A 288,358-nucleotide genomic window follows, 5' to 3' on the forward strand; every position below is an offset into this window, starting at 1 on the left:
ATGTCTTATTACAAATGAGAGAGATCAGTATTCAGAAACAGGTTTGAATTTATTTCAATATGTATTGAAAATACTTTTTGCTTTCAAACTTCTTCATAACCATTACAGCTTACCAGCCATAAAGCTTCATTTACCTCTGAGGATTTACTTGTTTCTCTGTCCTTGTAATGTTTTGGAGACCTGTTCATATTTTGAAAGGTGTTATATTGAAACCTGGAAGTTCTGTTCATTCCATGCTTCTGAGTCATTTTATTTGAAAACCTGTGAAAAAGAAAAGGAGTCTGAGACATTGAGGACAGATAAAATTGGTCTTCAAAAGTTCAAGAAGAGTAATTGCATCAGTCTGTAAGAACATGGTTAGGGCTAGAACTCACAAATACAGACTGAAGGAATTGGGTGTGTTAAGCATAAAGAAGCCACAGTGAAGTGATGAAATGGCACACTGAGCTATGCTTTTCCTTCTGAGGTGAAAAAAACCCAATTAAATACCAGTATAACAATAGAAAATGTATCAAGGGCTGTAAAATATTGCATTGTGAATAGAAAGTATTTCTAAAACTAGTCTAGAAAGTGGCTAAATTATGGGCATGTTTGCTAAATTATACTAGAGGGAAACCTAAGTATAAATATTCCAGATTTATTTTAAACTGTATTCAACTTACTACCTTAATGGAGAAAATGCTATTTCATCTAAGAAATTGAAATAAAAAAGAAAAAAACCCAAACAAATCAAACAACACAACAAAAATAGCCAGCCCTCAGAGATGAACAATTTCCATTATGAGCAGTGTATCTAGAGGATGAGATGTTTTGAGACCCTGTAAAGCTTTGGTAATCCTAAACAGAAAAATAAATGGAGCTTAATATTCCAAAGGGCTTACAAGCAGTGTTTGCAGAGGAGGTCTGAGGGCAGTGGGCTTTGAGGAGACTTGCAGCATTGCCTCCTCACTTGTGGCATGTTGATGGAGGAAGCTGCTGTCCATGCTGGGAGGTCTGCATCCTCCAGAGGGGCAAGTCCACATGGCAACTTGGCTCTGAGCATTTGTCTTGAAGAGGAGACATTTGATAGAGCAGGCAATCACATCAAGTCATGGTGTGCTTTTTCTGTTTTTACAGGAGGAGGCACTTTGCAGGAGACTCACCAGCACTGCACCAAGCAGCAGTGCAGTTGCTGAACTGGAAAACTCAGTCACTGAGTCACTCCCTGAGCTCTGGGGGCTGCCAGGAGTCCTCAGCTGATGCTGAATATTTTAGGAATTGAGGGTACTCAACAATCCCAGAGATGGTGGCAGGATGATCTCAGGTGAACTCATTTTGGTGGAGTGGCTGCATGACAGACTCCTGAGGTGGCGACTGCCACTGCCAGCTCTGCACTCCCCAGCAGGGAAACCTGCATCCAAACAGGTGACATCACATGTGACATCACATGTTTGGAAACGTTGATGGGAAATATATGTTCTGTACAGATGATGAGCATTAACTCCCTGCATGAACTGGAACCTTCTATATGGAGACATCTCCCTGTAAGCCTTCCCCACGTGTCCAATAAACTCACACAGGAAGTAAGAAATACAGGTCTTGAGAGAAGGCAAACAACTAAAATCAAACAGCCAACTAGTCTGAAAGCACATTTCCCAGATAATGAAGTGTTCCTGAGTTCTTGAGTGCAGACAAGGAATCTTTATTGGGAAGTGTGTTTTACTCCAAGGCAACCATTTGCAGCAGAAGCCTTGAATGGCAGCAGTGCTGAAGAGTTTCTCAGGCACCCTCTGGTTCAGTGGATTAGTGCTCACAGGAAGTTTTCTTGACCAGGCTACAGGAAATATATCTAGGCTGTGCTTCCCAGGGTTGCTTATGAACTGTCAAGTAGAACAACATAAAGAAATGCCAGAGAAAATGAAATTACCTTTGCTTCACGTATTTGTTCTTCGCAAGTCCACGTTGGCTATTACTCATCTTCACGTCACCCTCTGGTTTCCTACAGGCTTTATATTTCAGTATTTCCCTGCACACTGAAAGATGTATAAATCCCTAGGCCCTCTCTTGCTTATTTTATAGCACTCTGCATTCTCACCTCTCTCAACGTCTGCTCCAAAAACTGTGTTAGTTCCCTCAATACCTCTTTGATTTTTTTCCCCTGAAAAACAGACATAAAAACTTCCAAGTTAGCCAAGCATTTTTCAAACTCTTTTGATTTTTGTCATGGTTGGTACACTAATCTCTCTGTGCCAGCATCAATTTTGTTACTCATCTGATCACAATTAACCTATTCAGTGAGGAGTGAGGCAGAAGAGAGACTAAATGCTTTGGTCTGCTCAGCATCATTTATTTAGCCATCCTTTCCTATTGAGGAGGCTGACTTTCCTTGACCTTCCCCTTCCTACCAACATACCTTGTTTCATTTTGTATCTTGTTAGCTGTGCCTTTGTTTGTTGTGTTTTTGTTTTTGGTTTTTTTTTTTCTTTACATGCTGCAGCAGTTCTTGGGCACAGTCTTAGAAATCAGTTGAGTAAATTTTAAGTTTTCTGATGCCTCTTGGCTCAGCCTTTGCAGAACTCTAGAAATCCTCCAGCTGAAGCTTTACCCACAGTCTGCTTAAAATCTTAAGCATTAACATTTAGAAGGAATAATAATCAGAGGATCAAGTAGTGTTTGATGACTCTTCTGTGGACTCTTCTGTAATTGTTAGGGTACTATAACAGAAAGTTTCTAGGCCACTAAAGGACGTATTCTCTCCTGGATTTCTGGTAGTATTTATAATTCAAGAGAGATGCTTATTATATCTGAATATATAGGAGGCTAACCTAAAAGAATATTCTAGCATGTAAAGGTGTTTTGTGTTTTTTTGGTTTTGTTTGTTTTGCTGACAGATTTCACTGATTGGGAGAATTTTGAACACGTTGATATTTTAGTCCAATTTTTATCCTTTCTTTATCCTTCCATTAATGCTGTGCTTCCAAAAGCTTCTTTGTTTTTTGTGTGTCACCATTATTTGTTTTTATAATGAGCATCACAAAGCCACAAAGCTACTATGTTATTACAGCAGAAATAATTGATATTGTGTATGTATAAACACCAAAAATTCTCTTTCTAAAACTGACACCATCTTGATGATCTGGTTATTGATAACTCTAGAACTAAACTCTGTATAACTGAATAGCACAAAATCTCTATGCCCCGATGGGCTGATGAAAATCAAAGATAATACAATTTTTGTGTTTAGCTGCCTGTGATCTGAGGGGTTTGGAACTTTTTGCTGGATGATCAGTTGTGGTTATAAGCTGAGTGCACCATTTATGCAGCCACTGAAAGTGATATTGGGATAAAGTGATAAAGTGCCCAAACTCTACTGAAACTCATCTGGTACTCCCTGGTGGTAATGAAAATCTCTTCCTCCTAAGCAGAAATATTGATAAGGGTATAATGAAATAATATTTGCTTGATTCTGATTGAGGTTTTGAAGACTTGGGAAAGTGCTGTAAAACCAGCCAGTATCTGTGGAGTCAAACATACTAAACTGCAATATAAGGATGTCTGTGAAGAATTATTTTGGAAAAAATCAGTGATATTTGCTGAGAATGTGGCTATGTGGGTACTGATACAACCCTCTTTGCAAGAGCCTGTGCAGGTCTGGGCCACACTCTTCTCCAGCACCTGCATGGTTTGGGCTGGAGTATTTAACTCCTGCCTCTGAAAACCAACCCAACCTAAAAAAGGCTCTAAACCAAACCCAAGAACAGCAAAATCCCCCCCCAAAACTGAAAAAGCCCAACCCAAACAAACAAACAAAAAAAAAAACACCCCAAAATAAAAACCGACCAACCAACCAAACCCCTCCCAGCAAACAAAAAGAAAAAGAAAGAAAAATAAGGGGAAAAAAATAAAGCTAGAAGAATCTAGGGCTGAATCCAGCAGAAATAATCACCTCCATGAAAATGAGAGCCCCCAGGTATTGTCTGACTGCTGTTGAAAGGATGATGGCTTTGGGTAATAAAAACCATGGTGCCCTGTCCCCCCCCCGCCTGTTGCCACCCCACTGCTGACATTTAATGCAGGAGCAGGACCTGTGCCCTGGTGAAATATCACTCCTGTCTCTTCAGCAAGTGACACGAGCGGTGCTGGGGGACAGCGGGCAGCGAAAACGCCAGGCAGGAGGAGTCATCCTTCCCAGCTGATGAAAGATAACTTAGAAGGGGATGCATAATTACTGAGAGAGGCTTCTCAGAAACCAGAGGTGGAAAGAGTGACAAAGAAAGCTCGTGTTGAAAGGTGCTCAGAGTGACGTGCGAGGCTCTTTCACGGCACTCATGCATCCCTCCACCCGGGTAGAGTTCCTGTAGCTGGAATCAGGCCCCTCTCCACTCATCAAACACTCTGTGCTGATTTTAATAGGCAAGATGAAACAGAAGACAGCTCAGTATGGGTTTAGGTTGAGTCATGGTTATTGAATTTGTCCAAGGTACAAAGGTGCTGTTTGCAGCAAAATGAAATAAGTGATAAAAAAAATCCACGAAGAACAAAGGGACTGGAGAGTAATATTTGTCACACTCTCAATGGTCTTCTGTTTGGTATATGAGAGGGAAAAAGAGTTAGGAACACGCTGCAAACTTGCAACAGTGAGGTGCCTGAAAAGAAAAAATGGTTAATGGAATCATTTTTTTACTCAACTCTACAAAAGTTTGGGTGGGGGTGGACAGTTGGGCTGAACTGAAAAAAACCACACAAATAACAAAGCAACAAGAAAAGGAAAAATGAGGGGCAATGGAGAAGTCCCCACATGGAGACCCTACAGATGTACTTGCTTTGTTTCCCTGGTTGCTGTGCCTGGTTCTGTCCTTGTTCTGTGAGTGCCCATGCAATGCTGAGCTTGGAGCTGTACTCCCAGACATGAGGCTCCTGCAAAAGTACTTGTGCTCCTCTGAACCTTCTCTGCTTTTTGAGTTGCAAAGGAGCATGGCTGCTTGAGTGCTTAAGCATCTGAGATTTAGTCTCTCTTTTGGCTCTTAAAGATAGGAATAGTTTTCTTTATGTGTCCCAGGCCCCTGTGATGATAAATAGGTGCTATCAAGGGGCAAAGGGTAAGTAGGTGCCTCCTTGGTCAGGTTGTGGTGGGCTGAGGACATAAGTGCAGCAGGACTTGTAGGTAGAAATGTCTCCTAGGGAATATTATGTATAGTTACTTTATATGAGTACTCCTGGCTTCTGTGCACAGGCTGCCCTTGATTTGGCCCTTATATAGGTTGTTTAATCTTTTATGAAGCATTTACGTCAGAAGAAAATGACAATATTGAAACAAATTGGAATGGAAATCAAATGAGATGTACTTGCAGAAGAACCCTTTGCCCTCTCTTCTTTAAATGGGTATGTAATCAACCTCTGCTGACCTTTGCCACTTAATTTCTCAGTTGTGGCTTCTTTTCCAGGAGAAAGCTGCCATAGGTAGAAGACTCTTGGGCAGATGTGAGCCTTTGCTTTGTGTCTGTGTGGATGTAGCACCTCCCGAGTTGCAATTCTGCAATACCAGTTTTTGTCTCAGCTGCTGTCTGGAGTCAGTAGAAATGTATAAACCTAATCAGGAAGGAAAAAGAGAAGGAAAATCCAGCTGCAGGGAGAAAGACATTTTCCCCCTGTGTGTCTCATCTCCCATGTGCAGTGCCACCATCCCTCACTAGCGCTCAGGCCATCCCAGTGCTCCCCAACGCTGTTGCCAAAGCTACAGAATCAGCTGCTCTGGCTGTGGATGAAAGAGAACAGTCTCTATTTTCCTCATAATGTACAATGGATTTGGTTCCAGAGTCCAGGCACCACAGCTGAATCCTGGCTGGATCAGTTCTTTCTGACTCTTGATTCTGAATTATTTCCCCTCCCCAAAATCCCCCACCAGCATTTGCAGTCATCAGGAATGGATTTGTTCCTTGTCCCATGGCTCTGTAAATGCCATGTCTAGAGGAGGGATGTTGGTGAGGGAGGAGGCTCATGGAGGAGATAACAGTGATGATGAACTTTAGGAACTGCTCTGGACTTGGCAGAAGTTGCATTAACTTGACAGATCTGCTCCTGACAGTGAGAAGACTCATTCATCTGTCTTGATGCTCCCCTACTTCTGTATTTCCATGTTTTCCCTGGGGGCTGCTGAGTCTTTCAGGTTCAGCACAGCCCCCCAGCTCTCGTGCCCAGACACATTTTGCACCAAAGCAGTTGCAGAGGCTTTTCTGTTGTTGTTTTGGTGCCAGTTGTATGTATTCCATTTCAGAGGAAAGCCTTGATATGCAGATTGAACTAATGCAATTTTCTTACTGATATAAATTAAAGGCTAATCACTCATCTTGCAAAATAACTGTCTCCCTCTTGGACTGCATCAGAGTAGTAGGAAAACAAAACTAGTCCCACTGTTAGAGCACCATTTTTGTCAGTAAATCTGAAGTTATTGTGTTTCTGTCTGGTCTATTATTTTTATTCCAATATTATAGATCTGAAGTTCTCTGCTCTTACTCCAGGGAAGCAAATAACAATTCTGCTGTGCCATAACTTTTAGTTAAGTCTTTTCCTACCAAGCCATCACACTGTTGCTCACTGGTTAAGTGTGCTTAGTGAGACATTTGCTGTGGGCATTTTTCAAGTAGTCATCACTTAATGCAAAACAAGGCTTGAAAAAAGCAAGGCAATATAGTTTCATTTTTATGTCCTGACCCTTGTAAAGGAGCAGACTTGGGCCACATTTTCTGGATGTGCTGTTGCACCTTCACTGTGCTGCTCTGGTGCCCAAGACAAGCTTGGCATTCCCATCTTCTCCAGCCTCACAATGGTAGTAGAGGGGGTGAACAAAAAATAACTTGAGAAGCATTTTGGGTAAAATTCCATCTACCAATACTGGTTTCCTTGCAAAATACAGGATCTGTATTCTTTGGAAATAGGTTTTGCCAGACAAAAAAAGGGGAAAAATCTAAATGTTTTCTTATGAAATTTCAAAATGCTGGGTTTATTTCTGTCTAGGTAAACAAGTGATTAGAGCTGCAGAGATTAAGCTGTAAGAGAAATGTCTCCAATGAAATTAGTGTGAGAATGGTGGAAGAGCTGAAATAATTATAAATTTCTGTAACTGAAGATGAAACAACTATTTCTTTATCTTGGGTTTGCTCTGGCAGGTTTTTATGGGGGTATTATAAAGGGAATTTGCCCATGACCCTTCAGAGATTTAATTTGCCTCAGTGGTCACACCTGTATATTTATAATTAGCTCTTAGAATGAGTGAAGTTTCTAAGCAACATGCATATGAACAACTTCAGTCTCCACTGAGTCTTTCCAAGAAGTGTTTGGGGATTTTTTTTGTGTGTGAGGACAGTACAGAGTGAAAAGGAGAAAAATATTCCCATCAGCTTCTCAGCCAGAGAAGATTCATAAGTTAACAGCTCTCTCTTGAGTTTTGGGCTTTTCTTACTTCCCAATAATTAAATTTTCCAGGTTCAAGTAAGATTTCAGGCTGTCTTGGATGATGAGAACCTACAAATACATTTCACTTACAAAAACTTCCTAAAAGTCCTCAATGTAAATAAGAGATTTATTTGAAATTCATACTATGACCTAAAATTCCTCTTTGTTGACTCTCATTTTTGCTGGCATTCTGTTACTTTGTTCAGGAAGGGAACACAAGCCTGTACAAGGAGGCCAATGGCCTCTCTTCAGCATAAGGACACCTGAGTGAGTACTTGGCTGCTGTGCTGGGGCCTGAATTTGCTCTTCCAGGTACCATTTGAAGATGGGCTACATGACACTCACTCAAAAACTGTGATGGACACAAAATTCCTTTTCTTCCACCTATTAGCACTGCCTTTCTAGTAGAAATTTCTTACAAAATTAAGATTTAATTATTCTTGTGAAGTGTAATGTAATATATTAGTTTTTTATCATAGGAGGTATTATCACACTGTAAATAATTGAAGAAAGCATAAATTAGAGTTGACGATCTTAATGAAAGAAACACATTTTCTGATGATTTTTTTTATATGAGTTTCTTTGCTGAATTCTGCAAATTAGCAAGTAATTTGTAATGCTTATCCTGAACATTATGTGAATTAGTGACAGTCCATTGTAATTAGGTTTTTTTAAAACCAATTAGCAAGTGAGAAAGGTCTCATGGTTTATTTAGAATTACTCAGAAAAAAAAGGAGCCTAATTTTATTTGTACTGTATTTTTTCAATATTTTAATGCTTTCATTTCCTCCTAACAAAAGAACTCTCTTGAAGGCACAGAGAAGAGGGATGATAAAATCCTAAATTACCTCCTTTCCTGCTAGATGTTGGTTCCTTCTATTTTCAAAGGTTTCTGAATCAGACCCAATGTGATTAATACAGCACTCTATAGGGCAGGCAATTAATTCTGTTTTCTGCAGATACAGTCTAATGCCTTCACTTCGAGACCATCTTTTTTCTACATGTCTTTGCACACTAGAATATTTTTAATTTCCATTTTAACAGAAGTGGAACTTCTCTTTCACTTCTTTTTCATTTAGTAATAAATGTATTGCAATAGAAACGGAATTTTGTGAGTTTTCAACTCTGTCCATAGAAATCTCTAGTTTTTTTTCTATTTTTCTATGAAGAGTCTTATGATATGAGCCTGTTTTCCTTTGCTGTTGCCTCATGATGTCAAAGTGAAAAGGATTTGGCTGCTGTATATTCATAAACTGCTATAGGAGGTTGGACGAGGTGCTTGGCAGAGATTCATGGAACAGCTGAGATGTTGACTTCTTGGCTACTGCAGGAATAATATGGACACTACAGCAGTGTGCAGAGCAGGGCTGCAGCCATCAGCACCAAGGAAAAGTATTTTCTCTCAGCTCAGAGCAGGGGGGTCAGTCCTTTCCTTCTGTCGCTTTGCCGTGCAGCAGCACGCCGGGTGATAATTGGAATCTGTGGGTGATGAAGGGCTGGTGATCCTTGGTGTGAAAGATGTGACCTGTGTCTGAGCTTCAGAGCCCTGAAGCTCTTCACGTGGTGCCTCTGTTTGCACTGGAAGGCCAAGACCAGCTGAGGGATCCAGCTACTCCTTCACAGCCCCTCCATGGATGGAAGTCACGTTACAGCACAAAAGCTTCTTTGCTTTTCTTTCCAGTCTGATCTTATTTCCCAAGATCCATAATGAGATGAAGTCCTAGGGATTCTTCGTGCATTATTCAGCTGCAGAAATACTCTCCTTTTCTCCTTTAAGCAAGGTATTTTGTTTCTTTTTCTATTTATCCTGTGCAAAATAAATGTTTTGTAGTTTAAGTGTAGTTGTGTTGTCTGTGTGCATCCTCTTTGGCACTGCTTTTGGGTTCTTTTGCTTTTTGGGTTCTTCTCCTCTTGGTTTTTTGCCATCTTCCACAAATCAGTGGGAGAGTTCAGAGCTGAGATGCTCAGTAATTTACAGCAGTTTTGTTTATTGGTGGGACCAAGCTTAGAAAAACTGAGTTAATAACCAAAACAAAGTGAGCATTTCTTGCAGGAGCAGCGAGACCCTGGCTGCTGCTGGAAGAACTCAGGGCTTCCCTGGACCAAGTTCATCACAGAGCTCTGTGAAGCACAACTGCTGGAAGCAGTGATTTCAGTGGTGGGGTTCAGGCAATGTAACTAACCTGACTATAAAAATCTAGAAACAAAAGACAGAAAGCTGTGGTAAAGTTTTCTTCCCCAGTCAGAGTGTCTGTAAGAATAGGCATTAATTAACAACAGAGGAAATCACAGGAGGCTGCAGAGAACTGTGGAATAGAGCAGATGCATATAAAAAAAATTAATGTGCTCTAGAAAAATTGAAGCATGACTGCTGTAGCATTTATCATGTTTCATTACAAGCTGACTTACTGAAAGATTCTTTGCTTGAGATTCCTCTGATGCTGAGGCTGGCTGCGTCTGAACATCTCACACATTTTTAATAGTTTTAATAGTTTGTTTTTAACAACTGAACTTCCCTTGTGGGTTATACAGATACTACTTTTCTTTTTCTACTATACTTTGAAATTCTCAGCAAGAATTCTCAGCAGTTTTGGTGGTGGAAGAGAAGTTTGCTGAGTACATCAGCCATGGTAATACCTGAAAATCTTGCTCAGTTTTGGGAGGGAAGAAAAGGTGAGCTTGAAGATAAATAATTATGGGACATACACAGTATCTGGCAGAAAATTCCAGTAATTTTCCTCTCTGATATACACTTATGAATAGATATATCTTCTAGTTAATCAGCTGTGGACCACTTCTTGCTCTGCATGGAGGTAACATCTGGCTTAAATAAGAGGAGGGAAAAAAAAGAACAAATTATCCAAAAAGTCCTATTTATCTTGTCCCAGTTTCCAGAATAGAAGTTTCAGCAGGTAGTTTAAATTGAATGGCAGGTACCTAAAAGGCTTCTTCCTGAAACATGAGTTTTAAAAATATAAGCAATGCATGAAAATTTTAAGGACAGGAAAAGAGTTTCAGTTCTGATTCTGAGCTCCAAATTTGCTCCTGTGTTTGGTCTGATTCTTAGAAGGAAAAGACCAACCCACTCCTTAAAATCATCAGTAGGATGTGTGTGTCCCCTGGTACCTCTAAGCAAACCAAAAGATTTCACATTACATTAATTTGCACAGTTTGCAAATATTTCTGAAGCAGCCTCTTGATTAGATTTCCCATTCCTGAGTAATGAGATCTTTGCAGGGCCCTTAAGAAATGTATTATTGAGAAAAATACCTTAAATTATTTGTTTAGCAGATGAGGGGAACCATTGAGAGGATATGGACACAATGTAAATATCACCTGGGCATATATGGGTTGGAATTTGTGTGAGAAAAGGACTTCCCCATGCTTGCTGCTCTCAAAAAGAGATTTATGTGTCTCATGTAACATTGATAATAGTGGCAGCCTCTTCCTTCGTCTCAGCAGGAATAGCTATCAAAGATGAAAGTATCTTTGTAGGCCAGCATGAACTGATTTCCTCAGTCCTGTGCATGATAATATTTTAATTAGGCAATTCCTTGTGGTGGTGAGGAGATTTTCAATTAACCATTTTTAAAAAGCATTCTCACTTTCTCTAATTACATTACTTTAATTTCTTAGTGAAGGAATAAACCTCAACAGACAGGAATTCATTCACCTGGATTTTTGGGTGCTATAAAGTTGGTAGAAAATCTAAAAGGCAATATTCAGTGGATGAAATATTAATGACTACTCTGTTTCTAATGCAAGTTATTTGTGATTAAGAAAATGGGTGATGCAGAGTGTGATGTGTGGAATTTCTTGTTCTTTTCAAGACTAAAACATCAGACATTTTTTATAGTTGAAAATACTGTAATGCCATTCCTTTGACTGCCACCAGTTGTCAGTTCAAACCTTGAAAAACCAAATTATTTCCTCACCAGTGGAATCAAATCTAATATGGAAGAAGTCAAAACATTTACCTGAAGATCCTTTCATCAGATTTTTATTAACATTTCACAGAAGTTTCATGGGGGTTAATAAGAGACTAAGAGATGCTACAGGTGTCATGACATGTCACACATACATTCACGTGCTTGGACCATTACAGATGTTGTAGAGGACTATAAGTGAATGAAAATACTTATTTTATATATAAACTGCTTTTTTTACAGTTCATATGTAAATTATAGACAAATGGAAGTGCTTAGACTCTGTAGTGACTTTCTCACACATATATGAAACACATGTTTTATACAATGTTTACATAGAATTTTTACTGCTCCTCTTCTACTCTGACAAATGAAGTATTTTGGTTGTTTCTGATACATGTAGCAGCTTAATTACTCTTTTGAAACCCATGAGCATTTCGGAGGAGATGAAATTAAAAGCAGGAATTCTTATCCCTGTGGTTAGTGGGCCTTTTAGCAGTGAAGAAACTGCCCACTGATGAGAAAAATCTCATCAAGCACATTCAGAAAGAATTGAGTAAGGCTCAGCTATTCTTCACATAAGGAGAAAACCCTGGAGATATTGATTATTAGTTCATGGTTTTCCAAAGAGCCGGGATCTCACTCACACTGGCCATAACTAGAATCTAATTATTTTCTTCATTTTTTTAATTTAAATCTTAGTTGTCATAATTCTTGCTGAAAGTTATGAAATACAGTTTGTCTTTTTTAGAAGTTGTTATAGGGAGAATGGGGACATGGTAACAAGATACCCAAACTAAACCCAGTTGGAAATGTTCAATGGAACAGTTTGTCCACTACAAAATATAGCTTGAAGGGTGGTGATCAGGATTAAATAGTAATTAGAACATGTTGACATTTGACTGAGAAATCTGATAAGGAAAAGCCAGAATAAATATAAATAATTTTTTCATTTTCTTGATTTCATGCATTTCTATCCCAATTTATATTTTAAATAATACAATAAATACTTTGAGTCTTTGATAATAGTATTGTTATTTTTATAAAATTTTGTCACTTTTGAAATATTTATAGTTGGTAACAAATCATTTTATCAGAATTCTCTTTCTGCAGGTAAATTAAATTTTTGAGTTTATATTCCAATTCAAAATAAATCCAGATTTTTAAATGACAGCTTTTCCTGCAGGAAGAAAATTTATCTTTTTAAATGGATGTACATTTGTCTTAATATAGTTTCAGTATCACAAAGATTTTCACTGCATTTGACTGACATTAATTGGAGGGGACAGGTGGTGGTGGCAGTGGGGAGGAAATCTCTCCAGCATTGTGTAGCATTGATAACAGGATATGCAGGACAAGAGCTGGCAAAAAATGGATAAATGTCACTTATGCAAGAAATTAATTAGTTGAGATTAAAAAAAACAAAAATAAAGAAAAATCCCTAGTATAAATATAAACTAACAGCAATAAAAAAGATTTTCTGTTGTCTTCATGAAGAATCCCTAGAAGTTCACTCTTGTTCCCCTGCAATGGTGAGGTCACACCTTGAGTGCTGTGTCCAGTTCTGAGCCAAGAAATGTGAACCTCACCTTCACAGAGGTGTTAGAGCAAGTGCAGGGAAGGGCAGCAAAGCTGGTGAAGAGTCTGGAGGGTAAATCCTGTGAGGAACAGCTGAGGGAGCTGGGGGTATTTTTACTTTGGGGATCCATTGGTTTTGCCAAAGGAGAATGTGATCTACTGGGTTGTCAGGCTTGTAGAGCAGTGGGGTTGTTTCAACAGAAACTAAGTAGATACTGATACAAACCCATGGTAACTAACTATCAGCAATTAATATTTATTACCAGAAATCGGATTATGTCATTATTGGTGTTTAACTCTCACAAAACAAGGTACAATTGAAATTTTTCAAAATACTGAGATTTTTTTCATGCTTTAGATATTTCTTTCTAGAGAACTTTAGAAAGAAATAAAAAGAGAACTATGTAAAGTTATACGAGGAACCAAAAGAAAAGTCTGGCCTAGAAATAGAGAATGGTTTTTTGAGTCCCCCCCCAGGCTTGGAAAACAACTGCTTTCTAAACATGAGACTCTGCTTTCCTTCCCATAATCACTGCCTTTCCTCCAGGCGCTTGCTCAAAGTGAATCAGCTCCAGCCTTAATACTTCTGCACAAGGCTCTTGACCAAGTGTGTTACACCAGACTCCATGAGCTCGAGCATTGCTGAGAAAGGGATTTTTCAGAGGAGCAATATTGTGCCTTGAAATACCTGTGTGAGCCACAGAAATACTTCAGACCCTTTGACAAACAGCTCTGGAAACAGAAGTGATGTCTCTGCCTGTCATACTGGAGAGGAGGATGAAGAGAAAAGGTAAAACCATTTTCCAGCAGTGAGTTCTCAGTTTTCTGAATTTCTCCCACTTTCAGCAATGCCGCTGAGTTTGGAATTGGTATGTCTGTGGTTTTCAGCAAGAATAACAAAGTCGAATAGCCACTTGCTGGTGGTGATCTGGAGTGATTTGTGTTTGCAGTTCCCAGTTGTGATGTATGTAAGTGGAGCAGATGCAACAATTCAAAAGACTCTAAACCTACATCTTGTCCCTGTTGGCTCTTTTGGGGTGAGACATGGCGTGGTGAAAGTGGTCTGTAGGAGTCTGGCTGTGGTGGGGAGAGACTTCCCAGTCCCCCAGGGATCCCTGCTGAAAGGCTGCCCTGCAGCAAGCCCACAGATCCCTTAATTTGACTTTTGTTTGGCCCCTGGGTCAGGTTGAGAGCTCGGGTACAGGCTAGGCAGGACGGAGCCTGGTGCAGTGCCCTGCTGCAGTTATTTATCACCCCTGCACAGAACCTGCAGCACTGAAGCAGCATTATTACTGATTTATCTGGGGACTGTGTGGTTAGAATGCTTCCTTTTCTGCACTGCAAATGAGAAGCTGGTAGGGAAAGGAGAATGGTGCAATGGGCTTTCCAGAGCAGAACTGACAAGCTGCTGTTCCTGCAGGGGCACATCTCCCAGTGGCAGCTTCCTAGTGCATATGTGCATGATGATCCATCAGTGACTCACAGAATGCTTTTCACTTCATCATAGCAAAATGATTAAAAAAAAAAAGAGAGAGAGAGAAAAAAAATAATACAATTTCCATATCCCTATAAATGCAGTAGGAGGCTGTGATTAGAAACAAGCAGCTTAGCATGTGCAGGCTAAGAGCACGGCAGCAGTAGCAGCAGGTTAGGTGTTATTGCTGTTATTGAACAGAGCACCAGGGTGACCACACTTTACAAGAGCTTTATTGGTTTACTCTAGTAAAAATGAATCACATCTCTCTCCCTCAGCTCCTCATCTTTTCCTCTCAAAAGACTGATAGGAAAAAGTATGATTAAAAACCTCCAACATGAAAAAAGTTCGACTTCATACGTCAGTGCTGTGTACAGATGGATGATTCACCAGAATCCATCTCTGTGTTTTTAAGCTGTTTTATTGTTTGAAGTGCTAGCATGTCAGACTTTATAGAGATTCCAGGTTTGAGCCTCTGCTAGTACCTGCTTTTATCAGGTAAAATGTTCTGTGGTGGCACAGAAGAGGCTCCTGCTGAAAAGTGCTCCCCTTTGTGAGTTTGATGGAAAAATAAAGAGAAATCTACGTGGAGTCTCCATTTCTTTGCTCTGAGGGATTATTTCCCTGGAAGTTTATACTGGGCACTTAAATGACATCTACAGGTGCTTTTCAATATCAGATACCATCTTTTGCAACATAGGAGGGGGTGAACTAGACAGTTTTCCAACTCTGAGTCAATTTTGTTACTTTCCAGCCCCTGTTAAGCAGCTTTTAACTTTTGTTACCATTACAGTCTTGGGAGCTACAGGCAGCAGAAGGTTCAGCCATACACCATTCACCAGGCAAGAGGCTTCATGCCAGGCAGTGCAAGGGCTGAAAGCCATTATTTAGGAACCCATATCATAAAAGTACTTACAGATATAAAAAAGGATGGGGCACCAACCTGCAAGCAGCAAAGAAGAATTGAGTTTATAGTCCTGTCATATGTGCATTTAAACTGAATTTATCATTGTTGCTACTTGCAACAAAACTGTACTAGTCAATGTTCAGCTGCAGCAGCACCACTTGCCAAAGCAAAGCCATCCTGTCTGTGACAGGAACACGTCTGTAGTGCCTGGCATCTGACAGTTCTGAAGCATTTTGCAGTACAAATGTTAATTAAGCTTTACAAAAGCTTTGTAAAGTAGGTAAATGCCATCAACAGACATTTCAGCTAAGGCACAGGGCTCCCTCTCCCATGAAAGGGTATCAGGGTGTGGGAGGGGCCATGTTGGGTGGGTAGCCCAGTGTGTGGGGCCAGATTTGTGCTCAGAAGAATAAGTCTTCCATTGCTGCATGATCTTTTGTGCTTGAAAATTGGGACCTACATCACAGCTGGGACCTCTGCTATGGTTACAGCAGGAAAATTCAATACAGTAATAGAAATGTTCCATAGACTGGAGTAGCACAGTGGTCTGTCTGCCAGGGAATTATTTTGGATTTCCCCCCAAATGAGACTATGATTCAGCTTTTGATATGCATCACATCTCCTCTTGTTGCCGTGAACCCTTCCTTGTCCCAGAAGTGTGACCCTGTACCTGGGCTGTGGTGCTGTGTTGTGAGGACTGGCTCTGCACAGCTCGCCAAGAGCGGCCACGTGCCCTCTGCTCAGGTGTGAGCCTTCGTTTCATCCACACACTGCTGAATTGTTAGCAGTGTGTGTGCATCCTGTCAGCCCTTCATGTTCTCCCTTCAGTGCTCTCAGTTTCCTGGCAGGAGGAGAAAATGCTCCTGGCTTGTAGCTGGAGCCCTTTGCTGTCACAAGTCCTTGCCACAGCCTCTCATCCGAAGGGTGAGTGCTGTGTCCGACAGCCCATCCCCGAGCTGCAGTCTGACATCCAAGGCGTGTGCTGAGTGTTATTCAGACCCATCTGAGCCTTACATGTAAACACTGCAGAATTTCATGGCAAAAGGGTGGGAGGCAGGATGAGGAGGCAAAGTGCCCAGTGCCCTACTTAGCAAATGCCTAAAGCCTGGCCCGCTGCATTGCCTTGTCAGACTCTGCACGCTGCAGAACTGATTAAACAAAACCCCAACGTGCTGGGGCCAGAAATTGCCCGGTTCAATGTTAACATTGTGTAAACACTCTCCAACTGACTAAATTCTAGCAGGTCCAAAAGTTGCCAGGAGCATTTTGATGCTTTCCCTCCCTGCTGGAGCTAAGGCTGCAGCTCCAGCTCCCTGGGTCTCCCTGGGACTCATTAGCATGGCACCGCCGTCGCTGCAGGCGAAGGCAGCCAAGGGGGACAGTGCCACACGTGCAGAGAGTGGCAACCTTCACACAGGAGAGGAACAGTGAAGCCAAACTGCAGTGCAGGAGAAGGATCATGCTTAATAGTATGCAAATCAATGTAGCATCTCACAAAGATTTGATTTGTGTTTCGATGCAGCTGCTAAAAATGTTGTTTTAACCCCTCTTGGGAGTGTAAATATATCCACTAGACCCAGACTAGATGGAGGGTGATTACATTTTCTAATAACTTTAATTTTACAAGGTAGAACATTTGAAAGCTGACATGTCTTTCATCCTTGGACCGAGTGTGTTGGGGAGATGCCCATGTAAGGGTAATTGCATCAGTGCTAATACAGCACAACCCTGCCAACTGCACAAAGAAATGCCCTGCAGATTTGTCAGGACGTGAGGAAATTTTGCTAGACAAAATGAAATGTGAAATATCATTTTCGATGCACAGAGGACATGCTTTCTCCTTGCTTTTTATTGTTTCATCACAGGCAGCCCAATGCTCAGTGGTGCTACCTGGGTTCAGTCATTGCGTCTTCGGGCTGCACATCCACCTCACTGAATCCCCTGCTCAGGTAATAACTTGGGAAAGTCAGTGAAGCCTACGTGTTTTCCCATTTATGAGGGCAAATGATTTGGGTTCTTTGCCTTCCTGTAACCAACTCCACACGTTGTTAAGCTTGTGTAACTCAGGTGGCTTTTTATTGCCTGTGCCTTGCAGAAAACAACCCTAGACTTAATGCAGTTGTTTCCACATGACACAGCAGTAAGAAAAGGCAATATTATGGCCCAGTGATGGTGAGAAGCAGAGAGGTGCCTCTGGAGGCAGAGACCTCCAGAAGGGCTGAGGTCCTGGAGCCAGGAAATGAATAAATGAGCAGCACACTGCTGTGCTAGCACTTGGGGAAGGGTTATTTGTGTCCTGCTCTGCTAAGTTACTGTTCAGGAGATAGAAAATTGGTATTTCTGTGGCTTGGATCCATTTTGATTTGTTTTCCTGTATTCAAATCATCTGCCTCCAGCTGCTTTCTTGGGCTGAGTTTGACAGAGATGCACAAAAGTCTCATCATCTTCTAAAGAAGATCTGTAATTTTCTTCCCTTTAGTTTTTGTTTGGGGCATTTGTGGTAGCAATGTCACGGTAAGGGCCCAGGATTCCCTGCTCTACAAACACAAAACCAAAAGGCAAAGGGCTCAGGAAGTCTCCAGGCTCTACTTGGTTTAGACACACGCTGTTGATTGCAAATATAAAGGCATTGATGGGCTTCACTGTATCTCGGTGCTGCCCTCGACAAAATTTTCTCAACAGTTAAAATGAGACCCTAATGAAAGGGCTGCCCAAAGGCTGTGCCATATTCAGACAATGTTTATATCAGTCAGCCAGGAGCCCATTTCACTTCAGCCATGCAGGTGTTGTCTCCTCCTCATCCAGCTGTGGGCAGGGAGCAGTTGTGCCGAGCTGCAGGATTTGTGCTGCTCTTTGACTGATGCTGCAGCCTGTCTCCATCACAGGAGAGAGGAAGGAAGGGAGGGAAGGAGATTCTGTCACCCTCAAACAATCTACTGTTTCCTTGGTGTTTGCTCAAACATTTAATTATTCTCTATGTTACATGTTTTGTGTGGCACCGTTATGAATTTGTCTCGTCTCATCAGATGAAGGAACATTTTATTAACAACTATTCCCCTTCTGCCTCTCCTTCTCCAGGATCTCCCTGCACTGCAAACCAGGCAGCTCTTGGTCTCTGTTTTGGGCTCTGAGCCTTACAAAACCAGGCATATTCTCTTATGCTTTGCTTTGCACTTTTTCTGATTTTCAAAATTATCTTTTAAAATTGAGGTACTGGGGGGTTATAGAATATTCATCACCAGTCTCACAAGTGCTGCAGATGGAAGTATATTTACCTCTCTATTTGTCACTTACTTGTTCATACATCTAAGGATAATTTTCTAGCTTGCAGTCCCCTATTCTGTAGCTGTGCCTAAGTGCACTTCTTGTTCCTAGATACACAACCACAAATTTGGCTTTAAATGAACCCAACTATGAATGGATTTCACTGAGATATCAAAGTTTATTAAAAATTAAAAAGATCTCATCTAACTCTGCTCCAGCTCCTCTGTGCAGACTCTCTTTAACTGGCTTAAAATGTTTGTTCCTAGAACTTTAACATCCTCTTTAGTTACTCAAGGATTGGATGACCATTAATTTTCCTACTTCCCTTTTCATGGATGGAATGGAAATATGTATTGAACATTTTACCTCTTCTGCATTTTATTAAAAACTTTGCTGGCTGTGTAGCTGCTGTGCTGCTGAAGTTCTTTTGCTCTGTTTACTTCTGTCCTCAGCCAGGCCCAAGATGACTTTTTCCTCTGTCATTCTTAGTTTTCCTAATAAATATTTCATCTTTTTTATACTGTTTACAGCAATTCCTATTGATTTCCTATTCTCAGTCATTTTATATTGGCTTTTTGTTCCTAATTGCCTCCTTTACTTTTCATCAAATGAGAATTTGCTTTTAGCCAAACTTTTTTTTTTTTAATTGTGGTATTGGTATTGTGTCTCTTGTCCATCTCATGATTTTTTCCCAAAGAACTCCCCAGTCTCATCCTTTCTACTTTTTCTGTCAGCTTTTGGGCATTTTATGTTCTTTAGTTTTTGGGCAACAGCTCTTTTGAGGCCTCAACTATAACATTGTGTATGCCACATTTACCCTTCTCCTTTCTCTTTTGTCCTCATTTTTTAATATATTTTTTTCTTTTTTGGTCACTTTTTGCATAGCATGACATTAAACTGAAATATGCATATCAGCAATAGTCTTATCTATATGTTTGAATAGCACTTGGAAAATCATGTGCTATGTTTTTGTGGTCCAGAATCTTTGGAGAGACTGTTTTCTGTTCTATCCTTTTCTCAGTCAGTGCAGGGAAGTTGGACTCCAAGGAATTTTGTTGCCAGTTTGTTGTTTTCATTTCAGCCCTGAAGAAATACCCACTCAGGTTCTTCAGGCCATGACTGTTTCTTTTCTATATACATCACTTGGAATAACAAAAGATATTCCTCCTTGTACAAACCTTGCTTGCCACCTTACTTTGCTACAGCTACACTGTTGGAAAATAGGATTCAGTTACAATCCTTTTTAGCAGACTGCACTAAACAACATTTCCTGACAGTAGGAATATACTTCTGCAATGGTAATAAGTGGAAGAGACTATCCCAGGTATAAAACCTCTGGTTTGAGGGCCTGAGTTATGAGACCTGTTACTGTGAAATGCTAAGGGTTGGCATAAACCCAGCATTTGCTCATAGAGCTGCATCCAAAGCCACTTGCTGCACCAACTGCTATGAAACGTGCTCCTGTTGTGGCAGCGATTTTGGGTGATGTCTGTCAGCTCAAACTGCCAGAATGATCTTGTTCTTACTGCATGGCTGTCCAGTGAGCTATGCAGCAAGCTGGAAAGCCAGGCACTCAGTGATTTGCAAGAACATGGCAGTTTGAGTTTGCATTCCTGAGCAGGGCCTTACTGAGTCACCTTGCCTTGTCATAGCTGAATCACTGACACTTAATTGGTGGAAATCTTTTCTTACACAACAGATGCCAGGCCTTGCACAGAGGTCTGGTGAACAATCCTGGGCTCCAGAACTGATTGGGAAGGTTCTTCAAGTCAAAGCAATCTACACAGAGACAATTTCCCCCATAACGCACCCAGTCATGCGCCCTAAAGGGATGCTGTAGTGGCTGAGTGTGGTCACAAATGACACAATCATAATTTCCTGTAGCAGTCTCCCCAGAAGTAACTTTCTTCAAGAAAACTTCTCTGAGATGTGAGAGGGCATCATGATTTTTCATGTGACAGAAGACATCTGGTAGCTCCCAAGATGTGAGTGAGGTCATTGTGCTGTGGAGCACGAGTTATACACCTACCTAGAGGAGATTCTGAATAACAACCAGGCTGTATCTGAGAGGCTGGTGACTGCCAGCTCAGGGTTACAGAGCATTAACAATGGGATTTTCAATGCCTGGGAGAGCTCTTACTTTCACAGAAGATTTCTTGGAGCCCCAGACTTGAAGAGTGCCCCTGATTAAGGTCTGCTGCCACTGAGCTTCTCCTCTCCTCCATTCCTACCCCACAGCTGCAGCTGGAAAGGCAGAATCTGTCCCTAACTGTCCATGGTGATGTTGTGTTCTATTTGGCATTTGTGCAATATCTCTCCCTCAAAACATGAATCCCTAGATTTTTAAACACGTCCTACCAAGAGCACTCAGTAAGCACAGAGCAGATTGACTGCAAGCCCTTCTGACACTGAATTCAGCTGACAATCAGCTCCTAATGCCAGCAGCTATTCCAGTTTTGTATCCTCTTCCTTCAATCTGATGCCGACAAGGTCAAGTTTAGAAACTTCTAACAAATGTTACTTTCTCATTAACAGACAGACTGTTGGGTGACAGCTTCTGTTTTGTGTGTTGCCAGTTGCCATTTTAATCAGCTCTGTTCTGCAGGCTTTGTGTTTGAAGAACTGGCCATGGCAGAGCGGGGAGCAGTGTAAGCACCAGGTCCCTTTGCATGTGTTCAGCTCTTAATGATTTTCATAGGAATTTGTATTTGAATCCCATTTTCCAAGGGACCCAAACAGTTCTCTGCCCTTTGAGAAAGAAGGGATGAGGCAGCAGAGCAGGGGACATCAGGGCAGGGAGGAAGGAAGGCTGGCTGGCTGGCTGGAGAGCATCATGAACAGGTTGCAACTGGTCCATGTCATTACAGGGAAACTTCCCCTGTGTGGAGGAGTCCTGGTTTGGGTTTCTGTAATTCCCATTTTCCTATACTGTACCTTCAGCATCCTCTGCTAATCCACTGTTGGCTAAGGGCCATTGAAGTTTGCAAGGACTCCAACACAGCTGAGTACCTTCAAGTGGTACATCCTGCACAGGAAAGAAAATAAACTCCCTGATGTATTGGTGTTGGATAATAGACTGAAGTAAGAGCCCTGCTTTGCTGTGACCTGATCAATGTCTCTTCTCACCTAATGAACACAGTGATCTCTAACCCAGTGCAGCAGGCTTGGCTTTGGATATGCAACCAAAGCAATTATATGGATTAATAAATCAAATGTATGTATAAAAGATATATAATAGGGTGATTTAAAATTGTATTTTGAAGATGTATATGGAGACTTATAATCAAACCCATTTTAGGTATTTGGGAATATTTCCACTGCTGTCATTAAATCATTTCAATTGCAAAAGATTTCTAAGATCATACACTCCATCTGTTGGTAGCCTTTGGTTTGGCTTCCTAATGATTTGTCTTTGTTACTGGAAGTTATCCAGAGGCTGTTTTCCCGTGGGCAGTCCTGGGCTGTGAGGTTGGAGGATGCTCTGCTGGTGTGATGGTCCTGGCAGTGAACATCTGTTGGGGATGCAGAAGGGTGGGTGAGATTGGTCTTTCAGTCTTGGTGAGGGGCAGTCTGGGTTGTTTAAGGATGAGTGAGGGTGGAATGACTTTCCACAGGCTGGAAAGAACAGCTCCAGAGCAATGTTCTTATCCAATGTGCTTTGGAATTGATACCCACCATCAGCTGCAATGAAATGGTCTCTCATTAACGCTAATCACACTTGCCTCTTACTTTCATATTAGGTAATGAACACAGTTAAGTAGTGGAAAGCCTGCTCTTCCTTCTTCTGCTGTGACAGCATTAGATTGTTGTGATTTATACTCTTCATATAGGTAGTAATATGATTATTTGGTTAATCTATTATTCATTTCACTCATGATCTATTCACATTCTTATTCTGTGAGTCAATTTCTCTCTCTGCTATTTTAATAGAGCAGCATTTTAAATTATGAGAACACCGCATTAAACATGTATAAGATTTAATCTAATTTAAAATGCTTTCTTCTAGCAGGATATGCCTAATAAGCATAAAACTAATAATGTTCAAAATGCTATGGCATATTAACATGGCACATTGTGAGGGATGCATTTTTCAAATAAAGCTAAGCACTAATTACTGAATGTCTAAACCACTTTCTTACTCCTTATCCTGAAGCTGTGTGATTGACACGGAAAAAGATCTTTTGACAGAATAGCATTGCATACAAGCTGCCTTGAAGTTTGCAAATATTTTTTCTCGCTGTCTAATGTGAGATCTTTAAAGTAACACAAAATCAGTGATACCTCACAACATTAATATTATATGGATGCTGAAACACTTGGGAATCATTGATCTGCACTTGACTTAGTGCTGGATGTATGTATGTGACCCACTGGATGAAATGGATTTTATGTTTCCTCTCTGCAGAGATCATGAGTCTGTTCCAGCCTGCACAGCCTGGATGTTGAATTCTATGCTTGTAGTTTTAGAGACTTTTGTAAGAGTTTAATAATCTGGGCAGCAATTATTTTTGCTTCAAATGTTTTTTTACAGAAAAATTAAATTCTGGGTTCAATGCAAACTTGTTTGAAGCAAATTCAGTCTTCTATCTGCTTCTGCTGCCTGAGAACTGAGTAATTTTGTTTAATGTTAAATATTTTTGTTTCCTGCTTTGAAACCAGGCTTCCTCTTAGAAGTTAGGTCAATGTACACTTTTGAAAATAAAAAACCTGCCCAGATGCTAAAAAATACATTTTAGTATCAATTGAACAGATATTTATTCTAACTAAAATCGAATTCCCTATTTTGTTTGTTTTGCTGTTTTCATGACCCCGTTTCATGCTCCCTTTATGACCACGTGAAGATAGAGAAAACAGTAAACACCTGATCCTACAGAAAAATGTACTTAGGGTTTATTTTGTCTGCACTGGCTCACAGGAACCTGTTTTTCCTTTCTGGACCAAGCAGAGCAGAGGGCAGGGAGGCAGCAGAACCTGGTCCCTCACTATGACACTGGATTTTGTCCAGGAGCCCCCACAGTGCAGATTTGGAAGTCTCCTCAGCTCTGCTGATTTCGACAGAGCCAGTGGAAGTTATTTTGTGACACCCAGTGGGAAAACTCATATAATTAAGCACGCCTTTATGTCTCTGCAGTTCCTGAATCTGCTTTGTAAATCTCCTATTTGTTATCATTGTATCAGTTTAATTATAGATCTTCAGCAGAGTCTGACATGCAACAGGAGGGCGAATTGTGTATTGGGTTTCCGGGATTGCTCACTCCCAGCAGGTGATTCCAGGCACATATGGTGGAATTATCCATTTGCTCGCGGCGCGACCTTCTCCGTGCGCAGGATCCCGGCGGCTGCAGCCGCTGCACTCCCACACTGCCGCAAGGCTGAGTCTGAAGTGATGCAAAAGGAGACTTGGACGGGCAGATGATGATCATTGACACAGCTCGCTGCAAGCTCTGCCTCTAATGATGTAGAGAAATGACTAATGCTGCAAGTTCCAGAATACAAACTCCAGAGATATCAGGAGTGCAAAAAAAAAATATACTTTCTGACAAAGAGGTCAGGAGGATATTGGTTCTGAGCATGGCTTGGATTCAGCAGTGTTTTACCTTAAGCATTTTTAAGTTCTTGTAAGGGCAGAGCTTTGCTGAATATTTCTATTTATTTTTTGTGTCTTGCTAGTTGCTATGTGCTGCAGTTGTAGTATAGGATCTGTTGTGCTGGTGGTGTTTGAACATGAGAGAAAAATGAGAATATATTTGAGGAATGTATTAGGAGTGTACTTAACCCTACTTTATTTCTGCCCTGAACTTGCATGAAGTAAACTTTTAGGGAAAATTAACTTTTCTGAGCATTACAAAGCCAATATTTGAGTGTGTATTTATGGTATTTTTTAAAAACTGAAGAGATAGAACTCCCCTTTGTAATTCTTTGTCCCAGGAGACACAGAAAGTGAGTTACAGGGGTTTGAGAAACCCAGACTGAGATGCTGGGACTTCAGTGATGCCTCCTGGTGTGCTGGAGAGGCTGAAGTGGAAACTGTGGCCATCCTTGCAGACACACAAAGAAATCACCACTTTCAAACTGGGAAGGAATTTTTCCTGTGTATTCCCCAAATGCTGTTAGGTGCTGCAGATCCTAACGCTGCCCACCCCACTGTTTCTCTAACCCTGCAATCCCAGTGAACTTAGGAAAAAACCCAGTGGGTAGATGATTCAGCTTTCCGTGTCTGCAGGTGAAATGGCATAACTTGCTGTCAATCCTTCTTCCACCAGGACTAGAATTCTATTTACAATTACATCTGCACCTGTACAGAGCTGGAAAACAAGGTCAGGAGCAGATCTCCTCTGCCCTGTGATCTTTGCAACACGCCCCAAACCCACCCAGAAACTTCCAGCAATGAAAAATGCTATTATAGCATTGTTTGGTTTCACAAGATACTGCCCCACGGTCACACTCTCCAGACAATAAAAGAGTTGGCTTTGGTATATAAAGCTCTTCCTATTTGGGATCCTGGATGCCTGGGCACCGACTCATCTCAAGTTGACAGCTGGCGTCAATGACTATTTGAGAAACTTAGGCCTTGGGTACACAAAGATGCAGCACTTTTTCATGTCTACTTCTCCTCACATCTATCCATCTAAACAGTGATGTTATTTCTGGCCTTCATTGTTTTGTTTCTGCTTTCAGCAAATAACAAAAGAGAAAGGTCTGTGACAATTTTAGGAAGCTTTATAGAAGGAGGTTATTGATGGCTGCTACTTCTTCCCCGGGCACTTGGAGAAATCCTTGAAATGATGTTTGCTGGCATTGTGAAACGAATTATTACTATGGTAACAGCAGCTGAAATGTTACAGGAAAGTTTAGCTCTACTCTTCCTTTTTTTTTTGTATGCTGACATGAAATTTTGTAGCCTTATTGCCAAGATGGTGGCATATTTGTTATGTAGCTCAAAAAAAGGGAAAGGAGCAAGCTTGTCAAAACCTTGGTATTTGGGATCTGAGCAGCAGCAGAAATAAACACCCTTCTACCTGAATAAACTTACAATTGGGGAAGAAGGATCTATGCACATTGACCGAAGGAATCTTACTTTAAATGCTAGTGATTTTTAAAATTAAAGTATTATTTCATACTGGATTGATATCTCAATTCTACAGTTATAACTGCTTGAGCTGAAAAATAAATTGCCTTTAGAGTATAATTTTCATCTTTTTCCCAGCAGGGCCAAATATGCTGTTTAGTCTGTGGGTAAGCAGTAGAGAAGAAAGAGCTGAAACCTCTGTCTGCACATCCTGGGGCTGATTTGGCACAAAACATCACATCCTCCTTGCTGGAATAAATGGCTCTAAATTATCAGAAGTGTAAATGCATGGCCACACAAGAGACAAGAAAGTCAGCTCTGGCCCTCTGAGTGTAGAAGTCTCAGTTTAGTATCACAGTGGACACTAAAGGACATGAAGTGTGGAAGTTCAAAACAAAAGTTAATAAAAGTTTATTGCAGCCTTTCTTAAGTAGGAAGAAAGTGTTTCCTTGTTCAGTTCTGGTGTGTAAATGATGAGGACACTGAAGAGTCACCAGTGGTTGACAGTGGAGGTGGACACAAATAAGTAAATTGGCTGTCTTCAATATCCAGATGTATTTTCCCATCATGGATAGACCCTGCCCTGGCAACTCATCCTGTTGTAGGGGTGAAAAGAACCTTTCCAAGTCAGTTCACTTATCTGCTGTGAAGCAGAGTCTGTACTTGTGTACATGCTCTGGACTCAGGAAAATTCAGCACCAACTCAATTATGAAAGTAGCTTGAGAAATATGGAGCTGGTTTTCCTTATGAGATTGGAGAAGCTTTGTAATGAAAAATGTATCCACTGTGCTGGGTACATTGCAAGCTCTGCACAGTGGTTTTCACTGCTCATTCTGAAAGAGAAGTGGAATCCAAGTCAAGGGCAGGAGCTCTTTTTAGCACAGAGATTGCTGATGCTGGTGCTCATGACCAAAAGAAGATGCCAGTTTCTTAGGTTTTCTCCAGGACACTTGACTCATACATTGTGTTGCAGGAAACAAACTCATACATTTCAACAAGGTGGAACATCACAGTCTCTGGGTTTTAAAGCTCAAAGGTGGGGGCAGTCCCAATGTTGTAGGTGATACCAACCCAGGAGCCTTTGTCCAGGTGTTACCAGCCTTGGACCCCCAGAGTTTGGGACCACATGAAACCCTTTCATCTCCAGGCTGTGTTATCACCTGCAGAGCTGCTGTGGGAGTGTAAAACCTGCCATGTGTAAAGACAGACATTTCAACTTCTCCACTTTCCTTATTTTTACTAGTACTGTAGTAACTCCAAGGGGAGTTAGAATTAGGAAAATGTCCTTCCTAAAGGAAGATATTATTGAAGACACAACAACCTCATGAGCACTGAGGGCAGCTGTGGCTGTAGTCAGTGTGAGCACAGTCCTGCTGCTTACCCATGGATGTGGGGAAAACCCTGCAAAGGCACATGGGTTAAGGATCTAAACCCAGGTGTGAGATTTTTATCATGGCAATGGGGAGAGAGGCAAACTGGAATCTGCTCCCTCCTGTAGTGTCTGGGCAAGCTGATGCACAACTTCACATCTTGTGAGTCTCATCCTTGCTTCAGTGGCCTGACCCTGGTATGTTAAAAAGTTATTCAGGTGCTTTATCACTTAACTTCTGTCTGAAATTCCAGCCAGACTGTATATGCAAGTACCAGACAAGTAGAAGCCTTCATCTCAATGAATTAATTCTGCTCTGTCCTTTCTAAAATCCCATCTTAGGTGTGCTTTTTGAAGTTAAATCTTTTGTGATGGTTAAGGTGATGGGCTTTGTCCTAAGCCACAATCACTTAGAAATATTTGATTGCATATGACCCTAGCAAACTTTGGGAAAAGCTAAAGGGTAGCTTTACTCCCTTATTTGGAATCTTAGTCCTTCTGCAGCAGCACAGCACTTCAAGCAATTTTGCTTCGTGTAGCAAAGGCTGCTCAGGGCTGTCTGGCTACTGCTAATTTCAGCAATGGATTGAGGAACTTTGTGCCTGGAAAATGAAAAACTACAAGTGGATGAGACAGTGGGAGGCAAAGTGGGTTTGTGTTTGCAAACACCCACTCAGCCCCAAAGCATTGGCACCAGAGAAGTTTTTCGGAAAATCCTGAATCTTATCCTCTATAAATCTGTGGCAATTAGGAGCAACTCCAGTGAATTGGATGGGATTATTCATGTAAATAGAAATGAGATCATATTCATGCTTCTGTGCAACTAGTCTTAGCAGGGAGTGGTTCCTGAACAAAATTAAAATATTCAGTTTTGAATGCATTTTAACTGTGCTTCCCATCACTCCTGCCCCTTTAAATCCAAAGTAAAATATTGCATGGAGTGCTTTCATAAATAATTTACTTTCTGCCTGACACCAGTCAGGGAGGCATAAAGATTTCTGTGTGTGCATGCTGCTTCCAGAGATCAGCAGTAACTAGATCTGAATTTAAAACAAAAAATCTGAAGACTTTTGCTTTTCCATGAGGATGGGAGAAGTTCAGGCTCTTTGAAAGAGTCAATTCAAGCCCCACCACATCAAGCACTCTCTGTGGTGTTTGAAAAAGCACTGTTCATTCATTCTGACCCCCCAGATGGGAGAGGGATGATGTGAGAGCTGCCCTTGTGGTTAAGGAACTGGGTGGAACTCCTGGGATTTTGGCTCAAGCCTCTGCTCTGCTCTAGGTGGTGTTGGCCAGACACAATGCACTCCTGTGCTGAGATTTCCAGGCTACTCCCAAACAAGCTGGGAAGCAGAACAGCTTCATTGATGTGCAGTGTTCAGGAACATTGGGGCTTAGCTGACACAACAGGTGTGTCTTGTTTTCCCAAATGACCTCGCAAAATTGCTAAATTTCCACTTTTCAGAGGGAGAGTAATTACTGAGCAAGTTGTGGAGTTGGGAGGTGTTTTTCCAGAACTCTTTCATGACCTTGGGCAAAGCACTTAGGCAGAAATTTAGTGAAGTATTAAAGCATTTCAGTCCTGTTGACGGCTTATCTCTGGTTCATTTCAGTGGGATTTAGGGTTCTACTTTCTATTTAAGTACCTAAATCTCTTTATGATCCATAAAAATCTTAAAGTTTCTCTTTGGAAAAAAAGGGAATAATAAAAGATGTTGTCTCACAGGGATGTTTTGAGAAGAAATTAAAGGTTGTGGAAAAACCAAAAAAAAATTGACTGTGAGGCTGTGTAGATGTGATAGAGAGAATGATCATGTATTCTGTAAAACAAATCCTGGAATACATGCTTGGCATGAGTGTTGTACAAGTGTTTCCATGCTGCCAAGAGCACCCAGCCAGCCAGGCAAGAGCACAAAGCTCATTGTATAATTTATAGCAAACCTCTGGAAAAATATTTCCTTCACTTAAAAAACCCAAAAAACTCTGCCTGTGGCCTGCATCTGGGACATGCTTAGCAAGCAGCAGGAGCTCTTTATAATTCATCAAAAAGGCCATACAGATAATGAGAAGAGGTTCCTAGCTGTAGCTAAATATTTCTTCCCAATGTTGCCTCAAAACAAAAAGCACCAAGATGGTGGACGTGGGGAATCCTCGCTCCAGCCCTAGGGTCTGGTGTGTCCCAGGCAGGAGCAGTGCCCAGAGCTGAACTCATGTCTAGGGGCATAATTTGTCCCCCCACTCCAGGGATGCTCCAGCATAAAGCACCAAACTGTGAACCTCTCTTGCTCAGCTCTGGCACAGAATTTGGGCTAAAGCCCAAGTTGAAGCTAAATGAGCTTCAAAAAGCTGTCAGAGCTGTCTTGGGAGCTCTGCTGCTGCCCTCTGCCACCACCATGCTTTCAGCTGGGCTTTGGTGGGAGTTTTCTGTCTCCAGACAGACCCAGAAATTGTTGTTGGAGGAGAGGGCAAGCTGGATTTGGGCTTATTTTTTTTCTAGATGACACTGTGGACAGGGCTGAGCTAAGCCTGCCTGTGACCCTGGGGAAAGAAAACATCTGTGGGAAATGAAGCCTTTGCTTGGCACCATTTCCAGTGGGAATCAGTAAGGATTTCAAAGATGTTCCCCCTGATATGCTAAAGCTTAGCTTAGAAAAGCAGAGAGATGAAAGGGCATCCTCCTCTGGAGCGTGCTGAGATGTGACAGGGAGAGTGGTTGCTGCTGCACTGAGTTGTAATGAGCCCCTGTAAGGGGAGTCACAAGCACTAAAAAGTCAAATGAACAGGAATGACTGTGCGCAGGGTGATTCCAGCGGTGCCAGGGCTGCCTGTGCACATGGTGCCTTCAGCCCCTGCTCCTTTGTATGGCTCTGTAATTCCATGGGGCTGGGGCCGCCTCTGAGGTGTCCTGGGAGAGAGGGAGAATTGCTGCACCACATAGGCTTGCTGTGCATTTTGGCCACCTTCCCTCACTCTGTGTTCATTCGGATTTTTCTTTGTCTTTAAATGTAAACTGCAGAGACTTTGATACTGTAACAGAAGAGGAAAGTGAGGCTCCTGTACTCCACTGAAAAGCTGTTAGGTTATTTCCCAGTCTTACAGCTGTCTTTTCCAGTCTGCTGTAACTGTGGCTGAAGCTGTAATGCAGAGATAGGGAATTTTCCATCGTGTTGTGTGAATCTAGGAGGCTTGTGAAGCTCTGTAATTCTGCAAACTTTTAGAACACAGTTTCTTTGTGGGGTTCTGTGTCTCTGTTTTCCCACCTGTATTGTGGCAAACTTGTAGGTGCAGTGTGTGGTTATATCAATAAATCCATGTGTTCCTTCCTCCTTTTCTCCTGTTCAGTTTCATGAACCTGTTAAAAATTAGTAAGAAAGTCTAGGAAATTGCCCCATCCCTCTGTCTGTGGGATACAATGTCAAATGGAAGTGGGCACCAGAGGAGGAAACAGAACAGTGGAGAGTATGAGGGGATGGAAGTGCTTCCACCTGCCCTACCTCCCCTGCATAAGCTCTGCATCTAATTGCAAACTAAAAATGGGAGAAGCAACATTAGAGAGGCGTGTATGAATGATTTGCTAATACTTGTAAGCAGAGGCTTCCCTCTCTCCTCCTTCACTTTGGAGCTTGCCTTATGGTCTCAATAAGACTGACTGTGAGATGTTCACTCCTGCCTTGGGGATGATAAATGGCTCTCAGTGATTAGCAACGGGACTACCTTCATCTCTGGGGTAAGCAACCACGCTAACTCTGCATACAGTGGGGATGTAGGAGTTATTGTGGCAATAACCTGTTGAGTCACTGCTTTTTATTGTACAATTATTTGTGTTCAGGTCTGATGCCTAAATAATGTGCAATACTGAAAGCTTGCAAAAAAAGGAAATGAATGCAGAGAGCAATGTCCCTGCTGAATAAAATCTATAGCTATTTCCTTTAAGCTCTGGTTAATAAGGTTCAAAAAATGATGTCTGGACTCCTCAGGGGCTGACATCTGAGTGCAGTTCAGAGGAGTAGCCTGAAGTTCAGACACTTCTCTGAAGCCTCTCTCATCCCTTTGAATGTCATAGGGTCTTCAAACCTGGGCTACAAACCTTGTGAGGACACATTTCTCAGGTATCCCCTGGAGCACAGAAGAGCAAAGACACACAGAACTCATGCCATTTCAAGCCTGAAAACAGAAGTTTGTGGTGTATTGTTAATAGGCGGAGATTTAGGGCAGAGGAGCATCTTAATGACTGATTTCAAACAATGGAAAAATCTCAGCTTTGTTTAAAGTATTGAGTGTACAAGGCTTCTTAATAACCAGTGAGGGAGGGCTTTGCAACCTGTCCTTATTTACTCAGTGTTCATCTGGCTTACTAGATCCTGTCTAGTGTAAGATTGGTCAGCACCCTAACACAAAGACAAAATACACTCCCATATTTGAACTGCTGGGGTTTCTCTAGGAGCTCAAATAGTGAAGACACATCCTTCAGCACACAGAGCCCCAGGGCCCAGTGCTTTTACATGAATTGAGAAACAGGCAGGCCCCTCCTCCAGGCCATCAACATCCACACCCCTTGGACATGGTGCACACATGCCTGCAGGGTGTGACCTGGTCACATACAGACCTAGGCTGTGGCTCTCCACAAGGCAGGACCCTTAGGAAGCATGGCAGGTTTCCATTATAGATCCAGGTTCAGTAGCAACACTCTATTCTGAAGAGAAATTCTCTTTTTTTTTGTGTGAGAGAGCGAGTGAGCAAGCCACACAGAACCTAGCAGCTCTGGATTTCTGGATTGCATTCCTCAGCACAAGAACTGGCAGCCTGTCAAGGATAATCTTTAAGTATGCACATATATTTTTGCAAATTGGACACTAAGTGTCTTAGCAGAAACCTGGTACAAACAGGAGATGTTTCCAATCAAAAATCGACATGCTGCTGACCCAGCTCATCACCATATCTTGCCCTTGGAGAGTAAACTCATTGAAGTACCTTCACATGAGATGTCACATAAAGGAATCAGGGGTTGGGACCATTACCTCTCAAGCTGCCATGGTTCCTGCTCCAGCCCTGCAGCTCACTGTTCAAAATACCAGCTCTATCCTCTTTCCCATCCCTGCTTTACCTCCAGTCTCCTATTCCTGGAGTCCTTTGATACCAGTATGAGTTCTGAAAAATCTTTGTCTGAAACTTTATTTAGACTATTTAGAAATTGTGTGACTACAATTGTGTGACTATGTGTCAGATCTGTGAATGTTGTCTGGGGCTTTGAAAAAAAGTATACATGAAGGAGCGAGGAGGAAGTGTATGAAAATCCTTGACTTGGATTTAAACAATGATGACTAAGGATTGTCTACACAGGAGTTTCCTGTGCAGCGAGGTAGGTTTAGAAGTGAAGTGCTTTACTTAGCTGCCAGTTCCATCTGCAGTGTCTGGATCTATCCCTCACACAGGTTTCTGAGGTAGGAGCACAGCTGAGTTTTCCAGGGACTAGAGTAGCACCTGAAATGCTGTTAATGGAGAACTTGCACAGAGTGTACACAGAACTGGAAACTCATATTGCTTAGAGATCTGTATTATTTGTGGTATTGCTGACAAATCTGTGTTCTTTAGAATATTAGGACAGAGACTGGGAGAGTTCATCTCCAGTGCTTATGGAATAGTCAGAGACAGATGGAACATGACCCTTATAATATGATCCAAATATCTGTTTACTGTATGTCTGTAGAGCTTTGTATTCTAAGAGCATCTTTGCTGCTTGCTGTGAGTTACTGGCAGATCTGCAGTGCTTCCAAATACCTCAGATTGTAGAGCTAGCATGGTACTCTGACAAACATTTTTAATAACTTGTTATAAAAGTCCAAAAAGGACGAAGAAATGCAAGGGTACATTCAAAATAAGTTAAATTCTGTGGTTTTGGGTTGTTTATTTCATTAAAGCCATCTTCAGTAGAAGGACAACTTTCCAAAGCAGAGGTAGGGCTGTTCCTGGCAGGACCCCTCCTGCTTTGTTGGCGTTCAGGACTGCCCATGGCCTTACCTGCTCTCTGGGCTTCTGAAAATGTCCATGCACTATTGACACAATTCTGTGATAAAATATTAAAATGCGTTATTATATGCACTTTCCTCTCAATCCACTACAACAAAGCCCCTTTTTTGTTTTGTTTTCTTATCAGATTGTCCATATGACATTCATCTTCCAGGCTGTGACATTAAATGCTGTACTCAGGTATTAGAGAGAGGAGGATAATGTCAACAGCAGCTATCAGTACTTCAGCTTTCAGAATGTTTTGAGGGTTCTTAGGCAAAGTGAATTCAAGGTGTTGGAATGTGAGGGCCCTTGTTTTTCTCCCTCCACTCTGACTCTTCCAGGGCACCAGAGCTCATCCTCATTGAGTCCATGGAGGGAAGGCAAGGAGCTGTTTCAGTGCACCTGCCTGGATCCTTGATGCACTTTTGAAGGCTCTTTGAGTGCAGTGTTATTTCCTCTCAGAGCTGATGTGATTTCCTCTGTGCAACAGTAAAACTTAACAATCTTTCTTCCCTTTCAAGAGAAAGGAAGCAATTTTGAAAAATATATAGCCACATATATCCCCAGAATTTCTAGGCTAAAAAATATATCACATCTAAACTATTGTGGCTTTGGCTCTGCAGTCTTTCCCACACCTGAACAATGCGGTGTCATGCTCCAAAGCTTCATGATTTGTAAGATTCAGTGCTGGGTTGGTAACTTATATGTTGTATTTTTTGAAATGTTGCAGGGTTGTATATCATTGGAAAGAGAAAATAATTATTTGTCCTCTGATAGTGAGCAGTGATTAGTAGCCATGTCATATCTGTATTAGAAATATTTTAAATTGTGGCACTCACCAGCATATAAAAGTATATTAGATTATCTTAGAATGTTTTTATGGCTCCATGTGAGTAATTCGACAGATGGTACAAAGGCTCTTGGTTATAATTTAAAGGAATGCAAAAAATTGTCTTGTTTAAAATAAGAAAGTAAATTCTGAGAAAATTCTACAACAGTTTTACAAGTGTGCTATGTGCCGCATAGATAAAGAAGTGAATGTGAATCCTTAATGCCATGCCTGCCTTAGAAACTCAAGTAAAATCTCATGAAAGTAGTAATGTTGTCCCACTTGTACACTGAGAAAACATTTGCATTCCATGGTTCTGTATCTGTCTTAAAGATCAATGTGCATATGCAGGTACAGACTGTGTTCAGAGAGTACATGGAAACATATCCAGCTGCTGTGAAATCAGGCTAAATTTGCAGCACAAATTAGGTGGAGATTTTCCAGATTTGTATTTAAAACCAGCATACTCAAGAGCTTTGGAACTAAACAAGCCCCATCTGTTTTAAAAATTATACAGCACTATGAACCAGCCACAGTATACATCAAAATTTGGGATGTTGTATAAGAAATATCAATTTCTAGGGCAGAAAGAAAATTTCCAAAAAATTATTTTGTATGTCTCTTCTTGAAGTAGTTGATTAAATGCACTCATTGCCTAAAAGAGTGTACTAAGTTTTTCATGTTAATTGTGAACTATTTCCAAGTCTGATTCTCTGATGGAAGTGTTCCATCACACCTTATGGCTGAGCTGTATTAGCTGGTAGGTCCTGCTCAGCTAGGAGAGGGCTCTCTCTGGCACCAGCCAAGCCATGGTTGGTGTTGAATGGGAATTGCAAGGATATGTGTATTTTTCACTGCATAACTGTTCTTCCTGGAACACCTTTGTGGACACAAGGAGAAGGTAGTCAGGAGCAGTCAGCACAGATTGAGGAAAGAGGCCTGCCTGACCTGATTGCCTTCAGAGATGAACCAACAGTATTTGTGGGTGGGTGAGGAACCTTCCTGTCATTCACCTTGACTTCAGCAAGGCTTTCATCAGTCTCATAGACAGTCCTCTGTGTAGTGTGGGACACTGCATTCTGCATGGACAGAGAACTCAACAGATGGATAGAGAATTCAAAGAACTGGATAACTTACCTCTTTGATCCCAGGCACTCATAGGCATAAAACAAGTGCAATACTCCAGCATCTGTCCTGGGACCTGTCCTGTTTGAGATCTTTACCAGTGACCTGGAGGAAGGGATGGAGCATGTTTTTGTCAAGTTTTCAGGTACACCAATTTCCAGGTGCTATCTGTCTGTAGCTTGAGGGCAGACTAACCATTCAGAGGGACCTTGACAGGCTGAAAGACCAGCAGGAGCTATACAAAATTCAATAAGGATCAATACAAATGCTCCATCTGGGAAGAAAAAGCCCTATAACAGTAAAGGATACAAAAGGCAGAGCCAGATTCTTCACTAAAATTGGTGGAAGGGTCAGAGACAGCAGACATAAACTGTACAATAGGGATTCATACTGAGTGTAATGAAAACTTTTTTCCCTGAATGACTCTCAAGCAGTAGAGCAGGCTGCCAGAAGGGCTGTGAAGTTTCCATTCTTGGAGGTTTTTAGGACCTGACTGGACAAAGCTCTGAGCCACCTGGTCTGACCTCAGGCTGGCACTGCTTTGAGCAGCAGGTTGCACATGGAGATTTCCTGGGCTGCCCTCCAACCTGAATTACCCTCTGTGATCCTCTAAGAGTTGAACATTTGGGATGGAATATTTTTTAGACTTGCAGGTGATGTAAACCAGAGCTGACCACTGGGGAGCCAGACCTACGTATATTAGCCTGGGAGTTGGTATTTTAGCTCTCCCAAAGAGTCCGGGACATAACAGGAGATGCAGCTCTGAAAAATGACAAAACCTGCTGTACATTTATTGACTGAGTCTAACAGGCCTGCTCAGCTCTGTTTTCTTTCAAGTAGCTCTGCTGGCACAAACACTGGAATGTGTTACTGTAATAAACAGTAGAATAGCGGCCACTCATCTGGGGTTTGCAGGGGGACATCTGTATGTTCATTTTATCCAGGAGACACTATTGCCTGAATTACTGATAGATTTGTTGTTCTAGCAAGAGAGGGAAGAAAACAGAAAAGTTGACTCAAAGCTCCTGTAAACACTGAGTACTGAGTAGCCCAGTGTGTGAACTGAAAGCACATCAGCTAACACCCTGAATTCCTCTGTGTGAAGCAGTTGATTTCACTCAGAAGGTGCAGCAAGGCCCTGGACAGATGCCCCTCTGCAGGTTCAGCTGAGCAGACAGAAGATGCTACAGACGCAGGTGTTCCTCAGTGCTCCTGTGCCCCTTCCTCTTTGCTGGCAGAAGGGGTTTGCCCGAGCATGGGCACCTTTGGTAATGCAACATCAGCAGAGCTGGCACAAGCTGGCTGTGCAGTGGTGTGAGCCGGTCCCAGGGGATTAAAGTGCGGCTGAAGTGAATTGGGGAATGCTCTCGTGGGCTGCTCAATGTGGCAGATCCAATGCAGGGGAAGGCACCAGCAGCACCTCGCATGGAGGAGCATCTACCTGAAAAACGAGTGCCAAGGAACAGGTGAGCTGTGAATTCACACCCCTTCTTGCCTCACATTGGCTTTGTCTATTCCAGAGGGTGATTAGGTTGCTGTGTCACTGCCAGCGAATGATGGCATCCACCCACCTTTTCTGAAAACTCCCTGTTATGTTGTACACAGGCCACGACTATCTTTGTCTTCCTCACTGACTCGCAAGACTATGAATGTTTTACAGAAGCACAGATGTTACCCAGAAAATTCCAATGTCATAGAACTGCCTCATACTTATAATGCTTTTAGCTTCACTTTGATATTTCACTGAAGGATGCAATGACTTCTTACATCTCTTTCTGGACAGAAAGTCCCTTTGTAATTTCCTTATAGTGCAGAAATTACTTTCTTTTTTTTTTAAAAAAAAAAACCAAAACAAAAACCAAAAAAACAAACTTGCTTTGGGAGTTGTTTCACCTTACATGACAGTCAGTCCCCAGGAATCATTTCACTTTTACATAATGTGCACACTTGTGTTCTGTCTGTGGTGTGAAAACCAGCAGAATGCTGGCTGTTAATAACAACCATATATCCACTGCTTTCCTATTGCCCCTGTGACTCTCCTCAAAGCCATTGGGAGTTCATCATCTTGTAGTAACTCCTAATGAGCAGTGGGCAAAGGGTGAATTCCTGATGGTTTAGTGTGGCTGCTAAGTGTCCTCCTTGCCCCTTCTGTCCTGAAGAGTTCTGTACTCTAGAGGACAGTTTCAGTTCACCTGTTACCAGGCTGTGACCACCTCTGCAATGGGCATGGCAAGTATTGAACTTGAGGCTCCATTTGATCAAAAATAAGCTCTAAGGGTAGAATCTCTTGATGATTATTTGTGTTAGACGTTTGCCTGTCCTGCAGTGACGTGGGAGAACAGCTCCTTAAATCACAGGACTGACAGCAGCTGCAAACATCTGCAGATGTGGGGTTTGTAATCTCTCAGACCTTGACATTGCTGCTTAATCTCTTCTATTTGCAACTGGAGTTTTGTTTTTATTTTATTTTATTTTTTATAGGAGTCACATAAAATCCACTTCAGGAAGAAATCACTGAACATTTCCCATTTGAATGGCAGTAGATATTGCAGGAAGGTATGTATATGCCTGGATGTGTGTATCTATACACACATACACATGGATATGTAAATAAAACCACAGGGAGCTCTAATGCAAACATTACCACATACTGTGAAGCTAAATGGAGCCAACAGATACGGAGGCATGGGAAGGAAGTGTTGAGTTTTCAGGTGGTACAATAATGAAAAATTGAGTGCCTTGGTGTCCTGGTGGTGACACCCATGAGAGCCCAACACATGCCTCAAGGACAACACACCCAGAGAGGTGCAATCTCTCCCTATTAAAGTGCTCATTGTTTTGGAACTGAGGACTTCCTTTACTGATCAAAGAGCTGCCTTTGATTAATCAGTTTTAAAATCAACGAATTTTTAAGTTCTTATTTTTTGCTTTTCTTAGGGGAAATATTTCAAAAGCCTTTTGATCTTTGGTGATAGGCATTTAGTAAAAGGCAGGTACACTTTTACAAAAAGAACCTTGGAAGCCTTGTTGTAAAGGGTAACGTGTATCAGAAAACATTCAGAACATGTTCAGCAGGTCTGTTGGCTTCAGCAGACCCCTGCACACTCACAGAGTTGCTCTTCTGCTCATTCTTTAACAGAATCAACGGTTTTAAAAGGTAAAATCAGGCAGCTGATCTGTGAAAAAAAAGGGCAATATCTACTGCAAAGGTCAGAAAATATTAATGTGGCATCTTACACTCACAGAGTACAGGCAGCACAAATCTCTACAAATAGGCATCCTGCTGGTAACCAATTGAAATGTAGGAGGTAGTTAATGTCTTTCAATTGTAAGTGTCATTTGATCCCCAGGGAGACATTTAATGGATGGTATTTTCCTACTGAGAGTCCTGTCTTTTCTTTCTGTACTTCATTAGTAATAGTTCAGGGTCCTCATGTTAATAAAAAATGTATGCACTGCTTACCTGATTTTTCAAATTGCACACACTGTATTAGGAAAATTGATGTTGTTCCTACAGAATTAAATAGAATACTTTACCTTTAATTATATGGTGTCTTCCTGTCTGCAAGCAGGTTTTCCACACTACTTATTAACAAGCCAAAGAGAAGAACTGAACAGAAAAGATAACAGTACCTGAATAAAATAATGGCTTTTAGCAAGTCTTCTTGCTGTGAAAGTTCCCCCACCCCCCATTTAAGCTGTGTGGTCTGGATTGGTCTTGGGAGTCCTTCAGAATGAAGGTCCTATCTCAGGTATCTATGCGAAATGGATGCCTCACTTCTGCTGTGGAGGTGGCCCTGTGATATGAAACACTTATTTACTGAGTATGAATAATTTTATCCATAAGTGGAATCCAGTTGTTTGATAGGGTAGAGCATTAATATCCTACTGCCATTAAAGGGAAAAAAAAAATCACTTGAACTCAAAATTCCACAAGTAGAGCTACCTGGATTTCAGATTCGAAACCCCAGCTGTTTCCCTTCAAGTGTTTCTCTGGCGGGTCAGGGAGACTATACTGACCCTTCTCTCTTCCTCAGGATCCGGGTCTGGCATTCATTTTCTGATATTGTCTTGAGTGACTGCTGTCATGTTTTCACAATATTTTAACTCAAACTAACTTCCTGTCAATCTTTATGAACTCCCCAATAAGCAGATAACTGAGAAACAGAAATATCTTGCTTTAATGGTCTGACTGAATACCAAAACCCGCTATAACATGGAAATACAGAGCCTCCCAGGAACTGTTCTGTGTTGATGGGGTTCAGTTCAGAAGTGCAACTCTATGTTTGTGGCTGCAGTGCTCCTGCATGGGGCACTTGCCTGGGATGGCAGAGAACAGGCCATGCTGTCTGTCATAAATCAGTCCCCTGTAACCCACAAAAATACTCTGGATTCATTGTACGTGAATTCATTGAGGGTGGAAATAAATCTGATGGTGGCTAAAAAGGGCTCTTTTGCATCAGACATGCAGGAGCTCACTGTATATGTTCAGTGTGGTCCTGAGCACTGGGCTCTTGTGCTGAAGTGAGGATGCTCACCTTTCCATTGGCACTTCCCACCACCACAAGGAGCTGCTCCTCATGTGTTTGCACTTCCACACGTGTTTGAGTGCTCTGCTGGAGCAGAATCAAGCCACCAGTTTCAATATTGACTTGTTTTTGTAAAGTTGAGCATGTTGTGTTTTGCTACATAGCTCGTGGTGGTGAGAGAAATCCATTAAACTTGAAGTTAATTAGTATGGGAAGACTGTAATTTATTGAGATTGCCTGAATGGAAGCAAGGGCATTGCTATTTAATTAGCAAGTGCATTTGGATTTTTAGATTATTTGATCCTTTTTGATTTTATTCAAAATATTGTAAGTGCTTTGCATATAATGAAAGAAGAATAGATTAAGGAAGGACAGGCGACTGAAAAGACATTAAAAACCTATGGCATAATATTAATTTTTTTGCTATTAAGTGCATGGTTTTGATCAGATAAGAGAACTTTTATTGCTGTGGTCTATTCTCACTTTGTATCTTAATTATGCCTGAAAAGATTCCTTAAATGACAAAGTCCTAATTTATATTACCACAAAGGACTAATCTTAGAGAGTTATTAAACCAGAACACACCTGTTTGTTGCTCCTTCTGCTTCCCTATTTCTAAGACCTTCCACTGAAGTCATGGGCACCTTCAGGTGATTTCCATAAATGTTTATGGAAACTCAGCTGTGATTTATTCTGTGGGCTGCTTTCTTTGTTTTCCTTAATTTAAGTCATTGTAGATTGAAACTTCACTAACACCACTACTTCCCCAAATTAAAAAGTGACAAGGGACAAGAGGAAATGGCCTCAAGTTGCACCTAAGAAGGTTTTGATTGGATATTAAGGAAAATTTCTTCACCAAAAGCTTGTCAAGCACTGGAACAGGCTGCCCAGGAAGGCAGGGGAGTCACCATCCCTGGAGGGCTTTAAAAGGTGTGTGAATGTGGCACTCCGGAATGTGGTTCTTGGGTGGCCTTGGAGGTGCTGGGGGAATGGTTGGACTCGATGATCTCATTTCCAATGCAAGTGGTTCTAGAATTCACAGCTAGTGTCCTCCATGGTGAGAGAAGCTGCAGCTGCTCACAGGATGGACCTTGTCCCTCCAGGTCCTAATCATGCAGCCTGTCCCACTAAGGGATAGTGGGATGGGGCATTCCAGAGCACAAAATAGAGAAAATTCTCTCTGAGAAGCGCACATGTTCAGCCCATCCATCCATCCATCCATCCATCCATCGCCTCTCAGTGAGGGGCACAGGACTTGCGCTGTACAGGACAGCATTTCGGCACAGTGATGATCCCGACCTTCGAGGCGGTGATGACCCCGAGTGTGGTCTCAGGGCTGTACGGGGCGCCACCGCACCCTTGCCGCTGTTTTTCGGGACGGCGGCCGCCCCTCGTCCCGGCCTCGGCCCGGCCCGGCGCGGCCATGGCGCTGAGGCGGCTGAGGGACATCCCCGCGCGGCGGGCGCCCCCTGCCGGCCGGCCCGTGCGCGGCGGGGCCCGGCCTGGGCCCGGAGCCGCCTTGGCCCCGCGGGGAACCCCCGAACCCGCCGGGAGAAATAAACGTTTAACAGCGCCTTTTTAAACCCTCCGGGACAGATAAACCCTCTGACACAGCTTTTTAGTGCTAGCGAGTCAGGTGTTGCTTTATTCTTGCTCAAGAGGGGCGTGTGTGTCTGTGTGGCCGACAAAATTTTCTGGCCTCCACACAAGATGCTGATACAAAACTTCATCAGTTTGTATTTTTTAGCAAACAAAGAGATTAATGTTCACTCATTCCAAATCACACAATTCGTTCATTAATTAGTATTCTGTCCTCTCTTGGTCATGGATTTCTCACTGTTCCTGCTAATTTGTATTTTTAATCTTTTAGTATCTTTTTTCCCCCCAACAGGGATTTTCCAACAAATATCCTGAGTCTTTATCTTCTTCTTTACCTTCTGGTTCCTGAAAAACAACTTTATAGTCCATAAATTCTTCATTTATTGTATCCAGTTTCAACAACACATCACTCTCTCCCAGGTCTTGCTCACATTGAGGCATATCCAAGTTAGCTTAGCAAAACTTAAACTTTCCCAAGTTGTATTCCTCCAATACCTGCTCATGCTAAATTTTGCTAAATTTTGGCTAAAAGTGATTTAACACCTTGCTTATAATTAATACACTGGTTATGATTAAATAAAACAAATTAATTTAAATTAATTAAAACCATTAATTAAAAGAATAGAAAAGTTATATAATTTCCAACAGAAGGACAAGGATCTGGTAGAGCATCATAATCTTTTTAATCTCGAATTTTATGCAGGTATTTGCAGCTGCCTCTGCTTGAGCAAGCTCCATATCTCTGCACGGCTCCCTTCTGCCTCCTGTGAGCGATGATAATATCACTTCTCTGCCTCCCAAGACTGCTGTGAGTAAATGCATTAGAAAATTATTTGGCTGAGCTAGTCTTTCCCTAGTGCTCTAGTATGATTGCTCCTGTAGTTGTGACAGTTGTACAACTGCAGTATTTTATAAAACACCAGGTAGAAGCAGGGGATTCTGCCCCTGCCCTGCTCAGGTGAGACCCCACCTGCAGAGCTGCCCCCAGCTCGGGGGGCCCAGCACAGGAAGGATATGGAGCTGTTGGATGAGTCCAGAGGAGATCACCACAGTGATCAGGAACGGAGCAACTCTGCTATGAGGAAAGGCTGAGAGAATTTGGATTGTTCAACCTGGAAAAGGGAATGCTTTGGGGTCACCTGATTCCCTTACCTGAAGGGAGATGACAAGAAAGGTGAAGAGAGACATTTCACAAGAACATGTAGTGACAGGACAAGGCAGAATGGCTTCAAACCGACAGAGAGGAGGTTTAATTTTGACACCAGAAAAAAAATTGTTTACTGTGAGGGTGCTGAGGCCCTGACACAGGATGCCCAGAGTTGTGGGTGCCCCATCCCTGGAAATTCTCAATGCCAGGTTGGATGGGACTTGGAGCAACCTGGTCTAGTGCAACCATGACAGGGGTGTGGAACAAAACGATCTTTAAGGTCCCTTCCAATCCAGGCCATTCTATAATCTCATGATTCCATGATCTGCTGTGACTCTCTCTTTGTGCACACTGCTGCAGGAATTACACATGGTGGTGTTGATATGCTCAACCATATACCTATACCCAACTCTGAAAGTTGTTTCTGGAACTTTTGCGTTCCCCGTTTAGTGGCTGCAATTTAAAAATCCACATTTGTAGTGCACGGTATGCTGTCAAAGCTGAGATCTGCAGGATCTGAGCAATTTTGTGACTGCTGCAGGATGGCATTTCAGTTTCCACGGAAACTGGCACAAAAATCAAGGTGAAGTGTTGGCTGATTATCTAATAATAAAACTGAGCATTTAAATATGAAGTTCTTCACCTTCCTTTTGCTGAGAAAACTTCTGTTCCTACAGCAAATGCGATAGAGGCCTCGTGTCTTCAAACTGTGGTCACAGCTTGGGCTGTGTAATCTCCTTTCCAGACATGAAAGACAAAATTTAGCCTTGACACATTCAATCATGAAGCCTTGTCCTCTGCTTTTAAGATAAAAGGCTGATTTGTCCCCACAATTACTGAACAAACCAACACCATTTTTTATATGACAAATTACAGAGTAACAGAAGTTCTTTTGCTTTACTGTGTGTTTTTCTACTGTGCATTTCCAGAACCTCTCTGTGCTCAAATGCATTTCCTTGTAAATAATTCTCATTGCATACACTTTTTATCTGCCCACACTCTTGCTTATCACCTGAATTTAACGCTCTTTGGCTTTGCACTCACTGACTCTTGTTTTGAGTCAGTGAGTTTGATCGTTTTGCTGAACATTCCTTTTTTCAGGTCATTGATTTCTAAGGTTAACAAAATGAATCCTCCTACTGATCCTTGCTATGTCCCACTAATCTCATTGCTATATCCTGAACTGCTCAATTACCTCTTGTCTTCAATTTCAGTTGCATTTAACAAACCCACAGATCAGTCTTTTGTGCAGGAAGCACTTTCATATTGGATTCAAGAACATATTTGTGCGAATATTTCTCATACTTATATTTCAATTTGCTAAGGATGTTTAAATTTTCTTGGTTAATTTGCTTCTTGACATACCTTTTTAAGAGTGCTTTCTCCACGGCTTATTTTTTGCCAGAGACATCTTTCTTTCTAACCTCTATTCTTTCCTGCTCCTGAAGAAGTATCTTCCAGTATTTGATAGTGTTGAATTTCTACTTTGCAGCATTTTATCTTTTCTATCCTCCTGAATCATTTGACTCCTTTGCCATCCTTTCTTCACTCTAGGCAGAGAGTAAGAGCCAATATTCTTCTGAAGGACATTTGCTCTGTTTTTCTCAATAGGAAACTGGGGATTTTCTTAGGCCTGTCTTTTGTGCCTCTAAATCCATGTCCCACTTTTTTTGATGGGGAGTTGATACCTACTTTGCCAGGTTTGGCATGATCAGTTGTATCTTGGCTCAGACATGTTGAGGAGAACAGAAATGCAAAAACCCAAAGTAGCAAAGTTCATGGCCTAACCCCCATGACACTCTTTGGATCACCTGGGTATTAATTCAAAAGGGGGCTAAGCATAAGCCTTATTCCTTCCATATGATCTGTTTCAAACTCAGATGATCCAGTTTCATGTATCTATAACTGAGTCTGCTCTCCCAGATATTGTCTTTGCTAGCAGTACAATATGGAGAAGAAAGGGCTTTTTACACATTCATTAACATGTCAAGGGGTTGTCTTTAAGTGCATTACAACAGCAAGGGCCACATGTCTTTCACAAATGTAATAAAAGAAGCCCAAACTAAATTCTGGCTGTAGAAACTCCTGTGCAGTCTGTCCCAAGACTCTGTCACTCTGAACTGCATTTGCATATCAGAAATCTCTTCTTTCCAGTGCCCAAGGACCCTGCAGCCATTTACAAACCCCACTGACATCCCAGAACAAGTCACTGCCTTTGGCAGTGGCTCAGAGGGCTAGGATCTCAGGAATAAACAATAAAACTGAAGCTCTCAGGCACAGTGGCTTCTTTGCTAAAGAGAGGCACATTCTTAGCAGTAACTGAATATGGCTGAAGATAAGAGTTTGATACCAGAGCATTGAGAAAGAATACAAAGGACACCACTCCTGATCAACATGCTTGCTTAGAAATACCATTTGTCTTTGGAAGAAAAGCTGAAAGAAGTTCTGCTCTGGAAGGGACCTTTTGACAAAAACTTGGGTTTATAGGATTTGTTATCTTATATGGTCCTATTCTAATTTAAATGTATCAGGTTAATTAAGGGTCATGTAATTTCTTTCACAGAAGAGCTGAAGCTCTGGGTTCCTCTGAGGAAGCACAGAGGTCAAACATGTGAGATGAGTACCCCAAAAACCTCATGGTAAGTCCCCTCACATTCAGAAAATTGCCTTCCAATCATTTGAGAAACTATGAAAAAACCCAAGCCCACAATACCCACAATACCAATGCTTTAAGCAGAGGTGGGGAGGGTGTGTCACATTTAAAAAAAGAAGTGGACACAAAGGCACTTCTGTTTAAAAGCTTCCAGGGTACTCTGAAATTCCAGTGAGCAAAGCCTGGCTGAGCAGGAAAGTAGGTGATAGTCTGCAACAGGCATGGAGTTTATACAACCTTGAACATTGACTAGGAATTTCAATTAAATATGTATTGCTGAACAGCTTTGAGCTACTGGTTGTTGCATTTCTTGGAAGAGGACCTTTGATGGCTAATTGGGGAGTAATATGAGATAAAAAAGATGCATAAATAGCCTAAAAAAAAAAAAAAGGCTACTTTTACAGATTAGAGTCATGTTCTATTTTAGAAAGTGTTGGACGTGTGGAGGTATCTGCAGGACCAAAATACTGCTAACAGGTGAGTATGTCACCACCACTGCAGTCTGACAGAAGTCCATTAGCTTAAAAAGGGGTCTTTTAAGACAGGAAAAAAGACAACATAATTAGGTAGTCTGGTTCATTGGAAACACCTCCTCTGTTTTCAACCTGGACACATCAGGTCCTTGATAGAAGAAATACACATTCAACAGTATTTTGGGTGACTTCAATTTCCAGTAATATTGTTGTACATAGGAAAGGAGGTATGTTTGTCTTAGGCAATTTTGTCTTCAAAACAGACATCAGAAGAAACAGAAATTACAAGAGGTAGTGAATTTAGCAAACCTGCACATAAAACAATCATAAGAATAAAATGCTGCATTTACAGCTGTAAATGTACACACCTGTATAAGTTAAAAATATAAAGCTACTTTTACTGTGTTGCTTGTTCCTTTTAAGTTCAGAGAATGAAGAATTCAAGTGCTGGACCTAAAGTGGTGAACCTCATTGCATTGGCAAAACCAAACCATTCATGCAGCACCAGGATTTTGACTTAACCTAAGTGAGAAAGTTAGACAGTTAGTGCAACCAAAGTGCAATTGTGTTCTTCACAGTGTGTACATTTTGACTGGCTTGTAAAGTGGATGTAGAAGTTCATGGCTCTCCCAGGCAGCTTCTTTTGATGGTTGAAGTAAACATGATCTGCAACATACTGGGCCACAGCCTGACTTGGAATGATTAGACCAGTGCTCATCAGACAGTGGAGAAAAGTCAAAGTCAGCTACCTGGCAAAGGAACAGCACAAAGATAAGTTTTAGTTCAGTTCCCACTGGCTCAAGTCCAGCAAGAACACATTGGGTTGCAAATGGCACTTGGTCCTCAACCATTTTCACTCAGTCACTAACTTTAAATAGACTTCTGATTTATACCTGCTGTGCACATGGCTTATAGGCAGTGTCTCCAGAGATATATAACTTATATTGTGGCACAGTGTAAAGGGTATTAGGTACTTTCCAAAGCTACTTTAAAAAGCTTTATGAAAGCTACTTTTGATTTAAGAACTCATGCTTATTGCAAACACTTTTTATAGCAAGTGAAAATATATTAGAGATGGAAGGGAGCTGGAGAGGTGAAGGCCACGTACAAGGGGTAGGTAACAATTTAGGACTGCTTTAGGTAAACAAACCCCTCCTTTTTATTATCCTGTAACCTCTTGCACTGTCTCCTTTCTTTCATGTAACTACTCTGAGGTGTATCCTCTGGAATGGATATTTCAATGCAAGCATCTGCTTGGGAATATTAACAAACTCCCCATTATTATTCTGGTAATTTAGAGTTCTCTGCAACAAGCCAGAAGCATGGCTATTTCTTCTATTTGCCTACATTTCTTGGATGTTTTCATGGAACAGATCACACATACTAGGGAAATTCTCCTTCCCGTTTGTTTTTCTGGGGATTAAAGAACCTTTCATATCAGATACCTTTCATGGCTGAAAGCTAGTTAATTACTATCCCAGCTCAAAGTAAGAGTAACTGAATACCTCCACAAGATCTTTTTGTTGTGTGTTACTTCGAAAAGTTGTGTACAGCACCAGGACCAGCATCACTGAAACCAGAGCAGTGCAGAGCAGGACAAAGAAAGCTGGGTGGATTCCTAGGAAAAAGCACAAAGACACATTCCTGGAATGACACAATAATCCAGAAAGAGGCAACAGTGAGAACGAAACAATGAAGAAATTTTAGGAGTATTTTTTGAAAAAAGAAGGAATGTGCGTAAGAAGGAATAAACTTTTCAGCCCTGATCACTCCAGGTTTTTTTGGAATCTCAGGAGTGGGAGAGGGGCTTGTAAGAGTCTTTCCCTTTATGCCCTTTTTTCTCTTGAAGAGCTTAAAAACCTCCACCTAGTTATGTATGTTAGTATCTCTGTGGTACCTCAAGAAGATGGGAAGCACTCTCACTTCCGCAGCAGCCCAGAGTCTCCAGCACAGAGGATTCAGCCCTGAATGCACACCAGTGCCTTCTGGAGTGAACTGTCTTGTCTGTACTCAGCTGGCTCACAATGACATGGTGTGATCAGTCTGTGTCACAGCCTGGCTGTCCCCTGTCCTCTTCACTTGGCCACCTAACCACTCTCCCAGATGGTTTAGGGACCCAGGAGGGGCATTGACCATGCATGGGGGAGCCAGCTGGGGTCACCGACAGGGGAGACAGAGACTTGTAATGAAATGGAGGCCTAGAAAAATCTACCCTCAAAAATCCATAACTAAACTAAGCAAAAAGAATTGAGACTGCTTAATTAAGTTGGTGTTACACATATGTTTTCCTAGTTATCCTCTCTAACTACAAAAGCTGGACTATTTAAAAGGAAAAATATTTCATTTAAGTAATACAGCCTTCCCAGTGTACTTAGTATCTTCAAGACACTCTTGCGACTAAGAGTTCAGCAGAACACAAGAAGCTCAGAGCAATTACAGCAGGCACATTATAAATTCTCATTCCCCTTTTTATTCCTCTCCTTTTAGTGATCTACACCACATTTCTGAAACCTCATCTGCAGGCTGGATAGTCCACGTTCGTCCCTAACCTGTTTGGGACTCTCCGTGCTGCTCAGACTCCCTGGCTCTCACCTGCCGGCCGCACTTGGATCCCGTGGTACGTCTGCAGCGCTGTCACGCCGTTCTCCACCCTGACGCTGAGGCAATACTGTCCCGCGTCCCTGAAGGTGTGGCTGAGGTTGTAGCAGGAGCCACTGATCTCCACCAGATGGCATTTGTCACCTTCAAGTGGAATGCACTCGGATTTTATAAGCCAGCATAATGACAGTGGTGGGCTGAAACGACAAGAGCAAAAAGGTAAAATAAAAAATTAGGCGAAAACTTTCCAAAAGTTTCAGCAAAGAGCTTGGTTAAAATAGCAGAATAATTTTGAAATGAATGAAGTTAATTTAAATATAAATAAAGAAATAAGCAACTACACTGTTTGGTTTATAGCATATACCAAATAAAAAAGTTCTTTGTGATGCTTCTATAAAGGCAGGTCTTTCAGCTGAGAACTGAATACCTGCAAGGGTCATCAGGCCACTGTGTGTAGAAAATTCCTTAGTCCTTCTTCAATAAAGATTAAAGGAATATTTTTTCCTCCACTTCCAAGGGAAGGTAGTTTTTTCTTTGTCCTCACACAGAAATCACTGTACCACTGAAGCACACCAAAGACTGTTCTAATTAAAAAAACCCTGAAAATGAAACTGGAAAGAATATAAGATGAGCTCTGCACAAAGGACTAATAACTGAAAAATGTAAGTAAATTTCAAGTATTACAGCAATCCCTTACATTAACAAAAGGGGTTTTATTTGTTAGCAAGTAATTTAGTGCAATCCACTTCATTGCCATGTGGCTTCTCACCACATCTAATTGAAAGCTTTTATTTACCTTTCCAGATCCCTGCTTCAACTGATTCTTCTTGAACTCACTTTATGCACTATGGACTTTGATTCTGACAACAGACAGAGCTTTTCTTTACCCTATTTTATCAGTATTTTGTTTCTTATCTCTTTACGACATTCTTTGCTAAAGAAAACATCTTGTTTATGTGTTTAGCTCATTTTCTAGCTTTGTTTTTGATAATCCATCTCTTTGTCACAGCATCTTTATCTTAAACTCCTCTTGCATTAGTCCTGTGACTAGGAGGTCACCATGCCTACTCTTAGTGATCTCAGGTTTGCCTGTCATAGTTTTTGGCTGTTCACATTTACTGGGATGCCATCTCCAGTTCCCATTCCTGCCAATGTGCCTTTCACTTTCTGAATGCAAACGGTGCTGCTTTGTATGTTGGGACTGTTTATGCCTTTGGTAAATATTTGGGTGCTGCTACCTCCAAAACTCCAATGTGTTCTAATATTGTGACTTGAGAGAGCTTGTGCTAGGATTGAGGTGCTCACAACTCTCCTCTTTTTCATTGATACTTGCTGCATGAGGATTCTATGTCACATTCATCTTGTGGAAACCTGAACTTTGCCAGAATTGCTCCCCAAACCTATTAATCCCCTATGGGCAGTCAAGCTTTGCTGCTGTGCAACAAGGTTTGGAATATATTTCAATGTAATAGCAGGGAAATTGGTGAAGGAGAAAAGTTCAGAAAGATTTCATATGTATTTTTCCCCACTGTTTCTCTGTCTACTTGTCTTTTAACATTTCCTTTACAAAGACTGAAAAAATATAATATTTGCTTTACATAGGAGGAGTCTACTTTTCTGTAAAGATGCAGGGTCTTTCAGGCTCTTAGAGCTCATTGCATTTCAAGTCAGGAAAATGCAATATTCAACCGTAGTTTTTGGGGGGAAGGAGGTGGTTTTGTTTTTTTCAAATAGTTGTTCTGCGGGGTTCAACTGACTATTTTTAGGAAACACTGGGGAAAAACACTTAAAGAGACAATTTTGGGGGGAGAAAGAAGTTGTGTTTGCTACTCACGTGCCATTGATATGAAGGGATAAATTCAAATTTTCCATTACATGAGTCTCTCTGGAGCCCACTATGTTAATACTTCTAACAGCATCTGAGAAGAAAGGAAAAACCAGCATGTCACACTCCACATGTAAACTTGAGTTTTACTGGTTTCCCAGTGAAGGTTTGTTTCCACAGACTTGCAGATTTGAGCTTTGTCAATCACACAAATAATACTGTTTGACACCCCAAAAGGAAACCTATCACTAGAGATGTAGTAAGTTTTCTGACTTTTCGTCTGATTGCTTTTTAGTATGTATAATCAGCTTTATTAATTCTTTAAATTTTTAATTCTGTGTTTATTTACTCCTGAAGCTGATCAAATCAATGAGACTTTCCTAATGCTTTAACTAATTTAACTAATGATTTAACTAATTTATTGTTTAGGGATAGCTGGTAAAAATTGAACAAACAAATCCACCATAAGTTACCATAAATACTTTATTGTTTGAATTGAATGTGAGGCTTTTACAAAAGACTGTAAAATTGTCTGTAGATTAAAAAGAAACTGAAGATTTTATCTGTTTCCACCCATTTTTCTGCCCTAGAAGAGCACGAGTCAATTCTGCAACGGAAACACTTCACTGGATGATGTTGTCCAGTCACTGCATGTGAAACAATGTTGAAGTTGTGTTACCATGTCAAAGCTAGATTGTATCGGTACATTCAGGGCTAGTTCTGCATTGAAAGTGGAAAATGTTTCATAATTACCCAAGAGCTCCAGAGCTGTAGTAAAATCACCAGTTTTCTGCATAATTTCTCTTTCGTGTATGATGCTTCCAATTTGCTCCCATTCAGCCACGACCTTCAGATGCACTGTCCGATTCCCCAAGGAGGAGCAGTTGCAGTAGACAAAGGGTTCCTTGGTAATCTGGTAAACTCTGTGTGCAACAGGAAAAGGTTTAGAATCAAAAATGCCTTTTACCGAGTGCTTGCATACTTCTGGTTTAAAAAGGGACAAGCTCTAATATATTTTCTTTGCAGACAATGCTCCAGTGGCTGTGATTCTAATTCTACTTAATGTCCATATAAATGAGGATTTATGTCAGTGGTATTACTTATAGAACTACAATTAGTACAAGATTCAGAGTAAATCTCTCCATTTTTAATTAAAGAAACTAAAGTTAATGCTAAAAGAATTCACAAAATTGAATAGGAATAGTCAGTAAATTATGAAAACAACTTTTATAACAGGCAGACAAATTTAATTGGGATTTTTCTCTAGATGAACATCTAAATCAGAGCCATCTTGAATACTCATTAAAGCAAACAAAGTAAGCACACCTACCCATCTCCAAAATCCCAGTTGTAGACGAATGATGCTGTCTTGAAGTAATGACTTGGGTCATGAAGAGAGAAAGAAATCCGGGTCACTGTGTCCATGGAGGAACTAGGACCATGTGTGGTAACTCTGCTGTCTTCTATCTGGGCAATGGTGAGGTTCCCTGTGATAAATTCTGAAGAATAAAAAGGGGGAAGAAGAATGGCAACATATGTGACAGAAGAATGACAGCATGTATGACAGCATATATGACAGAGGAATGATAGCATGCTTCCACAGCATGCTGTGTGTGTGTATGAAAGCATTCTTTCAGATGTATTCTGACAGTCTTTCTGTGTCCTAGTCCAAGTGGTTTAGTGTATTTTATATTTATTACTCAGTGTTGTTATGTGTGTGAATGAGGCAGTGAAATGAAAATATTTATTTAGGGTTATACGATGGGTCATGATAAAATATCCAGTAGAAGTAAAGGAAATAATCCTGGACTGATTGAGCTCAATATAAACTTTTACTATTGATTTAAAAATAACCGGTATGAATACCAAGCATCTAGATTCAGAATCAGGTCAGTACACATACTCATCATGTTTGGGATAGTGGTTTTAGTTTGCTTTGTAGGGTTTTTTAATGTAGCTTTTTTCCCCTTAGTTTTAGCTGTTTCTACAGAAATTAAGATATGACTACTGTAAATTACAGATGTGCTATATATTGTGAATACAGAAAGGGGGGAATGTTTTTGTCTATGAGAGGTTCTGTGTTGGGCAATGAGTGGCAAGGACTGATCTAACCTACAAATAAAGAGGTACTATGATGAGACACTTATCAACGCATTATAAAATTAATGAGCTATTGATTGCCTGTAACAGACTCTTACCCTGTTAACAATTCATTAAATCTGGTTAACAGTTTTCTTGGTGATGCACAAATAATAATTGCAATTACTGTTGGAATGTGGCTGTCAATCCCTGTATCAGAGATTAGGTTAACCATACCAGTATTTCCAGAAAACTGAAATTGCAGTTAGCAACATTTAGAAATGCAGCCATGACTTCACATCCAATTTCAGTACACTCGGACAGAGCTTTAGAAGAAAATGTAACCCTCTGTTGTGCTGATGGCCTAAGATTTGCTGTGTCATGCAACAGGGAAAAGCAGCAGATTGTCACTGCTGATGGTCATCCCACTTTAGATCAAGAAATGCTGGGAGGCAGTAGAAGAACCATTATTTTTGGAGTCTGGGCATCACTGGCCCATGCTGATGTGTCAACTGCAGCTGCTGAAACATCTGGTTTCCAGTTCAGTGTCTCTAAGTGACAGAAGCAGGAAAACACAGACAGCATCACACTTTCTTCCTGGATGTAGAGAGACTAGAGTGTGGCTGTAATGGTACAAATTGCACCATGCAACCCAAACCCACCTTCAGCCACAGGGCTAATCAAATTCTGTTGCCAGAAGCCATATTTACACTGTCTTTTTCCCTGATGCTAGCAAGGGCATATATATACTGAGTTCCTGGAGAGGTACAGGTTGTAAAGCCATTTTACCTGTAATCTGAAGCACGGTGTTGTTTCTTACAACTGGCTGACACAACCAGCAGTTTTTGTGAGTCACCCAGACAGACACAGGGAAAGTACCAGGAAATTCACCAGTCACATTAATTACAGAATTAAATTGCTGCTCAGATTTCTCTATCAGAATCAGAGGAGCATAAATCCAGTTAAAGTGATACAAGTTTGATGTGGCATTTTCATTCTTCATTCTTAGGCTGGCCTGAACAGTAGCTTGAGCTCCCGTTGTGATGGGACCATTGTTGGTTATTTCCAGACTATACAACTCTGTGGAAATCAGAAGGAAATGAATAAACCAAACCTTGTTGTATAGAATTTTAAATTTCATTTATTTATTTATACATTTTAACTAGTCAGCTCTAGTTACGTGACTCACAGTGACACTCATCCCAGCAAAGACTTTACCACTGTGATTTTTTACCATTTAAATATCTGGAACAGAAACTGTTGTATGTGTATATGAGTTCAAATAAATAGCAGTAAGCAACATGTCAGACTGGGTCCTAGAAATGTTCATAGTATAAAACAGCTTCAGTCTAGAATATCACAAAAGCTTTGATGAGGCTTTACACCCAGAGGTGGGTGCTGGCTAGAGGTTTATTGTCACTAATGATCTAGCATGATCACTAGACTTCCAGCTACAGGAAGATGCTCAGCTCTAATCTCTGTCTTTAAAAATGTAAACTTTCAAACTCAGGTGGATTTTCATTCACTAGACTCCTTTACCAGCTCTGTTGAAAAGTTTCTCTAACTTTCCTCATAAGTAAACACAAAAATACTCAGTAAAAGCATTTTCTGTGCTATGGTCCACCTTGAATTTCCTTTTCCAGGAAAGGACCAAAAATCCCAAGGCAAATTAAAGCTGTACCATGCTCTAGTGGATGATCAGTTGCAGTCCAGAGGGGCCTGGACAAGTTCAAAAAGTGGGCCCATGGTAACCTCGTGGGGTTGAACAATCTTGAGTGCAAGGTGCTGCATCTGGATTGGGACAACCCCTGCTATTCAGGACAGGATGGGGGATGAAGGGATAGAGAAGGACTTGGGGGTACTGAGGATGAAAATCTGAACTTGAGCCAACAATGTGCACCCAAGAAAGATATGAGTCTTCACAAAAATCAGTCAGCAGGTTGAGGGAGGTGATGTTTCACAATGAGGGTGGTGAAACACTGGTTTACACCGGTTGCCCAGTATAAACATTCAAGGTCAGGTTGGATTGGGCTCTGAGCTGCCTGATCTAGTTGAAGATGTCTCTGCTCATAGCTGGGGGTTGAACTAGGTGCACTTTAAATGTCCCTTCCAACCCAAACTGTGCTATGATTCTTCAAGACATCAAGACATGAGAGGTGCAGGACCTGTGACACTGAACCAGTTCTGCTGCTCTGGATGACTCACCATAATCTTCTCTGCCATGTTTATTCAAATTACTTATTTCAGATCTTGAAACTACTGAAATAGGCAGTGTTGAGTTTTGTGGAAAAGATGCATTAAATTTTTTTAAAAAATAGCAGTGCAGCAGCATTAAAAGATGTGTATGTGTTAAACTACAAAATCAACCCCCAAGCCCCAAAATAAATGGAAATGCAAAATAGCTATGAATTTGGACAGAGCTGGGAACAGGATCTGGTTGCTTGCCTCCAACATGGAGCATGTTCCCTTATCAGAGCTCTGCCTGATCTCCTCTCATCAGCAGTGCTGGGCAGAGCAGCAGAACTGTGGGATTCTAATGCAGGTGCCTTTCCTTATCCTCCCTTTCAGCAGCCACAAGACTGCTACCAGGGACTTGAATCTTTGACCTTTAGAAACTGCATTTCTCACTCATCCATGACCTCTAATATGAAGCGAGCATTGGGGCCAGCTAACTCCTGTCATGGCTTTTCTGCACCCTTCAGCTTGGGGTGGGATGAAAGGGATGGCATTTGTGCCTGCATTTTATTTTACAGATCACAGGTGCTGAACAATTCTAGAGGCAGAAGAACAGTGAGAAATTAACTGTAACACTACTAGCTGAGAAAGAGCTCCACTGTTCCCATTTCGCAGCACAACAAATGGCCCTGAGTTCAGTTTTTTGAGTTAAAAGAGAAATGCTTGTGATTTGATGAAATCTGGCAGGGGGAGGTTTCATGTCTCTAGAAGATTCAGGCTGTGCTCCACTCGGAATTCGGGCAAAAAATAGCTGACTACCTCATGCTTATCTAGCACTTCTCCTTGGAGGTTATCACAGTGTTTTACAAATCAGGGCCATACCGGCCCGACAGCTGCAGCAGCTGGAGGTTCAGTGGCTAACCCAAGGTCACCCAGGGACTGACCGGCACAAGAAGACACTCCATCCAGGGATGAATCCCGAATCCAATTCAGGGATTTCTCCTGCCTTTACGACCCCTCTCTGCAGAATGGAGCTCTGTGAGTCCCACAGCGAGGGACAGCAGCTGCCCAAGTGCCCCGTGACCCGCGGTGCGGGGTCAGAGGAAGCAGAAGTGCAGCTTTTGGGTTGGAAGTGCAAAGCAGACCCCCCGCTGCCCGGGATACCCCACCTTCACTGCAGGCACAAAGATCGCAGCGCCTGAGAATAAAGTCTGGGGTGGTGGGAGCGTGCTTCCATCCCTCGTCACATCTATCAGGCTCGGGCAGGGAACCACCCCCACTCGTGATGCAGCTCACTCCTGAGGTCTGAGCCCTCGCCCCCGCACCCTGCGCCCCTCTCCCGCTCCCCTGCGGCGATGCCAGCGCAGACCGGCGGCCCCTTACCTGCGGCCGGGGAGAGACCCTGGCCGAGCTGCATCAGCAGCAGCAGGAGCAGCGCGCAGAACAGCCACCGCATGCTGTTCTCGGTGCCGCCGGGGCCGGCTCTGGAAGCGGGACCGGGTCTGGCCGCACTGGGGCCGCGCTGCCCCCGCGGCACTGCGGCTCCTGCGCCGCGCCCCCGGGACGCTCCCCCGCGGCAGCGCCCAGCCCGCCTCTCCCGGGGGCAGTTCCTGCGGGATCGCGCTGCCAGCGCCACCGGGCTGCAAAGCCGCCGCCGGTGTAAACAAATAGTCAATGAAAACCACAAATGCCTCGCATCTGCCGAGGGAGCGAGGTCACCCCGGAGCGTTCGGGAAGGGGTTTGTGCTGCTCTTTGGTTGCGACAAGCACATATAAAGTATTTCTGCGGTGGCGCGGGGATGCCTCTGCCAGGGGCAGTTCGGCTGCTGTTACCGGTTCCGAAGCGCTCGGAACGGCCTGTAACGGGTGCGCTGCTGGAGAGAAGCGAGAGCGAAACCGCCGGAATGTGGTTTTCTGGTGTTCTTTTTTTTGTCGTTTTATTTTGTTTTTTCCTGTTTTGTTTTTTATATTTTGGTTTTAATTCGTTTACTTTTATTTTTTTAATTTTCTTAAACTCGGCATTCGAAGCTCTTTCTCACTCCCGGTCGCCGTTCTGTTTCTTGTGGCGGAGCAGTGTCGCTGCGCGCTTCGCTTCCGGTGCTGCCGCCGCTCGCCCGGGGCACCGGCGGGGCGGGGTGGGCCCTGCGCTGGCCGAAGGCACCGGCTGCGGCCGCCTCTGCCCCGGTAACTCCTCGCTCGCTGTTACCGGCGGCCGCGGCGTCAGCGGAGCCTCCGGGGACGCTGGGACGGGCGGGGCTCGCCTCAGGCAGCGGCCGCTGGCAGCGCTGGGGACAGGCGGCTCTGGTGGGGCGGGCCCGGGCGGGGCCGTGCGGGGGTCGCGGGGCCGGCGAAGGGAGCGGGCGGTGCCGCGGGGCTGCGCGCCCGCCTCCGCCCGGGGAGAGGCGCGGGAGGCGGCACCGGGAGGAGGCGGCCGGAACTGAGCTCGGGCGCTTCCGTCGCGCCCATGCGCTGCCGGCGGCCTCCGGGAGCAACAAAGGAGGGAGCCGGGGGGCCGCGGCCGGGTGGTCCCGGGGAGCCGTGGGGTGAGGAGCGCGGCGGCGGCGCCCCGGTGGGGCCCGGGCCTGGGCGCGGCGAAGCGGGGCGGGGGGAGGCGGGACCGGCGCGCCGCCGGCAGGAGGGAGCGGCCGGAGCCCCGCCGGAGGGCTGGGGCCGAGCACGACACCGGGAGGGCTGAGGGACGCGGGGGAAGCAGCGCTGCGGCCGCTCACGGTGCCCGTGTTCGCAGGGCGGAGATGGGCTCGGCGTGATGGCGCCCTGGCAGCGGGGAGCGACCCGGGCGAGCAGCGCTGCGGCGGGGAAGGTGAGGGGCGCGGGGTCCCGGGCTGGCTCGGCCGGACCTGGCCAGGAGCAAAACTAACGAGAAAACCCCAGGGGAGGAGGGAGGTCGCCGGTCTCTCAAGCCAGATGTGACTTTAGGCTTCTTTACGAGCGAGACGGGCAGCTTGTGGCGGCAGGACAACTGCGGGCGCCCCTGGGAGCGAGTCCCGCAGGGATGTGCCCCAGGGTAGCTGCAAGTTTGGGATCTGGCTGGGGCGGAAGGCAGAATGACAGGTGTGCGGTGTCGGGAGCATCCCTGAGCCTGGAGCCTGCTGCTTGCTGGGAGACAGGAAATCGGGAAAAACACGTGAATGCTTGTGCTGTGAAGAGCCCAATAACTCCTTTTATCTATTAGTGCAGTCCTGTCACAGTGAGTGCTGTACATGCTGTACATGTATTTGTAAGCCTAATTCAGTGTTACAGTTGTTCTTTTTGGGAAAGGTGGTCCTCTTCAATATGTCAGAAGAATGGATGTAGGCGATGTGGATAGCTGCTGTTAACAAGCCATGCAAACTAACAAATACTTCTGTATTCCTTTGTAGGTGTGTTGGTCTTGATTTTATGTACTGAAAACCGATCCTTCCTTCTCCAAGATGGCATTTGTTTCAGCACAAGGGCCTACGGTGGTGGACCAAACCACTTTGATGAAAAAATACCTTCAGTTTGTGGCTGCTCTGACAGATGTCAATACACGTAAGAAACTTTCTTCTTATTGAAAATTGCAGCTCTTCAGTAATTTGTTTCACAAGTGTTGCAGACTTGTTCAGGCAGTTGATAAATGAGACAGTGAAATCTGTCAAATTCACTTTGAAATTTGTTTGAGTTTTGATTTTTGAAGAAGCAAGATGATGAGAAATACTTCCATGAGCCTAAGTGAGTGAGCTGTGTGTGTGTGTGTGTGTAGTTATGTGGTGGTTGTTTGAGAGACCTGTGTGTCATATAATTGGGCAGTGATAGCTAAACTGATAAGATCTGATTGCTTCTTTGATCAATGAGCCTGGTGTTTTCCTTCATGATCTAGTTTTATACTCACATTTTTTTTCTTGAATTTCCATTTTCAGCTGATGAAACCAAATTGAAAATGATGCAAGAAGTCAGTGAGAATTTTGAGGTAAATAAAAAGATAACAACCCTGAGCAACAAAACCCCAGCAAAAACCCACTAATGTTCTGCAGTGTATTAATTGAATTTCTGATGTTATGCAGTTAAAATATTAATAGTAGTATCCTATGACATAAGATTTATATGGTTACAAGTCATTGATTTTAGGTTGGTATTTAGGAATTAGCCAGGTTGTTGAAGAATTACATTTGGACTTAGCTTTCATTGACAAATCTTTATTCATCAAGCATTTAAATAAAAGTGAAGTAAGATATTTTTCTTCTATTTTTTGAATGCTATGAAATGTCTGCATTTAAAGCTTTCTTTTATTTAGTTCAAATGTGTATTGTGCCATTGTGAAACAGAGGCCCTTCTGATTCCTCTGAGTATCCCGTGGTGTGGAAGTGAGAGAGTTGTCAGATGCAGAATCTGACATCAGGAGTGGAGATGTCTCCAGTGACATCTTTTGCGTGGTGGTGGACCATCATTTTAGATGAGCAGCAGAGAAAACACAGTTTCACAGTTCACAGCAGACAAACACAAGTTAACCCAGCCTTGTGTTAGCAGAAATTATACTTTAGTTGAATACTTAGTTTTTATGTGCCTGTTCTGAAGCTATAGAAACCTAAAAATCATTATTGTGGATTTTTTTATCTGCTTAATCTATTTCTGAAACAATTTATCTGACTAAAAGAATAGTTTTAACTGCTTAGTCTGGTGATCTATTTACAATTGGAAGACTTAGTTGATTCTCTTTGCTCTTCTCTTCAGTAAGGAAGAACTTGTTCAGTATTTGTTTTGCTAATGTTCTCTTGGAACTCAGTTCTGTAGTGTGTCAGCAGATACTTAGTCACTGAATCTATTCAAAATTCATTGAAAATGTTTAATAGTGGCTTTGAATGTAACTGAGTATAATCTGTGTGATGTCAATTTTATAACTCCCCATTTTTTGTTCTTAATTAGAATGTGACATCATCCCCTCAATATTCTACATTCCTGGAACACATCATCCCTCGGTTTCTCACCTTTCTACAGGATGGGGAAGTTCAGTTTCTGCAGGAGAAGCCAGCACAGGTAAACTGTGTGGAGCATCTCCTGTCTTTTTGCTGTGAAGTCCTTGATTAACCTAATGAACTGATTTAAGACTTGTTAAAAATAGATCTGTCATTTGGAGTGGAACTGAAATGGTCCTGTTTCTAAATAAGTTACTTATAAACTATGGTAGTCTGGGCTTCTGTGAAAAAGGAGTAAAAGTAGGTGTAACAGAATTTGCTTTCTTACTGAAATACTACACATTGTTACAAATTACTGACTTTACTGAAGGTTAGGAATGAAAGGCAAAAGTTCAGTCTTTGTCATTAAATACTTAAAATTGCATTCCTTAAAATAAGTCTGATTTTTCAGACAAATTTGTTAAATTTGCCTCATTCACATAGGTGGGTAGTAGGAAGGGCTATGTCTTTGTGTATGAGCCTATGTCTACATAAAATAAAATGGCTTTTTTCTGTTTCAACACGCAGAATTATTAAGCTGAAAGAGATGCTGCAGCCAATTATTGGGTTTTGTAGGCCTTTCAAAAAGTTCTGTTGTATCATTATTTTTTCCTTTTTTTTTAATAGCAACTCCGGAAGCTTGTGCTTGAAATAATTCACAGAATACCAACAAATGAACATCTTCGTCTTCATACCAAAAATATCCTGTCTGTGATGTTCAGATTTCTAGAGGTATCTTTTAATTCCTCTTAAAACCGTTTGAAATTTTCAGAAATGTTTTCATCTACTTTCTTCATCTCCAAAATTTGCTGGGGGTTGGATTTTCAGTAGCTGTGCTGCTGGAGCAGGAACGGAAGGACATTGTATTTAAGCTTCACCCATGCCCTCTCTTAGCACCTGCAGGTTTTCTGCATGTTCTCTCCTGCCCTTTAGAAACTTGGATTGTACAAATGTGGGGAACTGTTCTCACGCTGGGCAGGATTTTCTCACAGATAGCTTATTCTTGGGAGCTTGTTTTCTGTCTTGGAATTCACAACACCATCATTTGAAGGGGTCTCACATGGGGGTCTCTGAGGGGCAATGGGAACAGGTCTGATGATACAGAGTGGTTGAGATGTCTGGGTTTTATTCCTCCAGGGTGGATTTGATTTCAGCCATACTCTAGGACTTCACGGTATCCAAGGAAAGGTGTCTTGCTCACACAAATCCATATTAATGGAGCACTTCAGATTGTTGAGAGGAGTATAATTTTACAGGGTTTTGAAGTACCCACTGAGTAGTTGAGGAATTCAGCAGTGGGCTCACTAAAAAGTTTTTCTTCTATTTTCCAGACAGAGAATGAAGAAAATGTACTGATTTGTCTAAGAATAATTATTGAATTGCACAAACAGTTTCGACCAGCAATCACTCAAGAAGTAAGTCATAATTCTTGTTACATGGGATGAAACTTGCTGCCATGCTCTTCAGGATTGCTATTTTGTTCAACTGGATTGATTGATTTGTTTTGCTGTTGTCCTTTTATGCTGCCTGACCTGTTTTAGTAACCATATGATTAATTTTTTTTTCCTTTTTTTAATCTTAAAGTAATTTTTAAAAGAGGATTGCATAATGCTAGCACTCCTGGTGGAAAAAAACAAACTGTTAAAGCTCAGTTGTACTTAGTTTAAATGTTTATGGATAGTATGATCAGTCTAAGGAATAAAATTCCCATGCAAAGGAAGAGAATTGATTCCCTTTTAGTTAGTAAAGGAAAATCCTGAAAAAGGAATTTACTCTGATTGACTTCCTCCTGCCTCCCCTCTTCTCTTCTGTGACTCATCAAGGGAAATGTGGAAGTTAGCATTGTGATTCTCTTGCTTTTTGCCTTGATTTTCTTTTGGGAAGACTTAGTTGTCTCATAGTAATTATACCTAACAATGCTGCATTGGAACTATGTAGAGATGATAGGTAGATCAGATTCTTTCCAAGTGAAATTTGAATTAATACTGACAGAGCCGAAGGAGGTAGGAGAACACTTTCAGATTATTTTCATTATCACGAAATATATACTGTACTGGTGAGTAGAGATTTAATGTATTTGTATTGTTAATACAAAGATTCTAAAATTGTGTTTTTTAATTATTTTTTTAAAAATTATTTATGGTAACTGACTTCTTCCTTCCTAGATTCATCATTTTTTGGACTTTGTGAAACAGATTTACAAGGAGCTTCCAAAAGTAGTGGTAAGCTTCTTATTTCTTAAATTGCCCTTGCTATCGTCAGAAAACTAGTTTTTGTTTCTTAATTTTAACTCTAAAGGATACTGACATAATTGTTTTGCATCTAGTGATAGAAAGTAAATATAGTTTTAGTGAATCAGTTTATCAAAACTGTGTCTAGAAATGGAGACATTTAGATTTTGATTTGGAAAACCTTCTGTTTCTGGCACATTGTTACTGGTAGGAGAAAATCGAAGTGAGCTGAAGTTCTGCAGCAGGGTGAGGTTGGCTGCAGGTGTCTCCATGTAGCCAGAAGTGTTTTTGAGGGAAGGGTGGGGTCTGATCCTCCCTGCCTGATACAGAGTAACTCTTGGGATGTTTTCCTTTAGCTGGAGAAACGCCTTGGCTGGGGGAGCTCTCCTGCTTCTCCATCCAGTGGGAAGGGTTGCAGGGTGTGTGTCCTGCCCAGGCAGATGCTGCAGTGCAAACATCACGTGCAGAGAGGAGAAAACAGCTCCAGGGGAAAATTATCTGGAGGAGATCTGAGGAGATGGATGGCCTTTCGACTATTACTGGCATTATGATACTTTTCTTCTGCTCTTTGCTTGTAGAATCGGTATTTTGAGAACCCTCAGGTGATTCCAGAGAACACTGTTCCCACTCCTGAAATGGTTGGCATGATTACAACCATTGTGGTGAAAGTGAATCCTGAGCGAGAGGACAGTGAAACGAGGACAGTGAGTGTTCTGACTGTTCTTAACTGGGGGGGCTGTCTGTAGCACAGGGCCACAGATCATTAGGCCAGGCAAAAATAACAGACTTGCTTTTTGCTTGTTTTTCTTATCAAAACTTTTCTGTAGAAGCTGATTGAAACTTTCCAGATATATTCTATGCAGCTGTAATTACAGGATTTTTATTTAATGTAATACCCAATGCTTTTGTGTTTTTTAAATGTTATTATTAAATATAGTGCTACTAAAATGAGCAGTTTCTGTAAAACTGTGTTTTACATACTCTTTTGAATTAATAATTTTACTGTTTATAAAGCATGTATTCTTTCTTTCAGCATTCAATAATTCCCAGAGGATCTTTATCACTAAAGGTCTTGGCTGAGCTACCTATTATTGTTGTTCTCATGTATCAGGTTAGTACACTTCAGTATTTTGCATGTAAATATTTCATTACTGAATGGCTTGTGTAATTTCTGTTGGCTAACATACTAGTAAAAATGAATGTTATATACTTTTGAAATTAAAATATCATCTAAAAATAAGCTGGTGAGATGTCTTAATTTTTTTTATTAGCTCTCCAATAATTTGACTGCAAGTGTGACTTGCAAATTTCTCTAATAATACTTTTTTTTTTTTAAGCTCTACAAACTGAACATTCATAATGTAGTAGCTGAATTTGTGCCCTTGATTATGAACACTATTATAATACAAGTTTCTGCTCAAGCAAGGTAAGAGCATTTAACAGTATTTTGATGGTATTTGAGATAAACTACTTAAACCTGTCATTCAGTATTGCTCAAAATATTTTTTCTTTCTATCTTGTGATTTTTGATTCTAGTCTTACTGCTTTTAATCTCAAAATTAGCAATGATTATTTGACTGAAAATTACCAAGGTTCAGTAGGTGAAGTTACTGGCATCGTATGTCATTGCTAAGGTCTGTAGTTGTGCTGTAGGTCCCAGTTTATTATTTGATAATGAGTTTTTTTAAAAACAGTTTCTGACAAATATTGACATCATCACAGACAGTGAAGAAGACCCTGGGATTGTGGACACTTGTCGTTGTTTAATCTTTGCCATACCATCTGTGATAGATTTGTGCTCTTCCTAGGTGTAGCTTCCATGAAGCCTTGTGCTGTTGCAGGGATAGGCACTGCTTCTCCTGCCTCAGAGATGGATGTTGCTGAAGAGCAGCAAGTGATTCTGGTCAGGGCAGTGGGAGCAAGATCTCTGCTTTTCCCTGTCTGCCTGGATGACCTGATTAAGTGGTTGAAGCTTGAGAGAGACAGACAAGTCTTTGGGAGGGAATATTGCTTGGAGAAAAATTTGCCCCAGTTAGGGGAACTGAGCCAAATGTGTGCTGCCTTGTATTGGTTTGACTTTCTGTAGAAAGGTGCTGCTGGGAATTTGAATGGCGGAGGGCTTGTTGAAAATGGGGTATTCCAGAGAGATTGTATTCTTTTAAGAAGCAAGAACTTCTCTACAAGATGATGTAATTTGAAACTTCACTGAATTTTCTGAGTGAAGGTACTAAAGGGGAGGAACAAAATCGTAATCATTGATTGATTTAATTTCAGACAACATAAACTTTATAACAAGGAGTTGTATGCTGATTTTATTGCTGCTCAGATTAAAACATTGTCTTTCTTGGCTTACATCATCAGAATTTACCAGGTAGGATGAATTTTTATTACTTTGGTCCTTATTGCATCAGGTTTCTAGTTGCTTTATGTCAGGCAATTGACCCACATGACTGCAGTGCATCAGGGGGTAGGGACGGGATCATTTGTGTAGAATATCTGAAGGTTGGTTATCCTTTCAAAAGTATCCTCATGTGAATACAGTGTAAAAATATACCATTCCCCCTCCCTGGGCATTTATGGAATGACTGTTGTAGTTTAGTTTTAGGATAAGATTTTGGAAGAGAAACTAGTGAATTTTAATGGAGTGCTATCTCACAAATATAACACAAACCTTTAGAATGTTGTAGTAGTTGTACTCATGTTACTCTTTTTCTGTTGCAGGAATTAGTGGCTAAATATTCTCAGCAAATGGTAAAAGGAATGTTGCAGCTGCTCTCCAATTGTCCAGCTGAAACAGCACACCTCAGGAAAGAACTCCTGATTGCTGCTAAGCACATCCTGACAACAGACCTGAGAAGCCGTATGTAGGACTTTTTTAAAGTGTACCTATAAACTGGAAAGATTTTTGCTATTTCTGTCAGTTTAAGAGGCATATTACTTATTTTTATTGGACTGTCACAAAATGCCAGGCCAAATAGAATTGTTGTGTGCAGGGTGGCCCAGCTTGACATTTCCAGTAACTCATTAGTTATATACAAAAAGATTTTCAAAGTTATAAATAAGCTGAGCATTTCTTTGTCTTTGCAAATATAATTGGCTTTGACTGGGTACTGCAGTGTTACTCAAAGGGCAAGTGTCAGTGGAGTAGACAATCACAAGAGATTGCTTGAAAATTTCCTTGTAAATGGCACTGCCCTTTATAAGCTTCAGGAATTAATTTTAGGTTAAAATCCCTTTCTAACTTTAGGTTTAAATACCTAAGTTAAATGTTTTAATGCTTAACTATCTTATTTTGACTATTTCCTTTGCTGATTGTTGTGTATGGCTTATTAATTTTTTCTGGTTTTTAAATTGTAGAATTTATCCCATGCATGGACAAGCTGTTTGATGAATCTATACTGATTGGCTCTGGATACACTGCTCGGGAGACGCTGAGGTATGAGAAAGTTTAGAGTAACGATCTGAGTGTCTGCCACGGCTGCTTACTTTGAAAATAATTAATGTTTGCTGCAGCCTCTGTATAGGGTCCTAAATCTTTGCTTCAGATAACTAATTTTATTAGATTGTTTTATTGGCAGAGCTTCTGCTGCTGTAATGGTGGCTTTTGTTTAACACTTTGATGGCACAGCATGGTAATGTGTGTGTAGGACAAAATAAGAAAAATGGGTGAATGAAGATGATTTTGGTTTTTTGAATTGTGGAGGACAACCAAAACAGAGAAACCAATTCAGTATCTGCCCAATATTTCATGAAACACCCTAAATCTTATGTCTGGTGTGAAATCTGAACGAGATTTAAACTGTTCTGTCAATGAATAGTTTAAGACTTGTTTGCAATTGAAAAAGTAAATGGAGAGAATACCTAATTTCTGTGTTTTCAGTAGTCTAAATTTTAGGTGAGCTTGCTGTCCAAGTTAGTATCTGAACTAGGAGAATTACTTCATTTTGTTTAAGTACCAACATGACAACATGTATTAGATTTAGAAGTATTTGATCTGCTAGATTCTTTACCTGGTATTTAAAATGAAATGGTTTTTAAAATGTATCAGTTTTCATAACTGATTTTGAAATCATGAATCATTTATGATTGTATGATATTGCAGATTACCAGCACTGCTCAAGATGTGGGTAACATGCATGTTGATGAAAATACGTGGTGGGGTGTTCTGCCGTGAAGGAAGAAAGATCAGAAAGGCAATACCAGAGTTATGGGATCCATTGATCCATCATTGGTTAGATTGCACAGGTTAAAATTCCCTTGTGTAACAAAAAAATCCTTGTGAACTCTGGGTTTGCATATGAAAACAGAAAGCTTACGTTGAGAAATTTGGAAGCATCTCTAGGCAGTAATTACTTGTTTAGTCAAATTAAAAACATTTGTAGTTGTGCTCAGTGTGTTTTCCTCATTCCTTGTTTTGGCTGTAGACCCCTTGCATACAGCACCCTGGCAGACCTGGTACATCATGTCCGGCAGCACTTGCCTCTCAATGACCTCTCCCTGGCTGTCCAGCTGTTTGCCAAGAACATTGATGATGAATCCTTGCCAAGCAGTATCCAGACCATGTCTTGCAAACTTCTGCTAAATTTGGTAGACTGTATCCGCTCTAAAAGTGAACAGGAAAATGGAAATGGTAGAGACATCCTTATGAGAATGCTGGAGGTATTGATTTGTTTAAAGCATTTGATAATTGCTTGGATATCCTGTCAATCACATTTTACTTTCTTCTTTCTTCAGAAATGAGACTATGTAGGAGCAGCCTGTGCACTGTATTTCACTTCAATGCTTCAGAGAAGGGCTCTTTAAAATGCTCTGCAAGTGTAGTGGAGATGCTTTGTCAACTCAGTTTCATGCAGGAAATTGAATGTCTGTTTTGAATAGCTTGGTTTCTTTTAAATAATTTTATTCTAAATTTTAGTTAAAATCTTTTTTTCCTTGCATTTTTTAATACCTTCTGGTTATGGGTATGCTTTTTGGTGTGGGGTTTTTTTTTAAGCCTTGAAAGAAGATCTTTGCACAAGTCCTTGGCATGGCACTATACAATCTGTACAATTAGAAATAGCTGCTCTTTGAAGACGTAGTGATCCTTTTCAAAGATCTTTATATGGAATTTTTTTTTGTATTTTTGAAAATCAAGGATGCAGTAGTTGTTTGAAGAAGTAATACTAGTTTATTGATACACTTGAAAACATTTGCTGTCATTTGAACGACTTAAAAATAGCTGTAAGTTTTATTGATCTCGGTATGCTGGTTTGAAATTTAGTACTATTAAATTTAGGATGATTTTTGAAGAAGAAACTTATTTTCTTTTTCTTTCCCCCCACCTCCCTGTTCTTTGATCTGCCTCTCCTCCTTTGCCTTAGGTGTTTGTTCTGAAATTCCACACCATAGCACGCTACCAGCTGTCCGTCATTTTTAAGAAGTGCAAGCCCCAGTCCGAGCTCGGGGCAGCTGAAGCTGCATTACCTGGAGTGCCCACAGCAGCAAATGCAGCCCCTGTTCCTGTCCCATCTCCTGCCCCAGCCACTCCCGTGGCCCCTGCACCAGTACCTGTGTTTGAAAAACAAGGGGAGAAAGAAAAGGAAGATAAGCAGACATTTCAGGTCACAGATTGCCGGAGCTTAGTGAAAACTTTGGTCTGTGGGGTCAAGACGATCACGTGGGGCATCACCTCATGCAAAGCTCCTGGTGGTAAAACTGCATATTTAATTGTATTTATCTCTCATAATTCTAGAGAAAAAAAGCCTCTCCAGAATGAAAACAGATAGTTCAGCATTAAAAATACTATCTTCTTCTTCTTTCAGAAGCGCAGTTCATTCCTAATAAGCAGTTGCAGCCCAAGGAAACTCAAATCTATATAAAACTGGTAAAATATGCAATGCAAGCATTAGATATTTATCAGGTATGTAACCTCCCCACATAGCACTTCTATTTATACTGTCACTCTATGTTAGATCTTTTATTAAGGATTTATTTGTCAGCTAAAACACAGATTATGCATATAGTAGATTTTCACTAAATCTTTACTTGTTACCACAACTATTGAAAAATGCTCAACATGAAGAATTCATTTCAAAAGTGTATTTAAACATACTATTTGCAAACATCAGGTTATTTTCTCAACAGCTGTCTGTTCATGCAGGCAGGTCAGACTGGAAATAATTGTCTTTCATGTAGTGAGTTAAATCTTTCCTTGAAAGAGATAGTTTAGCTAACAGTTGGGGCATTCACATGTCTGTGTTTATCTTCTGTAGTTACAGAAAGTAATAAAGAAGTGTAAATGTGTTTGGGTATCAAGTAGTTTACAAATACACTGATAACTCCTACTGCTGTCTTTCTCCATTTCTAACTTTCTGGTTTTAAAATTTGTTCTGGAAACACACAATTTTAGTATTTTTGTCGTGGTTGGCTCTTGTGCCCAACTTCTGGTTGTGTGGGGCTTGCATGTAAAACCCATAAAATCTCAGTTACTTTCAGAAGCTATTTTAAGAGTAATGGGGAATAAGCTACTCAAATTCTGTAACCAGTGTATGTGTCTCAATTGCTGTAGGTACAAATAGCAGGAAATGGACAGACATATGTTCGAGTAGCAAACTGTCAGACTGTCAGGATGAAAGAGGAAAAGGAAGTTCTGGAGCATTTTGCTGGTGTGTTCACAATGATGAACCCTTTAACTTTTAAAGAAATCTTTCAAACTACTGTTCCTTATATGGTGGAGAGGATCTCTAAAAACTATGCTCTTCAGGTATGTTATTGTTTGCTTTTTGAATTGATAATGAACAGCATGTAGGAAAGATCTTATGCCTTGAGGTACATATGGCTGACACAGAATTATAAATAGGAATATTGAAATTAGCGTGTAAGATTTGAAGCGGTCTCTATAAAGAGTAGTCTATGAAAATAATTTAAAGATGGATTTTCAAAAAACATTACCTAAGTGATGCAATACAAACATGAACACTTCAGTTGAGAAGATATGAATGGACTTAATTCTTGAAAAGTACTGTACTTTTATGGACTTGTTTTGTTCAGGTTGTTGTGCTAATATTCTACTGTTTTACAGAATGCAAATCCTATAATATCCATTTAAAATTTAACCTAAGACTTCAACATTAAGCTACATACATGATTGTTTTCCACTGAGGACAAACATAATCACTTGGGTAGCAGTGGAGATGGGGAAAAAAATTTAGATTTTTTTTTTAATGGACAGTACATTTATCCTTTTGTTCTTTTTATTACAGTAGTAATAAGTTCTTTGTGGTTTCCTATTATAGATTGTTGCCAATTCTTTCTTGGCAAACCCTACTACCTCTGCTCTCTTTGCAACCATATTGGTGGAGTATCTTCTGGATCGTCTGCCAGAAATGGGCTCTAATGTGGAACTCTCCAATCTGTATCTCAAGCTGTTCAAGTTAGTCTTTGGCTCAGTTTCACTATTTGCAGCTGAAAATGAACAAATGCTGAAGGTAAAGGTCATTTGTGTTAAAAATAAGGGTGCTTTAAAAACAGCACTCTTAAGAGTTTTGCACAGTCCTAATATTTGAGAGTCATTTAATGTTTTGAAGCACTATTTGTGACACATTTCCATTTTTTCCCAAATTCCAAGTACATGGCCTTGTTTATAAGAGATGGTTTCTGTGAATATTTTCTTCATATTTGAAACTATGAAGTGATGTTCTGATTCTGAGTATAAATGGCTGATACACGACTGTGGTCTGTGGTTGCCATAAGCCCATGTAACTTCATGATCAAGACAAGCATAAATTCTTGCATATTTTCTCCCTTTGTTTCTTTATTAACTTAAGAGTTTTGCTTGGATTGAAATCACTTTTTTTTTGTGTTGGTGAATCTTGTTCACTTGTGTCATATTCAGAGACATGTACCTCTTGAGTTAGATTTTTCTGTGCTCTTGGAAAGTCTGGGCTTAGGGAATGCTATTTTTTCTACTGACAGCATATTGTGTATTCCACGGATCTATTTATGTTGATGAGATAATCTCATTATTCAGTGAATTTAGAAATGCTGAGCTTGTAGCAAGAGTGCACTTTCCTCATAAAAGCAGCAGCTGCCTGTATCTAGAAAAGACATTAAGAATTTAATGGAACACTAATTGTTCTCTCATAGTTTTCTTTGTTTTTCTTCCTTGTACTTTGCACCAAACAAAATTTCTGATACAGGTAACTTTGTAGAGCAGAGGGGGGAATTACCAATTTCCCAGAATCTTTGAAAACTAACAGTAATATGAAGCAGTATTCATATAATCTTTCTTTCATTCTTGCAGTTTGTCATTGGAATTAAGGTCACTTGGATTTTATAAGATGGAGATGGAATTTAAAGAGTGTAATTTACTACCTTCACAGTTTCATGCTTCTGTTACTTTTTTTTGTTTCTGAAGGATGGATGATAGGGGCCTTGGGCAGACAATTTAATTGAATGATGAAGGCTGTTTGCAGTGTTTGCATAGCAATGTAGAAAGCTTTTTAGATGTTAATAATAGCCAGACACGTTACTGTTTGTCTCTGGTCCTTGAGAATACTGGTATTTATCAACTATTTTTAATGAATCTTGCAAGGTGTTCATGTCCTCTGCTCTAGAAAGGCCACCAGTTCCATAGCCTTTTTCACTTGAGAGAGTTTGCTTTCAAAATGTAATTTTAGCATTGACAAAAATTAGGAACTGGTGATGAAATTAGAGCAGGGTAAATTATTATTGTTAAATGTCCTCTCTTGCCATTCTGACACCTCTGATTTCTGCTCCACATTCCCAGGTACTTGAGAGGAAATATTTTTTTGTTGTCAGATTTGCACAATCTCATGCTAAACTCTTGTACAGTACGATGATGATGATAAAATTTGATACTTTATTAATCTTCAAGCTTTATTTTCTTTATAGCCACATTTGCACAAGATTGTGAACAGCTCTATGGAACTTGCACAGACTGCCAAAGAGCCCTATAACTATTTCCTGCTGCTCAGAGCACTGTTCAGATCTATTGGAGGAGGCAGTCATGATCTGTTATACCAAGAATTCTTGCCGCTGTTACCAAACTTACTGCAAGGTAGAACAATACCTTCTTTCCCCGCCCCAGCTTCTGATTTTTTTTATGTGAATAGTAGTAATAAAGTTATGTTATGTAGTTAAAAACCCCTCAAAACTAAAACCCTACCCCTGATAAGTAGCTTCGGATTTTGATTTTAGCAATTGATTTAAATACCTTGAATGTGCTTTTTTTCATTTACTGTCAGCTGCTTCAGGCTCCATAGTTTTGGCTGCTTCACAATTTCTGCTGCTTCTTCTTTTCATTGTGGGGCTGTTGGAGTTTTCTTGTTTCTTTCACTGGTTTGGGTTTTTTTTTTTTTTTTGCAATGGATAACTTTGTTGGCATAAAGCATTTGAGGGATGAGTGAGTAGGCAAAGGAACATTGCCAGGCCATCACTGGTTTTGTGGGGAGAACACGGCAGTGAAGCTCTGGCTGTTCTGCAGTTGAGGGCCTGTGTGTGCCCCTGCAAGGGCATGATAAATAGAAATCAAGTAGTGCCAGACTGCACAAAGAAATGGAAATAACAATCAGTTTGATTAATTGAGCATTTATGTTTGCAAGAGCTGTGTTCCAAAAATACTGAGGGTGAGCAAGGAAATGTGGAGAGCTACTTAAACCTAAGGACAAGCTAATTAGAATTATTCCAGGACTGTAGACTGGTTCAGAGCTACAGCTGTAGGGACAGTTTTTATTGTAGTTAGCAAATATATATGTTATCAATAAATCATTATGTAAAAGTCATGTCAATAGATTCATGGAGTATGTGAAATCTTTATGGGGAGAAAAATGTCTTGGGGAATGTGCTTAGTCTGTGTGGGGCAATTAATGTACTTGAACTCAATGAATGTTTCTTTTCAGGATTCAAAATATTTTAAAAAACAGTTGTTCTGTCTGGATTTGTTTTTTATTGTTACAAGGCTGAGGTTTGAGTCAAATTATCTTTTTCTCTTTTTTATCTGCTGTATTCAAATGCCGTCTTACTGAGTCCAATATTAAACTTTAAAATACACATAGATGCTTTTTCTTCTATATGTGTGTGTATGAAGAAGCATTCAGTGCATGACATCCTTAGATGTAAGTTAGAATAATGAATGGTATTAATATTTTGTAAATCTTTTATTTGCAGAGCTGTAAGCTCTACAGTGTTCAAAAACATCAGGTTCTTCTGAAATTAGGAAATAGCAATTTTTAACAGTAAACTGTGGACTGTCTTTTTCCTGTGAGTGTATAACTTATCCATAATTTTCAGGACTTAATATGTTACAAAGTGGCCTTCACAAACAGCACATGAAAGACTTGTTTGTAGAGCTCTGCCTCACTGTGCCCGTTCGTCTGAGCTCGCTGCTGCCTTACCTGCCAATGCTGATGGACCCCTTGGTGTCAGCTCTCAATGGATCCCAGACCCTCGTTAGCCAGGGCTTAAGGACTCTGGAATTGTGTGTGGATAACTTGCAGCCAGACTTTCTGTATGACCACATTCAGCCAGTTCGAGCTGAGCTCATGCAGGTAAAAGTGTTGTTTCCTGTTAGACCACAAGAGGTCATTGATTTGCTGAATATTACTAGAGATTTGTGTGAAGCTTTGGTTACAAAAACTTGAAAAATCTGTCATGAAACCCACACCAGTCTGATATGAGTGAAGAAGGATACTTGATGTTGTGCTGTTAAGCTGAAAACTCTGAAAATTTAGAAGTGATTTGTTTCTCCTATATACTTTGTTAAATGGTTATATTCTATTTACTTTATTTGCTTTTATATTTCAAAACTAGCTCTGAGCTTAATTCAGTCCAGACTTAACTGGCCTGCTTTTTCAGTTAACAGTTTTGTTTAATATTCATCATAAACATGAAACTGCCTTCCAGGATAGCAAAGATTTTGTAGCTGATGACAGTAGTCTAATCTAAAACTGCATTTAGGACAACCTTGTTACAAAGCACTTGGGCTGTTGTGGACTTACACTGCTTATATTCAACCTTGATTAGGGACTTATGCAGGGTCAGTTACCCAAATACAATAATAAAGTGTTTTCCTTGACTTTTTTTTTAATTACAACTCAAACAATGTTGAGGTAAGCCTGGTCTGCCCATGTGCCTTTCAACCCCCAGGCTTTGTGGCGAACCCTGCGCAATCCTGCTGACAGCATCTCCCATGTGGCTTACCGTGTGCTTGGGAAATTTGGTGGAAGTAACAGGAAGATGTTGAAGGAATCACAGAAACTACAATATGTGGTCACAGAAATCCAAGGACCCAGTATTACAATTGAATTTTCAGACTGTAAAGCATCCATTCAGCTCCCAATGGAAAAGGTAAGGGCTTAAGTTACTTTCAATGCTGAGAAACATAAAATATCTGTCTGGATGTTTTTTCTTGGTTTCTTTTATAAACTGTGTAAGATTTTACCCCCAAAATAATAAATTTAGGCATGCTGTACTGCTTTTATGAAGTGATAGGATACAGAGTTAAACTGGCCCAAATAAATGTTTTCACAGAATGGGCAAGGTGGGAACTTCTGGTATATTGCTTAGGTTAGGAGTAGGGATGTCATCTAAAAGTCCCTATTTGCTTTTTGATATGTACCAAAAATGTACAGTAGAAATTCTTCAGTGGTGATTATTCTCATGACTCCAGTGATTTGGTTTTGTTTGCTGTCTCTAGAAGCACTTTGAACTGTACTAGCTTTCATCTGGCAGTCATGGTGTATCACAAGTGCTTAGTTCTCACTAATTACAGCAATCTAATCTCTGAGAGTGAAACTGGATTCTGAGATAATTTGGTCTGTAGAGTTTTAATACTTACCTTTTCAATTAGACTTTCATAAGTAGATATGATCTAAATGTAGTAAGCAATTTTCTTCACAGGCAGCTGGCTCTCTGGCTCCATCCAGCCATCAGGCTTAAAAATAGCTTGGAAAAGTGATTCTTAAAATGCAGATTTACTGATTTCTCTGCTGTACTGAAGCTGATGAATTGAATACTTATAAATACTGTAGCTGCTGACATTTACCTCTTCTGCTAAGTTTAATTCAAACTAAGTTTTCCAAAGGATTTTAACATCTAACATTGATATAGAGCAATCTTCAGCTGCTTGGTGTTGAACAAGGAAGTGTTATCTGCTGAACACTTTGTATCTCTGAAAAGGAAATGTCAAAATACAAAGGGAAAAAAAAAAAGTGGAATAAATTGAAAACAAGAAATCCTGGTTTTCATTCAGTGCCCTGGCAGACTTTTGTGGTCTGTCCAAAAGTATTTTTTCTTTTCATTGAGATGCTGTGATAAAAACTTGGGGTGACAATTAGTTAAGTAAATGGAAGTACCAAAGAAGGAAAATGCCCTGGAAAATGCCCACTTTGTAGCAGGGGCTTTTTGTGCATAAACTTACTAAGCATGGATGGTTAGATTTTACTTGCAGCTGATAATTCCTTTTTCCATGCATTCCAGAACAATTTTTAATGCCCATCTCATTTATATTCCTTTATTTTGTGGGAGAAGGATATATATATATATACATATATATATATATACACTCACATACAAAATAGAAATTTTTCAAAGAGATAGACTCCCCTTTTCAATCATCTTCATACCTTAAAAGATTGATATGAATTATTCTCAAATGTATTAAATTTTCTTGTGAAGGAAGAGTACTATTTCCATTAAATTACTGTTTTTACTGTGTTTAGAAGTTGCTTTCAGGGACATTTCATCATGCATGGAAAGGTATCATTTATAGATGGATATAAATGCGTTGTATACATACAGTATAAAGGGATTAGGCACAGCAATTATTGCTGAAGGGAAGGCAAGGAAAATTTCTTTTTGGGGAAGGAGAGAGACAGAGTAAAGGTTTACCTCACTCATAACTTGAAATGCTTTCTGACCATGGAGGTAGATGTATCTGCCATGAAACTCAGCACAGAAGCACTCAGTACAAGAGCACAGAAAGTACCATGGCATTTTCCAGTCACACTCTTGGGCCCTCTGCATTTCTTAACTTGGGCACTCCAAACTGTACATACTTTAAAAAGTTATTTTTAATATATATTAATGACTATTCCCTTGATTAATGACCTTATGGTAAATGCCAAAAGCAAGAATTGTTTCTAATTGTTCCATTCTAGGCAATTGAGACAGCCCTGGACTGTCTGAAGAGTGCCAACACGGAGCCTTATTACCGCAGGCAGGCGTGGGAGGTCATCAAGTGCTTCCTGGTGGCCATGATGAGCCTGGATGATAACAAACATGCATTATACCAGCTTCTTGCACATCCCAAGTATGACAGTTCTTTAAACATAAATGTGTATGTAAAATTTATGGTGTCTTTGGAGCAACCTAGTTTAGAGACAGTGATTAGTCTGTGCAATTCATGGGGTTTTTTGCCTGCTGGTGAAAAGGCATTTTGTTAGCATGTTTTTTAATGCCAATGGCATATTAATGTTTCATAGTCTAATTTTCTTGCTCTAATTACATTCCAGTGTATAATCTATTACATATGATCAATATGATTAATTTTAATTTCATTTATTTAAATAATTAGAATATTCTGCTGCTTAATTGTATTTTAAAGATTAACTTAGATTGTGATATTTTGTATGTACATCTAAGCTTTTACTAAAGTGAAAGAAAATTTAGTTTCATTTAGTGACTAAGCTATGGCGTAGTCACACACAACCTCTGTCTTCATGTGGGAGCCTTTTATTGAAGCTTTTCTTACATGTTTTGCAATTTTAGTCACTGATATTTCACGAGTTCGTTGCTTTTAGACAACTTTAACATCTTTGCCCAAAAAGTGTGGGCTGACTTTGACTCTTACTATGTATTAAGTGTAGCTAAAGAGTATAGTAGCTTTCACAGTTTGGGCTTGTTAGACTTGACATAAATATAGCTTTGCAATGAATAAGTTTTGTTGGGCAGTGATTTGACAAATAATGTTTCAATCATTCAAGATTAAAATCAAATGTCATTTTATAAAAGGAAAAAATGTCAAAATATTGAAAATGACATTCTGTAATTGAGTTGCAGTGTGATGCCTCTATACCCATTATTGCATATACATGGATATTCTGAGCCACTGGCTTTAAATATTCCTGATGAAATTGAGCTATCCATCATGCTGGAGACCAGTAGCTGACAAAATTAATATGGGCTGAGTGAACTGGTCTAGCTCTGTCAAAACGAGGGGAAAACAGGAGGTGGAGAAGGAGTTAGACATGGAGAGGAAACATTCAGTGAAGCACCTGGCAGTGGCTGTGATGGAGCTGGGGGTGCTGCACTTGGCAGTTCTGCTGAGCACAGCCTTGTGTTCCAGCTTCACAGAGAAGTCCATCCCCAGCGTGATCATCTCTCACCGCTACAAGGCCCAGGACACCCCGGCTCGGAAGACGTTTGAGCAGGCCCTGACCGGGGCCTTCATGTCGGCCGTCATCAAGGACCTGCGGCCCAGCGCCCTGCCCTTCGTGGCCAGCCTCATCCGCCACTACACCATGGTGGCCGTGGCTCAGCAGTGTGGTGAGTGCAGGGACACAGCTCCCGAGGCCTCCAGCAGAGGTGTGGAGAGCTCTGTGCTTCTACCCACAGCAGTTTGTTCTGAAAAGTCACAATACTGCAGTTGCTTCTGGGTAACTATACTGGATTTTTGTTTGCCAGGTGAATTATGTCTTAATTCTTTAGGGCAGTGGAAATTATTAAGCAGATTTTAAAAAAACAGTCAGTCATCTAATAATGCTCTGTAAATGCTACAGCCAATGAATTAACTGCAGCATGGAACAGCTTATATAGTTCCAGAGCATTTGCGTAACTTAATACAGCACTATTTGCAGATGGTCTTTAATTGGGTTGTTTCCAGTTGTGGTTTTGAAGGACCTTTAGAGGAACTAAGTAAATGTTGGAGCACTGCAGTGTCTTACATCCATGAAGAAGACCTTTTGTTTGGGCTGTATGACAAGTAATTTGGTAAAAGGCATACTAGAAGCATATCAGTCTTCACTGTCACATTAATGTAACTGGGATTTTTATGACTCTTCATTTTAATTAAATCTTCTTGCAGTGCATAGCCTAGTGCATAGAAGAAAATATTCAAGTAGATGTAATCTTTTTTTCTTCTAGGAGTCCATTTATATGCAAATAGGCACAGGGCTTACTGGTTTTGCCATCAGGTAGTCCAAGGAGTAGTAAAATCTAATTAAAAGACTATTCATATTGCAATATCCATTGTTTTATCTTTATTTCCCCTCCCCCCCTGTTCCCTGTTACAAATTCCAGGTCCTTTCTTGCTGCAGTGCTATCAGGTTGGGAGTCAGCCTAGCACAGCCATGTTTCACAGTGAAGAAAATGGGTCAAAAGGCATGGACCCTTTGGTGCTTATTGATGCCATAGCAATCTGCATGGCATATGAGGAGAAAGAGCTCTGCAAAATAGGAGAGGTGGCCCTAGCAGTGATATTTGATGTTGCGAGCATCATCTTGGGTTCAAAGGAAAGGGTAAGATTTTTTATAAAGTATTAAAATTATTGAGTTTTAGCCAGTGAAGTTTTGCTTCTAAAATTTTGGAGGCTACCAGTAAGCTGAGAAAAGGAAACTGATCCATTTCTTTGTTTCCAGGCTTGTCAGCTTCCCTTGTTTTCATACATTGTGGAACGTTTGTGTGCTTGCTGTTATGAGCAAGCTTGGTATGCTAAACTAGGAGGTGTTGTGTCCATTAAATTTCTTATGGAACGGCTGCCACTGATTTGGGTCCTCCAGAACCAGCAGACTTTCCTGAAGGCACTTCTCTTTGTTATGATGGACCTAACTGGAGAGGTATGGAATGAATGAATTTTATCAAATAGTGTGGGGAAAATTTCTGGTCTTAAATTCACACAGATTGAACTCTTAGTAATCTTGATTTTGCTGAACTTCAAAATGCATTTTACCTGCAAGAGATAGTAGTGAATTCTAGTAATTTTAACTCAAACCAAGATCTGAAGTTAGGAATGAGATCATATTTTTCCACATAACTTTGCTGAAGTTTTTGAGATTACGCTTGCTGCTTTCAGAGTAGAAATGTACAGGCCACATGTAGGTCACAAAAGAACACAGATTCACTATCACTTACCACAGAATTACTAAGCTTAGTTGGAAATCAAAATCACAGGATTCATCAAAATCAAATTCTAAATTGATGAGTAATGCATAGATTTGTGATCTTTGTTCTGTAATTAGCTGATAAGAATGATCTCTGATGCCTCAGGTTTCCAATGGAGCAGTTGCTATGGCAAAGACCACATTAGAACAGCTCTTGATTAGATGTGCAACTCCTTTAAAAGATGAAGAAAAAACAGAAGAAATCCTTGCAGCACAGGAAAAGTCTTTCCATCATGTCACACATGACCTTGTTCGAGAAGTGACCTCTCCAAACTCCACTGTGAGAAAACAAGCCATGCATTCCTTGCAGGTGCTTGCACAGGTCACTGGCAAGAGTGTCACAGTCATCATGGAGCCACATAAAGAGGTAAGCAGAAATATTTACTGAACTGGAGCTTAAAGCTGTTTTCCACTTTGGATTTGCAGAAATGCTTTTCTTAGTATGTTTTCCACACTGAAGAATTAAGTTTGTAGCACTTTGATAGCATATGTCAGTTGCTAAGTTTTGTTGTTCAAACATACACAATGGCTGGAGAGATTCATACAGTCTCTGCCTGACTTTTAGCCAGTATTATTATGCCCCAGATTATGGGCTGCTCATCCTGCCACCTATCAGTTATGGGCTAGGCCATACAGACACTACGCTTTGACACTCAGATTTGTTATTCTCTAAATATGTGGCATTATTGCTATGCCTTATCCCTATCTATGAAAGAGACTATAAAGTTCAAAGCTGGTTGAAATAACTTTTGGCTAGATACTCCTTAAAGCTGATATTGTTTAGTCTTTTGGAAGATAATTGAATGCACACAAGTCTTAAGGGCCTTGACAACATTCCAAATTATACTGAGATGCTTCCTAATTGATATCTTACTTTGCAAAAGTTGTTTAATGAGGAAAGTCAGAAGTTGGTGTAATGGAAAAAAGTTACACAAACTTTTTTGGTTTTCTGATGTTTTAGGAGCTTAAAATATTCTTGTTTCTTGACTCTTTGAAATGCTTCAGTCTGAATTTCTTGGTTGTTCATGATGTAGTGTGAAGTTACTAAATATCATAGATCTGTCATGGAGAATATGTATTAATTACATATTAAAACACTGTTCTGCAAACTGACCGTTAATCAAGGTAATTCAGAGAATTATTTTTTCTCTTGCTTACTTATTTCTCAAGACACATTTGGAGGCACAATAGAAAATGGATACAAACCCACACCTATGACTAATGGTGTCTTCTCAGTGGCTGGATCTGTGGGGTCATTTCTGTAGCTACTAATTCAGTAATCTAAATTACATCATGTAGGTTCTCCAGGACATGGTTCCTCCTAAAAAACATTTGCTTCGGCACCAACCTGCAAATGCCCAGATTGGCCTGATGGAGGGAAATACATTTTGCACAACCCTGCAGCCCCGATTGTTTACAATGGATCTGAATGTTGTGGAACACAAGGTTTTCTACACAGAGGTACTTTCTTTTTATGTTCTCATCTTTGAATGTAGATAATTCTGTATGATAGTGTCACTTTCATTGTTAAGAATACATATTTTTCTTTGTTCATTTTAAACTTTCACTGAAATGTAAGAATTTCCCTTTTGAAGCATCAAGTGAAATCTGCTTTGCCAGCAGCAGTTGATGCAGAAGATCCTCTGGTTTTGAGTTAAGACAAAACCACGGTGCTGTGTATAAAAAGCTGTTTGTATAGGTGGGAGTGAGGTAATGCTGTTTCAAATGTGAGTAGCAATATTAAAATTATTGTTGATTTTTTTCCAGTTACTGAATTTGTGTGAGGCTGAAGATGCTGCCCTAATGAAACTACCTTGCTACAAAAGTCTTCCATCACTTGTACCTCTTCGAATTGCAGCCTTAAGTAAGTAAAACCTCCTAAACAAGACTTGATGCAGTTAAATGCTCTTGTGAGCAATGGGCAGTCTGCTTCCTGAGATCAGCAGAAAACCTGAGCACTGGAAGACTGATGACTGCTCTCCTGAGGTTACAGTTTAATGGAGAGAATAATGGGAAAGTATCACTGCCTTCTTAATGACTAGAATTCAGTTTTCTGAAAGGAACCCAAAATATTTTAAGGTTAATTATGTTACAAAGCATTAGGAAAACTATAGAATGTTAACAGAATTATCATTCTTTTACTATTTTATGATGTCTGTTGATTTTGGCAATGCATACAGTGCTTTAGCTGTCTGCAATTTGAGATGACATAAAAAGGAACTGTAAGAGAAGCGGTGTAGAATTAGGGTTTATTTTCTCCTCTCCTTTGAAATTGAGTTAACAAAGAGAACAAATTTACTTTGATATTTGCAGATGCTCTAGCTGCCTGCAATTACTTGCCTCAGTCAAGAGAGAAAATCATTGCTGCACTTTTCAAGGCACTGAATTCAACAAATAACGAGCTGCAGGAGGCAGGAGAAGCATGCATGAGAAAGGTGACTGTATTAAAACAACATTCCTTTTGAGGCCATTGTTCTGTCTGCTTTACTTCCTTGGTATAAGAGTTCTTGAAAAAGTTCTTTTCAGGAAATACTATTGCTCTGTTCAGTTTTTGTTAGTGATGCTGATAAAAGTTTGTGTCAGGTGTGTTTGTTTGGGATTTGAACTTGGCCATGAGGAATTATACAGGTTGTAATTAAGAATTATAAGCTCTTGGATAAGCACCATGATAAATCTTTCAGTCTTTCCTTCTTTCTGTTGGTCTGGTCTTTGTAAATGAGTCTTCTTTTCTAAATAGCATCAATCCTTCTCAGCTGTTTTGCAAATGTGCAGGCTTGGCTTTATTGTAAAAGCTCTTTCCATGCTTTGTCCATGTTCCTAAAAGAAGTGGTGGAGATCCCATAGTAGGTTTTGGAAAAATAAAGCAAGATGGTAGTGTTAGACTCTGCATCACAGTGTGATGGTTACCTTGAGGAGCAGGACCCTGGCTGTCCTGTTGGAGGTCAGAATTGGTGTCCTTGCCTGACACTGGCCTGTCTGTTCTGTGGATGCTACATTGTGATGTACAGAGGCTGGAAGGACAGGGAAAGGATATTCTTTCATCATGATTTGTTGTTCAATAACTGTGCCTAATTCTGATTCAGCACGATTTTAATTCCATTCTTCTAAATGAAAAAAAAACCAAAAACAAACAAACAAAAAAACCAAACCAAAACGAATGAAATTACTTACAGCCTTGTTGTAATGCTGTGTAGATGGGCTGACATGGAACAGAGAATATAACACCAGCAATACTGTGGTTTGCATTTGTTTGTGCCATTGACTGGCCAGCAGTTGTGTGTCTTTTCATGTCACTGTGGTCATGAGAGGGAATGTGCTTATCATTTATGGCTTGTTAACAACACAGTTGGGTTGAGAGGTAGCAAATAAGGGGTGTTCTGACCTATACCTCAGATTTGTCTGATTGTTTTTTGGCTGTGATAAGCTCATGCCCATGGGATATTTGGTTATGATAGGAAATATTCTCTGTGGCTGCTTGCAGCCAGGCTCTTTTGACCTTTTCTGTTTCTCAGGATGCATGCAGATTGCAACACAGAAATTTGCTCTGTTGCCTTCAGCCATATTCACAGGCAGTTCTTAATAAATGGTCTAAGCAGTTTGTTCATAGCTGTGTATTTAATTTATGGCTGTAGCAGTTCTTTCAGTCTGTCTGTCAGTCAGTCAGTCTGTCTGTAATTATCATCTCCTACTTGATTATTTGATGGAATGTCCTATGGTGTGTCAGAAATGCCTCAGAGCTTCCCAAATCCATCTTGTCACTGTGTATATTTCCAGCACTAGATGTTGTTTGAATTGTTGCATTCTGAAGGAACAAAATAAAAGAAGAGAAATCAAGTCAGCTTAGTCTATTTTAAGAAAAATGCTTGCACAAAAGTCACATCCCTCTCCACCTGTATCTTAATTGTGCACTTTCTTGCAGTTCTTGGAAGGAGCTACCATAGAAGTTGATCAAATTCATACCCACATGAGACCATTGCTGATGATGCTGGGAGACTATCGGAGTCTGACCCTCAATGTTGTGAATCGTCTGACATCAGTCACTAGACTTTTCCCAAACTCTTTCAATGATAAATTCTGTGATCAGATGATGGTAAGCCCATACAAGTTTTTATTTTAGCCCTTCCAGAAGAAATTTTCTTCTAGCTACTATTTTTGTTGGTGAAAAATCAAAGTTCAGTGCTGACTCAATGTATATGTTGGGAGTAAAAGATTTTTGTTTCACAATTAGTGAAAAAACCCAATTTCTTTAAACATTTTGAGTAAATTTCTAAAGGGTTTCTAAAACAAAAAGTTAAGAGATTTTTTTGCTTGGACAAATTTATCTTTAAGCAAGGTGCAATCAGCACCTTCAACAATTTTACTTCCCAATGCACTAAATCTGTTTTGGTGCTTTTTTGGTTTATAAAATTTTGGGAGGTATTACTCTGTTTATTTGCAGTGTTTAAACTGAATATGTGAATTCCTTATCCCCTGGCATGAATATTTCAATATTTAAATGCATACACATCAAGCAAGTCATCAAAGAAGCGTGAGACTCTCAGACTTAAGTTTTTTGTGTATATATATATATATATATATATACACTTGTAATCCCTGCTTTATTAAATATGGAGAGGACTTCTAGCAACAGTAAACTTTTCAACTTGAGGGAATGAAAATAACTGATAATTCTTCCCTTTGTTTCCTTCAAAGAATTATTTCTGCCTCTACATTGTCTCTTGTAGCATATGCTAATATGGAACTGTCTAATTAGAAGAATAATACTAATTATCCTTCCTTTATAGCAACACCTGCGCAAATGGATGGAAGTTGTAGTTATTACACACAAAGGTGGACAACGAAGTGATGGAAATGTAAGTTAATGAATGCTTTTATGTGAGAAGAGAAGGAATAAGTAGTATTAAAGTTTTGGAATTAAAGAACTTATTCAGTTGTAAATGCTGCCGTAACTGATTACACACTGGTGCTTTATTACAAGCTAACAGACTTGTTGAATTGAATATAGAATATTGAATATCTGTTGGGAGTCTCAGTAAGAGGAGCTTCTTATCTCCTGACAATGGTTACTTTAAAGACTGTTCTAGGTTAGTGTGGGAACAGATCAAGCATTTCTTTTCCCCCTTAGGATTTTCTGCTTAGAAATCTGTTTTTCACTGGAATGGCTGATGAGATCAGCAGCATAATCCCCCTTTTTTCATTAATATGTTTGATATTCATACCATAGCCTTTAGAAAATTATACATAATGATAACATAATCCCTGTTAATTTAAAATTAAATTTATTAAAACCAAGTTCAATATTTACTTTGTGGGATCACATTAAAATCACTCTCCCAGTGAAACTAATGGCCTCAGTGTTGAAGCAGGGGAAGCTGATCAGTTCTCTTATAAATGGAAAACTTGTGCAGTGTGATGTCAATACTTTGTGCTCTTAGCAATACTGATGGGAATTCCTGCTTTGGTGCAGTTTCCTGTTCATTACCAGAAATCCCATAATTCTATTAAAGTTTTAATAAATGCTTTTATTAAGTGTTGAGATTTATGATTGCACCTAAGAAAAAATGGGGGGAATTCTATTAATATCTTTGTTTTTCAAATTAGAATCAAAATACTTTGGCTTTCTATTTCCCTTAAAACATGGAAATGGCTTAATGGCTTTTAATTTCTTTTGTCATTACAAAAGAGCTTTTAATCTGAATTTGGCCATTGCTTTATATTAGACCTAGATGATCTCTAAAGAAAGAGAATTAGATTGGTTTCTTATGTTTTAACTAAAACACTGTATTCTTCAGTTAACCTTATTTTATCCATGTCAGAGTAGTTTCTAAGACTTTCATATACTTTTGGGATTCACTTTTCCTCAAATGTCATGATTACAGATGTCTTGCAGATCTTTTTATAGCAATTGTCCTTTAAACCACAATGTGGTACCTACAGAACAGTTTTTATTTGTCACTCCCCTGCTTTTAATGTCTTTTGTTGATGTTTTCTGTGTAATTATGTGTTTAGGGAGATACGTTGAGTGGGGGTACACACCAGACACTTGAGAAGGAATCTAGTGTCACATCTTGAGGGAGAAGAGAAGTCTGAAAATGTTTCAAGTGGAATTGTGTCAATGCAAAGCTGATTGGATATTACTTTTCTGCTTCCTAGTTGTTTCCTTAAAAAAAAACCAAACTCTAGGAAACAGCAGGAGGACACAGCTTGGTCTTTGTACAATTTGTACAGCTGTGGCAGGCTGTGTTCATGTGTCTGGAGGTACATTGTGCTGTTGAAAAACTGTCTTCTAAATGTATAAAAACAGGCATGGTGAAACTGGTGGTCAGTTATTGTAGCTGGCATTTCACTTTCTCTCCTTTCTTCACAAGCCTAGTGAGATTCCAACATCTGAGACACTCATTAAAAGCAGTGTTGGGGAGTGGGTTGGATCATTCAGACTGTGTGGTTAAGCGGAGGACGTGGTGAACACTCAGTGGAGAGCTGAATTGAGCAGGAAAGCCCGATGTTCCCTACCTGTACTGGAGCTGTTCCAAGCATTTCATCCTTTCCAGCAGCACGGGACGAAGGTGACATTTGGTGATGGTGTCAGACAGTTCTCCAGCATAGTGCAGATAGTGCTGGTCAGCAAGGCCTGTTAAGGAATAGTTCAAAGGTCTGTGGAGTGAGTTTTCATATGTAAATGGTAACTAGAGACAAACTAAAAACTTAGAGGTGCTGCATAATGATGGCTGTTGTAACAATCCACACTGATGCCAGAATAACTAAGCCTTGTGCACCTAAATAATTTATGACAGGCCTGCTGTGATCCTGAGCTGTGATCTGGCTGTTTGGAGAAATGAACAAATTAAAACATAATATGTTAAGTAGTGATTAAAATCTAATTTGTTGGTCCAGGGAATAAAATATATGATTTAAATCTTTCTTCCTCTCTTCCCTGCCTCTTCGAGGCATGGGATTTCAGGTCATGTCTGGTAATTGAAAGAATAAGTTTTGAGTAAATTGTTGCCTCCAGCTGTCCCTCTTGTGAGAGGGTGGAAATTTCCATGGTGGAAATTCTGCATTACAGCCTAGGAGGACTTTATAGCTCTAGAGGACTTCATAGCTTGGTAGCTCAAGTACTGAAAGTGGTTTTGTAATAGATGCTGGCCAAATTTGTCTTCAAAGATGCTAAAACATTGTTTCTCCTGACTTAATAATCTCTATTATCTTTTTAATCAGTATAAATATTTGAGAAGCTATGTCTGATTAATGTAAAAGTAGAAAAAAGGATGCTTTTCATCCTAGTTCTTTGGAGGACAATTTGGAGCATGTGAGACACTCGTTGTCTCCATTCCTTCCGTTTGAGATGAGGAAGTTACTGAGCTGAAGTTAGACTGCAGCCTGAAGAATAGCATGTGCTGATTTGTACATTTATTTGATATTTTTGTGAGCTTTTTCCTTTCATGCTGTGACTTCTGTTTTGGTTCAGCCCTCCACGGAAGGGGTAGAGGTGAGAAACTCAGTGGAGGCACCAGGAACTTTTTTTGTTGTCATGGTTTCTTTTGTTGTTGTTTTGTTTGGTTTTATTTTTTCTTTTAACTTGTGGTTTGTTAGTTTTATCATTGTGTTTTGGGCACAGTGCATTGTGCCTTTGAGTGCAGTGCTGTGAATTGTCTTCTGTTTGTGGCAGAGCTGTTTTGATCACGTTGCTGTTAAGGATGTTGAGCATGTTTGTACCAGGAAGAGCAAGATTTTTAGTTTCTGTGAAGGCTTAAGTGGTTTCAAAAGGTTTTTATGTATTTTCAGCCCTACACTTCAGTCCATGAGAGGAGTCTTGTGGGGTCTGTCTGGGCAGATCAGGTTAAAGGAGTGGAGCCTAATGCTTTGTGTTTAAATTCAGTTGAAAAAATGGATACTGCACACTGGAACTTGGTTTTAGAGAGATGTGAGGGTGGATTTGTTGTTTTTTTCCTTTCCTTTTCCTTACTGAAGGAAATCTGCACTCTAGCTAACTGAAATACAGTCTGTATTTAAATGACACAATGAAAAAAAGAGTGAAATTATTTTTGACTCCTGGAGAATTTAATAATATCTAGTGAGAGAACAGAGCTGACTTTATAGTAACCAGCTGTTTGTGAGATTGGCTGAACAGTGCTGGGAGAAAGCTGAATCTCTCTTTCTTCATGTGTAATCTGGGGGTGTGGGAGAAGTGGTTTAGGGAAAGTGGAAGGTTTATGGAAGGTCTGGGTGTTTGATGCATGACCCACTTGGTGTAGAGCAGTGAGCACTCTGTAACTCCCCCATCAGCAGTATCATTCCAGTGTTTAGCTCTTGCCTGTAAAACACCACTCTACTGGCAAGGAAAATAAAATGTAAACCATGATATTACCAGAGGGGGAAGGGCAGACTTCCACAAGTGCAATTTTTTTCATGCATTTTATGGTAAGTAGATGCTGTGTGTATGTTAACCCTTTGCATCTGGCTGCTGGCTATGCTAATACAGAAGGAAAAAAAGAAGTAAAAGGTGTGATACTGTTTTTATACATTCTAGCCAGTAATATTTAATTGCGTTTCTTTTTACCTGTAGGAAATGAAGATTTGTTCAGCAATTATAAATTTATTCCATCTGATCCCAGCTGCACCACAGACTCTGGTTAAACCTCTCCTGGAAGTTGTTATGAAAACAGAACGAGCAATGTTAATCGAGGTAAAAGTGGAAGTTAACATTGCCAAAATTTTTGCTTTATAGTCTTAAACATTAATATATTATAATTATAATATTTTAAATATGGTGTGAGAAAATTTGATATAATAAATATGCTCTTCAAACCTTTAGGAGGTATTAACATTTGTCTTGAAACCTTTAGAAGTGAAGTTTTGAATGTGTCCATAAATTCTCATCGTTCAAGTTCTGAACATTTTGTATCTGCATATATGCCAAGTCAAATGTATTTTATTGAGTGGTAGTAAATTAGTGGTAAATACTCTATACTCTGCATTTTTGATTTAAGTTTTATGAATTTTTCAGGCTGGCAGTCCATTCAGGGAACCACTGATAAAGTTTTTGACGCGTCATCCTTCCCAGACTGTGGAGCTGTTCATGATGGAAGCCACTTTAAATGATCCACAGTGGAGCAGAATGTTTATGGTAAGCTCTGTGGGGGGAGGAGCAGAAAAAACCCCTCAACTTGACAAATCTGATGAACAAAAAGGTTTCATCTTCTGCATTTTTTTTTTCCCTGTATGACCTTGTAGTCCTTAATCATGGTCTTACTCTTGACTTCAGGATTCCTGTTCCTGGTTTTGTATTTGTTTGTCCTGAGGTGTTGATTTTATGCCTTTCCAGATCATGTAAGGCTCTTACTGAAGTGTAGATGTTATTTTTATATACGTGAAATATAACCTCTGCAACTTTAGTGTGGAATATAAAAGCTACAGGATGATATAGTTGCCTGGTATTTTGGCTTTTAAAGGTTATTAAAATTATTTCTTCCCCTTTTGCAGAGTTTCTTGAAACATAAAGATGCCAAACCTCTGCGGGATGTACTGGCAGCTAATCCCAACCGATTTATCACCCTGCTGCTGCCTGTGGGTGCCCAGACAGCCGTGAGGCCTGGCTCCCCCAGCACCACCACAATGCGTCTCGACCTACAGTTCCAGGCTATCAAGGTATCCATTCATCCGTGTTGGTCTCTGCACTGGACATTTGCAACCACTTCAGCTACATGCCTTTTACATCCAGGCTTTCTGTGTGTGTGTGTATTACAGCTCATAGAAAACCACTTGTGAAAATGTGGAGTGTTTGTAGTCAGAGCTGCTCTGAGAAGGAAAAGAGACGTAAATTAACTATGCTTTTTTTGTCAAGGAGGATACAAGAGGAAGGCATGACAACAGAAACAGAAATTTACTTTTCTTAATCTAAACTATTTTGTGTTTCATTCTTTTGTTTTGCTGTTGAATATTTTAGAGGCCTTAATTGACTTTAAGCAAGTGCTTGTATATCATTGTTTCTCCTGACAGATCTCTTGTGTGTTGACTGTGCATTTGTCTTGTTTTGCTTTGGACAGATCATAAGTATTATTGTTAAGAATGATGAATGTTGGTTAGCAAATCAACACTCCTTGGTGAATCAACTGAAACGTGTTTGGGTGAGTGAAGCTTTTCAGGAGAGACATAGGAAGGAGAACATGGCTGCAACGAACTGGAAAGAGCCCAAGCTGCTGGCCTATTGCTTACTGAATTATTGCAAGTATGTAAAAATCTTTTTTTCCTAGACTCTGCATGTATTTATTAAATTTTAATTTTGAAAATACTGTAAGGATATATAAGGCTACTAAAAATGGTTTGCAGTTATTGAAGAGAAAGTGTAATATATTCCATAATACTGCCATTAGCTCTAAAACCATGCCTGTGGTACTGGCTGCTATTATTTCTCTTCTCCTTTAAAACCAAAATTAGTTTCGTCAGCATAGTTTGTGTATTTTTTTCACAGAAGCTTTGTCCTTTGTGTTTTCACAGAAGGAATTATGGTGATATAGAGTTACTCTTCCAGTTGCTCCGAGCTTTTACGGGTCGATTTCTCTGCAATATGACTTTCTTAAAGGAATATATGGAAGAAGAGATCCCTAAAAACTACAGTATTCCCCAAAAAAGGGCTTTGTTCTTCCGCTTTGTAGACTTGAATGACCCAAACTTTGGAGATGAGCTCAAAGCCAAGGTAACTAAAGCAATTAAATCAAAGAAGCCTGGTATTTAGGTTTAATTTTCTTCTTGGGAACTAGGGCAACAAAACTCTCTTACTTAAATGTCAATGAGTTTGATAATTGGCAGAGTCATTTAGGTGAAAATATCATACCTGAGGAAGAGCGATAATAAACAGAGGCAGCAATTCATCTTGTGTTCAATGCTGACTGCTTCAGTTTGCACTTTCTAAGAATCTATGTCCTTGGAAGAGAGAGAGGGGAAAAAAATCAGGGTGTGTCTTTTTCTTGGGGTTTTATTTATAGTTTCCTTTTGTAAGTCAGTGAGTGTGTCCAACAGGCAGGTTTGCATGTGGTAGTATTTGAATGTTGGCTGCTGTTAGAAGAATGTAATAGTACAGTAAAAGTTGCTTTGTTTATATTCTGTAGGTGCTGCAACATATCCTGAATCCTGCTTTCTTGTACAGTTTTGAAAAAGGAGAAGGTGAACAGCTGTTAGGCCCCCCAAACCCAGAAGGAGATAATCCAGAAAGCATCACTAGTGTTTTTATAACAAAGGTAACAATCTTTGTTTACACTGAAGTATTTGAAAATTAAAACAAAAATTTGTTCCTCTCATTTGACTTTTCATTCTGATTTGAATTAGTTGTTCTGTTCTGAATATTATGGTCTGTTATGTCAAATTGCTTCATAATGTTGAATGTGAGATCCATTAGTCATCAGTAGAATGGGACTACAATTTTCAGTTTATGCTGTTTTCAGAATGTGTATTTGGAAATGGGCCTTGCTTGGCTGTAATCCCAGTCTTTTTTATAAGGAAAGCTTTTCATGACCCAACATCAGTGTCTTTCTAATTCACTGCTATTTCATGGAACCAGTCAGCAGTTATAAAATAAATGTTGTTGAAGATGAGGGGTTTTTATTTCTTTCTTTTCATATGTTAGCAGTTTGGGAGTTCCCAGATGTGCTCATTATTTAAAGGTTCACACTTCAGAAGGTTGTTTTGTGGGTACTAAACTGAGTCAAGAAAGTAATTACAGGTTTTTAGTCTTCTTAAAAATCAATCAAAAAGCAAAATTTTGGGACTTTGCCTTTATAATAATAGAAGTTGTTTTTCTTTTGTTTTTGTCAACTTCATTCTCTTGTCTTTGATCATGCCTTGAACTAGGTACTTGATCCAGAGAAACAGGCTGATATGCTGGATTCTCTGAGGATCTATCTGCTGCAGTTTGCCACGCTGCTGGTGGAGCATGCCCCCCATCACATCCATGACAACAACAAGAACAGGAACAGCAAACTGCGGCGCCTGATGACCTTTGCCTGGCCTTGCCTCCTGTCCAAGGCCTGCGTGGACCCAGCCTGCAAGTACAGTGGCCACTTGCTCTTGGCACACATCATTGCCAAGTTTGCCATTCACAAGAAGATTGTTCTGCAGGTATTGACCATGGGCTTGTGTTAGGTTCCATAGAGTGCTTTCTTTCATTTTAAGATTCAGAGTAGAAGTTGCGTGGTGGTTTTGAATGCTGAGTATAATTCAAACACCACCAACAATTGCAGAAGCAGCAGGCCAAATGTTTAATACAGATTTACCTGGGGATAGGAGAGTATAGAAAGAAGTGTGAAGACAAATGAAAGTGGGAAGGGTGTAAGTAAGACAAGTAGACCTTTTGGTTGAATTACCAAAATTGAGAATGTTTATTCATTCAAGAGACAGATCTTCAGTTGAGACACGATGTAGGGACTAAGGGAAAACTTCAAACTGGAAGTGGAGAGGGAGGAAGAAAAGGGAATGTAAAAGAAGCAGAAGTATATGCTCTATGCTTCTGCTGCTGATGTATAATGATATTTTTAACAAATCATGGGCCTTAAGAGAAAAATTGTGTTTTTTAGAAAATGTGTTGTAGTTTCCCTTTCTTTAGAAATGCTTTGTTTTTGTAAATGCATACCATATTAATGTTGATGAGAAATTCTGCTGTTCAGGTTTTCCACAGCCTTCTCAAAGCTCATGCAATGGAGGCCCGGGCTATTGTCAGGCAGGCCATGGCTATCCTGACTCCAGCTGTGCCTGCTCGAATGGAGGATGGACACCAGATGCTCACTCACTGGACACGAAAAATCATTGTGGAAGAGGGCCATACAGTGCCCCAACTAGTACATATTTTGCATTTGATAGTACAGCATTTCAAGGTACTTGTACTGTTACTCTGGAACTCAGTGTATCTCCTGTATCAAGGAAGCAAACAGTTTGATTAGAAAAGCAGCATAATCTGATTTATATGGTTTAACTTCAAAATGCATAATTTGTCTGTAAAGATACATATCTATAACTGTCTACAGCTGTTTAATAGCAAGTAATTTATTAAGCTGTATCATGATTGAAGTTAGAACTCCAAATGTCAGGTTAGAGTATGCAAGATGAATTCATTGCACGTGCATTAGCAGTGTTCTTTAAAAGGTCTGTGAAGATTCTGTAGGAGTTCTTTAAGAAAAGTGTAGAACCATATTCTTTGCCATCCTCCAGTAATCCTTGTTTGTTTGACTTTATATATTCTGTGGGATTAACTAGATCCGTTTTATCTCCAACCAATGTATGTTGGGAAACATTAAACAAATGGGGGAATGGTGCAGAATGTCAACATAGGAACGTTTTAAAAAACACGTATTAAAATGCAATCCAAAGGGACAGCTAATACACATTTTTCAGGAACTGATGCCTCAACAATTTTTGAAAGAATATTTGAGTGTGTTCAAATTGAGTGAATTGAAGCTCTTTAAAAGGCTTGGAAAAAAATTGGTATGATTGGTTCTTGAGAAAAAACATGAATCTTAAAAAGAACATGTTCATTTGAGTGCATGAAATCAGTAGTCACTACTGAAAGTTGTAGCCAAAACACTATTTTCAATGCACCAGTTACTTTTCTGTATTACAAAATCTGAAGTGGTACAGGTTTAGCAAACTTTGGGATTGATGACTGTTTTACAATTTTGTTTTATTTCAACTTGTAGATTTTGTGTAGAATGTTATTGGTTAATGACTAACATTTCTGTGAAACCATTTTTTCAGGTTTATTATCCTGTGAGACATCACTTAGTTCAGCATATGGTTAGTGCCATGCAGAGACTGGGCTTCACTCCCAGTGTTACAATAGAGCAAAGAAAATTAGCAGTGGATCTTGCTGAAGTTGTTATTAAATGGGAATTGCAAAGAATCAAAGACCAGCAGGTAGGAAATCAAAATAAATGGGTAAAGATTGAACTGTTCCACAGTTTAATGTACTTTTTTAAATGTGCACATTGCTGATATTTCAGCCAGATTCAGATATGGACTCAAGTGCAAGTGGAGAAGGAGCAAGTTCTGCCTCATCTGCTGTTAAAAGAGGATTGTCTGTGGATTCTGGCCAAGAAGTAAAACGATTCAGGACAGCTACAGGAGCAATAAGTGCTGTAAGAAAAAATCAGGATTTATTCAGAGACTCCTAGTAGTGAAATTGTTTTTTCCACATGACTTAAAACTCCCTAAATTGAAGGTTTTAGATTTAGCAAGTATTTTAAACCTGTTCTTGTTGTTTTCCTCCTTCAGTCTTGCTGATGGCTTTTGTGTTTTGTGTGCACGCAGGTGTTCGGACGGAGCCAGTCCTTGCCAGGAGCTGATGCCCTCCTTGCCAAGCCCATCGACAAGCAGCACACAGACACCGTTGTGAATTTCCTGATTAGAATTGCTTGCCAGGTACTGTGGTTATTCTGATATGCGAATACCAGTGTGGAGTAGCAGCCACACCCATAAACCCCGCTTTTCACACAGGTTTTTTAAGGCTTGGAGTATTCTAATGTTTCTATACTTTGTTTTCACGATTAATTTACATATTAGGTTGATGCTGCAATGTATGCTTGTTCTATTGTCTAGGTTAAATTACAAGGATACTTTATCCCAAAATATTTAGACAGTTTTATAGGGAATGACTGTATCTAGGGTAATGATTGTAGTTTTATTTTCAAAATCCTATTCATGGAATTACTTTCCTGCAGCATGTAGAACTAAAGTTTTTCACCAAATTTGGAGGGAGTTACCTTTTCTAGAATGGGGAAAATTATCTGGGTGTACCTCCAGGCTGACAAATTTTATGGCTTCTGCTCCTGCAGCAGACTCAGCTGGTAAGTAGCATGGGATTTTATATCCCACAGTCCATTGCACAAAGTAGATGGGCTCTTAAGAATAAAGATGAATTGAGCAAAGAGCTGCATATGTTTATGGATACCTTGCAAACAGTAAAGATTAACCATCTTGAGTATGTTCAGAGTTGTAGTAATAAAGGATGGAATGAAACTTTTCTTTTTAAGTACACCTTTGATGGGTGATTTGGGTTAATTAGCAAGCAATTTAGACACCAGTTCTGGTGTTTACTATTAGTTGTCAGCTTTTTATGCATTAAATGCTGTGTAACTGTACTGATAAAACTACTTAAGCTCATCCATTTCAGAAATAAGAAATCATATGCTTGCATGGAATGTATAATAAATTAATGATGGTTCCAAAAGGGTGTCATTTTGCAAACTCTGATTAATTGCTAGGTAAATGACAACTCCAACACTGCTGGGTCCCCTGGGGAGTTGCTGTCTCGCCGCTGTGTCAACCTTCTGAAAACAGCTTTGAGGCCAGACATGTGGCCCAAATCAGAACTGAAATTGCAGTGGTTTGATAAGCTGCTCATGACTGTGGTAGGTAATATTCTAGTCCTGTAGGTCTTCAGGTTTCCCTGGCATGTGAGATGATTGAATATTAATCATATCTGGATATAGATTTTTACGGTACTAATCTTTGTAGGAAAAGAAAATGTTCTTATTTCTTTGTGAAGTAAGTAAGTTGTTAGGTGTGTGAATTCCATCAGTGGTTGTAATTTGTGGAGCTTCAGTACTTAATGGTTGGTGTGGTATTTTTATTTTTGGGGATTTTTTTCCTTAGGTTTTAACAAATTTGATCTGAGTTTAGTAATCTATGTAATTCTTGTTTACTCCTACTCACTGCTTTTTTGTGTGCTTGTTCTTTAGGAGCAGCCTAATCAGGCCAACTTTGCCAACATTTGCACTGGTTTAGAGGTTTTAAGTTTCCTGTTGACTGTGCTGCAGCCCCCTGCTATCCTGAGCAGCTTCAAGCCCCTGCAGCGAGGGGTAGCAGCCTGTATGACCTGTGGGAACACCAAGGTTTTGAGAGCTGTCCACAGCTTGCTGTCTCGCTTGATGGGAATTTTCCCCACAGAACCGAGTGAGTGATGTTTTCTTCCGCCTTTTATCCTGTATTGATGCATAACTTAAGTGGTTGAGGGTGGGGTGAAGGGACTCTTTGGAATGTGCTAAATATTCTGTTCTATGATTCCTGCATTTAATGGTCCATTTTAGATTGCACTTTCAACCTCTGATTAAGAAAGGAAAAGCTGAAATAAGTAATCATGTGGAATACATCATTATCCGTTGACATAAAAACTTAATAACCTGGGGCTGTCATAACTTTAGTTCAAGAAATGCATGCTATAAATTTAATGTATTTTTGCAGTTAGAATTTTTGAGCTTCAGAAGTGCAATTTTTTAGTTATTAAGCTTTTCTGTTTTGCTGAAACAAGGAAGATAAAGTGTAAAAAGAAAAGCAATATGTAATATGCTGTATATTTTATATGTACATATATATATATGTGATATGTAATATTCTAATTAATAGAAGCTAATTTAGATAATCTTTTCTTGGAAAAAAGAAAATCAGTCATGTAAAACTGCACATCAAATTGAGTTACTCAGAAGTGGTACACTGTTATAAAGGACATACTGGTATAATAAAGAGGTTTATATAAATGAGGGATCTGCCTGTGTCACCTTAGATTGTTGACAATAAAAGACTCCAGTGATGTTTTAGTGCCTGTACATTCCCAGTGTAACTGTTCTTTGCCTGTTCTGTGGGTAATGTTACCAGAACTAATCACACCTCTAAACTCTGCAGGTACCTCAAGTGTAGCTTCCAAGTACGAAGAGCTGGAATGCCTTTATGCTGCAGTTGGGAAGGTTATTTATGAAGGACTGACTAATTATGAAAAAGCCACCAATGCCAACCCTTCCCAGCTCTTTGGTAGGTGTCGCACATCCCTGGCAGCTCTGTGGCAATGCCCCTGAATGAGCAATGCTTTTGTCATGAATTTGCTTTTCCATGAGGAAATTGCAAGCTGATCTGGTGCAGAGGAAGCTGTGGCAAGCATTTCAAGCTGACCTGAGGGATGAGCTTGGGATGTCATATCTGTGAAGAAAGGAAATGGAGGGGGCTCATTGTGTTCTCTCTGCTCCCTGAGGTGACTTGAGAGCAATTTTTGGAGGTGGGAAGCTGTAGATCTGCTAGGTAGAAGCCTTTTGTATTCAAAGTAGGAAAAAGTTGCAGTATTGATATTAGCCAAAAAATAAAGTAAAAGTTCCTGGCAGCTTCTTACATGGAAAAAACCAAATCCTGCAGGTGCTCTGAGATACAACAGTATAGTTCAAAGAATCTGTGTGGACTCTTACATGTTCCTGTCTTTCATTTTAATTTTTTTGAGCCTCATTTATTAGCTGATTTAGACAGTGTATTAAAATTTATGTATTTATAGATCTTACACTCTCAGTAATCAAGAAATTACAAAAATACTACTATTTCTTAAGTGACAAAATCAGAATTTCTAGCACAGACCATTCTGAAGAGCTGAAATGTTTGTTTCTGTTCTTGTTTTTTGTACTTACTGAACTGCTAGACAACTTAGCTACATAATAGAATGACAATGATATATTGGAATAATAGAGTTTTGCCCAGAACTGGTTGTGTTGGTAATACAGACCAGAAATTGTACAATGTTGGAAAACCTGCTGATTTAAATGGCAAATGTCCTTCACTGTTCTATTCTGTGAGCTGTGTACGTGGTTGTAATTTTGCCTTGGGAATTGCCTATTTGTCAGATGTCAGGATGTGCTTTACATCAAACTAACCATGAAAGATGTTTCTCACATTTGGTCCAGAGCTCCCTTAAAAGCAGCACCACAATCAAGCTGTCAGGAGGTGCATTTTGTAGTAATTCTGTGGCTCAGAGGCTGAGCTTTGTGGGCCAAGTTTTGTGCCCATCTGATCAGAAAAAAAAATCAAAACTTGGGCTGGAGCCATTCAATGCCCAGAACTTGTTTCTGTAGATATATTGTGTAGATAGGTTGAATTAGAAAGTTGCAGTAGGTTTTGTTTTAGTAGGTGTAATTGCACAGTGCTTTTTTTTTTTTTTTTAAAGAGTGAAGTAGTCAACTTGAGTGAACTTCTTCAATATAAAGTTTCTATATTAGAACACCAAATTTACGATTCCTTGATTACTAAATTACTAAATCTGGGCCTGCTAATTTAAAAGGTTTTCTACTTCTTGGTACTAAAATAAATGTGCAATATCAGGAGTAGTTACCTTTTTTTTAAGGTCTTGGAGGGGAATATTGATTTCCAGTCCCTTTCTTCCTGTCCTCCTTTTTTCCCCTTGCTATTCATCATACACTTATATACAAAACTTCAAAATATTTTGATTAGTGCAAAAGTAACCTTTTAGACTTAGTCTGTGGACTAAAGCTGAGACTGAAATTTTTTCCCCAAATCTCTCCAGATTTCTAATGTTGGTAATCTGGGTAGTCCCATCCTTCTTTCATGGCATCTCTACCTTACTCAGGTCATGCCCAAGAGAAGTTTTAATTCCTGAAGCCTTGTTTTTATCTCCAGGGACTCTGATGATTCTGAAATCTGCATGCAGCAACAACCCCAGCTACATTGACAGGCTGATCTCAGTTTTCATGAGATCCCTGCAGAAGATGGTGAGGGAACACCTGAACCCACAGGCGGCAGCAGGAACAGCAGAAGCAAATACAGGTATTCCTTATACAGTCTGTTAATGATTAGAAGTGTTATAAAGTATTAAAATACCTTCATCCTAAAGGGACTCAAATGACTTTGCAGGGTTTGTGTGCATTATTACTTGTAAAATAAAGTAAATAAAATAAAATAAAACACTTCAGCCTTTGTGAGTAGTATTACTGATGTATTGAGAGCTAAAAAGGCACTTAGGAGTTCCAGTTACCTGCTTCATATATGAATTTCAGTGTTAGCCCAACCTTTTCAGTGAAGGGTTAGTGAAACATTTGTTGAGCTGCAACATAAATAGAAGTATTGAAATTCTTCAAGGCTTTAGAGTGTTGAGGGGAGAGGGACTGAATTTTTTTGATTGCTCTATGCTTTCACTTTTTTTTTACTCCTTCCTATTTTATAATATTGGAACAACTGTGTTTGACTTGTTGGAGTTGATGCTTTAGCTTTTAATCTTAAAATAGCATCTTTTTCAGTCAATATAATTCTGTCTGTTGTCAAATTAATTAGGTCATGAGTCATTGAAACAATCAGATGTTCTTGTAGAAGAAAATTCAGTGCTGGTAAAGGCCCCTGTAATTTACTAATGAATAAATTACTGAAGTAAACACTTTGAGAGAATTGCTGCTGTTACATTTCCAGCCCATACTTTAATTAGGTAAATGAGAACCTTGTAAATTTTATTAACACTGAGAAACAATTGGAAAATTATTAAACTTCATAGATAAGCAAGTCAGGAAATTAGCTGAACAGAATTGGAGAATTAGCTGCATCACAGACAATTTCTTTCACAAAGTTAATTGTAGTGTTTCAGTATTAGGGGTCTGAAATACCTTTTACTAAAGATTTGCAGAAAGGAAAAAACAAGCTTGCCTTTAGGATTTTGAATGGATTTGGTTTTGAAAGGAGTCACAGAATCATAGAATGGTTTTGGTTAGAAGGAACCTTAAAGATCATCTGATTCCAGCCCCATGCCATGGGCAGCATGGACACCTTCCATTAGAGAGTTGCTAAAGCCCCCTCCAACCTGGCCTTGGGTTCTGCCTTAGTTGTGTGGGAATGTAAAGTAGTAATTCTGAACACATTATTTCTGGGGATGTATTTCCAGGCAATGGATGGTGTTGCTGATATTTCTAAAATCACAGCATCTTATCTGGAAATTTTTTTTCCGTGATGTTTCATAGGTGTATACACAACTCCAATCCTTTTTTTGCATCCATAGCAGGTACTAGTGAACTGGTAATGCTGAGTCTGGATCTTGTGAAAACTCGCCTGGCTGTGATGAGCATGGAAATGAGGAAAAATTTTATACAAGCTATTCTAACGTCTCTCATTGAAAAATCCACTGATGCCAAAATTCTTCGTGCAGTGGTTAAAATAGTGGAGGAGTGGGTGAAAAACAATTCCCCGATGGCAGCTAATCAGGTAGATTGAGTAGATGAAGTCATTGCTCTCAAATACTAAATAACTGTGATTAGCCACTATAATTCATCAGTTTTGACAATGAGGTTTGTAATGATCTGTTATATATGTTTAGATGCCCTTGATGATGTTTAGACTATTTTCATTCCCTGTGAAAATAGCTGCAGCTATAGATACTTGGCATTTTATAGGCTTATGTTTGGCGTTTGATCTCAAATGCTGTTTTGTGGAGAACATCCTTTAAAGTAAAAGTTTTAAAATATACTTCACATTAACCTGGATAGAAAGGCTCTGCAGGAGGAAGATGACTAATGCTGGTATAAATTGCATTATTCTGTAACTTTTTGTGGCCTCCTCAATCTGCCATGTTTTAAGAGTTGAGCTCTTTACAGTCTAGTGCTATACAAAAGGACCTACACTTTTATAATAGACATCATTATTTTTTAATCCCTGAACAACTTAAACTTATTTTTAGTCACAATTTAAAAATTCTCCAGCATATGTTAGAGGGATAAATGCTTGAGTTATTTTTCTTTTTAAGAACTATGACCTACCAAGCTCTTTTCACTACTTTAGAAGTGAAAGAGTCATGTAAAGAATGGCTGAGTTGTAGTTTGAATGTGCTGGCTCTACTGCATGTTTTAAGACGAATTGACAAAATTAATCATGTCTTCTCTTACACAGACACCTACTCTCCGGGAGAAGTCCATTTTACTGGTGAAAATGATGACTTACATTGAAAAGCGTTTTCCAGAAGACCTTGAATTAAATGCTCAGTTCTTAGACCTTGTTAACTATGTCTATAGGTAATTATAGCAATTAATCATTTATTGCAGCTTATTGATTCATAATTTGTACCATATATGAACTTTATAACATGTCATTAATCTTTTTAGGTCTGAATTACAGGATATTTTTATTTATTTTTTTTCTTAAGTTCAAAATCTAATCACTTAACTGAGACCACAGTGCATATTTATGGAAGGCAATTTGAAAACAGAAGTTCCTTAGTGAGGATTTTTACTTTTGGCCCTGATAGAATACCTCCACTCCAAATTCTTTCCCAAGATACCAAGGCATCCTAATAGCTGACTGTATTCTCAACACTGTAGTTACAGCTGAGATCTGTCTTTTCACATTCATAAGATACAGAAATTCTTTTTCCTTGAAACTTTATTGTAAATTAGACATTCAGGAGTGTTACTTTGCTAGGCAGACTTGCAGATTTTGAGTCACAATGAAATAATTAAAATAGTCACCTTATCAACAAATGCCAGGTATTTAATGGTGTGCTACTGCTTTACATTATTTTGCAGTCACTTTGCTTCTGAACTCTGCTGGTTCACTCTGCAAACTTCTGTGTGCCCATGGTGCTCAGAATGTTTTGTCAATCAATTCCATTTGTCATTTCAAACACTGTACAGATGTGGCTCAGTGTTTCACAATTATAAGAGTCTATCCTGAAGAGTACTTCTGATAGTTCTGGGGTGGTTTTACAACAAGCAGCAATATTTTGTTTGCTGTTTCTCTCAAAAACTGCACCTGGATATTCTCCACAAGTGGGCTTTTACAGAATGTCACCTCTTTGTGTTTTTAGTGTGTTATACAAAACCTAAGAGTCTTCTCTTTCTAATGGCTCTGTTATTTTATCTTTATTTATTTTAGGGATGAGAATCTTTCTGGGAGTGAACTTACAGCTAAACTGGAGCCAGCATTTCTCTCTGGTTTGCGCTGTGCCCAGCCACTCATCCGAGCCAAATTCTTCGAGGTCTTTGACAATTCCATGAAACGTCGTGTTTATGAGCGCTTGCTTTATGTGACCTGTTCCCAAAACTGGGAAGCAATGGGAAATCACTTCTGGATAAAGCAGTGCATTGAGGTAGGGAAACTCCCTGTATCAGAAATGCAATTAGAAATATGTTTTATTCCTTATTTTTCCTCACTGGGCGTAAAAGCATTATGTGGTGTGTGTTTTGTGGTGTGTATTGTCTGTATCAAAGCTGAAAATACCAAATCTGCTGCCTCAGCTCTTGGTACTTAAAAATATACAATAGCTGAACAGTGAAATGCTGATGCTTGAGAAGCGGCTTTAATATAAATGTTTAAAATCTATTTTCTCTGCCAAAAGCTTAATGACCAGGTTAATACTTAAGGAAAACAGTCTCTTATAATTGATAATGACTGTGAAAAAAACCCAAGAATTGTTATAGGTGAAGATTTCAAGAAAACTGTTAAAGCTGGAATGTCTCCTCTAACAGTATGACAGCTGTTAGGTGGGATTGTATTGAAATGAAATTGCATCTTTGCTTGGTTTATTTAAAATAAAATGGCACAAACCCTTTTATTTTAACAATTTGCATCTTAAAGCATGCATTTGACTGTGAACATTCTTTTTAGGGTAACAGAGTCTGTATTTATTAGCAAATTGAGGGCACTTAGTACATGTATTAAAAAGTATAAAATACAGACTTTAAGCCTCAGATATTCTATTAATAAATGTGATAAATAGCCCTTAAACTTACTATTGCAACTTTAATCTTGTTTTTAAATATTAAGCCATAGTGATGTTTTCTTTGAAGTACTGCAGTGAAATGTATGTTCTAAAACTCTTGTTACGTTTCCACGCGGTAGCTGCTGTTGGCAGTGTGTGAGAGGAACACCACGATTGGCACAAGCTGCCAGGGGGCCATGCTGCCCTCCATCACCAATGTCATCAACCTCGCTGACAGCCACGACAGGGCAGCCTTTGCCATGGTCACACATGTCAAGCAGGAGCCTCGGGAGAGGGAGAACAGCGAATCCAAAGAGGAGGTAAGTGACTTGTGGAAAATGCAAGCTCCTTGATTCAGCTCTTCCTAGTTTCTCACCAGATAACTTTGGAGAATGCGTGATGAAGATGATGTGTGCAGATTGTTTGTGTGTCTTGTGGTTTAAGCATATGTGGGTCTCTCAGAACTCCCATTCATTCATTTAGCCTCTACTTCAGCACTCTGAGCAATTACAGGCCTGAACCTGAAAAAGTAGCAGAAACAGTGAGGCCTGAAATAAATTGATGAGGAGGGTGTTTTCTATTGTGGCAAATAAGCAAAAGTACATAGAAGATGCCTATTTTTCCTTACTGAGTTGTTTACTTCTGTGTAGGATGTTGAAATAGACATTGAATTGGCTCCAGGAGATCAGACCAGCACTCCCAAAACGAAGGAACTTTCAGAGAAAGACATTGGCAACCAGCTGCACATGCTGACCAACCGGCATGACAAGTTCCTCGACTCCCTTCGGGAAGTGAAGGTGGGTGCAGGCTGTTGGTGACAAACCACTTTAATCCCAAAACCTTCAAAGTGATCTGAGGAGGTTTTTTTTTTCCTTTTTTCTATCACACACTTCTCATTTTTTAGCTGAGTTTTCTTATGTAGACATCTCATATAATCTGTAATTTCTTATTTGCCTATGGTAAAAAATTCTTAAGCCTTCACTTCGTAGCTAGTTATTAGTTATCACTTTCCTACGAAATTAAATATCATCCTCCTTCACCATAAGTATATTTTAACATATCAATTTGAAACTAGTGATGACAAACACAAAAAATGTGTATCTGCATCTTATGATTAAATAATTTCTAAGAAAATAATTTAGCTGAAAGCTATGTTTAAATAGCACCACACTAACAACAGCTCTATCCAATTAACCTGATTATTCCTATTACCAAGATGATGATCATCATCTTTTTCCTTCTTTTGATGTTTACAGTCATGAATCAGAGTCTTGATCAATGTAAAAATAGTATTAATTTCTTGTTGCAAGTCTATATTGCTAAAGGAAACATATTTTTATTGAAAGACATTAGTATTACTACTGAAACAACTGTATAACTGAGCTGTTTTGCCACAGGATTAATTGTATTTTCATATTTCTGTATATCTGTCTGTTTCCAGACAGGAGCGTTGCTGAGTGCCTTTGTTCAGTTATGTCATATTTCTACACCTTTGGCAGAGAAGACTTGGATACAGCTATTTTCACGACTTTGGAAAATCTTGTCTGACAGACAGCAACATGTGAGAACCTCTCTCTCTCTCCCACTTGCAGATTCCTCTTTGTAAATGACTGCTGTTGCAGGAAAATGTATTTGTGTGGTGACTTTGTTCACTTGCTTTGAGATATTTGCCATTCTCAGACTGTTGAATGTTGTATACCTGTATCAATACATCTTTTGAAAGAAATAGGGCCTTTCATTTTACAAAGAGAAATGTACTTATTGAAAGGTTGTTCCCTGTACTAAGGAGATTTTAAATCTGATTCCCTTTAAAGAGATCTCCCCTTAAAATCTGATTTCACTAATTGGAGAATCTGAATAGACAGATAATATTATGTTTTTTCTTCTAGGCTCTAGCAGGTGAGATAAGCCCTTTCTTGTGCAGTGGAAGCCATCAGGTGCAGAGAGATTGCCAGCCAAGTGCCCTGAACTGCTTTGTGGAAGCAATGTCACAGTGTGTTCCTCCCATTCCCATCAGACCTTGTGTCCTGAAATACTTGGGTAAAACTCACAACCTCTGGTTTCGTTCTACATTGATGCTGGAACATCAAGCCTTTGAAAAAGGACTGAGTCTGCAGATTAAGCCTAAACAGACAACAGAATTTTATGAGCAGGAAAGCATAACACCTCCTCAACAGGTAGTGTTATATTTATTGAAATACCTTATGAAATATGAAGAGTAATACCTAACACTGACAGGTCCTCCACTAAAACATGTCCCCAGGTGTCACATTTTAAATGTACTTTAAATATCTCCGAGGGCAGTGACTCTAGCATTGCCCTGGGCAGCCTGTTCCAGAGCTTTACAATATGTTCACTACAGACATTTTTCATCATATCAAATCTAAGAAACCTCCCCTGGTGCAACTTGAAGCTGTTTCCTCTTGTCCTGTTGTATTATTGACTTGTTGAAAAATTTTGCTTTCTATGATTCAATCTGTTGTGTTAGGGAAGACAGGCAAGAGTCAGTGAACAAGCTTTAGGATTTTTTTTTTCATGCAGTGTTGTTTTCAGTACTTGGTTGTTACTAATTTCTTGCCTTGTAGAGAAAGTTTTAATAAGTTCTATAAGTAGTGCTCTATTCCACATCTCTCTCAGCTTGCCTCGGTGTAGAACATGGGGTTTGCTACCTACTATGCTTTATAAAGACAGCTTGACTGTGGAGAAATATGTGTTCTTAACATTGTAGGAGATCCTGGATTCCCTTGCTGAGCTCTACTCTTTGTTGCAAGAAGAGGATATGTGGGCTGGGCTGTGGCAGAAACGCTGCAAATTCCCAGAGACAGCAACAGCCATTGCCTATGAACAGCATGGCTTTTTTGAACAGGTACAGTCTTGATTTTAGAAATTATCTGAGTAGCTCTACTGTCAGGATGAATATTCTGGTCAGCAGGAAAAAACTCTGAATATTGTTTACTTACTTCAATCTTCTAAAATGGAAAGTGCCATGGCTTCCCTACTGTCTACAGTACTAGTTGGAGGCCATGTAATACTGAGGTAAGGTGAAATTTTTGTGCACACCCATCAGATTTCCATGACATTTAAATAATCTGCCAAATAATAGCTATATTCAGGAATTAATTTAACACACTTGACTTTTTTTCAAGTCTGTGAAGGTTTTCTTATCACTTGTTTTTAAAAATAAAAGAGTATTGAATTATTGTGTATATAGCAGATGGGAACATGGAATGGTTGAATTTTCTTTAGGCACAAGAAACTTACGAAAAAGCAATGGAGAAGGCTAAAAAAGAGCACGAACGGAACAACGCTTCCCCTTCCATCTTCCCTGAGTACCAGCTCTGGGAGGACCACTGGATTCGGTAAGACTTGAAAGCTGATGTAGAAACAAGTATTTTACCCTGCAATAGAAGCAAAATACCCTACTCTTGGTTTAAAGCATTAGTTATGAGGATAAACTTATCTCAGGCCTTAGCTCAGATACAGGGAAAACTTAAGGGAATAAAAAAAGCTATTTTGTATTCCCTTAACAGAGCCTCAGAAGTGATATGCCTGAATTGCTGTAAAAATCTAATTTGCTATTGGTGGAAACAGACTGGAGCTAAAATTTGTTTTTCCTTTTTAAAATGGTTGTTCTGGGAGACACAAAATGCAGCTCTTCCCTGTTCACAGATTTCTGTATTATAACTGATAATAAATAAATAAATAAATAAAAAGTCTTCCCATCTGGATAAAACTTCTGCAGTGCTTGCAAAGCTGTTTGTAGACAAACAAATATGCAGATAATATTCTGATACACAACATTTATTTCCACTTTTATTGGAGTTTTTTGGGGTTTTTTTATAACAAAATTGACACTGCATTTGATTTTCTTAGTTGCTCTAAAGAGTTGAACCAGTGGGAGCCTTTGACAGAATATGGCCAGTCCAAAGGTCACATAAATCCTTACCTGGTGCTGAAGTGTGCGTGGAGGGTCTCAAACTGGATTGCTATGAAGGAGGCTCTGGTGCAGGTGAGTGAAGGCTTTTTGTGCTCATGTTTAGTTTAGCCTCATCCTGCCTGGTATCTTCATCCCAACTGTTTTAAGAGCCATCCCATGTGATGGTGGTTATTGCTCTTGAGGCTGCTATAAAGTGCCAGGCTGCATGGACGTCTTGAGCTTCCTGGGGCCAATGGCAGACTTCTGTTGGAGTTGGTAGTAGATTGTCTGGAATCTTTTTTTAAGTGTTGTATATGGTGTCACTAATCTAAAGAAGATGGAAAACATGGGGGTGTGGGGGGGATGTTTTGATTTGGTTTCTCTTTGGTTTGCTTTTTCTGTTCTGTTTTAATTTTAAGGAAAAAAACTTCTCATGGTAGGTAGAGTTGCTCATCTGTGATGAGTTAATATAGAAACATTAACCGGATGTAAAAATGAAATCTAGAAGGTGAGAATACATCATCAAATCACAGGTGGAATGGAGCTTGCAGATCTTTCTTGCAGTGTTGTATACAGTGGGACAGTACTGGGATTACACTGCTAAAGATGCCAGAATTTGCAATAAAGGGGTGAAGTACATATTTAAAATGCAATGTGAAGCCAAATCTCTAAGTAGCAAACTGCACATGCAACAAAAACTGTCTTAAGAGTGCTATTTACATTTTCATTAATTTCTTCTGTTCCTATAACAGTATTTTGTGTCCTATATAAGTATGCAACTTAGAAATAGCATAGAAATATTTGAGAAACCTTTAAAGCCTACAAGAACTATATGGTACAGTATATTATAAGCCTTGGGCTTCAAGATAGTGAAATAGATCATGTCTGACAGCTTCTGGTTTTGGACAATTGCAAGTTGAGTAGAAGTGACAACCCTGAGTTAGTGCTGATATGCTTTAGCTGCAGTTGTATTAAATGAGGTATTTTCAGTAATGAGACATTTACTAAATGACTGAGGAGAAGATGCTGCTGAAGCCATAAATGGAGCCTTTGTTACTCTACTCAGGTTCTTCTAAAAGTGTCAGCACACGTTTGCATAAATATTGGGATCTGAAAGAATAATCGATTCTATGCTGCTGTACTCACTACTCCAGTTTTATTGATATTCTTTAATGTGGCTGTTTTTTGTCAAGTTCCATGGTTGAGTCAGAGAGGCCAGAGAAGATGGCAAATATCTATCAGTTTTTGTAAATCTTTGTGAAAGATTTTTAATAATCTACCCATTAAAGTTGAGCTATTAAAACAGCAAGTAGCCTTTGATAGGACCCAAGACTCATTTCCATTTGCTCACACTGCCATTGTATTTAATGATCCAGTAGATAACATAATAAAAAGGAGATTATTTTCACTGTGTAAGTATAAGGATGCTACCTGGCACTTTCTCTTTGCTGGCTCAGGCGTAAAAGTCAGTTGAGGATAACAGGAATAACAATTGTAATGGTCACCATACAGTTTATCAACAGGAGGATAATGCAGGGGGATTTCTGTGCTGCACATCAAACCATAAAGGGCCTTTGATGTAAAATGGAGGAAAAAGAGGTGACAAAGTTGTAGATTAAAGGTCTGCAGCATCAGCTGGTGAGCACTGACTCTGTGCAAGTTTGCTGTAAAGTGCTTACAGAATTTAGGTGCTGCACAATTCAAGTGCTTTGCTGGGTTTAGTTACCATATTTCTACTGTTCCAGAATTCTGAGAAAATGGTTTAAAATTATTTTATAAATTATTTTAGCGCTATGACCTGACTTTGCACCCGTGCTCAGAAATTACTTTAACATAAATGACAAGGTTGGTTGCTGATTACTTGAAAAAATACTATCTTTTTATTTTCATAAACTTAGCAATGCCTTAGAGCAGACAGGGAGTATAATGCTGCATGATGTGGGACAGGTAGGGACAGTATTTCTTTTAGGTGAGAAGTTGCCATTACATGTCCTGGAGCCCCTGAAGCATTTCAGACATAGTGTGTGTTATCTGCTGAGAAGCATCTTCTGGCTTTGTACAGGGTGAATTGTTTGCTGTGAGCTTCCTGCTCCTGTGGCAGGGCTGCTTTGGGCTGGCTCAGCTCTTTGAGCTGCATTACAGTTGTCAGTGTAAAAATACCCCAGCAGCAGCTTGGGCATGGGCACTTCCACTCTTGTGCTGAATTGGCAATTTATGTGCTAGCCTGCCCTTGCCAGTAACTTTAGGAGAGCTGAAACTCCTCTAGTGACATAAATGTTAATACTTCAAAACCTGATTTTTTTAAAAAAATGAGATTATTTTTTTAAAACATCAAAACTGTTTGTTTAAGAAGGCTTTAAAAAACTTAACTGCTTGAGTAGGAACAATCTTTACTGTTTTTCCTATTCCACTACTAGGTGGAATTGAGCTGTCCAAAAGAGATGGCCTGGAAGGTGAACATGTACAGGGGGTACCTGGCCATCTGCCACCCCGAGGAGCAGCAGCTGAACTTCATCGAGCGGCTGGTGGAGATGGCGAGTAGCCTGGCCATCCGCGAGTGGCGGCGCCTGCCCCACGTCGTGTCCCACGTCCACACCCCCCTGCTCCAGGTAACAGCAAAGAGTTCTTATTTCCAGTTGTCCTCCAGTAGCAGGTGTCAGAACTTTCAGCAGTGCAAGTGTAAAATACTTTAGTGTATATAGTATATGCAAATAGTACTGATAGGTTTGGCATCGTGGTATTTTTTTTTGTTTAAAGTTGCAGAATGTGTGTTTCTATTTCTTCGAAGTACTTGTTGCTTATCTGGAAAAAAGCTTGTAAGAGATTGAACCCACCTTTTATCAGACCTCCAAAAATAGTTTTGGGGATCACTTGGCACAATCCTGATTATATGGAATATGTAGTTTAACTATTGCATGAAATGAAATAACACCCTGTTGTTTTCTCTGCGATTTAATCATGTAAATAATTAATTTTTCTTGCAAGAGAAGAATTTTTGAGAGTATGTATTTTATTGGCAAGTACAATCAAATGGAAGTAGGTGCCTAAATCCATCTTTAAAAAATTTGATTTTGCCTTGAGTTACTTTCAGAAGATACTTGAAAATGAACCTTGTCTCCTCTGATCTGTGTGTGGAAGTGGGGCTGTGGCAGGATCGTGCTGGGCTTAGCAGTGTGGGATTTATGCAAAACATGCCATTCATTTGGCATTTAAGCTTTGTCCCTGTTTAGATACCCTATAAATATATACCTGACAAAACTCTTGTTCCTGTGGAGGGAACCTTTCATCTCCAGGGGACAAATTGTGGAATATCTCAGTAGTTTTCATGACAGGGATCATTTCTTGATGGGCCATTGCTCAGAGATCTGTGACTGAGCCCTGCCTGTGAAAGTGCAGGGGACTTTGCTTTGAGCTTTCTTTGATACAGAGGCTTCTGTGATTCTGTTTAAGATCAGTAGTTTCACTTTGTGTGTGTGATTCATAACCAATCTACACCATATAAGAAGGGACCTCTATAAAATGATTGCTCCTATGGGTAGAGCTCACACGGCAGCTCATACCTTTGAAGTTTTATAATATAAATTGATGCATCATATAAAGTGAATGAACATGGAAGTTTTCTCCATATTCACAAGTTATCAAGTAAATAAGTACAATTTGTGAGGTCACACAGTATCATTAGATGGTTTCTCAATTAATTTAATTCCTTCCTGCTAAGTTTTCACCCATTTTCGAATTGCCCCCCCTCTCCCCTGCTCAAGGATTTGCAGCAGAAAAAGATTAATATTGCTAAATAAAGTATTTAAGTGCTTTCAGATATCTATTAAAACAAGCTTTTAAAACAATCTAATATGTATATATCCCTAGTGAAGAAATGATAAATTAGTCAGTGACTGACAGAGGTACAAATGCAGCCTTGAATTTGCACTGCAGTAATTACTTTTTTTTAATATCAGATAGTATGTGATTAAATACCCATGAGAAAATTAAATTTATGTGATGAATGGGTGTAGGATGAAGGTTAAGCTATTGTGAGAGCTGATACTGAGATGATTGTAGGAAAATACTACTTTAATTTATTTTGTTTCAAGAGATTTCACTCTATAAATTTGGACTGCTTTTTTTTTTCTCAAATAGTTATCTCATTTGGTTGATTAACAATGAATACACCTGTTATCTGCCAAGTGGTAGCTTAGAGAATACTACACTGGCTTTACTGTATGACAGGTAATTAAATTCTATTAAAGTTTGTGGGCCTTTTCTTCAGGTGGTTGAGGTTTTGACAAAGGGTCTGCTGCCTTTAGTGGCTTCAAGACTGCTGCCGTCTTCTGTTCATTCCTTATTTATATTGTTTATGTTTTTTAGGCAGCACAGCAAATAATTGAACTTCAAGAAGCAGCCCAAATAAATGCAGGATTGCAACCAACTAATCTGGGGAGGAACAACAGCTTACATGATATGAAGACTGTTGTCAAGACTTGGAGGAACAGGTTACCTATCGTGTCAGATGATTTATCCCACTGGAGCAGCATTTTCATGTGGAGACAACATCATTACCAGGGTAAGTCTGCCTGGTCCTGCATTCATCGTAGAATTTTCCAGATAACACCTAAGTTCTTGGTGGCTTGGTTTTGACAAGTTGTAGATTTTATTCAATTTTCATTTAAGTCTTATCGTAAGTCAGGTGTTTCATGTGTGCTGCTCCCTGTACAACACCATTTGCGCTGACACACTTTTCACATTGCTTTTCCAGCCATTGTCACTGCGTATGAGAACAGTTCCCAGCATGACCCCAGCTCCAACAACGCCATGCTGGGAGTTCACGCCTCTGCTTCGGCCATTATCCAGTACGGGAAGATCGCTCGGAAACAAGGGCTGGTCAACGTGGCCCTGGACATCCTGAGCCGCATCCACACCATCCCCACCGTGCCCATCGTGGACTGCTTCCAGAAGATTCGGCAGCAAGTCAAGTGTTACCTGCAGCTGGCAGGAGTCATGGGCAAAAATGAGTGTATGCAGGTAGGGCAGCTTTATTCCTGAAGATGTTGCTGGAACTTATGGAGGATTACAGGGGCCATCAGATGCATTGATCTAAACAAGCTGCCTGTACCCAGAACAGGGGCTGAATTGCCTTGGCTGTGTTATAACCTGCAGGGAGGGTTGTTTTGAGTAATGCTGTTAGTCCAAAGCAGTTAATGTCCTCTGTGAACTGAATACTGTGAATATATTAAAAATTAGTGGATCCAGAAGAAATGTGGGAGTAGGTTTTTTGAAATCTTACAAGATTGATAAATGGAAGGGACTTTGAAAATGGCATTATTTGTAATGGGACTAAACAGCACTGCTGCAAGACTAACTGAAACTCTGAGTGTCTGACTCATGAGTGGTGGATGCTGTCAAACTAAAGTAAAATTGATTGTCTTGAAAAGGAAAAAACTGTGATTTTAAAACCCATTGGTATGTGGTTGACCAGCAAATGAACCTTGTAATATAATATAAATAATATAATAATAATAATATATTATGATAACATATTATATATAATTATTATAATATAATATATATAATTATTATACTAATTATAATAATAGTATCATAATATTATAATATAAACAGGGTGGAAAAATAACCTGCTAAATGTTGTCTGTTGTATTTGATTTGCATAGGCCAGTGGAAAGTTAAAACTGTCAGTCTATATTTTCTAAAATGAAAATGAAATACCAGAAAATCGTACTATATAAATTTCAAGAGAATATTTTGGCTGTTGTTTTATGACACTTTTATTTAAAAAAGCCTTCCCTTTCAAAAGACTTTTCTCACTAAGGCTTATTTAACAGGGTCTTGAAGTTATTGAATCAACCAATCTGAAGTACTTCACCAAGGAGATGACTGCAGAGTTTTATGCATTAAAGGGAATGTTCTTGGCACAGATTAACAAGTGAGTATGCAGGCTGCAAGAGGCACTAGCACACATCTGAAAAAAATGCAGCTGAAGCTTTCAATGCAGTATTTGAGCAGAAAAGCTATTCCATATCTTTATACCAGCCTAAAATTTCTTACTGCTGTGTAAGAAAGTTAAAGTATCTGTGAGAGTTCCTTTGCAGTTTGGAGATGTAATGATTGGCCCTATACTGAAGCCTTGTAGTACAGAAGTAGTAATGGTTTTGCTTTGCACTGACAGGCATTTTACTGTTTTGAGGAAGATCTCTCTAATTCAATAAATGAATATCTCATCAGTCAAATTTTGCCTGGAGATGCAAAAAAGACTCCTTCAGATTTCAAGAGCTCTTAGTGGACATGAGATTTAATGGCAATTTTGCTATGTGTTACATATGGGTGGAATAATTCCTTTACCACTGCATTGTGGCCACTTATGGAGTGAAATCCATCAGGTCTTAAGCTGTACACTGCAACCTCACATAGCAATTCAAGTCAGGAAATGATTAATATCTTCTTCTGTGGATACAAGAGAGAATTTTAAATAAGCAGAATGCAATTACTTTGATGGAAAGTACAGTGGACTTTTATATGGTCACAGGCTTAATTGTAGTTGAGGTGTAAAGAGAAGAAAGTGTGCCTCCCCCATATTTTAAATTTTTTTAAAAATTCTTGCAGAGGGCTATCTCTCTTTGTTCCTTCAGGATAAAATGGATAAAGGTTTCTGTTTAAAAACATGGTTCTGATGTACTTACAGTTTCTTAATCTTACCAAAAACACACAAGCATATTAGCACTGCAGTTGAGGTCAGGAATTTAGGAAGGTTTAAGTTAAGACCAGTGGCAGTGTTGAACTTGAAAATGGGACTGCTGATTGATTACCTGTGTGTCAACGAGACTGAAGTTAAAGGTCACCTCTGCTCCTGCATCCTCCTGTGCTGCCCACTGGCTGGGCAAGGTGATAGAAACCATTGAAATAAAATCACCTCAGATGTCAAGAGTGATGGATTGTAGAGTGGGAGAAAGGAAAACGGACAGAGAAGTCCCTTTTTTGTAAAGAGGTAGTAGTGATACAAACTCATCCATCAGGCTGCTGCTGGGCTGGTTCACTTCAAACCTTCATCCAAGGTGCTGGAAGCTTCTGAAAGCAAGGACATTAATGTAGCACAGAAACTTACACATGACAGACAAAGCTGTTTTCCTTTTTAGAGTTATGCCTCAGTAGCTGGTCATTTTAATTTAGTATTATAATCCTCTAAGCTAATATAACGACTAATATTGTTAGGTTGAAAATACATTACAGGCAATTTTAAAAAAAATAAGTCAAGCATCATGTTACTTTTCATATGGTTTATTTCAATGCTTATTCTGCAAGAGAGAAGTGAAGCTCTTTTTGTTAATAAGGAGTCTTGAAATACTTTAAGTTTCTTCATTTTGGTAATGCTTATGTGAGTTTTCACATCCTTTATTTTTATGCCTAAGAAGTAACATAGATTCAAGGGCTGTATAGATACTGGGATGAATCATGCCAAATTTTGGACTTGTGACACTTGAGGAAACATGGAGAAAACCCCAGAAGTAACAAACAAATAATCTTTTGGTTACCCAGAACTGTGTGATTAACCTTCAAATTCCTTCACTTTTCCAGTTGAAAAAAATTTTACAGCTGTGGGGATGATGTAAAACTTTTTATGACTTCTCTGGAAGAGGAGTTAAGTAACATGCACTCCTCTGAAAGATAACTTTGATAACATCTCCCCAATGGTGCTTTACTCCTTCTTTTGCTCAGTGAAGCAGCATGTTTAAAAGATTTTGCTTCCACTCCCTGTGTGTTATCATTTGCCCTTCTTTCTTCCAGTTTCACTGCTTGGGTTGCCACCGCAGTGCACTGGAAGATTTTTTTCTTTTTTCAAGCGAGAATGTGGAGATTTTTAACACAAAACTGTTTTCCTTAAGAGGCATTTTCTTTTGTAGGTGCTGAACTTTATGGAAATCAATGACAAAATAGTTCTCAGGGACCTTACTAGAGAACTTCATGCAAAAAATATCACTGTGTATTAAGAAACTAATTGCTTGCCTTATTAGAAATCTGACTTACACTAGCAAAGAGTTACTAAATTATATAAAACTCATATTCTTCCTTGTCACCACGCAGGTCTGAAGAAGCAAACAAAGCTTTTTCTGCAGCTGTGCAAATGCACGACGTGCTGGTGAAGGCGTGGGCCATGTGGGGGGATTACCTGGAGAATATCTTTGTGAAGGAGCGGCAGCTTCACCTGGGGGTGTCTGCCATCACCTGCTACCTGCACGCCTGTCGCCATCAGAACGAGAGCAAATCCAGGAAATACTTGGCAAAGGTAAGGTCTAGGTGGTTAAAAAAGAATCAGAGCTCCACCCTCTCGGGAGGGGCTGGGATGATGCCCAGTGCTCAAATGTTTGCAATTAGAGAAAGGGTTACTGAGGGAAAGCTTTAATTTAGATGGAAGGGCTGTGTGTGGTTGCTCATAATTCATTTAGGGTTTTTTTACTGAAGTGGGATGGCTGGGGTTTCCTTTAAATGTGGAACCTTTCTGTAGGAGGAAGAGGACAAATCACATCCAGAATTTCTACTACATTGTGTAGTGAAATACTTGCCAAGAGGCATCCTTTGGTCCTTTAAAAAGTAACATAGTTTGAGGTCTGTTTATCATTACTATGGATAAATAATATTGAAGTTTATGTAATAATAGTATTTTATTCCAGATAAACATTTTCTATACAGTTTTACTCTGAAATTCAGCAAAATATTGGCCAAAAAAAGCTATTTGTGTTTTACATTTCTCAGTTTAGGGATACTTAATCTCTCTCATGAAGTAAATTAAAAAATTGTACCAGACCAGGGAAGACAATCTGTTCTAACCATGAAACAAACACAGAAAATATTGTTTGAGATTCAAGGTGGGCTCAACAGTGCTCTGAAGTTTATTATTCTCTCTGTCTGGTTGCATAGTAGTTAATGATTTTTTGTCAATGCTTAATATATTTATATTTAAATTAAACTAGGGGTGGACAGTTAAAATAATTAAGAACACTCAAAGAAATAATCAAGTTTTATCTGAGTTGCATATTTTAGGTTCTATAAAATTGCCCAAATTTATATCCACACCCCCAGCCAAAAACCCAAAGAATTTCTGGAATGTAGTCAAGTTCATTTGCTCTTTTTTGTCTTATATCATAGCAAGGAGCACACTTACATTTATTTTTTACATTCTTTAAATATTATTTCAGAGGGAAAAAATAGCATTGGCCAGGCATAATGAATTTAAGTCCTTGTCTCTGAGGCAGCTTTAACACCTACAAGGACTCCACAGTCATATTAATAAAATATCTCTGCTTTTGTGCATCGTAATGATTGATGTGTCTTCAGTTTAAGCACTGAGAGATCCTCTTGAAATTCTCTTCTAGGTTCTTTGGCTGCTGAGTTTTGATGATGATAAGAACACCTTGGCAGATGCAGTGGACAAGTATTGTATTGGAGTCCCACCCATCCAGTGGCTGGCCTGGATCCCACAGCTGCTGACGTGCCTGGTTGGCTCAGAGGGCAAACTCCTCCTCAACCTCATCAGTCAGGTACAGGAGATAATCTCTAATTCTTTATTGTCTGTAATCTTTGTTGGCAAGATGAGACACGAATATTTTTTGAAGCAAATTACAAAAATGCCAAGCTTTAACAATGGTATTGTTTGCAACTGTTGATGTGTTAAAAAATGGTAATTTCTGCCTTTAAGCAGGATTATTTTAAATTTCAAAGTGAGTTTTACTTACTGAGTTTAAATCCAGTGAAATTGAATCCTATCTGCATGAGGCAAATGCTCGCTGTCTCTCTGGAATTCTATTTAATATATTTTTGTGAATGATACAGAACACATAAAATACATAGTTAAAAATGCTTGTAACGTAGGAGTAAAGAATGGTTAGTGTTAGTAGCTAAAGGGCAAACTCTGTCTGGAAGTGTTTTGGTGTTTGTTCATTCAGGTTGATGTAAAATGGATGTGAAGTCCCATTAATGCACAGGTGGCCCTGGGAAGCTCTCACAATACCTGAATTCCAGGCCTGCACTGCTCCACTGTTTCCTGGAAACTGGCACAGGACAACTGTTGTGCTGAATTCCTCACAGAACTCTTTTCTTTCCCTCCACTCTTGGTTTTTGAGATGTGGACTTCCTGACCATGCAGGTCCCTTCCAGTTCAGGGTATTCCTCGATCCTGTGAGATCAAGCTGTTTTTATACTATCCCCTGTCTTTACTCTGTCAGACTTCTGAGGAAGTCCATTTTTGTAGCATTTGTGTTGGCATGAGTGTGCACAACTCTAGATAGGTATGTGTGCAGAGATACTCATGTTTCCTTCCCTCTCTCTTCATAAAATTAAAATGTAACTTTGAAGAGACCATGCTCCCAAGCAGCTTAAGATGCCAAAGTAGGTAAGGCAAACTTTGATGGATCTGACTTGTTATTGTCTGGCAACACTGGTGTGCTCTACTGTCTTCTGACAGAAAAAACTCATTTCAACACATTGTAGACACTTTTTTATTTGTTGAGGTCTGTATAAAACTATTATAAGTGAGTGTTTTCTCAGGAGTCATACTTAGTTGGAGCTTAGGCTTTTGTGCTACTGCATGAAGCATGTGTGTGTCAGCTTAGTGATCCGTCATAAATATCAAATTCCTGAATCCTTTAGTGCCATTGCAACATTTTCCCCACTTACCATATCCATTTGGATGGAGAAAGGATCTATGATTTATTAAAATTGTGGCTGAAGAAGCCTCAAATGATGTCTTAAGATGTGTTCAATTTCAGGTAGTAGACACATGGTTTCTTTCCTTTAATAGATACTTAGATTTACAGATTTAAATGGGCTGCTGAATGTCAACATCTCTTTAGGGTTTTTTTTTTTTTTTTTTTTAATGGAAGCCATAAAATCCTGTTTTTATTTTTGGGCACAGTTGGTATCCCCTTACATTAAGTGCCACAATTAGGTGGAGTAAAGTTACTCTCTAATGGGCTTTCTTATCAAGTATCGTGGGGCTTGCTGGGAGTTGTGGCCTAATTTAAAGACTAACTGCTGTCATTATGTCTGTTTTTCTTCCATTATGCACATGAGTAAGATCTTTGAGCTGGCTCAGCTGGGGCTCTGACATTATGCTGCTTTCAGGTTTATTAGGCAATATGATCTGGAAACCCTAATTAGGTAATGTCTTAACAGTGTGTGCAGGGAGCTACCAATTCATCCTCTTCAGGTTTCTGTTACTGAAAGAATCTTTAATTTCCATAAGCTGTTATTTAATACAAAGAGCTGATTATTCCTGAATTGGGCTCATTTGCAAGAGAATATGTCTGTGTTGATGTGATCTGTAGTCAGTATTCCTTAACTGGGAAATGTTTATCTCCAAATAGGTGGGAAGAGTCTATCCCCAGGCTGTTTATTTCCCTATCAGGACCCTCTATTTGACCTTGAAGATAGAACAGCGAGAGCGCTACAAGAGTGGTGAGTTTGGTCCTCATAACATTGTTTGAGCTCTTTCTAACTTAATTGTTATGCTGAGTTTCACTGGATTTTATAGAGAAAACAGATCCTCTAGAAAACATACCCACTTAGCAAGGCTAAGGAAGAAAAATCTTGATAAGCTTTGCTTGCATTGATTTGTTTCTGTGAAGTTAAACCTGCAGATGGCTTGAACTGTCTTGAATTTTCTTGTATAAGATACTCAACAAGAAGAGTTTCATCTCTTTCATTCTCATGTCACCTTAATTATTGAGAATCACATGTTCTTTACTGGATGTTTATTTTGATAAATTTGTGGAGAATTAGAAAATTCTTGGTTTATCAATACAGGAGAATGTCACAAATTTCTAAGATTCTTCAGTCTATTTTTCATTGGAAGCATGAACAATGTAACATGGTTTGCATACAAACATTTAGTTTGTTTTCAAAGGAGCCACACTTGTAAAAATAGTATCTCCATAATCACTTCTTATGGTGAATTTTCAAGTAAAATGAACATCTCAGTTTACACCAGATAAAAGCAATGTTGGCTTTGAGAAATGTTTGGAAGATGGGGAAAGCATTCAGAAACTTGCGCAACAAATCTTTTCCCAAGAAAAAAATCACATCTGGAATAGTCAAATTATTCCACAGACTTTAGTTGTTCTTTTGTCCCATATAAGTTCCTGGGAATCCTGTGAGAGCTACTTGAAAAACTCCCATTTCAGTTCTGTGTTCTTTATTACAAAGTACACTGTTTATTTAATTGCCCTTTCCATTTGGGAATTTGTTCACTAAATTTCTGTATAAAATTTGAAAGGGCACTAATTAAATAATGTTTTATTTTTGTTTGGGTACTGTCTTGCAGAATGACATGCCCACATACCCTAATAATTTATTATTTTCCATCAACAGTAGAATATTTTTCTGTAGGTTCTGCCAAAAAACACTGCTGGGTGGGTGGGTTGTGTCAATTAGTGGGGGTCTTCTGATAAAGCAAAATTCTGCTTAATCACTGTCTGATGGAGTTGTCATCCTAGAGATGTTTTGTGCTAAAATATATAGACTATGACAATTTGTCTGTTGTTGGCATCAATATATTTATTCTTTAGTTATGTGTGAAAGATCTCCTCAAAAGGGAAGGGGAAAAAATAATTCATAATTATGCCCATAATTCAAATAATTTCATCCTATATGGAACAACGTCTGTTTCTTGAAGAGCATAGGCTGGTAATGTAAAAGCTACACCTCCTCTGTAGTTTTGAGAAGTGTTTATTTTGCTTTAATGTTGGGAAGTCTGTACCACTAAATAGCATTTGGTGCAGAGTGTTCTTTCTAAAAAACCCCAATTTTCTTTCTACAAAAATCTTTCTGAAACTCAATAAGGAATACATATTCAATACTTAATGTAAATCTCAAGCCAATTATTGGAACAACTTGTTTTATTTCAAACAGACACATAACAAGTTCATGAAAGATAATTCTTATTTCCTTTTTAATTTTTCCAGACTCAGGGCAACAGCAGCCAAGTTCAGTTGGAAATCAGTCCCACTCTGCCTCAGACCCTGGGCCCATCAGAGCCACTGCCCCAATGTGGAGATGCAGCAGGATCATGCACATGCAGCGGGAATTGCATCCAACACTTCTGTCCTCTCTGGAAGGCATTGTGGATCAGATGGTCTGGTTCAGAGAGAACTGGCATGAAGAGGTATTTGCCTTCAATGTATGGATCATCTAAGGGAAAGTTAACTGCAAAATATTTATTCAGAATTAATTTTAAACTTCAAAGCATAACAGTTTGTTTTGAGTAGTAAACTGATGTTTGTAGAACTGACTTTTCTGACTGGAGTTTAAGGATCTTGCTTATTTCTGGAAGCAGTACAGGGATTTTGCAGAACTGTTGATGTGATGAATGCCTCTAGGATTTAAGCTGTTGCTCTTACTAACTGAAAATGTATATTCTTACACTAAGTTTCAGAGATACCAGTTTCCTTCTTGATCTGGTGGTCTGTGACAGGTGGTGATTATTACCTGAAATTTGCATTGCAGCAGAGAGCAGATGGACCTGCCACTCTGCTGTTACTTGCCTCTCAGAGCGTTGGACTATTCTGTTCTGTCTGCCTAGCACAGTGTTTATTTGAAGGTTTCCTCATATCACCTTTTCTTCATATATCTCAAAATATGAAATCTAGAAGTTACCTGCTGTTGAAAGAGCAAGCTGTCCTTTGTGAAGCAGCATTTCCCTGCTCAGTTTGAATATTTGCAATGCTAATGAAATTTGGTGCTGTCATTTTGAATGACCCTCTGATGCAATTTAAGAGTAGAGTTTTAAGCAGATATTTCTGAGACTGTAATTTTACTATAAAATGCCGTGTGGGAATGAATATTTGGTGTCAAATCAGAAGGCCTGTTCTTTTTGACTATTTTGGTTTTTCTGTTTTTCATTCTTAGGTTCTCAGACAACTGCAGCAGGGCTTGGCAAAGTGCTACTCAGTTGCCTTTGAGAAAAGTGGAGCCGTTTCAGATGCCAAAATCACTCCTCATACACTGAATTTTGTCAAGAAGTTAGTCAGCACCTTTGGAGTAGGTCTTGAGAACGTCTCTAATGTGTCCACCATGTTTTCTAGTGCAGCCTCAGAGTCACTAGCTAGGAGAGCACAGGCAACAGCTCAAGACCCTGTGTTCCAGAAGTTAAAAGGCCAATTTACAACAGGTAAATGTTTAAATTTTGTTTAAATGTTGCTGTTAATCTCAAGAAAATTTCCCCCCACAGTTCAGCTGTGTGGGCATTCTGCTTTTTTATTCCAATATCTTTCCTGAGAGAAAATTTAGAAAATGGCACCTTTCTGTCATTTAGCAAACCTGAAATAGTTTTGTTCCTGTCTTTTGTGCAGTAATAATTGTAATTCAGTGGAAAACAGACATCAACCCAGAGAATAAATATATTGTTGTATTTTTATTATTGAAAACTGTGGTTTGATCACATATTTGTTTAAAGATAAATTAGATTGCTTCAGTATAATATTTTTGCAATTTGCACAGAACTGCTGTCTGTATCTGAGGGACCATAATGATCTCTGTCTCACTGATGGCAGAATTTAATGAAATTTTCACCCCAGAACTCCAAACTGATGATTTTATGTGAAGTCTTTCAAAACAGCCTACTTCTGATAAGGAAGATTACTTTAATGTTTTGGATAACTAGATTATAAAAATTCTATTACCCAAATTTACATCACTGGTAAATTGAATCAATAACTTTAATCAGATCTAATAAAAAAGATACTTAAGGGAAGTAGCTTTTTTGCTTCATTCATTTTCTCTTAACCAGTGGTTACATATTTGTGTATCTGATCTTGATTTAAAATTCAAAGAAAAGCTTGTTTACAAGCTTGATTTGTTTGGTGAAATGTGTTAAGGCCACGCAGCTCACATAATGGCAGAAAGTGACACTGATTGGCATCAATGTTTTGGGTTGCCAGAATTCTGAGTTTTGCATAAATTCCTTGGCTTTTCTTTAAACATAACTGGGAGTGTTTGACAAGTCGGCTTGGGGTGTCTTTTCAAGCATTTTGCTGATAATATTGTGAAAATAATGGAGCTGCTGGGAATCCTGTGAAAGTAACGGAGTTGTAGAAGTGACCTACATTTCTCGTCACGCCATGCATTGCATGATGTCCTTTCTGAGGCACAGCAGTTGCCTGACAGCAGATAATGAAAGTCCTGAACCATATGATTAAATTTTTACTGGATGAAGTGTACTAGGGAGGGAAATGGAAGTAGAAACACTTTGTGTGTCTTTAATGGGAGCTTACAGGGGGAAAAAAATCAGTAGATAATGATTAATGGGATGAAATTTCACCAGTCCAGGTGCTGGATTCTGTGCCTAGAACAGGGTAATAATGGCAGGTACAGGTGTAAATGGGAGAGGAGAGGCTGGGGAGCAGCCCTAGATCAGGGATCTGGGGATGGAGGTAGATCCCTTCCAGCTGAAATGCTCTACATTAAATACAAGTTTGGACTTGATTTTAATTTTTAATAATGGTTTATAGTCTTTACCTTGCAACAGTAGTATGCCACTTATTTATTGCTGTAAGTGTTGTTGATACACTCAGTTTTGGTTAGATTTGAGTTATTTTTGGTCTCTCACACTATCTTCCTCTCCTGTGAGCATCAGAGAGCTTTGGGGTTTCCGAGGTGTAAAAGAAAAGTAAATGCAATGCCAGACTAAAATCTGCAATATCTGAAGTAATATTTCAGAACATTTCTAGAGAAACATTTAAGAAAGTTTAATTACAATTCAGTTACAATTTTTAGTTAAAACAAAAAATGGAGAGGATTTCTAGTTTTTTATGCTATTTTAATTTTTTGCGTATCTGTGATATATAAATCTTTTCAGATTTTTTATCTTAATTAAAGAATTGTATGGAACAACATATAAACCAAAGTATTACATTGGTCTGGCCATAAAAATCATGTAGAGTCATCAAATGCAAAGTGTTTCTTAGTGAATTTCAGTTAAATAACAGTAATTACTTTTTTGGGTGAAGATTTCATGTTTTATTTTTCAAGTATGATGAAATATGAGTGTCTGCAGGATACAAGTAATTATTTTGCTTAGTGCTGGATTAGATTTTATTTTAATCTATTACATTCAGTGTTTAAATTTACAAACTAAATGTGGAAAAGCAGACGGAATTAAACCAATCAGCATGCTTAATAATTTCTGTAATCTAATTTGTAACGCAGAAAATGAAAATAAGTTTTTTTATTGATTTTGCAATAATAGTAAAATGTATATAAATAACTGAATAGGACTGTAATTACTGTACTGAAGACTGCAAGGGCTGTTTAAACTTCATGAGAAATCCCTTGTAGAATGTGCCTGATGTGTCCTTCTGTCACACTACAATGTTCATGTTTGTTTTTCCTATTCTCAGTACCAACTGCATTTGTATGATGGACAGATAATTACAGTGGTTGCCATTCATTTCAAAAGTATCCAAGCTAAGGAGCTGTCTTGGAGTAAACTTTTTGTCAATTATTCCCAGATTAATGTTGACAGCTATGGTTGGTAGACACTTTCAACAGGCTTTGGTTGCATAATCATTTCCATCAACATCAGAGTTGTATTTTGACTCCTATTTGGAGCCACTGGAGACTCTCACACCATTTCTTATATTCTAAATTATTTGCAGCAGTCTGGACTGTTGGAGCTGTGATAGGTCATCTTTATCCATCCTAATTTTATATTACAAAAACAAATTTTACTTTGAATTTTTTTCTAGAACTTCAAATGTATAGTTATTTGACCATCTGTTCTTTGTTCTGTCTCTCCTTTTCTGCTAAACCTTTTGACATCGAAGAATAGAAAATGCTGAAAAATGCTCCCTTTGAGAGCTCTCTAAGCAGTGAAAGCAGCAGAAAATCTGCCTCAATTGTCCTTTTGTGGGCAGATGATAGTTTAGAGTTTGGATCAGCTTCTTTCTGCAACCATCTCTCTACTCAAGCTGAATATGAATGGAAAGTTCCAAAATACACCCTTGAAGGGCACAGTAATTTCCTTGAGACGTTGTCACCCAGTGCAATGAATCCTTCAGTGTGTGAGGTAGCTCTGTAGGGAGGAGGAAGCTCTTGAAACCCAAGTGTGGCTCTGAACTGTTAGGAGAGGGCAGGGGAAAGAGTTCTGTTCATTTTCAGCTTTTTAAAGGATTTTCCTTTTTCCCCCCTTTTGCTCAAGAGTGAACATAGCATACTTCGGTAGCTCTTTCTTTGCTTCCCTTGTAATTTTTAGGTAACAGGATGTTATCCAGGAAATGCAGATAAAGAGATGGATAATACTTGGCCTTGGTGTCTGGTCTACGCAGTCTTGGTTTTCTGGAGCTGGGTAATAAACCAGAAGTCCTGCTCTATATTTCTGCTTTCCTCTCACTGAGGTTTTTCATCTTTATTGGTTTTTTCCAAAAGTTCTTGTGAGATTGGAAGGAAGTTCTGGGAGGTAGAGTATGTATATATAGAGTATATATAGAATATATATATATAAATGTTTGAATAATAACTTCAAAGGCAAGACAGTGCTTCAATTTTGGAAAATGCTTGGATCTGCTTCGGTGTCATGGGCATAAAGAATTGTCCTGCTCTGTGCAGCCAAGCTTACAACTCAGTCCTCAGGGACACCTCACATGATGGGTGTCTTGGCTTTTTAGCTGGAGATCCTTGACATGTGAGCAATTTAACGAAATCAGGCTTTTCCTATGGTCAGAGTAATCTTAAAACTCTTCGAATGAACTGTTGCTTGCTCTAAAAGCATTAATAACCTGTTGCCTTTGATTGATCAGAACTATTCCAGTGTAGCAGAAGGTTTTTTTAATACAGTTCTGGAATCTTAGTTTGGAGGTCTTCTTTGTTTTCTTCATGCCATGTTAATGTTGTGTAGGTCAAGGGGTCTGGGGAGGGAAAGAGGGTTTGATACTCTGATTTTGCTACCTTGAGTATGTGTTTTGGTGTTTCTTCCTGAGGAGTGATGGTACAGCCTTCAATCAAAGTGTGTTAAGAGCCATCAGGGTTTTTTAGGTCTGTCTCACTGGGAAGAAGATTATGCCCCATTTCTCCTTTCATTGAGAGTGGCAAGAAACTTCAGCAGCAGTGAGAAGAGAGAGCAAACTGCTTCCACTGCTGTCTGTACCATGGCCTTCAGTGAAAATCTCCATTAAGGATGGAGGGGGAAAACTTCCCATCATTTTTAGGACTAGGTGGTGCAAGTAGTGAGGTACTTCAGGCCCCAGTGTGTGTTAGCTTGAGAAAGGTGTTTTCCAAAGAAATGGATTTTTTTTTGAAACAAAACCACTGTTTATATAGATTAAGGTGTCTGCAAAGCACAGAGACTTTGTACACAAATAATGTTTGGCCCTTTCTTCCAGCTGAAGTGATTTTTCTTCTCAGATGGGCTCTCTGTGACACGGAGCAGAAAGACTAATTGAACACTCTGTTTTTCCCATCTGCCACTGGGAAACAAAAGAACAACAAAACTCCTAAAATAGGCATTCAACAAACTAGAGCTGCTCTTGTGGTGAACTGAGTGACTTTTTTTTGTAAGGAAAATATATTGATGCGTGTTTTTACCTCTTGGCTGATTCACATTAGCACAAAAACTAGTTGCAGTTTGAGGGTACTTTCCTGCACTTCAGAGAATCGGGAGATAAATGATGCAATAATTTTGTCACTTTGATGAAATTATTTACTCCCACTGCTCACTAGAGGGTAGGCTTGGGATTTTAATAAGAATGTTTTACAGTGATATTGCAATAGATGCACTGCCCACAGCAGGCAGAAAAAGAAAAGGGAATATTACATCCATAAATATGAAACCGTATTTTTCATTATAGACTTTTTTCTTACAGAAGTGGAAAAGATTTTGGATGAGCTGGTTTTTTGCTCTGTTTTAGGCTGGTAGACTCAGGTCTTTCACTGAAAGCTTTTAGCATATCAGTTTATTGTGAATACACAGTGAAATATGTTGGGTAATATGTTCTCTCATATTTATTGAAGTAACAGAGCAGCAAAATGAAAGCAATCCTAAGGTGCATTGTTTTCTTTGGCATTAGAATCCTGGATTAAAGAAAAGAACTTAGAAGACTGAATATATAGAACGACAGGAACTCTGCTGGCTAAATGAATGTTTTAAGTTGTTTGTAGGAGTAAGTGTTTTGGACAATCAGAATTTTGAGTGGTTTAATTGTTGTTGAAAAAAACTTTTATATGGAGTAATTACTGTGTGCACATACTTAATTCACTCTTGGCACACTTGCAGGCAGATGCTTGTAGCATATTTATGTGGTCAAATTTTCTGAGCAGCACTCATGTTTGGTTTTTGGTATTTTTGTCAACTTAGGAAAATATTGAGTGTACGTAGCATATTGAAATGAAAGTTCTGCAAGAAAATTTAAATTCCTTTTTAAGACTTAATTTTCTGTTGTTTTAAATAATACTGAAGATTCTGTTCTGCTCTAGCTGTAAATGTCAGAAATACTGAATTGTCATTCTCTGTTTTTTTTCAGTTGCTTTTTATCTTGAGACATGTTGAACTTAAAATGGCATCTTCTAGGGAGTGGAGATGAGTTCAAAAATTGAAGTCTCTTGGTTAACTTGCTCAGTTTGGGATGCCATAACTAATGAGGTTTGCAGAGAGTAGTTTGTCTTCTTATCCAAGTGTGTTTAATCTTTCATTGTTGTGGCACTGAAGTGCTGAGCCATCATTTCATGTATGTGGTTTATTCATTTTCCCTCTTTTGGGAAATTCAAAGACATTTATTTATTTTTTATTTCTTTAGTCTGAAACTGTAGTGAGAGCAATGTTGGGAAGAGGGTGTTGGTGTGGCCCAGAAAGTGCTCAGTATTGCAGTGACTTCTGTTACAGAATTACTTGTGTAATGTACTGAAGTCCATGTATTGACCTTGAGAAAGTTCCTTCTTCACCTGCATGTGGATTAAAGGAGATATTCTCACTGTGTAATACTGTTAACATTGCAGTGGAAAGAGCAGGCTGTTTGCATAATATTGTCATTTTTTCTTGGGCTGCTGTGGTGGTTCTTCCTGTAGTGTCTTTCAACTGTTGTCTAAGACAGGAAAGAATAAGAATTTTCTTGCAGCTGAGAGGAGGAGAATGGTAATAATAGCAATTTTATTATTTGTCCTGCAGTTCGTCACAGGTTCTATGCTGTATCCTCAACTGGGGCTTTTTCATTCCTTTTAGAAGTAAAAAGTCTCCACTGGTTTTAAATAAATAAATAAATGACTTGTAATGAAACAGGTAGAAAATTATAGTGCTATAAAATAAGCCTACTTTTCCTCTTTCACTAAGTGGTCTGATCTAATAATTTGGGGTTTTACTGCTTTCTTTCTATGCTGTATGTCTGGTTGCAATAGAGAATTCAATACAGTAATGGTATTTAAATTTTTCACTATATGCTTTTCAATGTTTGTGTGACTGTAAAACAGGAAAATCTTAGGAAGTTCAATATGTACTTAATAAAAGAATATTTTAGAGTTGTATACAGAAAAGAGGTAGCAGATTCTGACAGATTTAAATTATTGTTATATATAATGCTAGGATTGTGTTAAAAGATTTTCTATGGAGAATAGAAAGATTCAGTAGAGCCTGTCTTTTAAAGGCAGTTAAGCTTAGTGGGTGTGTGTGTTTGGTTTGCACTGTTGAATTGGGTGATTTGATTTGGTGTGGCTTTTTTTTTTTTTAGATTTTGACTTCAGTGTGCCAGGGTCAATGAAACTCCACAACCTTATCTCCAAACTAAAGAAATGGATCAAAATTCTGGAGGCCAAAACGAAGCAGCTTCCAAAGTTCTTCCTTATAGAGGAAAAGTGCCGCTTTCTAAGTAACTTTTCGGCTCAAACTGCGGAAGTGGAGATACCTGGAGAATTCCTTATGCCAAAGCCAACACATTACTACATCAAGATAGCAAGGTAACCTAAATTAAAGCTCCATCCATCCATCCATCCATCCATCCATCCATCCATCCATCCACCCTGCAAAAGTGGATGGGTATTTTATAGTAGATATTTTTATATATGTATTACAAATATAGTCAAACTTTGTAAGACCTTTTTAATTTATCCTCCTTCAATAATGTTACATTTAATCTCTGAACACCTGCACTGTTTAGAGCATATTTGGTTTTCTTGTACGTTGCTGTAAGTTGGGATCTGTGCTTTTGTTGTAACCACTAGAGATCCTGTTGTTCAAAACAGTTGTAGAGGTCTCACCAAATGATCCTGGCAGGTTCATGCCGAGGGTGGAGATCGTGCAGAAGCACAACACGGCCGCCCGCAGGCTGTACATCCGCGGGCACAACGGGAAGATCTACCCCTACCTGGTGATGAATGACGCCTGCCTGACCGAGTCGCGCCGCGAGGAGCGGGTCCTGCAGCTCCTCCGACTCCTCAACCCCTGCCTGGAGAAGAGGAAGGAGACCACCAAAAGACATTTGTTTTTCACAGGTACCGAAAAGAGAGAGATCTGTGGTGTTTTTGAATGTATGTTGCGCTTAAGGGTTATAATAGCTGGGGATTTTTGAATATTCAGAAGGTAAATTCACATCTGTCTGGGTGATTAGTCTTGTCTGGAGCTGTAGCACCCCTCTGGAGAAGTGCAGCTGATTGCAGGGGATCTGGGTGTTTTTAGAATGCTTATGTGCATTGCTTATGGTATCAAGTGCACTTGTGGATATTTAAGACAGAGATGCCCACTGGGCCTGTTGGTGTGGAAATGGGTGCACATACTTCAGAATAAACATGTAGAGACAACTGAGCAGGGACAGAACAAAACCTTTTCTCCCCGAGCTGTGATATATGAATACTAAATTTCTTTTACATCTTCCACATAACACAGAAGAAATATTTTATGTTTTCTTTTTTCTGCTGAATTTCATCTGAACAAAGTATTTACCCTTTCCTGAAGGTAAAGGAAAATAGGAAGAATGATGAGTGCTCAATTTTTTTTTGGAAAATACAGTTGATATTTCTGTTAAGATTAAAAAAACCCTGCTGTAATCCTTTTTCACATGAGCTTGTAAATTAATTACGAGCATAGCATTAAAATTTTCTGTTGCTGGGCTTCAGTTGATTATCGGGGTTGCGTTTCAAGGGTTGGGTGTCAGCGTTTGGGACGCGGACGAGCTCGGTTGTGCTCTGCTCTCTCCGCGCAGTGCCGCGGGTGGTGGCGGTGTCCCCGCAGATGCGGCTGGTGGAGGACAACCCCTCGTCCCTGTCACTGGTGGAGATCTACAAGCAGCGCTGTGCCAAGAAGGGCATCGAGCACGACAACCCCATCTCCCGCTACTACGACCGGCTGGCCACCGTGCAGGCTCGGGGCACGCAGGCCAGTCACCAGGTACCACGGGCCTTCACCCTGGCCTCTCCCCGGCTCCCTGCTGGGTCAGGGGCAGGTTCACCCTGGGTTTTCACCAGCAGCGCTTCTTCAGAACTTAGGAAGTTCATTATGTACTAAATAACAGAATATTTTGGAGTTTAGAAAAGAGATAGCGGATTCTGACAGGTTTAAGTTATTGTTATATAGAACGCTAGGACCTTGCTAAAAGGTTTTCTGTAGAAACTAGAGATATTCAGTAGAGCCTAAGGCAGTTCAGCTTAGCAGGGATGTGTGTGTTTGGTAGATGTCATTAGATGACAGATACATGGCACACTAATGGCATTTGGATTTTTTTTGCAGTTTATTTTAATTTTGCATAATGAGAACTCTATATCTCTTTGGAGTTTTAGGTTATCTTGGAAAGATTTTATTAAAAAAAAAAAGCTGTGTTTTTATTGCTAGAAGTTGTTTGGATAAATACAACTGAAAACAGGCGGGGTGCTTATTGATTATTTTGCTCTCGTGTAGTGCTTTAAAAATAATTGACAGCATGGGAAGCAGCATTCCTAATTTACATAAGCAGCTACAGCATGGTATGTGAGGCAGGCTTCCCATGTTCTTCTAATGTTTCTCTTAAAATTGGCAGTGCATCCATTTGTGTAAGCCAAACAGGAGCAGGTGGGCAATCTCACCTAATAAATGAAGTACTCAGAAAGAACAAAGCTTCCTCTCTCTGTAACCTCCATCAAACAACCTGTTGTGATATATAAAGTGGTTTTGGTTTTTTTCCTTAGGATTAGTGGAAATTCATACATGAAATGCCAGTCCCATTCCAAATACAGCTATTAAAAAATACACAGTAAATATGTATTACAAACGTAATTTAAACAGTTGTCTCAGACTTTCTTTGTTACAAGATAAAAACGGAAGTGCTATATAACATTTATTTCTATTTTCAGAATTCTTATTTCTGAAGCTTTAACAACCTTTTAATTGAAGTCAACATGACTATCATGCTTTCTGGTGTAACAGAACAGATCCTAATTTTACTTAATTTTCTAACAAATTAGGCTAGTATATGCTATAGTAATTAAATATTTTGGTAGAGATTTTTTTTTCTTAACTTTTCCTAAAACGAGATGCAGCAATTAAGAGCAGATTGGTAGTTGCTTTAGGTCGATTTGTCTGCTGCTAAGAAGTGCATGAAAAATGCCTTTTTTCCTCCTAACCCTTTTGCTGTGCAGGTTCTCAGAGACATCCTGAAGGAGGTGCAGAGTAACATGGTGCCTCGCAGCATGCTCAAGGAGTGGGCTCTGCACACCTTCCCCAACGCCACGGATTACTGGACCTTCCGGAAGATGTTCACCATCCAGTTAGCCCTCATTGGCTTTGCAGAGTTCATCTTTCATCTCAACAGGCTCAACCCTGAGATGCTGCAGATTGCCCAGGTGTGCTTCTGTTTGTTCATTCTCTTGTCTTGGATCAAATGGGTATTGGCACTGTGCTTTTGAAATGAGTCAAAGTTCAGCGCAGATAATGAACAGTGCATTTCAGTAGGCTTTTATTTCTGTGTGATTGCACATCCTGTAGGGAGTACTTTAACCTGCAGCCCCTGTGGACATCAACTCTGCCTTCTGTGGTGAGAGTTTAGAACTTTGTGAAATTGTTCTTAGATATTGGAACTCTTCACGTAAATGTCTGATAAGTCTCTCTTTTTAGTCTTCTTTCAAATATATTGCTTTCAAAATACCTTTGTATTAAATCAATTAAGTGTAAGAAAAATAAAATTTAGAGCTTCATTTTCTTAAAGAGCTATACCCATTTTCAAATACCATTCTCTTTTGAGTGTATCTATCAAGCTACAACTGCTGTTCGTGATTTTTCTGTTTTAACCCAACATTTAAAATGAAGTTTTCCACCTTAAAAAAAGAGCAAAGGTGGCATTTATTGAAGTCTCAATGTCATTTTAATGCATGGAGAGCTACAGTCTGTATAGCAATTAGGATTTTTTGATCCCTCTGTTAGGTGTTCAGCTGTTCACCCAGAGTGAACCTTGGACACTGAACGTTGTCCCAGAGTTCTATTGGCAGTGACTCCGTACAGATCAGGATCCAGAGGAATCTATTCCATAAGTTTAGTATTACATGTATTTAGTAAGGGGTTTGGACACAACATTTTGAGAGAAATACTTACCTTTGTGGGTGCCATTATTTATTACTTCATTGCTTAAAAGTTGTTTGGCTAAACGAGTGAAAAGCTATTGAAGTACTATTGGGACTCAGTATTAACAGACACAAAAATCCAACTGCTTTGGGTTCCATGAACGAAAATCAGTTTGTTTAATTGCTTTTGTGCATTTTTCTGTTAAACCCAGGACACTGGCAAGCTCAATGTGGCTTACTTTCGCTTTGACATTAACGATGCCACTGGAGATTTGGATGCCAATCGTCCTGTTCCGTTCCGGCTCACCCCAAACATCTCGGAGTTTCTCACCACCATTGGGGTGTCAGGGCCCCTCACTGCATCCATGATTGCAGTGGCTCGCTGCTTTGCACAGCCAAACTTCAAGGTTTGTATACCTTCTGCAAGGTTATTTGCAGGTTTGTATTTAACAATTTATAGATGAAGCAGCACTTTTTTGGTGAAGGTAGGAACTGAATGATAGTGCGTTTTAAAATTTTACCCTGAGTTCATCACAAAGGCCAGCTGAAATGTTGGAAATTTTTGGAAATGCTTTATTTGTTATGTGTAAATGTTTATTTTGACTCAGACTGGACACATAAAAGTTTGGTTTAGAAGCTTGGGTCTGTTGGAGTTGGCAGATGAGTACCAGTAACTCAACTCAGTGATGAGAAAAAATAGGAAAGTATTTGTTGCAGTTATGTCTTTTTCATCCAAGGATGAAACTGGCCTGTATAACATATATGTGTATATATATTAGATACATATGTGTATGGGTGTTGTAGTCAGTGTTCTTTCCCTGTGTAGCTGAAAAAAATATTCCCTGAGAGTGCAATGACTGCAAAAAAAACCCTCCAGCTTTTCAAAGGACTCCAAATCTTTGCCCAAGATTTCTGTGTGTGTGTGGTAAAAGCCATGAATTTAGTTGAATAATTTAAAAATAGGATGTACCCAACTGTATGTGTGTATCAATATCTTGATATATGTTGTTAATTCCTGAAGGAGTCATTGTGTTGTGTTTTTGTAATGGAAACTTTTTATGAAGAGAAACAACTGGAGAGGAAATAATAAAGATGTTTGGAAGCCACACTCGCCTTGAAAAGTCTGAAATTGCAACGTGGCACCAAAAGTGGCAAAATGCTGTTGACTAAAATCTAGTTACAATTCTGTAACCTGGTAGAACCTGATAGCTCCTTGGATTAAGTGCAATAATCTGATTTTTCTTCTCCGTATAGGTTGACGGCATCCTAAAAACCGTGCTAAGGGATGAAATCATTGCGTGGCACAAAAAAACCCAAGAGGACACTTCCTCTCCCCTGTCAGCAGCTGGGCAGCCCGAGAACATGGACAGCCAGCAGCTGGTTTCCCTGGTTCAGAAAGCTGTGACTGCCATCATGACTCGCCTCCACAACCTCGCTCAGTTTGAGGGAGGGGAAAGCAAAGTCAACACTCTGGTGGCAGCTGCAAACAGCTTGGACAACCTCTGCAGGATGGACCCCGCCTGGCACCCCTGGCTGTGACTTGAAACTTTCAGTAGTTTTGGTGGGAGGGGTGGGGAGGTTGTTGTTTTTTGTTGTTTTGGTTTTTTTTTGTTGTTGTTGTTTTTATTTCCTTCTGTTGTTTGTGGTGTGAGCCATACTTTGTGTTAAGAAAATGTGAAAAAAGCTTTTCAGACCATGGCTTACCTGTCACTGCATTTTGTCAGTTTTCATTCTAGCTGTGTTTACAGTAGTATGGCGTTTTTACTGTTTCTAATTTCATGGGGAGACATTTCCTCTCATTTAAGCAGTTGATATGCAACAGCAGCTTTTGCAAATAGACTAAAATGAAGAGAGAAAAATAATATACAGAAAAATCTAATTTTATGATGAAGACTATGAAACTAGCATTGTTAGATTTAGGGCCTGCCATTCCTAATAACCTGCAGTATATAATTTTTTTTATCAATAGTTGTAACTAAAAAAAGAAATCCAAGTTACTGTCTTACTCTGCGAAATTTTACTTAATCACTCTCTCTTCATAATGCCAAGTTGAAGGCACAGATAAATGCTCTTAACTTTTAAGTTTGCTTCAAATTTACATGGGCAATGTGGCTTTGTACAGACAATTTTGTATGAAATGTTACAGAGGGGTGAGATTTTGTTAGGCACTGAAAAAATGATGATCAAATTGTGCTGACTTTCCTGGAGCACAAGCTATGTACAGTAAAAGTGTAAACCATTTAGAGTATTTGGTTTAGTTGTGGACAGTGTTTGGGGGGAAGTTTATAAAAGGATGGAAAAAGTCATCCTTTGATACATGTATTTGTCTGTAATAGAGAGAAAATGAAATCTTATCAAGTTCTCTTTACTGTTTAGAATTACAGTAGCTTCTTGAGAATGAATCTGTTCCTTTGTAATTTAAGAGCAGTTTAATGTTTCACTCGTCTTTCTGTTGTGTTAGCATTTTTATAAAACTTTGGTGTTGAGAATGTTAAATTTGTACAGAGTGATTTTTTTCAAAATAAATATTTTATAAAACTCTCTGGTATTAATTTTATTGGTATCTTTGATATTATCCTAAGAGTGTGGTTTTGCTTCATTGTATAATGGATGAATCAGGCATGGCCCTCCATTCCCATGCTTGGTGCTCCTTTTCTATCAAAGAGTTTTGCTCTATGGCACTATGTACAAGTGGAAGCTCAAATAAATAAGTGCTAAGGACTGTATAAGGATTTGGAAAACAAATATCATTTTTTTTGGCAAAGAATTACTTCCTTATCAAAATCATGTTGGCAAGAATAATCTTCTTATAAAACATAGTGCTTCCTGCATGTGTCACAACACGCTCTGTCTGCAGTCATTCACAACTGAGCTCAGTGCTTTCATGACTTGAAGGGAATTGTTGCCTTCCCTTTATTGAAGATTGTAATGTTTGCAGCTGTGAAATACAGCACACACTGCACAGAGGAGTTACAGGATTATTTCTTAATCATTTGAATGTTTTGGATATGTCTGAGAGATGACAGGAAGTCATCAGATAATTCAGCTGTTTTTCTGTCCATGACAGAAATCTTAATGGGAAAATGTGAATGCGAGTTAAGAGACAAACTTCGTTGTCTTTAGAGTTGTGATTTCTCTCTTGCTCGTGGCATCATCTCAAATATACTCCTAAAAGAAGACTTGGGGTGTGAGGGAGCAGAAAGTTGTTTTAATGAGCTCCCTGAGGTGTTAATGTGCAAATGCTAATACCTGGTCTCTTCTTTCATGAGCATATGCTATGGGTGCCCCTCAATTTGGGAGAAGGCTTACACAGTGTTAACCCAGAATTTTACCACCAGCTCCAGGAGATAAATCTGAAAGCTTTTAGTTATGCATGAGCATTCTTCAGAGCCTGGGGATATCTGACATCTCTTGTATCAGCAGCAGCTGTCCATTAGCAGGAAAGTGGTTTGACAAAGTACAGGGTATTTCCTTCCAAAGTACAGGGAAGTTCCTGATTATCTTCATGAACATGTGACATTTATCCTCGCTGCATTTAATTTTTTATGATTGTAGATAAAGGTTCCCTTGGTCTTGTAAGAGATCCATGCTCAGAATGCATCTTGCTGAGCAGATACTTGAAGTATATTAGTTGTCAATTCACTCTAAGTATTCCCTTCAAGGTCTCTTCCCTCAGACTAGATACTACACAAAAAAAGCCCATGTCATTACTCTATAAAATCAAACACTTGAGAATTAAGAGAGGTCAAATTTAAAATTCTCTCTGACATTGTGTGTATGAGCATTATGCCATTCTGAAGGTTCCTCCTGTTGTGTTTGTTTTTTAACCCCTGTAGAGTTACGAACAGATTTCACCAGATCTTCATGAGGGTAACTAGTCACAAGTCCTTGACACCAAAGTTGTGCCAGCCATAATTCTGTATAAAATACAGAGATGTACATGTTGGTAGACTTTGGCACGTGTAGCTGTCATGGTGTGAATTGGGCTCTCTGGGAGGTCACTCAAGGCACAGAAATACTAGTAAATAAGAAGCACACTTGGCATGAAAAACTGGATAAAAATGTAAGTGGTGGATATTATACACAGAATAAATAGTTGTCAGGTTTCTCAAATTACACTATTTTTTTCTCCTGACTTTTGTAATCATGTTTGACTCTGTCTCTATTAGACGATGCTGCTGCAATTTAACTTTTTATTATTACAGTCTGCTCTCAAAGTAGATTATCAGAATTTGTTTGCTTAAGTGAATTGTACTCTGAAACAAAAGCCTTTAGCAGTAGTTGAGTGTTTGAGTCTACCCTCTGAAAGTGGTGTGCCACTTTCCTCTCCTGTAATTGGGCTGTCCATGAATTGTCAGATACAGAGAGGGTGAGCAAGGGATTAGTTATTACTGGAAGATGATGACTCAGAGCTTTTCAGTGGCAGACAATGAAAGCTCTGTTTCATAATGGCAGTCGAATAAAGTTGCTTTTAAGGCTCCGATCTGTTTCAAATATGATGTATGAAATGTTCCTTTGTGGTGAGGAAGCCTATTCAGAGAGAAGATTTCACACTCACAGGAGCTTTTAATCAGCTCAGTGTGGGTGCATTTCACATTTTAGAGGTTCAAGAGAGCACGTGTGAAACAACTGGTGTCTTGTATGTGGTTTATCATCATTGTCCCTTGACTGTTGGGTCTCACTGTCCCTGTGTGCATGAGCTGCGAGCCAAAGGCAGTGTTACCTCACCTGGGACCTCCTAAACCAGGGCTCAAGTCGCTGAAATTAAGAAAAAACAGGGAGTCTGTGAAATTGTTAACTCAGACTTTCATCTCTTGACTGTGACCTTTTCATCTTTCAATGAGCATTGCCTTTCCCTGAGAGCTCCAAGCAAGAGTTGTGCTCCCTCTCTGCCTTCAAACTTCTCCCTCCCCTGTTATAATCCAATGCTTTACTCTGAGAAATCTTTTTATTTCTTCCAATTTCCCCTGGAAAACACCACACAGGATTGTTATCCTGGTTCCAGTGGGGGCCCCTCAGCTGCTTGGGAGCTCCTGGCACTGCATCCCCTCTGTGGCCCAGGAGGGACCTGCTGGGTGATCCCTGCCAGCCTGGGGGGAGAAACCCTGGGGAGGGGAAGGGAAAGAAGGAAGGGATGGCTGATGGGGACCACTCTGTGCTGCCCCTTCCCTTCTCCAAGGGGAGTGACCGGGTGGAATCCACTGCAAAACCAGGGAATTTTAGGGAAGGAAGCAGGAGAAGGGGCAGAGGCAAAGCTGAGCCCAGTGAAGCAGGAAGAGAGAGGCTGCCCTTAGATCTGTTTGCTTGTTTGTTTCTTCGTTTCCCCTCAAGAAAGGAGTTTCGTGTTAATTGTCAAAACCAGTGCAATCCCCCAGCCCAGACTGTTCTGCTGAGCACAGTGAGCAGCCTGGCAAGTGTCTTCACCTGTGGCTAGCAAATATTTTTAGCTGTGGCTAGCAAGTGTTTTCAGCTGGGGTAACTGGCTCTGATGGCTGGGTCTGGCACAGCCAGGGTCGGGACATCGGCAGGGAAAGTCGGTAAGGGGTGTTTCGGTGTTAAAAAATGCATTTATATTTATTTGTTTGTTTGTTTTGTTTGGGCTGATTTTGTCCTTTGGTGATGCTTTTCCCTCTGGCTGTGCTGGAGCACTACATGTGGTTAATATACTCTTGGAAAATCCTTCTTGAGTGAGCCATAAAACCCTTCCTGACCTTGTCCAGCCCTGGAGGATCAGATCATGCTGCTTTTATGAAATGAGGTGGCAAAGTTGGCGATGTCTGCGCTTCCAAGGGAAAAGCACTAACTAGTGTGGGCACTTCTCTGTCCCCTGTTTGGCAGTGGTCTGGGCAGAAGCAGTTAATTTCTTACTGTGTTCAGCAAAACAAACCTCGTTAAAGTTTTGTATGATCACTTATCTTGCCATTTAATCCACCAATGGTTGGATTTCTTGGAAGAAATAACACTTAACTCTCACAGAAATCAGCTGGTAAAAGCCCATTTCCAATCTGCCTGGTTCTTGTGCTGGACATGCTGTAGATGTTTGGTGTATTTGGAGGTGCTTTTAGCTTGTTAAATTCATGTGCTCTACACCCTAATATCATGCTTCACTTGCTACCTGCAACCTGATTTTATTTTCTTTAGGAAAAGATATTTATCCAGGCTGTAAGATACTGTCGGGATTGTACCTTAATCAATCAGGCATTGCTTACCCTCAGTCCAGCCCCTGTGAACTGTTACAGTACCAGCTATATTAAAGAAGCTTGCTCAGTCTGATAGCTGGGAAAGGACAGACCTTTGCTGGCTCTTTGTTTCTCTTGATACTAACACATTAATTACTGTCTCTCTCCACTCCTTGCTGCTGTTTGTAAGAAAATGGCATTAAAGAACCTATTCTGCTTATTCAGCAAGAGTTCTCATCAGTAGCAATTCATAAACCATTTTAGAGTGGGTCAGTATAGCTTTACCATCCCTTGAAGCAATACTGTGGCACAGAACTTTTAATTGAGGTCTGGTGGTGTCACTGAAATGTTGTTTCTTTGTGTAATAGCTGCCCCTATTCCTTTCTGTAATATAAAAAAATAGCGATTGTCAAGTAGAGAAAGATGCCATGTTAAAATTCTGCAAATTAACTGCATGCATTATTAAAAAGTCTGTTTTTTAACTTCTCATGCAGTACACTATGCTGTCATTTATTTTTTAGCTTGAGCATGTGAAGAAACTACTCCCCATCTTTGTGAGGTTCTGTGGAGGAGTGGGGATTGGGACCTCGGGGTTCCTTGTCTGATTCTGTGTGTGGTGGAACCTCTCTGATGAAGTAAATCCATGGGGGAAAAGGATTTAATATTTTTGATACTTATAGGAAATGTGTGTTGTAAAATGTGGCTTTGTAGTCTGTGAGTGAAAAGAAGCGTCTCCCAGTTAAAACAATTTTCTTCCTTTCTTGTTTAGATACTGCAGTCTGGGTGGTCCAAACTCAATTTTGTTGGGATTAAGTGAATTTGAGAAAATTTTCTGGGACAGTATCCAAAATTCTGTGATCTCCCATAGCCCCTTTGCCGTCTCTCCCTTCCACTCTATGCCTGGCAGAGATAATCTAGCAGAGACAGAATGTTTGGGCTTGCACAGACACACAGGAGATGGCACAATGACCACACAGCTGAGGTGGGTCAGATGAATTTGCCCTGCAGGCTGTATCTGGTTTCCAGATGTGGGGCTGGATGTGCCCTGTGTGAGATGTGTGACCTTTGCTTTAGCCTTTGGAAATTTCTGGAGAGAAAAGGGTAATTTTTTACTGTGGCCTGTAAACTCTTGGTGAAAGTGTTGGGATTCTTCTGTATTCTGAGAATGGATCAAAACCTGAAGATTTATGGAACAGAGACACTGAGGAACTGGAATAGTGGGGACCCTTCCTCTGACCACTTACTACCTGTGTTGACCTGGTGATTTGGGGAAAAGAAAGACTCAAACTTCCTGAGCCTTTCACAGTCTTGCAAAAAAATCAACATTAGTTTGGGGTGAAATTATGACTTGCTTGTCTCTGCTTTGGCTGTTTCACTGAGCTGCTGTGTTGTGAATGAGGCAACTATTGAAAGTGCCAAAATGCTTGTTTTATCCTTCTGTGACAGATGTGATGCTGTAGAGCTGTGGGATGGTTCAGTACAGATATGAATTCTGTGTTCAGCTCTCAAACAGGCTGTCAGTCATGCAGGGAAAGATACCTAGCTCAGTTTAGCTTTCATTCACATGTATTTTTTAGGCATTATGTGTACTATGGGATTCATCTGCTCTTTTCTGTGACCTGAATGAAGGTATTTTGGTGGAGTAATAGTTACACCAGGCGTGCTCAGCTTCCTTTGTAGCACTTTTCTGTAAATCCATCTAGAAGGAGAATTCAGCTCTGGTAACTGTGTTTATAACCCCACACTGTTTTGTGTTGTTTTTGTGAAATAAGTTAATAGATTGACACAAAAGTTATTCTTTAGGGGTGCTGATGTCAGTGTAACTCAGTTTAGTGTCTAAACCTCCACTTCTTAATAGGAGGTTTTATTTTAGAAAACATTTTGTAACTTTTTAGGCTGTTTCTGAATTACACTGGAAACTTGGTTAGGCTGTGCTTGTATTGGTATTGTATTGGCTGTGCTCTTGGTATTTATTGCAGTGTGATAAGTTATGCTTGAGAAGATGATTTTCACCGATTTTTAATGCTGTCTTTTTAAAATATCAGAACCATAGATTTCAGGGGTTTTGTTAAGAGCAACATACACAGCATTAATGGCATAATCCCTCATTCCAGATTCCAACATGACAAAACACTTTGTATTTCCTTTGCAATGAAAAATACTGCTTTTAGCTCCTCAGTGTTTCTCTGACTTTCAAATGTTGTTCAGTCAAAGAATAGTCTTGAGTTTTCTAAAGAACAGAGTATCCTTGTCAGATCACAATCTTTAAAATCTGGCTATTATTTACACAGACCTAAATGTAGATGCAGAATTGGAATTGTCCACTGACTGCAGCTCATTCTTGGAGGAATGCAGCTGAATGATTTGCAACTTAGTTTACAGTTCCTACATCTGAGGATGTGAGAGAAGCTCTGGCATCTGCCAGCCACGGCCCAGGCTGGAAAATGCCCAGATCTGTGTTCTGTTTCTCATTGACTCACTTTGTCAGTTGGTTGAGTTACTTCACTCCTATCTCCTTCTGATTTTCCTGCTACTGTTTTACATTTTTCCTAAAGGAAAACTTGAAGGGAGCTTGGCACAATGAGAGGCCCAAGGCACGACCATGTCTTTCAGTGCTGTGTAAATAATGTGCTGCTCCTCAGCCATGATTAGTTTCATCACTCAGGAGCTGGATGCGCACAGAAAAGAAGCTTTACCCCTTTTACCTTTAGCAGAATTACTCGCATTTAATTGTGTTTAACAAAATTTATTTGTTACAATAAACAATTTTGTTACTTTAACATTGTTACAAACAATTAAATTTAATTGTTTAATGTTATCTGTGTTTGGCACTTTTGAGGTATTCTACTTTTCCTGGAGTGGAAGAAAACACAAACACACAGGTTAATTGCCTTAGCTGGAAAACTTTTCCTCTCCGTATTTGCAAATTTGGTTAACAATTATATTCCAATTTTGCCTGAATCAATGGTAAGAACTGCACATTTAGAGTTGTGTGATTCACCTCTCTATGTGCTTTTAATGTTATTCAGAAGTAGCAGGGATAAATGCTCTCTGTTGAAGCAGTAGATTACAGAACATGAATCAGTGATAAAAATGTGCAAATGGACCTGACATCAATGGTGTAGCTGAAATATTTTTTCATGATTGCTCTCAGGGATTTGCAGTATCTGTCCCCGCCATCTTTAACAGGTAGCTGTTCATGAATCAAAGAATACAATTTCAGTCAAGAAGCAACCTGCCAGTGGGAGGAAGTGTATGAACATAAATTACATAATTATTATTCCACTTGCTTCTATGCATTTAATCACAAAACAGCAGAAGCCTGAAGTTACAAAATAAACCTTAAAGGCACCATAATCTTAAACAACAGTAGCAACACACTAACATGTGCCCTGTAAAACAGAAAAAAGATTAGTAAAAGAGTGACACTTCTTATTTTCCTCTTTTGTGATCATTAGGCAATAACACTAAATTGGCTTACCATATTTGCTTACCAAGCCAACAATTCTTGAAGAAAAGCTGCAGAGAACTGGAAACTTATTGGGATACATGGATGGTACCTCCCCTTATTAGAGAAGTAAAAAGAGAGGATTTTATCTATATATTCTTAGGATAGCTCTCCCTGTGTGACAGATACAACCTGATGCAGCGATGTCTGCCTGAATTTGCAGAGAGCCTGCAACAATAGACCTGAGGGAAAAAGTGCTTCATCTTTTGGAACTGGTTGCTGACACCCAGGTCAGTCATGGGTGTTTTGAGTTGTGAGCTCTGTTCCTGTTTACAAAAGAAGAGCAGGAGTCATGCAGTGGATTCTTGTCATCAAGCAACACAATTTCTTTTTCAGTCAGTCAACAATCAAAATAAAATTAATTCTTCTTGCCTATGAATGGATATCTCTAATATTTTCCCTCTTCTGGGTATATTTCAAATATTTGGCTTGTCTTGGAGGCACAGGAAGCAGAACAAACATTTAGTGCTTTAGTGTGGCCATAGATGTGTCTTTTGCAGTAGATTACAAGCGGTGTGTCTTGTCTAGAGACACTGGCTTAGGGAAGAGGATATTTTAGATTTAGATGTTTTAGACATTTAGTTATGGCATGGTGTGTTTGCCATTGGCTTTTTGCTCTTTCAGCAGTGATTTTGGCTGTTTACTCATTTTTCCCTGGGCTGAACCATCCTGGTGCCTGTGACCCGGAGCAGTCAGTTTTGCCCCGAGAGCGAGGTCTGTGAGTTTGCACCTGGAGGCTCAGGAGCAATGTCAGCTGTCCCTGCATGATGTGCCACCCTCCTTCAGCCTGCTGAGGGGTGCAACTCCCCAGGGATGCTGGAAGAGCAGGGAATTGGTGCACAGTGCCTTCAGGACAGAGGCGGCCGTGCAGCAGCCGGGGCTCTGCGGTGTGGCTGCAGAACGGGCAGGGGATGCCAGCAAAGCTGGCTCAGGAGCTCGCTGCAGCCCAGAAAACGACCCAGGAATCTTATTTTTGTGACTTTAATTCTGTATACATGACAAACAAACAAGCCATAATGGGAAAACTATTTTATCAATATCATGTGTCAATGATATGGAGATTAAGGGCAGCTGGATTCCAGCACTAGCACAGAATGTTGGGCAGAGCATTCCTATGCAATTTAATCCTTTAATCCATGCAGTAAATAAATGTTTTTGATCTGAAACACAATCACTTTGATTACAGCAGCAGAGGGGCATATTTTTTATTCTGCTGTGTTATGTGGGCTGAAAAGGAAAAAGACTGATGGATGTTTGGCAGATTAAGCCCTATAAATGTACTGTCTTCCTGTTATTTAGGCAAATTAATCTCTGGATAAGGGCATTGTTATTAGCAGAACAGACCAAGGCTCAGTTTTTTGTCACCCATCTCTCAAGTATGATAACTATTCTACCAGAAGAGTTTTGTTTTCAGAAATTTTGCTTCCAGAAAACAATATAATTGTTCTTTTTTTAACTCTCTTCAAATGAAAATAGTTTTGATTTTTTAAAAAATCCAATGCATTTTATATGGAAAATTTTACCTTCAAAGTTTTAAAAATAGTAAAAATCAATTTTTAATTTTTTTTTCCAGTTCAAACAGACACATAGTCAATTGCAACTTTTTTGATGGGATGCTGTTGGGATGTTCTCAATTTTACAAGCATTCCATTTCATGTCAAATTAATACCAAATCTTAAGCCTATATTTAAATGGTAAAAAAATAGAACAATTGAGCTTTCTTACTGTGCTAGTGTTGACTTAAATTTTCAACTGACCTGCAGCTGGTATTTAAAGGAACCTTATGATTTGGGGCTACCCAATTAATTACTACTTGTGCAGTGATGGGGGAGCAGATCACTGTAATTAAAGGTAGTGAGTTCTTTTGAGAGTATGAATTTACATGAGGTTTTAAAAAAAAGAAAAAGGAAAGAGATTTTTGGACAGAGATGCATTTAACAAAGAATTTGCAAAGGTTCATCCAGAAAATGATGAATCTTTGCACATCCTGAGTGCAGCGCTAAGTAAACAAAGCAGCATTCACTTAGTCATGTTCCCACACTGTATGGAGGAATTTGTGTGGTATAAAAATGAAAGAAATGAGGGGATTTGTGATGTTTCTTTCCATCCTTCTTAGTCCTGGCTGTTAATGACAATGGAAACACTGTCCAGGGTTCTCTGCCAGAGCTGCCTCCTGCTGCAGGGATGGAGCTGGGAAAACTCCAGGGACAGAGCTGATGGTCTAAAAGTGAAGGAGAATTTAAGTAGGATGGATTATAATAATCTCATTAAATTAATTGAGATCTAAATGGGGCAGGCCTTTGAACTTCTAAGTAAATATTGGCTGGATTTAGGGAATGTTGAGTTTACTTTGCCCTTCAGATACCTCTTGGCATCTCTGTTTTGTGCTTGCAGTGTGGCTCCTTGAGAACTTTTGAGTTTTAGCTACCTCTTATTAATGACAGTGGTATGGTTCAGAAATCTCAAGTTTATTCTTGATTTGCTCTAGTCCATTTTATTAGAAGACTGTCCAATGTCAATGCCTGATTTCTCTCTTTCTCAGTTTTGCATCCCAAACCTGTTGCCCTATTGCAAAATTCGGAAAATATCATCCCAAATCACATAAGGATCCAGCCCTGGTGGCTATTGGGAATTTATTTAAATTTTAATTTGCTTGTAGTATCTTTTTACTTGAAACGTTATGGAACATATTATTCCATTTATTTTTCTTTAAAAAGAAAAAAGAAAATGTTGGAGATCCAATTTTATTTTTAAGAAAATAATTAATGATATTTCAGTTTTTGAATTATCAATCCCTTGTGATGTCTCAAATAGATATTTTTAAGTGTAGAGCTTAAACTCTTTGTGAAAGAACTGTCATTTTCTTTGTTTACATGCTGCCCACTACAATGGGGTTTTTATTCATCTGAGCTGTCCTGAAGTAAGTAGTTAAGTGATGAGGCATTTTCCTCAGAAATCCAGAGGGGCTTTTTAGTACAATTTTTTTTAATGTAATATTTTAAGTCTGATTTTCCATCCTACAAGCTATAAATCATACCTGTTTACAGATATGTACGGAATTCTGTGGACTAATGATTTGAAAGTGCTATCACAGGAAAACAATGGTGTAGCACAATAGTTGACTCCACCAGGAAATTGCAGAGCTATCTCAGTGCTCAGGAGGTTTAAAACTGTCAGTGCTTGGTAAAGATGAGTAATAGCAATCCTAGGTGTTCTCAGCCTTGAGTTTTAAAATTGTTTTCAACTCTCAATGCAAATGTCCCTTTCAAGGTGAAAAATGTCACACCAGAAAGGCTGAAAAGTTTCCAGGCAATTACACTGGTGAATAAGTGTGTATGGATTCTTGATAACTTCAAAATAAGCTCTTTTAAAATGAATAATAATAGTGAAAAAGACAGGAGGCCCTTGTAATTTATATATGAGTTGACTGGAGAAAATAAAGCATTGAGTAAATCTGTAAGGCTATTTACTGATTGCTGGAGTCTAGAAATGATTTTTTCAGTTCTGCATTAAAGCTGTCCCTACAGAGCAGCTCCACAAAGGCTGTCAGGTGTTATGCAATGACATGATCCAGTCTCAGCCAGTGACATTCGAAGCCCCAGATTTCATTTTAAATTGCAAACCAGTATTAACAGGCAGTAGCCCATTCACAGTTTACCTCTTGTTAATTTGACAGACTGTATAAGCAGCAAACATGGTTTCATTTATTCTCACCTACAGCTCTCTCTGCTGTAGAGAACATGAAGTCTTTCACAATAATTTTTTTCATCTTCATATTATGCCAAGAATCTGGCTAGCTGTTCAACAGATGCAAAGAGCCTCCTTTTGTCTTTTCCTGGCAATTTTAGGAGGTTTGAAGACAGAGACACAGAGTATAGCGACTGCTGTAATTGCAACTGAGCAAATGAAGGTTAATATTTCAGAGGACAGGGAGGAATTTGTTCAATGTGTGTTGTGATTCTCATAATCTTCTGCTGACATATGATGGTTGGTTGATGGGCACCCAAAAAGCAACATATTCACGTTCACACAACTGAGATTTCATAGCTGTGTTGCCTCTATGTAGAAAACAAGAATCCTTGTATGTCAGGAAGAAAACATGCTTCCTTGAAACTATTATTTGTAGGCACTTTGAAAAACGATTTTTTAATCCCTGTTTAGCAAGTTCCCTTATGCAAAAGAGAATTTTTATTGCTTAAAAAAATTATTATTATTTAATGTGAATTTGAATTTTAATTAACCCATTTCCAAAGAGATATCTGCACTTGATTGCAATTTTTTCTCCCATCATTATCCTTTAGGGAAATAGTACATAGTGTGCCTGGAGAAATCTGGAGGCCCTCTTAGTAAACTGCATCATGTCTGCAAGGAAAGGGGGTACATTTAGATGCTTTACAAATGGCAGAAATAAATCTGGTGTAATTTGGTGTCAGGCATAGATTTGTAGTCTAAATGGAAAGAGCAAATCTTTCTTTTAACATTGTGACTCTGAAGCATAAAAGGTAAAAGAGCTGAAAATACAATTTTAAAGCAACTTTTCTTTAGGCCAAAAGGAGCAAAGAAGGATTAAGCAGGTACAGGAAGTACATAAATGGATAACTGGAGGAAAGAATTATGTGAATCATGTACTACAGACAACTTTCAAAGATATGAGGCTCTACATCTCTTTTTATCTTGTGCTTTATGGCTGTAATCTGGAAAATTGCTTGCACACGTATAACATGGAAACAATTCCATTGCTTTCAGTGAGTTAGGAACAAATGGGGCTGCCATATGTGAATATGTTTTCCAGCTTAGAGCTATCAGACTCTCCTTTGTGCCTATTCAAAGCATCCAGTGAAGTCAGTGGGAATTTGGGCCAGTTGGAGATTTCATCTGGAGTTCATTTGGAGCAGTCTCACAGCAGAGCTTGTGTTTCCTCTCAGGATGTAACTCACAAAAAAAAAAAAAAAAAGAAAAATCAGGCATCATTTCACTCTTTAAAGTGGTCTTTTCAGGACAGAACACACTCTGATTGCTGCTCAGGTGGGAAATCTCAGGCACACCATTGCTTACCCTGGAAGGATTTACCCTTCCAGCTCCATAGATTGCAGGGCTAAGCCAGAGCTGTGAGAGTATGGCCAGGCAAGCCTGGTGCTAATGACTCTGCTGTCTGCTGAGGGCTCAATCTCTTCTTGAAAGCTGAAATTTGGGCTTCTTGACAACATGGAGAGTGCCATGAATGAGATGATGCCAGTTTAGGCACTTCTTGTCCTGCATCCTCCCAGCCTGGGGTGAGCACAGCTGTGCTTAACTAAAGTAACCACAATCCACTCTTCCAAATCTGGCTTGGGAAGGACAAGGCCTGGGTAAGCTTGGTATGGTGAGGAAGCTCGAAACAATGGGCCAAATACGGCCACTTACTGAATTCTTTGTAGTATAGTTGAGAAGAGTAAAGATATTAATGTCTGGGTGTCCCTGCTCTTGTCCTGAAAATGGTAACTGTGATTTCAGTTACAACTCTTACATTTAAGGATCGATGGTGTGTATAAAAATGTAAGCTGTTTCCTATATAACTTATCAACAGAAAAATATTGGTCTCTTTCTCATAAGTGTCCCCTTTTTGCCTGTGAGAGAAAAAAAGAGTTTAAAAGTATTTTTCCCAAAGGAATAATTTTTCGTGATATATTCGTACACACTTGAAAAACAGAACCTATCGTGAAAATATCATTCCTTACCTTAGGTAGAGTCTCTGTGTTGAAAGCCCACTGTTCACCCTTACCATGAGCAGATCAACACCATGCATCTCTGAAGCAGTGCACTGATATGGACCCATTTAGATTTTTATCAGTTTCAGCTATGTGTAACTATTTTATTATAATTGACCTGGGTTTGTTTCTACATGTCTCCCTCATTAAAATGTATAGAACCTGGGCTTAATGGATTTTGTTTCTATCAAGATATAATGAGGACTGGCATATCTGCATATTCTCCGAGTGCACCGAGAGCAGAGACAAATACTCCATTTTATTACCATCTGACAGAGACATAATGATTGCTGAGAAACTCATTACCATCATATTATGCAATGATTTAACTCAAAAACCTTGCTGTGCTGCAGCCTGGCAGTGGTAGAGCTCTTGGAAATGCCTGTTTTTGTGTTTGAATAGTGTGAGCTGAGCTGATTCCCCTCACCCCGTGTGCTGCGCACAGGCTATTTGCTTTGCAGCTTTCTGATTGACTTTGAGCGTATTTCATTACTGTGTAATTAAGGAATATCACTGAGAGATGGTTAGAAAAGCACACGTGATGAAAATACAGGTAGTGAAGGAAGCTGGTACAAGAGGGAGAACTAAATGTTTTTCCTTCTCTCTTGGTTCTCCCTCGTTTGCACACGCTGTAATGCTGTGGTTTATCGGTAAGGCACCCTGGCTCCTCCTCTTTTGAGCTGGTGAGAGATTTCCAGCAGCTCCTGGTCAACTTTTCTGCAGCTTTGCAGATCCAGACAGCTACTTAGAGATGAAAGGTTTTCAGCTGCAATTTGTGTCTTCGTTCTCTGCACAACTTTCCTCTTCCAAATGGTACTGCTGAGCTGACTTCTTCAGAGCTCAGTTTAGTGCAGAAGACCGTGACAGAAAATGTCACTGAACACAGTTTATCATTTGAACACAAAACCCCTCAGTAATGCAAAATAACATGGTTCAGCTGGCAAATGCTGGCTGCAGTCACTCTGCTTCCGTGCTAGACCGGGGAGGGGGGTGGACTGATAATTTGTGTCTGTCACGTGTGATAGGAGGTCCTTAAGTGTTCTAAATATCTATATAATAGTCAAGAAGTCAAGTCCTAACCCCTTCCAGCCTGTTCAACAAATCCACCTCAAGGTTTAACATTTTACTGTATGTGGAGCGGTGGGAGCAATGTTCAATTCTCCTTTCAATGTGGAGAATTCACAAGGCTGAAATATGTTAAAGGGTTCATTCTTTCATATATGTATCTATAGACAAAAACACAATTTAAACAAGGGGATGGCTAGAGAGTTTTGGTATTTTGTAAACATTTTCCAAGTTCGGAAATTATGTTAACATTTCAAATTTCAAACACTGAGCAGCACTAACCAAATGTCAGGCTGGACACATGTTTGGGATGTTTGTGTCATTTTATATCACTGGACAGCTGCTTCAGCAATTTGATGATTGCTTTGAAAATAATTTGTTCTTTTAAGTAAGTTAAGTTACTAAAGTGTGTTCACACCACACAGATGTGATTTATTTTGTAGGTGGGTGATTTAGAAATCTACTGTAAAGCTAATGGATAGAGATTAGTCCCTGTATGCAGAAAGAAAAATACCAGGGATGATTAATAAACCTGTTTCCATCTAATCAGCAATGAGAACTTTGTGATACAAAGTCTATAAACACTAATTTCAATCCTGAGCTTGTTTACCTGTGTTTCCTAGAAAGGAGGAGAATGGGTAAGCTGCTTCTTCTGTTTATGGACATCGGTGAGCAAATTGACAGGTTCAAAAGCCTGCTGTCCTGAAAAAGGTAATGTGAAATTGATAAAATAGGTCATGCATACCTGAAAATAAATGGGAAGTTTTCTCCATATTCAGTGTTTGATCAAGTAAGTAATTTAGTTGTATTATATCACAGAATTGTGAACCCAGGATTTCACCTGGGAGAAGTGCTGTGGGTTTATAGAGCAGGTTTCCCAGCTGGAAAATGAACCATATGGTGCATATGTCAAACCCAGGGAAGGAGGCAAACCTTACACAGGCCAAACAGATTCACTCTTAATTAAGATCAGATGGTGCCCACCATTAATCAGATGCCCAGACAGTCTATTTATAGCTACCTTGATCTTGGGTGTGAAGTTGTTGTATGAGCAAATTTCTCCAATCAGCTGAAACCAGTGGAGTTTCAGTGTTGTGGATGAATGTTCAACATGACCCTTTGGTTTGGGGGAATTCTTGTGAGGGGAGATGGGGACCTCTTTGCACAAGCCATGTGTGTGGTCTAAGGCTGCCAGCTTGGAGGAAAACAACACACAGAGCAGCAGGGAACTAGAGCTGTGTGTGATAGAACTTATTTCCAGCCTTCAAAAGGGTGAGATCCCTTAATTTCTCCACCTCCTTGCTGTTTCCATCTAGCTCTTTGCTCTTCACTGTGCATTCAGATTCCAGAATGCACAAAGGCTTTTCAGTCTGTTGTAAAAGGCTCATTTGCTCTTGAAAACTTTAAAGATTATTTTACAAAAAAGTTGATGTGTATAAACCAAAGAGATCTAAAATCCTTGGTGGTCTACAGATGCCATCAGTCCTCAACTGCTAAGTTTTGTTCCATTTTCTACCCTCCACAAAAGTTGGGACTCTTCTCACCCACTGAGCACCATCAGTCTGGGATTTCCTTATCACTGACATAAGCAAAGAAATATTTATTTTGTAATGCAACTTATGAGGGAAAGTTAAAAATCCACTCCTCTGGAAGAGTCTGTAGATAATAGGTACTAGCCAGCTTTGGAAAGACTTTCTTTTTTCACTTTTTCTTCCCTGTAGTTTTATCTGCACTTTGGAGAAGGCAGTGACTTTACCCATGTCTTATATCCAGGAGTGTGGAGTGTGTAAGAAAGTGCCATAGCAATTTTTGAGTACTGAGAAGGAAAACACAGTTGTACACAATTATTTCCAATGAATTAGAGGACTGCTGTCCCAACATAGAAATTTGGAGCTCAAATGCTTCCCCAGCTTGTGTTACTCTTGCACACAGAATCCCATGTTGATTCTATTGACTGGAAGGAAATAAGGTCACTGCACAGTGAGGCATTGAGCTTGTTACTGATGTTATAAAAGATTGTTTTCCTTAGGTAAGTACAAGGATGTTGATGGCTAAAATATACCATGTGTTTGTTTTGGGTAAACATTTTGCTGTTATTCAATTTATGAGAGGGATCTTTCTCCTAAAAGCATTGGACATGTTTGCATGCTAATAAGAGATTATGTTCTTTAGCTCTACATACTGGAGAGCCTGAAAACAGGTAATTTAAGTCCAGGAGAAGTATTTTTACTGTGTAAATATGACATAAAAAAGACAGCACCCAAAATGACAACTGGGATGCTGATTTTGGAAACCTCCTTTCTTTGGAAACAAGAGCTGTGTTCATCCTTGTGTTTCTTGGGTTGGAAGACTAGTGTGTTTTAATGTAAAACATAAATAAATCATATGATAGAGAAAACCAGTGAAAATACCTATAGCTGTGCAAACTTCAGAAGGATGAGAATTGTTGTTTCCCCAGGAGAGGTTTGTGTCTACAATGCACCGAAAGGAGTCTGTTGATTTTGTTGGCTTTTTTGCGTTGTTTTTTTTTTTTCTCCCTGAATTGTAAACAAAGCAAGAAGTTCTCTGTAGTGAACAATATTTGGTGTGGCAATGGCATATGGAAGAAGCCAATTTGTGGTTGTCCTGTAAGAATAAATTCTGAGGGAAATCCTTTTACATCTATAAGCATTTAAACCTCATTCCAGAGTTTGATAAGTGATTTTTTCCACTGTTATACACAGATCAACTGTTTGACATGAATTCTTACCTCAGACCTCAGGCCTTTTACTCCAGATCAGTATTAGGAAAACTTTCTTCACTGAAGGGGTGGTCAGGCATTGAAATAGGATGCCCAGGGAAGTGTGGAATCACCATCCCTGGAAAGTGTTCAAAAGGCATGTGGATGTGGCACCTGGGGACATGGCTTGCTTCCCCCAGGAGGTTTGTTGGCTGGTCAACACTCTTACTCTGTTCCAGCACTGAAAGTTTAGGTAGATTTTAAGTTGTTTTATGATATTGTATGATGCTGTTCTGTCTCTGGCTTTGGATTTGGGAGAAAGAAGGAAGATGGTGTCAGGCTACTTCAGCTCCCTGTCTTAGCTGAATGTGCTTTTGCTGCCCTATGGATGCTGAAACACCATCCAGGGCTGGGGTCCTGCCAGCTGGAGAAGTGTGGGGTACTGGGACAGCCTGGGGGCACTGCCCCACGAGCTGGGACTGCAAGGGACACCTTGGTTTGTCTTGTTCTGCCTCCTGCATGGCTCAGTCTCTGAGGGCACTCGCTCATTCTCACGCAGGGCCACCTTTACTCAGCCTCACCAGTAAAGTCACTGCAACTCAGTTTTAATTGGCCAATTTTTTAAAAGCTGCCACAGTCTTTAGGCTCCTAATGACTCCTAAAACATGAAATGAATTCCTAGTCACCGAGGCCGAAACAAATATAACAAAGAGCTCAGTGCTTTCTCTACTGTGTTTTTCTTGCCTTTTCATGGGTGGATTATTATAAAGGAAGTTATGTATCCCCGGAGACATTCATTATTGTAATGATAACTGGAAAGGGCTTCCTGTTGAGGAAATAATAAGTGTATCCTGGTTTGAAAGAACTCCAAGAGAGAAAACTGTCCTTCTGCCTGTCCCAGCATGGTGCCCCTCCACAGGGGCCCTGATGATTTCTGCGTGGAGCACAAGGGAGAAGCTGCTTCTCACAGCACCCATCTCTAGCTGTGTTTGGGACTCCAAATGGGAGGTAATAGAGCTGGGAAATACATTTACCTCCCTCTAGGTGCCATCTGCTGTCACCTCCTGTGGAGGAATGCTGCCAGTGACAGCGTGGGGACAGCAGCACAGCCATGGGGAAGGTGCCATGAGATGGAACCAGTTTGCTCTGGGGAGGCTCCTGGCTGCTGTGGGAGGAGAATGGCTCTCAAAGGAGAATTCTGTGAGTTGGAGAGGCAGAAATTATAGAACAGCAGCCACTCCAATGCTTTTCTGCATTCAGGAGCATTTTAGAGGGAAACCTTAGAGGGTTCCTCTTTCTTTCCTAAGCTCCACTGCCTCGAGCAGCCTGGCCCTTGTTCCTCTGAACCAGTTATAAAGCCTGAAAATGGGGAGTGCTGGTAGAAAAGGCAGGAAGGAAAACCATGGGAAAACTGTTTGGATGAAATCTTCTTCCTTTCTATGCACATCTGCTTCTGTGGACCTTTTGGACAGTTTGGGTCATTTACTGAAGAGTGTTTGCCCAGGGCTGTATTGGGGTATTTAGATTTTGTTTTAAGTGAGATGGGGAAATATATCAGTTCCAGCAGGGAGAGAAGAGAACCATGCAGAGTGTACTGCTGATTGGGAAAAAAAAAATTAAAATAATTAAAGGAAATCACTGACCTTGGATTAAATGTTGCTGTCAGCTGCTCAGAGCATGGAGCTTTGCATAACTGTGTGGTGATTATGCAGATCAAATGCACAACCAACCAGAAAATAGGAATTCTGTTTTGTAAAAAGCTAGAATTGTGCAACAGTACCACAACAGCATCTCTGCACCCAGGGTGGCTGGGGCAGGGCTCCCTAAGTCTGTATCAATAAGCTACACACAAAGAGGCCAATCAAAATTCTCCTTCATTCAAAATCCTTTTATTCTAGATAAAAAAATTTCATGGTTAATCATTATCATCTTGTTCCCTTGCTAGGTAATTAGTATTGCATTGTTGCTTTGTGCCTTTCCCTATGTTCCCTTCATGTTAGAGAAGTTTAATTGACATTAAAAGAAGAGGAAATTAAAGGGATTTTAATCAGTTGGTCTGTCCTATCTGTTTTAAAAAGAAAAGCTGGAGTAATAGAAAAATAGGCTGGTGTCTATGCTCTCTTATCATGCATTTTGCCGTTCATTACTGAATTGATGAGAATGTCTGCTTTGCATATTTAATCATAGAACTGCTTAAAATATGACTGGTTTCTTCCTGTTAGTGCTTCTCTAGGCAGCACTATAGGTGTCAACAGGCTTTTGCCCAACTATTATCTCAACTTGTTTCAGTTTTCTCCCAGAAATCAGCCCTGTGAGGTAAAAAATGGGCACTTACTGTAGTCTTCTCAGAAGATTCTTTGATATCTAGAGTAAGATTTCATCTCATAAAGAGCTAAGTAGGAAAATAATGTTATCTATAAGAGCTCTTCAAATCTCTAGTTTAACATGAGTTCGCTTGAAGCTGTTTAGAGATTTTCTGAATCAGGATTTTGATGCATTAAGCTTGCAGAACCTATAAATGCCCAATGTCTGAGTTATAAAATGGTTAGTAAACTTACACTAAAGGCAGCAAGTGAATAAGGTCACAAAAAAGAATATTTGGACTATATTAAATACCAAGTCTTGAGAAATTTTAAAAACACTCTAAATAATATACCTTTTCTAGAATTTGACTCAACCATTAAAATAAGTTTAATGTATTTTAGTGACCTGGATGAAAACAGGAAAAAATAGTCTCATTTTTCTTAAGCAAAGATGTTGAAGAACTGATATTTGTCATTTTTTCCTATATTGAAAGCAAATATGAATTTTAAATATAGTGTTTTTTAGGCTTTCTTCTGAAAATTGCAGCAATAAAGAAAATCAGAGAACATTCTTTAAATAGCCTTGCAGAAATTTGCTAGAAGAATGGGAGTTCTGCAATTGATGGTGTGCTGTTCAGAGGTGAACTCAAACATGCCACTACCAGGCACTTAATACAAAGCAAATTGTTAGGGACTTGGGGTTGTGCACACTGGAAAAAGCAGGAGGGCTCCCACTGATTTCACTGTGCTTAGAGTCAGGCAGTGAAAATGAGATCCTGAGATTTATTTGATCCCTGAGCTAAGTTTTTCTGTCTCTCAGAGGTCCATGCAACCCCAAACACTGGTGAATCTTCTGTCTGTGGTGAATAGAGAGAAGATTTTGGTCTCTTCTGTAGAAGCACCTAAAGAGGAAACTTTATGTAATATCCATTCTGATTTGTTGTCCATAGACTAATTTTGGAAATCATGTGAGAACTGATAAAAAATAAACAGCATGGTTTTTTTTCTTTTGTAATTTTGAGACTTGCTGAACTGTTCTGATTCCACTGAAATGAACACAGACTTCTTTGATTTTAATAAACAATGGATTGGTTCCTCTGCCTACATGTTAGTAATTATGAGAGTAATTGTGTGTGACTGTAATTACTCCTGTGCTTAATTTCCATCCTGGTTAAAGGCAGAAGGAAGTTATCAAATAAAAAATGGAAGTGGTTTGTTCCCAGATATGGAATCATGTTCTTACATTTAAAAAGTTGGCTGACAGACTAGATGAGATGCAGATCTCTTCTGGGAGGCCTTAAGCTATTGTATACCTAAAAGAAAATGTATTTACAATAAGATATATGTTCCTCTCAGATTTAATTTGGGTGTCTTTTGGAGAAAGTTTTCTTTGTCTCTTTGAGAGATGTCACCTACATGAAAATCACAAACCCTTGGGAACATGTGTGCCTTCATGTTACAAGAAATGCTGTAAATGAAAGAATGGCAGGACAGGTGTAATATGATTCTCCTGGGTGTGGGATGATGCCTTCTCTGTAACAGTGGGCATTTCCTCACTGAGATAGAGAATGTATTTCTGAAACTTTCTTTTCTGAAGCCCTCAATTGGGAGATCCTTAGACTGATTTAATTTCTGGATCTCCTCACAAATAAGTGCCTAGGTGTCAGAAAGCATGGAGGTAATTTAAAAATGCTTTATTTGTCTTATGATAACAGTGCTACAGTAGTGAAGATGTCTAAGCTGCCATGAAACCAACTTTGTGGATCTGGAGAAGCAGAGTGCCAGCAGTACAGGGTAGTTACAGGTTAAAAAGCCCTCTTCATTTAAAATTCTATAAGGCCAGCACTAGAATACAGATGCATTCCTGAAGCTCTTTCCTGTTCCTTCTCTTTTGAGTGACTGCAGTCTCTAAGAGGAGCACAGACAGAACCATTAGCAAGGGACAAAGAGGCAGCTGTGTTTCTTTTCAGCAAGTGGGCAAATAGAATAACTTGGAGAGGAGATCTGAGGAAAAAGGAGACTCAAACCCAAGGGTTTTGGTTAATCAGCCATCTCCATCCAGCTAGTAGTCCCTCTAACAATTCCTGTACAGGGTTATTTCCTAGCAGTGCCATTGGAGGACATTACACATCTCCAGTCTCCTCTTTCCCTGTCTTGTTTCTGCGCTAGACAAGCAGAAAGCTTTGCTACAAATTGCCCAAAGTCCCAATGGTTTCACAGCAATCAGCAGTTTCCTGCAGGCTTTGCCTGGAATGATGAGCAATTCCCTCTGCATGGCTGGGTCCATGGTCACTGCCCAAGTGCTCTGAGGAAATCGGGGAGGTCTCTTGGACCTCTGGTGGGATTTCCCCGTGCAGATGCTTGCTCCCTTAAGATCTACTCTTCTAATCTGAAGTTCTCTTTCATTTATCCTGGAATAGGAGCCTTCTAATAAAGGCTGTGCATGTCCAATTATTTTAATGAATTAGACCTATAGGAAGCCATTCAGAGGGGCCTGTGCTGTGCTAAAACTCGTCATTGTGTGGGAGCTGCTCCCGGGCACAGCTGGTGAGGCACAGGGCACTGGGCTCTCGCAGGCACAGGTTTTTGCCCAGTTTGGAGCAGTGCAGGTGTGATGAGGTGCCTTTGGCAGGGTGTGAGGCTCAGGAGGGCCGGGCAGGGATGCTCCGGTGCCAGCAGGGGGAGGCAGATGCTGCCGCATCTTCCCGGAGGATGAGCGCAGGAGGCGCAGCCCGAGGGACAGGTGAGGGAGGCTGCTGGACAGAACCCTGGCACCCAGCCCTGGGATGAGCTGCTGAGACCTCGCTCTGCTCCGCAGGTCAGACTCGGTGTGTTTTCAAACACGGGCGGTGTCACTGTGTCACCCCTTTCACAGGGGGACAGAACTCCAGCGTGACTCTGAGAGGAGCTGGGTGACAAGGCACTGGGTGCCTGTCTCTGACCCAGCGTGGTCTGTAAAGGGCAAAGGTTCCTTCCTCATCTTGTCCCCACCTTCCCTTGCTGGAAAATACCTGTATTGTTTCAGTGTTGTTGCACTGTGTGCTACCCTGCTGTTCCTCAGTGCCCAAAAGAAGCCTTCTGCAGCTCTTCTGTTTCAGGTGCTGCAGGTAATTTTTCAGCTCCCCCCACATGGGAACATGCCCTGGGAACTTTCTCAAGCTGAAGTTTTGCTGTGCTTGCTCAGAGAGTTGTGACCTTTCCTTGGGAATGCAAGTATTGCCCTTGGTTTTCAGCAAAGAAAAGATCAGAATATATTTACAACTGCACATAATTATATTTTATGATAACCTGATGCTAATGTGAACACCAAATTAAACATAAGAATCTAATTGTGTACTTCCTGTTGAATAATGCAAGACAGTAGCAGTCATTAGCCTTGTACTGTCTGAGAATGCAAGACTCTTCCCTTTCTGGAAAGCACATAAACAAAAGACAAAGAAACAAAATCTTCTCACAAGGTTGTCATTGTTCCTTTCTCTCAGATCAACAGCAGTGTCTCAGTGAATTGGATTCCCAGCACTGAGCACTCCCTGGTGTCTGCATGATAAAGAAAGGGTGTAAGACATGTTGTACCAGCTAGCAAGCCAAACTGGCTTCTTTGAAACCAGTGGTTGCACTCAATGTCCATCTGGTTTTGAAATGCTGACCTTGGTCTGACACTCTGCACACGCTGGTGGCCTCAGCCAGTCCCCCAGGGCTCTGCTAATGTGGCAAAGTGGAAGGACAGGAAAGAAATGAAAAATTTATGTTGAGTCTGAGGGATAGAAGGAATGAAAAGAAGCAAATGGACCAGCACTCTTGGCAACATCACCTGTTTCCAGGTAACCATTTTTATAGCAATCTGCAAAGTGTCAGGGGTCAGATATCTCCAGGTTCACTTGAAGATTCTAGTGCAGGGCTTGGTGTGAGGACTTGATTTTCAAACCTCTTTTCAGTAAGGAACCTTCCTCGTGGAGAGGGTAGGAAGAAAAAGATGGATTTTGTTTGAAGCAGAGTGCAAGGCAAAAGAACCTGCAGACCTAGCTCATTAATGAAATTTGGAAGTAGGCAGCAGTATTTTGACAAGGCTGCCAAAACTATTGTTTTCAAATAACTGACCCAAGCTGTGGTCACTCAGTGTTTCTGCAAATCCAGGTTTTAGTATGGAGCTATTCATCAATTCACAGAACTGAAATGGAACTGTGAAACAAGAGAAACATATGAAATGGAGTGAAATAACAGATCAAAAGTTCCTTGATTTGAGCTTCAGCCTTCCTTTCTGTCCTGCTGGTGTTCAGGGGGCAAGGGAAGAGAGCAGACGGGATCTTCCCCCAAATATAATCTCCCAGCAAGAGAGAATTTTCCTCTTTAGCAGGCAGAAGCCTGGGAAAGGGATTAAGAGGCCTGAAGGTTATCCTTATCCCCAGTGGATTATGTATTTAGTGCTGGCACTGGGAAGAGTGGCAGGATTTAACTCATGGTGTGCTTCCTTTGTCCTTTGGCAGTGGCATCCCATGTACAAACAGTTCTTACACTGTTGTATTCACCCTGCTGGGATCCAGACTTGCACTGTGGTGGATCCAGGTAGAATCATGTACCTGGATATCCTTCCTGTGCTACAGCAGGGCCTGGTGGTCCATGGATGTGACAAGCCAGCAATGCACAGCCCTGGGTGGGTAAGGGCCATGAAGGAGGAGGGAGTGACTGTCACACACAGTTAAAGGTTCAGAGAGTGTCTTTATGTGGTTTGATTTGCACTGGGAGCACCAGCTGCCAATGCACAGCACAGGCAGCTCTGACTCACTATTGTTCCTGTTTCTGGCAATCTCAGTATTTGCAATCACCATTGGGCTAATTGTGACGAGAAGTGCCACTCTGCTTCACGCATCTGATGTGTGTTGATTTTAGCTGTACAACAGAACAGTTTGTAACATTCTGCTTCTTGTCTGCATGAAAGGGATGTTTCTTTTCACTTTTGTGATGATTGAGAAATTAAAAGCTGCCTCAGCTGGGGCTGTGCAAGATCTAAGTTTTGTGCCTGCCTCCTTCTGTTGCACAGCTCCCTCTATTCCTTTGGGGAAGCCGTGCAAGTGAGGGTTTGCTTGTGTGAACAAGCATGGGCTATTGTGCCTTCAGATTGCAAGGGGGAATTTCTAAGAATTCAGAATGCATGTATAATTTTCCAGGCTCTGAAAGTGCAAACCATTGCTCCTGAAGTCAGCTTAACATGATTTGAGGTGAATACGAGCATAGCAGGAGTATCAGCCCCTGGACAGGATTTCCTGGTCAGACTGGCCTCTGTTGGAAGCGCTGTGATCACGAGGGGTGTGCTGAGGTCAAGCTGTGCTTCTGTGGCTCAGTCTGGAGAGGACAAGAAGGATGCTCCTGGCTGATTTACAAAGTTGGTTTTGTAAATGTGTCTGTGTGATGTGAGCACGTGAAAGATGAAATAGCAGAAGTTTGGTTGCTTTTTCCTTGAGCTGGAGGTTGATGATTTGCCATTCAGTCTTATACAGGGTATGAGTAGTTTGGGAGAGTTCCTTACACTTCCCTTTTCACTCACATTCCTCCCAGACCTGCATAAGTCCTAAATTCAAGCATTGCCAAGTGAATTTCTTAGATATAAGTCAGGTGAGCTATGCTTGGCACTCCTGACATAAAAATGCTGTCTTTCTTTTTTGTGAACTACTGCCTGGCTCTGCTGGGTTTTTATTTCTGATTTTGGTCAAATGCTTATATCTAATAAAGTTTGTGAGTATTGTGAAGATAACCAGCACTATGAGCTCTCCTTATGTCTGTAGACTGTCTAAAAAGTGGTCAATAAGATTTTTCTTAATGGCAAGAACAAGTAACTCAGTGTTTCCAGGGCTGTATTTCTATCTGTACTATGTACAGGTTGCAAGGTGAGGGAGGGTTTTCCTCTGGTGCTGTTTCACTCTGGGCTTACCTTTCCCACCCTCTGGTATATATAGTTTTTTTGGATAGATTTGTATCTCCTCTGAGAAGCTAACTCCCTCTTTTGGCAATTTACCACTTCTTTTTTGTCTTTCTTTTATTTATTTTTCTTTTCTCTTAACCTGTGCAAGAAAAATTTTGCCTTGCTCAGTGTCAGATCCTTGAAGAGGAACATTTTAACTGTGGTTATTTGAGGATTTTAAAGCAGCAATTCTGAGGCATGTTTAAAAAAAAGAAATATTGTTAAAAAGAATAATTAAAAAAATTAAAGGATATTATTTTTCTACAAAGAGAAGGAAGCAGTGTCTGTATTTTTTGGTCGGATTGATGAACTCTCTGCCTTTCCAGGTTGAGTCTGTATCTCATTTTTGTGCCCTTGTCTCATTTTTGTTATTGAAAATACTTCTCTTACAGACTTATTTTGTACTGGTCAACCAATAATTTAATGTTTAGCTGAAAGTAAATGTCTTTGGAAACAAGAGGATGAGAATGTCAGCCTGCAGTCTGGAGGGATTGGAGTTTAAGGCCTGATTTTGGTTTGGTTTCTGAATATGATGAAAATGGTTTTGATATACCAATAACTAATAACTTCTGTGAGCTTCTTAAATATGAAGGATGAGTGTGTGTTCTGCAGAGTGACATCCTCTGCATGCACAGCTTTTCTTTGGAAGGTTTTGTCCTTTGTCATTCACATCTCACATGGTTACTGGAGCACTGTCATTGTTTCGGAAGATGAAGAATTTTTTCTTTCCAAATTATTCCTGCTAATACTACTTAATTTTTTCAAACAGATCAGTGTATTGACTTACTAGCTCTAGTCACGAGAAAACAGGACCAGCCCTGTGAACACCAGAGGATAAATCTGTCAGGCAGAGAAGCAGGGATTTGTGTTACAGAGAAGTCAATACGAGACTGTTGTCCTGAAGTCCATAATCCATTTAAGCTCTTGTCTCAACACACATTAGTATGTGCATTTTCCTGCAGAGTAATCAGCATTTACCCTGAGATATGTCCCTGCCTTGAAAGGTAGGGACAGCTGGGCAGTGTATATTTCCAATATGACAAACATATTAATTATTCCACAAAATTTGTACATTGACCCTTTTGTTTTCATAATCTCAAGGTACTGAAGAAATTCTCTCCACATTCCAAATCCATATGAGCAAAGAGACTATTCCTTTATGGAAATATGGCATGCAGTGGGCAAATTTTCTTGAAAGGATTTTCTTTTGTAAATCCTATAAGGGAACTTCAAACCTACCACACTCTATATTCTAGGGGGAGGGATTGTTTCTTTCTCTTGGTTCTGTTTGTTTGTTTCTTTTTCTGTATCACAGCTTTACACCAGTAGCTTTTGGTATGTTGTCCTCTTGAACTAGTGTTATATTCCCATTTCTCCCTTTCTGTTCACCAAAAATGAAAAAAAAATTCTCCCACAATGTTTCCAGCTGGGAGACAAATCAGGCCTGTATAATTTTTATTTGGTAGCTGTCAATGTCATTTTCCTCTGAGGTACTTTTTGTTACTGTGGCCATGATTATTTTGTAGCTATTTCTTTCAGACATGCCATGCACTTCACCTGTCAGAGCCAGGAAATATGTCTTAGATTAATTATGGTGTTTGTGAGGAACAAACTGATCAACTGAGTTCTAGTTTGTTTCCAAAGATAGGTCTGGAATGATGTATGTACATAATGTGGTGGCTTTTTGTGTGGTCAGGGGAGATGACAGTGAAGCCTGGGAGGAAGGAAGTGGCATGTGGATGTTATAGCTCTCACTACTGGTTTGTATCCAGCACTGACCAAAGGAAATGGGTGAAGGATATTGGCTGTTTTGCCCCACTTTACTTAACCAGGCATGTTTTGACCTGTGGTTTATATCAGATGATTAAACTGCAGCACTTGTAGGCAGTTCTCTGCACAGGCACAGATCCTATAGTTGATGTAGTGTAGGCACAAATGCTGACCAAGGTTTGTTTTCAATCTTACAAGCATGTTTCCTTCTGGTGGTCGATTTTCTGGTTTCTCTTTAGGAACTGGCTCCTCATAGGTCAGATTTCTCTGTGCTCTGTGTCCTGCACAGTGATTTATTTTACATGTGAAATAGATAGCACTACTCAAAAAGTTCTTTGTTTTGTGTGACATTTGAAGGGTAAGAATAGTGATTGGTCACGTGTTTTATAAGGAAACTCTTACTCTGAGATTTGGCATTGCATTCCCGGTATAACAGAGCCTCCTTTTCTCCTCTGTATGTCTTGAGGACAAAGTGGAAGGTCATACTTGACCTTTTCCCCTGCAGGAAAGAATAAAATCCATGAGAGTTTTATCAGAGTCCATCTGCTAAGGAGAACTTTACAACACTGAGAAGTCAGTTGGATTAAAGGATCAAGATAGCTTTCTGAAATTTCAGGGCTGAGAGTTCTTTTCTAACTGTAAATTGACCTATTGCAGGCTTATCACAAAGGAATATACAACATAATGGATGTTAGTGAAAATCCAGCCATCAAATTATTAACTAAAAAAATAATCTCCAGAAAAAACTCAACCTGATACCCGTTTTCAATGGGTTATGACTAATGGGAAATGCTTCATCATTTAAATTGGTCTTTCAGCATGTTCATTAATGAAATTACCTTTTTGTGGAACTGACAGAATGTATGTCTTCATACACAGTGGTAATTTATTGAGGTAGAGTCAGGGTCTTTTCTGGTTGACACCAGAGTGAGTCAACTTCCCAGAAAAAACACCAATGACCTACATAGCTTTGAGTTCTGTATTTACAGTGGGCATCTTAAAGGCAAGACTGGCATATTTATATACAAGTGAAACCTTATTCTCAGTGTCTGTTCTTACATTATCGGTATTTCTAGTCTGTTCCATGCCCAAGGATGGGTGAGAACTCTTTGCAAAATTCTGCTGCTCATATTTGTCTTGTGAAGTTTAATGAGTACTTTTTCACAAGGCTGTGCTAATTAAGTGAGCTCAGGGTTCTCACTGTGTCAGGGTGAAGTCCTGAGGGTGGCTGTGAAATGCTGTACCCCTGGTGGCAGAAATGGTCTTTGGAAAAGGAGAACAAACACAGTAATTGTGCCATTTCCCTTACCCAAGGAAAAATGAAGCCAGCCTATTCAGGAGTAAGAGCTTCTCTTTTACTGGAGATTCTGTTTCAGAACAAAATTCCTATCTGAAATAAAAAGCAGAAATATCAATGCTTCCTGCAGTTTGAAAAAAAAAATCAGATCAATTCTACCTCTTCTTATTAGGAAAATATAGGAATGATTATTCAAATGAAATAGTTTTAATTTAAATACTGATTTAAACTCGCTTTTTAAACCAGGTTGTGGTATTTAACTTTTATGCTTAAATATTAATTTCTGAATCAATATACTTACTGAATATAATATGTACGTATATACATACATATACTGAAATGAATCACATTTTCAGCATTGAAATGGAGATGCTCTGATAGCCTTGCACAACAAAAGGAAAGTAAAAAAATGAATAGTTTTGATTTTGTATTCAACTCTTAACCTATATCTCAGACAAAGCTAACTTCACAAGTTCCTTTCTTTATAAATAGAATATGAGGACTGTAGAAAGCTTCATTCTAAACCAGTGTCCTTGAATCCAGATGAGATGTATTGCTTGACCCTGAGGTTATTTAGGTGTCAAGTGTGTAGAAGTGGTTCTTTCTTTTCAGCTTTTGGGAAGTGTCTCTTACCTGACTGGGGTCTGACCCATTTGGATCCAGTGTGTGCAGTGCACGGTGCCTGGGAGTGGAAAAAGCAGCAGCTGACACCTCAGCTCTGGGTGACTGGGCTGGTGTCACTGACCATGCAAGAAACCTCTGCTGCATTTTGTGTGCCACTCAAGCTGTGCACAACTCCTTAGAGATCAGTGATTTTACATTGGTAAATTCTGGTAGTATTTAAGTGGAAAAGTGGATGCTGAAGTGAAAATGACTCTCACTTTTCCCTACCTAGATATTTTTATTTCCCTTTCTTTCTGATTATTTCACCAGATACCTTCCACTGGCTCATCTTGACCTTTCAAGGACTTGGTATTACAGCTTCCTTTCCTCCTTAAAAAATCTTCCTGGGGTTTTGAACAATGGGATAGAAGTGTTAGCCAAGACAGCTTGGACCATTAGACTGATCACCTGTTGTCTTTTATCACTGGTAATTTTTCTCCAGCCAAGCTGCCTATTGTTATTTGTCCCTTTCTTGTTCCCAGAGCTACAAATATAATCAGTGAATTGGAAAGTTTTCAGGGGTGGTGGCTGTAATGAGTAGGAACATCCTGCTTGCTTCAGGTCCAAATTTAGGCTATGTGGAGCATCTTCCTGGTTTTGGCAGACTTAAGACTCATTTTGTGAATGCAAGGGGATTAAGAGTAAATTGAGTCATTATATTTAAAGCTTTTCTGCAGTTTCTCTTCAGAAAACATACCTGCAAGCCACAGCTTCACTGTGTCATGCCTGGGATCCTGATTAAACCAAATTTAATTTTCTTTTTTGACTTCAGACGTGTTAGGACACAGAGAGGTGGTACCTGTGTACAGATTGTGACTGTACTCTGATGTAATGCTTTAGGGATTGTATTGAATGGCATTACTAAAATCCCCCTTACCCTCAGTCATCATCCTAAGATAAACCTGTGAATTCAGACTTTTCATAAAACACTTTATGTCCCACCTGTAACTGGCAGGTTTTTTTACTGTGGATGGTAGTTGGTGTTTAGAGTCCCAGTTCTGCTGTATATTTTCTGTAGGGATCTCCATATTCCACCTGCCAGACTGCAATTCAAGTTGAAGTGTAACACTTTAAGCATCCAATTTCTACCACAGCTTATCCTAATGACCTTGAGGGACTGTTCATATGCTGCAAAGTCCTAGAAAACAGCATGAGGCAAAACAGATAGAGAATGATATGCATGGTGGCTGATTGTAATCCAATCATGTCCTCCTTTTATTTTTATTTCTTAAAGATAATAATACTCTAAGCAGGAAACATACAGTGAATCTTCTTTGCCTACTGAACCTGCTCCTCCAAGTCTATGAGCATAAATCAGCAATTAGCAGTGGCAATTTTTGAGAAGTGCAGGGCTTGGGGCGTGTGTACAGAATTACAAGCCTAAAAAACCAAGCAAAAAAACCTCAGGGTTGTTCCCAGAGAGCCAGGGAGGCTTCTCTCACACTGAGATTACTGCCAGGCAATAGTCTGTCCACATCACTGTGTTCAATCTTGTTATTCTCATTGTTTACTCTGTGGTGTTTAAAAAAATCCAAGCCCAAAAACTTAAGTGACTTTTTTGTCTGTAAGAATATTTTTGACAAATGCAATAATCCCAAGGATGTGGGGTCTGGCGCGGTTATGACCTCAAGGAGGAAAACACATGAGTTTGGACTTGTGCCTCCACACATGTGCATTTCAGGAGAATTAAATATGTGTTCCAGGCAGAAGGAGAAGCAGTAAGTTCCCAGCCAGCTAAATGCTTGTTTGGCCCATTCCCCATCTTCATTATAGCTGCACTTGCAGCCTGACTCTAATCCATGGCAGCTGCCTGCCAGCACTTGGCATGAAATCCTTGCAAACAACCTGTTTCATAAATAAGTTGGTGTTTGGTACAGCTGAACCAGAAAGTTTCCCTTTCTGGTTTTCCTCCATCTCCTTGCTCCCTTTCTCTTTAGTCTGAGGGGCCTTGAGTCATGTTCTTATTTGGCTGTTCTGCTTCCAGCTCAAATGGAACAGGGTTACTGCCTGGCAGTGGGTATTTACTGAATAAGTTTTGAGTAGTTCCACCCTTGGAACCAGGGGAATGTCTGCAGAGAAAGTGATGGTGTAATTAAGAGAGATACACAGCACAGGTTGCACAGCAGCAGTGCAAAACTCTGCAATATTAAGAGTGAGCTGAGAGTGAGTTCTGGGATTAAGGGCTTCTGAGTGGGTTTCTGAGTTAAGCACCTAAATTAGTGACCTGCCTTTCAAAACAAATGAGCTGCTGACAGATTTCATTGCCTATAATTCTCTCTCTCAGTTTGCCTGTCATGTGAATGGGATGATTTAGCCCACTGCTGGGATAGGGCAGGGCTTGATTTGTTTGTGTTTTTTAACAGTAAAATGATAGTCTAAGGTAAAAGCATTGACACAAAACTGAGGAGACTTGGATTTCATTTTTGACTATATCACAGAGTACATGTGACCCTGGGCAGCTCATTTAATCTATCTGTGCCAAGGTTTTCAGTTGTAAAATAGGGCAAATCCTATCTTTCACACAGCTTTTTCCCTTCTAGCTCTAGTTTGGATCATTAGACCTCTCCAAACCAGAGAACCATTTCTCACTCTGGGTGCATTCAGTTCCAAGAGTGTGGGACCTAAATATAATTTTGCTGCTAGCAGGATAAAGAGCAAACCATTCCACAGAATCTCAAGGACTTGGGGCTCATTTTGCTGCTGTTTCAGTTTGCAGAAGTTTTTTTCCATAATTCCTGAAGTATTCACTACAATTCACTCAGGCTTTTTCAGTGCCTTATTAGAATGAGTTTGAGAAGCAGAAAAGATGAGCTGGGTACTGTATTAAAATCCTCTGCATCTCCATTTTCCCCCATTAGACAGAGAAATTTCCACAGCTATTCTGCAACAAGCTCTTGGCACTGCTCTAAAACGCCTGTACTTTTTTGCTACTATTTCCTTCTTCAGGACTTTCTTAAGTTTGGAGCATTTCATTTAATCAAATAACACTTGTGTGCTCACAGATGACCTTGTTAAGTGTTTTTAATTAAAAAGACCAACTTTTCTTTTTTTCCCCCCTAGGGAATGACTTTGTAGCTTATTTCCAACAGAGTGTTCTTTTTTTTCCTAGGCAATATTTTATTTACAGACACCACATAAGTGATTTGTTTTTCTCTGACATTTTCCAGCTAGCTAAAAGAAAGCCACCTTTTGCTATTTTTTTAGTGGGGGCTTTGCTATCAGAGGACTCCTTTCTCTGCCTGTTTTTGGTTTATGGTGATTCTTTGTTTAGCCAGAATATTTTTTCAAAGTCAGGAAAAAGAATCACTTATTGACCTGACTTTTATTGCTGCTCTGAGCCAAACATCACCCATAAATTGAGCATGCTCTTTTATCTGAATGAAATGCTATAAATTCTATTAAACATTTTACCATTTCTCTCTCTTGCAAGAATGTTGGAGTGTCATCCAACTCAGAGGAATAGTTTCGTTTTTGTTATTAAATAATCTTGTCCTGGTCTTTATCAATCTCTATTTTAAATGAGTTTGGCTAAATTAAAATACTCTTTATTGTGGCTGGCAAGACAGAATGGTTTAGTGCTCTGGCCTTTTATCTCTGGAGACCCGAAGGCCATGCTTTAGGTCCAGATAAGGCTGCTTTGCACCTCTGAAGCAGTATAAAGTGACATTCAGCAGCCTCAGAGGACTGTTAGCAGAATCCTTTATAGCTTGAGAGCCCTTCACAGAGATTTTTAAGAAAGGTCCTTTCCAATCCCTGCATTGTGCTGCTATAGTGCACTCTTATGCTCAAGAGCAAAATCTTGTGCTGCTTTCCCGCTGCAGATGTCCCAGCCAATCCATTTGTTTGGATTTATCTGAGTCTGGTGGGTCTGGCCATGTCCCAGGGCCATGCTGCAGTTTGCTCTAAGTCTTATGTGCTGCTTGCTAGCTCCAGGGGTGGCCAGACCTGCAGTCTTGGGCAGTGGCTGCGAGTCCATCCTGGCAGAGCTGTCCTTGGTTCTTATTACTTTGCCCTACTCTAAATGCCCAGGAACTCATTTTACCTAGAGGATAATACTTTTATTCATACATCTTGGGCCCAGTTCAGCATTCCCTGGTAGTGCTGAGGGTTCTGCACATCAGCACATGCCAGGTCAGATCTGGGTTTTGTAGAGTCTGTGGGAAGAGCACATGGTTCTGTTGGAGCATTACAGCAGGAGTGCTGTACACAGCATTGCCCAAATGCTTGTAAAGCCAGAGTGGCTGTGGTAAGAGCTGCATTGCTCAGCCCCACAGGGTCTATGTGCTGCTGTCTGTCTTGCAGAAAACTTTGGACTTTTGCAATTATTTTAACAGTCTCCTGTGGTTTGATGAAAAGGCTGTGACTTTCAGGATTTTTATTTCTGTAAGTTCCAATGAGGAAGACATTTTGGTAATGAAAAAGTAGAAAAGCTTTAGGAAGTAGTTGTAAATTGAAAGGGAATTGGCTGGCAAGAAAAGGAAACCTTCAAAGATCTAAGGGAGATCTATATGTAGTTGGCAGAGATGCACAAAGTGACATTGGCTGCTGTTGTACTCAGGTAAGTGAATCTGCATTTGGTTGCAGACAGACAGGTATTGATCTGATTCTGAGAACCCTTTCAAACCCATCACTTTGGCTGCTTCCTTGGAAATCTGGATTTACTGTAATGCTCGTGGGAGCCTTGTTGAAGTTCAGGAGCCTGGGAATTGGATTTTACCAGCCTTGGTGTTACTCATGAAAAAAATTCTACAATTTTCCTGTCCCTCCAATAACCCCTGCCAGAGTTAGTCACACAGGAGGAGCAGAACTACCTTAGATGACATTGCAGTAGCTGAACATTGGCTGTAAAAGGGCTGTGTGAGGAAGCAATTGGATTTACACCATGCTGATACAGCAGCATATGACAGGGACTGGAGGAACCCTCAGCTTTGCAAACCTGGACTTTTAGAGAAGCTCAGATCTTTTGACTTCTCTCCTTTAACTTGCTGTTGGTGCATTTCTCTCTGCTGGACTCTGCTGACCTCAGCTGAGCTAATCTGAGGTAGCACAGTGTGCTCCTCTTCTCAGCTAGGGAACCAAAGCTTTAGTGGCCAAGCTCTGATTTGATTAAAAAAAAACAGAAAAGAAGGGAAAAAAAAAAAAAGGAGAAAAGGAAAACAAAAGAACTTGCTCTTAGAGAATAGTCTCAATGAACTTTCTGGCTGTCATCATAATAACTTCTACTGCATTACGTTTGAAATTTCATTATGCTCCACTCTGGCACTGATTCACCTAGACAGTGAGAGAGTATTAAGACCAGCTTATCAAATAGTTGCAGTAATAAAATATTTCCTGCCTTTCTGTGAAGAGCTTTATAGAACTATGGAAAAGGAAAAAGTACAGCTGATGGGGGCTTCATGATGCTTCATAGCCCAAGTGCTTTTTGCGTGTTTTTCTATTTCACGGTTTGTATTGGATTTCACAGATAAAAGACTAATCTAGTTGCTTTTTTGGGGTAATTTGTTTTGTCTGCTTCATGCAACTAGGTGATTTAAATGGTCCACAAGTGAGAGATACCTTGGGGAAAAAAACTTAGTTTTCTGCTTCATATTATTCAGACTCTAAAGCTCAAAGTAATTGAATCTCTACTCAGAAATGAAGATTGAGTATTTTTGTTTTAAATTTAAGTGTCTATATAAACATGATGCCTTAGGGCTTTGCTGATTTATAATGTATGTGATTTGAAGGGTGCCTTAGTGGCTTCAGCAGAACCCTTTTCATTATATTAGTCTTTGGGAACAAAATATGCAGCACATAATTCTTTTCCTTCCTGCACCATAATTCGGCTAATGCTCTTTTCTGTCATGATCCTGTATAATGCTATTAGCTAAGCAGCTGTTCTGTACCTCAGACACATGAAAAAACACCTCCCAATATTGGTTCCTGCATGCACTAATGATAATCTCCATGTAGTTTTTTCCCTCTTTTCGTGTTTTTCTGCTTTCCCCTGCTGCCTCTCAGCCAGGTGTCCTCAGCCTAATGGCCAAAGTGAGGGATGAGCTGATGATTCCAGAGCTCGCTGCCGTCACACCTCGGGAGCCCCTCTGGTGTCCTCATCCCAGAGCCTGTTCCCTTGGGACAGCACAGCCTCAGGGGTGTCTCACTGACTCTTGTGGTCTGCAGGGTGACAGATCACCTTCCCAGTGCCTTCTTTAGCTGCCTCTTGCCGGAGTGCAAGTTCAGGGCTGTGAAGCTGAGTGATTTCCCTCAACCTTTTGTGTGATGGAGCCCCAGGTAACAGTGCTCAGGTGATGTTCCCATTGGAGAAGAGGCTGAGGAAGCAGCATGGTTTGATATTTCCAGCCAGCTGTTATGACTTAATCTGTGTCAGAAGTTTCCAGGCACAATCAGTTCAGAATAGATTCCTTTACATTAAAAGCCAGGACAAGTGGGAGATAGTCACAGCTGGAGTGACCGCTGAAAAGTCCTGGTGGCACCAAAGTGAATACTGCCTCCTGAATGAACTGCCCAGTTCAATTTTCACTTGAGACCCAAAATAAAGCTTGAAATTGGCAATTTTAATATGAGAGCCATCTCAGTGTGATTCTGATCACTTTTCATGATTTTTCTTTGAGAACCTCTTGCTTCTTTCACTTCATGGACAGCCAGTGGTCAGACCTTCGCAAGGCAGTCCAGGGCTGAAATTTGGAATGGCCACAATCTCATAAATTCAGCAGTATATGTACTGTAATCTGAAGGTGAAACCATAGTGATGCTTGAAGAACTTTGCTTTCCTCAGGGAGCAACAGCAAATGTGTTTAGTTTGGCTTTTTGGTGACAGTGTATTCTGTTGATGTGCAGTGAACTGAGGGGTTAGACTGGGGTAAGTGCTCTTAGTATTGGTTTCTATTTGGGAGTTTATTCTTGTCAGTCAGGCAAGGACAGTGGAGAGAATTATCTATAGCTTGGTATAAATCCCTCAGCTTCTGCAGAAATGCAGCCTGTATGAGTTGAGTTGGTTCTTTTAAATTTTATTTAATTTTAAAATTTTTGACTTGCTTAATGGCCATTGATATATGAATTGGTCTCCTTTTGTGTGCGGGAGGCAACAGTCCTGCACAGTAAAAGCTTCATATGTTTTAAAAACCTGTGGGCTCTGTAGAAGAATGTTCATTCTGTACAGAACTGACAGGAAAATTGGGTTTAAAATTGTTCAAATTATTTGAGAGCAGTGTTTTCCTTGCTTGTACTTAGATACCAGTATAATAGGTCCCTTAGAAAAACCTAAGACAGTGAGACTTGCCTTTAGACAAGGTGGTACTAACACTTCCAGTGGCATTTTTTAGCCTGGACTGAAAATGTTTATACTTAAAGGAGTGATAAGTTTGTGTGTCTGCTGGTGAACTCTTACCCAGCCCTCTCTTCAAGCTCTGTGTAAGAGTGTACAGAGGTACCCACAGAAAGGAACAGGTATTTTTATCTTTTTTTTTCTGGAAAAAAGTAGTTGTGTCTGCGTGATGTGAGTCTGTTTTGCACCAAAGGAGCGTGTTGGCACGTGTAAATTCTGAGTGCAAGGTCTAATCCTGTTTTTCTCCTGTTCATATACAGATGCTGATACATGCAAGCACAGGCTCTTTGTGTGGGGCAGTGCACATACACAGCTTTTTCTGGTCAAAAGGGAATGTTAGCACTGGAAAGATGAAGTCTGTAAATCACTTTTTTAAACTGACCTCTTTTTCCATGTCCCACACATCCCTCAGGCACTGGCTATGAATTATCCCACGCTGTTTGGGCCTATTCTTACCCCTGGGCTTTCCTCATCTTCACATTTATATAATTGCATGTTACCTAAATACACTGTGTATGTCAGGAAGAATGCTTATTTTTTGTTTTGACTACTGTTTAATTTCCTGGTGTGCTGCTGGTTTCCTCAAGAGCCATGGAGTAACAGCTGGGGCACAATATGTATTTCTAACAGATCAATAGGGGTATATGTGCCTTTGGTTCCTAAGAAAACAAGCATTTTGTTTATCTTTTCCTGGAGCAGCCTCTTTTCCACTGAGAATAAACATAATTTGTCAAACTAGGAATACTCTTTTCGTGCCAACTAAACAAAACAAATTAATTTATAGTATTTCTTGCTCTGAATACTTCTGGGAGGCATTTGGACAGTCACTCAGGAGCATTCCCACTTCTTCTAACTTCATAGGTAAAAAGAAAAAGAGAGGAAGGAAATTCTGCCAATTAAAGAAAAACTATCATGACTAAAATATATGAGGTCAATGAACAATTTTTAAAATCCACTTTTATACTAGTTATTTGAGTGTTTTTACTTTGCTTTGAGTTCCAGTCCTGGTTTTGAGTTACAGGGAGATACATCCCCCATCTGACCCTGGCCTGGCTTTGCAGCAGCAATTGCAGAAAGGGGAAATTGGTTACCAAAATTAGGATACCAATGCTAAACTTTTCCATTTTGATGTAGTGATCTGTGGAGCAGACTCACAGAAAGATGCTATTTCCTACTGGAAATATGGAAATCCTGGATATGAGTAACCTCTCCTCCTTCCCCAAGAATTTTGGTTTCTTTCTGGTGGAAGACAGATTGTGTGGCAAAAAGAATGAACGATATCCCTAGAATGCCAGACTTGTTGAATTGATGTAATTTGCCCATGGTCATTGAAGGCATCTGTGGCAGAGGAGGGAATTGCTTTGGATCTTGTGAGTTCCAATATTTGGTGACCCCCTTCTGAAGATATCACTTTTTAAACTTCTTTTTCCCTGCCTTCTTTTCTTGTTATTTTTTCTTGACCAATTTTCTTTGGCAGTTTGGCAGTGTCTTAGATATATTCTGATAGACATCAGAGAACTGAATAAAAATTAAATTAATCCAATGACAAAACCAGTCAACCATTTCAGTGACAATCAGAAAAGGTGTGGGGGAAAAAACCAACCAAACAAAAAAACCTGAAATTGCTTCTAGAATAAAAGCATCATTATTCATGAGCCATTACTGAACTTTTCATTCTCATATCTGATTTATTTATTTTTTAATAGCTTTGAAGAGGGAAGAAAATAGGATCAGAGCCGCAATGCAAAATGACAAGTGTTTGGTTTGTTATTGGTTCCAGCTAATAAATGCAAATATTGCTGTGAGTCTCTTTCAAACTGTGGGCATAACAACTGAAATTTCATTCCAGTTAAATGAGGGAGCAGTTAAAAACATCTTTATTTAGTGAGGGATGAAAGAATAGAGGCTGTCTCCAGAAGCATAGAATGGTAAAACACACAGAAATAGTTTGGTTGGATTCAAGCACTTCCTCAGATTAGCAGAGCACACTGAGAGATTGAAGTGCTGGATATGAGGAGCACATTTTTAAGAGAAGAAAGCAGGACCAGAAAAACCGAGGGGATGATCAGAATAAGCAATACTACAACGGGAACATCTCTTTGAGGAATGAAATTATAGATATTCTTCTTGCAAGAAAATAGGGTGTTATTGCTTCCTTATTTAAAAGAAAAGAAAAAAGAAGAATAAAAAAGCAAAGTAAGATCGCATGGGAAAAAAATAGATCTTATCTCCATCACCTGTTTCTTTTTTGGATGTGGATGACAACTTAGATTTGGCTCAGTGCTCAGGTGAAAAGGGAGGTAATGAGGTCCATAATTTGGGCTGAGTCTCAGCTAGTACAAGTGAGCACAACTGTCTGCTCTTGACCCTTTGTAAGGACAAGATGTGCAGAAGCAAGTGAGAAAGGTGACTGAGTTCTCTGCTCAGTTTAGGGCAAATTAGATGTCATTTGACACAGGATGGTTTCCAGTTCTGACATATTTTACTGTCAAAAAGTGATGCAAGGATGAAAATAGAACTGCTGGAAAGAACTAACATTCATCCCTCTTCTGACCAAGCTGCAGAAAACAGGATAATTATAGGTGTGTGGTGGATGAGGAACCTTCTGAACTTTGCCATTTTCCCTGTAAACACTGAGCTCACTGAGCCTTATCCAAGTTCTGCCAAGTAAACAGTGGGAGTCCATTGCTATGGCCTGATGAGAGAGGATGGTGTTCATGGGGTTTTTTGTTTGTCTGTTTGTGGGTTTTTTGGTAGTGTTTTTTTCTTAAAACCTTTTTCCTTCTGGATTCTATGTCAGTGTGTATTAAAATAAATGTATTAAAATTGCACCTGTGTATCAAAAATTTCCTCCTGTAATGTCAGGCTCACAGCTAACCACATCTCACCTCTAGGAAGGGTTTGGGTTTCCTCATCTTTTCTTTTTTAGCCTGAAGAGAGCTACCTTTCTGCTTTTGCAAAGCTTTATGTATAATAAATATGACATGTTGATTATAAATGTATAGTGCCACCACAGTAAATTTCATTCAGACTTGGTAAATAAAACAATAGGAAATTACCTAGGCAGTGATTTGCTGACAGATTTTTGTTTGGTGGTTGCTGTTTCAGTGACTATAAATTCCAGACCCATGGTAACTTTCTACCATTATCATCCCACATTCTGCAGTTATTTTGCATGTTTTATGGTGTTGGTTCCTACTCAACTGCATACCAGCTAATTTAACTTAGATAAACAAACTGAAATTGAAACATAGTGTGACTGTGGCCCTAATGGATTTCTTTTTATTAAAAAAAGGGAAAGCACAAGGTTCTAAACCCATGGAGCATATTTACAGGATATGCAATTAGCTCTAGGCTGCAGAGACACCCTGGAAGAAAGTGCTGTGCAAGTTATCCATCGCTTTTGTCACTTCTCACTCAGTATGTGCCATATGGGAACATTCAGCAGAGATTTGTGTGGAGGTAAACATCATCTTTCTGCAGCAGCTCACCCATGGAGCAAGGTTTGACAGGCAGCACTGCTTAGATTTGCCTATAGAGCTGTACTTTAGTCTGAAACCCTTCCTGCTTACTCAGCCTCCTGCCCTTCACAATTTGCTTTGTATTTTGTATTTTTGTTTTGTGGAGTGGGGAGATGAAAAGATCTCTGTGCTGAGCTGCCTTTTTCCCTTGGAGTCTGTTATAATGTCAGATCTCCCAGGTTAAATTTTGTTAACTTTGTCTGCTTACAGCACGAGCTGTGATTTGACTGAGGCACGCCCGTGTCACCAGTTCTTGCAAACATCCCAGATTTCTTGAAAGCTTCAACACACCTCAGAGGAATAATAAAATCTGGAAGATGTATCTGGTGAATAGTTCTGTGTTTGAAGGCCTTCCTTGTATTTATGTCTATGAACCTCAGGCAGCAGCTTCCACCCCACATGGGAACAAATTGCTTGCATGGCATAAAGCTGATGGGATGACAAGGAACTGCTGGGCCACATACAGGGAGCAAAAGTTTGCTAAACCAGCATTGCTGCCAAAAAAATGACACAAAATACTTCACTCTGATTTGTGAAAAGGTAGCAAACATTCAGGGGCATTCATAAGTTAGAAAAACACCTTGATTTAGATTCATCTGCTTTTTGAGTTCTTAGATAGCCCTGATGAGTCTATAGTGCACAACCTCTTGTGAGAGATGCCCAGCTCCTATTTCATGTTATCCATGCTTTGTGTCTGAAGTGTTCCCCTCAAATCCCATTAAATCACAATGTGCCAACATTCTTCTCAATTTTCTGACCTTTTCAAGCAAGTTAAAAAGGCACTCATAGGCATCTCTTTAGCCACATTTTTCTGCTGATAAGAATTTTGAGTGCTCATCTAACATTTTTCAACTTCAAAGCTCTTCAGAAGTGAGGGGCCTGATCCAAAGTCCTCTGAAATAAATGAACAGTCTTTCTGCTGGCTTCACAGGGACTCAGGCAGTAAATTGTGCTCCTAGTCCTGTCATTTCCTCCATCTATTCTCTGAATCCCTGCTATCTTTTGCACCTACTTAAATTTTAGGCTCTGAGTAGTCTTTCTCCTATTGTGCTCCTGTTTGCCTGTGGCATAATGAGACCATTTCTGTGAGTAGCTTCCTGAGAGATGCTCAAATCTGGGGTATGTATAAACCTTTTGTAACTAAAATATATCTTTATATGGGAGCTCCCAGCCTGCCATTCACAGTAATTTCTTCAGATGAGATGGCAATGAGGTCTCTATTTTGGTAACCAAACCAGCCCTTTGATTTTCCTGGTGCTTCCATGATTCTTTCTAAGCCCTTCTCACTGTTAGAGAACTCCATTTCTCCTGTCAACAATCTAGATGGGTAATTCCACTTCTTTAAAGATATAGCAGGCTTTATCCTTGTGAAAATATTTCAAGGGTCCTAAAACCCTTTGCTGCTCACAGCTTGGTCAGTGAGGATCCTGCATCCTCTGTACAAGTATGTAGGTGGAGATTCAACAGCTCTGCTTTGGCTCCACATTAATATCCTTTATAACTCCTGGTTTTCTTGCTTTTGCATTTTTCTGGCAGATTTTGCTTTCTCTGTGCTGCATAATGCTTCTGCAATAGTTCTTCCCCCATTTATGTTTTCTCTTCCATGTCTGTCGCATGCATTCCCCACCCTGTGTTTTATCAGCTTTCCCTTCTGTTTATTTATTCATTCCCATTGTTTTTCCTCTTCTCCCTACAGGGTACTCTGCTTCTGCAGAGGCGAGGGAACATTGTCAGCTGACAGCGTGTGGGCAGGTGGTCAGTAGGGATTACAGATATCAAAAATAGTCCTCCTTCAGTCTATTGGCAATTGCTGTTTTCATTGCTGCTCTTTCTGCAAGTCAGCTGGAGTCGCTGGAGACCTTTGTGTGACAGTCAGTGAGTTTGACTCAGATCCAGGAGCTCCTTGGGCACCAGGATTCCGATTTACCTCATTGCATTTGGTGTTTTTGAGCACCCTCAAACCCACATTTAGCAGAGTACAGAGGAAGTGCTTTTACGTGCCTGTGTAACCTTCTGTTCTTATCATTGCTAGGCTTTTCATTACCTCCAATTATCTGTCTTTTCATTAGGGGCTTGCATTAAATTAGCACTTGGTTCTTCTTATTCCTGCACTTGAATTCCTGGACCCTACTCAATTCACATTTTTCTCCCTCCTTGAACAGCACGGCCACTTAGATCTGCTACAACAGAAGTTAGAAAACTGTCCTCATCTTGCTGTTGCAATTAGATAATTCAGCAGCTGAATTACCTTTAATTCTGTTTTTTATAAGGAAAGTAGATTCTGCCAAAGCAGCCAGATTGCCTTTGGCTTGTTTGCTGTCCTCACAAGTATCCTGGCACTGTCTCCCACCAGCTTTCTTTGAGCTGGTGTTGAGTCCAGATTTATTACAAACAAGATACAGGTTTTATTTAGCAGCCACTGACTAACCATTAGAGCCCGCTGCTGTAGAAAATGATGAGAATCTTCACCCTGGAAAGTGAATGTGAATCTGGGAGGTTTAACAGTGCCTTCTCTGGGTGCAATCCTGTGCTGGCTGCTCCATGAAACATCAGTGTAAGTCCCTCCTGAATCTCTGGTGCCCTGTGGCACCTGCCTGTGTCCAGTGGAAGTGACTGTGAGACCTGGGGCTCCTAACTCCGAGCCAATTATTGATGGGCTCCATGGGCTCTGTGGGTTTCCTCAACACATAATTTAATGATCCCCATCTTCCATGTGGTGTGTAACAAAAGGTTCTAGGGGAAAAAAAACCAACAAACTTCAAGGAAGTATTTTAAATTGTGAAAAATCATAAGTTTGACTTTGTAGACCTCAGTGAAAAACAGCACTATCAAGTGCTAGATTTGGTTGAAAAGTATTTCACTCCACATTCTTGTTTCCAGCAATTCTTGCTCATTTGTTAAATGAGGACTGTTCTATGGTCTGCTAATGTGTTTGAGAATAATTTAATATTGTATTTTGGTTGTAATTCATGTTTCTTGCAGCTGCCAGCAGTTAAAGACCCGTGTATAGAGAAGCAGATATTATACATCAGTTATTTTGGGGCCAAGTTTGGCAGGGAAAGAATTTACATAAAAATAGTGAAGATGGCAGTTACTGGTGCAATTATTGAGTAAGAAGTAGTGATAGACTATGGAGGTATTTTATAGCCTTCGGTTTGTCTCTCATTCATTGTAATGGTCAATCTCAAAAGCTATACATCTTTCTTCCACCACCCCTCTCCTTGATCCCCTAGTAAAGAAATAGGATTTTTCTAAAGGCAATTTTCTCCCAAGAAACAGCACAGACCATTTCCTTTTGGACTTCATTGCTCACAGAAAATTTTCACCTAGGTAATTTCTACAGCAAATTGAAGAGTTTATAGCAGAAAAAAATGAAAGCAATTAGTTTTCTGATTAAATTCACCTTGGTATTGAGACCAGGCAAGTATTTTTTGTTTCTGTGTGCATTCAGATGGAATGGACCTGGTAGAACAATGGGAAAGGCCTCAGCACAGAAAATAATAAAAAAGTAATTGGCTCTTCTGTGTTTTCAATAACTGTCCTGGGTTACTGTGTCCTTTGGGGAAACAAACACATCTGTCCAATGCACATGTCATTGTTATCACAGAGTTCTGTGAGTATTAGATATGATTAGTTTGTTTTTGCTTGCTCTGATTTGATAACCAGCGCTGCATTTACAAGCACCCCACAGCTGATGCTGTTGCCAGCATTGGTGCTGCAAGGCACTGGGGGTGTGGGATGTGCTTTTCTGCAGACCTGAGCAAGAATCATCTGTGCCACTCTGAAGGTAAATAGTGCTGGAGGGAACATGGGAGTTAAATCATACCTTGAGCAAGAGGAAACATCATCTGCTCCTTGAGGAGCAGCTTCTTGGGCTCTAAGGTACTCCTTCTACTGGCAATTATTTGCTCTCCTTTCTCTCCAGGACAAGGAGCAGGATGATGAATGTCCTGTCACAGCCCCAAATGTGGATGTGCTCCTTCACATCCAGTGAAAGGATATATAAATAATCCAGGGTCTGCATTTCCCCTGCCCCTGCCAACCTCTCTGCCTCAGCTGCTGACCCGTGGAAAGGATGTGAAGGAGGGAATTCAGGCTCTCAGTGCCTGTGTAGGGCTATCATTCATGTTAAAAATCTGCTCTTAAAATGTGGTACCTTAAAGATGGGAAGCAGTACAAAGTTCCAAGTGGTTTGACCCTGTAACAGGCAATTGCTGGTAGGATGGAGCTTCATCTTGGCAACATCATCATGGTAGAGTGAAGGATGACAGAGTGTATTGCAGTGACTGAGTGAGGAGCACTGATTTAAACTTCACTCCTTGTTTCTTCAGCATTTTCTTAGGTTGAATTTGCTTTTCTCAGGTGTTAGGTTTATGCTTGCATTCCCTTTGATGAAAACACAGTTTTGTCCAACTAAAACAGTTTGTTGTTTCCACTTGCACAGAGATAATTAGTTGCTGCTTCACAGAATCAGAAGTGGATACTGCCCTTGTGTACTGAAATGGAGAGTGATGATAATTTTCAGAACAATAATTTAATTTGCATGGCTTTGGTACTTAAAGCAGCCCAGGTGTTTGTTGTTAGGCTATTGCCTGAAGGAAATCCCACAATTTCTTGTTCAGTGCTTTAGATTTAAGGGTTTTGTGTGCCTCTGGACTTTACTGACTCAGTCTGGTGTACTTTGGAAGGCCCAATGCTCCAGGGCCTAAAAGGGTGTAAAAGTTGGACAGAGGTCTGAATCATTGACATAAGTCTTGTAGCCTGAAACTTGTATGTTTTCTGCAAACTGTATTTGTCTAATGAAAATGGACCTTATTCCTACAAACTTTGTCCCATTCCTATTGCAGAGTTCATCTTTAGTGTAAGGGGAACAGCCATAGGCTGCTCTAGATCTACAACTACCATCTACAGTGATTTAGTAACATTTAGACAAAATGTTCTTTGGTTTGAGGTTGTTGAGTCAAACTGAAGAAGGACAGGCATTTTCTGTTTTGATGACTCTTCTGATTGCTTCTGTTATTTTGTATCTTTTTTTTAACCATTTATCAAAATAGTGGCATGCTTGACTGAGGCGTGAAAAAGGAATCTGGTCCTGTCACATATTCCTTACTTGGTGGAAGACGGCCCTTCACTTTAATCCTGGCTTTACCTGGGGCATACTGCATCCTGAGAAATTGTCTTATCCATCATTTGACATGTGATTTTGTAGGGTCAGATGTGAAATGACCCCACAAAATGCATCATCTGACCTGTTTTGGTGTGGTGTGATATAAGTCATAAAAATTGCTACTCTTTCTGCTGCAGGTACAGTCATTTTAAGGGTACTTTACCTGCATTACCCATGAAGCAGCAGTTTAGCTTGTTTGCTGACAATATACATTACTTTTGGGCTTTTAAGCATATCTCTAGTTTCCACTCTACTTTAGGAAGTCTGAAGGATTCTTAGGGATATATTTGCAGTATGAATTCTAGGGATCTGTTGCACACCTATTTCTGTCAAGGGAGGTTATTTTGTTGTCAGTGTGTTCATCTTGTGAAAGATGAGCCAGCATTCACCAGACAATGTTGTATTGTTGAAGTTTGGCTTCAGACTCCTTAAAAGTCATAAAGCTGAGAAGCAAAATGGGGGATAAAATCTTCCAACTTTCACCACTTTATTTGCAAAATTAATTCTACATATGTACATTTTAAAAAAAAAAAACTAACTCCTTTTGCATTGGGCAAATCATAAGAATGTCTAACAAAGCTTTTTAAGGAGAAAAGAACAAAGAACATCAAGATACCTGCTTACTCTGGATGTTTTCCATTGCAAATTAAAAAACCCCAAACACCCTCATGAATAAGTCCCTCATCTGTGTTGAAGAGGTTTGCAGTAGCAGTTTCTGACCTAATGGAGTTTTTGAAATGCCTGCTTGCTCAACATCACTTATTCTAAAAGATACCCTTCTCTTATCAAGTTTAAATTCAAGATTACATGAGACAGGGACTCCCATTGATGCCTTTGCAGTGCCTAAAAAATTAGAATCTTGATCTGTGATCTCTTATGTGACACTGCAGTAAAGATTAAAAAAAATTACTTAGCATGAAAGTATGAAAAATATTCATGGCAAGCAATTCACCCTGATGTTACCAGCAATATCCACCTTCCAGGCTATACAACTCTACAGCTGTGACAATGATGTGCACCTCCACATATCAAGTAATTTCACTCCCATCTTTGAACAGTTCAGCCCATACTAATTTAAATTTCACCAAAATTTAGACACAAGCCCATCTGCCAGCTCAGAGTCCTGTGGAAGTGGGTCCAAACATTTCCAGATACACTGGGCTCTCAATGAGACTTGTCTGAGTTATTATACTTCTCAGTTAACTGCTCAAACAGCCAACTGACATTCATTTGTCTTTGGAAGATTTGGGAGAAGACCTTTAATATAAAGTGGGTATTAGAGACCTCTGAAGCTGCATGCTAAAGCCAAGCCAGCTGTTAATACCACTGGACTGAAGTTGGCCCTACAGATAACCAGCAGGACTTCAGTGCACAGCAACAATCTTGTGTTTTGCCTAAGGTCACTTTAATTACTTCAGCAATATTAATCCTAAATTAGCAAGGCTTATGTATGGCAAGTGACTTATCTCTATTAAAGAGGGCATACATTTTCACCCAGCAAAATGATGATGTTTGAAAGTGATATGCTGTCAATAGAAAGGATGGAGAAAGGCAAGATCTCATAATACATTTCCTGCAAATGGACATTTGAAAGTCATCCTTCCTGCCACAAATATATGACATGTTACAGTGTTTTCTTCTAAGCTCTAGTTTGTTTCTTGGCTCTTTGGGCTTTTTTTATGCCATTAGTACCCCCAAATTCTGTACCCTAGACCCAGCTAAACATAATTCTAGATAAATACAGACAATCCCAAGCTGGAAGGAGAAGAGCATATCCTGAAAGGGAATTTTGCTCTCTCTACTCCCTTCCTGGGGTGAGTGCTGAGTACTGGCAGGCAAGGACAGCACTGAGCAATGGATTTCAGGAGCAAGGACACAGGTCCCTTTATTTTATTTTGGGGAGAAGTGAGCGGAGACCTGGGGTTGGTCATCCTCCCACTCAGTCCATAGCATGCTGAAAGGTTTTTAACCTGTTTCAATAGGAACTTAAGCCCAGAATTAGGCTATAATGATTTCATGGGAGATGGATTAGAGCTCCAAGCAGAGGTCCTCATGGAGGCTTAACATGTAACTCAGACGAGAGCTTGGCTTCTTTCACTTAGTAAAATACAGGCCTGCAAGAGCTGTGATTTGTTTCTAAATGAAGCACACGAGCACTGGAGGAGAAGACCTTGCTGGCCTAAGAGTGAAGGGTGAGAGTTGTCCAAGAGTGCATTAGGGTTTGTAATTAGAAGAGTTTTTCTCAGACCAGTGGAGCAGTAGACTTCTGTAACAGCCTGCCAGGAGAAATAGGGTGAAAAACCTAAGCTTTTGAGCTCCATTAAAGCTGACAAAAGGTAAGAGCAGTTTCCCATTGTAAAGGAGAACTTACACATGTGCTTTAATAAGTAATTGAAATAATTCTTAGCCAGAACATTAGAAACGCAGGGCATCACTTGTAAATTGTTGCCATGGTTATTAGTTATTGCTATTATAGCTGAGTAAAGTCAACACCTTTTTGGTGAGATATGCTGAAAAGTGAAGAGCACTCCTATTTCACATGTCTTTAATTGGGAAAGAAAGACCAAAGGTAGCAAGGAAAATAGTAGCAAGGAGAAACAAAGAAGTGAAGTGACTTGCCCAAGGTCACTTGGCATTTCTCATTTCTGTCTCCCAGTGCACACGTTTTCTCTTCCTGGAATAAAATGGGTGAATCCTGCAAGGCAAATCTCATTTGTTATGAGTAGTCAGGTGAGAATTCTTATCTTGAAGTTTCAGGAGGTGCTGGTGTTGCTGCCACTTCAGTGAAAGGAACATTTTCCTTAACACATAACAAGAGCTGTAAAATAAAAGGTGAAGTGAAAAATGGTTAAGATACTATAACTTTCACAATTAGAATCCAGTACTGAACGACAGGAATTGGAGAACTTGCTGAAAATGGGGAAATTCCTCTTTTGTGCTTTTGAAACTGAAGTTGGTCCTACTATTGCCAAATAATTAACACAGACTAAAAAGTAAAGAAAGAGTACTTAAATTAATGTGTCTAATTTTAGCTGAGAAAAATCCCAATCCATGTTTTACCATGAAGAAATTGGCTTCTCTTTTCTCTTCTTCCCATTTTTAGTGTCCTAAACTGACAAAACAGCCTTCTTTCTTCTCAGTTCTGGACCCTCCCACATGTGAAGAAAACCCTATAGTCTTTCAAAAATCTTATTTTTAATTAACTGAAATTATATAAGCTTCCTAATATACAGTCTTTTTCAAAATTTATTCCCCTACATGAAGAATTTCTGCCACAGTTGCTGAAATGAGAAGTAACACCTACTGGATAGTACAGGTGTTCAAAATAAATTTTTTCTGTGCCCACAAACAAGGTTCTCTTCTGTACCTGTTCTCTTCCTGCCATATCCTTGAGCTCTGCCAAGCTCCTGAACTTGCCCAGGGTAAAATTAAATGTCAGTGTTATGTTCCCAAATAATGTTACAGCAAGTGATCTTCCACTTTGCATTTGGTGTCAATCTGTGTTGCTGGAGTCAGTAAATGGGGCAGGCAGAATGATGAAGCTTGACAGGGTTTTCTGATTGTCAGCTCTGGTCTCATGATTGCTGAGTTTCCTTCCCTTTGCTGCACAAGCAATGAATTGATCACAGGTGCTGACATACAATTTATCATTGTTGGACACCTTGCTGAGTTAAACAGGAGCACAGTTTGTCTCAGAGTGATATTCCAGATGTGTTCTGGACACCTCTGAATTGTTGTACTCTGCTTTTGTTTATCGTCTTTGAAATTCCAAAATATAGAAATTCACTTTTTAAAATAATCTTCAACTTTGAAGAGCTTGGAGACCAGCTAAAAGTATTGGCCTGTTGGGCTCATTCATTTCAATACCAAAGACAGACTTTGTAGAATTAAGGTCAGAAGTTCCTTTTTTATCTCTATATTGTTTTGTGCATCTGGGCTCCTCTTATGTTCTCTTAGTTGGGTCTGCAGTTCAGAATTTATTTGAAAATCATTGCTCTGATGTGCAACTTAATGAAATCAAACACTTCATATTTGGCAGTGGATATTTCAAACATTCCTTGGCTTGGATAATGCATTAATATTGGCCAATCTTTTTTGTTAGATTGATACTTACTATAATGTATATGAGAATTAATCAGCAAATAGAGAAAAGTGCCCGGCTTCCTTTTTTTATTTCATCATGAGCATTTGCTCCACATTTCACTTGGAGGAAAAGTAATGCATATGGGCCAAATTGTGCTTAAATTTTTGGTGGCTGGGTTTTGGAGAGTACTGGGATTCCTTGGTCTTTGCTTGGTGTTACATTGAACCCATGAGAAAAGCCCCACTAAATTAAAAAAAGAGACTGTTCTTTTATGAATAAGCCACTCTGTGCAAGTTAACTCTTATCTGTGTGTAGGGGAGAGCCTCTCAGCAATCTGCTTATTGTGCACAAGTTCCTCTTGATTTAACAAGATGAATCAATTAGCAAGGCAGCCAGAAGTACTACCACGTGTCATATTAATTTAAATTTTTTTTTCTGCAATTGAAAACTTTATATTCAGTAACTTGTTAGATTTATCCCCTTCCCCCATTCTCTCAGTCTCTGATGCACAAAATTATTAAACTTAATTGGGTTTCTCTGGACACTACTCATTTCTCAAAATTTATTGCAATTATACAATGCCCATAGCTCATTTATTTTTTGTTTCCTAGTGATTAAAACCTAAGACACTGAAAAATGTTATGTGTATTTTCCTTTTCACACTAATCCTTTCCTGTCCTCTGCATTCAAGACACATTCTGTAGTCATGAATCATTAAAGTAGCAAAATTCATAAGCAGACTTAGTTTATAGCTAAGGATAGTAAAATCAGAATGTAGGTCAGAAATGCTGAAAAAATTGAAACATTTTTTATAAGATATTTTGGTTTTGTTTCAGAGGGTGTTTTTCTTAATAGTGGAAACATTCCTGTATTTCTTATCTCATATTGAAGTAAAAATTAGTTCTTCTAAGCTGATGGCTATTAGCAAAATTTTTTAGAGCTGAAGTTATTAAACACAACTATTGTGTAAGCAACGCTGAGTGATGCTGTTACACCCAAGTAAGGTAGAGGGAGATGGAGGGAGGGGAGGTAAAAGTGGCTGGGAGTCTTTGGGTTTCATGAGCTGGTGCTGGTCCTCATCATTCCCACAGTTTCTGTTTTTAGGCTGGTTCTGTGTGTCTTCCCCCAGGAGAGGGAGGCTCTGCTCCTCCCAGGGCTCACCCAGCCCTGCTGTGCTGTGATTGTGCTGTTTTCTGGGACAAGGAGCACTCAGCACCAGCCCAGTAATGGCATTATGTTGGGGTGGGGTCCCAATCCTGCAGCACGTGAATTTCCCAGCTCAGTCACCTGCATCTCCAGCCTTGGCTCCAAGAGATGCCTGAACTCAGCTGCCTACTCTGCTGGGAGTGCTCTCCTGGCAGGTGTTCCTGAGGGCTCTCTGTCACCCTTCCTCCACTGACTGGGCAGGGAACTGAGCTCGGTGGGCTTGTGGTGTGATCCGTGTTAGCTCTTGTGAAGTTTTTATGCCAGGAGGTGTTTGGAGGACCTGCATGGATCCCATTTTGCAGAGACAAAATGTGTTCCATGCTGGGATGCTGCTTTGTCATGCTGGTAGGTGAGTGATGGAAGTGAAGAAGGAATAATTAATACCATTGTAACAACTAGGAGTGTTTTTAGCATTAGCTAAAGTAGGAGGCACAAATATTCGGGCAGAAACACTCTCTGGATAATGAAGCAGAACAATGTGTGTGCCAGGGCAGTGGTATCTGTTCAGGACAATGCAGAATATGTTAGTTTGATATAAACACAAATCATGCAGAGCCTCTCCCAGCTGAAACTGCAGCAAAGTTATTCAAAGCAAATATATGCAGTGGCTGAACTTCCTCTAGCACTTTGTGAATGGAGTTCAAGTGAATAGAGTTTGGCCTGTTTCCAGAAAGCTGGGCTTCTGTTTCCAGTGCTGGCAGAATGTTTGGGAAATAAGCTTGCATCTGAAATGTAAACATGTCCTTTAGTTCACCAGACTTTTGAAATCAGCTAAAGGGAGTCGAAACAATTAAATACTGTGGGGTGGAAATATGGTGGTTGGAGATACTGTAGAGAGAAATGATTTGAAGTGTTCATCTCTTTGGAGCTGAGGAGCTTCTTTGTAGGCAGAGATGGGCCTGCAGAGTGTTGTCTTTCTGAGGACACAAAATTCCCTCCATAAAATTACCAATGGTTCTTGCTCTCAGTGTTAACAGGGGACAGTAAGTTAGAATGCAAACATTTATGTCTGGAAAGTTTCATCATCTTCTTCCTCTTCTTATCTTCATGGTGAAAGATGGGTGAAAGCCAAGGCAAATAGCAGCCATCTATTTGTAAGCTTTTTTAGGGACCTTGTTTATGAGGAATTGCTATGGGCATTTTTATCCAAATCTTGCTCACATGGCAGCCAGAGAAAACTCCTTTGATCTGAATGGGAATATCAGGCTTCTGATATTTTTATAAGTTATATAAAATATTGCCTTTCCTCTTAGATATTTCTTTGAGCAAGTTAGAGAAATAAAAATGTTCAATTTCTGTCATGCTTTCCAGCTGAAGCCCTCTAAGTGAACTAGTGTGGATTTGGCCTCAGAATAGCCCTTTAATTCTGGTAGCACTCATTTCAGCATTATGGATGGAGAGGTGAGAGAAGCTACTTGACATTCTCAGGCCAGAGCTGTACGAGCACCAATCTCCTCTTCTGCCACTGTTCCCACATTGCTATTTTTCTCCTTGACTATAACATGTCTCTACCAGCAAGCTGGGTTTTTTCCTCCAGTATGAGCTCTTGAAACAGCTGAATAAAGCATCTCAAAATCATAACTAGGCCTGAGCTGCACAGACTCAGCACTACGTGACCTTTAAGTGCTGTCAAGGAGTCTTGCAGAGGAAGCTGATCGGTTTGCCTGGGTTTGCAGCAGGAAATAAAAGAGGTGTATTTTGGTGATTATTGGACGTGCCACACTCTCCCCAAGTTCCAAGGAGCACCCCACTGCGCATGCTTATTCAATCTGTCATCTTCCTGGAAACTCCCTATTCAGATAAAAAATCCCTTCAGCTTAAAACGTGAAACAATATCCTTTACTAGTGTAAAATGAAAATTAAGCCTCCCATAACTAATGCCTCCTTGATTTCAAACATTTTTTTTATGTATCAGCAATCATTCAAGTGTCCCATGTTTTCATTGTCCTCTTGCTCTCTGGTGGGGATTTTTCTTTATTTAAACATGTAAGAAATAATTTTTCTCTTAAATCAGGTTATTTGGTGTCATTAGATGATAATCTGATGACAAACACTACAATGGTCAAACTACTCATGGTCTTGCTTCAATCACTGGAAACACAAATAACAGTTGTGATGGGTTAGGTAATATAGGAATATCTGGCTTAAAACTTGGGTTTTTTGGCTGTGAACCAGTTATGGATGTGATACAGTAATGTCTAAAGCTGCTGATGGTCTTGTTTTACCCAAATTTATCCCATGAACCAATGAGATTAATGGGCTTGAACGCCCCATCTTTCATTTTCCTAACAGACTTCTGTTACCTCAGATTTTATTATCACTACTTCCTGCTACCAAAAAGAGAAGTCCAGTTACATTTTGTATTTGAGTTGGCTGAAAAGCTTCATGTGAAGTTGTCCACACCTTGGACTCCATCCCCTCTGAGAATGAGTTTCCAACACTGAGTTTTCATCCAATGTCAAAATACCAAACTCTTCACTCTGTCAAGTGACATCCTCTTCTCCCTTTGTATTGCTGAGCAAACTTTCACTGAAGCAACACATGGGATCTGTAGTTTGAGAGTAGAGGAACAGAAAACAATAACCTTACAAAAGGACCAGTTTTATTCTAAGGTGAATGACATATGAAATGCATGATCATGGGCACTATAGCATTTAATTTCCTGAAAGGAACTAGAATTTGATAACACATAATTGATTACAGTTTATAAAAGACTTCTGGGATTTACACTGTTTTTTTATTTTCTTTTTAAAGCTGGTGACTAACTTGTTAATCAGTCATATCATTGTGATTTACCCTGTGTATTCCACAGCTGTGGGATTCAAGACGTTTTGGATGCCTTTCATCAAGATATTCCACTTGAGCATAGGTCATGGAGAAATCAATGCACATTATGCACCTTCTTAAACATACAGAAGAAGTGGTGTTTCAGAAGGGATGAGAAACACCATTGTCAAGTTCTGGGAAAAATGCTGGTATCCTGGAAAATATGTTTTCTGTAAACAGGATAAAACCCTCACAATGTGGAGGCTTTGTTGTTGTTCTTAAACTGAAAATAGTGATGAAGCAATTGCTTCTGGTTAACTGAATGTTTTGTTTCCATTTCAAGGTTTTATTGTTAAGTCTTGAGTTGTTTTTGTTTTGGTGGGTTTTTTTTTTTTTTTGCTATAATTAACAATTTTCCAAATACATTTCATATCAAAAGAAAGAAAGGAACACAAGCTTTCAAATATGTCAGAGTAACTGCTGTCATGTACAGAGCCTCTGGCAGCATGAACCACCTTGAGCTGAAGTTTCTTCAGCTGCAAGTGGGCACATCTGTAAACAGGCAAATGCTGTAGCCACATGAAAAGGGTTAAGTAGGAGGGAAAGAGAAGGAAATTTTGGCTTGGCTCATGCTTATGTAAAAGTTGTGAAAAGTTTAAGTCCTGCAACACAGACCTTTAAAGCCATACAATCCTTTAAATAAATACACTCAAATTGATTTCCATGCAGGGAGAGCTGCCTTTTGCATGGAGGAGATGAGTACGTGCTTCATGAGGAAGTGGGAGGATAACTGGCAGATTTCTACTCTGAACCTGATCCTGCTGTGACACAGTGGGGTGCCCTGTCCCTTGTTCTCCTGCTGAACAGTGAGAACTCACACAGATTATGGGAGCCAGGTCTAGAGCAGTGGATGGTGTAATTACCTGTGCAAACCTGTCTTGGATTAACCCAACAAACAGCTGAGTGCTCAGAGCCTCTCACCCACTCCCTCTGCCCCCAGTGGGATGAGGGAGATAACAGGGTAAAAAACCCCTTAAAATTCATGGCTCGGGATACAGATTAATAGGACCAAACTAAGCAGGAAAATAATGATAGAAATGATAAAAGAATTAGAACATACAAAACAGGTGGTGCCTAACTCAGGCCCTGACCAATCCTGGCCAGCTTTCTCCTGTCTGGATGCTGGGCATGATGCTGTGGGGCATCCATGGGATCCCTTGCAACCCAAACCACCCCATGGTTCCATGGGTCTGTGCTGCCCCTCCCTGAGGCCACCGTGCCCAGCACATGGAACCAGTCCCTGTGTGACATCACCCCAGCAAGGGCTCCGTGGGTGCTGGTGGCTCACTGCAGGTGACAAAGCCTCGCTCCTGGCACTGACAGGTGCCACTGGCATCATGGCTGTGCTGTGCCTCCCCCCATGGGACACCTGTGGGTGAGTGGGAGCTCTGGCAGCTCCTCACTGCTGGGGTGGGGTGTGGAGAAAAGGCCTCAGGTGCTGCTCAGCAACACCTGAAACATCGGTGTTGTGTTAACATTTTTCGCATCCTAAATACAAAACACAGCACCGTGCCTGATTCTAGGAAGAGAAGTCACTCTATCCCAGCTGAAACTAGGTCAAACTATCAGGCAAAATTTTAAAAAAGAAAAGGAGGAGATATTGATTCAGCGCTGTGCTCCTGCAGTTTGCAGTGAAGTTTTTCCATGAAACAAAGTCATGGCCTGTGGCTGCTCTGTTTTGCTGCCACTGGTGATGGAACGGGGTAAGGCAGAGAGATGGGTTTGTATTTGTTTTTCTTTTGTTAAAATGAGATTTATCCTTAAGAAAATACTCCAATACTAGATTAAAAAAGCATCTTGAAAATGATGAAAGTGAAGCAACTGTGAGATAATATTCACCTCGTTCTCTCACTGATGTTGCCACTACAGTTAAATTCAATCTCTCGGGAAGCTGTGTCCTTGTAGCAGTGTGTTTTAACAACAGATTGCCCTGGGTTAGTAATGAAAATGTTTCCAGTACTACTGTGTTTGGGGAAAACTGTTTCAACAGCGCTACACAAAATCCCCAGCAATTCTCAATGGTCTCCCATGGCTGAGGTACACAGGTGTTATACATACAATATTAGTCTAAATTTGGTCTTTGGTGTGTCCTTAAGGAAATGAGAAATGAGATTACAGCCACACTCAGTATGTGTGCGATAGCCTAACACCTTGCCCCATAGGTTTTGAACCTAGGGTTTGATTTAAGCCATATTTGGTGGAAAGTGGACATGTCCAAAGTATTTAAGTTCATCCATCATTCTTGAGGTGAGTCGATGCTGATGGGAGGGCAAGACCTTAGAAATACCCTTTGCATGCTCCCCAACCATAGGAAATGGTGTACTTGCAGGTTATTAAACATAACCTCCAGGTTAAAATCCCCACAGAAAAAGGTGACCTACATCACCTCCAGCCACATATATCTTTACATGTGATCTGCTAAAAAAAAATAAAAAGGTGTAGTTGTGACTTAAATATCTTATTCCATAGAGCTGGATTAAAAATAGTGAGAATGTTATCCAAAAACTTCAAATCAATTTATCTGGTCTTTTTTCTTTGAAATTCTAAATGGCAACAGGATATTGCAAACCAGACAGCTGTCGTTATTTAAGTGGTTAATTCAACTTTCTTGGCCAAGTTGAATCAAATCCTTTTTTCTTTATGAATCCATTTTTTGATTCTCCTGATTCATTGCTTGAAGATGATCTCATGCTGTTGTATGAATAAGACAAACATATCATTTATCTACGGCTGATCCCTGCCTCACCCTTTTCTCTATCTATTGATTTCTCCAGGTATTTTATTCCTGTGTCAGGTAATAAGATCGTGATCTTATTAGGGGGTGATGAGAAAGTGAAATACTTTGATATACAATACGTTCAAAAAAACCTGATTGAGAAATAAAAGGAAAGTATAGAAGTGAGCTCTTCTCAACACTGACATGTAATGAGAAAAATACAGAAAATCTTTTAAATCCCTCCAAATCTTGTTAGCTAACAGAGGTCAGATTAGTCACTTTAGATGTAAGGTTGTACCCATTTGGCTTTTCTTTCCCCATTGCACTTTGAAGTTGTTAAAGGGCCTGTTGGTAAGTGAAAACAGTTGATTCACTATTCTTTTAAAGAGTATTGGATATTTCTGAAGGAATTTTCATTAAAAATTACAATACCTTTTATGACTAGCTCTAAATATCCTTCAGAAAGCTACAGAATGTGCAATTCATTTTTGTGCCTTCATAAAAATGATGCTGGCAAGCAGAGTCACTCCTCCATGCGTAGAGGCTTCCCTAAACCTGCTGGTGGGAGAAAGGTGCTGGTAAATAGGTCTCTCTTTAAAGCTTTAAATAATTGAATTCCTTGGGCTAGCAAATAACCTTCTTAAAATTTGGCAATGCTTGAACCATCTAGCAAACCTGATATGAAAAGGACACTTTTTAAATAGCTGAATTTGAATTTAACTCCTCATGGCTTGATGGGCAGATCTGGTTAAAAAAGTATGTCAAGCCCAAATATTTCCTCTGTTGTCAAGTGCTTCAATTTTTTGGATGTGTAATGCCATTGACAAAAAATAAAGCATAAGAATAACCCCAGATCTTTGGGAAATGTTTAGACAAACAAATCAGTTGCCCTCCCTGCTCACACTAACAAATGTATTGCTGCCAAAGCCTTGAGAGAGCAAACAGACCCCACTGAACAAGGCAAGGCACTGGGAAACCTGTGCTTGTCCATGTGATATGAGGAGTTGTTTGAAGGAATATGAGAAAGTGTTTGAAGGAACACAATAGTGCCATGAAACTGAGGGCAATGCCCCAAGCCACTGAGAACCCACTTAGATTTCTTTAGCAAACAAGTAGGCAACGAATCTTCTAAGTAGTGAGATGCTCCTAGCTAGCTTTGCAGGAATAGAACATTTTCCTGTGTTCAATTATTTAAAGGAAGCTGTATAATGGGTCTTTGGAGTTGTGTGACCCACTAATCAATCCGTCCACTTTTGCATAATGCATGTGGCATCAATGTTATTCCATTTCAAGATCACTTAGGAGAGGCTTTGCCAATCTGCTCATTGCTCCTTTGCAGTGCAAACACCAACACAAAGCTTGCAATGCCATTTGCCTGCTGTGCTTGTTTAGAGCCAGCTGTAAATGTTCCCAACAATTAGCATTTAGAGAAGAAGCAAGAATGTAAATTCCTACGTTTGAGTGATATCACTCAGGGTCCCTGATCTTTGGAGCTGGGGAAGTCCCTTTCCTGTGAGATCCCAGATGTGAGGGAGTGCTTGTGAGCCTTGCTCACAGGGTGGTCCTGCTGTCCAACTGGGGTCTGTCTCCCAAAACCTCTTCTTCATTAGATGGCTGAAAAACAGCCCTTTAGGACACCTGAGCCGGACCTACTGGACTAATTCTTGCCTTTCAAATCCCATCCTGTAATCTTAAGGAAGGTGCTGCCCATAACAGCCCAGCTCAAACCCTCTTCTTTCACCCTTAGGAAAGCACTTATTGTACCTCCAGGAGGAGGAAGCTTAGCTTTGCAAGGTGTGCACAGGATCTTGGACACAAGGTTGCTTTCCAAAAACTCCAGGAAATTGTGTAGGGACTGAGAGGAGGATATGGAAAACATTATTTACAGTAATATCTTTATTAGATGCCTTTTTGTTCTTCAGTCTATTTCTGTTTTTCTTATCCTGTTTTTATTGTATGTAAGGGAAGGAGGAGGTTGCCTCAGTCCATGACAGAGACAAAGGTCTGTAAATGTCCACTTCTAGAAGTATATGACTATTAAATATCACCTGGCCTAGCAAAGAGGGAGTCAGAAAGTTGTTTGTCCTATGGCTTCTCTGGAACTGCCTCGAAGAGCCCCAGTATTGTCCTCTGAAAATGAAAGAAAATGATTCCCTCCAGTTAGAGCAATTTATAATTGGCTGGTAAAATGTGCTGTACTTTAGCCAGACCTACTTTCTGTAGGAGTGTGTCTAGGATTATTCAACAATCCATATAATAGGATTCTGTTCCTACAATTGCTGATTCTTAAGTCTGGACTGGATAAATAGATTGAGACAGCCTGCCCTGTGCTGAGGAGATGAGTACAAGGATTGCAAGGTTTGTTATGCCAAGATGCCTGTGCTGTGTCATGGGTAGTCACACATCTGTTGGTCCTTTTTACAGCTGTAGTCAAAATGGTTATTAATGAGCTGCATCTCTTCAGAGTTTGAAGTATTTGGGTGTATACTTTAATTGAAGATTATCTGAGCTGTGTGGTTTTTAGGTAAAATCTTGGTCCTCACTGAAGAAGAAGTGAAGTTTTGTCATTGACTTTGTAAGGACTAAGAGTTTACCCATTATATCTACTGGTAATGGTAGGTAAGTGAACATGAGCTTTTTCATAAGAAATGCCCTGCAGTGCTTCTGAAATGCGCAACACACAGAGAAATATATTGTAGATTTAATGATTTATTCAATGAATGTAAAAGCTGGTTGCATAAAGGAGATTTAAGTGATTATTACCATCTGTCACTAGGTTTCACTGTGCTGCAATAAAAGTGTGTTTCAGATTATCAGCAGTTCAGTCATATAAAGACCAAAACGACCAGTTTCTTGTGATGGCATTCCCCAGCTCTGCCCTTAGAATTGTCTCTCCAGATGGTGGGTATGTGAGGACAGAAATGCACAAAACATGGATGAAGCTCAGCTAAAAGTTTCCAGGGTGTAAACTGCAAAACTTTTCAGGGTGAGACGGTTGACCTGGATTTCAGACAGTGGGTACATTCCATATCTAACTTCTACAGTTCCCTAATCCTCTCCCATCCTGTAAAAATATAGGGACATGTTTTCCTATGTCCACCTTTTTTCTTTCGGTTTTGTTGTATCACTTATCATTTTAACTTGTTTTTTTTCTTCTTCCCTGGCTTGATGAATCTTTTCTCCCAGATGTAAATACAGTTCTGGGTAGAACCTGCTCCACCAGCCCCCTTAAGACCTTCCTTCCTCCTTGCTGCCACGAAACTAGAAAACACAGAGAAAGCAGAGGGAAAGGGAACAAGATCATTGGCAGGAACAAGACTAAGGTGCACTCCTTCCTCTAATCTAGCTGGACTAGGTTGGGTTTTCTTTAAAAAGTACTAGCACTTTCTTTCATATCTACTTTCTTCCTCTGATTTAGAATCTGCAATAAGAAATATTGAAATTGATAGAACAATACAGAAGAGGAAAGGAAATAGTTAATAATTGTGGGTTTTCCATCTCAGATCAGAATTAGCAATACAGAAGGTTAGTATTTTGCTATAAGCAAGGGATGAGGACATCAATCATGTTCTCTGTTTGTGCCCTGGGAAAACTGAAGGAGAGTCTGGTTCTGAATCTTACCAAAGATTATTAATGAGTAACAAGCCAGAGAAACATGAAAAAAGGAAAACAAAAAAATGTTATTACTGTTATATAGTTTTTCATCTGCTGAATCCTTTTCTTGGTACTTTTAGCCAATTTCCTAGAACTGGGTATTTGGTATTTTCTCATTCTACTAATGCCTAATTATTGCTTTGTTTCAATGGCTGTTGCATTCCATGGATTTCTGTCTCTAGTTATTGTGAGGGACTTAAGGATTTTACAGGGTGAAAGGATCAATATTATACATACAAACAATATTTATTATTTTTATTGTTCAGACAGGTTTTTCAGCCACAACATGGGCTGATTCTTTGGTGAGGTATCCTGCTCTACATGTGCCTATCCCAGTCAATATTTTTTCCCTGTAGGGTGTTTTATTGAGCCTTTTTTTTTCATTGTGTTTTGTGCTTTGCTCCTCTCACTGTCCCACTCATCCCCCACTGTCCTTTCTAAAGACAAAGATGTAGTAGAGATACACACATCATCTCTTCATCTGTCTACATATATGGAAGTGCTGAATAACTCTTTGATAGTCTAAAAAAAGATCCAGTTTTGATTCTGTTGTGAAAGCCTGGAACCCTGAGCAAAGCTGTCAGTCAGTCTCTGAACAAAGACCTGATTATCTCTGGTTTCGGATCAGCTCTTTGTGGTTTGCACAGTGAATGTTGTTATTGAAAATCCTTCCCTTAGCCATGGCTGTAAGTGCTGGGCTTGGGCTGTTGTCACTCACTTCCTTTGATCAGTGCTGCAAGTACCAAATGGCTCCCACCCACAAGGTTTGATGGTCTCATTGGAAGGTCTTGATCCCACAAGGCTCTGGGAACATCTTTTAGCTAAGGAAAATTTTTACAGCTGTAGGATTGAAATGCTTCATGCCTTCTGAAGCTGCAGAAAGATGGTGTTTGTCTGAATTTAATGTCCAGGCTCTCTCTCAAAAAGCTGCAGCAAATTATTGACAGCAGAATCAAACGCAAACCTTCACACTTCTGAAGTATGTTTTCACTTATCTTTTCAGAAGTATCAGCACAATGGTGGTACTATTTCCTTGAATCAAAGGAACAAGGTCAGAAAATTTTGAAAAGGGGATGGGATTTTTCTCACTAGCAGTAGTTCCTGGGTAGTTTTGTATTTGTCTTCATGAGGATATACTGGAAATGTGTTCATGAATGGATTTATCCAGACATACACTGCTTGATGCTTGTGTAGTACTGTACAAATTTTCTGTACCTTCTAGTTAGTTTGAAATAGTCACAATCAAATCTAGAGTGAAATATAGAACAGCTTCCTCAAGCTAAATTTCCTTGACTTAAAAATACTTTTTGAAAGGATTTTAATATCTTGCAATCTCATGTTTCTGTGGATAGCTGTGTCCCTGCTGTACCCCAGAGGGTGCTTAGGAACACTCTGAACTCCACCTGAGACCAGGTATCTCAGCCCATTCTCACCAATTCTTGCAGCCTGTGCTAGGAGTGTGTTGGTAACATCCCCTGAGACTCCTGCTCCTATGAGTGCCTCATCACATAGTGACTATTTAAACCATCTCACAAATTCATAGGTAGACAGGACTTTGTTTTGGATGAGCCTTGGTGGGGATGGCCTGCTTCTGTTTGGAAGGAATGTATTATGTCATTGAAATCTTTGTGGTCTAAGTTACAGGACCTGCATAATATTGATAAAAATGTTATTCTCCCATGGTCTATTTAGACTATTTAGGTGTCTGAAATATGTATTAATTAAATATTATATGTTTTAGATGTATGCTGAAAGCTTTTTTACTATCAAAATTTCCTCTGGTGATCCTATCTAGTAATAGCTCAATTTATCAGACAGCATTATTTTTTAATTGCTTGAGCAAATATATGCTTAAGAGTGGAAGGAAAAGGTAAAGAAAGAGGTGTGGAAACCAGAATCATGACCAGGAGGTGAGTGCATGGGTGTGGGAACTTCACATGGGACCTTGAATATGCTATGGGAGAAGATCCACTGGTGAAGTGATGGGCTTGATCAAACAGTGTTCTAGCAGAGACACAGCTGGACCTGGTTTGCTTAGAATTGACCATAAAGATATTCTACTTCAAATTTTACAGTCTTGTCTGCAAGGGCCAAATCAACCTGCAGTCAGGGAAAAAAAGAACAGAAAAATTACTGTTTAGCTACTGATATTCCATTAATGTAAAATATTTTGTATACCTTTATTCATGAAGAAGTTAGGCAACAGTCTAAAAATACACAGCAGAGGAAATGGTGAGCTGCATTTTTTACTACTTGTCACAATATTTGTGCTGTAGTTTAATAACTTTTCTATTCTGCTGCAGAATTCCCTCATTGGTGACAGAGCACAAACTGCAAAAGCAGCTTGTTAGGAATATGCTTTGCTTATCCCCTGCATGAAAAGCATTATTCTTCCAGATATAAGCTTGAAATAGTCTCTCATTTTGGGATATATATTTAGGATGGGGCCACGGGTAGTTTTCTGTCAGCTCTATGAAATTAATACTTCTTTATGACAGTGTTTTACTGCTTGCTGTATGTAATAGTTTCTTTCATTGGCACTTATGTCCTTTGCAGGGAAAGAAATTTGCCTCTATGACAGTACACTTTGAGTGTCATTGGCTTTCATATTGGCTATTAAAAAAGGTAATTGTGAGGAGCAGATCAGACCTCAATGAGGCTTTCTGAACTGAACCCATTTCAAGGGGGGAAGCCAGAACTGTCAAGACTTTGACTTCCTGATTGCTGAAGAGATGTTAATTCGCTTGGCTGCCTGATCTACAGGGAGTAGAAATGAAACTGCAATTGCACGACCTTTGGTGTCAATCATTACGGGAAGCATCTGCATTTATATTGTCAATGCACAAACTTTCTTTACTTCCTGAAGCATGAAATCACCTTTCAGATGAAGAAAGAAATATAACCCTGCATTCTCGGGAGATGTAGCAGTTCCATCTAAGGCTTCTGTTGCACAGAGAAATGTTTAAACACAATATTCTGACTTCAACATCAACCAGCCTCTTGGAAACTGTCATTTTTCAAGTGAAAGTTACACTGTATTTTTTAAAGAGATCTATTATTGCTTCATATTATTTTAGAACTTCTAATGCCCCATCTTTAAGCCAATAGGAGGTTTATCACTAACTTTGATACTGTCAGCAAAACGGCCCAAAGTGTCTCACATTAAGTTCTCAGTTAAGCCTGTGCTCCTCTGGCACAGGGGAAAAAGGAGGAAGTATATATTTTAATGAAATTTTACAAACTGGAATAACAGGGCTAGTTGGTAACCTGCAGCAGCAGGATATGCAGCCTGTGTCTGTGATATATAGTCCTTTAATGCATTGAATTCACTGGGATATTTTATGGTGTTTGGTACCAGGGCTTTGTGATCTCTGCTGACATTCATTTAATTGAAGGATTCACACAGAGAATTTTGGGGTATCTCATTGAATTCTTTCACTACAAAGTCAGCATAATGAGACATACTTGTACATTTAATTACAGTGTTTGGGCAGAGACCATCAATTGGTTCCTAGGGCTTGTTTCTTGCTCCTTTTGTTAATGCTCACGAAAAAATTCTTCTCCATCACCTGAATGAGTCAGAGACTTCCTATTTGCCCTGCAAATACTTGCAGCTCAGAAGTTCTGATCCTAAAGAAAACAGTAAGCTTTCAATAAAATTCTGAAAAGGTTAACTTTTAGTTCCAGAGTTGAGGAGATCACACAACAGACATGCCAACTTTCTTATTCTTTGATGTACAGAATATTTTTCTTCACTCTAAATGTGCCAATTGGAACTTAGTTTGTGTAGGTAGAGCTTAACTGCCTCTGCATGGCTGTGGCTGCACAGCCTTCTAGGCATAGTCTCACTCACAAGGTGTGCTTCAAAGTGTCTCAGCCCTCTAAAAACTGTCCTCATTTTGAAGTGAATGGGAGAGAAATTTGCTTCATTTTCTATTTTCTTTGTAAGCTGTGGCATATTTCAGTGTTATTTTGTTACCTGAATCATGCCATAGGAAGATGTAGCATCAAATGAGGGAAAATAACCCTCAGGGGTCACTGGAGATGCAGCCAGCAAATTTGGGCCAGTGCATGCAGTAGAAGTTGTAGCCTCAGTAAAATGAAGGAGAGGAAAAGGAAAATTTAGCAAGACAGGCAGTGCACAAATGTCTCAGAACTTTCCCCTCAGAAGAGCAGGTGTGCTGAAGAACAAGACTGGGCTGAGTTGTTTCCAGTCACAGACCTCTCTTGAGCCTGTTTAATATAGTTGCCATCTAAATCAGTGACAGAGCTTTCAGGGCAGGCTTGGAATGTGAGGAAATGTATAAACTTTAAAAATGAACCTGTGATTTCAAAACCTGAAGTTTCTGTCAGATCTCACAGGCGAGCTTGCTGCGCTTGTTAAAATGTGGCTATGGAGAGACAAATAACTTAAAAATGGTACCTCCTTTACTCGACAGAAATGTCACTTTGGGAATCAGTCAGGATTGTTTCAATGCCCAGACCATAGCCCTTCTGATCTTGGTCTTTTGCTGCCATTGGAGACTATAACACTCCTCTTTCCTGAACCTCTACTGCCAGATTTCCTATGGGACACTGGCAGGCTTTTCATGAAAGATGGCAATTGATAAAGTAGAGGAGGTCATGTTTCCATGACAGCAGCAGCATAGGAAGGAGCATACAGCAAAGAGCTGTTCCCAACTGGGAATGCTCCCTTATCATCTGAAGCATCCACAGTACCCAAAGAAAAGGATTTTGTGAGTATTCCTGCATAGCAGTCCCTAGGGAAGAGCCCAGTGTGGATGGTAGCCTGGTCTGAAGGGCTTTGGGAAGGTGTTGGAGTGAATGCCTTAGGACCCCCTACCTGGATCTTCCAAATAGATTCCATGGATTGTGTCTCTGCATCTTGACTAATCCTTCACATGATAAGGCTGGCAATTAAACAGGGAAAAAATAAGAAAAGAAAAAACAGTTCAGAGGAGATATTTGGAAGTGAGACGAGTCAGTTTTCCTTACTCTCTTCTAGGTCATGATGCACAGGGATCGTGAGTCAGCCAGGGACTGGGAGGATGATGGGATTTGAAAGCAGGTTGTTTTGTCTCTGTCAGCAGGCTGCAAGTTTGTTTATGAAAGGCACAAGTTGAACTGAAGATTAAATCTGCCTCATTTTTTTTGATCTCCATCTGTTGATAAGGACTGGCATGAGCCCAGCGACATTATGGCATGAAGTTCTTTACAAGCCCAATGTCTCAAAGAAGCCTGAATTTCTATCCCTGGAAACTCTCTATCTACTAGAACCTAGAAAGAATAGGTATATATTTTTAGAAGTTGAAACCTTAAAAAAAAAATGTGTTCCTTATTCTTCAAACCAGTTGGCATGACCTACTTTCCTGTTTCTGATATCAATGGGATATGAACATAGGTAGGCATGATCCTTTGTTTGCAAAGATAGCATGGCACAGTACAAGAGAAAAAAGAATCTGCATTGCAGGATTAACTTTTTTTCCCCTATCAATATGATTTCTTTCTGTGCCAGTTTTGTACAGGATTTTTCATATTGCATTGCAGTTCAAGGACCAGTTTCATACCTGGTGAGAGATGTCCTGCACCTCACATGACACATATTTTGGCAGCTCTTGCCACGTTTCTGTATTACAAGCACAACTTCTGTTGTCTCCTTGGCATAATGAAGATGCACTCTACCCAACAGTCCTTAGGTAGTTCTCTATCTTAGCCTAATATCTGTCAAGTTTAGTGTGACTACATGTTATACATCTTTTTACAAAAGACCTATTGTTCCTAGTCAAACAGTCTTGGTTCTATGCTTATTAGCACATTAAATAACCTGCTCAAAATGTCACCTGAAGCACTGCAGAAAATCATCAATACCTACTGTGAATTTAGCCCAGATGGTTTGAACTTGTATCTGATACGCCTCATGTCTAATATGCTCCACAGAAAAATTCAGGAAAACATCAAAGTAGTGCTTTCCCATGAGCCCTTCCATCCTGCAGAGCCAAGGCAATGGAAAGCAGCCAAGTGAGTTCACACTGCAAAGCCTTAACTCACTTTCCATTGAGTGATGAGTCCGTCATCTCTCGCAACTCGCAGTTTTAAGAAGCACGAATCCTTCAACCAGACCCCAGGAGTGCAAGCTAGTGACCCTGTTAATCTCTTCTCTACTTCAGTGGCATCTGTCCTTTTTCTTTTTTTCTCTCTCCTTTTTTTTTTTTTATTTTTTTTTTTTTTTAACCCATCTGTACATCCTGGCCAGTAGGGAATCAAAAGAGCAAAAGTAACCTGTCTTCTCAGTAAGTAGGGCACCTTCCATCACGTGAAACAAAGCAGTTCTCAAAACTAGTGCCTGAACTGGAAACTTGAACATGTTGTGAAGAACTTTTATCTGTGGAAAGCTCTGTGCACAGCTCTTCTGATCACCCCAAAGGTTTATCAAACTGTGAGAAAAGCTGCCCTTTGTGCTGGTGGAGGAGGTGGGGTAGAGAAGGAATGGAGGTGCACCTTCTGAGTTAGAAAAACCTAGAAATGCATGTGCAGAAATTAATATATGCCTGTAGCTTGCAATTATATGCATCTTCTTCTGTCTGCACACTGGGGAATATAGGTCTGGCCCTTCAAAATTCCTCCTCTGTCTGAGATATTTTGCTGGAAGACAAAACTGTAAGCCACCTTTGAGATGGTTCTGAGTGCTCCCAGATCTGTCTCTGCTGCATCTAGGAGAGGGAATAAAGGTATCTCTGGGCCCACACCATGCTCAGCTCACTGTGATTTGTTCTTTGTAAAGCTGGCCCTTGGCTTGGGAGAGAAACACTTCTCTGTAACATGCTTCTGTGTAGTTACTACCCTGAGGAGTAACTCTGTGAGTGCATACTATGAGGTGTACGTGCCCGCCTTTAGGAGGAACTGGTTATACAGAGAGTTTAAGCAGTGAGAAAACCTCAAGTGCTTTCAGTAACAATGTGAATTTTCTAATGTAAAAAGAATATATGGTCCCTTTTGCACCATGATTATACTACTTTGTCTTCTGTTGAGTTTAGGAATTCTTTTGACATTTGGAAGAGAAAGAAAACCAAAGCTAGCTTCTAAAATTGGTGGCTTCTAAACTCTGTATTTACTGTAATAATCTCCCATATCAGTATAGAATACAGATTTATGGTCTTCCGGTTTCAGATTGATTTCTTGTGCCTGTATTATCTTTCCACACTGGAGAACCTGCTGATTAAAGACAGACTAAATATGAATTTCTTGTTTGGGTCATGGCTGAGCCAGTGACTGCTTTGGGACATGGAAAAACGGTTGTTCTAACCCAGGCTCTATTAAAAATGCTTCAGCTGAAAAAGTATAGAACGTTTGAGGCTCTTGGAGGTACATATATTGTAGAAGAGAGTAGAAAACTGAATGGAAAGTAAATATTAAAGGGTTTTTTGCTAAGAAAAGAAACATTTGTCTAGGGAAGTTGTGATAAGAAGCTTGTCTGGAAGAGCATGAAAGGTACTCATAAGCTTAGCATCAGCCAGAAGAGCAAAGATACTGGCCTGATTCTTTGTGTACATTTTTATGAAGATGATTGCTCATACTGAAAGCTCTAAATGCAACACACAAAGCATGTTTATGCAGGATTATGTAGTTCTTGAAAGTCTATTCCTGATCAGAAGTTAAACATAAAACTTCAGCATTATCAGTAAAAACAGAAGCAAAACTTCCCATTCAGGTAAAAAAAAAAAAAAAAGCTTGCCATTTTTCTTCCTTTCTAAATGAAAATGGGAAATAATTTGACAGATTTTTTGTTATTTTCTATTTTTTTACTCTTCAGTACCTTTCTCTCTGGGTATCCTTAATGCAGAGAACAACAAGCTCCTTTTGTCCTTGCATTATTTAGAAATCACAGGGATTGAGAATCTCAGAATGACGTCAGAATTTCCAGTTGATTTTCTGTGGTTTTTGGTTTTCATAATGTCATTAGAAGGTTCCTGAAACCAGTGATAGAACAAGAACAGAGCAAGGGCTGAATTCACACTTAGTGCTTATTGGTTTGGACTTGTTCTTGATACTGGATGTGAATAAGGGAAATCTAAGTCCCAGTGGTCAGTCTCCTGTATCCCCAGTGGTTCAAAGGTGTGATTATGGAGATCACAATTATGAATGTTAAAGCACGTATGGGAAATAATCCCTGGAGAGAGGGAGAATACTTAGTTTTTAGCTTTTTTAATTAGCAGCCTATATTGTCTGTTTATAACAAAGTCTTACTGACAAAGCTAGAAACATTTCTTGAGCTCCAGATGGCTGCTTTTCTTTATGACTTGCTGTAGGGTACAGACTTTGGTTTTATATATTTTGATAATCTATCCTGATTATTCAACTAATACTCATTGTTCTCCCTGTGCTGCAACAATACCCTTTGAGAAACTGCAGCATATGGCTTGGTGAGGGAAATCTCAAGGTTAAGAAAATCTTCTTTATCTATAGTTCTCATTGTTTTGTTTCCTTTTTCTTAGAGCTAAGACCTGTAACTTTGATAATATCTCTTTAAATGTTTCCTAGAGACAAGATTCTCATTCTGGGAGGTTTCTTTCGATGGATGGGGAGAGGTCTCAAAATATTTGCTCATCTTTAGAAGTCTCTTCTAAGGGCACCCAATGCATGAGATAAAGTCCCAATCCAAACCAAGCTAACAGCAACAATAACAACAGCAGATTCTGATTTTCATAAGTCAATATTTGCTTGAGGCTTGTGTGTCCCAAGCATGGCTGCAGTTTTCCTAACTGCTTCAAAATGCAGCTGTAAACTCTAAAACTCTTTCCTTCTGCAGTGGGTAACAGCATTCAAACTGTCTCCTGATTAAAAGCACTGACCTAACCTTTAACAAACTGGAGAAATAAAAATCTGTGGACAGAGATTCAGGAGACAACACTCAGTATAAATTTTTCATTTGGTTGTTTTTTTTGGAAAATGAACTTGAGCCAAAAAAATGTGCAAAATATTTCTTTTCCTTAAATTCTACAGTGTTGCTGTCATGTTTGCTGTCAAAGCAGTCCAAAAATAATGATTATCATTAGCTGGTGAAATGGGTCTGTGATTTATGTGCCATATAAATATTTTGGCATTAGTTCTTTATTCATACCATGGAATAAACTTGTTGAACCTCTGCACTAGAGCAAAAGTGAAAGGGAACATAAGGAAAGTTTTACATGGATATTGTTTTTCTTAGGGAAAAAGTATTCAATTTATACATTTAATATATATGTTATATATATATAATATTTTAATATAATTAAAATACAAATAATAAAAATAAATATAAATGCCACTCCATCCCAATTTAAAATACAGCATAAAGAAAAAAGGACAACTGCTTAAGAAAAGTATTTTACTTCACTATACTCAAGGTGTTGTCTTGGCCATGAGAAATGAATTGAGTTATTGACTATAAAGAGGGACATTCTTTGTTGTATGGGGCCTTAAAAAGTTATTCTGCACTGCTCAGCCACGATTTAATTGTGTAAACTTTTGCCAGCTGTCTGCAAACAGAAGAATTCGATTATAGAAGATGTGAATGTCACTGATCTGAGTACAATTTGACACAAGGAAGGTTAAATATTTGGGAAGCAATCTTGTCCAAGACAAGATGGATAAATGACAGGACAATCAAAGTTCAGTTGGGTAGGCACCATGTATTTATTAAGAATTTCTGTATTGCTCACAAGTGGGCCAACATGAGCTGTAGGACCCTTGAATATCTGGCACTTGGAAAGATGTTAAATCCCAGTGCAGGAGCTGTATTCCCTAGGTAGCTTTGCCCTCAAGGCTCTTGGCACTGCAATGGTACCTTCAGAAGAGACAAAATGTTCTCTGCCATCTTATAATATTCATTGAGGGAACACAAAAGTGAATTTGATCAATCTTAAGAAGTTCGGCTTTGTTCTTGAGTATTTTCTTCTGCAGCTGTGCCAACTATGAGAAAACTGAACCCAAATATGCAGACTATGACTAAAATTGTCTCTTCGTGTTGACCTTGATGGTGTTGCTCTGTATTTACATTCCTGTGGGTGAAAGGACAAACTATGTGTGGTTCACAAATTTGGAACACTGAATGTGGACTTATTCCAAATGGCTTTTTCAGAGACATCCATATAGCTGTGACTTCAGGAAAGAACATAAACAAAGTGTAAATGAGCATGCAGTTTACTTGACTGATCTATGTGTACAGCTTAATGCTGAGGTTTTTCAGTTAGTATTCTCTTCACAAATGAGAGATGAAAAATGGTTAAATTAAATGAAGCAGAAAAAAAATTGATTCTCTCCTTTCCCTCCATCTTTCTTACTAAAAGTTTTTGGCTCTTTCACATTAGTGGCTGTGCTATATATTGGCATTTACGCTAATGAAGAGTCCATGATGTTTCCTAAATGTTCCACTACAAGGCCCTTGTTAATAGCTTCCATTTATCCAGCAAAATAAAAGCTCCTTGCAATCTCCAACCCATTGTGCAATAAGCCAAGGACATAGAAGGGACAAGAAAGTGGAGTCTGTCCTTAACTGTGCCGTGCTTTGTTCCAGTATGACCAGGTGCTTTGTTCAGGAAGCCAAAACCTGCGACTGCAGGTTAAAAGAAGCTTGCCCAGGGATCTGTATTTGTTCCTCTCCAGTGACAGAGAGACAAAAATTGAAATCTCAGTGTGGCCCCATGGTTGGTCTCACATTGGTTGCTGGGAATCTCGCTGATCCATGTGGTGCTGGTAATTTACCTAATACAAGGCTGGGACACTGATATTGGCAATTGCTTCCTTGCCTTGCCAGCCATCTTTATTCCAGAAACTGTGAACCACAGAATCTGTGGCTAATCTTGGAGGAGGTTTTGATCCAGGTGATCTTGGGCAAATCCAGTAAAGCAACAGAAACATTGCCAAGGATATGTCACGTGTGGTTCAACTCCCAGCCTGTGCTCTAATAGCTGTTAAACTGAAGGGTAAAGATTCTTTTCATACTCTAAATGTGATATTTAGTCACAAAGAATAAGAGTAATTATTTTATCTATCTTTTAACAATTAGTCTTGACACATCATAATGGGTTCTGTAGTCTTCATCTAATCAGCAACTTTAAAATGATCATTTAAAGACTCTGAGTGATAAAGATTAAAAATTACAAATACTAATAACTTCCTATGATTAAAAAATCAATTGGATAGAAAACTAGTCTCATCTCAGTGAAATTGCATTGTATGTGAGAAGTCATAAAGATATACAAATGTAGAGTAATCAGTGCCAAAATTTAAAACATCTTAAGGGGACATTAATATTATTTGCATATATTTTGACTAATTTGCCTTAATTATGCTGCAGAATGCAGTCTTTTAATATCCTCCAAATAATTTAAAGGTTTTCAGTGAGGTTGCTGTTTTATAAATATTTGTGTGTTCTCTTGGAGAGTAGAAGTACTTAGGAATTTGTGTTCTTGTTTACTGTGTTAGCATCTATTTTCCTCAGAACAGGCAAAAATAATTAAACACTCTCTAGGCTGATTTTTTAAAATTTTCTCTTTTGAACAAAGCAAAGTTCAGAAAACAGATTCATTTTTTGGAGAGTGTTTTTTTTTTTATTTTATTTCTCTCAACTTTATTAAAATACTAGGAGAAACCTCTGTGAGTTCAAATTAGTCCTTCATAAAAAATGAAAATCTCATATTCCATTGTGACTTCCACATCCTCTCTGGTTTTGTTGGGTGTCACTGTAAGGTGTGAAAGCATAGCAAGAATGCACAGCTTCATTGTTTTAAACTGACCTGAGACAAACCTCTGTCTCTTTTTTATTAATCTACAAAAAATTCCATTTCCCTCTGTTTTGAAATGAAATGAGGGCCATGGAGTTCCTTACAGAGAGGGTTGGACTTTCCTGTGCTCAGAAAGGAGGGGACTTTGGGACTGAAGAAAGGGATACTGGTTGCAATGTATAAAAAAAATTATTCATAATGTAGTAGTAATTAGCACAGAACTCTTTTACAATGTATCAGTAATGGAAATAAATCCTACAGTGCAATTAATACAGGAGAAAATGAGAAAAATGGTATATCATAGTTTAGAAAGAGCAGGAACAATTTCTGGAAGCACTGCCAGATATCCCCAAAGGTTTCAGCTATCTTTGCTACATGCTAGAGGCATTAATTTGAAAATGGAACTGATGCTTCCGGCATTCTAACTCTCTCTTGCAGAACTGTATAAAGGTTCCTGTTTTGCTATGTATCCAACATAATATAGCTCTGTTGAGGCTGTGACACTGTTTTCTCAAATCTACAGTCAGTGCTTCAGATAATTTAAATTAATGTGAGCTGAATGTTTGAACAGAATTCTCTGAAAGCAAACAGAATGCAAACAAAATGAAAGGTATGTCCTTGGATGTTTTCAGTGACTGACAATCTGCTTTTCTTTGGTCAAAATTCTTGAAGAGCAAAAACCACAATGACTTGTGGAGACAGCCTCTTCATTTCCTACCTGCAGGAGCTCTATAACATCAGATTTGCTGGATTAGTCATTCCAGAATGTTGCTGAAACTTGCTGGTGTAACAAATAAACAGATAAAAAGAAAAAACTACAACAAAAAAAGAATTTGACAGTGACTCAGCTGAATGCTTTCACAGCCTCCTTCAGCATCATTTTGGTCTCTTAGTGGAAGCAAGACTCCATAACCACTGTTGTCTATGAGCACATTCCAGACTTGAGCTGTGTTAGGGAATTCACTCTAGAATATTGGCATTTTTTTCCAAAGAACTAAGTTCTACCAATGATCTAAAATAATGATCTAAAATTTGTCTTGTGATCTAAGGAATGGCTTCCAGTCCTGTGTCTGAACAAGTGTGAGGGAACACTGCCCCTGTAGAGGTATTTCCACATCTGAGCTTCTATAAGTGAATTAAAGCAAAATAAACTGAAAGTAAATTTCAGCTGGAAGTAAATGAGCTGCCTCCATTTTTGACTGAGTTAAATCTAAATCAATCCTACATGAGTCCAAATTAGGCCAGATCTTGTTCATCTCTTAAGGCCAAATCCCACATGTATTTTTATATGTTGATTTTGGAGTTGCTGTTGGTCTGGTGACCAGGGTTAGATGGTTCTCATGATGTTTGTTAGCAGCTGCAAAGCCCAGTGTGAGCAGGGGGCTGCTGTGGCTAATGCACACCCTGATTATCTCAAATGTTCCATTGCTAAGCTGCTGGGCAAGCTCTTGTTATCAATTTAGTTGGCTTTCCTACAATCTTATGCTGCTTTTCAGACAGCCTTGAACCACAGCTCTCTGGAAGGAACAGATGATTTATTTTTGCTGCAGGTAGCTGCTGAAGTTGCTCATTAACTGTTATTGATACTATAACACTTTTTGCTATAACAGACTTTCTTTTGATTATTAGATCTCTTGGAGTTTCAGGATTATTAGGGTTCTGAAGAGCTTACTCATTTTTTTTCGGAGTCTCTAACATTTGGGTTTTTTTTTTTAATAATTTGTCTCATTTTTCTTTATTCACTAAAATGTCTATTGGAATCAAAAGAATTTCTATTTCATTTTATCTTTCTGGGGAAGATTTTTTCAGAAGTTCCAGTGACTCAGTAATTACTAGATATATGTGGTTCTGTGTGTGGTCTGCTTCTGGGATACCTACTTGAAATTCTCAAAATGCTTGAAAGTTATTATATATACTGTCCTCAAGTAAATCATGTACAAATAATGTGTGGGGATGAACCAGACATATTGTGATAGATAAAATTGACTTGGAAAACCAGGCTTTTACTCCAAATCCTGAGATCTAAACCAAACTAATTTTAAAATGAAAATGTGGCATTTGGCACAGGAGGTTTTCCCCACCAAGCACTAAGCTCATCAGTAATAATATTTATGTTATTTTTATCTGTGTTTTATCTGACTTCTGATTGTAAAAGGAATTATTAGAATTTTTCAATTCATTTAAATGGGAACAGGATTGGACAGGATTGGACTAAGAGTGAGAGTTTTTAAAAACAAGTTTGCACTCCACTAATCCAGAGGAGCTGTTAGTACTACAGTTATTCCAATTGTTTGCCTTATTATTTCAAAATTCATAATTAAATTGAAGATTTCAATAATTAAAAGAAGTTTTCAACTTCTTTTTGGTTAGAGCATTGATCTTTATAGTTCTTAAAACACTCTTTTATAGCAAGGGGCTTCTCTTAGGTTTGTTATTGTACAAAGAAATGCAAAGCATGCCACTTTTTCCCCAAGTTTCTGGAATTTGTGCTACTTCTCCCTATTGTATGTGCAGTGTATCAGGTGGGCTCTTTTCTGTTGCTGCAGGCTTCTTGCAGGAGGGGGGAGGTTTTTTGTCTTCTGTTATTTAAAGAAGAGCAAAATAGACTTGAATTAGCTCTTTCCAGTCATAAAACTGCCCAAAGTTTACTTGGAAAAACATGAGTGAAGAACTGACATGCCAGGAAAGAATATTTCTCTCTATATCCACCTAGATTTAACTCCCCACTCATTTTAAGAATCTGTCTTTGACCTTCAGTTCAGATAAAAAGCAGGCATCAGATTTTGTATCAGTAACAGAGAAATCTGATTAAATAAATCACATTGAGCAGTTTTATGGTTGGTCTATTCAAATTCAAAGCACACCCTGAGACTGTAGCAAAATCCAAGAGAATACCCAAGCACAAGCTTGAGCAGGTTAAATCTGGTGTTCTTGTAGCCATCAGCAACCTGAGCTCACAATTTTGCTGTCTTAAAACTTGTTATTCTATTTTCTCCTTTTATATTCAATTATGGATATATATCTGTATAAGTTATTCCAGAGTTCTATCTTCATTAGGATTTAGGATTTTTTTAGCAGCAGTGATGCAGATAGGAATTAAAAACCTGATACATTTCAAGGACTCATGTATTTGTCCAGACTCTTTGAAAATTACACCTTTAATGGCAGGACAAGGCATGTTAGACGCAACTTTTGAGACAAGACTGGCTGTTGATTTAATGAAAAACCTCTTTTTATTATTTCCATTCATTTCTGCCACCAGGGAAAGCTACTGATCCTAAGGTATTGTGCAGATGGTTTGACTTTCTGAGAACTGAACTTGGTTTGTGTGTCAAGATTGTGACACATTTCTCTGAAATTTTTAATGGGGGTGACTTGCTGGCTGACAACAAGTAGGTCTATTGCAAGGAGAAGATTAGAACAGAATTGTTCTGCCTCATGGCCCGGGCTTTTAACTACCTCAGAAAGCAGCAATCTTCCTCATTCTGTAAAGCTGTTATGAAAAATTCGTGGTGTTTTTTATTTTTGTTCCACAGCTGTCAAAATGGTACTTAGTTTGTTTATTCAACAGACTGTGAACTGGAGGTGTACTCACTGAGCTGATCCTGTTTCAATCATTGACCTTAAGTGGAAAGAAGGGAAAGATCAAATAAATATTTTTTTTCTGATCTTTGAAAAGCTGCCAAAACTAACGAAGTTGAATTCATTTGGGACAAACGAGATGCTTTTGTTTTTCTACCTCTTTCAGCTCAGTTGTGTTTTGGATAGCACTCAGCTGTTGCAATTGGAATACAAAACAACTGCATCAAACCCCTCTGAAAGCCAGGTCTGTCTCATGTAATTGCAGTGCCACCCAGGAAACACTTGTTTGTGTATCTTCAGTGTGTATTATTCTTATCTTTTTGGTAAATAGACCAAATTCACACAGTGGGCTTGTTTTTGTTTTGTTTTGTTGTTTTGTTTTTTACATAGGGGACAGAATTGGAGAAATAATTTGTCTTTCCTGCACTTCTTTAGCTTTCCCACAAGAGATCAACCTAAATCAAGGGCTGACCCAAATACCTCTACTTTTAAAAATGACAGAGGTTAATTTTTAAGTATGAATATCTTCTCTTCTTTTGTATCAGACAGATTGCTGATATGAAACCCGTTCGAACTGTTGGTTGTGTCCTCATGCTCAATGCTCTGAGGTACACAGCATGTCCCCAGTTTAGCAACCTCTTATCCATCCACATGGCACAGCCTGTCCAACGTTCTCCAGGTTCCATAGGCTAGGAATAAACCTTAAAGCAAAGCCATGTTTCTTAAAAGGTCTTTAAAACTTTCCAGAGGCAAAATTGTTCAGTGAGGTTCACTCAGAGAGTGAAGTGGTGCCATATTGTCCATGAATGTAAGTTAAATAATGTGGGATGATTTTATATGGCCCAAGACAACCTCATCTCATATTCCCTGGTGTTGAGGTGCTGCAACTTTGGTTCTGGCTGTGGTCTCCTGGCTCTCCTTGAGCTAAGATGTATTATGGAGGTCATTGCTAAGACTGGGGGTGGATTGTTCATTATTGGAGAGGCCATTAACACATGATTTGTGCATGAATCAATGTGGCCTAGAATATTTTATTCACTGAATTACAACTGCAACAAACCTACAAAACAAAACTGAGTTCAGCCTTGTTTTCTTAGGTGCATTACTCTGTGATAGAATAATTTTCTTTCCCGGAAGTGTAAGCATTTTTAGGTTTAAATAAATAAAACCAATATTAACACTAATACATGAAAAGCATTTAACCCCCTGAAAGTTTCATGGGTGTTAAGCCAAGTCATCCTACAGAGAACCTGGACTTCAGGCCTTTTCTTCCATTGAACCTCAGTAGTGCTGAAGAATAACATTAATACACTTCTGAAATCAGTCACTTTCACCTTGAAATGTAAGGGTGTTTCTCAGCAGGAAACAATTTTCACTCACCAAGGACAGAACACATACACAGAAAAGAAAAATTTGAAAATACAGCACTTCAGAAATCTGATAAAATGTGTACATTCAACTGGAATTTAGGAAGCTCTGAAGTGCTTGTAAAATTTTTCTGTTAAGTAAGTTTTGCAAACAGACCAGGTTATTTTTTTTTCCTCTCTTCTGACCCCCTTCATTTTTATTTTTATCTCTCTATATTGCACTTGAAGTCCAGACAGGCTATTGTCTGTAATAGATTTTTGAAGAATTCAAAGACCTTTCAGTTGTGTTGAAACCAACATGCTTGATTTATGGATATGTCTGTTCCTTTCAGTCATATTTTATCATTTATTCATCAAAAAAAGCAGCTTGGGGGAAAACAAAAATTATTTCAGAATTATTTTGGCTGAGTTGCACAGGGGAAAACATTTTCTTTAAGCTTTAAGGCATTTCATTAAAAGCAGCACTTCAGTTTTGTGAAGCTATGAACAGTTTATTGAAACATGGGTAAAAGTTCCAGTGTTTGTTGAAACAAAGGTCTAATTTTTACACACAGTTCTGAAGTCAAATTCTTTTCCTCCAATTGCTGATATTGGTCACTCTAAATCTTCATTCTAGATACTCTTCCAATTTTCAGCCTAAATATTGAAATGGTTTGTTCTTACAATTTCCCTCCCTCTACCCAACATTGATCTGTTATTTCAGTTGGAACCAACAAAATAGATTGGGATGCAACAGAGTCAAGTAGAAAGCTCTTTGTAAATACCTTGTCTTGTGTGAACTTGGCCAAAACATTGCATTTCCCTTGAAATAATGGCCTACCTCTGTCTTGTCTCATGTGCACCCAAGCACAGGAGCTGCTGTGACCCTGTACAGCAGCAATCCAGTCCTGTCTATCAAAAAGAGACAAAGATCTTAAGATCTGGCACAAGACAAAAAGACTTCAGTTGCAATGGATGTCAGTGCTCACTGTAAGGTTGTATTCCTTTGAAAACCCTAGCCATGGTCATCATCATAATTTGTCATGAGCACGAAAATGGAAGAGTGGGATCAGATCAAAGGCTTCACAGCAACTGAGAAAATTGTGTAGGAAAAGATTCTAAGAGACTTTAATTTCTAATGTAGCCCCGGCTCTTTCATTTCCATTCCTTTGAAAACAGGCCCAAGCTCTTTAAAGTCTGAATTTCAGCTCAGTCTTGTCCCTCTATGGACCTATGGCAGATGTGCAACCTTTAACCATGTTAAGGATGCTAAGTTTTGTGGTTTTAATATGAACTTCATCAGAATGAGTGGAAAATTGTAGTAATTCATTAATGAGGATTTATGGTACTTAAGGCCTCTGTGTAGGATTTTAAGTTAGAGATTCATTGCATTTTATTCAATTTGATATTTAATATAACTTGTATATCTTTTCCTGAAGGTTTATCAAAAAATATTTTAGTGTACAGCTATACAACAAAACCTGTGCTATAGGAAGGCAGAGCAGTGTGGTCTGTTTCTCAGACCAGGTATCCTTTTGGACAACTCCACATGGAATCTCAACTTCCAGGGCTCTGTAGCAGTGAAATGGTTCCATACAGCAGCTAAACCTAACCCTAAGTGCTTTTGTGTTTCAAATTGACAAACAAGGAGTTATTTTTTTCCATATCAAGGTAAAAAATGAATGGTGGGAAAGGGATGCAATGTTCTTAAAGCCTTGTGGAAGCACTGCTTTGGTCTTTATAAGAGCTGTGATACGTCTGCCTCATTGCTATTGCTCTGTTATTGTTGAGAGATCATCAATACTACAGGGAAATTTAGATTAATTTCTGAGGAATGAAGGGAAAATTTTCAGTGTTTCTAGATGCTAAATTTGAAAAAAAAAAAAAGTATTGAAACCAGTATGTGCTGTGCTGTCCCCCTTTATTTTCCCTTTACCATGTTAGAATTCCATTGCAGTTTTGGGATTTTTTCTGTCACTAGTTAATATACAGGATATCTTCACAGTACTTTGTTGGTCAAAGTCACTGTGTTGAAACTTCATTTCATGTTGCAGATTCCTGTTTGTACCAGTGGGGGTATTTTTGACACTCTTCCTTTTAAATTATGGAGATTTTAGGACAACTATGTCACAGGAAACATTCTATATGAGCACTGTTTTTTTGGTATAAATTTCACTATCTTATAAGAGTCAAAGGATGGAAGTTGCGTTTGGATGTATGTGTGTGTGCTCCAAAGGAATTTGGTTTAAAAGTGGATTAATTTAAGGTTTGATAGAAATTCTCTTAGGACAGTAGGAAAACTTCTATTGGTTTCAGTAGATTGACTCAGTCCAACAGGTAATTAACTCAGGAACCAGACCCAATTTTTATGATATTTACTAAATGATCATATTTGTAGTTTACTTGCTGTGGATTCAGAGACACTGTGTTTGTTACCCTTCACTGAGTTTCCTTTTCTCAGATCTGTCTGGTTCTTTGCTTTTCAAAGTTGAAGGGTGAACAAGAAGATCAGGAATTTCATCATAAAAGCTGCACAATGTAAAAGAACTGACACCTAGAAAAACAAGCAGAGTTAAACAGGATTTGACAGGTTGCAGAAAAGAGAGAGTGAACAGGATGGGAACAATGAACAGCAACTAATTATTATTTCACTGGTCACCACAACACATTAAAAACTTCCAAAGGCTATGAAATTAATTGCATGCAGAACAGCACTCAAGGTGCTTAATATTTTGTCTCTCTGGGACAATTTGCTAGAGACATCGTTTGAACTACAAATACAAAGCAGGGAAGAAGGGCCTCTCAAGCTGTGTCATTCTTCATTTTAATGAGGAAAAAATGTCACACAGAGCAGTGTGAATTTGAAATATTATAATATGCTTCAGTTTTATGTTGGAGTAAGTATGTTTCTTAAAAGAGCCCTAATGATTCTAAATTCTAGACCTTGTTGACAAGACATCTGCTTACTTGGCCTGTGGTTTGTGTCTCGTCTAGAAGCTCATTAACATATATATTAAAAGAAGCCTATTAAAATATTTGCATTTTAAAATTAATCATAACCCCCCACTTTTCTTCCCCCCCACCTTTTAGAAACTTGTTTTGGTCTTGCAAAAGATTCCATTCAGGAGACAGAAATATTTCAGTTATTTTTGAACCATTTAACATTTGGATAATTCTTATAATTACTTTTCTCTTTAATTGTTAAAGCTGGAAGGCTTATATAACATTACTCTCAAAATTCATAGTGCAATGTAAATAATCTTTTCTGCACCCACAGACCTCTCAGCTGGATGCTGACTTGAGCCCTAAGGGTGCTCATTCTTTCTTTTGGTCTTATTTATTATTTTCTTCTCTCCTCATCAGTTTTCTATTATTCTCTTTCCTGCCTCTTCATCTGTCTAGAGGCACAAGTGTTGGGTGAAATGGCACTTGAAGCCATGCTGGTTGTTTATTTAAACAAATCATATTGAGATGAAAAGAGCAGATGATTGCAGAGATATAACAAATCTGATGGAGAAGCTCATCAGGCTCTTGAGAGGTTTTGTCATTTTAAGGGAATCTCCCACCTGGACGTGTGGCTCGGAGATCTTTGAAGTCAGCACTCCTGGTCTAGCACGGCATGCAGGAAGGTCCTTGTGTGCTGCCTGTCTGGGTCTGGCATTCTGAGTTACTGCTGTGGAAGGGCTGGAAAATTGAGAAAAGCAGTAGGACACAGCCACCAGCAAAGGGACTGCCTGCTGTCCAGGCTGCATCCTGTGTCCTGTTTGTTAGAAAATCTCTGCACAAAGGATGCTGCAAGTGAAACAGGGAAATTGCTGCTGAGAAGATTCAGCTGTTTTCTAGAACCTTCACAGCACAAAACATCTTCAGAACAAGATCTTTTTCCCAGCAAGCTCAGCTAGCGGAAACTAAATAAGCAGAAAGGATAGCTTCATCTACAAAACCAGAAAGGTGATCTCCTCTGAAGGTCAGCAGGTGGTTCTGCCACCTCTGCTGAGGAAGGGGAGCATGGCTTGAATGGCATTGGTCTGTTAATGTGCTCACTATGAGTAGCACCCACTATTACTAAGCTGACATTTTTATTTCAGGAAATAGATTCCCTAGAAGGAAAATCAGTAGGAAAGGCGAGATATATCTACTTTAGAGTACCACAGGTTACACTGGGTAGAGTATTTCTTGGTGGCAAGACTAGCAAAAAACAATTTTGGCAGCTGAGGTTCTCATACGTAACAAAGAGATATTTTTATTACCAGATACTCCTCTTTCACTTTCCTCTTAAAAATCTTGTACAGTATCAGCTTCTTAAAAGATTCTTAGTGCCTTCTCAGGCTTTTAAACCATTTTACATATTGAAAGCAGCTGCATGGGGAAAGGAAAGCTCCTGCTGCTTCTCAAAAGCAGTATGTGTAACATCACAGTGGGAAATAACATGTTTCATGAACTTGATTTATCCCCTCTGCTGCGTGGTATAAATCCTCCTTCCTCACTGCATGGACTGCACAGGCATTTTTGAGGGCCTCATCCTGCCTAGTCCTGAACAAAGTGCAGAGGAAGGATTTAATTAAAAGCAAATATTTATTTTTGGGGACTGTTAACTCCTACACATAGTCTACTGCCTAGCAGGGGGAAGCACTAAGTAAAATCACAGGAAACAGTAAAAATATTTCCTACCCACTGGAATTATTAAGTATCTGCAGTACCTAATACATTATTTTAAAATCACAATCATAACCTATGCGAAACGGTGTAAGATAATGCCTCACTTAAGACAGCATGGTCTGTTCATTCTGTTTCATAAAAACTATGAGGAGAGCAACCTTCCCTGGCTTCCATTTTATGTTGTTTTTTTCCTCTTAGACAATGCATTTTGATGCCAATTTTAATGGTTGCTCTTTTTATCTCCAGTTTTTGTGTTGGTAATTTTCAGATAACTGAGGCAGAGAAAAAATCCTAATGTATGTGAGATTGTTAAATTAATAAAATCTGTGGGAGTTCAATGTTTTCAACTGAGTGAGTCACTTGCTGTCATGCAGGAGTAGAAGTAAATAATCCCCAGATGTAGCAATGTTTCTACCTCCTGGCCCAGGCTGCAATTTCAGTCCTGCTGGTTGTCTTTGGACGTGATGTACCCCACTGAATGTTAAAAGTTGTTTTAACAACTTCAGGGAAGTTGTTTTAACAACTTCAGGGAAGTTGTTTGCTGTTTTTCACCTTAGAAAAACTGGTTGTTGATTTAGATGTCTAAACACCTAGTCCTGCAGTGGACATTAAATACTGAGTTACCAAACCCTGGCTGTGTCTCAGTCCTGGCTGTGTGCGGTCTGTGCAGGGCCTTTGTGCTTATGAGGGCAGCACTCAGGCCGTGATCAGAGGCCCATTGTGGTTGTTACTGTACAAACCCAAAGAAAGATGCCCCTGTTCTGGATTTTGAAATCTTTTAAGGTATTAAAGGGGTGAGAAGCATTGTTTGAACCTTGGGGAGCTGAAAGACCCTTGTTAAATATTTCACCCATCACACGGGCAGTTTGTGGTGGGGCTGGGAAACGCTGCTGTCTGCAGCCTCAGGCCTGTCTGAACAGCAAAGCTCCTGCCAGGCCTGTGTACAAACCTTATGGATTTACAGCCCAGGGACAGTCACTGATTAAAATAAAAAGCTGTTATGCTGTATGAAGTGTTGGAGTATTTTATCTCTTTATGTCTGTTGTGGTGTCCTTCCCTCTCAGCATGAGAGAGAAAGGGAGCAAGATCATCCAGATAACGCTGTCCTTATTCATGAGTTCAGCCAAGCATGTGCTGGCTTTCCTGTCACTGTGCTGTGGTTATCTGCAGAGCATGAGAGAAGACAAATATCTAATCTTTAAAAGGGCTTTGGAAGATTACTTCAACCTTTACCCTGACCCAGCTGAGCTCCCCTTAAATCCTAAAGGGATCTAAATATCTTGTGTTTCCAAGATGGACATTAGTGTACGATGCTGCAGCCATCCAAAGCAGCAAGTGGGAGCCAGCTGGTGAGAGAGATTTTCATATAAAAGTAGAACTGGAGAGGGTTGCCTTTTCAACTTTCTTCTTTTTTGTTTGTTTCTTTTTCCCAACAAAGAAAAGTGGAACTGTGAGTATTGGAACAAATCAGTGGGAGTGAGTGAAGGTCAGACGAGGAGGATTATTCCTTGAATGTTAACCAGAAATGCTAACGCCTAATTCAGTGTGGGCTGAGTTCTTTCCCTAATGTCATTGTGATTTCATGGACTCCCAAACAATTATTTGGATCTTGATTTTCAGTGAAACTTTTGAGGAATTAAGAGTAAATAAACTTTAGTAACTGTGGGGATTCTGCCTAGATTAACATCAGCCTTAATTAGTCCTGCTGCTGGAACATGTTCAATTCTGGTCTCCTAAGACAACCTTGTTCCTTCAAGAGTGTCCTGACAATACTTCCTGACTTTAGGCCTGACAAGGATGAGATTTTATCACCTTGTGGCACCGACTTGCACATATTTTCTGGCACTGCATTTAAAGCAAGTTTAAGTTGCTGTATGGGAGAGAGAAGATGTAAAAGGCCACATTCCAGAAGAGAGTGAGTGCTTTCCTCTGCCTCTGTGGGAAGAGAGCAGGCTAGACTCATGCTGTTGGAGGTTTGTTCTTTAACCTCAATGTCTGTTAGGAAATAAATGGTTGATTTATGACCATATTTATTAGATTTAAATTCAATACTAATTTCCCTATATTTTTCTTCAGTCTGGGCTGTGCTGTCACACAGAGCAGCTGCACCTTCAGGAACACATTGCCCTCACACAGCTGGAAGAACAATCCTGGAGTGGACTGTGCAGCACTGGCCAATTGTAATGTTTTGGGATATTTCAGTGAGCTCAAGTGATTTATCTCAAGTGAACACAAGGTGCCTCTGGCAGCTGCAGTTCATGAGGTCTCTACCCACAGTCTGGGTGCTGTTCTGAATGGCTCAGGCTTGATGTAGCTGTAACAGAGACTTGCTTTCACGTCTGTACTTTTGGATTCAAAGCACTGTCTTCCCTGTTCCCCAAACAAAGGCAGAGCGATGAAAATAACTGCAAGTTACCAGGTGTCCAATGGAGATTGGGAATAGCTTTAGCAGCTCTCCCATCACACCCCTGCTCTTGGGACACAGAGGCTGGGGAGTGCCTGCCATCACTCACAGAGCCTGAATGCTCCATAGCACCAGAGGAGTCAAAGGCACTTAATTCTTTACAGGAGGTGTTTATGGCATCAGTCTCCAGGGCAGTGTGTGAATTAGAAAAAGGATCATGTGTGTACCTGTCCTTGCTGTTAATTACCTTGCCATTGAATAAAACAGAGCAACATAAAATGGCCTTAGGAAGTATTTAGACTGGCTGGAACATAAGGTTAAAGGTTTCTAATCTGCTTTATGATGGATGGTCCCAGGAGCACTGTGGGGTGGGAAGCAGTTTTTTCTCTATTTGGTTATAATATAGCTTGAAAATTTTCAGAGTGCAAACTTCCAGCACCTCCCCAGCTGCAGTGCAGTTCAAGTCTCCCTGATATTTGCACAACATTGCAGCAGTCTCTTGCTGCTGGAAGAGCAGAAGTAAGAATTCCTAGGGATGCAGGACCATATATTGTCCCTTTGTGTTTTCCTGAGAAGTATAAATGGCATCTGCTTTTTTTCTTTATCCATCCATAAAGTTTAGCTATTCATAACCAATTTCACTCTATAGAGTTCTCATGTATGTTTCAAGAATAGAACACCTTTAAATGAAAGCAAAATCTCATTTTTAATTTATACAAAGGTCAGTGCTTCTGCTCCGAAGAGTTGTCTTTGAATTGCTGTGAGGTTACCTTGTTCCTTCTAACATGCACTTGTATCTAACAGCTGGTCCCCCTCAAAGAAACCTTCCAGCTCAGTAATTTCAGTATATAAATGATATGATATGAAAATATTGTCTTTTTTAAAGGCCTTTCTAAAAAATCTTGGGTCTTTTCTTTATGTGAAGAAATTTCTATATGTATAGGTAAGAACTTCAGTAGTGTAATAATATTCCCCATCACATTTATCTTCTCCAGAGCCCTTGTAGATCATAAAAATATAATTCCAAATTCTAAAATAGATTAAACATAACTATGCAAGGAATCAGGGCTCTGATTTTGAAAAAATCCAAGGTCAGACAGGAAGGGTCTTCTGAGTAATACAAGGCAGCATTTTGCTACTCAGAACTGCTTGAACATTCACAGTGCAGAATTTCAGTCAATCCCTTTCCCTCCTCCACTCTTACCTCTTTCTTTTTCCATCAGCAGCTTTTAACTAATAATCTTCAGAGCTCAGTGATTAAAAAGTCTTTCTTGTGAGCAGCATGAAGACACTGCCATCCTTCATGGTGTGCTGTGAACATCAGCAGTGATCATCTCTATAAAAATGTGCACATTTTGTTAAATGCTGTCATTTATTTCAATGCATTTATTGCCATAAGACCTCAATGACAGTTTAATTAAGAGCTTAAATATTTTATACTACAAAGTAGAAATATTTATGAAGGAGCTTGTCAGAGGCAAAATATTAAAACAAAACAGGTGCTTTTGCAGAAACACAAATAAAATGTCTAACAGTAAACATTAAAAAAATAAATTATTAATCATGATTCTTTTCATTACTATTGAATTGCCTTATGAAGATTTTGTGTCTGAAAAAGTCTGTGGATGTGCCATATTGTTTTATCCGACCACTTGCTCTTCCTATTTGTATCCTGTGGTGTGGCTGGATAGATTATTTTCTTCAGAAAAACATCTTGGCATCAAACTAAGGTAAATGTTGTAAATTAATGTTGCGCAGGGAGGGACTGAGAACCAGGAAGAGCCAACCAGACATTTGCAGGCATGTGTAAAAACCAGTGTAAAAACCAGTGAGAAGGCACCTGAGCTGCCAGGGGGGTGTTTTTGGTTGCTGTAGGTGGATCTGTGGATTTGGTAAAGAGGTATTGAATTGCCATAAGACCTGGTATAACTGAAAAAGCCTTTCTGAGTAGGGAAACCCTACAAAGAGGAAAGGGATTCAGGACTGACAGTTTGGTGTTTTCAGGGACTGAGGCTGCACATTGGAGAAAGAGAAGTTGGCTCACACCTTGGTATGTGCTGGTTGAACGGTGCATCCCTTGAGGATGATCCCTGACTTTATCTGGAGTTGTTTTTTTGTCTTCTGCCCTTTGTATAAAGCTAAAAACACAGAGAAGAAATGCTTATCTAAAAGCTTTAGTCCCACAGTTAAACTCTGATTTTTCCTGCCAAATGTTTTCTGAAACAGTAAGACTGTGAAGGTAAACTAACCTTTACTGTACCTTCACACTGATGGCAGAGTTATTTTTCCAAAATATCCTATGCCAGGTAAATGTTCTCTGTTTCACTGATGTATCATCCTGTTCCACTATAACCAACTGCCAAGTGACTTTGTTTTCTCACTCCAAACTCCTAATGGAGCCATTAACATTTTTTCCAGCAACTATTGTTGAACTCGGTGGGTGCACTCGGCTGGCAGAAATCCCATTGGCTGCAGCGGAGGCCAGATTCCACGTATTGCTGTTTCTCTGTTAATTAGTGGATTTATGTTTTTTCCCTTTCCAGTCTTCACAAACAATTGAAGGAGCTGCAGTGGGTGCTTCTCATGCTGTCTGCTGCTTAAGTGAGGGAAGGAATTAAACTGTTTAAAACACATTTATTCTTTGTGATGTAAATTCAATGACTTAATTCTAGGTACAAAACAGCCAGGGAGTTGGTCTGCCAGCCTTGCCAATGTCTCAGTACATGGAATAATGAGTGTCTGAAATACAGAGGGTTCCAGTAACTGAAACAGGGGAAACAAAGTGTAGCTCATGACTCAAAACTCTGTATCCAGTGCTGTCTGTAATATCAATCCTGCCTTAATCTCGAATTAACAAAGAAACTGAGTGACTGGTTAAGAATCTTGCTGTCTTGAGAATCAGAGCATATTCGCCTCTTAATTCTTCCCTCCAGGGAAGTTTTATATCAGTGTAGTAGATTTTGTTTTTCTTTTTGCTAAGCAGTCCTTAACTTTCAAAATACAAGAATACTAATCTTTCTTCTGCTTTAGTGTCCAAAATCTTTACTGCTGGAAGCCATAGAGAGTAAGTGGCCTGACTCAAAACAAAGGGAAAAGCTGGTGGGGAAAGGAGGAGAAAAACAGCTCTTGTCAGAGCAGCCACTGGTTGGTTAGAAATAGAATGCTGCATAGTCTCACCTGAACAGTTCCTTCTTACAACTATTTATTTTAGTCATCTACTCTAAGACAGCCAGTAAAATAAGGTGGGAGAATCATGTGCCTGTTCAGAATCATTTATCCTATGGATAATGTGCTGAAAACTCCCTCAGGATGGCATTAACCTTTGTTTGATTCAATCAAAGAGCCTCACATGATTCCCAAGCTGCAGTGCGCTCTAGGTGTGAAGGGAGTGCAGTTGAACATTATTCATCTGGTAGCAGTGTAATTAATTAGCCAGTGTTTTAGTTAAGAGTAGTATAGTGAAGGTGCTCATTCGTAAGTTATAATTTTATAATTACAATACATCAGATTTTTCTTTCATCACGCCTCTACCTTTCAAGCTTAGAAGCCATTGGATGTGAACTTCTCGCTTCCCTCCCAGTCACCTGCTCTTCCAAATGCAGCTGTACTTTTAATCACCCATCAGGGCTTGCTTGACCAGCCCAAAAACTATTCTTGTGTTGGCATGTTTTGGGCCACACTTTACTAAATAACCAAAGAAAGGAAAATATGTTTTGCCACAAAAAGCGCTGAAGTAATTTCGCTGAACCCCAGCAACAGAACAGTAACATTAGGGCAGGGCTAGAGGGTAAAATGTTCACTAATCTGAAAGGAAAGAGTGAGCTGACCAGTACCTGCCTTTCCTGTGCTGCTGCTGCTCCTTCACATCTTTGTTTCTACTGCAAAGAGCTTTACTCGCTGCTTTAGGGTGCGGAGCAGCTTCCTTTTAGACAGCTGTCATTAAAGGGGGCTCCATTCAAGTCCCTGGTTTGCAAGGGTGGGATATGGCCCCGTGCTCTGCTACAGGTGAGCAGCTACAAGTTCCTGGAAATCTGTCCCCTTGCTTCTGTCAGTTGTGATTTTTTTTTTTTCTAATTTTTTTCTTTTCATTTCTCCTTGGTCTGCCTGCGTTCTCCTAAAACTGAAGCATGTTCACAGCCCTGGGAATATTTAGTTGTTGTCAGTAGAGTGTGTTCATCACACTTGGTGGGTTTTTTAATGAGGAGTTTTTAGAGGAAAAAAACAAAAAACCCAAACCACCCTTACTATTGTGTATGATTTACAGTGTCAGAGGAGCTAATTAAAAATAATAGGGAGGAAACTGCCCAGAAGAATATAATTGGAATTGAATCCAAATGGAAATCTGTTTTGGCCTGTCTTGTACTTTCTCCTGAATTTTGGAGCTCTTATTTGAGCATTATGGAATGAAACTTATTTTATAATATACCTAAAGTAGAACAAAGAATCCAAAGTCATCTGAGTGTAGAGTGAGTATGGAACTTTTGTGGCTTTTGTGTCTGCATCAGTGCAACCTTTTCAATGTATTTTTTTAACTCTTTAAATACTTTTTAAAAATCGCATACTTAAAGAATACAGTTTTACAGTAGTTTATGTATTTTATAAGAACAGTTTAGATGTTACCTTAGGAAAACTTTCTATTCCTGTCTCATTAGCAGTGGCTGCTCTTGACGTTCCTTGTTGCAATTTCTGTATAATTTCACTGTTTTCATTGTAAACCATTTGTGTTCCTCCACATAAAGAGCAAATGAGCACCTTGTGGGCTGGAAAGATGACCAAGTTCTACCCTCTTTACTTATATTCCTGAGAATCTATTTTAGATGTTTTATGAACAGAGAAAACTGTATTTAACAATGCCAATAAAACAAACTGGGAAGCTCCCAGGCACGTAGACAGTGTGCCACAGGTTATAAATATCTGCCCAAGACTTACTTCAGAAGAGGGAACAGCGTGGACTCCTTTGCAGTTAAGCAAGAAAATTCTTGTGGCCAGTGGTAATTGATCCAGCTGAAATTTGGATTACCTCTAGATGAGAAACTTGCATTCAGGGTTTTTATTGTCATTATACAAGCTGTCCAACCTGTCCCCATGGAAAACAAAAGATGATATATGTGCAATTTGGTTCTGGTGTTTTTGCTGCTACAATGAATGCATACGCTGGCTTAAAATGAGAAAAAAATATCAAATGGTTAGGGCTTAAAAATGTTACTTAATAGAAATAACCTATTTTTATCAGTAATCAATTTTATCAGGCTTTATCAGTATAGCACGATGTGACAGAGGGTTTCACAGTCTGTGTAGAGTTGTGACAGCCCAGAGCTAATCCCCCAAAAGGGGAAGGTGTGTAGTTGATTCCAGCTTAGGGCATTGCTGGGGACAGAGAGGGAGTTCCCTCGAGCCTGCAGGAGGTGACATGGATGAATTAGAAACCACAGGGCAGTGTCTGCACACCAGAATTATTGCTCTGGTCAATTAAAGAGTTTTTGGGCATAAGTATCATAGTATCAAGCATCAATTCCATGAGTCTTTGAGAGAGTCTGGAAAAGAACTGCAGGTTCCATTTCTGAGCAGCTGGCTCAGAGGAACTTGCAGGTTTTCTGCTGAGCTGTCGGGCAGGGCACAGTGTGTGAGGCTGCTGTGCATAACCACTGAGCTGAATCAATTCTAGTGACAACATTAGGAAATTGCTCCCTTTGTCTTGGTGTGTGGATGGCTCCAGGGGAACCCTCTCCTGTGCTGGAAGATGAAGGAGAGAGTTCAATTCCTAGCTTGTCACAAGATGGTTCTTCATCAGGTGATGCTGTACAGTCTGTAGGTGTGTGCCTACAACAGTATCAATTATCTGTTCTAACCCTCTTTCACATCAATGGGTGACTATCTTGTGGCAGCCACAACTGTTACACTTCTTTCCCCAAATATATAGAAACATGAGGTTAAATACTGTCTTACAATAGTTTTTTCTGGTTTTCAGAACTGTGTATGAGCTGGTATATAAAAACTGTTTGTTTGTTTGTTTTTTTTAATAGCTCTGAAGTCTCCAGCAGTGTGTTCAGAATGCAAATAAATCAAGGGTCCTGTGGATAAAATATTGTGTGATCATGTAATTAGAACCATTCATATATACAGTGAGGCCAAATTGAAGTTGCATGGCCAGTTCTAATTCTGGCAATTCTTAATTTTGGAGTGCTTGGCTTAGCAATAAAATGCTGTTTTATTGTAGTTCTTGGATGTAATTGAAAATATACTGGGAGATGAACAAGTGAAGTAGGAAACAACACTGAAGATAATTACAAGCAGATCTTAATTTCAAGCAGAGAAGTTAATCTTCCTTTGGACTCTTGGGTCTGTTTTAACAGTGTAATTAGCCACGGACCCTGTGGCTTTTGACTCCCAGTCTCAGCTCAAACCTCTGTGTCCTAATAAATGAGGACACACAGTTCTGTGACTGGGAGAAGCTGTCAGAGGCACATGCATTATGCATGTTTGAACCATAGGAAGAGCGGTGGGAGTGAGCTGGACTGCTTGCTTCAGCAAGGACATGTGTCCAACTGGTTTCAATGAAGCAAAGAGCCACTGAAGCAATTTAATTCATGTGCATGGATGAATTATTTTAGCCCTCTTTCTTGTCCTTTATATTGTCTTTTAGTACACAGTTATGGCTGAATTTAGCCTGGCAGAGCTGTAAACCAAATTAATTTGGTTTCTACTTTAACTTTTTCCACACTTTGTTGTTGGGTTCTCATATTCAGCTTGTTTCCTTTACTTGGATAGGCATTGCCAGAGGTAAGTCACACCTGAACATCCTTTTGTTATGAATCCGGTGCAAATGATTTTTTCTCTCTCCCTCGTGTTCAAGAGCAGCTCCTGTCTTCTAGATCAGGACCTTGATGTTTTTTCATTTGATCATTTCCTTTGTCTTTTCAGCCTCAAAGGCCCTTCCAATAATGTTTCCTTCAGAAGATGTTTGGCAGGAGATGGGCTCTGACCACCATTGCTGCTGTAGGAAGGGAGATCTTGGGTTTGCAGTAGGAGGGAAGAGTCCTTGTCTCTGACTGTAGCTTGCTGGCCCATTTCAGATGATCAGATCTGGACCTTTTAAAACCAAATGGGCCTAATACTGGGGGAAGATCTGGGGGTAGTGCTCCTCAGCTGAATTGTGTGATTAGTGGGCTTGATAGCTGCAGCCTGTGCTGACAAGACCAGCTGGATCATTCTGCAAAATCGATCAACCCCAGAGACCTGGCTTTGTTTTTTTCCTTTTTCTTTTCAATTATGCTTACAATTGGAATGGGTAAAAATGGGGGAAAGAAGAAGGTAAGGATAATTTGTGACATGAATTTCTCCCAAGCAACAGGAAAGGAAGGCTTTAGCTGAGCCAGAAAGATAAACAGTGAATACAAATTCTGAAAGTTGAAAGGGCAACCTAATAGGGTAGAAGAAACAAACATTACTCTTGGCTTCCTGTGAATGTTAACATTTTTCTCAGGTTTACACAGTGATCGGTATTTAACACTGGCTGATCCTTATTTTAAAACTATTGACATGAGCAAGCAATGTGGGGCTTACCATTAACGTCAGTGGGAAGAGGCTCAAACAGCCATCCCTGCTCCAGCTTTGCACTGCTTCTTGGAGAGGGGCAGAAGTCAATGTTAAAAGCCTCCCAGTGGGGCTACTGAAGTGAAAACCAAAAGAGCTGATAGTTATATGGGAAGATTATTCCCTGTGGCAAAATGTGTGTGTAGAATAATCTACAATCCAGCCTAATTCTGCTTCCAGTTTTCTAACACTCTCACAGAGAACTCACTGAGCTTTAACATGTCCCCTTTTCCACTTCCACTTGAGGGATGCTGCTCTCAGTCCTACAGCTAAAGCAAAGTGATATCAAAAGGTGATCAGCAGAAACATGGAAGCCAGTGCATCATCCGTCCCACTCTCTCTCGGGGAATTTCTTACCCTTCTGTTTCCTAGACATGTCAAATGTTCTGTTCTGTAGGTAGCAAACTTCAGCACATCCTTTTCCTAAGGAAGCTCTGTTGCACAGCTCTGTGCTTGCTCTTTAAGGCTGCAGCAATGCCAAATAATAGACACAGTTTGCAGCTAAAGAAATGTTAAGCTGCTTGGTTTTTCTTGTCTGTGTGCGTCTGTGTGCTATAAATGGAGGAGGAAGGATTAAAACTTTACACAATCTGGAGGTAGCTAAATCTACTAAATATTGTATGACTGTCTTTGCCATCAATAATTCAAAGAACTTGAGTCCAAAATGACGAAAATCTCCCTTGGATAGCTGTAGCTGCAGGCACAAGAGAAAGGTTTTGAGCCAATTGTGGACTTGGTGTTTTGTTGGCTATAAAGGTTGAAGAACACCTGATGTCCCTGCAGTCATTAAAAGAAGAGGGAAGGCTAAAGCAGAATATTGCTGCAGAAAAGGCAAAGTACACTTTGGCATTTGCTACAATTGTACTGATAGATGTGAGGGTGCTGAATATCTGCTGCAGCACAAGGAATGCTACCCTGAAAAGCCAGATTTATTTAGGAATGTACTGAGCCCAATTATATCCTTTTTGTGTAGTGAGATCACCTAGTCCCTGCTCTCCTTTAATCACTGGGCTGGATGCAGAGACAGGAAGGTAGAACACGGATTTGTGTCACCTGTAGGATGGAGGTATTGATCCATGTGCACACAGTGCCAGCAGGAGGATAGAAGGAACGAGAGCTGTGACGTTATTCCAGCCCTGCAGGACTGGCTCAGGGTGTGCACAGCAAGTTTGGGATGTGCTCTCCTCCCCAGCCTGGTTATAACATGACTGTCCCAACACCTGTGGACCTCAGCCTTGATGGCAAGGCTCTGTTGCATGTATTATCAGAGATGCACCACTTGTGTACTCCATTTTCGTGAGTAAAACTACAGATGAGAGCTCGAAAAAACACCATGGGGAATGGAATGAATTCCAGGAAGAGGAAGAAATTGCTAACCAGCTATGAAACTGGTGTTTTTCTGTTAAGAGGTTGATCAGGCCTCCTTGGCTCAAAGATTATTTAACTGAGAACTAATTCCATGTTCTGAAACTTGGTTATTGACAGATGCAAATTTAACTTCCATCTGGAATGGGTTCATGAGTTGGGCCTAAAAAATCCTGAGGTGATAAATCCAAGAATATCTTCCTTTTAATTCCCTCTATTTCTAGAATTTCAAATGAACCTTGTGCCCAAAAGAGCAGAATATTAAGTTCACAGCTCTAGTCTTCATCATCAGAATTTGTTCTTGCAATATTTCTGGCTAAAGTGAGCAGACCATAAAAGCCTCTTCTCATGAAATTTTCAGCCCAATTTTATGTTACTGCACAGCCTGGAGCAAAATTTTTTCTTTTCTAAAGTTCTTATCTGAACTTCATTGATAAAAGTTTGGATTTTTTTTTACTGACTACTAACTTGCAAACCTCCAATGTATATGTGCGCAATTCCATTAAATTTAAACATCAATGAAATTACTCAAGTGAATAACTTGAAAAGATCACTCCCTTTAAAGCATGTAGATAAAATTCTGATCATTTCACAGAGCTCTGTTTGAACTCAATGACACTCCTGAGAGCAGAGAATGAAATCTTGTTTGAACATGATTGACATTTTGATGCCGCGTATTGTCTGACTTCCTCCAGTAGCTTCATAAAAAGCCCACAGAAATAATGGGATCAGCTCTTTAGTGAGTGGAGCAAGTTCTCTCTCCAGGGTGAGAGTGGGTTCAAATTGTTCTCCTTCTTTGAGGTCCTGAACCTGGACTGGTGAAGACCCTTGGACTTTTAGAAGGATGTGTTGTCTGTGTAAATCACAGAACATCCTGAGCTGGAAGGGGACTCATGAAGATCACTGAGCCCAACACCTGGCCCTGCACAGGCACCCAAACAATCCCACCCTGTCCCTGAGAGCATTGTCCAAATGCTTCTTGAGCTCTGTCACGCTGATGCTGTCACCCTTGCCCTGGGGAGCCTTTCCCAGTGCCCAAACACTCTCTGGGGGAAGAATTTTTTCCCAATCTGCAGCCTGACTTTCCCCTGGCACAGCTCCAGCCATTCCCTTGGGTCCTGTCATGGGAGCAGAGATTGGAGCTGCAGCCCCAGGAGAGCTCTGACCTCAGTCTGCCCCAGGCTGGACAGACCAAGTGGCCTCAGCTGCTCCTTGTATGACTTCCCCACAAGGGAAGGATTTTGCCAGGATGTCATCCAATGTACCCTGAAGCCAGGGACTGACTTTGGAACAGGCCCTTGAAGGTTTTTATGTTAGGTTGAAAAGTAATATGTTTAAAACTCAAATTGTCAAAACTTCCTCTTTAATATTCTTTAGATTAAGGCCTTTACTCCTGTTGGCATCCTGCTGGCTTATAAGTAAATCTGTGTTACGTGAGTAGCTGATGCAAAGAGCTAGTTTAATATGAAGCATTTTCCTCTAAGCAACATGGCTAAGGATATAAACAATATATTTCCTTTAATGTAGCTGCATTATATATTTCACTTACATTTTAATATAATTATAGGTACAAATTGTTCACATTTGGTTTTATGAAGCCCTGAAAAGTTATGTCTTATGAATCAACATGTAATTTCCTTCTGCACAAATTGCAGAATTATGCATTGAAGCTAAGTACATTGAATAATGGTAATTTACAATTGAATTCCTATGGATTTACATATTACAATCACATTAATACTAAAGGAACCTGCAATATTGTCAAATAGGTTAATAATGGTTACTGTTAGCACTGAGAATACCAATGGAATTAATAATGATTACCCATTTCCCTTAAATGTATGCAAAATTATGCAGCTACCTTGAAATTACAAAATGGCAAAAATGAAAGTAAAGGCTGGAAAGTGGATTAAATGCATTTTAATGAAGGGCTACCCAAACACAACCCTGGGCTTTCCTAGGGACTTCTGTTCATATCTGAAAGCTACTAAAAATTTGACTCACTTGAAACTGTAGAATTTTTCCTCCTTTCCAATGTATTTCTCGTCATTTAGAGTTGCAGTTCTGCTGTCTGCTCCATGCGTCTTTCCAATGCCTTTCTTGCAACACACAGAGCCAGACTGACAGAATTATGCTTCTTATCCAAGTGTATCATCCTCAAAACCCCTTTCCACCATTTCCTCACTGTTAAAACCACGAAGTCCAGTGAGAGACTCCCAGTAAGCCTTCAAGCAGAGGTGGTGGAGCCTCAGGTCCACAGCTAAGTGCTGTTTGTCCAGCTGGAGCAGGGACGTGTTCAGCCTTGAGCCCGTGTCGGAGGGCAGTGAGGATCTCTCCTTGGGGAGCTGTGTCCAGACAGAGTCTGAGCCAGAAACAGGGGCTCCCACATCAGGGAGACTAACACTGATGTGCAAATCTGCAGGTGTGTGCAGATTCCTTTTACAAAGCTCTGAGGCAGTGCTGGCACTCAGCCCCTCGTGCCTGGGTGTTCACGTGTATGTCAGTGGAGAGATGTGGAAAACCAGGCTGGAGCGAGATATTTTATGAGTGCGGGTGGAAAGCCTTACTTAGGTCTCCTCTAAGAAGAAAATGCAAATACATTCAGGAGAGCATGGAAAAGGGAAATAAATGGCACTCCAAATGAATGAGGCCGGTTATTTGTACAGGCATTAATATTTAACTGTCCTTTTTCACAGGCTATTACCACTTGAATTTGTAAGATGTCAAAGTTTTCCTGCTTTGGATGAAACATAGATTTGATCCTGGCAGACTTTGAAAGGTGCTCAGGTTTTATTTTCTCGATCACAATACATCCAGTGTGTCTGAGACGTGTTTAAAGCTGCAAAGCATCCAGCTCTGGGCCTTGGCAGCCTCAGCTCTGCATTTCATCCTGTTTGATTAGCTGGGGAAAACAGCCTTCTTCAAAAGATGGAGAGGATTTTGGTGTGCTTTTGTTTTACCCTCCTGCTCAGCATGAGTCAATGGTATGTGAAGAGTATCTATTAATGCTTCAGTCAAAGCAGGAAGTGATTTTTGCTGATTGTTTCAGCCCATTTGAAATGGATGACCACATCCATAAAACAAGGGGGTTGAACAAAACATTGAGAATTTCCCCCTGCTTTTTAAAAGAGATGGGGAAATAGTAAATGTTTGTTTCTTCCTCCGTTATTTGGAGTGAATGACTGCTGTCAGTACGAAAAGGGGATATTGAAAATGTCTTACTGCCAAAAGTCATTCTTAAAAAAACAAGGCAAAATTATGATTTTGTGTAAAAGAATTGATCCATGACACTACCTGGTCTCTGTATAAGCAAATGGCTAATAAGCCACTTCCAGACAGCAGCTGGTTTGCTTTCTTTAGCAGAAAAACAAAAACATACTTAAGCTTGGATTTAGGACAACCTTTTGGTGAACAGGAACAGTACAAGGAAAAATATTCTTCTAGTCAATTTGCACATTTTATGTGGATCTGTCTAGAAGGTGGCTGTTACAGGAAGATAAGGATTCTAATTTTGTAATTGAGTGCACTCTGAAAAGACAATTAGGAGCTAACGTGATAAGTAATTGTAAATTATAACAGCAGAAGAAACCTGATTCACAGTTTTCTGTGGAAACTGTATTTGTGTATTCAAATGATGCATCTGTACTTTTATTTTCCCTGCATGTACGTTTGATTTAATAAAGGTAGAAAAAGATTTCTGTATGGTTTGGTTTTTAAAAACAGGAATTGAATAAAATGCAGATGCATCTCACTCAGCCTCATGCTAATCTCAGAGCAGTGCTGGAACTGTGCTAGGTAGGATTTGGCAGCTCTGCTACTTATGAAGAATTATATGGGTATGGAGCCTGCTATCCGTAGTCTTATGGGTTTTACAGGATTTTGATCTATGTCTCTTTGTCTGGGATAAATGCCCGAGTCAGTGGAGAGCAGGAGGAAGTTTTAGTGCATTTGTTATAGCAAGAGAACCATGCTGGCTGTGTCTGTGTAAATCCTTCTGCTGCAGGTTACAGAAGCAGCTCCAGCACCGTGGGGCTGAGGCTGCAGGCTATGGGAAGATGATTCTGTGATTATGGTGCTGCCTCATTGCCTGGCACAAACGTGCAGCTCTGGGCTTTCGCCGTGCAGCCGCTTCCCACATGCTGCTGTTTCTATTCCTGATCGCTAAAGTAGCGACAATAATTTTATTTCAGCAGGAAAACGCTGTGGTTTTTAGGGAGATAAGTACTCTATGCCCATGGGCAAGGTGTCCCAGCTGCTCTAAAGCTGTTCTCCTCTCACTGGGTCTGCACTGGCACCCTGCAGATGGTTCTGCTGTAAAAAGGCATTGGTAACATCTACCTCACTACACTTGCTGCTCTAGGCAGACTCAGAAACTTCCAGGACCCTGTGTCAAACACAGGTGGAGAAGGCACTTTTGGAGATAAATGTTTGTGAGATCTTTTCTGCTCTCTGGATTTTTTTTTATTTCATTTTTTCATTCTTCTTGATTCTATAAATGAACTACTTGAGCATCTTCTCCCAAGGGCTTTAGCATAAAGTAGCGAGGTGGTTTCAAGGCTGAAAGCTTATTATTGAAAAAAGCAAGGGTCCTGCTTTCTTACCCTTTAAGCCTTCTCATGAGTCCTTTCCAAAGATCCTGTGCTCAGAAACCGACCAAGGAATGGTCTAGGAAGGTTTGGGTGGGAGTGGGGGGCCAGAGTAACAGCCAGCTGAACCAGATTGCTGCTGCTGCATGGACTGAGGCTGTGTGCAGCTCTGTGCCACATCCAGGGAGGGTGTGCTGATCCTGCACACAGAGCGTTTTTATGGGCAGCCCCCATGGTCATAACCCTGCTGGGTAGACTTTGAACTCTTTCCTGCTAAAGTAGCTGTATGCCTATTCTTAAAGCACTTTTTTCACCTTCTTAGGGCTCTTTTTCTTGGGATAATTCCTGGATCTTTGTTTATGGTGCTGCTAACCTCATTTAAGGGAAATTCAGCTTTTTTAAGGGATATTTCAATGTTTTATTACGCTGATTTAATCAGTTCAATGTGGGCCCATTTTGAGATATCATTATTCAGAACTTTTAAAAAACTTTCTTGGAATTTATTCTAACTGAAGTGTTGATCTGATTTTCATGAAGTAAAGCTCTTGCATTTTTTCAAGTTTAGAAATAACAAATATTTTGAATTCTTGGTCTGCAAGGACATTTTTGAAAACTTAGACCCTGTTTCCCACATGGTGCTGTAACTGCAGTTGATGGAGTTTTTGTATACAATCAAAAAATCTGTAAAAGTAGCTGGTTATACGTAGTTTGTTGAAATACCTTTTATTTTATCCTTGTGATAAAAAAGGTTCTCTAAGTATCTGGTGGCAGCAATAATTATTAAATTAGTGAAAGTGTAACTTTTGTCTTTGTAAATGCCATGGCCTTTTTCAGGGCATATTAATAAAAACACTTTTTGAAGTGTCTGATTTATGAAACTGTCAAAACAATAAATTTACTGAAAAGGAAAAACCATGTAAAAAAGATTAAATACTTGCATGAATGACCTGATGTTAGGTTTAGGAGAGGGCCCACAAGAAATGATGCTTGACTGTTGAAAAGAAACAAAAAGAGTTCTCACATTTGTAGTCAAGTTAAAGTCTGAAAGTCATTTTAGAAAACAAAACCATTCTTGGGTAGGGAAGAGGAAAACTATGATCAGTTTATCACTGCTGAAATCAGCCTAGTGCTTAAATCAATCAAACCTGTCATATTACTACTCTCAATTTCCCCAGTCTATAGACTCAGATCAGCTTCAGATACAGCAGTGTCAATTTAGCAGGTGCTAAACCTTCAGTAATTTTGTGTATCAGCACTTTTTTCACTTGATAATAAAACTTCCACACTTGTGGAAGCTGCTGGTACGTGGACACTTTAGTGCCACCATAAAACCAGCATTGTAGGAAAACTGCCTGAAGGTGAGAATGGATGAGTAGTTTCAAAGTTGTTATACAGTACCTCTAAATAGAGCCAGGATGGGAGTTCTGAACAGAATCCCAAATGTTATCCTTTTCTTGAGTTGAGTTGATACAGTGTGAAGGACCATGGTGTGATTTAGTTGAGAATATGCTGCTGTGATGCAATTTGTCACATAAAGCCAAACTTTCTGTGTATTGTATATAGTTTTTAGTTCAAAGCTCCCTAAACTGGTATTTACTGGCAGTAGCTGTCCTCATAGCAGGTAGTGTCCTCCAAGCTTGCATGATTTGTCCTCATGCCTCTTCTGGTGAATATTCACTAGAAGGAAAACAAAGTGAAGCAAGACTGGAGAGCTGTTTTTGCTAAAACAAGTTAAAAGTTACAGGCAGACTTGGCTACAAGAAATTGATACCTAGGAAGGCTTTGGAAATGCCCAAGTGATTTACCAGGCTGGGGTCTGTTAACCCTGATTCTGGTTATTTCTTGAGCTGACCTCAAAATATTTCAAAGGTGATTAGCTAATATTATTATGTGGTCTGGTAGTCTTGTTCCTGTAACTATTGATGGACTCTATCCATACAGATAAGAATTTAGTAGGAACATTTACACAGGCTTTGCAGCCTGTCCTGGGTGTCTGGAAAGAAATAAATGCATATATTCCAAATGTGCAGTTAGCAGTTAGATATATGCAAAGCAAATAAAAAGCCATTGTCATCTTTCAAAGAGCAGTAATATTAAAAAACATAAATACTGTGTTGCTCTGGAAATCAGTTTTAAGTTTAGATTATTGAAATTAGAGTCTACTTTATTTCTGTACAAATGCTCAGATTTTTCTGTTGAATGTCACTGATTCCATCAAATATAAATCCTGACCTCAAACAACATCCAAATCAGGCACTAAGTGGAGATGTGTTAACGTGTATCAATCCATAGCAGCATTAAGGTTTTGCATGTCTCCTTTGAAAACTAGGGACAGATTTGTGCTTGTTAAATGATTCCTATCAAGTTAGTGTAATGAAAATTACATGAGTCTTTTGGTGACTATTACTGAGTATCAAAGTACAAGTCAGTAAGGCTCTTCTGTAGCTGAAGTCAGAATAAAAGAGGTTGCAAGGGTGCTGTTCATAAATATGTGCGGTAATGTTAATAAGAAGAATTTTTAAATATATATCAGTCTCATTTGGCCTAGACAGACAAAATAAATCCCAACAAAAACCTAATCTATCAAAATGTTGTTCATGAATATTTCCCAAACTCCTGCTGATGGGGAAATTGCCATGTGTACCTAAGAGCTGGGGCCATTGCTTTGCTCCCGTGATTTTCACTAACACTGCTTTATGAAACTCATCAAGGAGCACTTTGCTATTAAAACCTGTGTTGATTGTAGAGTGATTTAATTACATTCAATTAAATATCTGTTGCTTAAAAAGAAAAAAAGAAGTCATTCATGAGAAGAACTGCACATCTCATGTGAAAATGATGCTGAATCCAGTTCCTCTGGGACATTCAATTCATTCAGAGGAGCTATCTGGGGTACAGGCATATTGTTTATTAAACAATAATAGCTCTATTAGTTCTTTTTCAAGCAGGTAAAAGCCTTTTGTCAGTCTTACATTGCTGAAATTCCTGTCACATTCAGAACCTCTCACAGGAAACTAAAATGTCAGTATGAAATTAAGCATTAAAATTTAAAAGGTTTGTCAAGATACTGCACACTCAGATTCTTGTGAAAATATGTATATTATCACACATGCACTCACATAAATATATTTATTCCAAAGGAATGCCTAAATTCTCTTGGGAAGAGATAGAAATATATATGTATACACAGATAATGAAATAATCATGATAGGGAGTACATAGATTCCCATACTTTTTTCTACAAATTCCTAAACCTGGCTGCCTAATTACTATGAAACTTCTATTCTTTTTTACAAAAATAATTGCTGGAAACTTACACTAAGGATATGAAGCAGCACAAATTATCTTGAGTCTTTGATGTAGCGTTTATTTGGAGCTGGTGCTCACTAGAGGGATGTGATGCTGTGGGTAAGGCACAGATGAATTCCCCTCTGCAGAGCAGCTACCAGCTGCCTCACTTGCAACTTTAAAAAACAATCACTCACTGCCAAGCCAAGAAAACTCATTAGTATATTCATTACCCAAACCAGGAGCTAATAAAGCATGGGGTTGACTTCTGGCTATATAAAATTTCAACCTGCTACAAACCTCCCCCTGAAAAAAAATACCCCTAACCCAAAAAACCCAACACTGTCCAAACAATAAACAACAACCAACAACAAACAATCCAAAACCCAGACAAGTCTTTTTCCCTTAGAATTCAAAGATGGGGTTTATGTTTCTAACAGCTTTAATTAAAAAGTTTCTCTGTGTGTTTAACAGATTCTATCAAGCTCCCATTCAATAATGAGCTGTCTGCTATGCCTCAGGACAATTTTTCTCACTGTTCACCTGTTAGTGTCACTGCAACTGAAACCAAAAGCCCATTTCACCCTACCAGGAGTCACATCTGGTTTTTAAACATGTGGGGCTCCTCTGCTGCCTGTCAGATGCCACCAGACAAGAGCACCAGGCTACTGCTGAGGAGGTGGCATTGGAAATGCTGAGTTGGGTGTGAGGGTGTGGTGATTTGTCCTGGCTAAAAATATTCATTTGTGTATGTGTCATGATCCTGCAGTGAGAATAGAAACTATATGTGATAAAAAATCCTTGCTAATTTGAAAACTGCTTATAAAAATCAATGATAGACATTTTGAGTGGATCTTTGGAATTAATCTCTTATGTCTGTCTTTTGTTTTATACTTTAAATTTCATTTGAACAAACCATCTCTGGCTTTTAATGGATGTCCTTAATGAGAAGTTTATTAGATTAGTTACATTTCTGTTCAAATGACCTACCAATATTTTTTAAGAAATCAACAGTACATGTTAAGACACTGTAGTCACTCATTTTGTAGTTGAATATGCTTTTGCTTTGATACCTAGGTAAGCTCCTGATATTGTAGGCCTCTGTTTTATGCCTGAAAACATACGGACCCCTTGAATAGAACCCATTATTATAACTGTGATTCCTTTAAAGAGGGAATTATGAGCCCAGTTATTGCTGCCCTTGATTTATCTAAGCACAGTGCTCATCCTGACAGTTGAAATAGCTTTAAAGGAATGAAAAAGTTTTCCCTAAACTATGAAAGACAAAGTAGTAAGATTTTTTTTCCTGTTTATTTGTTTTTTTTTATAAAGCAAAAGAAACAAAACTTCTCTAGAAACTATCACAAAAATATTCTGTTGAGTGTGGTGAGTGATGTAGGTAGGAGTTAAATAATGAGACTGGAGCTGGTAGCACTTTATGGCCTGGGTATGGAAGCGGCGTGTGACAGGAAACCTCTGCAGCCTCTTACATTTTAGGTCACACAGATAAAGTTTCATGGAAAAATATTTTCAGTGCTGTGTGAATTTCAGTGTTGTGTGATTCCTGTGACCACTGTCAGGGTTTCTGTGTAACTTGGCTCGAGCTGTTGTTTGACATGTTTATCTGTTCACACTGAGTGAGGAGGAGAGCCCCCAAGGGTCAGACTGAGGTTGGGACGTAGCAGCCGTGTCCCAGTGCCATCTTGGCACTCAAAAAATGAGGACGTGGATTTTTTCAGGCAAAGGTTTTTTCCAAGCAATCACTTGGGTGATGAAGGTCAGGCTGTGTCACTGAAAGTATGTCTGGAAAATGAATGGATGAAACTGGTTGTGTTGGAAAAGAAAGAAAAAATCACTTCTAGAGGCTCCAACAATATCACAAGACTTTCCCAGACAGTGACTCTATTTGGTGCCTGAGTTTTCAGACCAGAGTAAAAAGCAGAGGGAAGTGGAAGAACAGTGTTCTAGGTGACAACTGCTTATTCCCTGCTAACAACAGGTTTATGTTAACATATTTTAGTTTAATAGGGTTTTTAAATGCCAGCCAATTACTCCTTGGTATTATTAGTGTTTTAGCACTCCAAACATAAATTAGGGTATATTAAAATTTGAAGCGCTTGTATGGCTATGCAGGATATTTGTTCAGGGTTTCACAAGCATCAATTTGGTTCACACATCTAATTATAATCATCATATCAAGAGTGTATGGAACGTTCCAGTGCATGAATCTCTACTATTGAGTAATTCCTTATAAAAATGAGGCAGCCCATATGGGTGAACAGATGAAATGCTGATAAACACTGTGAAATAGAGCAGATGCATGAGTTATACCAAAGGCTCCTCACTCCTAATATTTACTGTCCACGAGGAGAGATAATTAATTCATTGCACCCATCTTAAATTCTCTGCACTACACACAGCAATACCATTATAAACCAGAATCACCCAAGGTATTTCTATAGATGGTGATACTGTTTGAAGGTATTTTTTGTGAGTGATGGTATAATGTTGGTTAGAACAATAATGAAGGGAGTGTAGGATTATCATCCTGGTGAATGTCATCTAAATAATGGAGCACAATGTTACTTGGACAGTGCTCTCTGAAATGACTTTGTCTCTATTGTTCAGAATAATTGATGTAAATTGAACAATTTTGTGTAATGTGTATTGCAGCTAGAGAAAAACAGTTGCTTATTACAGCCTAAGCATATGCATTTTGGTGTTTATGAATGACTATATTCCTTTGTAATGAGTTGCTTAAGGCAAATATTGTGCATGGGTACTTAGTCTCTCTTGGCTTGTGTGTAAAGAATTAAAGGGTCATGTGTTTGAAGTGTTTGTAAAACTTAGGTTTTGCATGACTTGGTTTTGTAATAAGGCCCAGTACCTTTCAAGATGATACATAATTTTAAGAGATTTTTGGTGGCAGCAGCATCATGATGTAGGAGCAGCTGTTGCTCCCTCTTCCCTGGCCCCTGACTTCCTTGGGCTTTGGGCTCTGTCACACTGAGTGAATATTTCTGTTCCCTTGCTGTTGCTGCCTGTACAACCAGGGCTGAGATACACTTCAGGTTGAAGCAGAGCTGCATCTTTTATTCTTTGCTGCAGTAAGAAAAGGCTTTATTGGTGAAGCCCAGCACCTTTGTTTGGACCTCAATTGTCACACACCTATGTCCATAAATGATTGAGTTTTGTTTTAAGGCTAGATTAAGCTTTCATATATTTCATTTTAAAAACAATGCTGTAATGTCTTATGGTTTGACACATGCAGGCGTTAGGACTACAGGTAACAGAGATGGAATCTGTGGCTAATTCTACTCTTCTAGAGTCAGAGGAAACTCAGGCTGCCTTCCAGCAGCCAGACACAGACTTCTTAATGCAATAATCTGATTGACTGAATTCGATATTGTTCATGAAGGCTTCTTTGCCACAAAATTGGAAAGGGTGTTTTGGGATGTAGATATTAGAAGTATCTCACAGCACACCCAGATAGTGTTTCTATAAGCATTAGAGTCAGCAAGATTTATTTCAAAGATACAGCTTATTGGAGAAAGCCAGCCTATTAAATGTCTGTTACCAGTGATGGCATTCTGGAAATGGAATTGGTTTTGCTCAGCAAAGAAATGAAACCTAGATTGTTATATACAGACTACGATAGGCACTGATTTCTTAGCATAAAGCCTGCTTGGTTGCTCAGGATTTATTACTGTTTAGTTAAAATATGTTGAGTGAAAAGGTTTATCTGTCCAAATGATTTGCAAGGGAAAGAGATGAAAGTGTGTTTTAGCAAAGCTAATGAAAAGCAATGGGGAGATAACTTGTGAATAATTTATTTATGAAACTTCATTTTTGTTCATAAATTTCTTGCAAACAGGTGGCAGTAGTTGATGCATTCAAATTTCTTTTTATAACTTATTTGACTAATTCTTCATCAGGGGCTCACTGCTAAGTTGGATGAATTTAGTATAATTTGAGCAATGTTGATTGGCTCACCTGAGTCACCACAGATCCTGTTCCCTGATGAGAGAGACGAAATCCTTGGTGCAGAGCTCTCCATTCAAACCATGGCTCATTCCCTGTGCTACTTTCCCAACTTGCTGTACAGAGATGATGCTGTTATCTGAGGGCCAGGTGGGGATCAGCAGAGTAAAAGTAATGAAAGCTGATGTGCAGAAGAGGGAATGTGTTTATTTCCAGCCTTTACAGCTTTCTCTCAAGGTGAAAGCAGGCGAGTGGCACCAGGGCTCGAGCTCCCTGCCTGCCCTGCTGCTGGGGTGGGGAAGCACCAAGGACACCAAGCACAGGAGAGATGGCGAGAGGGCCACGGAAAGGGTAGTGCCTCATGAATTTGTCAAATTGCAGGGTCTCAGTGCCTTGCAAACCACACCAATCTGCAAATGCTGCTCCTAGTACACAGGTATGAGCTTCTTGTGGTGTGAATTGTGGAGGGGGTCAGAAATTTTCAGGTTTTTCCTCACACTCTGAATAGCAGAGTGGCTCCCAGAGCTGGGCTGGGAGAAGCAGCTCTCAATGCCTCTCTCATACCCCATTCTGAAGGCAGTGGGACCTGGAAAGTGCTGCCTCACGCAGATTGAAGGGCTGTCGACCAAATCATTGGCAACACTTTGACTTCTTTTTTAATAAGCATTTCCCAATGCCCACTGGTTTTCTGCTTAACCCACACCCTGCAATATAAAATGAATCTGGCACATCTTCCTGGGAGCCTTGCTGCTCCTTGTGCCAGTGAGTGCAAGGGGGAAAGACAGCAAAGTGCCTTTTGTAACCTCCTCAGGTGTGAGAGCACCCTGCTCCATCCCTGCAGCCTCTGAGCCCTGGCAGGGTGCTGGCCATGCTCTGAAAATGTGGGCTTAAATGCTTTGTACAATCAATGAGGCCAAATTTTTCATTAAAAAATCCAAAGAGGTGATGGCAGAAGACTCCTTCAATTGGTTTGCTTTTGGGTTTTTTCCCCTCTCTAGTAACGTGTGCACAATCTTTTATGTAGAGTGCACTCTGTCATACTAGGTTGTTTACAGCTACTTCCATATAATATTTAATAATAACTCTGTCAATATTGCTGGAGAGATGTATGTTTTGTTTTCCTGGAGACATTTAGGAAGTGTTCAGGAGTAAGTAATAATTCCATAATCTGAATTCATGCTCTACCCAAGAGGGTCGTGTCTCAGGTACACAGAATTATGTCTCACAAAATATGTTTATTGCTATAAAGATATTGCTATATCTTTTTTTATAGTTCAGTTGTTAAGCTAAGTAATGATGCATAGCTGCTTACACCAACATAATGACAATTCTTTCACATTCTTCATTCTTACAATCTCTTACTCTCCCCTTTAAATATACTCATTGAGGGCTCTGTTAAATGAATTCTCAGTGACATATTGGTAACAGTTTCTCTTTTAAAACAAAATCAAACCAAGAAAAAACCAACTCTCTAGTTTCTGTAACTGTTGCCAAAAGAGATGAGACAGCATAAAACAAAAGCCTCCTCTGAAAGGATTTTTCTTTTAAAATTCAGACCTTTAGAAAACAATACTAACATAGGAAGAAATGGGTTGGACCCCAAAATAAAATAAGAATTAATTTCTACAAAAAAACATCGTCTTTGAAATGGGACTACAGTAGAAATTTCTCAGTAATATTTCACTTTTTATTTTAGTAACAAATGTAAAACCTTGTGACCAGGTCTTCAGCTATCATAGAAGGGAACAGCCAGTACTTGTGCTTGTATAGCACTTCTGGATCATCCCAAGTGTAATAACCACTAAGTTTTAGAAATCACATTGAGAAAATCTTTCCCTTTTAATCAAGGGAAAACAACTGAGTGGTAAAAAGAAAAGATCTGTCTGTATTTAAAAGAAGAGCACCTTCCTTGTCTGGCAGTTGGTATCTTCCTCACCAGTTGAGCTAAACCAATTTTTAGATTATTTTTTCCCCTTTGATGAAGTCAGTGGAAATTACATGTATCAAGCACCCTTGGTCATGGTGGCCTAAGGGGTTGGTTACTTTTTGATGCAATTGGGATTTTGTGAGGTATTTGTGTGAGTTTCCCTGAGTGTCTCAGCAGGAGGGTATGGCAGGTTGGGGACAGCTGAATTTATACACAAATTCCTGCCTTTGGTACAATTTTCTACTGAAGATTTATTCAGCATAGGTATTACCTTAAGCTTTGCTAAGCTGTTGTGTAGCTGTGTGCTGGGTGGTGAGAAGGCAGATGCGAGCTGTGGCACCCCACCATAGGCATCCTAAGGTGTAATTCATATTTTTGTGGTGTATTTCCACAGAAGGACCTGGATTTTAAAGTCCTCATGCTGCCATGTGGTGCTCCTGTGTGCACTGGGGCTTGTGTGTGCTGAAGCCCAGAATGCAAACCTGCTGCCTTCTCACACTGCTTCTCACCAGGAAATCCTTACCAGAGAAGAGTTGGCATTTCCCCTTCTTTCAGTGCTGCTGTTGCTCCTTTAGCTGCTGCTGTGACCTCATGGTCCTCCAGGTGTCCCAAATAGAGTGGCAGCCAGGAGATGAGTTCTCAGCAGAGGGGGTGTGACAACAGAGATAAATGTGCTCTCACTCCTGAGGCAGCTCCTGGAGAATGGAAGAGCTTTAACTGACAGTGTTTTCAGTAGCACAGGCCCCAGGGAGTTTCAGACAAAGGAAATATTCCATGAGACTTTAGGAAACACAGTCCTATTCAATTATTCATATTTTCACTCGGTTTTCATTTCTTGAGAATTGCATAAATTGTTTGACACAGGCTCATTTTAGTTTTGAGGATTTTTGTATGATTTCTTTTGTTTAAAGAACGTTAGAAACGTTGTTTGAAATGGTAACTCTGCTGTGAATTTCAAAGGGGTTGGGGACTGCCTGGAAGTCAGAAGGAGCTGGGAACTCAAACCCTCAGGCAAACTCTTAGTTCTCATGTCCATCACTAAAATTGACCTGTAAATAGCTTAAGGGCAAACAGAAGGCAATTTTCTCCCCTTATTTGCTGGAATATGCACATATAATTCAGGAGAGTGATACACAGACTGAAAAGGAGAAGGCAGGTATCACAGGATACTAAAATCTTTCAAGGAAAAAGAAGTGAGGGGAGATGATGCTGTTATCAAACCACAGTGCTCAAAGCACTAAGAGTATTGCATCACCACCCATTTGTTTTGTAACTTTCCTAGTGGTTTTGACAAAACCACCAGTTTCAGCCTGTTAAAAATGACAGTTTCTTGGCTTTCTGGCGCTTGCTCTCTGTATTTAAAAAGCATCATCTATAACATAGAGCCATCATGCTTTTCTGTTTTGTGTTCTCATTGTCAGAAGAAGAAAGTTTTGGGGTTGACACTTAGTGTAGGCATGAGGAACAGGAATGGTTCTGGTACAACTGTGGTGATAGCTGGGCACAACTAAGGAATACTTGTTGGCCAAGGTAATGCTCCTTTACTGTAGGAACATATGAATTTACTTAAAGGGGGCTTCTTGACAGACAGGATGGGGGAAAAAAGAGGAGTGTTTGGGATGGCAGGTGGTTGTTGTAGAGCAGGGGCTCAAGTTTCCAGACTGACCTCCTCTTTAACTTATTCCGCTTGTTTGGTTAAGGAGGAGGAAACCCTGGGCAGTCACAGATGTGAAAGGGGTCAACCCCTCTCCTGTGGGAGATAAGAGGGTTTTCTTGCCCAGCACAAGGGAGTCCTTGAGGGAGATGGCCTAGATGTGCACACACTGCCCTGGGTTTTTGGAAAATGAAGGCTGCCTTGGCTATCCCCAGGAGACAGCAATCTCCAAGTAAGAGACATATGCTAACTCTGTCTATTTTAATATTGTCTTTCTGTTATGTCTTGTTCCTACTGGGAGAATAAACTATTTTGAGTAAGAGCAGATTCTTTGTTTATGGCACACAGCAGGAGGAACAGCCTGTATCCAACAGACATGGAATACACAGGGAGCCTGTAGGACGTGGCATGGAGTGGTGGAAGGATCAAATGTTGGCACAGCATAGTGGGAAGGGAGAGAAGAGCAAATAGCTTTGAAAACAACAACTGCAACTCAAACTTGTTTGCATGTCCCAGTTCTGAGGCCTCACAGAGGACCCACCAGGTGAGATGGATTTTTTATCCATGGAGGCAGCAGGGAAATATGGGTCCCCTCTGCTCCCAACAGTCATGTAATTTTTGTCTTGTTGATTTTGTAACTGGGTTTCTCTGTTTTATGAAAGATAAGTCTTAAAATAGAATGGGGCAAATGTATTTATTATTGTGGAACAAATGCAAATACCATGCCTTAAAATGCAGCTGCTTGTTTATGTGTTATGATCTAATTATTTAAGAAACTGCATCTAACTGTTATTGCAGTGTGTTGAGGCTTCCTAGTGAAAGCCATAAACACTCTTATGATCCCCCCTACACTTTTCTAACACAGCAATGTCTATTCCTGAGGTAATTTGGAAGTTGTTAGCAATTCCTGGAGTTTTTTATTTTGCTTTCTGGTGGATGGTAGAACTGCAAAAACCAGAGCTTGCCTTGCCTCTTTTATTCTGGTAAATTAGAATCCTGGTATTCCAGCCATGGAATGGCAAAATGTTTGGGATGGCTTAGGAAGTAGTTTCACAACAATATCTCCTAATCTGTAAACTGGCTACTGTGCAAAAGGCATCTTCCCATCCACTTTGGGCAAGAGGTAAGTAGGTTAGGATTGGTTAAGTTCCTGTGGTCTGACATGAGTGCAGGATAAACCAGAAGACTCTTGGGTGTTGCAAACTGCACATCAAAACTTGCACAATGCAATTTTTCCTGGATGATTTGGATGTTTTTCATAGGCCAGCACAGGAGGCATCTCCCACAAACCACGTTGTAAGAGAAGGGGAATGAATAGCAATGAAATAGGAGTTCCTGTAAGTCATATAAAAGCATTTGAGAAGCAAACCATCTTGGATTTTGGCTGAAATATTTGTGTCTCCTCACAATTTAAAGAGAATTCTTTCCTGGTATGAAACTCAAAATTTTCAGAAGATAAATGCCAGGAAAGGTGTCTTTGTGTTCAGACAGGATTTGACTGCCTTGGAAATCATGGAAACAGGATATATGTTTGCTCCTCTGTTGTGGCACTTTAAATTGCTCTTCTTTGTGATCTTAACACCAGAGAGAGACTAGCAAATTAAGCAGGAAGTCTCTTTGCAAAGCAACATGTAGACTTGTTGTATTTCCAAGTTAGGATGGTCTCAGAAGTGAGAAATCAGCTTACAGCAGCGCAGAGTACCCCTAATGAAATTGCAAGAGTCAACCTCAACACACTGATTTCTAATGTCTGAACTGTTGAAAAAAGATTAGAGCAGGGAAAGAGAGAGGAAAGCCAAGGAGAGACAACAAGGTAGAAGAGAATGGGGAAAAAGAGAAGTATGAGGCAACATAGAAAAGGTTTAGTAGTAGTATTACAATTTTTCTAGGTGAACATCATTAGATGTTGCTGAAAAAATATTTAATCAGTTACTGTAAATTGTCTTCCTGAGAAGAATGGAAGCTGAAGAGTGTATGGTATCCTGAATTAATGCTTGAGCAGAGAGGCCATAATTAAACTGGAATCTGGCCCTCATCCAGATGAGTTTGGTACCTAAGCACCAACATCTATGGAGTTGACCAAATGCAATGCCATTGTCATACCTCTTGTGCCCAGCAGTGATGAGAAATCATGCATTGTTTTTGCTTGGGGTACATGGTACTTGTGTGGCTGGTACTTATTTTTTACATACAGGCAGAATCATAATCAACTTTCATTAAGAGTAATGCTGACTGTTGATTTACTACAAAGAGTATTTCGATTAAGTTTAGCATTTTGGATAGGACATGATAATTATCTGGTGTTGACATTCAATTTTGTAGGCCTGAAGTTTACAAACAAATCCCACATCTTTGTTAGGCATATTAGCAATTGAAATACCCTCCTAAATCACTGTCTGTATAAATGGTAAATCTCTGTAATCAATCCTTCTTTTCTTTGAAAATAATTTTTGGAGGAATTTGCATAATTGGCCATGCTTGATAAAAGTCTGATGTATAATGTTGTCTTTTAAATGCAATGCTACCTGAAATCATGATGAAGTATCAACATGCAGGAGGTAAATATAAAACAAGCATTTAGTAAAGGATGCTCATGATCTCATGTGATGAGAAATGGCATCTAGTGGTGTTATAATTTGAAGTGTCTTGATGTAGGTATTTTGCTACGAGGGATGTGAGAGAAAAGGACAGAACTCAGTCACATCAAGAAGCTTTGATTTGCACTGAACTTTAAAGTGAAATTTATGCTGAAAAGTGTTTTTAAAATACAGTGAGGGTGATGCAAATGAATGTCTTTACTTCTGAAGCAAATGAAGATCTCACTGTTTAGTCTGGGCTAAGGCCTTGGCTTTTCTGGAGCTTGGTGGTGTCCCAGCTGCTGCCCTGCCCTACAACCTGCCACAACTGAGTCAGGCAGCAGGATTGCACCTGCCTGATCTCAGGTAGGTGATGTTGGAATCACGTCCTGTTGCTATTTCCATGTTGTGTGCCAAGGCCAGCACTGTTCCCCTCTCCAGCACGTGCTCTGAAGCTGTCACTGCCAGCACTACGAGCTCACCCACATCACCGTGTGTGCCATGGCCAGCCCCATGTTCCTCACCACAACAGGCTTGAGACAAAAGCTTTTGTGAACCCCAAGTGCTACGTGCCAAAGTGCTACTCCTGTCATCTGTCATCTGTGTTTCATCCCTGGGAAACACCCACCACAACCCCACCCCATCAGTGGGGAAGGGCGTCCTGAGGATGCTGAGAGGCTGTGCCAAGGAACTGACCCAGAACCAGAGCAGGAGAGATGGATGTGCCTGGTGCTTGCCTCTCCTTTCCCTGGGGCTTTGGAAATAGATGTAATGAGGGATATCTGCTTTCCAGTATCTTCTGTGTTCTGTGTGATGGATGTCTTATGACCTCATCTCTGCAGGTGCTATGATGTGACTACTGCAATATGCCTTGGGCTTTTACTGTAAAAAACCTGTTGGAAATTTAGGAATATGTATTTATCCTCTTTAAATAGTGACATCTGCTACACTGAATGCTGCTGTTATTCCAGCAGTTTCTTTTGAGAAGTTAGCATGAGTATCTTCTAGCACCCTGGCCATTTCTGAAGACATGACTCCTGGGTCAGAACTGACTAATGGAATGTGAGCAATGGTATGGAATGCCCTCAGCTGGGAATTGTTAAGTAAAGGAGCTCAAATAACACTGCAAGTGTGATTAGAGGTTTGATAATGCTGACAGTGAATTGTGTGCTGCATGTGGTATCAGTGTGAGGATCTTCAATTACAGAAGTAGCATGAAGCACTTAATTTCCATTCTTTTGCACTTGCCAGGGAATCTTTGACTTCTTGTGAATGGTGTTCACACTGTGAACTTCTCTACTACATTATAAAAAATTGCCTACTGGAACCCAGGAACTATCATGCAACATTATACACAGGCAGGGCTGGGATTTTTTTGTTGTTTTACATTTGAACCACTATGGTACTATTAAAGGGAAAATTAATCTTTTTTTATTTGAAAGAATTAGCCATGCCTGTTTTATATTCTAATTCCAGTTCTCTGTTTTCAATGGGGTTTGGATGTGCACAGCACATCAAAGGATTGAGTTGCTGGGATTTCTGTCACTTCTGTCACATAATGCATTGCAAGACAAAAACTGTTTCTGCATTGTTTACAATATTTAGTAAGACATCATTGTCATCCTGCCATAGTAAACGCTGACATATTGTTGTCACGGCATTGCACAGGAGTGTATAAACTCTACAGTATGCACTGGTGTTTTGGGGAGGAAGGACAGAAATTGTGGTGTGTGGGCAGATGGGGGGCAAAGCCAACCAGAGCAACAGCTGCTATTTTTTGGGGTGGTTTTCCACAGCCCACTCATATGTGTGCACTGATGAATCAGGAAGGCATGTGAGTCTTCGGGGATTCTCTAGAGCCTTAGCTAAGGATTTTTTCAAGCCCTTTCGTTCTGTTCCCATGAGAACAAGCTGATCCACAGGAAGCATACTCATTTTAAAAATATAATAGGTGATTTTTTTTGTTTGTTTCTGTTGAGACCTGAGGCATAAACTTCTTGACCTGAATGCAGGCAGCTGATTTTCCTTTTATTTTTCTCCTAAAATCACTAGTTGGGTAGACTGGTAATGTCAACGGGCTTAGCTGTGAGAGAGGTGAGGTCAGCAGCACTGCTCTGCAGTTTTGTGCTCTCAGGTTCATTTTGCAGCTCTGTCACTTTGCCACATGGGTGAGTAGGACCAGAGTACAGAGAAGGGATGGGAGTTGGGGGAGCAGACATTGTACAGTCTTATTGATCTGTAATTTCTTTAGTTCTGCAGATAGGAGCACTGAAGGCTTCTGTAAGAATCCATTTCACTTTCTGTGGCTGCAAACATAATGGATTTGGGAGAAAGGCTTATGGAAATGAGAAGTAATTGGTAGTATTGACAGAGATGCCAACTTTCACTACTTTTTTAACTCTCCTATTGACTCTGACTGGTTGTCCAGGCTAACCTCCCAATTAATGCTCTGCTTTTTCTGACCAGTTTCTTATTTCTGTAGGCAGGTTACAGGAATCTGCCTTCTCTTCTGGTGAAGGCAGGGTGGGTAAAGGAAGGCACATGAATATCTCTGAAGCACTAATTGTGCTCTTCATGTTTTAAATGTGTGGGTTGGGTTATGTGATTTCATGCCAGAAATATATTTTCTGTCATCATGTGTGCAGTCAAAGCTGCAGAAGGAATCCATTATCTCATTGCAAGTTAAGTGGTGCTGAAAATTCCATAGGCTCTTACTTGTCTTTTCTATCCCTTGTTTACTTGGAAGCTTGATACTTGTATAAGAGGAGACATGTACAAATAAGGAGGTGGTTTTTTCCTTTATATGTATTTGTTTATTTATTTTGATAGCATAGCTGTTTTATTATCTGGGTTGGGGTTAAACTGGACTAATAGAATCATGGAGTCCTTTAGGTTTGAAAAGACCTTTAAGATCAAGTCCAACTGTTAACTTGGCACCACCAAGTCAGTCACCAAATCATGTTCCCAAGAGCCACAAATAGACACTTTTTAAATACCTTCAGGGTTGGTGACTGGGCAGCCTGTGCTAGTGCTGGACAACCCTTCCAGTGAAGAAATATTTCCTGTGATCCAAGAATCTCTCTGGGATAAACTGGCATTTCCTTGGCTGCACTGAGACTGCTCAGATGCTTCTGAGCAGAAATCCAAAATCTTCCTTGAGCACTTTTGTGGATTTTGTGGGGTTTGAGCGAGGAAAGCAACTTTTGGTGTATGTTCATTTGCTGTGCTAAAAGACATGCTTTTCAGGCAAATATTCTCTTGCAAGACTGGAATTTTATGTCTTTTATTTTATAACATTATTGAAACAGGGAAGTACAATTTGTGATGACCTGTGCTCCCAAGGCAGAGCTGGGCCAGGTGATCCTTGTGGAAGTGATAACATTTTCTAAAGAGGAGCAAGAACTGAGAACTCCAGAGTTTTATCCGACTAATTCTAGGGTCTAAAGGGTGTAAGAAAGGAATGTAATCCCCATTTCTGTGCCTTGCTTGAAGAACATGAATACATTAGTGTGTAATATTCCTTCTTTCCTAATTACAGTCAAACAGAAGTACTTCAGCAGGCCTGTAAGTAAGAGACACACAAGAGGCAAACCACCTTCTTAAAGACCTCTGGGCAGTGCTGAGTCCTGTAAGATCAATGTACAGCAGAGCTGAGTGTCAGAACGCCACTGCATTGATCCTGGATTACAGCTAAACTGTAAACAGTCTAATTTGGCTGCTCACTCTTCTTTGGTATAGTGAGCAAACAGCTTTTAAAGGAGATGTTTGCTGAACCTTTGAACTTTCCACACAATGTTTTTTTTCCCTTTACCCATCCATTTATATGAGTGTGTGGAAAGAGTTCCTTTCTAGTTAGTTACAATGTACATACACTATGAACACATCTACTTCTCAGAGAGTTTTATTTAAGTTTTTCTGCTTCCTGATATCTCTGGGATTGAGTACTTTTTTGTTGTTATTATGAATGTACCCACAAATATGTGTGCTGACTCCTGCTGACTTCAAAGGAATTTAACCAGAACAGAGGAAACTTTCTGGACCAATCCCTTCTTAAGCTCAGTGATCCTTGCAACAGGTCAAAACAAGATGAAGTGAAGAACATACTTTTGGGTGAATGACTTTACATTTTTGATCTCTTTAGAACCTGTACTAAATTTTGAGTTGAAGTGGCAAAACCAATGTTCAAACCATATTTTGTGCAGAAAAATAATAACCAATGTGTGCTGGGGTTAAAAAGTAGGAACGATAACTTAAATTGCCATTAATTTTTAATATCCTTCATGAATCACAATGTCCTTGTCTCAATCTCCTGACAGAATGTTTATGCCTCAGACTGCTCAGGTCCTGCCAGGACTAGATGACTTCTTTGTACTCCGTGTTGTGTTCAAAGAACTTAATCCCCTGACTATGAAGCAAAAACTTTAAAACCATATTAAGCTTTTCACAGCCAGAGACAGAACATTTTTTCTTTTAATAATTTTCAAAATTGACTGAGGATGGATATTAATGTTTGGGTTTTCTTTCCCCCTTGTGTTTGCATGAAAAATCTTTCTGCTGTGCTTAACCTAAATCAACATTGGATTGATGATGTGAAGGCCAATCCCTTTCCTGTGTGGTCTGCGTGGGATTGAGCAGGGATGGGCAGAAGTTTTGGCCAGGGAATTACCTACTTAAGATGCATAGGTCTTTATGTTCCACCAAACTGCTCCTCAAAAACATCTTAATGGGTGTGGGAGGGATTTTTTAAATTAGGTCTGTCTACCAGATAGCTTCTTGCTCTAAAGACAAGTCCTAATGACTGCAGTGTTGTGGCCATCACCTTGCTCAAATTGTTCTCCTGTATTATCCTAGATATTATATATTATCTTGGGCCTTCATACTGAGCACACCACTTCTACTTAAACTCCTTGTGTTACTTGGGAATGATTTAAATTGAAAAGGCTGAATTCACCCTGAATGCTACTCTGGCAGGTGGCATACTGGGACAATAGGTTGTTCTGGCTCTGTTAGTGTGAAGGTGGATTGCAACTTGAAGTGCCAAAGTGGAATATCAATGTCACAAGCAAAGGCTGAATTAGAGCAGCTACACAAACCCATCAGTCTCCTGTTTGCTTTGCTGTCTGCAGGAACCTTCCCTGCTCCTCCTGCCCATTTACTGTGCTGAGAACTGGGGGAAGCTAGAGCCATGGTGACTCCCCAAAACTACTCATGAAAAGCAGTGCACAGACCTGTTTGGACTCACAGGTGATGTTTGATCTCAGTGCTCAATCCTACTGAATTCCAGCAGATGCTGTGATGCTCATTTCCAACCTTTTGCAGGGTAGCTGTGGGCTGAGGAAAGAACCTTGTGCTGTTGCTGCAGGCTGCTCCAATCGGCTGTAGCTGGCTGTGGCAGGGCTCAGGGCTGTGCAGCAGGGAGCAGTCAGGGTGTGCTGCTGCCAGGCTTGACTGGTACTGCACTGGAGGGTGGCTGATGTGCTGCACCAGCGCAGGAGCACGGCACAGCATGGCACAGTGAGCTCTGGGGGGCTCCTGAAGGACACTTGGAGGTTTGGGGGTCCCACTGGACACTCAGCAGTGATGTCCACCTTCAGCAGCACCAGAATCAGTAAACTGCTCACTGGAATGGTACAGAGCTGTAAAAGGGTAATAAGTCACCTGGGTGTAGTTTGGGGGAAGTAAGAGGGGCCTCCAAGACTGGGACACTGCCTCAAACAGAGTAATGAGTTCTGTTGTAGTGAAAATGACCTTAATTGCAAGCACTGACATTTAATGCCAACCAGCTGATCCTTCTTCAAGGGGATTCAGAAGCAGGGAAGAAAATGTCACCAAGTATTTTTCTAGGAACAAAGGGCACACTTTCAGCTCTGCTCTCAGTGGCCACACCTAATGATTACCCTGAGGAGCCTTGTCTGTCAAAAACATGCCACTCATCACTGATCTCATTTAGGCTTTAATAAAGCATATGACTCAAAGTCTTTTAATCCAGCTATGCAGATATAGTGCCCTATACATTTAATTAGGGACCTTAAAAGCCACTACTGTTTCATTCTCTAACCTAGCTTGTCCCCTCTCCCATCTCCCATCCTTCCTTTTAAAGATGGAACTCTAGTTGCATTGTGGGGAAAGCAGATGGACGAGATAATTGAAGGGCTGAGATGGGTGGTCCAATGTATGTGTCTATTTTTTATATTTATATATATAGATAGATATACATATTTGGGCTTTTTTAAATGCAGCAGAGGAGGCTGAGCTAAGAAGGTTCAACCTAAAGTTTAAGTGAGCCATGGCAGGTATCTGGAAGTGGCACAGGAGAGTTGTGGAGTACTTGAAGACTGAAATCATTTAGAAGAATTTTAAAGGAGGATTTTGTGTTGGTTTCTTTGCAGGTCCAGAATCCCATGTTTTTCACTGCCTAAAAATAGATTATTTTAAATTAAAGAAGTACAATTTGTTTAAACTCTAAAGTCTTGGAGAGAATTAGTAACCAACAATTAGTCAAAATGATTGAGGTTAGAAACAATAATCTTTGCACAAGAAATGGAAAGTAATCTTTTTCAGAAGATTATGGGTAATAAAAATTTCGGGAGCCACTGTCTTGGGTTTACCAGCCAGGCAGAGTTTTGAGCTCTATTTTCTCCATATCTCTTGGGAAGACAAAAATATATGCATTAAAAGTGCTATAATAATCTTTTTTTTAAATCTTTTTGACCACTGGAAAATTGTTCCCTGTGGTTTTTCTCGAATGCTTTTTCTCCAGTCTACTTTTAAATGATGCAATTGATAGGCTTCCAAGGCTGATTCAATGCCTGAACTGTAGGTACTAAATCTCCTTGAACTTCTGGCTGAGCAGCAGAATTGAGTCACGATTCTCATATATTAAAAATTAAAGGCCAAATTTCCTTTGCAATTTGCACCTCCAGAATTTCTATTGAATTTATGCCTTCTTTTTTTTCTTTTTCATTTTTTTTTCAGTATGAGACCGAGATTATTAATGAGTTTTGCATCAAGTTAATTATATTTTTATAAAAAAAATTGCCTAAATTTTAAAGCCCAGCATCCTGATTCTGACAGAATTGGTGGTGGGCAAGAGGAATGTGAAGCAGCAAGCTGGCAAACATGAAGCACCTCAGTTACTGCTTGTCAGTCCTCATATCCTGAACTGCTCATGGAGTTTTTATCTTGAATAAAAATGCTGCTTTGCTGGTTTTTGGTTTTCAGGTTTGTTTTTTTGTTTTTTTTTTTGTTTGAATTCGTTTTTCTACAGAACTCCTTTTAGTGGAGTTAGAGACTTCTGAGAGAGTTGCACACAAGTGCAGCTTTGGAATCAGTATTTTGCTATTGCTGAGGTGCAGGGAAAAACTTTCTTGTTCAACTCTGGTTCTCCCTGTAAATGAGATTATGAAGCTGTGCTACATGAGAGGGAAAATATCTGTACAATTCAGGGAATGTTGAAAAGGGCAAACACTCTCAAGATAAGCAAATAAGTTCATTTCAGCCATGTCAAATATAAAATCTCTTCTGTTTTCCTTTTTTAAAACAACAGAGACTGCATTCTGCTAAAAAATATTAGTTCTGTCTCCCAGGAGATAGAGTTACCACAGCTAAAAAGAGCACAATTTCCTTCCCATGATGTGGCTGGCACTTCTGAGGTATAGTTCCTCTGCCACTGGATGATCAAAATGTGATAAAGTTACATGGTCAAAGTCAGTAAATCTTATTGCCTTTTATCCATGGGATGATCCTTGCTAGCAGAAAAGAAAAAGGGAGAAGGCAGGAGATGTTCCACACTATGCCTGAAGTGTTCAAAGACTTTTTGCCTCCTGAGAGAGTCTCATCTCCTGCAGCTGCTGTGTTTCTGTGCTGACTTTCATAGTGGGCTTTGGAACTGATCCAAAATTTATTCCCATTTTGGGAGGCTTTCTGTCAACTCAAGATCACTGCTTGTTGCCAGCCACTGCAACAAAATGAGTGATAGTTCACAGGTGTGGAAAACCCACTATATTCTTGGAGTTTTCATTTGATTACCTAATTGCATGGTTTTAATTTCACACACCAGAACTACCACTTGCAACCTTGAATTTTAGAAAATAACATAGGAGCTGAACATTAGCAACTTGATTTTTTATATTTTTTCATGATGAGATCTTTTTCCTGTAGATAAAATATTTTTGATTCAGTATCCTATGCATATGTAATGTAGAGGTTGCTATTTACTCAAGTATTATTTCAGAGGAGTCCTTTTAAATATAAAATAGAAAGTCAATGGGATGAAATTTTTGTTTTAAAAGTTGGCATGACTTTTTTAAAGCAATACAGTTATCAGAGGTGTTATTTTCACTTTCAGTAATAAGATGGTGGCATTTTGGACCATAAAGATAAGAGAAATAAGTTGCTTGTAAGATACAGAGCGCAGTGTGGTCATGAAATAGATTAAGTGCAAAATTACCTCCACAGTCATTCCCAGCACTGGGAGAACAGAGAGCTGGCGTGAATCCACCTCTTGTGAAGAGCAATGCATCTCAAGAGTTGGTTGTTGGGAACCCCTCTGAGTTTCTCTGTTCACAGAGGAAAATACCATATTAAGTCTTTGCTTGGAGGAGAGTAAAGAACTTTGCCTGTGATTAAATAGATATGAACTTCAGGGAACTGCAAAAGCAGTAATTTAGGGAGGTTGGGGGGAGGGGGAAAATAGCATGAATATTCTAGTCAAAGAAATTATCCAGGCTGGTGAAAGGGACTTGCAGAATTCAGGGCACGTTAAGATGAGAGCTCTGGCCTGGAGGTCATTGTGTGTACCAGGACAAAGGATGGATAGAGCCCACAGGAATGTTTAATTAGCCTGAAGATGACAAGAAACACAGAAAAGACAAGGGAAAACCAAGGGTATAACTACCACTTTCCAGGTTGTATTAGAAACTTAATAAAGAGTCAGGTACCAGGATGAAATTTCACCCCAGGTATCAATCTAGTTCTCTCAATTTCTGTGCCTCCCAGTATTTTTAGGGATGGTGCAGACCTAATTTAAATTGCCTGGAGAATTGCTTAGGTTAATAATCTGTTCTGGAGCACTTAAGCAGTGATTTGCAGACCCCAATGACCTGCAGTCTGACAGGCCCACCAGCTCCAGAATCTGGGTCCTGCTGTGAACTCCGGGGTAGATGAACTATCAGAACTGGAGAAAATGTTGACTGAAGTGCAAGAAGCTGGAGACACCTGACCTCTTCAAAGTACAGTAGAACTGTGAAGTCCTCCTTTCCCCTCAAGGACAGAAAATATGATCCTTTGGAAAATGGATGCTCTTTTACAGCTGCTGCACCTGGTTAGTCTCTGCTGTACAAAGGCCAGAGCAATAACAGTGAGCAAAAGGCCAGGGGTCAAATAGCTTGTTATACTTTTCTCCTCCATCTCTCATCAATCAGGGCTGTAGATTTATGACTTTGCTCTATGTGCAAACCTTCCCAAAGTTCAGGGTTGGTTGGATGGAGCAGAGAGGACAAGGTACTGATCTCTGGCTTTTGTGAAGCAATTCTGTCAAGGGAATTTATCTCCCTGCAGGACCAGACTGCTGCTGCCTCAGGTGCTCAGGAAATAATCACCCTGTGCTGGCCATTTGCTGGTGAGTAGGGTCAGTGTGTCCAAAATCAGCTTCAAAACTCAGCCCCTGGAAAAGACAGGTTAATGAAGGAGATCAGAACTGGGGCTGTGTATTTGGAAATGCACTGGAATTTTATGCTTTATGGATAATCTGTACCCATTAGCCTATGAAAGTAAATAAAATGTGTGCTGCATTTTTGCTTTGAAAACAGTCTAAATAGAAGAAAATATTCCAGGAGCAAACAGAAAAAGCTCATGCTGCATTATGCTGAGTTTCCCCCTGACTTTATTGCCTTTATTCTGCTGCAGCTACAGAAAACTCATTTAAACTATGAAACTTCTTTGGCATGGATTCTTTATATTGATGAAACAGAGCTGACTTTCTCTGGAGAGCCAGAATGTTATTAAAGCACTTAACCTAGCACTGCTGTGGCTATCAATTATGCCCTTCATTTACACTATACAAGGCTGATGGCTTATTTGAAGTTCAAGAGGTTTTTTTAATGAGATGTTAATTGAGTACACCTGCAGTTGGCTAAAATTTTCATGGACAATTAAGTGTGATCTTTTGCCTTCCTAAATTCTTTGTTTTTCCTGTATTTCAGCAAGTGTGTTCAGTGTTGAAGTATGGACTTTAAGCATTCAGCAACTACCAACAATGATCAATGTTTGTGATCTATAATTAACCCTTTATGCTTATTGCCTAAGTCACTATGTGTTGTGGGTTGACCCTGGCTGGACATGAGGTGCCCACCAAAGCTGCTCTCTCACTCCCCTCCTCAACTGGACAGGGAGAGAAAATATAACTCAAGGCTTGTGGTTCAGGATAAGGACAGGGAGAGATCACTCACCCATTGCCATCACAGGCAAAACAGACTCAGCTTGGGAGAAATTAATTGAATTTATTACCAATCATATTAGAGTAGGATAATGGGAAATAAAACCAAACCTTATGATGTCTTCTCCCATACCCTTCTCTTCAATCTGTGAGAATTTTTTCCTTCTGGACTTCCTCTGTATTTCTGCAGTTCAGAATATCTGACCTAGTTTGTGCTAAATTAAAGGGTAAATTTAGGACAGACTGTCTGATGATAGGAGGAATTTTGGAGACAAGTAAATTGATCTATCAGACCAAAACAAAATCCAAAGCACTTCTTTTTAAAATACCAGCTTCAAACAGATGTTTTCATGCTAAACAGTGAAAAAAATAAAAGTTTGTAAGTATTTCATCGTTGCATGAAGGAACTTTTAAGAATGCTTAAGCCCACAAGGATATCCACACCTGCAAACTCTTCATGTCCACTTTCATTATCAAGTTAGATGGAAAAACTTTAGAAATATGACTGGATTAACCATTGTTCCTCACAGATCCAGTTTCCTAGGTCTAAGTGTAAAGTGACCATTTGCAGTGCAAAGGATTGTTAGAAATGCACCCATTAGCTTCCAATTAGGAACATGTACATAATGAACTACAAAGTGATGGAGGTTGGAAGAGATCTGTAGAGGTCATTGGGTCCAGCTCTGGTTCAAGCAGGGCCACATGATGCAATGTTGACCACAGTGATATTGCACTTTTGGAACATGAGGACTAATTTGCTTTCAAGATACTGTTCTGGAGGTAACTGCATGGTTATAACAATTACATGGTCTGAGAGCTCATGGGACCAAGGGTCAAAACATTTCTGGTTTGGCTGATGGGTTCTGGATGATGCCTCTACAGTGTTTTACTGCTTATCAAGACCAAGGGTGCTGCTTACAAACAAGGTCTTGGTGTCAGTCACTGTCGAGCTTCAGATAAATTAAAGCTGCAGACCACACTCTCCCTCTTCTTGTCTCTAAAAGTTATGAATTTCTACATTAGGGTATCATATTTCAGAAATATAAATGGTCATTATTAGAGAGTAACATGAAATAGCAAGTAATTTAGAAAAGGCAAGAACAGGTCAAAATATGGATAGGACATGACAGGACTAGGACTTCAAAGTAATAAAGACTGAGTGAAATTAAAGGCATTCAAATAATGAAGATGCACAAAGGGTGTATGAAGCTCTAGATCACAGACCCATGGTGAATGATTCTTAATCCCTAAAACTCTTTAAATAGAGACTGGCCTTAAATAAATCCTTAAATACAGACTGGGTGGTGAGTGAGGAGAAATATGTTTTAGTCAGTGCTTTTTAACCCTGAAAAGTATCCAGTGGACATCCCAGTTTAAAAAAAGAAGAAATTTAAGCATATGCATTTTGTCCTTAATTACTTCTGATTTTGGCTTCAAAGCGTTGTCATCATGAGCATTATTTCCCTGAATCAAATTATGTTTGTAGGTCAAACAGGTTGTCCCTGCAGTATTCCAGCATGGGATTTTAGTAGTTGTCATAAAAGGGGTCAGGCAGGGTGATTGGTCACAGCAATTCCTGCTAAACTCAAATTATAGTAATTGACACAGAATTTCTGGCACTTTGTAGTGATTAATCTGTAGCAGGGGGATAGCATTTGTAAAAGCACAAGTCAAGTGATCTAGAAAGGGAAAAGGATAATTATTATTAATAATTTTAAATTATTTTAATAAAAACTGCCGTTTTACATAACAAATGGGCTTGTTTTACATTCATTTACCACTTTATACTGAGGAGTTTGAAACCACTTTGGTAAATGTGATACTTAAAACACAAATGTAGTGGGGAATAACAAGTTTGTAGTGGGGAATAACAAGTTGGTAGTGGCATTGAGAGAGCTGCATGAGAGCTGGAAATAAAGATGAACACTTATTTTTGGGCAACATCATTGAACTTTTTGACTTGAAGCTGCAAATACTAAGAGGAGAAAAATGGGAAAACAATAAACATTTTAGACACTAAACATAGTAGTGTGGTAAATACTTTGTGCCAGATCAAAGAAAGACAAACCTGTGTAATTTCCCTGTGGAGACCGTGGCCATCCTACAGAGCAGTGGGTGAAGTGAGGGGAAGGGGTTTGGACACAGCTCTTTTTGCAAGTGATAATATTCTTTTCTGTATAAAGCAATTGGGTATTGACTGGCCAAAATGCAGAGGGCAGTGAGTTTCTAATTAGGCATTTGGGCTGCTTAGCTGGGCTGCAGTTGTGATGAATCCTCAGCTCTCTGGTGCCAGGGTCCAGGTAGTCTTGGCAAAATATGGATATCCATGGCTGGGTCAATGTTTTGGCTCCTGAGAACTGGGTAACAAAGGGAGGGCACTGCTGGTTATGCTTTGCAAGAACTTTGTTTACATCAAGTTTTCATTTGAGAGAGAAAATTTATTTGAGCCATACAAACCTGAAAGTTTTCTTAATCTTTGTTCTGGATGCCAACTCTGAAGTCTGAGTAATTTGTGGAGTCCTGTTTCCTGTATCATTAACTGTGGTGAGTGTGGACACTTGAACGTGGCAAAAAGGAGAAGTAGTAAATTATCTGGGAGGAGAATTTTTATCTTTTGCTTTGTGCAAGTAATTTTTGATCTGTGGTCTTTGGACCTTCTGAGGTTTCTGTGTTGCTTTGAAGGGGTTCAGGAAAAGCAAGTTTTCACAACCCACAGAATGTGCATCTCCTATGCTTTCACTGGAACGCTTTTTAGGGTCCATAAATCAAAAAATTGAAAATCCTTTCTCTAAACATACTAAGTATACAGTAATTTTCCACAAGAGAAGTCTAAATTGCTTTGCTACAATGCAAACTAATTTTAGCAGGGAACTCTGCGGTGTATTTCCTGCAGGCTCCTCGTGCCCCTGGAACCGCAAGTTCGCGGAGCAGAAACGTACGCGGGGCTCCAGAGCGGAGTTTGCTCATTTATATTCACAAGCCTCTAAAACCACAGTGCAGAACTTGATTGGGCTCCAGTCAGCACTGCACCTCAGCAGCGTGCAGGCCAGCACACTCAGAGCCTGCCAGGAGGGAGCATTTCAAGCTCTGGCAGGAATTACCCACTAATAAATTGAAGGGAGGCTTTGAAAAGTCTCCAAAGAGGCAGGTGTTCGAACTAAAACATTTGCACTGCTTTCACCTGAGTGGCTGCTCACCCTGAAATCCAACCTGCAGAGGAACACGGGGCTGGGGTCTGTGATTCTACAATAAAGGGCCTCCACTGCAGTGATCCCCAGGTCTGAGTAGACACCAACATCAAACAGAGAAAATGACTTTATTTTTTTTTGCCTCTGAAAGAGAACAATTGCCCGTCTGTTGATAAGAAAAGTGCGCTGAAAATTAACCAATGAATACTTAGCTAATTCCACAAAGTTTCATGAAAATGAGAAATTGCACAGTCTACTGAATGTATTAAACAGGATGTTTTTCAGAAAGGGGGACATGAATGAAAAAAAAACAAACACCCAAACCAAAATAGTCACACACACAAAAAAGACCCCAAAAACCAACCCAACCAAACAAAAACCAAATCAAACCAAAACACCATGTATCTGTAAAAACATGCTTATTTTGCAGTTTTTGGAGGCATACTGCTACAGCCACTGTGATTAAGTGTAAGAGAAATGATATCTTCAGGTCCTTTTCAGCTGTCTTTGTAGAACAGGAGAGGGTAAATGCAGGCTCACTTTGAGGGCTGAGCTGAAGTGTGCAGAAGAAAACAGGAAGATTTCCCTAAGCCCAGTGGCCTTTAGATTGTGATTTTTAAGGTCAGTGGCTCTATAATTTGGGAGGTATGCTCAGTGTTCACTTGGCCAAAGCCATGGGTGGCATCTTCTGCTTCTGTTTTTTGCCAGTAGCAAGATTTTATGGATTTTAGCTGAGCTATTATTATATTCTTTGTGCAGAGTGAATTACTTATTAACATTTGTAGCAATCTCTGACAATTAGTAGGCGACATTTTTGCTGCCTATTGGTTTTAAACAATTTTCAGGCTTTTTTCTTTAAAGTACGCTGAGTGTTGCCCAGATCCTACTGCTTATACTTGATTTTTCCTGGTCTGCTGAGGGTCAATATTGTTTTCTACCCTGCAGCTGATGAACCCTGGTCACATCAGAAGGAAGCTAACTACTGGAACCAGTAAAAATTATTGTTAATTCACATTTTATGCGGAAGAATTACTCTCCTGGCAAAGACTTTTTTTTTTCCTGGGCTTATAACAACCTCCAGGATATTCAAATTGTTACATTTCCTTTCTATCACTTCATTTCTAGATATGAATGTGACAGAACAAGTCATCACAAGGATGCTTCACTCTCATCTTCACTCTTGTAGTTTTACAAAAATTCAGTCATTGGCAGAGTGAAGAGAAGAAAAATTGAAATCAGAACTCTGCAAAAATTTCACCAAGGAGCACAACTTAATAACTCAGAGTGGGTTTAGTGGAGAATGTCTGTGCCCTTTAATTGGAGAAACATAGTTATCTTAATGTAGCCATTCTTCTAAATTAACTTTAAATTGCATTTGTATTAATGATGATCATTATGTATTAATGAGAAATCATTTGTTCCTTCAATATTTTCTAATTGTATCATGACTTCCCTAGCTGCCAAAACGTTATTGGTGGTGGTGATTACCAATTTGAAAAAATAAATAATCCTTTTTATAAAAATGGATCACTTATTCAATATGACACAGAGGATAAAAGAAGAAATAGATCTTGCTCATTTGCTTGGTTGTAATTAGAATCATTGCACATTGAGATCTAAATGTCTTCTGCCATGTCAGTCTTTATTTCACATGAGAGAGTCTATTTCATGTTGTCTTGATCCATCCCCTCACACTGAGGGGCATATCAGGAAAACAACAGCAGAGACATGAGCCTCTTTTGTGCTGTTAACTGCTTCTAAACAAAACTTTTATGGCACTGAAGACAAAAACATGCCAAGATGACTTAGCCTTAAAGCTATCTGGCTTCAACTCCAGACAAGCCTTTGCTGGTGTCATAAAAAACCTAAAGGAGGATTTGCAATGTGTCCAGGCTTTTCCTAAGCCATGCTACCTGAAGCTGGATATCTGGAGAATGGATGTTCAGAGCTAGCCAGTGTGGATTTGATCCAAAGGAAGCTAACCTTAAAACAAAGCTCCTGCTAGCTCCATTCAGCTTTCACTAAGATGCATGAGGAAATTATGGAGGCTTCATTTTCAATTTCTTCTGAATGCAAAACCAGATCTGCCGGTCAAAAGTTGGATTGGATCAGGAGAACAGAGGTGTTCCTCGCTTACTGTTTAATTCTGTGACCCTGCACACTGTTAATCTTGAGATTGTAATCTAAAATTTATTAAATGGTAGGAATATATCAGTGAAATTGTTGAAGATAGTTGCTTTCAGAAGTCAGAAGGGTGATGAATTTTCTTTTCCTTGCAGGAAAAAGCCCCTAGGAGGCTTAAGTATATATGGGATAAGATTGTGTGGGGTGGGGTCAGGTCCTTGTCACTGGTCACAGCCTTGGATGGGACAGCAATTTAGCTCTTATAGATAGCATATAGTAACAAAATATCAATACAGGGTACTTGTACTTTTCTAAACAGCTTGATTTTCCAGACACTTCAAACCATGGCTGAAATCCTCTGGAGACTAAATTTTGCAGGCAGGGTTTCAGCTTCTCTCCTGGGAACGATTTAATCTTGCAAAAATGGGTTGCTTCAAGGTTTTTTCTATTTTTCCAGACAGATTAATATTAAATATATATATATTTGTATCACTATTGAGCTCCTAAGATAGTTACCTATGGCTGAGACTTGAAACATGTCAGCTTTAAACATTTCCATTAACTGTGCCTTATGGTCCTGCAACTCTCAGCCAGTCACTGTGCTAAATAATATTGCCTGTATCCAAACAACCCAAATTCCTGTTTTCTGGATGGACATTACCCTGCAGGCATCAGGAAAGCTGCACAGCCCCTACCAGGTGTGTCTTGTCTAAAATTGTTCCTTTGGGAGTTTTCTGGATGCTGTTCCCAAGCTATACAATCAGATTGATTCCTGAAAATAAAACAAGTGACTCCATTGGTCCTTCTCCAGACATTTTCTGATTTTCCCAGTATTACCAGGTCAGTCTGAGTTCTCTGTGGCACACATGGAAATCCAGATGCACTCTGCAGACTGCCAGGTGTTGGCTTCAGGACTGTCCCAAGTGTGCCTTAGCTTCCATCCCCCAGAATGAATGGCCAAGTGTTTTGATATGTAAAGAAATGGGGCAAACAAACTCAGCAAGGTCAGCAAAGTAAAAATCTGATGTATTTGTGGAAGAACAACAATTCTTGTGACTCCTGGGAGAGCTTGTTGAAAGCAGTTCTCTTGCCAGCCATACTGAGTTTATATCATAATAGGTATAAAAGGCTTGTGCCCCTCCCCTCTGGTGAAAAGTGCTTTAACTAGACTCAAGGTTTTAACCCTCTTTTTTCCTTTCTTTCTTTTTTTTTCCTTTTGAAAATTTCTGAGCCCGTATGGCAGTTGCTTTTTCTGGTCTCAGCTATTAAAAATGTATCATTTTTATTGGTTGCATGGCAACATATAATCCCTTTGTTCTGTTTTGTTTAAACAGATGCTGAGAACTCTGCCTGTCATAATAAGTAAAAGCACTACCCTCAGGCTTCCTTTAAAACTGAAGAAGAGGGGAGCATACGGGGCTTGAATTAATGTTCCTTCCAAAAGCAAAACTTTGGGTTGTAACAAGGAGCAGACCTATCATTCACTTAAATATTTCTGCTTCAAATGTTCTCTGGTGCCATAACCTAATTGACTTTGGTAGGTTAACTCATACAGACCAGGATGGGGGCTTCCAAGCCAAAGGCCATGACTCCTGTGACCAGAACAGAGTCTGAATTCTGCAGAGAAGCAGTGAATTGAGACCAAAAATCTGTTGGAAAATGGAAGCATTTTTCCATTGACTTTAATAGGCTGTAAACTCACTGATGTTTTGTGAGCCTGCTGGAGAGCAAAAAAACCTGTAAGTGGAACGAGAAGGCCACGGTTCTGATTTGATTTCTCTGGGATTGATAAGGTTTTATGGATGCTTGGGAAGTTTCTGCTGACTCCCTTCAGCTGCAGTTGAATAAGAAGTAGGCTGTAGGAGTTTCACAGCATGAATGCTTCAGTGGCCAATATTACCTGTGATAAAAGGATGAGGGTGTCATTCATTGTATCAGAGATTTTCCTGACAAATGGGAGTGGAATGCAGCCCTCAAGACAAAAGTAGGAGACTTGCAGCGTATCTGTCACAATAGAGCTGTTATAAACATTTAAGAAGTTTATTTTGCCACCTTTAAACATTATCAGAAGCAATAACCCCCAGCACTTTTTTGAAATAAAATGAACACTGACATGGTACAGCCCAGTGTCCAGGTTTTCTAAAGAAGGTAAATGAACCTGTATAAAGTTATTTAAACTTTACTGCTGCCCTGCATGATATGTAAATTTGGAAGCCTGTGAAGTGGCTGTAACGTGTGTGTTAAGTCACAAACCCAAATTTGACTAACAACACTCCCAAGGGTTATTTTTAGGAGAACTGGATTGTGAGGATGTTAGCATGTCTTCAATAAAAATTCCCCCTAGCAACTTCTATGGGACCATAGGGTTATATTGCTGGATTTGAGCTGGACCCTCAAAGAGGGAAGCTCTTTTCTAGTTTATTTAGAGAGAAACATTGTTAAGAAGTTTTGGTGAATGAGGAAAATTTCACCTCCTCTGGGTTTGCTCTTGACTCTGAGAGATTTTTATGACAAATAGAAGAAATAAATGGCTCATGAGAAGGTTGGTTCAGGTCAGTGACTCATGGACAGGCAAGGCACAACATGGGTGATTTTCTTTTTTAACTATTTAGTAAACAGCTCTCTAGGGAGGAGCAAGGTGCTCTGAGCAGTCTCTGCTCCTGAGGGATGTGAAGGGAGAAGATAAGGATGGCTTGGTGCATTTTTGAAGCTGCACAGAGATCTGTGAACTCAGGCTTATTGGACAAACATCTGTACATTCTCTGGCTTAAATCTTGAGCAATGTGAGATGAAAGTATGGATGAGATAAGGGCTTCAAAAATGTAATATTTGTTTTTCAAATGTAGCTTTTACCAGTGAGCTGTTCAGAAGATGTCCGTGCAGTTCTAATTCTGGTTAATGCTGGATCTAGTCTCACACTTGTCTTTTTCCTTCTGTGTGCTTTATCTATCATTGAGAAATGATGAAACCACTTCCATTTTCTTGTGAATAATAAGAAATCCCACTGTGACTACTTGTTAATGCTGTCTGGATTGTGCCTGAGGAATAATGCTTTTCTTTTGTAACAGCTCCTATTGGGTGTTTCACTGGCACCCAGATTTCATTCTGCCAGACCTTGAGATGGTCTGCAATTAGCTGCCTTTTGATTATCTATTCTGCTGTCTAGAGCCACTGGTTAAGCTGCATTTTGAAATGAGAATGTGAGTAGTAAATTTCACAGTGACTGTCCCAGCTGGTGTCAACTCTGTGTGGAGAGAAGGAAAAGGCTCTGCCTTGGGGTGCTGTCCTTTCTGCTGGGGAAAGGTAACACAGCTCAGGAATGGATCTTGCATGGAGGAGTACAAATCTGGAATTATCTTGTTAACGTTGCATGAGTAATTTTGAGTTTGCAGGGGCATAGGTGAGACCATTGTCTGACTAAAGTGCTTAGCAGAGGAAAATCTGCTGTTCCCTTCTGGTGGGAACAGAGAGCAGCATAGAAATGTGGTTTCTTTTTTTGCTCTGCTTTTTACCTCGGGGATCCTCAGTTGTTGTAAGTGGAAGTTCTGCTGGAGGGAAGCTTTATCCAGTTCTTCTAAGTGTAATTTTAAGAGAACACATTTATTGTCCATTCAGTTCAAAAAAGTTCAAGAGTTTGTCGTAAGGGGATGGTTCCTACATCATCTTGACTCTTTGTATGTCCCCAGTGCTATGACATTATCTAATTTGCCAGGTTTTATTTTCTTTGTGCTGTGGCACTTCTAATAAGTTGCTTTCTAATCCCTTTGTTACATAAGCCATATCTCTAAAGCTTCACTAAACTCAGACTGGCTCAAGCATCATCTGCATCCCCATTCCTCTGCTTACCAGCAGGGATTTGGGGGTCTCACTCTCAAACTGAGTCCACCCTCGCACCTACCTGATGCTATGGAAGAAACAATAAAGGAGCCCCCATGTCACAGTCATGAAATTGTCTGAAGACATCAGGTAAATAAAAAAAAGAGCTGATTTATTCTTATATGGAGGCATTGTTAATTAAGTCATACATGGTAATGAACACTAAGCAAAGAATGCTACCTGACATCAGCAATTATTTTATTGATGCCTCCGCATCTCAATCAAATGCAGCTCCTGACAGGTAGTAGTTAGCAATGATGGAAAAATGGTAGCTTTGAGAGGAGGGGAAGGGGGGGGTCTCCAGTGAATGATGGATTAATTCCATTAGAATCAGATTTTCTGGATATGGTTTTAATTGCAAAGCTGAGTTAACTCCACCTGGGTAGCTGCATGAGTTTATTGTAGAGGATAAGTTCTGAGCTGATGCAATCCCAGGTATTGATCAAATCCTCAGTAGGTCTCCTGCTCTATAATCACCACAGCAGCAGCTGCTCAGGCCACCAGGTTCTCCAGAACCCTTCAGCAGGAAAAGTGCTTATTTCAAAAACCAGTCTTTGATGAGCAGACAGGAAAGGCTCAAATCCTCTATTCAAGTATTTATCCATCTTCAGTATGAAAGGATTCACAAAAATCTCACTGGTAACTCAAAAAGGAAGCTAAGAATGGCTAACAACTTTCTGACCTGGTCCCAGTAAGACTGCTCTCTCTTACTGGAAGTTCTCACAGCACTAGTTCATAAAGCCTTTTTTTAGAGGGAGGAGTAGAAAAAGGATGATACTGTTCAAGGTGTTCCATGAAATTGAGAACAGAAGGATGTTCTCTGGTGTGTTAGTCTGGTGCTTACTCATGTGTCTCTATTTTTGAAAGCAGCAAGAGACAACCCTTGCCAAATTAGGCAGCTGGGTTTACCAGAAATATACAAGTATTTGCTGAGCTAGAGAGGAAATAAACTCTGTTTAGATGATGTGAAAACTCTTTTGGTTTCATAACATATCTCTGGTGGAGAATCAACAAAAGGCCAAGAGCAAGGAGATGCTGATTTACATTTCTTTAAGTATGTCTAGAAAGCCTTTCCTGTGTAATGTAAGCATTCAAAGAAACCTTTTTCTGAAATTACAGATGCCTCTAAGGCTGTTATTGTTGCTGGTAACATCACCCATTGATATCACTGTATTGTGCTAATTTTCTTCACATACAGGCAATATGTTTACTGGAAACATTTTCCTTTTCTGTGTTACTTTTGATACTTCAGTCTTTGGAGGAAGAGTATCACTTTACAGTTCCATTTTATTTCTATTATATTTATATATTTCCTTCCATTGTTTTTCTTTTTAACACAGATGGATAAAAGGAGAAATCTATGGTCTTTCTGTAAATTTTTGGCATTTTCTGTATGCTGACTTGCATTAAAATGAAGAACTTTGTCTTTTATGCATTTGTTTTATATATGGTTTATACCTGCTTCTGCTTCCCCATAAGCCAGCTCAGATTTTAGTAGTTACAGCTTTCTTTGCCTCAGACTGTGGTTTTTCTGGGCATCCAGAAAAATGTTCTTAAGCTGTTCCAAATTATTGTAACATTTTTCTTATAAAATTCTTTCCCCCAACTGGTTTGGCTCTTCTGTTCCCTTTTCTCTTCTCCTAGCTTCATGAAATTGATCCTTTTTAAGCAGAAAGCCTGTATATTAGTAGTCTTGGCAAAGTAAAAAGTTCTTTGTTTGCACTTGAAAAACACAATCAAGTAATGATCATTCTTCTTTGGATAATACCTTTTTTTTGTGATCAATTTACTCCTTATCACACAGATGAGCTCTAATACAAAATTATCTGTGTTGGATGCATCTTTCCTGAGTTAAGATTTTGTCATCCATAGATTCTTAGCAATAGCAAGGGCAATTTAACTCTGGCAGCATGAGTTCTCTCTGCATAAATCACAAATTGGAAACTTTTTTTTTCTGTTTTCTTTATATATGGCCTCATATTGATTTGTTCTGTGATTTGCTCTCCTTTTAGGGGAGAGCATATTTTCAGTAATTACTTGTAAAGGGGTTGACCTGACATGTTTTTACAATAAGACCATTTTTACTTTTAGCCCTGAGTTCAAAACACAGACTTTGTTACATTTGCACGAGACTGTGCTAAACCTGACCCCTGGCTCCTGTAGCCCTTGGACCTTTCCCAAAACACACCCCCCTCCCTCCACCACCCTCCAAACCAGGTAGTGCTGACCTCCTGACTGCTGATATTTCCCAGAAATCAGATAAAACCTCCCTGCAAACGGCATCTCTTCTTCTTTGTGGGGGGATTTGGCCATCCCTGATGGATTCCTGTGCTGATCCTGAAACAATGAGCTTCTTGTTCTTTAGATACTTGGAGATTTTTAATTAAGTTGCTCTGAGAATGGAGAAGTCTAACTCTGCCCAGGCTGTGTATTTTGCTGGAGCAGTACTCCTGCCTATCTGGAAGGGGCTGTAGTCACATCTGTGAGCACCTCTGGCCAGCCCCTTGTGAATAGATGCAGACTGGATCCTTCAGGATTTCTGCCTGGGTCAGGATGCCTCACTAATCCTTGTTTGTTCTCAAACACATTCCCCCATCCCCTTAATAATTACTTTTCTCTGTTCTTTAAAACATATTTCTTGGCAGTTATTAAAGTCAACATACACAGTAACATGAAGATTTGCATCTGAAAAGAGTAACTTGGGGTCAAATCCTAGGCTAGACTTATTGCTATGGTTATCATTTAGTGTGTGTTAAAGTCATTCCTGCAATCACCCAGGAGACACACAATGCCCTTCGTGCATATGCCTGCCTCAGAGAATACATAACCCATATCAGAATTAAAATGCTTATTAAAAATGGGTAGTTTGCATTAAATTTATAAAGGGATTTATGAGAGGCTGTAACAAACTGTCTAAAGAATATGGATTTGGCTGTGAAAGAAGGAAGACCTAGAATTGACATGAAGGCTTTTATTCTTAGAAATGGTCTTATGTAATGGAGATCTGTGGTATTAGCATGTTTTTTTTCTTTCCTCAGGAAATAATTAAGCACTCCCTTCTGATCATTTTATGGAATCAATACTGTTTTAGCAGCGCTAGCATTATTTGTCTTTGGGAAGTGCACTGTTATGGATGCTAGTAATTTTTAAATAGCTGACATTAACTCTTTTCCCTTGGCAGAGAATGGCATGAATGGAGGATGTTAGTTTGTTAGCACAGGCTGCCTCAGCTGGGTGTGAGAGGCACAGAGGTCCAGGTCCTTCTTTGATTTTGATTCAGGCAGGCACTTCTTCTGCTTCTTCCTCCAGAAGAGCAGGAGAGGCAACCCTCAGTGTCCCACAAGAGTATTTTTAAACCTGTACAGTCTGAGCTTGGGGTCTGAAATGTTTGTCCTGGGAGCATTGGGTGGGACCTGAACAAAACTGGGCATGAATGTGGAGTGGAATAAACTGCTGGGAGCAAGGGGAGTAAATGCAGGTACATGGTGGATTGCAGCAGAGGAAACAGTGAGGAAACAGGGAGGGCTGGGGAAAGGTGGGATGGCTGTGGTGCATATGGGGGGGATTTCTTTGAACCCCACTGGCTGCCTCCACAACTGCTCAGGAACATAATCTGCTGCTGGCAGGGGGAAGAGCTGACAGCAGGAGGCTGGGAGGAACCCAGGGAAAGGTGCAGGATGTGGATGCCATTAACTGATGTGATGTGGTGAACAGTTACCATGTTGTTCTCCCACAGCTAAACCTTGTCTTTCCATTATGCTAGTGAGCTAGAGCACTTTGAGACTGCAGCTTGTCAACCTTCCACATATCCAGATACCTCCAGGTGCAGGAATCACCATGGCAGTGGCTTCTGCCTTCCTCTGGTGCACCTGCATGCAGTGAGGTAAGGCAAGAGTTTTGTTGCCATTTCTACTGTCCTTACCCTTTTGTGGGGTTTCATTCTCTTCAAACTTATTAAAAGGGTCCCTCTAAAAGGGTAACACACATAACACTGATAATTATCTCTGTGTTTTGTAATACTTCTAAATGAAACTTAAGTACCAGCCAGTTGTTGGAATCTAATTGCAGGAATTCACTTGAGATGAAAGTTTCTTTGAACTTAAAGTTGGAACTGTAATAAAAAAATAATCACTGACGAAGAATGGTTTCTGCTGAGAGCAGTCTGACTTCTTTTCCATGTCTCCCATGCCTAGCACAAATCCAGTATGTCATTGGGATCTCAGATATTTTACTAAACTCTATGGAAGATCAGAAAGGCTACTGGAAATACTGTGTTGTTTTGGCTTGATTCCCTCCTCTGCACAGAGACTGCTTTAAGAGTCTGCTGAGAGCAGAGGGTCTTTAGCTCCCACGGTGTTAGAGTTCCCATTAATCATGGAAGCTTTTTTGTGAAGCTCTCCATTGTGTGTGAAACATCCAGAGCTTCTCCTCAGAGCATTAACTCTGTGTTGTGCCTCTGAGAACACTCAGGGAGCCTGATGGGCCTGTGCTCACCTGTGCCAGGGCAGCTGCTGCAGCAGGGATTTGGGGAGGTGGGGTGGGAAGCAATGAATTCCTCTTGCTTTCCAGTGAGAGCTGAGCTGGGCAAGCACATTGTGGCTATTTTCTGTTCTTGTTATATGATGTAAACCCACACTTTTCGTGTGTTTGTATCCATGTTGTTCATGGATAACAACATGGGGAGAACAGCAGGGATTTTTAGAGCTTGAACAAGAAGGAAATAGCAAGATATGGAAAGGTTTTTAAGTGCAGTAACATGGAGACAAACCCAAGAAGGGAGAAATTATGCCAGGAATAAGACACTGAGCATGTTTAAGAGCTGGTGTGAAGGGGAGGGAAGCTGAGCTTCATGATGATGTTTAAGCTGCTCACCTGTAGCTGTACTGGAGAAAGAGCAGGGATACTGAGGTGTTACTTAAACCAGCTGAAGGAAGAGTAGAAGGGAAGGCTGTATGTGCGTAAGTGATGTATAAACTGGTGAGACAGTTTGAGAAAAGGTTCTGCCTCTGTGTTCCTGGGCTGTGCTGTTAGCCTGGCACTGGCTGCATGCCTCAGAGCCCCTGTGTGTGCTCAGCCACCTCAGGAGCCTGCCACGTGGGGATTTATGTACCCATGGAAGCTGCAGGGCTAAGCATGGCTGGCTGTGTCTCCCACTGACCTGTTTCTTTTAGGATATATTGCTCTGCCAGTTCCCCAGACTCTGCATGGTGGAGTTGCTTTGTATGGCTTTTCCATGCATTGTGGACCAGCCCTGGGCTTTCTGGGCATGCATTTGTTCCCTCCCAGTGAGCTTAAACATTCCCTCAGGCTTAGCACAGATATGACATTCTCCCCTGCCAGAAATAAAGTGCTGGGGGATGTAATTTCCCTAATCCCCTCAAATTGCAATAAAATAAAATATTAGCAGCATTTTAGTAGTACTCAGGAACCCTTTCTCAGTCAGAATAGTCAAGACTCCACTGCAAGAACAATTCCTCTGCTGGCTGCCACTGGATGCATTGCAGGGCTACAAGGTGCCCTGTCCACAGCAGCAGTCCCCCCAGAGAGGAGGTTAATGTGTATTTGATAACATGCACAGTGGTAGTCATACTGCAGTTAGTGTGTTTAGATAGCAGGTTTTTGATTGTCAGTGAAACCTAAATGGCATCCAAGCTAGCACTGAAATTCCTCTGGGTCCCCTCAACAGAACTGCCTTAAGATGTGGCATGACATGAAGATCTGTGGTGCTTGTCAAGAAATTTATCAAATAGTCTTTTATTACTATGACTCAATATTATGAATACACAGACACATAATTTTTCCATTTGCAAGACACTACAAATTTACCTCCCTGCTGAAAAAAAACCCTTCCAACTCAGAAAATGTGTTGGCAGAAAGAGAAAAAAAGGCTGTTAAGTGAATTAATGGCTTAATGATGATTGTTTATTATGTGCATTACACTAGTGTTTAAATTGAGACTGGATCTTTTATGTGTTCAGCATTACAAAGGCTGATTGCACAAGTGGCTTCCCCAGAGCTAAATGGAGAACAGATAAAAGACAGAAGAAAAATGGCTTTTCCTGGATCTAAGGAGTAGAGAAAGGAGCTGCCTTGCCTGGGGTTATGTAGCTAGTCTATGGCAGAGCTTGGATGTGAACCCAGATATATCAGTACAACTCTTTTCACACAAATTGATGTGGCATCTTGATTTTTATCTAGTATTGCATTAACTACTTAGTGTCACCCTGGTGAAAGTGTCTGTGCTTCTCTGCCTAAAAAAGCAAAGGTTTTGTCTGTGTGTACACAGGTATAGAAAGCTAATATTCATGTCTGAAAACACCTTTAATCTCTTATTCCTGCATATGCATGTTTACTAAGAAAATACAAGCAAGTGGGAATCTGGTTAGTAATGCTTGTTAGATGTAAAACTACGTTGTGTTTTGAGCACTGGCCTGGAATTCGGGCCATGCACGTACTAGCCTGGCTCCTGCCAGGTAGGCTTTGCTCTGGTGATGTGCTGCAGGGCGGTTTTTGGTTTATTTCTTTTCCCTTTTTTTGTCGCATCTTTCAGCCTCACGGTGCTTATCAGCACCACCACCGCCTCCCACAGTCAAAGTAGGTCATCAAAATCCTTCAGTCTTGACCTCAGCTGAGCTGCAAGAGCCTGCCTATCTCCTGCCTTGCTTGGTTCCTTGGAAACCACTTCCCAGGGAGCGGGCAGCAGGCTCCTGTGCTGAAGTGTGCCCCAAGCAGGCTCTGAGCGCGCTGTTGAAGCTGTGCTGAGAGCGAGGGTCCTGCTGGGGCAGGGTTTGGGTAGGGCAGCCCCCGAGGCAGCCCCTGGCAGTCCTGGCACTATCCTGGCTGCAAGAGAGAAGCTGAGACACCTGCACGAGGCCGGGTTTGCCCCAGAGTTTCCAGCACCTGGAAAAGAGCAACCTTCTCCCCACCACTGGCTCCCCAAAGCCTCTGCTCCAACCCTGTGCCCAAGTCCAGAAAGCGAGCTGTTTTTTGGTTTTGTGTTGTTTCCTTCGTGGTATCTGAGGTTTTCAGTTGGGTTGGGCAGTAAGAGGGAATGAAGAGATCCTTTCATTAAGTGTTTCCTGGTGTTTGCTGCCACTTTGGCTCTGCACACTTGGCACAGCAGTAATATCTGCCCCATGGTGTTCTCAGCCTCCCTGCTTGAAACAGGCATTTCGCTGACACTCCAGGGCTTGTGTTTTTGTTTTTTTAAAAAAAGAACTGGCTCATTTCCCAAGGCAGAAGTTGCTTTTAAGAAGGAGCTTCCTGCCGTGTACAGTATTTATTTTTTAATTAGTTGAGCTAATGTGCAATTAATGTTTATAATGCAAACCTGTCTGGGGCCATCTATTCACTTAATCAGGACACTTTTAATAGTTTAATTTTCTTTAGGATTTTTTTCTTTGAGAACAAAACACTATGGCTGCATAGCAGCATTTTTCCAAACCTTGCTGTATGCTTGGCTGTCCCTACAGCATCTTGTCCTCCAGAGACCAGCCTTGATGAGCTTTTTGTTCTTTGCTGTCTAACAGGTTTGCAGCTCTTTCCCAGAATAAAATGAACTAGCAACAAAACATTGCACACTGACAGGAAACTTTTTAATCTGTTTGATGCTTGTTTTTACTCCCAGTCTAGAAGTAAAATTCTGCTGTGAATTTGTAAACCTTGCATCAGATTCTAAGTGGTTTGAAATAGGATTCCCTCTGGTAAATGTATTTGCACAGATACATAAAGGGTTCTTCTGTGGTTTTAGTCATGTATTGCCCAGTGTCACCCCAGTATTTTGCAATATGTTGATGCAACAGTCTTGGGCTAGGGACAATTGCACAAGCTTGGACAAAAACATAGGAAACTGTTTCATCACAGATGCTGTTCAAGTGTAGATATTTAGAAATGCAAGTGTCACATTCACTTCATGTGACAGATGATCAGGGGCTGGAAAAACAGCAAAGAGCTTGGAGTAGCTGCTCCATCCCTTATGTGTATGTGCTGATAGCTGTACATGAAAATCTGGTTAAGGATGTGTTAGAATGACCAAAAACATGTTTTTCTGCAACAGATGCACCACATGTGCATGTGGAAATTGCAACTAAAAAATGACATCAAAATGTATCAGTGACAGTGGGTGTTTCAGATTGGCTGAACTCTCGGGCGTCACTTTATGTTTGCCCTGACTGGCAAAGGTAATTCCTGTTGCAGCAGCACTGAGGATGGAAAAGCACCTGCTCCTTTCCCTGGTAGCAAATTGCTGACCTGGCAACACGGTACTAAAGTGATCCATTGCCTTTTCCAAAGGCACTGCTCAAAGACAGTGCTGCTGGCAAGTTTGGCAGGTGTTTGAGTGCATCAGTAACCCCAGGCAGAGCAGAAATTACCTTAATAACTGTGCAGGTTTGTTTGTTTCTGTTGGTTGGGTTTTTTGAAGTAGCATCTGTCATCCACAGGTGGGAAAGGAAGCTCCTACTGCCAGATATTTGCAGTGCCTCAGCTGTGACAGAGGCTGTGTACCCTGCCCTGGGATGATCCTGGTCCCCTCAGCTCTCTCAGCTGCAAGAAGGGGAACTTGAAGGTGCAGTCACAGCTCAGACTCCTCCTCTGAGTTATCCTCTGGAGGGTCTGGCTTTTCTCTGTGTGTCTGGAGAACTGCAGTATAGAGACTGTACTGATGCCCAAAGCTGTCTGCTGTGAACTACACAATCTCTGCCTGAGCAAAGTCATCCCTGCTTTAAAGATCAGGGAGACAGGAGTTGTATGGTGAAGACAGGCTCATAATTCATGTTTTGTGGCACCCAGGCCAGTGCTCTGAACATATTGAGGTAGGCCCTGTCTGTTACAGAGGGTCTTTTTGTGTTCCTAATTAAAAACGTGCTGCAGCATCTCCCAGACATACCACCTGTTGTTTTGTCCAGCTCTGTGCAGTGTCCAGGCGTGCTGGAGCTGTGTGTGCTTGTGTGAGCAGTACCAGTATCCTTCTGTCCCAGCACACTGAAGGAAGATTAACAATGTGTGTTTAATTGCACGTTCCTGGCAGCTGCCCTGAGCCATCCACCCCTTCAGCAGGATGGCTCCAGTAAACACTGCAATAACCTCGTGCTGCAAAGGTCCCTCTGCTGCCTGATGCCTTCATATCACCATTACAGCACTCTGCTCTCCACTGCTCCAAATTAGGCTTGTCATGGGGATTATAGGGAACCTGGTTTCAGGGATTTATATTATTTAAATTACAAATATCGTGCAAGAATAGGATTTGTAATGGAAGTTGGAGTTTTAATATGTTTATATAGATAACACAATTTAAAATAATTAGTTTGTGAAGAGTGAGGTAACAAAAATTTAGGAAAATTAACATGTTTTATTTCTTAGTGCTGTAGCTAAAAGGGTGAACTTGTCTCTGCCAGTCTGTAGGAGCTGGGATGGTTAATAGGGGGTAGCAGGGTGACAAGTGAGTGCCTCACTTGTTTGTTTTCAGCAGGTCAGAGCTTTTAGAAGCATAAATAGTTGGGGAAAGCAGCGTGTCCTGCTGTGACTCCATCTGATGACCCTCCTGTCTGGGTGTCTCCCTGGATTAGGTGGTCTGACTTGTGGACTGAACGTGGTGGGTGGGGAAAACCTTGTTTAAAACCTGTTCTGTGAAGTAATTAAAGACTATCAAACCAATCTTAGCGCTTGAGAGTCCACTAGGAAAACTTGGTACTGTCGTAACTCTTCTGGGACCTCCCAGATGTGCTACAGGGAGTGTACTCCTGGGCTGCTCATTTCCCAGGTGATTTGTAGCTCTTACCCTCTAATTTTGCTCACCTTTACACCCCTCTGATCTCTTCAGTGGCATTGTGATGCTTTTTTGACTTAAACATCTTTTCTTGGCCAAAAGTCTGTTAATAAATACTGGGATTTAACTCGTATGAATGCAGTGCCCTCAAAATACCATCAAATTAAAGGGAAACCCCCACAATACCCAGGATATTTATCCCCCTTCAGTGCAGGGAGTGAGCTAAATGGTTATTAGTCCCTTGATGCCCCTCAGTTCTGTAATTCTAAATAAGCCTTTGAAAGCAGTGGCAGACACACATTGCAACTATCACTGAGTGGGGAAAGAGTGGAGGTGTTTGAGGATATAATCATAAAGAGGACAGAAAATAGGAAGAATACAGTGTAGCTGTTGCAGTCAGATGACAGATATTAGGGATTAGAAACTTTCAAGACATATCATTTGGTAATATCCCTTCCTATTTCAGACTTAATCCTGTTCAGTGCTGGGGTCCAGTGCTATGCAAGTGAAAGGCAGGGAATCCCATTCTGCATTAATAACACTCCTGTGTGGGGACCCAATTCCTCTTCACAAGCCCTTGCTGCCAGGGGTTTCTAAATGTACTGGAATCATATCCCTCAGTCTTGCTACTTCTGGTGAAAACACTGAGAAAATGAGAGAATAGGAAAACTTGCTGTGTTTGAGTGTGCCTGGGTGCACATAACAGCACCTGAAACATCACGTGGCTTCCACCTGAGATTTTGGAGCTCTGGAGCATCACTGCTGGTTCACCTGTCTTTGTGAAGGAGATTGTGGCTCATCATGAGCTTGTGGTACTGCCATGAAGTGAGGGCAGCTGTATAAAATAGAGGTCTGATTTTACAGCAATGAATCATGTTCATACTATCAGTTTCTGGGCTGTTAATTACAGTGAAGGGTTTCATGGTAGGAACTAAAGTAAAATACATTATGATGTTGATCAGCATGGAAGTAATTATATCCTTGTGATTTGGTCTGTGGTGAAAAAAAGGGCTCAGTAAAGATTGTGATTCTTCTTCTTTCTGAAATAAGAATATTGCAAAATAATTAAAACTATCATCGTCAACTCCTTAATGGAGGAGAATAAAGAAAGAGACAAAGACCACTGGATGGGTCAATTTGTAGGGCATTGAAATCAATACCCAATTATCAGACAGTGCTTTAAAAACACAGAAAAAAATTCAGAAGCAGTGACCTTAATGTGAAGTTAATTTACTCTTATTAATCTAAGAAACTTCTGAATGCACACATTGAAACTCATTTGAGGGCGTTTGTTTCAGGCATGATTATGGGCTTTGTGAGTATGCAGGGACAGAAAAACCATTTCTGTTATGTTGCAAGACACGACAGCCCTTGGTGCAGAATTTATATGTGTGGTTCAGAGATAGACTGGACTTAAGCATTGGAGAGATACTGCAATGTGGAGCAGGTGGTTCCCCAAAATGATACAACCAGAGACAAGGCAAGTCCTATTGTGAGGAAAGAACAGAAAAAGTGTAGATATGCAGCGCTGCTTGCAATATATGCTACTCCTGGCATACATTCTTTGGGAATGGCATCCAAAATTGTTTAAAGAACTTGCTATGCTTCAGGAAGAAGGGGAAAAGCAAACAAGGTTTGACTTGGCCCGGTGAAGGCTGTAGAGGTGTTGCCATAGCAGGGCTATGGAGGGTGGAGAGGGGTGGAATGGTGAGAGGCCAGGGGGGTCTGTAACACCACCAACACCCCCATGGTGGGGAAAACAGCTTTGTGCTTCCTTCTATCAGTGTCTGTGGGATTGATGCACAAAAAAGAGAGAGGATGGTGAAAATACAGCAGGGGAGGGAGTCAGGGTTGTCCCTGGCACCTGTGGCAGGCAGAATGCTGTGATGAGTTTGTAAAGCTCCTCAACTGGGGGCATCCAGGAATATTCCTGTCCAGAAGGTTTCCTGTAGATGCTCCAAGGATGTGTCACACCTCTTTGAGGTGAAAGAGAAGACTACAAATGCCCATTTCCCAGCATTTCTAGGACTCTCTCAGTCAATCACTGTTTCATTCTTCCCAGCAGGAGTATCTGGGATTCTTTATGGGCTTTGATGTATCAAATAATGGAGTAAAGTGAAGTTCTAATGTGTGTTATGTGGGAGATCCTAAGAAACAAAGGGAGGAAGGAATAATAGTAATACAAAATAGTAAAATAAAATCTGTTCCATATGCCAAAGCAACAGGGAAAGAGTACAAACACTACAGCCTGTAGGCATGGAGCAGAATCTGCTGTGAGAGCCACTGTGAGTTGTGTGACACATCTGTGTCACAGCCTCTCAGCTCGTGGTTTGTGCTCTCAACACAAATGCACATTTCATTTCTTTTTTTGGGTTTCTTCTAGTGCTGTTTCCTGAATTTCCGAGGAACAACTGTAGCGGGGGAATTACAATGATTGCTCCCATATTATCACTGCTTTAAAATTATCCCCAGATGTCTGTCAGCTCCAAGTGGTATATCTGAAATCAGTGTGGGCTGAAGAGCTGGGTGCAAATCAGGGCCAGATCCTGAGCTGCTGTGGGGTGGAACAGCTGCCCTCAGATCAGAAAGCTTCTGTTTCCTTATGCTGGGTTGTGATAGAAGTAGATATTTTGTATTGGTCAAATTTAGCTTGTTTTAAAAAAATAATTAGCTTATAGTCATATAGTCATCAGTCATAAGTCATTAAATGCTTTCATTTTTTTGCACACTTTTACTTGCTCAAAAATTCCTTTTAGTGCTCAAATGATTTTTTTTTTTGCAGGCTTTCGATGGTGTTTAATTAAAAAGACAAGGTTTGGAGCTTGAACTTGCTGATTAAATTAAATGTCGCTGGTTTAAACAGGTGTCATAATCAGAAAAAAAACCCAAAAATCATTATCCTCTGAAACAAAGCTTATGTAAAAATACTTGGATTAAACAATGATGACTAGAGTCCTGTCTAATTTTAATGCCAGGAACATCTTTTCAGAGCAATCATGCTTTCCCAAGACATTACCAACGAGGAAGGATTAATACTACAAAATCTTACACCTTGTTTAATTTCCATAGTGGCAAAATGCTTGTTTGCTGTAAGAGTTGCTCATTTTAATTGGCAGCAGTGACACTGAATCACAGCAGTCAGACTGAAAAGAAACTCCCAGCTCTGACCTCTTGTTTTGACTCCTTCCTTCCAAATCATGGCTCCAAATCTGCTGGGCACAGGGACAAGATTAGCAGGACACTGCAGCTCTTTTCCCTGCAAAAAGTGGTGTTTTTAGTGCATTTTTTGGGTAAAAGCATGCAGACAAAACCATGGCAGTGCTCCATACTCGAGGGAGAGCTCTTCAGCTTGTTTGCATCCAGTGTGAGGGGCCAAAACTGTGAGGCTGATGGGGCTGTTACCCTTACCTGGCAGCAAGCTGTGGCAATACAAACCAGCAAGGAGCCTTGTGAGCTTTTCACTGCCATTCCATTAAATTTCAAGCAATTTCACGATTTGCAGCTCTGTTCAGGGGAAAGTCCCCCGTGCTGAGTGCTCACAAGTTCAACTGGCAGAGCTACTGAGGGGTGGCAGATCAGTAATTCTGTGACATGCAAGTGAATCAATTGAACCCTTGCAACATCTAATTAATTTGCAGTTGTTGTGAGGAATCTACAAATGATCATTATTGGTAATGAAGCTATTGATCCAAAGTGTACAAACTAGGCAAAAAAAAAGGAGTAAGATGTGAAGGCTCCACGTCAGATCCTCCAACAGCCACCACCAGCACTTTAATGACCTCAGTGGGGCTTTGTTGAGTAACATCAGTTGAGAACATGGCACATAAAATTTAATGTTCCCTGACCTGTTTTAGGATTCAGTAATAATGTAGCTTATGTACACACCTACGCCGAAATTTTCAAAGCTACCCAGGGGAACTAAACACTAATTGTAATGGAAATGGGCACTCAAAGCCCTTAAATGGCCTTCCAGATCTCAGTATGCAGTCATTCCTTGTGCAGACCCATTGCCCAGCTCCTCACTGCTTTTCATGTCTGTGGGCTGTGCTTTCAACCAGAAACCAGAGCCTTTTTCCTTCTCCTTTTAAAGAGCCTGAATTGTAATCCTCATGATTTTGGATGCTTAACTGGCAAACCTGTAGATTGCTATGAAAGGGCAGTGTAATATACATTTTCCAGTTTTCAGTTTTAATGTGACTTTGTAATTTAAAAGATAATTCAGGAGAGACACTTTGGGAAACTCGTTGCTGTTTGTGGTCCCACTGCTCTTTTTGACTGTTCAGAGTACAACTACATATGAGACAGAGAATGATATAATTTAGTTGTTGCTATAAATTAATCTATAGCACAATTCCATTAAAACTGATGGAATTATATCAGGATTAGTTTTGGCCCACTTTAACGTTTTCAGACACTGGGAAAAGCATATTATGCTTGTCATGAGGTAAAACAAGTCTGACACTACCTTCTCTGAATTTGTGCTTCATCCTTTATTAATGTTAGAGGGTAATGATGTGCTGTATTACTTTTCTAGCAGCTAAAATATTATGCTGTTTTAAGTGATTTTATTCAGTCCTTCAGGGACATTTGCTGCTGCCTGCAGCAAAATTGGATGAGATGTGCATATATGAGTGTGTGTTTGCCTATGTGTAAACACACATATGTAGTTGTGTGTGAACACACAAAAGTCTGGGAAAGCTCTGCATGTGGAGGGTTTTTTAATTGCTTTGAAGGTAGATACAAGCTTTGGTGGTTTTCCAGCTGGTTCTATTTATCACATAAGTCTTACAATTAAGAGCCAAATAATAGCTAAACAAGTTAAATCTTACTATTCATCAAGAAAGATGAATTCTTAATGTTTAGGCACTTAGCTGTGCTGCTACTTTTTTGGATCTTGAGAGAATTTTTATTAAAATGCAAATAGTGTAGTTTCAACACTGTTCCCTGATTAAATGGAAAAAGCATCACTTAGTACTCATTGAAGTCAAATGTAATCAAGATGGAATTGATTTTATATTCTGTTCGTGTAAACACTGCTTATTTTAGCTCTTAAAAAATCCATAAAATAACAAAAATGCCAGGTTAATTTTTCAAATGGATACAAGGTAAAGGGAGAACTGCTTATATGCATTATGCATTTATAATGGAAATTATGGTAGCCTAAGGTGAGAGCAAGAGTGATACTCCTCCACTACTATAAACTTATATTGAAACCATGGTTATGTGATGAAATTTTAACAGAGTAGAGTTGAGACTTTTCAGCATATTTACAGCTTGAATTGAGTTCTCCATCCATATGTTTCTTACCTGGGATTAGCTCTTCTTACTGGAAGGGCCCAGCTATCTTGAATTACCTTGCAGGTATTGTGTGGTGGGGACACAAACATTAATTGCAGCTTGAGCATCGCCTGTTAGCCTTTTGTTCTATATCCAGTTATTACTTGCAAATACCAGTATAGAGCCAGAAAATACCTGGCTGGAGGTGTAACTCTGGCTGAGCTGTCACACTGCTCCATCCAGACATTGTCAGGGTCTGGGTGTTAGGGGACACCAAAGTTCTGTGAGGAAACAAAGCCATTTGGCAGGTGCAGTTGAGTTTAGAGAGTTTTAGGCTCAGTCAAACGAGCTTGCAGCTGTGCCCATGGAGAAGTGCAGTCTCTGAAGGTGTGCAAACGTGCAGGGACAATGGTCCCTGCAAACACAGCTCACCATGGGAGGCTAAGAGGTGCTGCCTTATAAATCATGAGCTCTGGGCACCCATCAAAACCTCCCCCTGTGACACCTGAACTGCCCTGCTGTCTGCCACCAGTGCAGCACCCACTGCTCAGGGAATTGGGGTGTGTAGGTATGGGCACTTGCTCTTCCACATGCCCTCTCAATGGCATGGGAAGATAAATCCTAGTTGATTTTTCTGTCTGAGAAAGACAGAACCCCTGGTGGGGTTTTTGTGTTTCTCTGTGCAGGTACAGTCATGCAAGTCCAAAGAAAATCTTACAGTGTGTACTAAAAAATTAGTCACTAGACATTTCTGTCTCTGCATCTTCAGCTTAGGCTTTTGGGAGTCACTTTGTATTAAGAAAAATAGTATTGTGCTTGCTAAGCAATGTGGGTGTTTTGCTTACCAAGATGTAACTGCTAAAATCTCCCTTAAGTCATAATATCTGATGAGCATGTGAGTGGAAGATAAAAGCTTCTATTGACATTGTGTTAAAGCAAATCCAGGGAAATGTTTCTGAAGTTTTGAATTCTCTGAAGTGTTAGCTGGGGTTTGTGAAGTTTGCTGTGTCATGAGTAATATTCCCTTAAGTGCTGAGGAGGAACCATGGTGGAAGAACACAGATGGATGGTTTGTGTGTTCCCAGCTATTGCATCACCAGGACGTGTGGGACATGTGGACACTGCAGAGGGTGGGAAAATCTCCACAGCTGCTGTAGGTGGATGCTCTGAAGCCCATCTTTTGAGTGAATAACTCCCATGGGCTCAATTTGCGGGCAGAACATGAAAGAGCTGTACCTCCCTCCCTGCTTTCTTTCCTCCTAGATTTCACTTTTTTCCCATCTTGATCTAAGGACAGCAATTGAGCTTTTTAGTCACTGCCTGGGGTTTTTCTAAGCCACAGTTTAGGTCATGTAAAATACAAACATTAGTATTAATGCTATGATGGTCTTTTAGTAGCTAAAATTTGATTATCCAGGAAGAAAATCATATTTTGAATTACTGTGAATTCTTGTGGGTTTATGTATTTAGTGTTTTTCCCTAGACAACAGCTCCTAATAACAACCATTATGCACATTTTGCAGACATTACACTGAATGATTTAGACTTTACAAAATTTCTTTTTTAGAAGCCAGTCTTTAAAAAGAGAGTTAGAATGTTGGACCATTTTAGCATAAATGGTAAAGTGCAAATGAAAATTAATTCAGTTTGCAAAATGTGTTTCAGGATGTGTTTAAGCAAGCGAAAATCAACAAATCAAAGGTCAGTCTTAGAAGGTGCAGAAATGGGGAGTGCCTTGGAGCACATCTCCTAATTAAATCCCTGTAGAGGAAATCATGCTGAATTTAAAGACCAGAGTCATTGCATCTAGGACAGGACTGCAGATCCAGAATCAAGATGATTTTGATGGTCTTACTGGAAATTACCATAGCAGAAGGTAAGGTAGCAGATTTGGGATTAGCAAGATGTAATAAATTCATAATATCTAATAATAATAACCTGATTCACTCCAAATTCTGCACACTTCCATTTAATATGGCACCCTGTTTCCAAAGACAATACTTCTGCATCATAAGTGTTGTAAAAGAAATGTCATTAAAAAAGAAGTGTCGTTAGAAAGGAAGGTGGGATCTCAGAGAATCCCATAAATGTCAGTTTTTACATGTCTCCTGTTTCCTAAGGCAGCATTTGTATCATGAACAGGTCTTTTCAAACCTGTTTCCCTCTAAGGAGGTCACCAAGTTAATTGTACTCAAATATTTCTGAAATGATGTCCCTTTTTTTCAGGCAGAAACCTCCATTTCAATCCTTGTTTGGATTAGTCAGTATTTGACTTGTGCTGTCTCCTAAACTGAACAGGTTAAACATTGTATAAATTTTTAAAATACATCACCCCTTCAAGAAAAAAAAAAGAGTAAACCATGAAAACAATCTTTTTTGTTTGTTCATCTTTGAATTTGGAGCTTGAAACATTGACCTTGGGGAATGCAAAAAGCCCAGATGGTTTTTATAATTTGGGTCAGGGTTGCTTTTGTTTTAAATCTCTTCAGACTGACAAGAACCTGTCACCACCTTATATTTTTGGTGCTCTTTTTGCAAACAGGTCAGTAGTACAGGTAACCTAAAATCCATGAAAAGACTGAAAATAAGAGAAGAGCATTAGCTGTTTCACAGGCTGAACAGAAAAAGATATGATGAAATCATTCCAGAGGCAGAGAGGAAATGTGATTTTCATGCTATTTTATGATTTATATTTTCTGAGCTGTGCTACAAAGGACAGCAAAGAAAAGAAAGTGAAATATCCTCTGGTGATTCCTCAGAAGCAGTACAGATTATGGAGGGATTGTAGCTGAGGACTGCCAAGCTCTTCTGAGCAAGGGTGTGCAGAGGGAGCTGATGTTCCCTCCAGTCCAGCTCTGACAGAACTGCTGTGCTCAGATCTTGCATGCTGTGACACCTCTGTCCAAGGCTTCTCCTCTCCTCCCAGCCCTGCTGATCATTTCAAGAGTCAGGAGCACGACTGTGGGGAACTGGAAGCCCTCAGCAGCTCACCTGTGTTTTAGTATTACCTGCTGGCCCAGGTAGATTGAACACTGCAGGAAAAGGGTTTTAGTAAAACTTGTGACTCCTTAGAAACACTTTGGGTATGTGTTGGATCAGTGAATTTATTCTGGGAGTTGAAAAAACTTCAAGACTGAAAAAACACAAGATTTCAGACTCCTTTGACTCTGTCCCGTGTTGGTTCTTCTTGCACTTGTGAATTTTTGCACTCCTCCTCTTACTAGCTCAAGTCAACGTGGTATCTTTGATTTGCTGTATATTGTAAGTTGTTGAATGCAGCTGTAGAATTTAGCAAGCAGAACTCTGCCATTTCTTGTAGCTGTAGTGCAATATGATTGGAGAAATCTATTTAAAAGGTGCCACATTCAATTTTGTTGGGCTTTTTGAATAAGCATTTATACTACAACTTCTGTGGGCTCCATACATGTTTTTTCCAAAGGAACTTTTTAAAATCATGGAAGCTTTACTTTTAGAATTCATTTCAGTAAATCCATTCAGTCTTATGGAACTTGTGACTAGTTTAATGAGAGTTAAAGGCACTCTGAATTGGAGCTTTAAGGCTATTTCGGCAGTGATGTGTCTAAGATCAGAAGTTTGAGGGAAGGGAAATATGTTTTTAGTGGAACTTTGGAAGTCTCATGATCAGAAATATAACACCATTGCCTATTATTGCCTGTTTTGCATAGGATATTCCTCAGATCTGGGCAAGGAGCTTTAAAATGTGAATTTCCTGATCCACTGAGATAGATGTCAAGAGGGAATTGGGACTGACTTCACCAGCAAAATTCAGATCTATAGGGATGAAACCCTCTTACATATTTTCAATAATTTTGATTTTTAGTCTTACTATACTCAGGGTCACTGACAGACAGAATCAAGATAAAACTCTCACTCAGGTCATCTTTTCCATGGTTTTCCAACTGAATATTTTTTTAGACTTTGCAGTTTTCAATTCTTTCCGTCTTGCCTCAGGAGGCAAAATTTCTGCACTCACATTGATCCTGACTGTTCTGTGCTGGCATCCTTCCAAGCTGGTCTGCATCTCTGCCAAGGTGTGATGCTGCAAGCTGGACACAGGACTGTCCCTGAAACTGTGTGGAGTCAATGACTTCGTGTCTCACACATCCCTGCCTAAATGTCTCCTTAGGATGCTCAGAAATTTTATTCTATCTATCCCTTGTCCACAGCCTAACCAACATATTAAAACCCAAACCCATCCCCTAATGTGATTGTTCAACCTGTTTCATTGAAAAGGTACCAGATTTTTTTCTCTTCTTTCTGCTCTTGGAGAAAAAAACAATTGGAACCGTCCCAACACTTTGTTGTTGCCACAAGTGGAGGTCTCACGTTTGTTGTGTTGCTAGGGAGTGTGTGCAGCTTTTGTTGCTTTTGAATTATAGCTGCTAGCACTTATCTTATCCTCCAGCAAAACGTTTTTATAGCAAGTTCTTTGAAAGCAGTGCAGTCATTTGTACTTAAGACAGAATTATGGCAGCAGCAAAGAGTTACAGGGAAGAATATAGCCTGGTGTTGCTTCTGCACACAGGTAACTGCTTACATTGGTTATTCATTTTTATAAGAACAGCTTTCTTAACTTTCTGGAGGAGTGGAACAATGGATCTTTGCTAGTGCTGGCAAAACCAGAGAATTTCCCTTTGCCAGATATGCTTTCTGTGAAGCTGTAGTGTCTTGTAAAGACACTTAATTACCCACTGAGGTGAGGATCTAAGGAGTAAAAAAGGTTTTGGGAAAATTGTCTTACTGCCATCCTAATCTGGGATGAGAAACAGGCTTGAATTTTCCATATTCCTTCCTAAAACACTCTTGGATCCTCTTTCCAAATGAAAAGGCATCTTTATTCAGAAAGTGGACATTTTACATTTTGCCAGTGTGGGGTTGTTTTTGTTTGGTTGGTATTTTTTCTTTTTTGTTGGTTTGGTTTTTTTGGTGGCAATATTTTAAAATGGATTTATTTTTCCTCACATGCTAAGCAGAAAACATTTGGAAAGTATACTCCACATTTTGTTGTGGTTACATTAAAGTTCTTACAAAATGGAATTGTTGTTGTCTGGTTAATTGTAATTTGCTGGAATTCAGAAATTATACCAGACAATTGCACATCCCTGTTTCTGTTTCATGCACATCTTGCTTCATATTCTAGCAACATGTGTTTTATTCTGTAATCAAGACAAGAATGGATTGAATGGGAAGAGAGATTTTGTTCAAAATTCCAAATGTCTGGTTATCCACTGAGTAGAGAAGTTGGTGTTAAAAATTTCCCTAGTGAGGAACAGAGTAAATTCTCATCTCTCCCTTCCTGTTGATTCCTAAAGATTCTGAGGACACAGTGAATATTTCCAGCTTCACCCTGATGAAGAAGAGCTTTGTGACAAAACAGCCCATGTGAATCTGTGTGTTAAGTGAAAGGTTTATTGTTTAGGCTTTATATTCTTTTCAGCCTTTTTTACTTTAATGGCAATCAGTGACTTTGCCTGTCAGAGTCGAAGAACTTAATGCTCTTTTCAGAGAACCATTCCATCAACAGTTGCTTCAAATATTTAACCCATGTGGTGTTAATCAAGTGACAATGTAGGATTCTTTTTATTCTCTCTCCAAATTATAACAAAACCAAGATATCCTCTCCCCCTATTTAGCCTAATACATTAAAGGCCTGTGAAAATAGACTGATGTCTGTATGTGTTTTGGGGCTTGGTTTTTGGTTGGACTTTTTCCTCTTTTTTTCCCCCCCCAAACCACCGTGGCTTTATGAGGGGACTTTAGAAATGCGATCTCCCTTCACTGACGTGATCCATTTGGATGTGCATTCCAGAGGCACTTATCTCTATTCAAATTTACCCCATTGAGACCTAAATAGTGATGGTCATAACGTAATTTTGGAACTGGGACCTTCAGGGGGTGAAGATGATCGTTCTCTATGTGTTTCTAAGTTTTGAAAGGACTTGAAAAGAAAACAGAGCAAAGAAACCCCTCTTAAGAGGAGGTGGTGGTAGGTGGGCTGGTTATTCTGGGCCAGTGGAATAATCTCTTTTGTAACAGAATAAAAATAAATTGCAGACAGTCAATGTATCTGGTATGCATTTTTCTTTACTTATATCCTTAGGGACCTGGAGTAGAAAGTTCCTCATATAAATTAACTCACGTGCCAGAGGGGAAAAAAGCAGGGAGGACTTGGGCAGTGTGATATGTGATAAGAAAAATTAATCACATCATCATCTTTCTGTTTTAATGGCTCTTGATGCCACTTCCATGCTACTGGAAGGCATTGCTCCATCCCCCTAACTCTGGAGTTAATTATACCCCTGTGTCCCTCTGCCTCCCAGCCAGGCCATGGGGGCACTCACCCCAGCTCTGCTCTTGTTGCCAGGGAATTGATTTGGCTTCGCTGCAGCTCTGCCACTTCCCACCAGTCCAGGCTCCCTGACCTCTGGTGACAGAAGAGCCTGAGATTGCCGCCAGTTAATGCAGAGATTGCTGTGGGGAAATATTTCCAGAGTCACACCTCACTGTGGAAAGTGCAATCCCAGCTCTAGCAAAACACATGGATAAAACTTTTTGTCATTTTATGCGTAGCTCCTGCTGTAATATGAGATTGGAAAATGAAACCAGCTTGAAGCCAGTGTGTAGCTCTCTGAATATTCAGGAAGTAAAATAAGCTTTCTAATTAAAGGTGTCTGTAGCTGGAGAAACTTTGGATATCAGTTCTTCTCTCTGAAATAAACTGTTCACCATTAAATGTAGTTTATTCTGGATATCTGTGGCTGTGTTTTTCCTCTGTGCTGCTTAGAATTTACAGTAAGTTGGGGCCGATCATCTGCATTCTCCACAGCACATTTGTAGTTGATCCCCATTACCTCCATAGTATTTTTATAGCAGTTGCAAATCTTGCTCTAAATGTTTTTTCCTCCTTTCCAGAGCTGTGTGATGCTCTGGAGGAGAATCTGAACTTCCAGAAAAACTTGAGTTCTCCAGAACAGCAATGCTGAAAAGATATTTTCATTTTCATGCTGAAGTGCTTATTTTTAGGCTCTACTTGGTAAAAATAACTTTGAGGGGTATCTTAGATCTAGAGATACCGAAATATCAGTTTTTATATATTTTTAATGATCTTTGAAATCTTGGCAGGACATTCAGCACATGCAGTGTGTTACCTACAGCCATTGCTTTTCCCAGGGATTTTCCATGCAATTCAGTGACTGCATGGCTGACATTTCTACTTATTGCTTCAATTCTGTTTCATATTACACAGTATTTGTATATCCCTGTGTTAACTAGAGCTAATGTTTGTTGCACATTCTGAGCATCTTTTTCTTTTTGTGGCCCTCACCATGTTCCTCTGCCTGAAAACACAGGAGGAGCTTTTGCAACTAGGAGCGACCCTTGGAGAGAAAACTGCTAATGTGAGGATTAAATACTCCTTTAAATGGAAGTAAATATTTTGCTAGACAAAGGAGCACAAAGCATTCCTCATCTCACCTGATTTTCAGGTGTCTGGAGGCAGCTAAAGGTGGGGATCAGGAAGGATGGACTTGAAGTCTCTAAAGCAGAGGTCCTGCTGAGCTGTTTCCAAAAAGCTGCAGAGCCATGAGCCTGTGCAGATGAGGAAGAGGGAGGAAAATGCCCTGAATGCTTTGCTTTTCTCCCCTTGGTGTGGGGGTGATTTTAAGGGAATGGGCAGAGTCTTGCCTCCTCTGTCCATGAACAGGATGAGGTGTCCCAGGCTGCAGAAGGACAAGGGAGGATAGAAGAGGTGGATGAGGCAGCAGAGCTCCCACCAGCACCATGAATACAGGGTCAGGGAAGGGTGGGATGTGGCATTTGGCCCTTCCTGGGGCACCTTATTGCTTATGACAGCAAAAGAAGTTCAGGTGAAGCCATACATTTATCCCTAGAGCTGTCTCATCCTCTGGAAAAGGCAGCAGAGGACTTTGTCTGTGGCTGAGGTGTGAGCCTGTGGCATCACTCATCCATGAGGATGTGCAGGCTGGTTGAAGTGGACCGGTATTGTCATCTTATGTCATCATCATCACATGTTCTGACACCTCAATTACTGATCTAAAATAATGAAAGGAGTTGTCAGGTCAGGTAGGTTAGATGAATTACCCAGCTCAGTTACTCCTATCTAAAATAATCTGTATCACTTACTGAGCGTCAGAATGTTCCTTACTTGAAAAATTGTACTTTAACACTAGTTTCTCTGAGACATAAACAGCCATTAATGAATTCTTAGGGGTATAGGTACATACCAGAAAAAATATCAAACCTTTTCTTTAGAAAATATTTTAACATTGGAAAAAGATTTAGGAAGATAGTAGAGATAAAAAAACTACCATGGAGAAAATAAACCTGTTCACAAAATAAGAATTTTAATATGAGTGAGTATGCTGATTTCTAAATTTACCTTTGTTAATAAAAATGGTTGACTATGCAGTTGCAAAAAAATGCAGTACAGATCCTGCACCAGGGAAGCCAATAGCAGTAATAGCATTATAGTTCATTTTCACACTTCATTGTGTTAGAAGCTATCTAAAGCTCTCAACAATGCTAAGTTTTATATGGACAGGTAAGAAGAGCAAGTCCTCACAGGTCTGCCCAGCAGATATCCAGAGCAGCACAAGGACTGTTCACTTAACATCATTTGTAAGGTGAGGAATAAGGAGAAAAATAAAAAAAGTAAATTGAGGAATTAAAAAAAAAAGGCAGAAGAATTGGAGAAATTGCAGATTTCATTTCCCATTTCTTTTTTAGGTATGTTAATGAGAGTAGGAGCAGCACTTTGGATTGGTGCTATACAGACCCAGCACATCCTCAGTGTGCTATACTGATATATCACCTATAGAGCCCTCTTCACCTTCAGCTGCAGCATGATTGGCCTGGAGATTGGTGCTGCAGAGATGTGTGAAGTTGAACATCGATTAGAGTTAGACAGGAATTTTTATTCCTAATGGAGAAAGCAAAGAAAACTGATATTTTTTTTGAAACACATATTTTAGAAAGAAAAAGAACCTACAGAGTTATTTAGATTAAAATGTATTTCCATCTGGATTACTGTCGAACTCTTAATTAAAAAGAGTGTAATATTAAACTATTTCTTTAAAAATATAAATGTTTCTGAAAGGAAAAATCAGTTTTTCAAAGACTTCTCCCTAAATAAGAATTTCACCATAATTTATATTTTCCTAATAAGGATGCTGATAATAATGTGAGCTGTAATAGTGGGCTGACATTTATTGATAAAGAAATGTTCCCTTAGAATCTGGCTGTTCTTCTGTGGTCCAGGGCATTTTTATTTTTCCCTGCTTTAGAGATAACAGAGTTCAAACTCTGCACAAGCAGTGTGTGGGGGCTGGAGGATGGATTTAATCCCATTTTCCTTTCTAATAGGATGGAGATGGATGTATGGAAACCAGCAGCTCCTTCCCTGCTGAGCCATGTGGTTTTTGTGCTAGAGCAGTGTTGGTTCAGTGATCCTACCTTCTCTTTACTCCCACATAGAGGTCTAATGTAATTTTAAAAAACAAATGAATTTATTTTACTTTTTTTTCTTTTTTTCCCATATATTACAATTAATGAGTCAATTCCTCGAGCTTCTCCACTGCCTCTGGCAAGCTGATCTGCTTTGTGTATTCACAGATTTGCTTCAATATGATGCCCCATCAGAAAAGCTCCTGGGGTGATTGTCCACTGCATCCTCCTTGTTGCTGTTTGGAAAAAAAATGTTGATCTTGTTTAGTTCAGGTCTTGGTGGCTGCACTGACAGAAAAACCCTTCCCTGGGGGTGATGTGGTTTATCTCAGTTACCAACTCATACAAACTCAACAGCTGCTAATTATGGCTTTTCTGTCTCTGCTTGGGATTTGTGCTGTCATTGGGGAGGCTCAAACATGCCCAGTCTTAGTCAGGGGTATATAATCCAACACTCAGAACAGCTCAACTTGGCTGTGGGGAGACAGGGAGAGGAATTCTTAATACAGTCTAACAAAGTAATACTTTTCTATTTCCAGTTAGTGTTTCTCTACAATAAAGTTGCCTTTGTCTGCAGTCATAGTTAGGAGAAACTCAAATTAGAACAGATTAATCCTGAATATCAATAATGTTCTGAACTCTGTGGGATGCCTAGAAAATGAAAACCAGAGTAGATTAGTATTGGTCAAAGCATGGATGAGAGAAGAGCAATAACTGCCAAGAGCAAATGTAACCAGATAAAATCATACTTTAAATGAATCAAGGTCAGTTGTTGACTAAAACAGTTTAACATAGATAAATGAAGAATAATTGAGACTTTATGTGACTTTATTGCATGAGTCTTTAAACCACTTAAATAATTGAAGTAAAAAGAGCTAAGAGTCAACAAGACAAATTGGCACTTCATATTATTGAGTGATACAAAATAGAAAACCAGAAGGTAGGTTTTCATCTCCAGAATAATGAGAAATTTTTAGTACACAGAGATTACTGCTTTGGTGGCCTTCATGAAATACAAAAATGTGAAATGTCAAAAGGCAACTAATTTGACAAAGCAGAAGGAAAGCTCGTGTGTCAGGGACATCTTATGTGAGGGAGATAAACAGGAATGTGTGAAATGAGGAAAGCTGCTTGAAACATGATGCACATACACACATTTAAGAAACCAGCATCAGTAACTACCACATCCTTCTTTCCATTTTCAAACCTGGATGCTAATTCTTCGTGACACAATTGTCCTCAATAAAATTCAAGACAAGGAAAAATGGACTTTCCCCAAGGACACCCAAAAATCATGCCAAAAGCAGAATTCAGGCTCTCCAAGTCTGTTGCTGGACAGGCACACAAGCACAAAGGGGATGTTTGAAGCGCTGCTGATAAAGAGGTTTGCTCACACACTCAGGCTGCAGGGTGGTTTTTCTGAAAGGCAAATAAACAGGTGAAGGGATTGTGGGCCTTGGAGATGCTTGGTGTGCATTTCACTGCACTGATGGGCTGGCACAATCACAACAGGCTTAGGAAAGCTCTGCTCATCCTGGGCTGGGTCTGAGCAAGGTAATCAGAGTGATTCCTCCCCGAACTTCAAGGCCACAAAGCAAGGACAATCAGTGTTCTGCTGTTCCCACTCTGATAGCAGCATTATGCAGTGAAACATGAAAATATCCAATAATCCAAATTTCTCCTCTCTGGCTGGGTGCAGTGATGATTGTATGCTAGATTGTGGGGAAAAACATATAGATTAGTGCTTCAAAATGAGCATAACATTTGGCTGCACAGGCTGACAATCTTCCCAAGTGCTTTACCAATAGTTCTTACTCAGTCTCAACACAGGCATGAGACAAAGATGCTCTGTGTGCACATTTCACAGTGGGTGCACACAGACTGAAAGGGATGGCTCTGGTAACTGCCTCTGGTAAATTTGCATTTGCTTTGTTGTATATTGAATTATTGGTCCAATTTAGGTATATTTATATATATATATATATATTTATACACACAGAAAGGCTACCTCACATTAGTACATGGCCAAGGATGTTTTGTGCAAATCCAGCTGATCTCTAAGTGGAGCCAAGTCACAGGAATATTCCCTGACATGCCAGAGGACTGGCTGCACACTTTCTCTGGGCATCTCCAGTGTGGAAGTGAAAACCTTGTGGAGGGAAGCAAAGAACACGTCGGGAGACAAGCGGTGGCTCCCTGGGAGCACAGCTCAAGTTGTGGCCTGATCTTACCTGTCAGCACCTATAGGATGAGTCTGGAAAAACTGTCAGCAAAATTAATTTGGGCAGCCATATGTATCCTGTCCCATAATAGCATGATGCCTCAAAGCCTGGGATCCGTGCTGTTCGGTGAGCAGCGTTTCAGATGGCGTGGGAGCAGCTCTCTGCCGGAGTTAAACTGATAGAAGTGCTGCTTTCAGACTTTTTCTGGGGAAAACCTGAATTCTCAAGCACTAACTCGATCCAAAAAGCTTTGTCAATTAGTCCCATAATCTTATTTTTATCTCCAAATATGAAGAGCACACATGTGTGTCTGGCTGCCTGGCAGCTGCAGACCACTAGGGAAAATCAGAAGACAAAAAACAGAGCTGGGATTTTTTGTTTGTCTGAACAGATGAGAATAATTTATATGTACAAGCTATTTATAGAAAGGCTGTAGCAAGCTAATTAATTGTTTATAGGGAAAAATTTAAAGCGCATAACCTGAGATCTGGCATTCTGTGTGATAATTATAATTAGAGATGAGCTGGATTCAAAAATCAGGATGTGAACAGAGATACATTTTGGGAAAGTTTTGAACCTGATCCAGATCTCAGCTGTGCAGCTTTTTGTAGCCATTTGGGTAGGCCAGAATGAAACCTTGGGTTGGAATTTGGCCTTTTGTGTTTTGGTAAAGTGCAAAACTGGATCCCATTTATGTGATGAGGATCAGCTCCTAATTAGCATCTGGCATACATGGGGAACAGAATTAAATGGGGTTGTTATGCTTTTATTGGTACATATTTGTTTTGTCATTTTGGGGGGGGTTTATTTTAATTTTTTGTTTGTTAAAGTAACTTAGAAGAGCTCACTGAGTTACACTTAGGATATTGGAAAGCTGTCATGGACGTTTATAAGGTCATTGTCAAACTTCTAAGTTATTCTAGAAATAACCTAATTTCTGTGAAGTCTTCTTGAGCCTTCTCCTAAAGGAGTGGCCTACTGGTATTTTTTAGGCTTTGAAGAGTGATGGAGAAGAATTTGCATTTTGCAGCTTGGAAAGGCAGCTTAGGCATAGCCATAGATTCATGTCTAGCACTTGCTGGTGCTTCTGACCCAGTGCAACAGCACCTGAATATTTTGAAACTTGGTTCTAAACTGAGTAGAAGTCAACTAATATGTGCTGCATAAATATATATACACAGGAGTGAACCTGATGAAAAAAAAAAAATGAGGAGGGCAGAGGAATCTCAGTCAAATGTTTATCTTATCCAGTGCATCTCTGTACACTGTGG

General features: G+C 39.9%; 2 protein-coding genes and 1 long non-coding RNA gene across 6 annotated transcripts; 2 read left to right on the plus strand and 1 right to left on the minus strand.

Annotated features, from left to right (window-relative positions):
• The first annotated feature begins 40,288 nt into the window (after positions 1-40,288).
• On the plus strand, positions 40,289-48,006 carry LOC148182933 (uncharacterized). Its single transcript, XR_015774085.1, has 4 exons — positions 40,289-40,441; positions 41,814-41,918; positions 44,821-44,896; positions 47,871-48,006. It is a non-coding gene; the product is annotated as an uncharacterized LOC148182933 (long non-coding RNA).
• Positions 44,498-55,626, minus strand: TMEM130 (transmembrane protein 130). The gene is made up of 8 exons (XM_005522975.3): positions 55,444-55,626; positions 52,675-52,965; positions 51,137-51,305; positions 50,560-50,729; positions 49,816-49,900; positions 47,976-48,178; positions 46,889-47,001; positions 44,498-46,132 (listed from the first exon to the last, which is right to left on the minus strand). The coding sequence occupies exons 1-8, from the start codon at positions 55,514-55,516 to the stop codon at positions 45,956-45,958; spliced, it is 1,281 nt and encodes a 426-aa protein (XP_005523032.3). The 5' UTR covers positions 55,517-55,626; the 3' UTR covers positions 44,498-45,955.
• Positions 55,627-55,911: 285 nt separating this feature from the next.
• On the plus strand, positions 55,912-130,826 carry TRRAP (transformation/transcription domain associated protein). Of its 4 annotated transcripts, none has more exons than XM_014252618.2 (72): positions 55,912-55,926; positions 56,807-56,881; positions 57,441-57,591; positions 57,960-58,009; positions 58,963-59,073; positions 59,619-59,723; positions 60,323-60,406; positions 61,157-61,213; positions 61,801-61,926; positions 62,256-62,333; positions 62,560-62,648; positions 63,497-63,593; positions 63,944-64,082; positions 64,580-64,658; positions 65,647-65,881; positions 66,583-66,910; positions 67,024-67,121; positions 67,770-67,964; positions 68,497-68,688; positions 70,115-70,280; positions 71,513-71,769; positions 72,368-72,568; positions 74,380-74,558; positions 75,567-75,766; positions 76,520-76,737; positions 76,858-77,055; positions 77,486-77,746; positions 78,679-78,840; positions 79,147-79,243; positions 79,693-79,814; positions 81,299-81,469; positions 82,164-82,232; positions 85,946-86,065; positions 86,387-86,506; positions 86,863-87,027; positions 87,426-87,607; positions 87,877-88,075; positions 88,488-88,616; positions 89,227-89,493; positions 90,039-90,245; positions 91,123-91,281; positions 91,368-91,502; positions 91,675-91,785; positions 92,628-92,774; positions 93,105-93,318; positions 94,045-94,170; positions 95,812-95,958; positions 97,175-97,377; positions 98,059-98,180; positions 99,040-99,253; positions 100,006-100,185; positions 100,516-100,662; positions 101,307-101,426; positions 101,755-102,042; positions 102,594-102,731; positions 103,112-103,224; positions 103,739-103,874; positions 106,199-106,390; positions 108,147-108,342; positions 108,535-108,800; positions 109,619-109,719; positions 111,873-112,074; positions 113,162-113,326; positions 115,151-115,241; positions 116,747-116,946; positions 117,690-117,951; positions 124,493-124,718; positions 125,035-125,252; positions 125,960-126,144; positions 127,368-127,571; positions 128,498-128,692; positions 129,540-130,826. In XM_014252618.2, the coding sequence occupies exons 3-72, from the start codon at positions 57,492-57,494 to the stop codon at positions 129,822-129,824; spliced, it is 11,541 nt and encodes a 3,846-aa protein (XP_014108093.1). In that variant the 5' UTR covers positions 55,912-55,926; positions 56,807-56,881; positions 57,441-57,491; the 3' UTR covers positions 129,825-130,826. The 4 variants fall into 4 exon arrangements, with proteins under 4 accessions (XP_014108093.1, XP_014108095.1, XP_014108094.1 ...); XM_014252619.2 differs by lacking the exon at positions 55,912-55,926 and adding an exon at positions 56,528-56,603; XM_088063872.1 differs by lacking the exon at positions 55,912-55,926 and adding an exon at positions 56,528-56,603 and having other exon boundaries at positions 74,380-74,531.
• Positions 130,827-288,358: the final 157,532 nt, after the last annotated feature.

This window comes from Pseudopodoces humilis, chromosome 18 (genome assembly GCF_049639895.1).
Source record: "Pseudopodoces humilis isolate 2021_Gansu_Grassland_sample_001 chromosome 18, ASM4963989v1, whole genome shotgun sequence".
Lineage (NCBI taxonomy): Eukaryota > Metazoa > Chordata > Aves > Passeriformes > Paridae > Pseudopodoces > Pseudopodoces humilis.

What these genes read in the sequence shown, in the direction of transcription:
- TRRAP (XM_014252618.2), top strand. Translation starts at nt 57,492, where the DNA reads ATGGCATTTGTTTCAGCACAAGGGCCTACGGTGGTGGACCAAACCACT. An exon ending in TCCTTATGAGAATGCTGGAG is followed by an intron (nt 65,882 to 66,582) that starts GTATTGATTTGT and finishes CCTTTGCCTTAG; the next exon opens with GTGTTTGTTCTGAAATTCCA. An exon ending in GCGAGAGCGCTACAAGAGTG is followed by an intron (nt 115,242 to 116,746) that starts GTGAGTTTGGTC and finishes TAATTTTTCCAG; the next exon opens with ACTCAGGGCAACAGCAGCCA.
- TMEM130 (XM_005522975.3), bottom strand. Translation starts at nt 55,516, where the DNA reads ATGCGGTGGCTGTTCTGCGCGCTGCTCCTGCTGCTGCTGATGCAGCTC. An exon ending in AACTGGGATTTTGGAGATGG is followed by an intron (nt 50,730 to 51,136) that starts GTAGGTGTGCTT and finishes TGTTGCACACAG; the next exon opens with AGTTTACCAGATTACCAAGG. An exon ending in TACAGCTCTGGAGCTCTTGG is followed by an intron (nt 49,901 to 50,559) that starts GTAATTATGAAA and finishes CTTTCTTCTCAG; the next exon opens with ATGCTGTTAGAAGTATTAAC.